At 40.9% G+C, this 288,358-nt stretch overlaps 2 protein-coding genes across 3 annotated transcripts; one reads left to right on the top strand and one right to left on the bottom strand.

The window, feature by feature from the left end:
• The first annotated feature begins 57,226 nt into the window (after positions 1–57,226).
• Positions 57,227–148,719, top strand: LOC112254612 (VPS10 domain-containing receptor SorCS1-like). The gene is made up of 27 exons (XM_024427332.2): positions 57,227–58,116; positions 79,207–79,274; positions 83,101–83,200; positions 84,574–84,732; positions 92,241–92,314; positions 99,231–99,295; positions 101,575–101,693; positions 101,911–102,000; positions 103,059–103,238; positions 107,153–107,299; positions 107,395–107,497; positions 109,401–109,477; positions 109,824–109,915; positions 110,122–110,229; positions 110,544–110,661; positions 111,434–111,567; positions 124,111–124,224; positions 124,414–124,585; positions 126,280–126,466; positions 126,634–126,767; positions 126,979–127,102; positions 127,340–127,452; positions 128,945–129,079; positions 145,271–145,370; positions 145,920–146,028; positions 147,071–147,222; positions 148,078–148,719. Exons 1-27 carry the CDS (start codon positions 57,349–57,351, stop codon positions 148,134–148,136), a joined length of 3,801 nt encoding a protein of 1,266 aa, XP_024283100.1. The 5' UTR covers positions 57,227–57,348; the 3' UTR covers positions 148,137–148,719.
• A 13,254-nt stretch (positions 148,720–161,973) lies between these two features.
• On the bottom strand, positions 161,974–228,339 carry LOC112254599 (VPS10 domain-containing receptor SorCS3). 2 transcript variants are annotated; one of them, XM_024427320.2, is made up of 27 exons: positions 227,445–228,339; positions 204,674–204,741; positions 191,255–191,348; positions 190,183–190,341; positions 189,889–189,962; positions 188,586–188,650; positions 187,906–188,024; positions 184,168–184,257; positions 183,130–183,309; positions 182,723–182,869; positions 178,569–178,671; positions 178,203–178,279; positions 177,986–178,080; positions 171,393–171,494; positions 170,942–171,059; positions 170,511–170,644; positions 169,861–169,974; positions 169,464–169,635; positions 168,878–169,061; positions 168,483–168,616; positions 168,149–168,272; positions 167,745–167,857; positions 167,425–167,550; positions 167,099–167,198; positions 166,077–166,182; positions 165,740–165,900; positions 161,974–163,028 (listed from the first exon to the last, which is right to left on the bottom strand). In XM_024427320.2, exons 1-27 carry the CDS (start codon positions 228,147–228,149, stop codon positions 162,964–162,966), a joined length of 3,729 nt encoding a protein of 1,242 aa, XP_024283088.1. In that variant the 5' UTR covers positions 228,150–228,339; the 3' UTR covers positions 161,974–162,963. The 2 variants fall into 2 exon arrangements, with proteins under 2 accessions (XP_024283088.1, XP_024283080.1); XM_024427312.2 differs by having other exon boundaries at positions 161,975–163,028; positions 167,419–167,550.
• Positions 228,340–288,358: the final 60,019 nt, after the last annotated feature.

The following is a 288,358-nucleotide window of genomic DNA, read 5'->3' as shown; positions in this document are numbered from 1 at the left end:
CGCCGATAAACCCCACAGAATAAGGGGTGGGGTCAACAACTGAATTTAGCTGGCCTTACACCGGTAGACAGTGTCCTTCGTCCCTTCCTGTCGGTCACTGTTTCCCCCCCAATTCTCTTAACGACGGCGAGGGCATGTGTTCGGCAAATGGGAGCGAAGGACACTGTGTGCTAGCTTTGTTAGTCCAGTACACAGCCTGTGGGAGCGACACCGTGTACTAGCTAGTTAACTAGCAAGCTAGCCCGTAAGCTAACACACGGTGTTGCTCCAGCTTCCTTCCTGCTGTGCTAGAGGGAGGCTGGGGCGACAGACAGTGTTCTTCACCACCGCCTGTCAGGCACAGTTTTCTCTGGCACACAGAAGGTGGGAGACGAACGGTAGACAGTGGCACCATTTTCCCGTAGTTCTGTTAACAACTGTGAGGGCAGGTTTTTGTTAGGCGGGACCATAAGACACTTTACTGTCGTAGCTCCCGCTAGCTAGCAAGGAGGACTCCGGGAAGGGGGAGTGAAAGAACTAATATAATATTTTATTTCCTCTATTAAAACCTGTTACGGATTCGGGTTCCCAGTTGGGAACCGACGTTAACTGGGACGTGGCGCATGGAACGCAAAAATATTCTTAGAAATATTTAACCTCCACACATTAACAAGTCCAATAGCTCAAATGAAAGATAAACACCTTGTTCATCTAGCCAGCAAGTCAGATTTCTAAAATGTTTTACGGCGAAAACATAGCACATATTTATGTCAAACCACCACCAAAGACACAGCTAATTTGAATTAGCCACGTTGAACAAAATATGCAATCAACAACCGCAGGATTAAAAGAAAAATAATTCAGTAACCTTTTGAAAATCTTCATCAGATGACAGTAATAGGACATGTTACACAGTACATTTATGTTTTTTTCAATAATATGCAATTTATATCCATAAATCTCTGTTTACAATGACGCCATGTTCAAAAAATGCTACTCAAATGTCCGAAGAAATGATGATATCTGCCGGAGCTAACGTCAGATAACAAGCAATACACATCATAAACTTTGACTAAATATACATGTTCTACATATAGTTAGAAAGATACACTTCTCCTTAATGCAACCGCTGTGTTACATTTATTTTTAACGTTACAGAATTCGTTCACTAGGCTATAATATGAGACGGCGCTCAGAAATTAGCATTATGTCTCCTCTATCTCGGAGTCCACAGAAACCCATAATTAACACATAAATATTCCCTTACCTTTGATGTTCTTCGATCAGAAGACATGGAAGGAGTTATACTCACCAAAAACTGCGTTTGGTTTTCAAGTCTGTGTCTTTAGGTTATCAAACACGACAAATTCCGGTCGAAATGCAGGCAAAATTCTAGTGGATGCGCATCAAAACTTCAAAATTACATATTATATGTCGACTAAACTGGTCAAACTAAGTGCAGAATCGAGCTTTAGCATGTTTTAAACATAGAAAACAATCCTTAGCGTGAACAGACAAACCTACATCGTTTGGTGAATCTTGGAGCAAAGAGAGCTCCGGACCCGACGTGCGCATGAAAGTGCATGTATTTTCGCGTGACCCGGAGGTTTCAGCCCGCCAAAACTCGAGGGAGCACTCGATTCTCACAATGGCAGGCCCCACTGAAAGGGGATATCGCGCTGAAGAGATAGAAACTGTTCCCAGATCTGTAGCTGGTTGGGAAGGGTGGGGGCGATGACGTCAAAGTTGTCCCAACTTTTCTGTTGCCAAGAGAGAGTTTGGGAGAATGGCTGCCCTGAGAGTTCTGCTTTACATAGAGACATAATTTGAACGGTTTTAGAAGCTTTAGAGTGTTTTCTATTCAATAATAATTATTACATGCATATATTAGCAATTTTTGACAGATTTTTTTTCTGTTTACTATGGGCACGCAATTCCTCCAAAGGGGGCAGTAGTCAGCCCTATTTTAAGCTATATGGAATTGTTTTAAGAAGGTCATACCAAGGGTCATTTTGCTATTTGATTTAGAATTTTAAAACCCCTTGAAGTATCAAAAAAAATATATATACATATATACTTGGTTTTAGCCCATGCAAACGCATTGAATGGCATATTCACTACGTGGAACAACAGATAGTCCCCCTCACCAAAAAAAGGAAATGTATTCTGAAGTGTCTGTCCTATATCGGAGAGAGGAAACATTAGAATGTATTTTTGAAATGTATTTAACCACTTGTTTTTGCTACTAAACAGTCTTCATATATACTCCTATTAATTTTTTTCAACTGATAATCAAATCAAATCAAATTGTATTGGTCACACATGGTTAGCAGACATTATTGTGAGTGCTTGTGCTTCTAGTTCTGACAGTGCAGCAATATCTAACATGTAGTCTAACAATTCCACACAACTACCCAATACACACAAATCTAAGTAAAGGAATGGAATAAGAATATATACATATAAATACATGGATGAGCAGTGACAAAGCGGCATAGGCAAGATTCAATAGATGGTATATAATACAGTATATACATACAGTGGGGCAAAAAAGTATTTAGTCAGCCACCAATTGTGCACGATCTCCCACTTAAAAAAATGAGAGAGGCCTGTAACACTTCAACTATGACAGACAAAATGAGAAAAAAAAATCCAGAAAATCACATTGTAGGATTTTTAATGAACTTATTTGCAAATTATGGTGTAAAATAAGTATTTGGTCACCTACAAACAAACAAGATTTCTGGCTCTCACAGACCTGTAACTTCTTCTTTAAGAGGCTCCTCTGTCCTCCACTCGTCACCTATATTAATGGCACCTGTTTGAACTTGTTATCAGTATAAAAGACACCTGTCCACAACCTCAAACAGTCACACTCCAAACTCCACTATGGCCAAGACCAAAGAGCTGTCAAAGGACACCAGAAACACAATTGTAGACCTGCACCAGGCTGGGAAGACTGAATCTGAAATAGGTAAGCAGCTTGTTTTGAAGAAATCAACTGTGGGAGCAATTATCAGTAAATGGAAGACATACAAGACCACTGATAATCTCCCTCGATCTGGGGCTCCACCCAAGATCTCACCCCGTGGGGTCAAAATGATCACAAGAACGGTGAGCAAAAATCCCAGAACCACACGGGGGTCCTAGTGAATGACCTGCAGAGAGCTGCGACCAAAGTAACAAAGCCTACCATCAGTAACACACTACGCTGACAGGGACTCAAATCCTGCAGTGCCAGACGTGTCTTGCTGCTTAAATGTCTTGGAATGACCTAGTCAAAGCCCAGACCTCAATCCAATTGAGAATTTCTGGAATATCTTAAATATTGCTGTACACCAGTGGAACCCATCCGATTTGAAGGAGCTGGAGCAGTTTTGCCTTGAAGAATGGACAAAAATGCCAAGCTTATAGAAACATACCCCAATAGACTTGCAGCTGTAATTGCTGCAAAATATGTTTCTACAAAGTATTGCCTTTGGGGGGGTGAATAGTTAAGCAAGCTCAAGTTGTCTGTTTTTTATTATTTCTTGTTTGTTTCACAATAAAAAATATTTTGCATCTTCAATGTGGTGGGCATGTTGTGTAAATCAAATGATACAACCCCCCCAAAAAACTATATTTTAATTCCAGGTTGTAAGTCAACAAAATAGTAAAAATGCCAAGGGGGGTGAATACTTTTGCAAGCCACTGTAGATCAGCTTTAATATTGCCGATAGATTGTGGCTTCCATCAATGTTTGCCTAATTTACAATCCTCCTTATACAGTATATTTTTTGTAAATATACAGTATATAAAAATATACAGTACCAGTCCAAATTTGGACACCTACTCATTCAAGGGTTTTTCTTTATTTTGACTATTTTTGACATTGTAGAATAATAGTGAAGACATCAAAATGATGAAATAACACATGGAATCATGTACAGTAGTAACAAAAAAAATCTTAATTATACCTCAGACCTATCTAACAAACAGGGAAATCAACTCTGCCTACATTATTGTTTAATCACGTCATTAGGCATCCAATTCACAAGACTCATGATAGCAAAACACAAAGTAAACACCAAAACTTTGCCTTTTATTCATGTCAGGTCAACTACATGGGGAAGTCTTGACCACTCGAGAATGTAATCATTTGAGAATATACGTAGATGTGAGCTTTTTGGATTCTTTTTCTCCTAAAGCTCCATTTGAAATAATAGCAGAACAATCCCGACAGTGTTTCTTTTTGTTGTTTAAGCATACCCATGTGAACGCCATATGTTATCCATAAGTCTGGAAAGAGTGCCACGGAGAAGGCTAGAGCTCCTACGCTCAACGGGTGGATGACGCTCATGAAAGATTTAATAGCTCCTCTCAGAAAGGGGAGTTCAGACATGTTGTGTTTAGGGAAAATTCTCTTTGTATCCCAAATATAGATTTCTATGGTGCAGTCCAACGAGGGTGTCCCCCACTGACCTCTCTATTTCCATGTAGTAAATATATGAGCTAAGCTATGGGTTGCTTTCTATAAGCTGGCCTGACTGTTTTGCCTCTGCAAGACTCTCCTACCTGACATATTTTTTGGACAGGATCCTAGGTAGCTAAAGGGAGAGAACCCTTGTCTTTCAATATGCCAGTAGCTTAAGAAAAGTTTTCTTATATAAAGTATTATCTTCACTGTGGTCAGAATGAACATGTCAGTGTTAAAACTTCTGGGGCAAAAAATGGATTGGTGGAAACTACTGATAACGTACTCATAATATTCATATCAGAATATCCAAAGCTTAAAGGTGACGAGTGTGGTATGAAGCTGTTAGGGTATATTTGAATTGTACATAAAATGGAGACATATCTTCTTTAAATCTCATCCCACAGCATCAGGAAAGTGTCATTTAAGTCTTACCTCATTTTTTTGTACCATGACAAGCATATACACTGGGGCAAAAAAGTGTTTAGCCAGCCACCAATTATGCAAGTTCTCCAACTTAAAAAGATGAGAGAGGCCTGTAATTTTCATTATAGGTACACTATGACAGGCAAAATTAGGAGAAGAAAAAATCCAGAAAATCACATTGTAGGATTTTTGATGAATTTATTTGCAAATTACGGTGGAAAATAAGTATTTGGTCAATAACAAAAGTTTATCTCAATACTTTGTTATTTACCCTTTGTTGGCAATGACAGAGGTCAAACGTTTTCTGTAAGTCTTCACAAGGTTTTCACACACTGTTGCTGGTATTTTGGCCCATTCCTCCATGCAGATCTCCTCTATAGCAGTGATGTTTTGGGGCTGTTGCTGGGCAACACAGACTTTCAACTCCCTCCAAAGATTTTCTATGGGTTTGATATCTGGAGACTGGCTAGGCCACTCCAGGACCTTGAAATGCTTCTTACGAAGTCACTCCTTCGTTGCCCGGGCGGTGTGTTTGGGATCATTGTCATGCTGAAAGACACTTTTCATCTTCAATGCCCTTGCTGATGGTAGGCTTTGTTACTTTGGTCCCAGCTCTCTTCAGGTCATTCACTAGGTCCCCCCGTGTGGTTCTGTGATTTTTGCTCACCGTTCTTGTGATCATTTTGACCCCACAGGGTGAAATCATGCGTGGAGCCCCAGATCGAGGGAGATTATCAGTGGTCTTGTATGTATTTTATTTCCTAATAATTGCTCCCACAGTTGATTTCTTCAAACCAAGCTGCTTACCTATTGCATATTCAGTCTTCCCAGCCTGGTGCAGGTCTACAATTGTGTTTCTGGTGTCATTTGACAGCTCTTTGGTCTTGGCCATAGTGGAGTTTGGAGTGTGACTGTTTGAGATTGTTGACAGGTGTCTTTTATACTGATAACAAGTTCAAACAGGTGCCATTAATACAGGTAACGAATGGAGGACAGAGGAGCCTCTTAAAGAAGAAGTTACAGGTCTGTGAGAGCCAGAAATCTTGCTTGTTTGTAGGTGACCAAATACTTATTTTCCACCATAATTTGCAAATAAATTCATTAAAAATCCTACAATGTGATTTTCTGGATTTTTTTTCTCATTTTGTCTGTCATAGTTGAAGTGTACCTATGATGAAAATTACAGGCCTCGCTCATCTTTTTAAGTGGGAAAACTTGCACAATTGGTGGCTGACTAAATACTTTTTTGCCCCACTGTACAATTAGTGTACAAAACATTAAGAACATCCTCCGAATATTGAGTTTTAACATGAGCCTGAGATGAGCCAGCACCCAATAAGGGATCATAGCCTTCACCTGGATTCACCTAGTCAGTCTGTCATGGAAAGAGCAGGTGTTATTAATGTTTTTTATATTCAGCATATTTTGCATATTGTATTTTACTCAGCAATCAAAGTTTCCATGTTGTCACATCCTGGAGACTGAAATGACTGATATCAGTGACAGTTTTAAGTTTTGAACATAAAAATAAAATCCTCCAAATTGTCCCCTCTGATGTTAGCAATCAGTCCAATGCAGTCACATCTAAAATGTACAACATACAGTAGATCAAAACTCTCCATACTCTATCTCAGTTTTAGTATGCTATCACAAGAAATAGCTTAGGCTAATTTGAGCAATTGTTGAACCATTTGTCATATTCTCAGGCAAATAGGTATTATAATGACAATTTTGACAGTGACTCATAATCAATATCTCAGAAATACAATGTTTTAAGTATATATCAATGCTTTCATCTGCCTTCATATCTGTTCTGTTGATACCGTATTAAATCCTGGGCAAATATGATATAAATATGATATAATGATTAATTATATTGTAATAGTCATGTCTGTGGATGACACACAACATAGACCTAATTTGAATCCGATGCAAGATTTTTATTTACTATTTTCTGATTGCGTTGACAACTGTACTTTTTTCCAGAGCCCCAAAAGCTGACAGAAGAATCTGAGCTCCTTTGTATACTTTCACTCCAGCAATGCTCTAAGGAGCGATATGCAACTCTGTGGCAAAGTTTAGTCTCCTTTATTCTCTCTCTCTCTCTCTCTCTCTCTCTCTCTCTCTCTCTCACTCTCTCACTCTTTCACTCTCTTCTCAAAACTAGCAAATACCTTCCAATTACCAGCTTTCAGGAGGGCTGTTGTGACAGCGACAGAATACAATTTATAGTAAAGAAAAATCTGAACTCACTGGTTACCTAAATCATAAGTGAGCCGAATTATAACTCACTTAACTTTATGAAGTAAGCAAAAGTGATGAGGTGATGTTGGCAAACGTGGCCTTATCTAGAAAGAACATCTGTCCACAGCACAATGGAAACTCAGCTGAAATGGTTGCCATAGTACCACAGATGTGTTGCAGTCATGAAACACATGTGGCCATTGCAGGCTGGGCGAAAGACCTTTCCAGCTTGGCAGGGAACTTGATGGATGGAGGTATGGATAGGTCAATTGAGAGTGGTACACTCCAAAGCTGCAGCTGTCTCCAGGATTTGGGGGTTAACATATGTGTACGCATCAGAGAGAATGAATCAGCCTACCAAGTATATACAGTACCAGTCAAAAGATTTAGAAAACCTACTCATTGAAAGGTTTTTCTTTATTTGTACTATTTTCTACAATGTAGAATAATAGCGAAGACATCAAAACAATGACAAAACACATATGGAATCATGTAGTTACCAAAACAGTGTTAAATAAACCAAATTATATGTTATATTTGAGATTCTTCAAATAGCCACCGTTTACTATGATGACAGCTTTGCACACTCATGGCATTCTCTCAACCAGCTTCAGCTGCAATGCTTTTTCAACTGTCTTGAATGAATTCCCACATATGCTGAGCACTTGTTGGCTGCTTTTACTTCAATCTGCAATCCGACTCAAACCAAACCATCTCAATTTGGTTAAGGTCAAGGGATTGTGGAGGCCAGGTCATCTGATGCAGCACTCCATCACTCTCCTTCTTGGCAAAATAGCCCTTACACATCCTGGAGGTGTGTTGGGTCATTGTCCTGCTGAAAAACAAATGATAGTCCCACTAAGCCCAAACTAGATAGGATGGCGTATCGCTGCAGAATGCTGTGGTAGCAATGCTGGTTAAGTGTGCCTTGAATTCTAAATAAATCAAAGACAGTGTCACCAGCAAAGTACCCCCACACCACAACACCTCCTCCTCCATGCTTTACTGTGGGAAATACACATTCAGAGATAATACGGTTTTTGAAACCAAAAATCTCCAACTTGGACAAATTTCCATGGTTTAATGTTCATTTCTAGTGTTTCTTGGCCCAAGCAAGTTTCTTCTTCTTATTGGTGTCCTTTAGCAGTGATTTCTTTGCAGCAATTTGACCATGATGGCCTGATTAACACAGTCTCCTCTGAACAGTTGATGTTGAGATGTGTCTGTTCCTTGAACTCTATGAAGCATTTATTTGGGCTGCCAATTCTGAGGCAGGTTAACTCTAATGAACTTATCCTCTACGGCAGAGGTAACTCTGGGTCTTCCATTCCTGTGGCGGTCCTCATGAGAGCCAGTTTCATCATAGCATTTGATGGTTTTTGCGACTGTACTTGACTGTACATTTCAAGTACATTTCAAGAAATGTATCGTATTGACTGACCTTCATGTCTTAAAGTAACGATGGACTGTTGACTTGCTATTCTTATTTGAGCTGTTCTTGCCATAATATGGACTTGGTCTTTTACCAAATAGGGCTATCTTCTATATACCCCCCCATTGTCACAACACAAATGATTGGCTTTAAGAATGAAAGAAATTCCACAAATTAACTTTTAAGAAGGCACACCTGTTACTTGAAATAGATTAGAGGTGACTACCTCATGAAGCTAGTTGAGAGAATGCCAAGAGTGTGCAAAGCTGTCATCAAGGCAAAGGGTGGCTATTTGAAGAATCTCAAATAGAAAAACTATTTTGATTTGTTTAAACTCAGAGCTACATTTATGTTCTTCGGATGATACATTTAATTGGCGTAAAATTAGCAATTTCAATATTGGCATGACCATTGCTATATCTGTGACATTTTTATGAAAAGAATGAAAGACATTCCCACCGGCTTTGGCTGGCTCTTGTCATGTCTTTGGCATCATTAAACTGAAGATTAATCTTTATTAAATGACTCTCTGTAATTATTATTACTCGCTTAATCTGATTAATCATGTAACTGTAATTAACTAGGAAATCAGGGCACCAAGGAAAAGATTAATATTACAAAGTTATAATTTTCCTAATATAACTTTTCAGATATTTTCATATCTGATCAATAGTCTTCTGATTAATGAATTCTTCTCTACCTCACGTTAGTCTCATTCCAAATGTCGTAAATTGTTGGTTATCTGCATGAACCCAGTAATCCATACATCAATTGTCTTAAATAATTTATTTACTAACTAAGTAATTCACAGAAATGCATAAACAAACAGTAGATAGTTACAAGGAAATGATAACGGAGTTTCCCTAGTGGGATAAACTGGCATCGCGGCTTGGTGTACAAAAGGGAAGTGGGGGTTGACTGAGATAAGATAACACACAGTTGATAATTATAACAAATGAAATGCTATTCCTTTGCACATGAACGCTCACTCATTCAGGACAAATTGCAATCAATATATATATATTTACGCTCAGTTTGTCGCCGGGATCTCTGTTAAAAAGTTAGTTTCTGTTGGAGAGTTTGTCCGCCCTCTCTGTCGCAGTTAGAATGGATAGTTCAGAGTGACATTCATTCATGTCGTTATGGATAGATGTTTCGGCGGAAGTCGGTCTTCGCGTTCAATGATACCGAATTCCTAGCTGCAGACTAGTAATTCATATCGAAGACTTGTTCTTATGCTGTCGGTATCGATAGTCTAAGAGTTTAGACTGGTGGTATGGTTAAAAGAGTCAGCCATCTACTCAAACGTTGGCCCTCTCGTTATCGAGATAAGCTGGTCTGCAACCTTTGTCCTCACGCAATTGAGGGAAACATGGTCTGTTGAGAAATTCTCAAAGTAGGGGTTTTATTCAGAACATTGAAAAGGGCTGTCTCATGACACCCGGTCCTGTCTGTGCCCCTGGGGGCTTAGTGAAACTTTTTAGGGAATTGGAGTTTCCTTCATTAACAGTCCAAAATCACATTATACAATTTCACAAACAGTTCCATCCTCACTCATTCATTTTATACAACAATTAGATGTAAGCCTCATAACTGGGGCTATAATATAAACAGCGTTATGGTCATGTGGCCATGTAGTCTCCCCTGAGTTTCACAAAATTGTACCAAACGAACCAGTTCATAGCTCGATTCTTCACCGATCTTTTATACCTTCGCCGGAACATAAATGTTGTTTGGACCTCAAGTTCTGTGAGGTGGAAGAAATTCCTTTGTTGTCTTCTATGAAAACTCTACCTTCTCTCTATACTGTGGCCATGAGGAGATAATCTCCTCCAGGAATTTACGACCTCTCTCTGACCATAGCACTCTGGGTGTAGGAGACAGGGAGAGTGGGATGGGGCTTGCTGTACCCAAAGAGGGCAACGTCATGACACTCTATTAACCTCTCTAGGGTATGTGGGACGCTAGCGTCCCATCTGGCCAACATCCAGTGAGGTTGCAGAGCGCCAAATTCAATTACAGAAATGCTCATTATAAAAATTCAGAAAACAAAACATATTTTACATAGGTTTAAAGATTAACTTCTTGTTAAACCAACAACAGTGTCATATTTATAAAATGCTTTTCGGCGAAAGCATACCTGGCCCAGAACATACCTAGCCCAGAACATAGCCCAGTTGACAAATTATTACAAACAGCAACCAGCCAAGCAGAAGCGTTACAAAACTCAGAAATAGAGATAAAATGAATCCCTTACCTTTGATGATCTTCATATGGTGGCAATCAGAAGACATTAATTTACTCAATAAATGTTCCCTTTGTTTGATGAAGTCTCTTTATTTTGTTAGCACGTTTTCTTCAGTAATCCACAGGCTCAAACTCAGTCAAAACAATCAGACAAAAAATCAAAATAATATCCGTAATGTTCATAGAAACATGTCAAACGATGTTTATATTCAATCCTCAGGTTGTTTTGTAGCCGAAATGATCTATAATATTTCAACCGGACAATAACGTCGTCAATATAAAAGGAAAACAAGAAATGCACATATGCCTGAAAAAGCTCTGCGACACGTTAGGTTCCACTTGTTCAGACTGGTCTTACTCCCTCATTTATAAGAATACAAGCCTGAAACGATTTCTAAAACTGTTGACATCTAGTGGAAGGCATAGGAACTGCAAATGGAGTCCTAAGTCAATGGATACTGTAATGGCATTGAATAGAAAACTACAAAAACCAAAAAAGAAACTACTTCCTGAATGGATTTCTTCTCAGGTTTTCGTGTGCTAAATCCGTCCTGTTATACTCACAGACACTATTTTAACAGTTTTGGAAACTTTAGAGTGTTTCCTATCCAAATCTACCAGTTATATGCATATCATATATTCTGGGCCCGAGTAGCAGGCCGTTGAATTTGGGCATGCTTTTCATCCAAAATTCCGAATGCTGCCCCCTACCCTAGAGAGGTTAACTTAGAGTTACCCCCCTACTTTTTTTAATTTACGCCTGAAGACATACCCAAATCTAACTGCCTGTAGCTCAGGCACAGAACCAAGGATATGCATATTCTTGGTACCATTTGAAAGAAAACACTCTGAAGTTTGTGTAAATGTGAATTGAATGTAGGATAATATAACACAATAGATCTGGTTTAGATAATACAATGAAAAAAACATAGGTTTTTTATTTTAATTGTTGTATCATCATCTTTAAAATTAACTAGATAAAACAAACATTCAGATAGGATGATGGGGACAATTTCAGTGAAAAACATAAGAGGGCAACAGTACAGTTTAACTTCTTGCGTCGAGCCATCCCGGATCCGGGATCATGAATACAGCCTCAAGCTCATTACCATAATGCAACGTTAACTATTCATGAAAATCGCAAATGAAATGAAATTAATATGCTAGCTCTCAAGCTTAGCCTTTTGTTAACAACACTGTCATCTCAGATTTTCAAAATATGCTTCTCAACCATAGCAAAACAAGCATTTGTGTAACAGTATTGATAGCTAGCGTAGCATTTAGCGTTAGCATCAGCAGGCAACATTTTCACAAAAACCAGAAAATCATTCAAATAAAATCATTTACCTTTGAAGAACTTCAGATGTTTTCAATAAGGAGCAAATGCTCAGTTTTTCCTGAAAGATTATTTGTTTAGGAGAAATCGCTCCGTTTGGTGCGTCACGTTTGGCTACCAAAACAAAAAACGAAAAATCAGTCATCAAAACGCCAAACTTTTTTCCAAATGAACTCCATAATATCGACTGAAATATGGTAAACGTTGTTTAGAATTAATCCTCAAGGTGTTTTTCACATATCTCTTCATGATATATCGTTCGTTGAAAGCCTCCTCTCTCCTCTCAATCACTGGATGACTGCGTGCAGCTTGTAGATTACGCACCAATTTAGACTAAGGACACCGGGCGGACCCCTGGTAAATGTAGTCTCTTATGGCCAATCTTCCAATGATATGCCTGCAAATACGTCACAATGCTGCAGACACCTTGGAGAAACGATAGAAAGGGCAGGCTCATTCCCGGCGCATTCACAGCCATAGAAGGAGACAATGGAAAACAGAGCCTCAAAAATTCTGCCCATTTCCTGGTTGAAGTTTCATCTTGGTTTCGCCTGTAGCATGAGTTCTGTGGCACTCACAGATAATATCTTTGCAGTTTTGGAAACATTAGAGTGTTTTCTTTCCAAAGCTGCCAATTATATGCATAGTCGAGCATCTTTTCGTGACAAAATATTGCGCTTAAAACGGGCACGTTTTTTTATCCATAAATTAAAAGAGCGCCCCCTATATCCAAGAAGTTAAGAATGATAACTTCCAAAATGAGTGTGCTACATGACATTTATCATGAAGTCACCCAGGTGTCCCACACAAGTAGCCCAAATGTACCCAAGTGGCCAAATTGGTGAAGTTATACATTTTGAATGGAATAACTATGTACAAAATACCAAAATGGTATTCTAACACACCCCCCCAAAAAATGGAGAAAAAACATGAAAAAAATGTATATATACATTTACAAAACAACACTTTCAATATTTGGAAGACCCTCAGTCCTCTACACAATATTGTGCTGCTCATGCCAGGTGCCTTAGCACATCCATGCCCGCAGACAAACATTTGGGCAGATGAACACCACTTGTGGCAGGAGCTGGATGAACCAGCTTCAGTGGGGGATGGACACCTTGGCACTGGGGGCTCCCATTCAGAGTCAGTGTTACTGTGAAAGAAAATGTTCAGTTAGAATAGTTTCACATATGAGCCCTGTATCAACAGGTATAGGGAACATAAGGTTGAATATATTATTATCGACCTGCTAGATCTACTGTCTCATTTATATTATGACATTTCAGCTAGATCTACTGTCTCTATTATATTATGACAGAACAGCTATATCTACTGTCTTTATTATATTACAACAGACCAGCTGTATCTACTGTCACCATTTCACTTTGGCCCTTGTTGTGGGCCTGCCCTCCCCTCAACAGCCTCACATAGGCTGTTCATTTCACAAATAATATTTTATATTATTAATTTCAAACAACGGCATTAGCATGAGAAGAACTTACCAGTCTAAAACGATGTCCTCTCCATTCAAAAAATATTCTTCCATTTGGGAATCGCTAAATGAATCGTCCTCGATCAATTTCTTCTAAAATTGTGTGTACATCTGTATATTTAGACTTAGATTTAGCTTTCCCTGACTTAGTCGCCATACTGATTGATATACTGTATAAACAGCTGAATATGGGTTTTACCAAAACAATGCTGTGCGCAACATGCGTTGTTCCTTCTGGTATGAAACGTCAATGGCGAATGACCCTCTTTATGCTGGAGTTTACTACATGGGTTGGTCTTCCAACACATAAATGTTACATATTGCCGTTTACCTCAGCTCATTGGCTATCTACCCAGCTAGATTTCAAGACGATCAGTGGTCATTGGGTTAAAATACAGTCAATCAACGAAACAGCGGGCAAATCATTGGTGCACAATGATGTCATTACTTGTTGTCTTCAAATCGGTTTCTTTCAGTCAATACGTCCCGCGAAATGACCCATCAGGTTTGGTTGTGTTACAAACAATAACACTCCTCGGTTGTGTTACAAACAAACCGCTAAACAAACCACAACATGGTTGTGTTACAAACAAACCAGTTGATTGCAATGAAACCAAACATGACTGGTTTTGTTTGTATATTTACCTTGAATGTGTCGTCGAAAATGGAATGAGACGGAATTCACGAGACAAGCGTATCACAAAATGTTTCGTGTTTGGCTATAAAAATGGATTTTATCAAACAAAAGACAAATTCATTGTGTAACAATGAGCATTGGGATTGCAAACAGAGGAAGATCGTCAAAGGTAAACAAATAATTTTATTGCAGTTTGTGATTTTGTTACGCCTGTGCTGGTTGAAATAGTTGTTTTTTATGGGGCTCTATCCTCAGATAATCGCATCGTATTCTTTCACAGTAAATCCTTACTTAAATCTGACAACGCAGTTGGATTAGCAAGATTCTAGGCTTTTGAAACATGTGAGACACTTATATTTTCATGAATGTTTAATATGACTATTTATGTAGCGATCACCGTATGTTGTCGAATTTTATCCCGCTAATGGGTTCTGTGCGCAGAGAGGTTGTCTTCTGGAGAATCAGCTGTTTGTGAAGGCAGAGTAGTGCGAATTCCATTGCTCCACCATCCCCTTTCTGGGTTACATCTTCTCTGCTGGGAGTGTCCAGAAGGATTTTGGAAGGGGAGAGCGGTAGTGGATTGGCCCCAGCCTACGTCCAGGGTGCAGCTGCAACGTTTCCTGGGGTTTGCCAACTTTTATCGTCGCTTTATCCGGTGTTACAGCACACTGGCTTCCCACCTGTCTGCACTCACCTCTACCAAGGTTCCATTCATGTGGCCCTTTGCCACTGACCGGGCATTCCGGGACCTCAAACATTGCTTCACCACTGCTCCTATCTTGGTTCATCCTGAACTTTCCCGCCAGTTCGTGGTGGAGGCCGATGCTTTGGATGCCGCAGTGGGGGGCTGTCCTGGCCCAACATTCTGCCCTTGACCCTAAGCATCCCTGTGCCTTCTTCTCCCACCGCCTCAACGCCACAGATAGGAATTATGATGTGGGGAATTGAGAGCTTCTCTCAGCTGGGGTAAAGGGAAACAGGTTCGGGAGGCGCAGCTGTCTCAACCAAACCCTGGGGGGAGGCCCAGATAACCAGATGTTTGTGGCTGACACTGTCCACTCCGTGGTCCTGGAGGGGGCCCATTCCTCCAGGTTTACCTGCCACCCAGGCTCTCGCGAACCCTGGCCTTCGCGAGACCAGCTTCGGCTGGTCTTCTTCAACCACTGCCTGTCCCTCACCGTCCCTGGTCCCACATATCCCTGGATTTTGTCACGGGTCTCCCTCCATCTGAGGACAACACTGACATCCTGACTGTGATTGACCGGTTTTTCAAAGCCACCCACTTCATTCCTCTCCCCAAACTACCCTCTACCAAGGAGACGGCCCAGCTCATGGTGCAGCACGTCTTCCGGATCCATGGACTGACCGTGGACATGGTCTCCGACCGGGGCCACAGTTCTTGTCCCAGTTCTGGAAGGCGTTCTGCACCCTCATTGGATCGTCGGCCAGCCTGTCCTCTGGGTTCCACCCCCAGTCAAATGGCCAGTCGGAGAGAGCCAACCAGGACCTCAAGACTACTATGCGCTGCCTGGTCTCCACCAACCCCACCACCTGGAGCCAGCAGCTTGTGTGGGTGGAATACGCCCGCAACACCCTTCCCTACTCTGCCACGGGCCTATCACCATTTGAGTGTTCCCTGGTGTATCAGCCCCCACTCATTTCCGAGCAGGAAGAAGAGGTCGGCAATACTTTCTGCCCAGATGTTTGTCCGCCGCTGTTGTCGTACCTAGAGGAGAGTCCGTCGGCCCTCCTCAAGACCACCTCCAGGAATCGACGACAAGCGGATCACCATCGGACCCCGGCTCTCCAGTATTATCTCGAGCAGAAGGTATGGCTATCCACACAGGATCTGCCCCTCCGTGTGGAATCCCGCAAACTCTCCCCCCAGTTTACCGGCCCATTTTCCCATCTCGAAAATGATTAGCCCCTCTGCCGTTTGTCTTCCTCTGCCCCGTACCCTTTGTATACACCCAACCTTTCATGTGCCAGAGTTAAACTCATGTCTCACATCCCTTTGTCTCCTGTTTCCAGCCTATTTACCCTTGCTTGTCCTTGATCTGTCTTTTGCCTGCCCCTGTTGGATTATTAAACGGTTGTTAATTCAACATTGTCTGCATCTGGGTCTTACCTTGAAATGTGATAGTCTGTGCCCAGTGGGATGGGATAAGTAGCAAAGATACTGAGGTTGCATCCTTTGTCTCTCAAATGACTACACTACGTTGATTACTTACAGAAAAACAACATGATTTCACATGTGGATTTTCACAAGTGATCACATAGCCTTTCACATGTGAAGCTATGTGGTTTAGGAACACTTCACACAGCATGAAAAGGCAAATTTACAGGTCGAACAATCCAGTGCAAGTCCGAAAACATATTTCACGTATAATTCACTGTATCACAATTCCAGTGGGTGAGAAGTTTATATACACTAAATTGACTGTGCCTTTAAACAGCAAAATTCCAGAAAATGTAATGGCTTTAGAAGCTTCTGATAAGCTAATTGACGTCAGTTGAGTCAATTGGAGGTGTACTTGTGGATGTATTTCAAGGCCTACCGTCAAACTCAATGCCTCTTTGCTTGACATCATGGGAAAATCAAATTAAATCAGCCAGTCTGACAGACCTCAGAAAATTGTAGACCTCCACAAGTCTGGTTCATCCTTGGGAGCAATTTCCAAATGCCTGAAGGTACCACGTTCATCTGTACAAACAATAGTACGCAAGTAAAAACACCATGGGACCATGCAGCCGTCATAACACTCAGGAAGGAGACGGGTTCTGTCTCCTATATCCACAGTAAAACGAGTTCTATATCGACATAACCTGAAAGGTCGCTCAGCAAGGAAGAAGCCATTACTCCAAAACCGCCATAAAAAATCCAGACTACGGTTTGCAACTGCACATGGGGACAAATATCATACTCTGGTCTGATGTCCTCTGGTCTGATGAAACAAAAATATAACTGTTTGGCCATAATGACCAGTGTTATATTTGGAGGAAAAAGGGGGAGGCTTGCAAGCCGAAGAACACCATCTCAACCGGGAAGCACCGGGGTGGCAGCATCATGTTGTGGGGGTGCTTTGCTGCAGGGGGGACTGGTGCACTTCAAAAAATAGATGGAATCATGAAGAATGAAACCTATGTGGATATAGGGGCGGCAGGGTAGCCTAGTGGTTAGAGCGTTGGACTAGTAACCGGAAGGTTGCAAGTTCAAACCCCTGAGCTGACAAGGTACAAATCTGTCGTTCTTCCCCTGAACAGGCAGTTAACCCACTGTTCCTAGGCCGTCATTGAAAATAAGAATTTGTTCTTAACTGACTTGCCTGGTTAAATAAAGGTAAAATTAAAAAATTAAATTGTAGCAACATCTCACATCGGTCAGGAAGTTAAAGCCTGGTCGCAAATGGGTCTTCCAAATGGACAATGACCCCAAGCATACTTCCAAAGTTGTGGCAAAATGGCTTAAGGACAACAAAGTCAAGGTATTGGAGTGGACATCACAAAGCCCTGACCTCAATCCTATAGAACACTTGTGGGCAGAACTGAAAAAGCGTGTGCACCAAATTTATTGTGGGAAGCTTGTGGAAGGCTACCCGAAACGTTTGACCCAAGTTAAACAATTTAAAGGCAATGCTACCAAATACTAATTGAGTGTATGTAAACTTCTGGCCAACTGGGAATGTGATGAAAGATATCAAATCTGAAATAAATCATTCTCTCTACTACTATTCTGACATTTTGTCACGGCATTCATCGGAAGAAGAAGAGGAATGGTCAGACCAAAATGTAGCGGGGTACGTGTTCATCTTTAATATACTGAACTGAACACTAAATACAAAATAACAATAGGAATAACCGAAAACAGTCCTGCAAGGTGAAAACACTAAACAGAAAATAACCACTAACAGTGGGAAAACAGGCTACCTAAGTAAGACAGCTGTCCCTGATTGAGAACCATACCAGGCCAAAACATAGAAATACAAAACCTAGACATACAAACATAAAATTCCCACCCACATCACACCCTGACCAAACAAAAAATAGAAACATACAAAGCAATCTACGGTCAGGGCATGACAGTACCCCCCCCCACCCAAAGGTGCGGACTCCGGCAGCAAAACCTGAACCTATAGGGAAAGGTCTGGGTGGGCATTACTCCGCGGTGGCGGTACTGGTGATGGACGTGGACCCCGCGCCTTTGGACTGACGGGCGGCTCTGGCGCCTCTGGACTGACGGGCGGCTCTGGCGCCTCTGGACTGACGGGCGGCTCTGGCGCCTCTGGACTGACGGGCGGCTCTGGCGCCTCTGGACTGACGGCGGCTCTGGTGCCTCTGGACTGACGGGCAGCTCTGGCGCCTCTGGACTGACGGGCGGCTCTGGTGCCGCCGGACTGATGAGTGGCTCTGGTGCCTCTGGACTGACAGGCGGCTCTGGCAGCTCCGGACAGGAGGGAGAACCTGGAGGGAGGAGACGGAGAGACAGCCTGGTGCATGGGGCTGCCACAGGGTCCACCAGGCTGGGGAGTGCACCAGGCTGGAACAGTGGGAAAACAGGCTACCTAAGTAAGGTTCTCAATCGGCGACAACGAAAGACAGCTGTCCCTGATTGAGAACCATACCCGGCCTAAACATAGAAATACAAAACCTAGACATACAAGGAGAGAATGCCCACCCACATCACACCCTGACCAAACAGAAAATAGAAACATACAAAGCAATCTACGGTCAGGGCGTGACACATTTCACATTCTTACAAAACAAGTGGTGATCCTAAGTGACCTAAGACATCGAATTTCTACTTGGATTAAATGTCAGGAATTGTGAAAAAAATGAGTTCAAATGTATTTGGCTTAGGTGTATGTAAACTTCCGACTTCAACTGTATGTCCGGAAACTGTTTAGTAAATCCTCAGAAACGACCATAGACTTCCACCCACTTACCACGACAAATCTTGAAATTCCAGTGCCCGCCGTTGATGTCAGTTGCAATGCAGTACGTCTCCATCCACGTCTGCCTACGCTGCTCCCATAAATGTCAGTAATAGGCTGTGGACTTGTTCAACGTTGTTATAAACATGTTATAAACATGTTTAGCATTTCCAGGCCCCCATGTGTAAGCCGCTGATTCACACCTTTGGAACATCTACATTTAAAAGTCTAATAAATCAATTGAATTTACACCATTGCAATAAAACCATTATTTATTTTAGTCAGGTCTAAAGAAAATGTATTATATGAAGAAAATGTATTTAATTTAAGAACAGAATAGGACTTGGCCTACTGTATGTTAGTTGTCTGGCTATGCTCCATGCCATAGTCTGTAAGCTTGTTCATTTAGCTGACAATATGTCATGGTTGTCGTAAAGAGGAGACCAAGGTGCAGAGTGATATGAATACATTGATCTTTAATGAAAACGAAGAACACTTTAAACAAACTATCCAAAACAACAAAACGAACGTGACATTATATATAATGAGTGTTGACATGCAACTAACCATAGACAATAACACACAAACTATCCAAGGCATATGGCCACCTAAATATGGTCCCCAATCAGAGACAATGATAAACAGCTGCCTCTGATTGAGAACCAATTTAGGCAACCATAGACATAAAAACACCTCGACTTGAAAACCCCAAAAACATACAAATACCCTAGACAGGACAAAAACACATACAGAATATATATATACATTTAAACTCAGTGGTTCACAATTCCTGACATTTAACCCTAGTAAAAATTCCCTGTCTTGGGTCAGTTAGGATCACCACTTCATTTTAAGAATGTGAAATGTCAGAATAATAGCAGAGATTCTTTCAGATTTGATATCTTTCATCACATTCCCAGTTGGCCAGAAGTTTACATACACTCAATTAGTATTTGGTAGCATTGCCTTTAAATTGTTTAACTTGGGTCAAACGTTTCGGGTAGCCTTCCACAAGCTTCCCACAATAGGTTGGGTAAATTTTGCCCCATTCCTTTGTTGTAACTGAGTCAGGTTTGTAGGCCTCCTTGCTCGCACACACGTTTTCAGTTCTGCCCACAAATGTTCTATAGGATTGAGGTCAGGGCTTTGTGATGGCCACTCCAATACCTTGACTTTGTTGTCCTTAAGCCATTTTGCCACAACCTTGGAAGAATATTTTGGGTCATTGTCCATTTGGAAGACCAATTTGCGACCAAGCTTTAACTTTCTGACTGATGTCTTGAAATGTTGCTTCAATATATCCACATAATTTTCAGTCCTCTTGATGCCATCTATTCTGTGAAGTGCACCAGTCCTGTAGCAAAGCACCCCCACAACAAGATGCTGCCAACCCCGTGCTTCACGGTTGGGATGGTATTCTTAGGCTTGCAAGCCTCCCCCTTTTTCCTCCAAACATAATGATGGTCATTATGGCCAAACAGTTATATTTTTGTTTCATCAGACCAGAGGACATTTCTCCAAAAAGTATGATTTTTGTTTCCATGTGCAGTTGCAAACCGTTGTCTGGCTTTTTTATGGCGGTTTTGGAGCATTGGCTTCATCCTTGCTGAGCGGCCTTTCAGGTTATGTCGATATATGACTCGTTTTACTGTGGATATAGATACTTTTGTACCTGTTTCCTCCAGCATCTTCACAGGGTCCTTGGCTGTTGTACTGGGATTGATTTGCACTTTTCGCACCAAAGTACGTTCATCTCTAGGAGACAGAACCCGTCTCCTTCCTGAGCAGTATGACGGCTGTGTGGTCCCATGGTGTTTATCCTTGCCTACTATTGTTTGTATAGATGAGCGTGGTACCTTCAGACGTTTTGAAATTGCTCCGAAAGAATGAACCAGACTTATGGAGTTCTAAAAAAAAATTCTGAGGTCTTGGCTGATTTATTTTCTGTTTTTCCCATGATGTCAAGCAAAGAGGCACTGAGTTTGATGGTAGGCCTTGAAATACATCCACCGGTACACCTCCAATTTACTCAAATGATGTCAATTAACCTATCAGAAGCTTCGAAAGCCATGACATCATTTTCTGGAATTTTCCAAGCTGTTTAAAGGCACAGTCAACTTAGTGTTTGACCCACTGGATTTGTGATACAGTGAATTATACTTGAAATAATCTGTCTGTAAACAACTGTTGGAAAAATTACTTGTGTCATGCACAAAGTAGATGTCCTAACCGACTTGCTAAAACTATAGTTGGTTAGCAAGAAATTTGTGGATTGGTTGAAAAACTAGTTTTAATGACGCCAACCTAAGTGTATGTAAACTTCCGACTTCAACTGTATATTTGTAATAATGACAATTACAACAATACTGAATAAACAATTAACATTTATTTTAACTTAATATAATACATAAATAACATATATTTAGTCTCAAATAAATAATGAAACATGTTCAACTTGATTTAAATAACGCAAAAACACAGTGTTGGAGAAGAAAGTAAAAGTGCAATATGTGCCATGTAAAAAAGCTAACATTTAAGCTCCTTGCTCAGAACATGAGAACATATGAAAGCTGGTGGCTCAATATTCCCAGTTCTTCAATATTCCCTGTTAAGAAGTTTTAGGTTGTAATTATTATAGGAATTATGATTTGTCAACTATTTCTCTCTATACCGTTTTTATTTCATATACGTACATATGACTATTGGATGTTCTTATAGGTACTTTAGTATTGCCAGCCTAATCTCGGGAGTTGATCGGCTCGAAGTCATAAACAGTGCTGTGCTTCAAGCATTGCTAAGTGCTGCTGGCAAATGCAGTAATGTGCTGTTTAAATTAAGGCTTACAAGCCTACTGCTGCCTACCACCGCTCAGTCAGACTGCTCTATAAAACATCAAATCATAGACTTAATTATAATATAATAAACACACAGAAATACGAGCCTTAGTTCATTAATATGGTCAAATCCGGAAACTATCTTTTCGAAAAAAACAAAACGTTATTCTTTCAGTGAAATACAGAACCGTTACATATTTTATCGAACGTGTGGCAACCCTAAGTCTAAATATTACAGTCACACAATTTGCAATGAGCCTGCCGGCCCAAACTTTTCAGTTTAGCTGTCACGCCCTGACCTTAGTATTCTTTGTTTTCTTTATTATTTTGGTTAGGTCAGGGTGTGACATGGGTAATGTATGTGTTTTTGTACTGTCTAGGGGTTTTGTATGTTTATGGGGGTGTATACTATCTAGGTGTTTATGTATGTCTATGGTTGCCTAGATTGGTTCGTAATTAGAAGCAGCTGTTTATCGTTGTCTCTGATTGGGAACCATATTTAGGCAGCCATCTTCTTTGGGTATTTTGTGGGTTATTGTATATGTGTTAGTTGCCTGTGTCAGCACTATATTTAGCTTCATGTTCGTTTTGTAGTTTGTTTATGTGTTTCTTCGTCGTCATTAAAGTAACATGTATTCATATCACGCTGCGCCTTGGTCTCCTCCATTCAACGAACGTGACAATACCCTGACTCTGCTTGCACTGATGTTTGATTTTTGAAGCATTGATTTTTATGCTTAGGTACATTTGTGCAATGATTGTGATTTTTTTCGCAAATGCGCTTTTGTTAAATCATCACCCGTTTGGCGAAGTTGAAGTAGGCTGTGATTCGATGATCAATTAACAGCCACCGCTTTGATTATATGCAACGCAGGACAAGCTAGTTAACCTAGTAATATCATCAACCATGTGTAGTTAACTAGTGATTATGTGAAGATTGATTGTTTTTTATAAGATAAGTTTAACACCAGTTTGCTCCTTGCAGCCACAAGGCTCTTTTGATGCTGCACTCATTAACAGGTGATCAGCCTGCCATGCAGTTTCTTCATGGATTGCAATGTAATCGGCCATAATCGGCGTCCAAAAAGTTAGATTACCGATTGTTATGAATTTTTACTTAAGTACTTTACACCACTGCATCCCACTGTCATCCAAATACAATTCGATTTTTTTTTTTTTAATGATTGCAGTTTGCGTACACTGTAGTATTCTATACTTTGGCATTCTATACTGTGGTATTCTAGTAGGAGACTATATAAAAGTGTAGTAGTCCAAGTGTAGTTATTTCTAATGAAAAGTGTGATCTAACTGCCCCACAATCCAAAGTAATAAGGTTGATATAGTAGTATATAAAAAAGTAATCAGACTAATTATTTTCCTACATTTAACTTTAAACTTTTTAAACTTCTTCCACTACCACAAAACTACCTTTAAAGAACTAAAGCAAGCCACACAACTTTACTTCATGTATAGTAACCATCTAGTTATTATTATATTCACGTCTGTGGATGACACTTATCAGAGCGAATTTGAATCCTATGCAAGATTTTAGACTACTGTATTCTGATTGCGTTGACAGCTGTATTTTTTCCAGAGCCCAAAAAAGCTAACAGAGGAATCTGCCATAGAGCTCCTTTGTACACTTTTCACAGCAGCAATGCTCTAAGGAGAAGCAGCGACATGCAACTCTGTGGCAGTCAAAGCTTAGACATCTTAGTCTCTCACTCTCACTCCCCCTCTATCTCTCTCTCTCTTTCACTCTCTCTCCTTTTCTCAAAATGAGCAAATACCTTCCAATTAGTAGCTTTCAGGAGGGCTGTTGTGACAGAAAACAATATACAGTAAAAAAAAAAAAAGAAAGTCTGAACTCACTGCTTGCCTAAATTATTAGTGATCCAAAATATAATCCACTTAACTTTGTGAAGTAACCAGAAGTGATGGTGATGTTGGCGGGTCAAAGATACTCTCACTAGTTGAGGCTATCTGTCCACAGCACAATGGAAACTCAGCTGAAATGGTTGCCATGGTACCAGAGCTGTGTTGCAGTCATTAAACACACAAGGCCATCACAGGCTGGGCGAAAATACCTCTCCAGCTTGGCAGAGAGCTTGACGGATGGAGAGGTGAAGGGAAAGTGGTACTCTCCAAAGCTGCAGCTGTCTTCAGGATTTTGGGGTACAAACATGTGCACTCAGCTGAGAGAATGAATCAGCCTACCAAGTACATCAAAAAACCTTTATGTACAGTACGAATCCCCTTTAGTTTCAGACATTCAACATCAGTTTATTGATTACCGTAAATGAATAGTCCCACTGTGAAGGAATAATTTACTTTTAGCTTATCCGCAAACCTCAGGAACCCAATTTGAAAAGTAATTCATTGTACCTCACAGTATTATGCTAAGGCTAGAACCATATCTTGCCAGTGGCATTGGAAGAAAAAGAGACTCAGAAGTATTGATTTCTAATTGTGGCTTTAATCTGAAATGACTGCCCTCTGTGAGCGCAATTATGTTGAGGCTGCTCCAATGGACTCCATTGATTCATTATGGCTTTGGAAATGGCTGCTCAAGCTATTCATCTAAGCTGAAACTCTCAGTCAATTTGATAGCCTCTGCCACTGCTCTGTTTTTTTTCTTATTTTGTCAGTGTGATGCCATTGGAACAATGCCTGAATGTCCGTCAGATGAATATATAGTGACATGTTCTCAATACTATCACGTCATCTCTCTCTCAGTATGGGATTGAACTGTCCCATCTTCTTTACTCTGTTTTACTTCAGGTTCAAGAATGAGACAAAAACCTTCTTACTTCATGCTGCTGTACTCTGATAAAGGCAACATAGTATTCTGATAGATACAAGCACATAGGCAACATATTAGATATCATACTGCAGTGCACATTCAGTATAACATTCATACTAACTGGGGGTGACCACAGTCTAAATCTATCTCTGTTGTGTGTGTGTATAACAAACCTTCAATCCCTAAACCGTTTAAAACCTTCATAACTGAAGTGTGTGTTCGCTTGTGTGTGTGTGCTTGTTTTGTGTGCTTGTGTGAGTGTGTATGTGTGTATGTGTGTTGGCTGTAAATCACATATATGTATGTGTGTGCATTGTTTTCTCTGTGTATGTGGGGAGGTGCTGACTTTGTGTGAACATAGCTTTGTGTAGGCTACATTATGTGCCTGTGTGAGTAGGTCTGGGCTTGTATGCATTTCTTTGCATGTATTAGGGGCAATGCACTGTATGTGTGTATGCGCACCTGCTTTAGTGTGTGTGTGTGTGTGTGTCTGTGCATGCCAGTGTGTGAGTGCCTGTGTGTGTGCCTGTGTGTATGTATGCGCAGGTCACGCTGAAGCTGCCAAACCAGATGTGCAGGTGTCTGGATTAAGTGGAGTGATGAGTGACTCCTTCACTGACTTTGCAGACTTTGAATAATGCACGCAGGTCTCTCTGACTAATGAGCTCCTATGTAATGCACACATGGAGAGTAGCCACTCTGACTACAGTTTCAATCAGGACCATCATATCCTGGGGCCAAGGCTTTTTATCCTCCTACTTGCATCAGACCAAAGAAAATGACATAAAATGCTAAACAGAATAGAGTATCTTGGGCGCCTTCAAAAGTGTTTGTGTGACAGGGTGGAAATGACAGGCTCCTTGGATGTATGTAGAGCAGGCGTTGTGAAGCAGAAGCCAGAAAAAAGGAGCCCGTTTGATCTATGCCTTCTTTTGAACAATAGGCTACTGATTTTCATATTATGATGAGACATTTCAAGGACCAACATAATGATGTAATTGTTTCCATTGGTGAATTGTTTTGGTCAACCCTGTTACCCCACCACCAGTTAAAATCCACTAAACGCATAAACATAGGATACTAAAACAAAGGAGTTATAATAGCCCCTTTTAAAACCCTCAGTGATCGATGTCCGTGCTGGCGCAGATGTTGAAGTCATCACGTTTTATTCAATAAAACTGTGTGTTTACACTAGTGTCACGGCTTTCTTCTGTTGAAGGAGAGGCGGACCAAAACACAGCGTGGTTATTGTGATACATCTTTAATGAAGATGATAAATGAACAATATACAAAACAAGAAATGTGAAAAACCAAAAACAGCCCTATCTGGTGTAACAAACACAAAGACAGGAACAATCACCCACAAAACCCAACACCAAACAGGCTACCTAAATATGGTTCCCAATCAGAGACAATGACTAACACCTGCCTCTGATTGAGAACCATATCAGGCCCAAACACAGAAACAGACAAACAAGACATCCAACATAGAATGCCCACTCAGATCACACCTTGACCAAACAAAACATAGAACATACAAAGCAAACTATGGTCAGGGTGTGACAACAAGAGACTTCCTGTTTTTTGCATGGCTGCGTACAGTGGCGACTCGTCATTTAGGGCAGGTGGGGCAGAGCCCCAACCTGTTTTGAGTATCACACTTTTAAGTAAAAAAATATATATATATGGGGCTTGCCTGTTTTGCTTGTTATTTCGGCATTAATAAGTGTCACATATCAGTTTGCAAACAATGTGAAAAAACCCGTAATTGAGTTAATAAAGCCGCATACAAACATGGTTTCTTTTTTGCTTTCTTGAGTAAGGCAGCTCCACAATGCAGGTGTTTCAGCCTAGCTTAGTGCTTTCTGTGGTGGTGGGACTAGCCAGCAGAAAATACAGAGCATTGCGCCTGATTTTCTCAGTTTTCTATCACACATGGGAGAGTACATCCTCCCCAATTCTAAGGTTAGAGCTTGAAAATGTTAGCCCCTTGGGTTCTGCCATAGAGTTATATTAGAAGTGCCAATTCAAGAAGGCTCAAGGTCATTGGCCACAGATAGAATGACATCAAATCATGTTATATCTACAGTAGCTTTTTTAAATATATTTTTTTACATGTTTTATTTAACTAGGCAAGTCAATTAAAATGTTTTTCTTAATTACAATGATGGCCAAGGAACAGTGGGTTAACTGCCTTCTTCAGGGACAGAATGACAGACTTTTACCTTGTCAGCTCGGGGATTCGATATAGCCACCTTTCGGTTACTGGCCCAACACTCTAACCACTAGGCTTCCTGCCGCCCCGTTTTGTTTGGACTGATCATGTCAACTTCTTACATTCAAAGTCTTAGCTAGCAGTCATCATCAGTTGTCATCAAGTCGACAATCTACTGGCAAATCCTTTTTAATTCTTGTCATATGAAGAGAAATAACGAAGAGAAATTTTAGATAAAACGTGTCAGTGCTTTCGGCCATTGTACATAAAGATTGCACAACAAGTTGGAAATCACCAATTCAACAATGAGTCATTTGTAAGGAATCAGTGGCTAACTGCAAGAGTTGCAAAGAAACCACTAACTTTAGCCTGCTATTCAATGGAGTGGCTGTGTCCAGAGAATGCCAGACTTTGATGACAAAATTTTGCCACAAAGGACCACAGCTTCACCTTCACAAGGTGAATCCAAAAATGTCTTGTATGCTACGGCATAAATTCTGGAATATAAAAGGGAGAAATGTATACTGTAGCTAAGAACATAATACTCAGTGTATGTTGTGTGGTAAGCTGTTAGTGCCTCGCCCTAATAATTTGGCCTATTTTCACCAACTTGGCTTGGCTTTCACGTGCAAATTCAGCACACACAACATTCTATAATCGAATTGTGTTATTTGACCTGTCAAATAAAAATATTATTTAAAGCGTCAAATAGTGTTATGTGACGTGTATCTTTTTTTCACACGCAAAGACCCAAACGGAATTCAATATGCCTCACCCTAATAATTTGGTGTATTTTCACCTCTTCATTTTGCCTACTGTTCAAACTTGGTGGTGCACAAGTAGCCCATAACCATTTTTAGAAAAATGTAATCATATAATATTGTAAGAGCTTTCATTGTCTGTTTATATGCCCCATTTATTTATCATACGGTTCTGACTGGTACAGGGAGTACACTGTAAGAACGGCCCATGTTCTGAATTCTGTCGCTGTACATTTAAAAAGTGCTGAACAAATAGTTATATTGACTAAGTCCGTCGTCGCTTGCTCATTAATGTCTTAATCGAAATTATGGATTGCCTCTTATCCGCTTGTCATCCCCTTACGCCATAATTTGTACATCTCAATTGTCAGTAGAAACCACATTTTTTAAAGCAAGTCTGCCATATAAGCTATGTTTTTTTTAAGCAGTAAATGAGGCTGAATGAATTGTTTCGCTGCCAGACAAGGCTCCGCTGAAAGCCAGGTTTAGCAGTGGTAAGGTGTTGGGACTCTGCTGTTGGGACTCAGCTGTTGGGTCAGCTTTATGTAGGCCCTAACAGCTTTTGGGCACCGTTTGTCACCGTTATAGTGCAATTCATGTGTTGTGTTGTGTAGTGTAATTGCTTTCCTGGCATGCATCCCAATGATTATTTTTGCCCCACCAATAATTTACATGCTAAAATTGCCACTGGCTGAATACCCCTGTATCACTGTTCTCATATGCAGTGTTAGTCAGACAGGAGAGGATGCCGACAAGTTACTTTTCACAAAATTGTCTAACCAGTCCGAACTGTTTGAGCTAGAAACTATTGAATGCTGAGACTCACAAACATGCAGATGATGGCTGTTTTGCTCTAGGGCCCTCAAAAGCTTAATGAGAGTCATCTGAACTCTGAAGGTAACATTGTACTGGGTGGTAAAACTATTGAAAAGTGAATGGAGGGTAAATGTGCCAAAAACAAAAGGCTTAAATATGGGTCACCTGCGGACATTCAGAGAGGGGGTCTAATACTGTTGTCCTGTGGGTACAGCATACAGAAGAGCAGTTTCCTCTGGAGACCAGCGTGTGTGTGTTGAGGGGGGGTTGCAAGCTCCATCAGGCAGGAATAAAGATTGGGCAATCAAAACCTAACCATCCCGGAACATTTTGGTGTTCCTTCCGAATGGCAATAACTTTATGGGCATTCACTTAGCAAGTATACTAATATGGTACACTACTGACGATGCGCTCCCCAAATTTCACCAGGCTCACTGTTCATGAACTCTTAGAAGTGCTTGCACAAAGGATAATAACATCTCATCCTGTGTTCTTGGAATCTGAATATCTGGACTTGTCCAGTGACTGCTGAGGAAGATCAGCTGACAACAGGGGAAAGTCCTTGTGGCGGCACGGAGAGACGGCTGACAGGAGGGAATAGACCCCACTGGGACAGTCATGGGGTAGCTTCCCATTTCTGTAGTTTCCCATGCTTCGCAGTATGTTGGAAACACCCGCTTTAGCTACAGAAAGTCAACATACGCGAACACCCCTACAGTCTGCGAGAGCGGGGGCGGAAGATGACTCATCGGCTGACAACATGGTAACGACTAGACCGGAAACGACTATGAGTAATGAGAGCACAGCACAAGAGAACACCGCAGCAACTGTCACAAGTTACGCTGCAACAGCGGGCCACAAACAGATGCAGGTATGTGTCTGTGGTTGGAGGAAAGTTACATCACACCATGGGTTGAGGATCCACCAGGGGAAGAAGGGGTGTTTGGGTAAAGAGAGACAGAGGCCTCGCATTCTGTGAAAGCGATCAAATCAGTCGAATGAAGCACAGCAACTGGACGCCAACCATAGTTTGCAGTGCATCAGTACCACTGTCATGGAGGACGTAAACTCAAGCACTGAAGTAACAACTGAGGTGGAACCAACAACAGGAGTGGAACTCACCCAGCCTCCCAGACCTGCAGTCGAGAGGAGACTACCAGGGCACAGACCGTATGTGAAGTGGCCTGGCGCCAGTGACAAGAAGTTGTGGGAAACAGTGAATACTGACCTTACCTTGACCCTCGAGAAACTTCGAGGCACAGTGGAGAAGAAGTTGGAGAGGATAGGGGACATCATCTATGAGTACGGGGCAGAAAGCTTTGGAGTGCAAGAGGCAAAAGGCGGGAGAAAGGTTCCAACCCCACCAGTTTCCAGGAGGCACCAAGAAATCAAGCGCCTCGTTCAAGAAACGAGACAACTTAAGAAACAGTGGAAGAAGGCCTTGGAAGTGGAAAAGGAGGGCATAGAGGCACTTCAGGCTGACATCAACCCGGTTGGCATCCCTCCTTAGAGCAGAGAACCTACGGAACCGCAGAAGGAAGAAAGAACAAACTAGAACTCGATTCTATAAAGATCCCTTCAAGTTCCTTAAAAGTCTCTTCACGAAGGAAAAAAGTGGAGCTCTAAAAACAACAAAGAAAGACCTAGAGGAGCACCTGAGAACAACAAACTTTGACCCAAAGCAACATGAACATCTGGCCATCCCATCAGATATCCCACCCATTGAACCCCCGGAACATCATATTGAGACCTGCCCCCCGACATGGAAATAGGTGGAAAACACAGTTCGACAGGCAAGAACAGCATCAGCCCCGGGGCCAAATGGAGTCCCGTACAAAGTGTATAAGAACGCACCAGACGTCCTGAGGTTCCTCTGGAGGCTTATGAGAACAGCTTGGCAAAAGAAGATAATACCCAAAGTGTGGCGTAGGGCAGGCGGGGTCCTGATCCCTAAGGAGAAGGATGCAGTGAACATCAGCCAATTCCACCCAATCTCCTTACTGAATGTCGAGGGTAAAAATCTTCTTTAGGGTCATTGCCCAGAGGATGGCCGAGTACCTGCAAAGGAATGTGTACGTCGATACATCTGTACAGAATGCAGGAATATCAGGGTTCTCTGGCTACTTGGAACATTCCAGCATGATCTGGCACCAGATCCAAATGGCCAAGGTGGAGAAAAGGGACCTCCATGTAGTCTTCCTCGACCTCGCCAATGCATTTGGCTCTGTGCCCCATGAACACCTGTGGTCTGCCTTCAGATTTTTCCACATACCGGACACCATCACAACCCTGGTGAAGTCGTACTTCCAGGATCTGCAGTTCTGCTTCACCACCTCAGAGTTCACCACCTCATGGCATGAATGTAGGTATAATGGCGGGATGTACCATTTCTCCGTTGGCATTCATAATGGCTATGGAGGTTATCATCAGATCCTCAAAATGGGTTGCTGGTGGACAGCGAGTCGACTCTGGTTTCCGCCTCCCTCCACTCAGAGCCTACATGGACGACATTACAACATTGACCACCACTGTCCCATGCACCAGGAGACTGCTCAGAAACTCGAGGAGAACATCAGCTGGGCCCGTATGAAGATTAAACCATCCAAGTCACACAGCATCTCGATTGTGAAGGGAGTACTCTCTGACCTGAAATTCTTCATCGGAGATGACCAAATCCCAACAGTGTCTGAGCAGCCGGTAAAAAGCCTTGGATGATGCTAGCCTGAAGGACAAAGACCAGGTGCAACAGCTGTGCAAAGACATCAGTAGTAGCCTACAGTCCATCGACAACACCCAGCTACCTGGAAAGTTAAAGGCCTGGTGTCTGCAGTTTCGTCTCCTACCCTGGGTGTTGTGGCCCCTAGCAGTGTATGAGGTTCCAATCTCAACAGTGGAGAAGATGGAAAGAGGAGTCACAGGCTACTTAAAGAAGTGGCTCAGAGTTCCACGATGCCTTACCACCATAGGCCTCTATGGAGATGGTGTCCTCAAGCTGCCCCTCACCAGTCTAACAGAGGAATTCAAGTGTGCAAAAACCAGGCTCCAGATCACACTGAATGAATCTCGAGACCCAGTGGTGAGCAACAACGCGCCAACCTTGGCAACTGGGCGCAAATGGAGGCCAGGAAAAGCAGTCCAGGAGGCAACAGCAGCCCTCAGACATGCTGACAATGTGGGTCATGTTCAGCAAGGGAGAGGAGGTCTTGGGCTAACTAGCCGTGCTGCTTGGAGTAAGGCCACTGCACCAGAGCGGCAGAAGATGGTAGTGCAGGAAGTACGCCATCAGGAGGAGGCTGCAAGGTGGGCCAAGGTAGTCTCTCTTGCCAAACAGGGACAGTGGACTCGATGGGACAGTGTGGAGAAGAGGAAGATCAGCTGGAAAGATCTGTGGGCCATGGAAGTGAGGCGGTTGAGCTTTTCCATCAGAGCAACCTATGACGTCGTTCCAACAACAGTTAATCTTCACCAATGGTATGGTGAAGATCCGGACTGTGCCCTCTGTTCCATGCCAGCCAACCTCAGGCACATTCTCACAGGGTGTAAAACAAGCCTCACCCAAGGACTCTACACTTGGCGTCACAACCAAGTCCTTAAAAACCTTGCGTCCGCCCTGGAGGACAAGCGAGCTGCCACCAACTCCCTACCACCCCCAGCAGCATCACACCCCTTACGGACGACCTTTGTCCGTGAAGGGGCTAAACCACCGAAGAGCGGCTCTACACCATTAGAGCGAGACCAGCTGCACTTGGCCCGCGACTGGAAAATGCTAGCTGACATTGGCCGGCAACTTGTGTTTCCTCCGGAGATCGCAACCACCACCCTAAGACCTGACATGGTGCTCTGGTCCCGTTCGCTCAAGAAGGTCTTCATCATTGAGCTCACAGTACCCTGGGAGGACTCAGTAGATGAGGCTTATGAGTGAAAACATCTGCTCTATGCCGATCTAGCTGCCGAAGCACGGCATCATGGCTGGAACACAGAAGTCCGACCAGTGGAGGTGGGCTGCAGAGGTTTTGTGGCAACATCTACAACCAGACTGCTTAGAGACCTTGGAATTAAGGGCCAGAGCCAGCGTTCAGCAATCAAAGCTGTATCGGAGGCGACAGAAGGCAGCAGTCAGTGGCTCTGGATGAAGAGGAAAGACCCCAGCTGGGCCCCGATGTGAGAGGGCCAGGAGGTATGCGGTCAACAATGCTTGACTCAGGGAGGAGAACACCCCTGCCATGCATAGTCCCATGGGATGTTGGCTATCAACAACAAGGCAACTCCTATGACTAATTGGGAATGGGACGCAAGTCTAGGATTGATCACCCTGTCGCTGGCCGCCTTTGGGGAGGGTGTATAGTGTGAAAGGCCGAAACACCCTAGGAACCAAAGGTACACTACTGACGATGCGCTCCCCAAATTTCACCTGGCTCACTGTTCATGAACTCTTGGAAGTGCTTGCATAAAGGATAGTAACATCTTATCCTGTGTTCTTGGAATCTCAGCGAAGCTTGAGGGTGGAACAACTGTGTGAAGGTCTGTCGGATACTGTCATGTGCATGAGCTTGAGGTTGAATGCTTGTGTGTAAGTGTGTGTGTAGATGAGTGTACGAGAGGAAGGGGAGAGGTTTAGAGATGTGTGGGTGGGGGCGTGTGTGTGTATGCATCCCACAATCGTGACTATAGGGTGGCAGACTCCACTATGCTGGCAGGCTGGCTGGCTAACAGCCTGCTGCCTGACCTGCACCCTATTTCATTGTGGAGCTAGAGGAGTTAGAGCCCTGTCTGTGTTGGTAGATAAGATGAGAGCACCCTTCCAGCTAGGATGGAGTCCGTCACTCCTCAGCAGGTCAGGCTTGGTCCTGTTTGTGGGTGAGTCCCAGAAAGAGGGCATATGATCTACTATCTTTTGGGAGGGGCAGAAAACAGTTTTCAACCAGCGATTGAGTTGCGAGACTGCTGTAGAGCTCACCACTCCCCCTAACTGGGAGGGGGCCAGAGACAATTACTCAAGGACCATATCTCCTCCACCCTACCTGACACCCTAGACCCACTCCAATTTGCCTACCACCAAAATAGGTTCACAGACGACGCAATCACAACCACACTGCCCTAACCCATCTGGTCAAGAGGAATACCTATGTGAGAATGCTGTTCATCGACTACAGCTCAGCATAGTACCCTCCAAACTCGTTATCAAGCTCGAGACCCTGGGTCTCGACCCAGCCCTGTGCAACTGGGTACTGGACTTCCTGACAGGTGGTGAGGGTAGGTAACAACATTTCCACCCCGCTGATCCTCAACACTGGGGCCCCACAAGGGTGCGTTCTGAGCCCTCTCCTGTACTCCCTGTTCACCCACGACTGCGTGGCCATGCACGCCCCCAACTCAATCTTCAAGTTTTCGGACGACACTACAGTGGTAGGCTTGATTACCAACAACGACGAGACGGCCTACAGGGAGGAGGCGATGGCCCTCGGAGTGTGGTGTCAGGGAAATAACCTCACACTCAACGTCAACAACACAAAGGAGATGATTGTGGACTTCAGGAAACAGCAGAGGGAGCACCCCCCTATCCACATCGACAGGACAGTAGGGGAGAGGGTAGTAAGTTTTAAGTTCCTCGGCGTACACATCACGGACAACCTGAATTGGTCCACCCACACAGACAGCGTCGTGAAGAAGGCGCAGCAGCGCCTCTTCAACCTCAGGAGGCTGAAGAAATTCAGCTTGTCACCAAAAGCACTCATAACCTTCTACAGATACACAATCGAGAGCATCCTGTCAGGCTGTATCACCGCCTGGTATGGCAACTGCTCCACCCACAACCGTAAGGCTCTCCAGAGGGTAGTGAGGTCCGCACAATGCTTCACTGGGGGAAACTACCTGCCCTCCAGGACACCTACACCACCCGATGTCACAGGAAGGCCATAAAGATCATCAAGGACGACAACCACCCGAGCCACTGCCTGTTCACGCCGCTATCATCCATAAGGCGAGGTCAGTACAGGTGCATCAAAGCAGGGACCGAGAGACTGAAAAACAGCTTCTATCTCAAGGCCATCAGACTGTTAAACAGCCACCACTAACATTGAGTGGCTGCTGCCAATACACTGACTCAACTCCAGCCACTTTAATAATGGAAATTGTTGGAAATTGATGTAAAAATATATCACTAGCCACTTTAAACAATGCCACTTAATATAATGTTCACATACCCTACATTACTCATCTCATATGTATATGTATATACTGCACTCTATATCATCTACTGCATCTTTATATAATACATGTATCACTGGCCACTTCAAACTATGCCACTTTGTTTACATACCCTACATTACAGAAGGGTTAGAAATGCTTACTGCTACTAACTTACTGCTACTAACTTACTGCTACTAACCTGGTTTTGTGCTGTAAGTGGCACTATGTACTCTTTCTAAGGGACACATCTCAACTTATGTGCTCTAGGATCCATAAAATAAATAAAGATGTTTATTTGATGTTTTAAAGATGTTTTATTTATTTAAAAACCAAGCCATGAAGTCGAAGGAATTGTCCGTAAGAGCTCAGAGACAGGATTGTGTCGAGGCACAGATCCGGGGAAGGGTACCTTCTGCAGCATTGAAAGTCCCCAAGAACACAGTGGCCTCAAGTATTCTTAAATGGAAGAAGTTTGGAACAACCAAAACGTTTCCTAGAGCTGGCCGCCTGGACCAAACTGAGCAATTGGGGGAGAAGGGCCTTGGTCAGGAAGATGACCAAGAACCCGAGGGTCACTCTGACAGAGCTCCAGAGTTCCTCTGTGGAGATGGGAGAACCTTCCAGAAGGACAACCTTCTCTGCAGCACTCCACCAATAAGGCCTTTATGGAAGAGTGGCCAGACGGAAGCCACTCCTCAGTAAAAGGCACATGACAGCCCGCTTGGAATTTGCCAAAAGGCACCTAAAGGACTCAGGCCATGAGAAACAAGGACTCAGGTCTAATGAAACTCTTTGGGCTGAATGCCAAGCATAACATCTGGAGAAATTCTTGCACCATCCTGACTGTGAAGCATGGTGGTGGCAGCATCATGCTGTGGGGATGTTTTTCAGTGGCAAGGACTGAGAGACCAGTCAGGATCGAGGGAAAGATGAATGGAGAAAAGTACAGAGAGATCTTTGATAAAAACCTGTTCCAGAGTGCTCTGGACCTCAGACTGGGGTGAAGGTTCACTTTCTAACTGGACAACAACCCTAAGCACACACGTAAGACAACGCAGTAGTGGCTTCGGTACAAGTCTCTGAATGTCTTTGAGTGGCCCAGCCAGAGCCCAGACTTGAACCCGATCGAACATCTCCGAGAGACCTGAAAATTTCTGTGCAGCGTCGCTCCCCATCCAACCTGACAGAGCTTGAGAGGATCTGCAAAGAAGAATGGGGAAAAACTCCCCAAATCCAGGTGTGCCAAGCTTGTAGCATCATACCCAAGAAGACCCGAGGCTGTAATCGCTGCCAACGGTGCTTCAACAAAGAACTGAGTAAAGGGTCTGAATATTTTTTTGGAACAAATTTGCAAAACTTTCTACCAACTTGTTTTTGCTTTTCATTATGGAGTATTGTGTGTAGATTGATGATGGGAATTTATTTATTTTTTAATCAATTTTAGAAATGTGGAAATAAACAGGGGTCTGAATACTTTACGAATGTGCCAAATACATAAATAGACAGTAAAGCCAATCATACGACCAACTATCACCCTTTGGCCAAAAGTGAGAAAAAAAATTGACCGTCAACAGACCATCAACTTGTATCCCTCCAGATAATTATGACAGACTTGACAGGAGGACAGGGATATTGGACTAGGGTTTATTGACAGACAGTACTTTCTTAACAAAAACAAAGTATTTCACAACAGATTTTTTCTGCACAATACAGTTTCAGTCATATTGGAATCTTTTAAATCTGCCATTAGAGGCAGAGGCATTACATTACATATCAATGATGTTGATAAATGTGACATACCGGCTCGATTCGGGCTTATGTATCAACATTTGAAATTGTGTTTTTTACATTGGATAAAAGTAGAGACTCATAGTTAGAAAATGGTGTATCTTACACTACAGTTGAGGAACAACGGGAAAGTAATTATGCTTTGAAAGTTGATCAAGTTGAAAATGGTCCTTGAATGTTTTAGTACCTACTGGTGAGCTCTTCTTTGTTCACACCCATTCTGCATCGTTTACACCCTCTTAAGCTTTAGCCCCACCCATCTCTTTAATGATTCACATGTGAGGCTATGTACTAAACAACTAAAGATTTCAAGATGAAAGGCTGGTTTATACTACGGGTGTCCTCGCAAATTTAATCTGGAGTGCCAGAGTGTGTTCCGGGCGTTCGTAAACTCAGAGCGTTGTCAGATTGTCCATTCGTAAATTCAGAGCGTTTCGGTCTCAGAGCGTTCAGATCTCACATTGGACGCTCTGGCCAAGGAGTATGGTTGATCCAAGTGTTCTAACCTAGCAACAGCAGTCAAGCACCCAAGCTAACTGACTAATTTTGGCTAGCTTGCTAGCTACTTCCAGACACAAAGGAGAGAACAGCTCACTCGGATCATTTTATTCACCCAAGAAGAGCTGGTTAGGCTGTTTCTATGTTATCCATAGCGTTGGTGATTGACTATACTGTTTTGCCAACGTTTACTGACACCGGCCATATTCCACCTACCTCATCCCCATACTGTTTTTATTTTATTTACTTTTCTGCTCTTTTGCACACCAGTATCTCTACTTGCACATCATCATCTGCTCATTTATCACTCCAGTGTTGATCTGCTAAATTGTAATTATTCACTCCTATGGCCTATTTATTGCCTACCTCCTCATGCCTTTTGCTCACACTGTATATAGACTTTCTTTTTTTCTACTGTGTCATTGACTTGTTTATTGTGTTATTGGCTTGTTTATTGTTTACTCCATGTGTAACTCTGTTTGTTGTCTGTGTCACACTTTGCTTTATCTTGGCCAGGTCGCAGTTGCAAATGAGAACCTGTTCTCAACTAGCCTTCCTGGTTAAATAAAGGTTCAATAAAATAAATAAAAATGGGTGTTGAGCATTTGTAAATCCAGAGACATGTGTTTTATCCAACAGCTTTCTGTGTGTGCTCTTTTCGACTCTGTCTGCATATTTGTAATAAAAGGGCAGCATTTTCTCCATCTCCTTTGCTATCATACTCCAATTCCACTGATTTCAAAACCCGGTCCTCCAGAAAGTGGATAGCAACCCTTATGCAGTTCCTCTACGTGATATCTTTCAAAAAAGCTCAGTTAGAAAGTATTAACTACACATACTTACCAGCTCATGTTATGGACAGAAACGTGTTACATGGCAGATCAATCCAAACTCATCTCTCTACATGTTCAGCCCACTCATTATCTCAGCCAAAAATGGCTAGCAAAAAGGTTGCGGGCTTTTTCCATGGCTAAACCAACTAGGCTCTTAATGTAACAATTTTATTCATATTTACAGATAGCATACAAGTTTGTTCACATGTTCCCGGAAGGCATTTTGACTTTAAAAAAAGTTTAAATTCAAATGGCGCTCCTGTGAAGTAGTGACGCGCGACACAGGCCTAGTTTCCTGAAATGTGTCACAAATGTACTACTGAAGCACTGAATACTCTAGATGCAAAACAAAAGAGTTTGAGGAACTTATTCATGAAAGATTGGGTTTTATTTTTAAAAAGCTGAGCAAATTGGATGGAGAACATCCTCCCAAAAAATTACAACTACATAAAATAGTTACAAACGATGGAGAAATCCTTTTTTCTTCCAACATCACTTGACGATGAGTTTTGTGATATCTGTTTCACCCACAAATGATTTAAACTATCTGTGACACAAAAAAGAGGGAGTGATCTCTATTCTACTGAAGCAGGAGCCAGGAGGGCAGTACAAAGACCCAGTGTCTTAAAATAATTTGAAGCCCCTCACCCTTCAATGTTACGACACAAAAATATTGGCAAAATGTATTGCTCATATAATTAAAAAGCTCCTTCTGGATATTATTCATCACGATCAGACAGGATGCTTAAAGGGAAGATATACTGGAGACAACATTAGACAACTACTAGAAATAATTGGAAACTATGAGAATACAAGGAAACCAGGTATAATGTTTATAGCAGATTTTGAGAAAGCCCCACTCCCCCAATCATTTATTTAAAATAAAGCCCTCTGGAAATTATCTTTAACGGTTGAGTTTGGGCATGAAAAACACTTAATCTCCTCCACTTTCTCAATTTTCAAACAGAAATTGGGTGTGATTCCACCTCCCACTTATACTTATACTTTCAAAATATCCGTCCATATACCCCTCAAGAGAGGTATAATCAGTCATGTCAAACTGTGTAGAAACGCAGGAAATTAGATTTTTTAAAATCCGGTGGAGGACCCCGTAGACCTCTGTCTACTGTTCATCTCCCTTAATATCTACACCACAATTTCGCCCTTGGTTTAGTGACAAAATTATCAATGTATGCCGATGATTCAAGAGACCTCAATCATCGATGCTGAAGGGTCTTATTGAGGACCTGGATAATTTCTCCAGTTTCTCTGGACTAAAACCCAACTATGATAAGTTTATTTTGTTAAGGATTAGGTCTCTAAAATGTACAAACTTTAAATTGCTATGTGGTCTCCCAATTAAATCGGCGGATGGTGAAGTTGATGTGCTTGGTGTACATTTCCCGGAAAACGATCTATTAACTTTGATAGAAAGCGTAGTAAATAGAAGGGAAAAACCTGTCCATCTATGGGAAAATTACAGTGATTCATTCTCTAGTGATATCGCAGGTGAAGTATCTATTCATGGCTCTACCAACTCCAGGAGAATCTTTTTTTCAAGTTGTGTGACAATTATTTTTAACATTTCATCTGAAATGGCAAACCAGACAGACACAGTTAAACGGGAAAGTTTATATAATTGGTTTGTAGGGTTAAACCAATAAAAATGAAGACATTAAATCTCTCAATTAAAGCATCCATTTGACCAAATCTATTATATTTAAATCCAAATGGTTTTACCAGCAGGCTGCTAAGACGCACATCCAATGTTCAAATGGGGGCTTTTGCTGTTATGCACATTGAAACTAACCATTTCTGGTGGATTGACAATGCTATTCATACAGAGTTGGTTACAATTCCAAATATTATAGCAAATAATAGAGTTAAACTCCAATGTACTGACAGAGGAAAGACCAATTTTCTAGGAAAAAAATGTATTAGGAACTTATCTTGTTTATGAGTGACTGTAAATAAGGATGGTACAATTTTTTCACACAAGCAATGTTAATTAAGAAGCGTAGTTTGGCAGATCATGTTTCGGAGGAATGGCTCAACCTTCGCCTCCCGAGCCCGTTGGGGAGTAGCAGTAATGAGACAAGATTGAAAAAGTATTGTTGAAAATGTTGTTTTGTCTAAACAGAAGAGGACAAAACAAAAGGCAATGAAGGAAGAAATGCCAGGGCATTAGTCATGCACAGTGTCCACCCCCCCTCCCCTCCCCTCTGCTCCAACAAACATCTACCTTTACTGCAGCAGGATCTCTGGCTATGGATCAGACTCAGCATCACCTCCAAACTCACAGCTATGCCTCCTATAGGAAGATAATCCTGTGATTTAATCACAGATGATTACATATTTAATCCTGTCTTTTCTGTCAGAAGACTGAATACGAAAGACATTCAACCAGTCATGGCACTGTCCTAGTATCAATGTTGCGTTGAATGAGTTTTTGAGCTGTTTTTAGTGAATGACGCTTGAGACTTCCACTTCAATTAGTACCCGCAACACATCTGGGGCAGCTGAAGAGATGATCGCCTTTTCAAATAATGACTTCAAATACATTACTGAGAGATAAGGTGCAAGGCAATACAGGCAGCGGGTTAAGTGTTTTGACTCTTGTGGAGTACTGTAGGCCATATGTAGTGATGTCAAAACTCCTCTGGTCTATTTCACTGAAGAAAAAGGATAAGTAATGCGAGCCTTTCAGGTTCTGTGGCAGCTAAGGTTTTGGTATTACAAACCAGATAAATTATATTCTATTTTCAAAGACATATGAATTGTAAATGTAATAAAGAGATTTGTACAGACATATCAGTCTCAAACTTGTTTAGGATCAATAGACGATGGAGTGGTGGATGCATTTCCCAACACATGACATTTAAAAGAGAATGACATCAAATCGAATCAAAGTTTATTTGTCACATGCGCTGAATACAACAGACCTTACAGTGAAATTCTTACTTCCAGGCTCTAACCAATAGTGCAAAAAAGGTATTAGGTGAACAATAGGTAAGTAAAAGAAATAAAACAACATTAAAAAGACAGGCTATATACAGTAGTGAGGCTATAAAAGTAGCGAGGCTGCATACAGACACCGGTTAGTCAGGCTGATTGAGGTAGTATTTACATGTAGATATGGTTAAAGTGACTATGCATAAATGATGAACAGAGAGTATCAGTAGCGTAAAAGAGGGGTTGGTGGGTGGTACACAATGCAGATAGCCCGGTTAGCCAATGTGCTGGAGCACTGGTTGGTCGGCCCAATTGAGGTAGTATGTACATTAATGTATAGTTAAAGTGACTATGCATATATGATAAACACAGAGTAACAGCAGCGTAAAAGAGGGGTTGGGTGTGGCACACAATGCAAATAGTGTGGGTAGTCATTTGGTTACCTGATCAGGAGTCTTATGGCTTGGGGGTAAAAACTGTTGAGAAGACTTTTTGTCCTAGACTTGGCACTCCGGTACCGCTTGCCATGCAGTAGGAGAGAGAGCAGTCTATGACTGGGGTGGCTGGGGTCTTTCACCATTTTTAGGGCCTTCCTCTGACACCACCTGGTGTAGAGGTCCTGGATGGCAGGCAGCTTAGCCCCAGTGATGTACTGGGCCGTACGTACTACCCTCTGTAGTGCCTTGCGGTCAGAGGCGGAGCAGTTGCCATACCAGGCAGTGATGCAACCAGATGCAACTATGCTCTCGATGTTGCAGCTGTAGAACCTTTTGAGGATCTCAGGACCCATGCCAAATCCTTTTAGTTTGAGGGGGAATAGGCTTTGTCGTGACCTCTTCACGAATGTCTTGGTGTGTTTGGACAATTCTACTTTGTTGGTGATGTGGACACCAAGGAACTTGAAGCTCTCAACGTGCTCCACTACAGCCCCATCGATGATAATGGGGGCATGCTCGGTCCTCCTTTTCCTGTAATCCACAATAATCTCCTTGGTCTTGGTGACGTTCAGGGATAGGTTGTTTTTCTGGCACCACCCGGCCAGGTCTCTGACTTCCTCCTTATAGGCTGTCTCATCGTTGTCTGTGATCAGACATACCACTGTTGTGTCGTCTGCAAACTTAATGATGGTGTTGGAGTCGTGCCTGACCATGCAGTCGTGGGTGAACAGGGAGTAAAGGAGAGGACTGAGTATGCACCCCTGGGGAGCTCCAGTGTTGAGGTTCAGCGTGGCAGATGTGTTGCTACCTACCCTCACTACCTGGGGCCGGCCCATCAGGAAGTTCAGGATCTAGTTGCAGAGGGAGGTGTTTAGTCCGAGGATCCTTAGCTTAGTGATGAGCTTTGAGGGTACTATGGTGTTGAACGCTGAGCTGTAGTCAATGAACAGCATTCTCCTTTTGTTCCTTTTGTCCAGGTGGGAAAGGGCAGTGTGGAGTGCAATAGAGATTCCATCATCTGTGGATCTGTTTGGGTGGTATGCAAATTGGAGTGGGTCTAGGGTTTCTGGTATAATGGTGTTGATGTGAGCCATTACCAACCTTTCAAAGCACTTCATGGCTACAGACGTGAGTGCTACGGGTCTGTAGTTATTTAAGCAGGTTACCTTTGTGTTATTGGGCACAGGGACTACGGTGGTCTGCTTGAAACATGTTGGTATTACAGACTTAATCAGGGACATGTTGAAATGTCAGTGAAGACACCTGCCAGTTGGTCAGCACATGCCCGGAGCACACGTCCTGGTAATCCGTCTGGCCCCGCAGCCTTGTGTATGTTGACCTGTTTAAAGGTCTTACTCACGTCAGCTACGGAGAGCGTGATCACACAGTCGCCTGGAACAGCTGATGCTCTCATGCATGCCTCAGTGTTGCTTGCCTTGAAGCGAGCATAGAAGTGATTTAGCTCATCTGGTAGGCTCGTGTCACTGGGCAGCTCGCGGCTGTGCTTCCCTTTGTAGTCTTTAATAGTTTGCAAGCCATGCCACATAAGACGAGCGTCAGAGCCGGTGTCGGAGCCGGTGTAGTATGATTCAATCTTAGCCCTGTATTGATGCTTTGCCTGTTTGATGGTTCGTCGCAGGGCATAGCAGGATTTCTTGTAAGCTTCTGGGTTAGAGTCCCGCACCTTGAAAGCGGCAGCTCTACCCTTTAGCTCAGTGCGAATGTTGCCTGTAATCCATGGCTTCTGGATGGGGTATGTATGTACAGTCACTGAGTGGACAATGTCCTCAATGCACTTATTAATAAAGCCAGTGACTGATGTGGTGTTTTCCTCAATGCCATCGGAAGAATCCCGGAACATGTTCCAGTCTGTGATAGCAAAACAGTCCTCTACACCTGCATTGCTTGCTGTTTGGGGTTTTAGGCTGGGTTTCTGTACAGCACTTTGAGATATCAGCTGATGTACGAAGGGCGAAATAAATACATTTGATTTGATTTGATCTGTGGTTTAGCATCTGCTTCATCGGACCACTTTTTTACTGACCGAGTCACTGGTGCTTCCTGCTTTAATTTTTGCTTGTAAGCAGGAATCAGGAGGACAGAGTTGTGGTTGTGGAGCTTTGTACGCGTCTCTGTCTGTGGAGTACAGGTGATTTAGAATTTTTTCCCCTCTGGTTGCACATTTAACATGTTGATGGAAATTTGGTAGAACTGATTTAAGTTTCCCTACATTAAAGTCTCCGGCCACTAGGAGCGCCGCTTCTGGATGAGTGGTTTCCTGTTTATTTATTTCCTTATACAGCTGACTGAGTGCGGTCTTAGTGCCAGCATCTTTCTGTGGTGGTAAATAAACAGCCACGAAAAGTATAGCGGAACACTTTCTAGGCAAGTAGTGTGGCCTGCAATTTAATAGACTTCCTTCGATTTCGTGCACCAGCTGTTGTTTACAAATATGCACAGACCCCCCTTGTCTTACCGGAGTGTGCTGTTCTATCTTGCCGGTGCAGCGTGTATCCTGCTAGCTGAATTTCCATGTCGTCATTCAGCCATGATTCCGTGAAACATAGGATATTACAGTTTTTGATGTCCCGTTGGTAGGATATTCGTGATCGTACCTCGTCTAGTTTATTGTCCAATGATTGCTCGTTGGCAAGTAGTGTTGGCGCGTAGTGTTGGCGAGTAGTATTGACGGTAACGACAGCTTTCCCACTCGCCTTTTTCGGATCCTGACCAGGCATCCGGCTCTTTGTCCTCTGTACCTGCGACGCTTCCTCTTGCAAATAACATAGATGTCGGCCCTGCAGGGTGATTGGAGAATGTCTTGTGCGTCTTGTTTGTTGAAGAAACAATCTTTGTCTAATCTGAGGTGAGTGATCGCTGTCCTGATGTCCAGAAGCTTTTTTTTGCCGTAAGATACGGTTGCAGGAACATTATGTACAACATAAGTTACAAATATTGCAAAAAAAACACATAATAGCACAATTGGTTGGGCGCCCGTAAAACCGCTGCCATTTCTTCCGGCGCCATTTTCATGTTTGATATGATATGAACTTCTGAGAAGCTTATTTAGAGATAGATAGTTTTTTCTTGCATCACACCAACATTCTCGGAGGCCTTTGGCCACAAGTGGTGGACACGAGTACAGTGCCATCATGTTTGATCTGTTGCCTTCATCCAGGTTAGACAGTGTCCTCTCATCTCTTTGTCCTCCCTCTATCCACTTCTCGCTGGGTTGAACACAGTCAGTCACTCCCCTCCCTCTTAAGTGTCCCATTAGAAACAGCTGTGGGAGTTCACTGTGATGTAGTGTGATCAGGGTTGGGTAGGTTACTTTCTGAACATTATCCATTACAGTAACTAGTTACCTGTACAAAATTGTAATCATTAACTTAACTTTTGGATTACCCAAACTCAGTAACTTGATTAACATTCAGTTACGTTTAGATTACTTTGAGAAGAAGACAAAAATGAATGTTCCCAAATTGAACGACATCTATTGCAGGATAAATCAATGTTAAAGTTTACCTAGCTTGCCATATATGGATGTTACATTTTACTTTATGGGTTATGTAGGCTTCTTCTAACCCATTGCTTCCGACTACATATAATAACACGATTAAATTATATCTTAACGTTAAAAACCAAAGTCTAGCAGAATTCCAATCATTCCGATAAATATTATAACCCTTGATCTTCAAGAATAGGACCTGTAAATATGGAAGCATAGATTAGCCAAGTTAATTTATCTGAGCATAACCCCAAAACTAAGGATTTATTAGCCAGCCCTACTGTGGTGTTTAGGATTTTGTTGTCATGGAGGACTGATTGGGCTCATTGATTTGAGTTGAAAATTAAATGCTGCGCTCATGGAATGGCATGCTTTGAGCACGACTGAAAAGTACCATTTACATGTGAAAAATGAATGCCGTATGAGGCGTTTGATTTTGAACTATTGTTTACAATATTGTTGGTAACACTTTGATATCTTGATAATATGCAGCTGTGTAAAGAGCAAACCCACAGATAAAACAATTACAAAATTGCTGCCCCGCCTCTGTTTGGGCCTGGAGAAATGTAACCACTGTCAGATTAATAGACAGAGTTATGGATGCAAGGGGTGACCATCCTTGATATCAAAATTATGCTGGCCTTCTAGGCAGGGTTGCAAAGAAAAAGACACATCTCAGATTGGCCAATAAAAATATAATATTAAGATGGGCAAAAGAACAGACACTGGACAGAGGAACTCTGCCTAGAAGGCCAGCATCCTGGAGTCGCCTCTTCACTTGTGACATTAAGACTGGTGTTTTGAGGGTACTATTTAATGAAGCTGCCAGTTGAGGACTTGTGAGGCGTCTGTTTCTCAAACTAGACACTCTAATTTACTTGTCCTTATCCTCAGTTTTGCACCGGGGCCTCCCACTCCTCTTTCTATTCTTGTTACAGACAGTTTGCGCTGTTCTCTGAAGGGAGTAGTACACAGCGTTGTACGAGATCTTCAGTTTCTTTTAAATTTCTCACATGGAATAGCCTTCATTTTTCAGAACAAGAATAGACTGACAAGTTTCAAAAGAAAGTTCTTTGTTTCTGGCCATTTTTAGCCTGTAATCGAACCCACAAATGCTGATGTCCAGATACTCAACTAGTCTAGAGAAGGCCAGTTTTATTGCTTCTTTAAATCAGGACAACAGTTTTCAGCTGTGCTAACATAATTGAAAAATAGTTTTCTAATGTTCAATTAGCCTTTTAAGATTATAAACTTGGATTAGCTAACACAACGTGCCATTGGAACACAGGTGTGATTATTTCTGATAATGGTCCTTTGTACGCCTATGTAGATATTCCATAAAAAATCTGCTGTTTCCAGGAACAATATTAATTTACAACATTAACAATGTCTACACTGTATTTCTGATCAATTTGATGTTATTTTAATGGACAAAAAAATATGCTTTTCATTCAAAAACAAGGACAATTCTAAGTGACACCAATATTTTGAACGGTAGTGTATATACTGTATATACCCAGCAAAAAATTTCACTGTCAACTGCATTTATTTTCAGTACACTTAGCATGTATAAATATTTGTATGAACATAACAAGATTCAACAACTGAGACATAAACTGAACAAGTTCCACAGACATGTGACTAACAGAAATAGAACAATGTGTTCCTGAACAAAGGGGGGGATCAAAATCAAAAGTAACAGTCAGTATCTGGTGTGGTCACCAGCTGCAGGAAGTACTGCAGTGCATCTTCTCTTCATGGACTGCACCAAATGTGCCAGTTCTTGCTGTGAGATGTTACCCCACTCTTCCACCAAGGCACCCACAAGTTCCCGGACATGTCTGAGGGGAATGGCCCTAGCCCTCACCCTCCGATCCAACAGGTCCCAGTCGCGCTCAATGGGATCCGGGCTCTTCGCTGGCCATGGCAGAACACTGACATTCCTGTCTTGCCGGAAGTCACGCACAGAAGGAGCAGTATGGCTGGTGACGTTGTCATGCTGGACGGTCATGTCAGGATGAGCCTGCAGGAAGGGTACCACATGAGGGAGGAGGATGTCTTCCCTGTAACACACAGCGTTGAGATTGCCTGCAATGACAACAAGCTCAGTCCGATGATGCTGTGACACTCAAAAGTATCTGTAACTTGATTACAATATTTTTTGCTGGTAACGTAACGGATTACAGTTGCCGTTTTGTAACTGAGTATGATATACACCATCCCTGCTGCTCTCTCTGTGTTCCATTCTTTAAGTCAACAGCCTCGGGTATTATGTTGCTTTGTTTTTTCCCTCTCCTCTCCACTATAGTGGGGGCTTCTTGTGGAGCAGAAGTAATTCCAGCCTGGCCCTGAGTAGGCTTACTGTAGTCTCAGAGTTTTGTGTAGCTCCAGTGTAAGAAAGTTCCTTGTGGCTAAATTGAGGTTTTCAGACTTTTTCGCCCGCCTAATTAGTCATGCGAGACATAATATAAACAAGGAGAGTGTCACTTTTGATTTTTCTCCTGCAAAAACTCTTGCAGAAAGTCCAGTGCACAGGTTGCTAGTTCCATATGTTAGACCTTTAATGAGGTCATCCCAGTCTATCCTGAGCAATCTAAAGGCCATGACCGCCCAATAAACCACTGAGGTTTGCTGAATTACCGTTAGAGACAACTCCCACACAGTGCATCAGTCATTCACTAAGTAAAATATTTCATCTTTCAGGAGATCCCTCTCGTTTTCAGGAATGTCCTTTTTGAGCCTTATGAAGGAGGATTGAGAAAAACATCATACTTAACATCAATTATTAACCAAAGCATATATCACAACCTTAGAGATCAAAACAGCATGCTTGTAAGACACCGGGGGGCAACTCTTATATTTAGTACTGTGAAGTGCAACACAAATCTAAGATGGAAAGGTTAGACATTTGAAATCTGATAAAATCACAGAGCATTTTAAATTTCCCTGACAGGTTCCCAATATGGCAGAGGAGCACTGTAGGGTATATGAGTCTATCTTTGTACCTCTCCAAGAGGCTGAGGATTTTGCACCAGCACACAGAATAGGGTTCCTGAGAAAGTAAATATTTTATGATATTGCGAGCAGGCTATGATTGAAAGCATGAGCGGATTAGCATTCCAAACTGCCTCTTGAGCATAAATTACATCATTATCAACCTTTAGGTTTAACAGCCAGCATTAATGTCTACGCTGCTCCACCGGGTTGAAAACAACAAGGCACGTAAAAAACATTTACCTTCAATTAAAGTTAACCATCGCTTGACTCATTACAGCCATTTCTAGAAACAAGGCAACAAGACATGACAAAACATGCATTAAAATGGTCAATACTGGTTGTGAGAACTTTGTTCCCTCTGTGTTTTAAAAAGTCACATGACTATGTTGCTTTTGACAGTTTTGATGAAGTACAATAGACATATCATGAATTCAATGAAAAAAATATACAATAATGATAATAATTGATGTCAGAGCTTTTGTCAGAAGGCATGACACTGCAATTGTCCGTGGATTAACTGTGTTTTAATTTCACAAAACCAGAAACTCTCATTATTAGTAAATTCATGCTTAAAGCCCCCATGCATTCTTTTTAATACAGTACATATTTTAAAATCATCAATGTAAGTTTAATAAATAACTGTGTGTGTTTATATAACAAATATATTCATAATTTATTACCATGAGCCTCCTTTTGCCATTGAAATGCTCAGTCTGAGCGTGTGGGTGTTGATACAAATGTAAATATATTTACAGTGGGGCAAAAAAGTATTTAGTCAGCCACCAATTGTGCAAGTTCTCCCACTTAAAAAGATGAGAGAGGCCTGTAATTTTCATCATAGGTACACTTCAACTATGACAGACAAAATGAGAAAAAAATCCAGAAAATCACATTGTAGGATTTTTTATGAATTTATTTGCAAATATTGGTGGAAAATAAGTATTTGGTCAATAACAAAAGTTTATCTCAATACTTTGTTATATACCCTTTGTTGGCAATGACAGAGGTCAAACATTTTTTGTAAGTCTTCACAAGGTTTTCACACACTGTTGCTGGTATTTTGGCCCATTCCTCCATGCAGATCTCCTCTAGAGCAGTGATGTTTTGGGGCTGTTGCTGGGAAACACGGACTTTCAACTCCCTCCAAAGATTTTCTATGGGGTTGAGATCTGGAGACTGGCTAGGCCACTCCAGGACCTTGAAATGCTTCTTACGAAGCCACTCCTTCGTTGCCCGGGCGGTGTGTTTGGGTTCATTGTCATGCTGAAAGACCCAGCCACGTTTCATCTTCAATGCCCTTGCTGATGGAAGGAGGTTTTTACTCAAAATCTCATGATTCATGGCCCCATTCATTCTTTCCTTTACACGGATCAGTCGTCCTGGTCCCTTTGCAGAAAACCAGCCCCAAAGCATGATGTTTCCACCCCCATGCTTCACAGTAGGTATGGTGTTCTTTGGATGCAACTCAGCATTCTTTATCCTCCAAACACAACGAGTTGAGTTTTTACCAAAAAGTTCTATTTTGGTTTCATCTGACCATATGACATTCTCACAATATTCTTCTGGATCATCCAAATGCTCTCTAGCAAACTTCAGACGGGCCTGGACATGTACTGACTTAAGCAGGGGAACACGTCTGGCACTGCAGGATTTGAGTCCCTGGCGGCGTAGTGTGTTACTGATGGTAGGCTTTGTTACTTTGGTCCCAGCTCTCTGCAGGTCATTCACTAGGTCCCCCCGTGTGGTTCTGGGATTTTTGCTCACCGTTCTTGTGATCATTTTTGACCCCATGGGGTGAGATTGTGTGTGGAGCCCCAGATCAAGGGAGATTATCAGTGGTCTTGTATGTCTTCCATTTCCTAATAATTTCTCACACAGTTGATTTCTTCAAGCCAAGTTGCTTACCTATTGTAGATTCAGTCTTCCCAGCCTGGTGCAGGTCTACAATTTTGTTTCTGGTGTCGTTTGACAACTCTTTGGTCTTGGCCATAATGGAGTTTGGAGTGTGACTGTTTGAAGTTGTGGACAGGTGTCTTTTATACTGATAACAAGTTCAAACAGGTGCCATTAATACAGGTAACAAGTGGAGGACAGAGGAGCCTCTTAAAGAAGAAGTTACAGGTCTGTGAGAGCCAGAAATCTAGCTTGTTTGTAGGTGACCAAATACTTATTTTCCACTATAATTTGCAAATAAATTCATAAAAAATCCTCCAATGTGATTTTCTGGATTTTTTTTCATCATTTTGTCCATCGTAGTTAAAGTGTATCTATGATGAAAATTACAGGCCTCTCTCATCTTTTTAAGTGGGAGAACTTGCACAATTGGTGGCTGACTAAATACTTTTTTGCCCCACTGTATATAAACACTGGTGGATAGGATCGTACTCTAAAGCCTACCATGTTTACCCCTTCAAAATTGGAGGATACACAAATAAAAGATGACTGGTCATTGGTCAGAATAATCAGATCAGACTGTGATGACATGATCTGGGCCAAAAATTCTATCCCACCTGAACAGGCTGAAATTCCAGGGACAGCTCTGACACAAAAAGGGCATCATCATTTTCACATTTTCAGAGTGTTATTTCAACCTCATAGTGTGGAAATATTATACAAAAAATAAGAAAATCATGTTTTTAACTGCACTTCCCCTCTAACTGGATGATTAAATAAACGTCCGATGTAACTCCCTGTGTTGGCTGCAGTCCACAGGTAGTGATGCAGTCTCTTATATTTATGGTCCCAGTAAGCATGGTTTTTGTTTAGACTCAAATGTTGGAGTGAAATGAATAATGTAGATTACTAATAAGAAAAAAAACCAGACCAATAATTTTTGTAATTATATATATTATAGATCGGATATGATATTACCAGACAGATTAAAATAAAATAATTTCTAATCCCCTTCTTTTTTTTCTAACACCCCCTCCCCTGGTTGGAGGACCAAATGAAAAACATTACAATTCAATATGCGTACAGTACCAGTCAAAAGTTTGGACACGTACTCATTCAAGGGTTTTTCTTTATTTGACTATTTTCTACATTGTAGAATAATAGTGAAGACATATAAACAATGAAATAACACATATGGAATCATGTAGTAACCAAAAAAGTTTGAAACAGGTCAAAATATATTTTATTTTTGAGATTCTTCAAAGTAGCCACCCTTTGCCTTGATGACATACCCCTGTATAGCCTCCTCCTACATATACTGAAATCCAAGTGCATCATCAAATCAACCAATACCTCTAATCTTAATTCCATCGCTCAGATGTCCACAAACTAGCCCGTCTTTCCCAATATATTACCATTTTACTATTTCCTTTTACAAAGGATCTTTCTATTTGACTGTGATGTCTCACAAGGGTCTTTAACCTCTCTATTTGTACCATTGCTACTAAGATTTCCGTAAAAATAAATACTACATCGAAGAGTATAATCATATTTCCTATTGCTTGATCATGGTTTTTCAGTTCTAACAGTACTGGTTGTAGGTCCATCTGAACACAAACATTATGACTCAACAACCACTCCTGGACCTGACTCCAAAAGTGAAATGACAGTACCAAAAGAGATGATCTATTGATTCTGTTGCTTCGAGTCTGCACAGGGCTGATTGTTCAATGCCCCATATATTGAGCATTCTTTTTGTGCAGAACATTTTATATAATAGTTTAATTTGAAAATAATGGATTGATGCATCAAATGTTTTAAAAAGAAATATCAGTTCATAAACCCGACGGTATTGGGAAATCAAAAATCTGTTCCCAACTAACTTGAATATTATGTTGTCAATAGTTGTCAAACCTCTCAAACTTAAGTGGAACTGATACATTTTACGATTAATACTACTCATTTTAAGCCGTGCATGGTTTTTGATTGGCGGCAGACGAATTCATTCCTTTCTCTTCTAAGTAATTACATCTTCCATTTTTGTGACAGAGCCTCGATGAGTTGATTATACTTTTGTATTGAGCATACATTGACATACACCTTTATTAAAACCTCTTAAGGATCCGCCCCTTTTTTCAACTTTCGCCTAAAATGACATACCCAAATTTAACTGCGACACAAACAACACAAAGTTACACATGGGATAAACAAACGTACAGTCAGTAACACAATAGAAAAGTCTATATACAGTGTGTGCAAATGTAACAAGATTAGGGAGGTAAGGCAATAAATAGGCCATAGTGGCGAAATAATTACAATTCAGCAATTAAACAATGGAGTGATAGATGTGAAGAAGATGAACGTACAAGTAGAGATACTGGGGTGCAAAGGAGAAAAAAAGAACAACATGAGGATGAGGTAGTTGGGTGGGCTATTTACAGATGGGCTATGTACAGGTGCAATGATCGGTAAGCTGCTCTGACAGCTGATGCTTAAAGTTAGTGAGGGAGATATAAGCCTCCAGCTGCAGTGATTTTTGCAATTCATTCCAGTCATTGGCAGCAGAGAACTGGAAGGAAAGGCAAACAAAGGAGGAGATGACTTTGGGGGTGACCAGTGAAATATACCTGCTGGAACGCATGCTGCTATGGTGACCAGTGAGCTGAGATAAGGCAGGGCTTTACCTAGCAAGACTTATAGATGACCTGGAGCCAGTGGGTTTGGTGACGTATGTTTTTTTTTTACCATTATTTAACTAGGCAAGTCAGTTAAGAACAAATTCTTATTTTCAATTATGGCCTAGGAACAGTGGGTTAACTGCCTGTTCAGGGGCAGAACGACAGATTTGTACCTTGTTAGCTCGGGGGTTTGAACTTGCAACCTTCCGGTTACTAGTCCAACGCTCTAACCACTAGGCTATTCTGCCGCCAACGAGAGCATTCAGGTCGCAGTGGTGGGTAGTATATGGGGCTTTGGTGACAAAACGGATGGCACTGTGATAGACTACATCCAATTTGCTGAGTAGAGTGTTGGAGGCTATTTTGTAAATGACATCGCCGAAGTCAAGGATCGGCAGGATAGTTAGTTTTATGAGGGTATGTTTGGCAGCATGAGTGAAGGATGCTTTGTTGTGAAATAGGAAGCCAATTCTAGATTTAATTTTGGATTGGAGATGCTTAATGTGAGTCTGGAAGGAGAGTTTACAGTCTAACACGACACCTAGGTATTTGTAGTTGTCCACGAATTCTAAGTCAGAACCATACAGAGTAATGATGCTAGACGGGAGGGCGGGTGGGGGCAGCGATGGGTTGAAGAGCATGCATTTGGTTTTGCTTGCGTTTAAGAGCAGTTGGAGGACACGGAAGGAGTGTTGTATGGCATTGAAGCTCGTCTGGAGGTTTGTTAACACCGTGTCCAAAGATGGGCCAGAAGTATACAGAATGGTGTTGTCTGCGTAGAGGTGGATCAGAGAATCACCAGCAGTAAGAGCGACATCATTGATGTATACAGAGAAAAGAGTCGACCCTAGAATTGAACCCTGTGGCAACCCCATAGAGACTACCAGACGTCGGGACAACAGGCCCTCCGATTTGACACACTAAACTCTATCTGAGAAGTAGTTGGTGAACCAGGCGAGGCAGTCATTTGAGAAAACAAGGCTGCTGAGTCTGCCGATAAGAATGTGGTGATTGACAGAGTCGAAAGCTTTGGCCAGGTCGATGAAGACGGCTACACAGTATTGTCTTTTATCAATGGTGGTTATGAAATCGTTTAGGACCTTAAGCGGGGCTGAGGTGCACCCATGGCCAGCTCGGAAACCAGATTGCATAGCAGAGAAGGGATGGTGGGATTCGAAATGGTCGGTGTTCTGTTTGTTAACTTGGCTTTCGAAGACTTTAGAAAAGGCAGGGTAGAAAGGAAACACTTTGAAGTTTGTGGGAATGTGCAATTTATGTAGGAGAATATACCACATTAGATCTGGTAAAAGATAATACAAAGAAAAACCAACTTTATTTTTTTGCACTATCATCTTTGAAATGCAAGAGAAAGGCCATACTGTATTATTCCAGCCCAGGCGTAATTTAGATTTTTGCCACTAGATGGCAACAGTGTTTGTGCAAAGTTGTAAACTGATCCAGTGAAGCATATAATTTCTGTTAAAATGTTTGTTTCAAGACTGCCCAAATGTGCCTAATTGGACAATTAATCACTTTTCAAGTTCATAACTGTGCACTCTCCTCAAACAATAGAATGGTATTCTTTCACTGTAATAGGTACTGTAAATTGGACATTGCAGTTCATTAAATTAACAAGATTGTAAGGTTTCTGCCAATGTCAGATATGTCTATGTCCTGGGAAATGTTCTTGTTACTTACAAACTCATGCCAATCACATTAGCGCACATTAGCTCAACCATCCCGTGGGTGGGACACCGATCTGTAGAGATCCTTAAGAAGGTTTAACCCCTTTGAAACCCTATTTCCTAAAAGTTTGAGGAGATAACACAAAAGCATGCTTATTGTGTTCATTTTCAAAATTGGCCCATGACCTGTTGTCATCTTTGGAAATTACCATTTGCCAATCTGACTGAGTGTCCAGCACAGCTAAGATAATGAGTAGGTCAAACTCTAAGATACTATTCTGTAAAAGTAATACAACAATCATTCACTTTATTAGCATAATAGTTGTGCATGAAGTTGCTGAAAATATGCAGAATTATGGCAATACATTGGCCAGAGAATATAATATATGAAATCCTTCATACTGTGCAATGACTACTTGGATTGAATCCAACATTGAGGCTCTATTAGATGTGGAAGCCATCCTCACCGTGCCAACTCTTTCATTTTAGTCCTGAGTAACAGTTAATCAATAGGATGAGGTTGGACTTGACTGATGCTTTAGAGCGTCTCTATATTGAGCTGTCCTCCCCATCTCTTTGCTTGAGCTGGGACATGTTCCTGTTACATGGAGGGGTCAGCAGCACAGAGATGTCTTTCATTTGCAGCCATTAGCAATGCAGTGTGCACTAGATGTCTCAATCTGTTTTGGTTATGCTGCATCAGACATCAGCCTAATGCAGATGGATGGGTGATTGGGAATTTCAATCTTGATTATAGGCCTATGTGTGTAGACCAGCATTTCCCAAACTCGGTCCTCACATTTTGCTTTCATCCCTAACACTACACAGCTAATTCAAATTAGCAAAGCTTGGTGATTAGTTGATAATTTGAATCAGATGTGTAGTGCTAGGGCAAAAACACAATTGAATAAATATGGGTTTTGACACTCTTATGTAGGTGTCATAATGTGTTATGACGCTGGGTGTCAAGTGTTACCGAAAACAAACATAAGATCCCTGTTGCATAAAGAAGTATTGTATTGGCATCCCAAGTGGCGCAGCGGTCTAAGGCAATTCACCGGGTTAGTGGATGGTTTGGCAGGGGGGCTTTACTTGGCTCATCGTGCTCTAGTGACTTCTTGTGGCGGTCCGGGCGCCTGCAGGCTGACCTCGGTCGTCAGTTGAACAATGTTTCCTCCGGCACATTTGTGCGACTGGGCGGGTGTTAAAACTTCTTATGGCTAGGGGAACCCCTCGACAACATTCAGCTGAAAAGGCAGAGCGCGAAATTCAAAAATATTTTTTGGAAATATGTAACTTTCATACATTCACAAGCGCAAAACACCAAATTAAAGCTAAACTTCTTGTTAATCTATCCATCGTGTCCGATTTCGAAAATACTTTACAGCGGAAGCACACAATATGATTATGTAAGGTCAGAGCCAAGTCACAAAAACACACACATCCAAACTCACGAGGCGCGGGCAAGTCCAGGCGAAAGTTCAGACGAAAAGTTAAAAAAGTCATATTACAGTTCGTAGAAACATGTCAAACGATGTATAGAATCAATCTTTAGGATGTTTTTAACATAAATCTTCAATAATGTTCCAACCAGAGAATTCCATTGTCTTTAGAATTGCAATGGAACGCAGGTCAGTCTCACATGTGCACGCGTGATCAGCTCATGCCACTCTGGCAAACCCCTGACTCAATCAGCTCTCATCTTCCCCTCCTTCACAGTAGAAGCCTCAAACAACGTTCTAAAGACCGTTTACATCCACTGGAAGCCTTAGGAAGTGCAATATGACCTCATAGACACTGTATATTCAATAGGCGATGAGTTGAAAAACTACAAACCTCAGGTTTTTGCCTGCCATATGAGTTATGTTATACTCACAGACATCATTCAAACAGTTTTAGAAACGTCAGAGTGTTTTCTATCCAATACTACTAATAATATGCAAATATTTGCTTCTGGGCCAGAGTAGCAGGAAGTTTACTCTGGGCACGCTTTTCATCCAAACGTGAAAATGCTGCCCCCTATCCCAAACAGGTTTTATTGGGCTGTCTCCCTAGGAAAACCATTTTTGGTTGCAGGTAGAAACGTTTTTGGTTCCAGGTAGAACCCTTTTGGGTTCCATGTGGAAAGGGTTCTACATTGAATCCAATATTGTTTTACCTGGAACCAAAAACAGTTATTTAAATGGGACAGCTGAAGAACCCCTTTAGGTTCTAGATAACACTCTCTTTTTTTACAAGAGTGCACTGTATTTCACATTATTATTTCAACACTTGTAATTCCATAACTAAGTTGAAAGTCCGGAGCAAATGACACGGTGATGGGCAGGATAATATCATTGAGTCACTATCTACATATTGCTGTCTGAAGGAATGTTACTGCTGAATATCTGATGCTCTTTGCTCAGTTAACCGTCCATTCTGATAGAAAATGAAAAGATATCAAGGGAGGGTTATTTTTTACTGATGTAAATGCATTTGTAAGAATGCATTTGTAAGAATGACATTGACAAGATAGATTATTTTGAACAGGGGTATTAAAATGTTATATGAATATAATTATGATTTATTGATTTACTATTCATTAAGAAATGCCTTATAAGTGATCTATCATAACTCTTACCCATGTTACTTGCGTTTGAAAATGTAATATACTAATAAGGAATTGCAAATTATGAACACATGTCTTATAATTGGTCTATTAATGACATATTAATGACAATACAAAGTGTGGACATAGTTAAGGTCCCCAAAGACTGCTCTGAGCAAAAATAAATACATAGGCTAAGTTGATTTGAAAGTGTAGACAAAATTTCTTGACAAAAATTAAAGCAGCCTATATGCATCAATTGGTCCAATGGAGTGCATCATTAACAATGCATCAGTATGTTTTAAGGGCTGTTCCTTATTAAAATATGACTAAAATAATTTCTAATTTTCTATGTCATCCAGAGACTAAATTCCCCTAAACAGTAAGTCACCTCAAATGGAAATGTAATCATGGTAAATATGTTCCAATCATTATTTTTCTATCGTGGTTGAGATCATGTGGAAGAAAGCACATGGGAAATATAGCCCCTCTCTTTTCTCTCCTATCATGACTGAATCTAACCGCCAGCTCCTCCTCAGTGCATCGTTTGCATCACTACTTGTTTGAGCACTTCTTCGCGCACCGTATCAACCTACGTTCCCGAAACGAACGATTCAACAGATAATAATCAAACCCTAAAACGTATTCTATTATCTACAAGACACAATTCAAAGCGGACTAACTTTAACCAAGGATGGAGGCAACCGTACCCGGCTGCTGCTCTTATTGTTACATTGCTATGTGGATGTGGCTCTTTACCCTAACTTCCACCCTGGACTTGATCAAAACGGAGATAAGGTGCATTCCATCATGCCAACTCCCCGTTATCAAGCCGGCTCCCCGTGAACTCTCTGAAGTGGTATATGACCCATTTGGAAAAGTACCAGAGGGTGAAATTGTGGGGTTAGCAGAGAAGTCACCACGTTGTCACCCCTTTAATGGCAGATGTAAAGAAGTTAAAGTTGCGGAATATTTAGCGCGCGTCTCCGGTGATGGGGAGGTCATTTCGGTGCGTAACTCCGAGCAGCACTTTGCAAATAAATCATACAGCCGTGGATTTGAAAAACGTCAGAGCAGGGAGAAACTTTCCAGTTCTGAGGAGCTTTATCAGCATCAAAGTGGCTCGGGCATATATATTCCATCTGCCACCCTCAATAAAGTATCCGTCAATAACACTAGACATAATAAGATTAATTGTTTTGGAAGAGAAAATAGACTTAAACGACGTGAATTATCAAAAAACAAGGTTGGAGCAAGTTTTAGGAGCCGTGGAAGGAGACGAAAGCGTAGCTTCCAGACGGCGGAGAGCAGAGCAACTTGGTCCGGATTCCGATGGAACAGTGAAGATGCCTCAACCCCGGGGCAACACGATGAGTTGAAACTCATTAGTTCTACGTTCGCACTCACCGGGGATTCAGCTCATAACCAAGCCATGGTGCATTCGTCCGGACAAAATAGCAGTGTAAGTCAAACTTGGCAATGATGATTGCACCCTTGCATTAGCCTATAGCACATTGCATAATCGTTTTGAATGTATAACAATTAGCCTATATGTTCTCTATTTTAAAATTACAATTTAGGTGGTGGACTTGGTCTTCTGAAGGGTCTATAATATGTAGTTAAGTTGTATTGTGTACGCATCTAGTTAAAATCCTGGAGCTTGGTTTAAATTGTGAGGCATTGGAAGACCATGGGCACTGATAATGCCCTGGCAGTGCAGACCAGTGCAGCAGAGGATGAGAGGATGCTGAAGAGCTGGATTGTGGAAATTGGAAACACACAAAAACACAGGACTGCCCTATTCAATTAAAACCACATGCTTTCAATGGGTTTCAAGTCCACAGACTCAAATTGCCTAAAAACATGTTGATTTTGTGGCCAATATTTTCTTTGTTTACAAAAAGAGTTTGCAGTTTTGTAACTGCAGTAAAAGTGCAGTAACTGCAGCGTAAGTGAAGGAGGCTTTGTTGTGAAATAGGAAGCCGATTCTAGATTTGCTTTCGGATTGGAGATGTTTGATGTGAGTCCGGAAGGAGAGTTTACAGTTTCACCAGACACCTAGGTATTTGTAGTTTTCCACATAATTCTAGATCAGAACCGTCCAGAGTAGTGATCCTAGGCGGGTGGGGGCAGCAAATGGTTGAAAAGCATGCATTTGGTTTTACTAGCATTTAAGAGCAGTTGGAGGCCAAAGAAGGAGTGTTGTATGGCATTGAAGCTTGTCTGGAGGTTAGTTAAGACAGTGTCCAAAGAAGGGCCAAATGTATACAGAATGGTGTCTTCTGCGTAGAGGTGGATCAGGGAATCACCAGCAGCAAGAGCGACATCGTTGATATATACAGAGAAAAGAGTCCGCCCGAGAATTGAACCCTGTGGTACCCCCATAGAGACTGCCAGAGGTCCGGACAACAGGCCCTCTGATTTGACACACTGAACTCTGTCTGCGAAGTAGTTGGTGAACCAGGCGAGGCAGTCATTTGAGAAACCAAGGCTATTGAGTCTGCCCATAAGAATACGTTGATTGACAGAGTCGACAGCCTTGGCCAGGTCAATGAAGATGGCTGCACAGTATTGTCTTTTATCGATGGTGGTTATGATATCGTTTAGTACCTTGAGCGTGGCAATCCAGATCGGAAACCGGATTGCATTAGGGAGAAGGTACTGTGGGATTTGAAATGGTCAGTGATCTGTTTATTAAATTGGCTTTCGAAGACTTTAGAAAGGCAGGGCAGGATGGATATAGGTCTATAACAGTTTGGATCTAGAGTTTTTCCCCCTTTGAAGAGGGGGATGACTGCTGCAGCTTTCCAATCTTTAGGGATCTCGGACGATACGAAAGAGAGGTTGAACAGACTGGTAATAGGGGTTGCAACAATGGCGGCGGATAGTTTTAGAAAGAGAGGGTCCAGATTGTCTAGCCCAGCTGATTTGTACGGGTCCAGGTTTTGCAGCTCTTTCAGAACATCTGCTATCTGGATTTGGGTGAAGGAGAAGCTGGTGAGGCTCGGGCGAGTAGCTGCGGGGGGTGCGGAGCTGTTGGCCGGGGTTGAGGTAGCCAGGAGGAAAGCATGGCTAGCCGTAGAGAAATGCTTATTGAAATTTTTTATTAAATCAAATCAAATCAAATTTTATTTGTCACATACACATGGTTAGCAGATGTTAATGCGAGTGTAGCGAAATGCTTGTGCTTCTAGTTCCGACAATGCAGTAATAACCAACAAGTAATCTAACTAACAATTCCAAAAAACTACTGTCTTATACACAGTGTAAGGGGATAAAGAATATGTACATAAGGATATATGAATGAGTGATGGTACAGAGCAGCATAGGCAAGATACAGTAGATGATATCGAGTACAGTATATACATATGAGATGAGTATGTAAACCAAGTGGCATAGTTAAAGTGGCTAGTGATACATGTATTACATAAGGATGCAGTCGATGATATAGAGTACAGTATATACGTATGCATATGAGATGAATAATGTAGGGTAAGTAACATTATATAAGGTAGCATTGTTTAAAGTGGCTAGTGATATATTTACATCATTTCCCATCAATTCCCATTATTAAAGTGGCTGGAGTTGAGTCAGTGTCATTGACAGTGTGTTGGCATGGATTTATCGGTGGTGACTGTGTTACTAAGTCTCAGTGCAGTGGGCAGCTGGGAGGAGGTGCTCTTGTTCTCCATGGACTTTACAGTGTCCCAAAACTTTTGGGAGTTAGAGCTACAGGATGCAAATTCCTGTTTGAAAAAGCTAGCCTTTGCTTTCCTGGCTGACTGCGTGTATTGGTTCCTGAATTCCTTGAACAGTTGCATATCGCGGGGACTATTCGATGCTATTGCAGTCCGTCACAGGATGTTTTTGTACTGGTCAAGGGCAGTCAGGTCTGAAGTGAACCAAGGGCTATATCTGTTCTTAGTTCTACATTTCTTTGAAAGGGGCATGCTTATTTAAGATGGTGAGGAAATTACTTTTAAAGAACGACCAGGCATCCTCGACTGACGGGATGAGGTCAATATCCATCCAGGATACCCGGGCCAGGTCGACTGCTCACAGAAGTGTTTTAGTGAGCGTTTGACAGTGATGATGGGTGGTCGTTTGACCCCGGACCCATAGCGGATGCAAGCAATGAGGCAGTGATCGCTGAGATCCTGATTGAAGACAGCAGAGGTGTATTTAGAGGGCAAGTTGGTCAGGATAATATCTATGAGGGTGCCCATGTTTACGGATTTAGGGTTGTACCTGGTGGTTTCCTTGATTATTTGTGTGAGATTGAGGGAATCTAGCTTAAATTGTAGGACTGCTGGGGTGTTAAGCATATCCCAGTTTAGGTCACCTAACAGAACGAACTCTGAAGATAGATGGGGGGGCAATCAATTCACATATGGTGTCCAGGGCACAGCTGGGAGCTGAGGGGGGTCTATAACAGGCGGCAACAGTGAGAGACTTATTTCTGGAGAGATTCATTTTTTTTTTTTATTAGAAGCTCGAACTGTTTGGGCATAGACCTGGAAAGTATGACATAACTTTGCAAGCTATCTCTGCAGTAGATTGCAACTCTTCCCCCTTTGGCAGTTCCATCTTGACGGAAAATGTTGTCGTTGGGTATCTCAGAAATCTCAGAATTTTTGGTTGCCTTCCTAATTTAGGATTTAGACATGGCAAGGACATCAGGGTTGGCGGAGTGTGCTAAAGCAGTGAGGAAAACAAACTTAGCGAGGAGGCTTCTGATGTTAACATGCGTGAAACCAAGTTTTTTTAAATTAGTGAAGTCAACAAATGAGAGTGTGTGGGGACACGCAGGGCCTGGGTTAACCTCCACATCACCCGGGGAACAGAGGTGGAGTAGGATGAGGGTAAGGCTAAAGGCTAGTAAAACTGGTCGTCTAGTTCGTTGGGGACAGAGAATAAAAGGAACAGATTTCTGGGCATGGTAGAAAAGATTCAGGGAATAATGTGCGGGTGGGGTGCGGGTACAGTGGAGGTAAGCCCAGGCACTGAGTGATGATAAGAGAGGTCACATCTCTGGACATGTTGGTTATACTGGGTGAGGTCACCGCATATGTGGAAGGTGGGACTAAAGAGGTATCTGAGGTATATAGAGTGGCACTAGGGGCTCCGCAGTAAAGTAAAACAATGATAACTATCTTAAACAACAGTATACAAGGCATATTGACATTTGAGAGAAACATAACGCGAGGCATAAAGCAATCACAGTTGTTGATTGGGAGAGCTAGCTAAGACAACAACGGGTAAGACAACAACAGCTAATCAGCTAAGACAACAACAACAATTAAAATGGCGATGAATGGGCAGAGAGGGTTGGTTAACTACACATTGGGCCTGAGTTCGGGGCTAGGGCTGACAGATAAACAAAAGTAAACAAAGTGGAGGTCCAGTGAACAGCAATAGCTGGAAGCCGTGGGGTAGTCGTTGCTACTCTAGCAAGCGGGAGACACGCCGTTTAAAGTTAACAGGCCGGGGCTAGTAGAAGCGTCTGCTCCGACGTCGGATGGAATTATGTCTGCGGACCAGTCGTGGTGGTCTGGCAGGTCGTCGTGTCGACAAAGGGACCGGGCCAGATGGCGAAAGAGGTATTGTAGTTGTAGTAATTTTGTTTGATAGCCGGGAGATCAGCCTGGTTCAGGGCTAGCTTCGGGGCTGGATCACTAGGTGGTAGTTAGCTAGCTGTGATAATCAGGAGTAATGGTCCAGGGTTTTTGGTAGGAATCCGGCGTTGTATTGGAGAAAAACAGTCCAAGGCTGGTAGGTATTATCCAGGCTAAAAAACAACTGGTGCCTGTGCAGAGGGTAAAGGCCGCTAGCAGTGGCTAACAATGACTACATAGCTAGTAGCTAATTAGCTGGTTAGCTTCTGATGGCTAGCTCCTGATAGAGGTTTTGGCTATAAGGTATAAAAAAAAGCGGATCCGTGTCACATTGAGTGAGGCAGGTTACCGGAAGGTATATTTAATTTAGAAATCGAAAAGGGATTGAAAAATAAATTGAAATATATACAAAAAAAGACTAAAAATACAAAAAGTAAACGAGAGGACGACAAACCACATCTGCACTGCTACACCATCTTGTGGAGGGGGGGGGCACCTGCAGTTACACTGCAAAATTACTGCAGTAATAAAACTGTGTTCTTTTGGACACAGTATTTGCAGATATAATGCAATCATTTTTCGTAAGGGTGGATTTTGAGGTGAGCTTGGGGTTATTGTCTTGCTGGAATAGCCACTTGTGACTAAGTTTTAGCCCTCTGGCAGAGACAACCAGGTTTTTGGTTCAAATATCCTGGTACTTGGTAAAGTTCATGATGTCTTTAACCTTAACAAGTACACCAGGACCAGTGGAAGGAAAATTGCCCCGTAGCTTCAAAGATCCACCACCATATTTTACAGTAAGTATGGGGTTATTTCCCTTGCCCTCGGAGCAACCTCAATTCATCGGGGCATGGACTCTACAAGGTGTCAAAGCGTTCTACAGGGAGGCAGGCCCATGTTGACTCCAACTCTTCCCACAGTTTGGTCGAGTTGATTGGATGTCCTTTGGGTGGTGGACCATTCTTGATACACACAGGAAACTGTTGAGCGTGAAAAAACCCAGCAGTGTTGCAGTTCTTGACACAAACCGGTGCGCTTAGCACCTACTCTCATACCCTGTTCAAAGGCACAGAAATATTTTGCCTTGCACATTCACCCTCTGAATGGCATACAATCCACATTCCATGTCTCAATTGTCTCAAGGCTTAAAAATCCTTCTTTAACCTGTCTCTTCCCCTTCATCTATACCGATTGAAGTAGATTTTAGAAGTGACATCAATAAGGGATCATTGCTTTCACGTGGATTCACCTGGTCAGTCTATGTCATGGAAAAAGCAGATGTTCTTAATGTTTTGTATATTCAGTGAATAGCGTAATTCACTACACGTCTCAATAAGGGATCATTGCTTTCACGTGGATTCACCTGGTCAGTCTATGTCATGGAAAAAGCAGATGTTCTTAATGTTTTGTATATTCAGTGAATAGCGTAATTCACTACACGTCTCATTTATATAATTTATATATAACATAATTCTTACATACTTTATTGTTCTCATATGTGTATCCTTTTCAGTTTCATTCAGCATTGGATTTAGTTTGGTTTCCTAAGAACTCGAAGCGAGTCGACCATCTTTGTTGGCGCCATACTGATTGTTGTGGTGTCATAATGTCAATGGTCCCCGAGGTCCTAATGCCTGTCTGCTTCAAAAGCTGGCTATTTGTGTGGTCCCGCCTTAACCCGGAAGCCAGCCGCGCCAATGTGTCAGAGGAAACACTAATGACCAAGGTCAGCTTGCAGGGGCCCGGCCCACCACAGGGAGTCACTAGAGCGTGATGAGTTAAGTAAAGCCCCCCCCGGCCAAACCCTCCCCTTAACCTGGCCCGTTATCTGCTCATATGGAGCTGTGTGCAATTCCTGTCACTCAGGTTAAAGTATCTTGGCAGATATTTCCAGGGGAGATCATAGACTGCACCCTTCGGTGTTAACCCAGATATGGGAATGGTTCGGCACGGCTAACGTAGATCTTTGTTCTTCTCAATGAGAGATCTGGGCACTCTGCTGGGAACGGATTCTTAGGTGTATTAGTTCCCAGAGATCATCCGCCTGTTGGAATCTGTTGTTCTGGGCTCACGTGAGTGTAAATAACGATTGTCAGAATGCCCAAACACATTATTTAAATTAGTTTATTATGATCAAGTTTGATCCCCATGGTGAATTATTTTGAAGTTCGCTACAAATCGAGATATTTAATTAAATAGTGATGTCACACCCTGATTGGTTTCACCTGTGCTTGCCTCCACCCCCTCCAGGTGTCACCCATCTTCCCCATTATCCCCTGGGTATTTAACCCTGTGTTTTCTGTCTGTCTGTGCCAGTTTGTCTTGTATATTCCAAGTCAACCAGTGTGTTTTTCCCATGCGCCTGCCTTTTCTATTCTCTTTTGCTAGTGCTCCCGGTTTTGACCATTTTCTGGACTCTGTACCCATCTGCCTGACCATTCTGCCTGCCCTGACCTCGAGCCTTCCTACCACACTGTACCTCCTGGACTCTGAACCGGTTATGACCTTTTGTCTGTCCACGACCATTCTCTTGCGTACCCCTTTTGGATTATTAATAAATAATAAAGACTCAAACCATCTGCCTTCAGTGTCTGCATCTGGGTCTCAACTTGTGCCCTTATAAGTGATCCATTCTGACTACTACATTTGTCGTCGCACCAATCACAGTCCCTGCGGCTGAAAAACATCCCCACATCATGATGCTGCCACCACCATGCTTCACCGTAGGGATGGAGCCAGGTTTCCTCCAGACGTGACGCTTGGTATTCAGGCCAACGAGTTCAACTTTGGTTTCATCAGACCAGAGAAACTTGTTTCTCATGGTCGGAGAGTCTTTTCAAACTCCAAGCAGGCTGTCTTTTACTGAGGAGTGGTTTCCATTTGGCCACTCTACCATAAAGGCCTGGTTGATGGAGTGCTGCAGAGAAGGTTGTCCTTCTAGAAGGTTCTCCCATCTCCACAGAGGAACTCTGGAGCTCTGTCAGAGTGACCATCAGGTTCTTGGTCACCTACCTGACCAAGGCCCAACTCCCCCGATTGCTCAGTTTGGTCGGGCGGCCATCTCTAGGAAGAGTCTTGGTGGTTCCAAACTTCTTTCCATTTAAAAATGATGGAGCCCACTGTGTTCTTGGGGACCTTCAATGGTGCAGAATTGTTTTGGTACCCTTCCCCAGATCTGTGCCTTGACAATTCCTTTGACCACATTGCTTGGTTTTTGCTCTGACATGGGCTGTCAACTGTGGGACCTTTATATAGACAGGTGTGTACCTTTCCAAATCATGTCCAGTCAATTGAATTTACCACAGGTGGACTCGGATCAAGTTGTAGAAACATCTCAAGGATGATCAATGGAAACAGGATGAGATGTTTGTTTATTTAATCAATTTTATAATAATGCTGTGAGTTAACAAAATGTGGAAAAAGTCAAGGGGTCTGAATACTTTTCAAAGGCACTGTATTTTCATAACTGTACATTATATTGACAGTAGCGAGAGCAACATCAGCACAATGATTTTGATTTTGCCTTTGCATTACATAAATCAGCCCTTCATACTTCACATTAGCTATAATAAATCATAACCATTATTACTCTTTTATGGTTAGCTCTGTCATCTTGCATTAGCACTCATTCTTGCCTTAACTCTTGCAGCATCAATCTCCCATTCACATATTTACAGTAGCAGCACCAGAGTTGGTAATTTACCTTTACAACCATGACATAGTGGCCTGGTACTCATGGCTCTATTATCCCTCTAACCACTCCGACATCCATGCAAATTCAATCAGAAATTACATCAAGAAAGTAGGTGCTTTTAAAACTCACCTCGCTGTGATTGATCAATTTGATGAAAGAAGTTGAACAACAGGTTGAAACTGAGTGAAAAACATGGTCATTGTGGATGTTGTTTCAAAGACTAACACAACAAAATGGACTGCGCTTTCTAAGGTGATGATTAATTATAAACCCCATATGCATATTCGAGCTTATGCATAGGCTTATATATGAGCCTAAGCCCCCCCCCCCCAAAATAACTGAATTAAAATAAAGTTTGCGCCATTGTACAATGCATAGCCTACTGCATATTATGCGCAGCAGGAAACATAAAGAAAAACTGATTTAAGATGTCTTTAAGTAATCACCTTTGAGTGTGGACTGTATTGTTATGCATACTGGATGGACTGTTTACCTACTTTATGCAACTGCTCCAAACTTTCTATCCACGAGTCTGGGAGAGAACGTATAGGCCTAGGCGATGCTTGTTGGTTCATTGATTGTTTATTGATTGTGCAGGGAGGTTTACAGTGAATTTGTATTTGATATTTAATAACCTAGTAATAAGGAATTTTTTCTATTTTCATAATTATTAGGCAAACATATTTCCTTTAGCTACAGAATATCTCCCCACCATGCGTTTCCATCTCCTCCCCTCTCTCCTTCATTCCTTTCTTGAGTGTGCAGAGTTTAGTGAAATATGTTTCTTTGCTCTCGATGTTCCCGAAAAGATTTCACTTGGTTTCCCAAATTGGATGGAGAGCCCATGGCATACAGAGTTTGGGCAGAATATCACCTGTCAAGCAGCTAGAGGCTGCATGCTCCTCAAACAGTGGTTGATGTGTGGAGTGAAATAACCGGAGTAGTCTACCCTGCATGAGTGAAAAACGAAACAGCAGGGAAGTAGCATCCTTTCGCTATTCCAGTGCATACAGATGACATGTATTTCTCCCCTACCCCTCTTTCCTGCCCATTTGACAATGGGCCATTCTAAATTTAAGAAAAGTTATTATTAAACACATGATTACATTGAGAATAGTCTGATGAGTGAAAATATGATCACTTGATGTTGAGAGAACAGCCTAACAGAGTGAATCCTTTTTCGATATATATTTTTCAAATAATCAATAGCCTATAGTGGCATCATGCAGCCCATATACAGTAAGTTTTGATTTCTAAGACATTATAAGGTTTGTATCATTCACTACTAAAGTTGCCAAATAACTCTAAATCTAGCGTATATAGGACCTGTTTCAAATGATCTCTTTTACGATCAACATAGCCACTTCATATACACACTCGCTCCAGAATGGGAAAATATCCTTTCTATTTATTTCAACCAAGTTCAATTATATTCATCTTACTATAAAATCATAGAATATAAAAAAATGTCACGGGACTTATTGTCAAGTCCGTCGTAAGGAGGAGACCAAGGCGCAGTGTGGTAAGCATACATTCTTAATTTATTAAACAAATTAACACTGAAACAAACTAACAAACAACTGAACGAAGCGTGAAGCTATACACATGAGTGCTAACAGGCAAGTACACATAGACAAGAACCCACAAATACCCAAGGGGAAATGGGACCTAAATACGGTCCCCAATCAGACAACAACGATAAACAGCTGCCTCTGATTGGGAACCATAATCAGGCCACAATAGACATACAAATACCTAGACCTACTAAACCCCTAGACTTACAAAACCCCTAGACAATTCTTAACAAGCATACCCACCCGAGTCACACCCTAACCTAACCAAAATAATATAGAAAACAGAGATAACTGAGGTCAGAACGTGACACAGAATCATATCGTGTCTGCTAAATGAACAAGTCTACAGCCTATGGCATTGCACATTGTCAGATAACATACAGTAGGCCAACTCATATTCTGTTCTTCTGAAATACATTTTCTTCATATCATAATGTTTCTTTAGACCAACCTAAAATAAATAATGGATGGATTGTGATGGTGTATATTAAATTGATGCATTCTACTTTTTAAAATGTAGATGTTCCAAAAGCGTGCATCAGCAGCTTGTATGCGTGCAGGTCTGGAGAATCTAAATGTGTTTATTTTAATCAACAGTGAATTACCATGAGACCGGCAGTCTTTTGCATGTTTATAACCGGCTGACAAAATGTCATGACCACCACAGCCTTAACTGTGAAAAAAATATTCCAAATTAGCTCCATAATATTGACAGAAACATGGCAAACGTTGTTTATAATCAATCCTCAAGGTGTTTTTCAAATATCTATTCGATAATATATCCACCGGGACAATTGATTTTTCAGTAGGACCGATTGGAAAAATGGCTACCTCTGTATTTTACGCGAGAATCACTCTGAGAGCCATTAAGTGACCACTTACACAATGTAGCCACTTACGGGTATTCTTCAACATAAATGGGTAAAACTACATCACAATGCTGTAGACACCTTGGGGAATACGTAGAAAAAGTAATTTGGTTGATAGCCCATTCACTGCTCAATAGGGACACATTGGAACACAGAGCTTTCAAAACATGAGGCACTTCCGGATTGGATTTTTCTCAGGCTTTCGCCTGCAATATCAGTTCTGTTATACTCACAGACAATATTTCTACAGTTTTGGAAACTTTAGAGTGTTTACTATCCTAAGCTGTCAATTATATGCATATTCTAGCATCTTGTCCTGACAAAAATCCTGTTCACTTTGGGTACGTTATTTTTCCAAAAATGAAAATACTGCCCCCTAGTCACAACAGGTTTTAACACTTGCTTTGGTTCCAGTTCTTACAATATGTGCATTCATTTATCATCCATTGTATCAGAGCTGGACAAATCTCATTGCAGGTAAGGTACATTAGCTTTGAGTTTGTCAACAGAACACACAACCCTGCACCTTTATCTCTGAGCACCCACATTTCAGAAGGCATATCAATGAGTTGAAAATGTTTTTTGAAAGCATCCTCAGCTCAGCAGGTGCTACTTTTGGGCTGGGTAGGAAACAAACCCACTCGATTTACTTATCTTGCCAGCATTGATCAGACCCCCCTCATGCACGATGAAGCTTCGAGGCTCAGCAAGCTGCCATTGTCTGGCTGGAGACAGTCGTTAGAGAAAAAGCATACATGCAAAGAAGAAGGGGCTTCTGATGATTTCTCACTTCAACAATTGAAAACAGAGAAATGTCTGCCACAGGGGTGTCTGTAATGCATCTTACATTTCATATTTTCCTAATAGTATGATAGCATCAGGATATCCCTAGCCAGAGTCCTTTCTGCATGTTGGATAGCTACTGTACATACTCTGGTTAACCAGATAAAATTATATGGTTCACAGAGGTTCAGGGAAACATAGATCAAAGTGGATATTCAATTAAGGGTTGCAAATGTGATCACATGCCAAGATATAGGCTTTTGTGGATAATTTTGCACACCCAATTTTTCAGTTTTTGATTTGTTAAAAAAGTTTGAAATATCCAATAAATGTCGTTCAACTTCATGATTGTGTCCCACTTGTTGTTGATTCTTCACAAAAAAATACAGTTTTATATCTTTATGTTTGAAGCCTGAAATGTGGCAAAAGGTCGCAAAGTTCAAGGGGGCTGAATACTTTCGCAAGGCACTGTATCTTATGATATACAGTGCCTTCGGAAAGTATTCAGACCTCTTGACTTGTTCCAAATTTTGTTACATTACAGCCTTATTGTAAAATATTTAAATTAAATGTTTTCTTCATCAATCTACACACAATACCCCATAATGACAAAGCGAAAACAGGTTTTTAGACAGTTTTGACAATTAAAAAATAAATAAAAATAAATACCTTATTTACATAAGTACTCAGACCGTTTGCTATGCGACTCAAAATTGAGTTCAGGTGTTTCCTGTTTCCATTGATCATCCTTGAGATGTTTCTATAACTTGATTGGAGACCACTTGTGGTAAATTCAATTGATTCGACATGATTTGGAAAGTCACACAACTGTTTATATAAGGTCCCACAGTTGACATTGCATGTCAGAGCAAAAACCAAGCCATGAAGTCAAAGGAATTATCCGTAGAGCTCAGAGACAGGATTGTGTCGAGGCACAGATCTGGGGAAGGGTACCAAAAAATGTCTGCAGTATTGAAGGTCCCCAAGAACACAGTGGCCATCATTCTTAAATGGAAGAAGTTTGAAACCACCAAGAATCTTCCTAGAGCTGGCCGCCCGGCCAAACTGAGAAATCGAGGGAGAAGGGCCTTGGTCAGGGAGATGACCAAAAACCTGATGGTCACTCTGACAGAGCTCCAGAGTTCCTCTGTGGAGATGGGAGAACCTTCTAGAAGGACAACCATCTCTGCAGCACTCCATCAACCAGGCCTTTATGGTAGAGTGGCCAGATGTAAGCCACTCCTCAGTAAAAGGCACATGACAGCCTGCTTGGAGTTTGCCAAAAGGCACCTAAAGACTCTCAGACCATGAGAAATAAGTTTCTCTGGTCTAATGAAACCAAGATTGAACTCATTGGCCTGAATACCAAGCGTCACATCTGGAGGAAACCTGGCTCCATCCCTACGGTGAAGCATGGTGGTGGCAGCATCATGATGTGGGGATGTTTTTCAGAGGCAGGGATTGGGAGACAGGATGGACGGATCGAGGGAGAGATGAACGGAGCAAAGTACAGAGCGATCTTTGATGAAAACCTACTCCAGAGCGCTCAGGACGTCAGACTGGGGATAAGGTTCACCTTCCAACAGGACACACAGACAAGACAATGCAGGACTGGCTTTGGGACACGTCTCTGAATGTCCTTGAGTGACCCAGCCAGTACCTGGATTTTAACCTGATCGAAAAACTCTGGAGGGTCCTGCAAATAGCTGTGCAGCAACGCTACCCATTCAACCTGACAGAGCTTGAGAAACTCCCCAAATACATGTGCCAAGCTTGTAGCGTCATGTTCCAACGAAGTACTGAGTAAATGGTCTGAATACTTATGTAAATGTCATTGAAGTTTTTTATTTTTAATATATTTGCAAAAAAAATCTAAAAAACTGTTTTTGCTTTGTCATTATGGGGTATTGTGTGTAGATTGAAGAGAAAAAAACATTTGAATCAATTTTAGAATAAGGCTGTAATGTAACAAAATGTGGAAAATTTAAAAGACTCTGAATACTTTCCAAATGCACTGTATCTCTGACTATCTCTGTATAGTGTCAATACAATACTGAGATATTCACGGTATCTTGATGCCAGAGCAATGAAACACAGTACAATACAGTAAAATGTACTATTGAACTGTAAGAAAAACAATTCTGCAGTATTGTACTGTAATTACAAGTGATTACAGCAAGCAGGCTGGCTGTAGGAATTTGTTTATTGATGAATAATAGGTGTTTTATATCACTTGCATTTCTAGAGGCCTAAACAAAGGCTTCCAAACTGTCTGTGATTACAAATAGGCATGGTTAAATATTCACCCATTAAAAGATTTTAAGAACTGCTATCACTCTGATATGTTCCCTATATACATTTGATTGTTGCGGAACTACTACCACTACCTGTCACGTTCTGACCTTTTATTTCCTTTGTTTTGTCATTATTTAGTATGGTCAGTGCGTGAGTTGGGGTGGGCAGTCTATGTTTGTTTTTCTATGATTTGGGTATTTCTATGTTTCGGCCTAGTATGGTTCTCAATCAGAGGCAGGTGTCATTAGTTGTCTCTGATTGAGAATCATACTTAGGTAGCCTGGGTGTCACTGTGTGTTTGTGGGTGATTGTTCCTGTCTCTGTGTTTTGCACCAGATAGGGCTGTTTTTGGTTTTCCACGTTTATTGCTTTTGTTAGTTTATTCATGTCTAGTGTCTTTATTAAAAAACATGAATAACCACCACGCTGCGTTTTGGTCCGCCTCTACTTCACCTAAGGAAAACCGTTACACTACCACATATCACTTCAATTGCACCCACTATATTTACAGATATTCAGACATCCTTTTGTTCAAGATAAAACTCTCAGTTGTTAGTAGTGAAAGTCAGAAGATACTAACATGGCTGGAGGAGGCATACATTTCAGTGATCTGGAGTATTCTGTTGTTGTCAAGCAATCCTACCTTAAGCTCTCATGGTGTGGGATGCTTCGGAATCTTGACGGTTAGGAGAGTTGTGTGAGGACATTACTCATTTATCTTTGCAATAATCTACCGTGAAGTCACTTAATAATTCATGATCCAGTTGACATGTTATTCATATGAGACCAAATAGCTCTGACTTCAAAAAACACTGTCTGTGTGAATAAAGAGATACAAATTGATGTGGTAGACAAAAGAAAGCCAATAATACAGGTTGAGGTTGTATGGTTGAGAGCTCTGAGCTTGTGTTTGTACCAACAGATAAAGCCTGAAACAGAAAGGTAAAGGTTGTGTAAAGGATGATAGTTTATGCATTTTATTCAGTGTGTATTCTTTTAAAAGGACGTCCATCCAGTAAAAGATGGGTAATTAGTCCGATTTTAACATATAGATGGATGATAAGTTGATAATATGAAAGCCTCTACTTTCAAAATGCATAACTTTTGATGATAATATCATTATGAATCAACAGAAACATCTCTTTGAAAGTAAACACTGGCTCCGCTCGCAGTGAATATGTCACAATTCTTAGACTCATTGTGTTAGACTGCAAATTCTAATTTAATCTCATATTAATTTGCCATAATGTACTTAAAGTTTCTAAGAATGGGGTGTCTCTATTCCATTGCTAATAAGAACTTAAAAAGTATAACAATTCACATCTGTACAACAAGGGTTACCGTTAGGGAGCTGGCTTGTTATTTTTCATCAGCGTCATTAGTGTTGTAGTAGTGGAAATAGATTGAGAAACTCTTAAACAAAAATGGTAATGTGTTAGTGCTTTTCCATTTATAGGGTAAAGATAGAAAACCACCATATATTATTGATATTCAGAGCAGTAACTTGGTAACAATTGATTTTATGGAATCATCTATCTATTTAATTGCAGCGGGTAAATATATTGACAGTTTTATTGATGAGGTAACTTAATTCCTGAAGCTGATAAGGCCGGATCAGGGAGTCGCTGAGTCTGGGAATGAATCTTAATTTGTAGTCTGTCTAGCCTTTAAATGTCTCTTTCAGAGGCTCCTCATCCTTCACTAATAGGGTGCCCCCCTCCACCCTCTATCCCCCATTCCTCCATCCCTCTTAATACAGCGCCTTCATTCTACTGTAGTAATCTTCTCAAACTAAGCCCTTTAAAATCACTATAACACCTCTTTCATGCCTCAAGAATGATAAGATTCATACCAATGTATTCACACAGGGTTGAGATTCACACAGGATCTTTATAGCTACAGTTAGATAGCAAGTAAGTACCCAGCCCCAACCCCCTGTTTAACACAGAAAAATCTACAAATTTAAGAATCACTGTATATTGATGCATGGCACATTAAATATTTACAACATTAAGAGAGCTTCACCTTGCACTTTCAACACTCACCTAACACTTTTCCAGCTGGCACTTGAGGATGCAAATGATTTGAGTCTTCCACTGGACCTTCTCCAAGTAAATAGATAAGGTAATGGCCATCCAGAAGACAGGAAGTAATTGGCTCTACTTTCCAAACTGCTCTGGTTCATTTTATTGTGTATGACAATGTCCAGCAGATTGGGAAGCTTTTGGAAGCTATAAAGGTCATGTAATTGGTAGACAATTCATCTCTACAATGGCTTGCGAAAGTATTCACCCCCCTGGGCATTTTTCCTAGTTTGTTGCCTTCCAACCTGGAATTAAAACAGATTTTTGGGGGTTTGTATAATTTGATTTACACAACATACCTACCACTTTGCAGAAGCAAAATCATTTTTATTTTGAAACAAATTAGACAAAGACAAAAAAAATTAAAACATGCATAACTATCCCCCCCAAAGTCAATACTTTGTAGAGCCACCTTTTGCAGAAATTACAGCTGCAAGTATCTTGGGGTCTCAAAAGCTTGGCACATCTAGCCACTGGGATATTTGCCCATTCTTCAAGGCAAAACTGCTCCAGCTCCTTCAAGGTGGATGCGTTCCGCTGGTGTACAGCAACCTTTAAGTCATACCACATATTCTCAATTGGATTGAGGTCTGGGCTTTGATTAGGCCATTCCAATAGATTGAAATGTTTCCCCTAAAATCACTAGAGTGTTGCTTTAGCAGTATGCTTAGGGTCATTGTCCTGCTGGAAGGTGAACCTCCATCCCAGTCTCTAATCTCTGGAAGACTGAAACAGGTTTCCCTTAAGAATTTCCCTGTATTTAGCGCCACCACCATGCTTCACTGTGGGGATGGGGTTCTCGGGGTGATGAGAGGTGTTGGGTTTGCGCCAGACATAGTGTTTTCCTTGATGGCCAAAAATATCAATTTTAGTCTCATCTGACCAGAGTACCTTCTTCCATATGTTTGGGGAGTCTCCCACATGCCTTTTGGCGAACACCAAACATGCTTATTTTTTTCTTTAACCTCTCTGGGATATGTGGGACGCTAGCATCCAAAAGCCAGAGAAAATGCAGAGCGCCAAATTCAAATAAATTACTATAGAAATCAAACTTTCATGAAATCACACATGTAAGATACCAAATTAAAGCTACACGTGTTGTGAATCCAGCCAACATGTCAGATTACAAAAAGGCTTTTCGGCGAAAGCAAACAATGCTATTATCTGAGGATAGCACCATAGTAAACAAAAGAGACAACATTTCAACCCTGCAGGCGTGACACAAAACACAGAAATAAAAAAATATAAATCATGCCTTACCTTTGACAAGCTTCTTCTGTTGGCACTCCAATATGTCCCATAAACATCACAAATGGTCCTTTTGTTCGATTAATTCTGTCCATATATATCCAAAATGTCCATTTATTTGGCGCGTTTGATCCAGAAAACACCGGTTCCAACTTGACTACAAAATATCACAGAAGTTACCTGTAAACTTTGCCAAAACATTTCAAACTACTTTTGTAATACAACTTTAGTTATTTTTTAAAGTTAAATAATCGATCAAATTGAAGACGGGATGATCTGTGTTCAATACAGGAAGACAACAATCTGACGCTAGCTTTCTGGTCATGCGCCTCTATCAAACAGTACACATGAAGTGACCCTCGATCAAGATGGCCGTACTTCTTCATTACACAAAGGAATAACCTCAACCAATTTCTAAAGACTGGTGACATCCAGAGGAAGCGGTAGGAACCGCAAGCAAGTCCCATAGAAATATGGATTCCCAATGAAAATCAATTGAAAAGAGAGTGACCTAAAAAAAAAAATCTGAATGGTTTGTCCTTGGGGTTTCGCCTGCTACATAAGTACTGTTTTAGTCACAGACATGATTCAAACCGTTTTAGAAACCTCAGAGGGTTTTCTATACAAATCTACTAATAATCTGCAAATCTTATCTTCTGGGGATGAGGAGCAGGCAGTTGAATTTGGGCATGCTTTTTATCCAAAATTCCAAATACTGCCCCCTATCCTAGAGAAGTTAAGCAATGGCTTTTTTCTGGCCACTCCTCCGTAAAGCCAGGCTCTGTGGAGTGTACGGTTTAAAATAGTCCAAAGGACATATACTCCCATCTCCACTCTGGAGCTTTGCAGCTCCTTCAGGGTTATCTTTGGTCTCTTTGTTGCCTCTCTGATTAATGCCCTCCTTGCCTGGTCTGTAAGTTTTGGTGGGCGGCCCTCTATTGGCAGGTTTGTTGTGGTGCCATATTCTTCCCATTTTTTAATAATGGATTTAATGGTGCTCTGTGGGATGTTTAAAGTTTCAGATATTTTTTTATACCAACCCTGATCTGTACTTCTCCACAACTTTGTCCCTGACCTGTTTGGAGAGCTCCTTCGCCTTCATGGTGCCGCTTGCTTGGTGGTGCCCATTGCTTAGTGGTGTTGCGGACTCTGGGGTCTTTCAGAACAGGTGTAAATATACACTGAGATCACAAGGCAGATGATATTACCCTTAGATTGCGCATACAGTTGAAGTCGGAAGATAGAAAATACACTTAGTTTGGAGTCATTAAAACTCATTTTTCAACCACTCCACAAATGTCTTGTTAACAAATTATAGTTTTGGCAAGTTGTTTAGGACATCTACTTTGTGCATGACACAAGTAATATTTCCAACAATTGTTTACTGACAGATTATTTCACTGTATCACAATTCCAGTGGGTCAGAAGTTTACATACACTAAGTTGACTGTGCCTTTAAACAGCTTGGAAAATTCCCGAAAATGATGTCTTGGCTTTAGAAGCTTCTGATAGGCTAATTGACATCATTTTAGTCAATTGGAGGTGTACTTGTGGATATATTTCAAGGCCTACCTTCAAACTCAGTGCCTCTTTGCTTGACATCATGGGAAAATCTAAATAAATCAGCCAAGACCTCAGAAAAATAATTGTAGACCTCCACAAGTCTGGTTCATCCTTGGGAGCAATTTCCAAACGCCTGAAGGTACCACGTTCATCTGTACAAACAACAGTACGCAAGCATAAACACCATGGGACCATGCAACCAACATACCACTCAGGAAGGAGACTCGTTCGGTCTCCTAGAGATGAATGTACTTCGGTGCAAAAAGTGAAAATCAATCCCAGAACAACAGCAAATGACCTTGTGAAGATGCTGGAGGAAACGGGTACAAAAGTATCTATATCCACAGTTAACCGAGTCCTATATCGACATAGCCCGAAAGGCCGCTCAGCAAGGAAGAAGCCACTGCTCCAAAACCGCCATAAGAAAGCCAGACTATGGTTTGCAACTGCACATGGGGACAAAGATTGTACTTTTTGGAGAAATGTCCTCTGGTCTAATGAAACAAAAATAGAACTGTTTGGCCATAATGACTATCCTCATTTGGAGGAAAAAGGGGGAGGCTTGCAAGCCAAAGATCACCATACCAACTGTGAAGCTTGGGGTGGCAGCATCATGTTGTGGTGGTGTTTTGCTGCAGGAGGGACTGGTGCATTTCACCAACAGATGGCATCATGAGGAGGGAAATTATGTGGATATTGTGAAGCAACATCTCAAGACAAAAGTTAAAGCTGTCACAACTGGGTCATCCAAATGGACAATGACCCCAAGCATACTTTCAAAGTTGTGGCAAAATGGCTTAAGGACAACAAAATCAAGGTATTGGAGAGGCCATGACAAGCCCTGACCTCAATCCTATAGACAATTTGGGGCAGAACTTAAAAAGTGTGTGCGAGCATAGAGGCCTACAAACATGACTCAGTTACACGAACTCTGTCAAGAGGAACTGACTGGCCAGAATTCACCCAACTTATTGTGGGAAGCTTGTGGAAGGCTACCTGAAACGTTTGACCCAAGTTAAACAATTTAAAGGCAATGCTAGCAAATACTAATTGAGTGTATGTGAACTTCTGACACTGGGAATGTGATGAAAGAAATTACATCTGAAATAATTCTCTATTATTCTGACATTACACATTCTTAAAATAAAGTGGTGATTCTAACTGGCCTAAGACAGGGAATTTTTGCTAGGATTAAATTTCCGGAATTGTGAAAAACTGAGTTTAAATGTATTTGTCTAAGGTGTATGTAAACTTCCAACTTCAAGTATAGGTGGACTTTATTTAACTAACTATGTGACTGAAGGTTATTGGTTGCACCAGATCTTATTTAGGGGCTTCGTTGCAAATGGAGTGAATACAGATGCACTCACCATTTTTCCGTTTTTATATTTTTTTTAGAAACATGTTCTTTATTTAATTTCACCTCACCAATTTCAACTTTTTTTTGTATGTCCATTACATGGAGTCCAAATAAAAATATATTTATGTTACAGGTTGTAATGCAACAGAACAGGAAATACGCCAAGGGGGATGAATACATTTGCAAGGCACTGTATTTCCCAATGTGTGGGTTTCTAGATTACTGCTAAGGTTAAAATACTCCGATTATTCCTCATCACACTTTGGCCAACCACAATATATATATGTTACAATGAAGAGACAACTAAAAGGCCAAATTTTAATCAAAATAAATGGGTACAACTGGAAAGACCAATGGTCCCAGGAGATAGGTGTTGTCTCCAAGGTGTAGAAGACCCCCACACTGGTTTATTATGCAGTAAACCATTGAGAGAGTTGTGTACTTAAATGGTAATTTTTCCACATTGTCTTCAAGTATTTAGAGCTGAGGGAATGGGAAAAATCAATCTGTAAACATTGACTGTATGTAATATTAATGTAGTGATACAAAGACTTCAATTTAGGTTCCAACAAACGCTGAGTAGGAAAGACGTTTCTCCTTTCAAATTAAAACAGAAAATAGAGCTGTCCATAGAGCCATTCATTAACATGTAGAATAATTTACATGACACCTCGCAATTTATTTGTCTACATACCTATTAAGTATGAGCTTGTATAACCGCCATATAACAATGGTGTTTTATACAATCTCCTCAAAAAAGATGTCCATGATATTTACGAGGAGAGCCTTGCTGTACCTGGGATGCTTGTAATGGAAGAAACCCGCTGAGCCCTAAAAAAACCCCACAACCTGTCACATTGTATAATGGTCAGAGACAGGCGCAGGAATAAGTAATAGGGGGTTTTATTACTCCACCCAAAAATACAACATGTCATGAAAAAAGAACAGGGACGAAGCCCAAAACAGACATATATATATATAAGGTACACAGGGATGTAACTCAAACAAAAGAGTGAGGGTTAACCTTTAATAATCACAGAAGATGCAACATTCTCATGCAGAATGAAGCCTTGACAAGTCCTCATAAATTGGTTTGGGATTAGTTTATGTGTGTGGAGGTTTGACAAGCATCCATATTAAACTGAGTATCCATATTAAGGCTGCTGTTGTAATTTTTTGATGATGCACTCCTCCTAAGGCCATCCTGCTCAAACCACTTCCAATGATAAAATAGCAACAGGTGCAAGTTTGAAAATGAGGTAGTCAAAAGTTTAAAAAAAATAAAAAAATCCTTTCTTTTGAACTTTAGGCTTATTTACCACAATTGTGAAATACTGCATAATATGCAACTCATTACTTCAAGTCCTACCAAAATGTCAGATGATATGATGCATGGAAGTGTTACATTATATTACTCGTATTTTCTAAAGATGCGTGCTGAGATGGGAACTGTGTTCTCTTTTGTAGGTGATTCTAATGCTGACTAAGTACTTTGACTTCAGCCTTGGCAGTGTCACAGAGAGCTCTCTATGGAGGTAAGGAGGGGTTAAATTCATCTCAGTTGATTTCTCTCTGGCTTTGGTGTTCATGTTTAGGGCCACAAGTCTTTCTTGAGCATGTGACCATGGGCCTGAGTGATTGCCTATCACATTGTTAGGAAAACTAATGGCACTTCTCATATTGAATGTTGGTTATATAGGTAACTGCCAAAATAAAGACAGACACGGTCTCTCTGTTTCTAGCTCCTAGCCAACTTAATTTTTTGTTATTTCTTACATTATTTGCTCAGAACGTCTCTTGTATTATTACCTACAGCTGAAAATAACTTTTGGATATTAAATCGGCTCTCACCCACCAGTATTTCGACCAGAAATTTGACTTCCCTGAAATGGATGCTGTTTGTTTGAACTGCCCAAGGCAGCTCCATTCATCCCAGGGTCTGCAACAAAACGCTGACGAGTAAGAGGAAGAAGAAGTGGGGCCCTTGTCAGACTAAGACTCATGCATTACCATCCACCGGTTCCAAGTATATTACTCGCTAACGTTCAGTCCCTGGACATTAAAGTAGACGATCTCAGGGCGAGGATCTGTAACATACTCTGTTTTACAGAATCATAGCTCTCTCCGGATATATTGTCCCCATCCATTCAATCAGTTGGGTTCTCCGTCCATCATGCAGACAGGAAGAAAAACTTTAATGGAAAAATAATGGTGGAGGAGTATGTTTTATGATTTACAACTTGTGTAAACATACAGGAACTAAAGTCCTTTTGGTCTCCCGATCTGGAATACCTCACCATCAAATTACTGCATAAACTCCCAAGATAACTTTCTTCATCATCACTGCCGTGTATGTTCTCCCCCAAGCCGACACGGCAATGGCTTTCAGGGAACTACACTGGACTTTGTGCAAACTGGAAACCACATATTCTGAGGCTACATTTATTGTAGCTAGGGACTTTAATAAAGGAAATCTGAGAAATTCTATCAACACATCTTCTGTGATACTCGTGCATCCAACACTCAAGCATTTCGCTACACTCGCATTAACATCTGCTAACCATGTGTATGTGACAAATAAAATTAGATTTGATTTGATTTGAACACTCTGGATCGTTGCCACTCTCCCTTCTGGGGTGGCTACAAGGCCCTCCCCTGCCCTCTCTCCGGCAAATAAGATCACACCTCCATTCTGATCCTCCACATCTATAGGCAGAAACCTAAGCAGGAATCACCCATGGTAAGGACTGTCAATTGTTGGTCTGAACTATCATAATCTACGCTTCAAGATTGTTTTGACAATGCGGACTGGGAAATGTTCTGGTTCGGCTCTGAGAATATTATCTACGTATACACTTGACTCAGAGACGCAATTCAATGGCTTAGACACAAGACGTATGTGGCAGGGACTCCAGGCAATCAATGATTATAAAGGGAAAGCCAGTAAAGTCGCAGACTCATTCTCCTTGTCTGACGTGTTAACCCTCGCAAGGCTGCCAGTCCAGGAGGTATCCCAAGCTGCATCCACAGAGCATGTGCAGACCAGCTGGCTGGAGTGTTTACAGACATATTCAATCTCCCCCTATCCCAGTATATTGTCCCCACTTGCTTCAAGATTGCCACCATTGTTTCTGTACCCAAGAAAGCAAAGGTAACTGAACTAAATGAGTTTTGCCCAATAGCCAATTTCTGTCATCATGAAGTGCTTTGAGAGGCTAGTTAAGGATCATATCACCACCTTAGCCAACACCCTAGACCCACCACAATTTGCCTACCGGCCCAACAGATCCAATGACAACACAATCGCCATTGCACTACACAATGCCTTATCCCACCTGGACAAGAGAAATACCTATGAATGCTGTTCATTGACTACAGCTCAGCCTTCAATGCTATAGTGCCCTCCAAACTCATCACTAAGCTCAGGGCCCTGGGTCTGAACTCCACCCTGTGAAACTGGCCCTACACTTCCTGAGGTCGATCCCAGGTGGGAAAGGTAGGCAACAACACCTCCACGAATCAGATCATCAACACTGGGACCCACAGGTGTGCGTTCTCAGCCCCCTCATGTGCTCCTTGTTCACACATGACTGCATGGCCGCGTTTGTCCCCAACTCAATCATCAAGTTTGCTGGCGACACAACAGTGGTAGGCCTGATTATCAACAACAACGAGAGAGCCTACAGGGAGGAGGTGAGAGCCCTGGCAGAGTAGTACCTGGAAAATAACCTCTCCCTCAACGTCAACAAAATGAAGGAGCTGATCACTGAACACAGGAGACAGCAGAGAAAGCACGCCCCCATCCACAGATATGGGGCCGCAATGGATTGGGTCAAAAGCTTCAAGTTCCTCATCGTGCACATCACTAAAGACCTGAAATAGTCCCTCCATGCTGACAGTGAGGTGAAAGCGCAACAGCACCTCTTCAACCTCATTGGGCTGAAGAAATTTGACTTGGCCCTTAAGACCCTCACTAACTTCTATGGATGCACCATAGAGAGCATTCTGTCGGGCTGGCAAATGCAACGTTTGCAACCAAAGGGCTCTCCATAGGGTGATGCAGTCAGCCAAACGCATCACCGGGGGCACACTGCCTGCCCTTCAGTACATTTACAGCACCTGGTGTCACAGGAAGGCCAATAAGATCATAAAGGACCTCAGCCACCTGAGCCACAGCCTATTCACCCCGCTAGCATCTAAAAGATGAAGACAGTACAGGTGCACCAAAGCTGGGACCGAGAGATTGTGAAACAGCTTCTATCTCCAGACCGTCAGGCTGCTAAACAGTCACCGGTACTCTGCCCTGAACCTTAGACACTGTCACTAGCTGGCTACCATCCGCTACTCTACCCTGTTCCTTAGAGACTGCTGCTCTATAGAGTAATTTAACACTGGTCACTTCAGAAATGTGTACATACAGTTTTACCCACTTTATATGTACACTATTTATACAAAAGAACTGTATATTGTTTTACTTTTTGGATTATTTGTGTATTGTTTTGTATTGCTAGATATTACTGCCCTGATAGAAAACAAAAGCATTTCACTGCGATAACATCTACAAATGGATGTACGCAACCAATAAACTCAATTTTTATAAGAGACTAGGAAGCAGAGAGCTAAGAAACAGAGACTGTACAGCTGGAATGTTTTGTTCAAATATTGCAAACTAGTACAGTATTGTATGTTACTGAATGTAGCATATTACACTTGAAGTATTTCTGACAACCAGAAAATGCACGTTAGAAATGTGAAATATACAGTGAGGGAAAAAAGTATTTGATCCCCTGCTGATTTTGTACGTTTGCCCACTGATAAAGAAATGATCAGTCTAGAATTTTAATGGTAGATTTATTTGAACAGTGATAGACAGAATAACAACAACAAAAAATCCAGAAAACACATGTCAAAAATGTTATAAATTGATTTGCATTTTAATGAGGGAAACTGTAGATGCTTCTGTAAATGGTTTATGACTCCATACATCTCATTTTTCTAATACGATTATGTAACTGTATCCAACTCCACCACAGTTGTTATCAAACTAGTTTTTTATGATAGTACTGAGATACAGGGTTGGTATTTATAATGGTCATTATGGTGTCAACATTTTAGGAGACTTGAATACTGAATGTTTTACTTTGACGACAAATCATATAATTCCCTTGCATATATCCATGTTTATTCTGATAATGAAACAGTTCTCTATTCAACTGGCAAATTGTGTTGTATTATTTCCTGTTTTAATTTTCTGCTTGCCCGCATAGCCATAGGTATTATCATTGATATTGCTCCGTGCTCTCATTCTCACCATTAACAGCAGAATAACACATTTTTGTTAATCCCATAATTGAATTCTAGGTCAATAGACTATGGAACCACATATGAGAATCTTAATGAAAAGGTGGGACCAAAAACATTACTAAGCTACTTGTACGTGAGTCCGAATAACAAACGAAAGGTATGTCCTCGTACATGTATCTGATCTTACCATGTACCGTACCATTACCATATCTGTTTGCTGTCCTTAACCCTTACAAAAAAACACATGTCAAATTTGCTGTTTCGTATATGAAAGCATATTTTCAAATAGCATACTAAATGTAAATCCAGGACACTCAAATCAGATTCATATGTTACATACTGTATGGTAAGGTTACATAAAATAGAAGGTTACTTCAGGCAAAAAACTAAAGTATGGTGGTTGGTCAGGGTGGATGGGTAGGCGTATAACGTGAATGTCTAACAACACAATCTGTTTCAATCTCATCACGGACAGCTTTAGCATTTTAGCTAATTAGCAACTTTGAAACTACTTACTACTTTTTAGCTACTTTTCAAATACTTAGCATGTTAGCTAACCTTTCCCCTAACCTTAACCCTTTAACCTAACCCTAACCTTAATCCCTAACCCTAAACCCTAGCCTAGCTAACGTTAGCCACCTAGCTAACAGCATTGAAATTCATAACATATCATATGTTTTGAAATTTTGTGACATATCATATGAATTGTAATTCGTAACATATGATACAAAATGAATGATGGACCCACAAATTAATACATAGCACACGAAACGTAACATATCATGCTATTTTGAGTGTCCCGGATTTACATTTACTATGTTACATCTACCTCTGAGTCCAGGTGTACATTTCACATGTGACACTACCTGTATTAAACTTAGAGTTCACATGTTAACACAACTTTTTCATGTGAGAAAAAAAACATGTTTTCACCTCACGTGAAATGCAGTTGCACATTTTAAATTTGCGGTTTCACAAGTTGAATTGCAAGTACATGTGAAAATTGATCACATGTGAATACCAAATTTGCAGTTTCACATGTAGGAAAACTACACATGTGAAAATCTAACTTTCACATGTGAAATTGAAAAATCCAAATGTATAATAAATATCACGTCAAATATTGGTTAACCACATGTATCTGAGTCATGTGAAACTTCACGTGTCTGAAAACCACGTGTCTGTTTTTCCCACATTACATTTTTCACGTGATTTCTTCACGTGTAAAATGTATGTGAAATGTCACACACGTCCAAAAACCATACGTGTCTTACCAGTCAAAATTTCACGTAGCATTACATTTTTCAAGTGATTTGTTCACACATGTCCGAAAACCTTACGTGTTCTTTTGCATGTATTCTATTCACGTGATTTTTTTCATGTGTTTCTTTTTAAAGGGAAAACTCATAACTATAGTATAATTAGTAAGTTTAATCATTACGGACTTGAATGGATAATGATATTTATTGCTAAATGTTGTGATTTATTAATCTCTCCTTTCGTCTCCTGACCCGTCCTCTCTCATCTCAGATCATGTTACTGACCGACCCAGAGGTGGAGAGCAGCCTGCTCATTAGTCTTGATGAGGGCGCATCCTATCAGAGGTACCACTTAGCCTTCGACATACTCAGCCTCCTCTTCCACCCCGAGCAGGAGGACTGGATCCTGGCTTACGGCCATGACCAGAAGGTAAAGAGAATCCGGTCAATTATAACTGAGGAGTGAGGAGGGGGGAGAAAACACACACAACTTGATTGAGGTAAGGGTCTTGTTAATTCCAGTGAGTCTATTGACCTTATTGGCTTTAACAAGATGTTTACTTCAACCGCAGCTGTGTGCTCCACACTTCTGCCTGTTCTTTTATTAGCATCATTGTCTTCCAGTGGGGAAAGCACCTCCCACCGCTTAGTTGCCGACACATCAATGTGCTCTGCTCAGAGTAGTGGACTTAGTTATTGTCCCAAACAGAAGACTGACACCACGCTTACTATTCTCAAGGAGAACCCAACTGTTTGTTTAAACTCAACATAACAGAGATCAAACTCTCCCCTCCCATCCTGCTACTGAAAGACTTGATTATGAGAGAGAGTGCAGTAAAAGGCTGAAAAGTAAGATAAATGGTGAGGGGGAGAGATGAGATGCTTTATTGAGAGCCATCAATATGGTCGACGTGAAGAAGCTGGGGAGAAGTTATCCCTGAGTTTACTCCATATCTTTATGTTAATATAAATGTGTGATTGTTTTCCTCTCTGTATGGTTTCCTTCTTCTGTTTCTGCTTTTATATTAATTAATTGATTTGCTGTCTTTTACTGTGCAATAGTATTGTACACAACAAATGTATTGTACAACAGTTCCCTATGTGTGATGTGCTCTAAGATTAAGTAAAAGTGTTATCATATGAGTTGGGCTGAGAGCTGAAAAGACTTTTGAGAGCTTGGATAACAGCCCTAATCTGCTGAAAGAGGGAGGTCAATAGCATAATGCAAAGGGAATTTATCCTGTCTAGGACAAACGTTCCGCTAACGGAATCCCCCCCAACATTCCGCTGAAAAGGCAGCGTGGGAAATTCAAAAATATTTTTTTGAAATATTTAACTTTCACACATTAACAAGTCCAATACAGCAAATGAAAGATAAACATATTGTTAATCTACCCATCGTGTCTGATTTTTAAAATGTTTTACAGCGAAAACACAACATATATTTATGTTAGATCACCACCAAATCCAAAAAAACACATTTTTCATTCCATTTTTCCCAGCAAAATATACTCACAAAAGCAGAATTAGAAATAAAATTAATCACTAACCTTTGATAATCTTCATCAGATGACACTCATAGGACATCATGATACACAATGCATTTATGTTTTCGATAATATGCACATTTACAGTGCCTTGCGAAAGTATTCGGCCCCCTTGAACTTTGCGACCTTTTGCCAAATTTCAGGCTTCAAACATAAAGATATAAAACTGTATTTTTTTGTGAAGAATCAACAACAAGTGGGACACAATCATGAAGTGGAACGACATTTATTGGATATTTCAAACATTTTTAACAAATCAAAAACTGAAAAATTGGGCGTGCAAAATTATTCAGCCCCTTTACTTTCAGTGCAGCAAACTCTCTCCAGAAGTTCAGTGAGGATCTCTGAAGGATCCAATGTTGACCTAAATGACTAATGATGATAAATACAATCCACCTGTGTGTAATCAAGTCTCCGTATAAATGCACCTGCACTGTGATAGTCTCAGAGGTCCGTTAAAAGCGCAGAGAGCATTATGAAGAACAAGGAACACACCAGGCAGGTCCGAGATACTGTTGTGAAGAAGTTTAAAGCCGGATTTGGATAAAAAAGATTTCCCAAGCTTTAAACATCCCAAGGAGCACTGTGCAAGCAATAATATTGAAATGGAAGGAGTATCAGACCACTGCAAATCTACCAAGACCTGGCCGTCCCTCTAAACTTTCAGCTCATACAAGGAGAAGACTGATCAGAGATGCAGCCAAGAGGAACCATGATCACTCTGGATGAACTGCAGAGATCTACAGCTGAGGTGGGAGACTCTGTCCATAGGACAACAATCAGTCTATTGCACAAATCTGGCCTTTATGGAAGAGTGGCAAGAAGAAAGCCATTTCTTAAAGATATCCATAAAAAGTGTTGTTTAAAGTTTGCCACAAGCCACCTGGGAGACACACCAAACATGTGGAAGAAGGTGCTCTGGTCAGATGAAACCAAAATTGAACTTTTTGGCAACAATGCAAAACGTTATTTTTGGCGTAAAAGCAACACAGCTCATCACCCTGAACACACCATCCCCACTGTCAAACATGGTGGTGGCAGCATCATGGTTTGGGCCTGCTTTTCTTCAGCAGGGACAGGGAAGATGGTTAAAATTGATGGGAAGATGGATGGAGCCAAATACAGGACCATTCTGGAAGAAAACCTGATGGAGTCTGCAAAAGACCTGAGACTGGGACGGAGATTTGTCTTCCAACAAGACAATGATCCAAAACATAAAGCAAAATCTACAATGGAATGGTTCAAAAATAAACATATCCAGGTGTTAGAATGGCCAAGTCAAAGTCCAGACCTGAATCCAATCGAGAATCTGTGGAAAGAACTGAAAACTGCTGTTCACAAATGCTCTCCATCCAACCTCACTGAGCTCGAGCTGTTTTGCAAGGAGGAATGGGAAAAAATTTCAGTCTCTCGATTTGCAAAACTGATAGAGACATACCCCAAGCGACTTACAGCTGTAATCGCAGCAAAAGGTGGCGCTAAAAGTATTAACTTAAGGGGGCTGAATAATTTTGCACGCCCAATTTTTCAGTTTTTGATTTGTTAAAAAAGTTTGAAATATCCAATAAATGTCGTTCCACTTCATGATTGTGTCCCACTTGTTGTTGATTCTTCACAAAAATACAGTTCTATATCTTTATATTTGAAGCCTGAAATGTGGCAAAAGGTCGCAAAGTTCAAGGGGGCCCGAATACTTTCGCAAGGCACTGTATATCCACAAATCTCGGTTTACATTGGCGCCATGTTCAGAAATGTCTCCAAAATATCCGGAGTAATTACAGAGAATACTCATATAACTCATATAACAGAAATACTCATCATAAACTTTGACGAAAGATACGTTTTACATATAATTAAGGATACACTGGTTCTTAATGCAACCGCTGTGTCAGATGTTTTAAAAACTCTACGAAAAAAGCATACCATGCAATAATCTGAGACGGCGCTCAGAGGTACACAACATTTCTCCGCCATGTTGGAGTCAACAGACATACGAAATGACATCATAAATATTCCCTTACCTTTGATGATCTTTCATCAGAATGCAGTGCAAGGAATCCTAGTTCCGCAATAAATCGTTGTTTTGTTCGATAATGTCCATTACTAGTGTCCAATTAGCTACGTTTGATAGCACGTTTAGCTCACATGTCCAAAAGCTGGCACCGGTCCAGGCGAACTCGGACGAAAACTTCAAAAAGTTATATTCCAGGTCGAATAAACTGGTTAGAGAAGAGAATCAATCTTCAGGATGTTATTATCATATATATCCAATAACGTTCCAACCGGAGCATTCGTTTTTGTCTACAGAGTAATGGAACGCAAGGCGATATAATAAGTACTGCACGTAACCAAGAACTGGCAATCTGCCAGACCAGTGACTCAAATAGCTGCCATCCGGTCCCACATCACACTAGAGGCCTCATTCCAAATCAAATCAAATCAAATTTTATTTGTCACATACACATGGTTAGCAGATGTTAATGCGAGTGTAGCGAAATGCTTGTGCTTCTAGTTCCGACAATGCAGTAATAACCAACAAGTAATCTAACTAACAATTCCAAAACTACTGTCTTATACACAGTGTAAGGGGATAAAGAATATGTACATAAGGATATATGAATGAGTGATGGTACAGAGCAGCATAGGCAAGATACAGTAGATGGTATCGAGTACAGTATATACATATGAGATGAGTATGTAAACAAAGTGACATAGTTAAAGTGGCTAGTGATACATGTATTACATAAGGATGCAGTCGATGATATAGAGTACAGTATATACGTATGCATATGAGATGAATAATGTAGGGTAAGTAACATTATATAAGGTAGCATTGTTTAAAGTGGCTAGTGATATATTTAGATCATTTCCCATCAATTCCCATTATTAAAGTGGCTGGAGTTGAGTCAGTGTCAGTGTCAGTGTGTTGGCAGCAGCCACCCACTATTAGTGGTGGCTGTTTAAAAGTCTGATGGCCTTGAGATAGAAGCTGTTTTTCAGTCTCTCGGTCCCAGCTTTGATGCACCTGTACTGACCTCGCCTTCTGGATGATAGTGGGGTGAACAGGCAGTGGCTCGGGTGGTTGATGTCCTTGATGATCTTTATGGCCTTCCTGTAACATCGGGTGGTGTAGGTGTCCTGGAGGGCAGGTAGTTTGCCCGCGGTGATGCGTTGTGCAGACCTCACTACCCTCTGGAGAGCCTTACGGTTGTGGGCGGAGTAGTTGCCGTACCAGGCGGTGATACAGCCCGCCAGGATGCTCTCGATTGTGCATCTGTAGAAGTTTGTGAGTGCTTTTGGTGACAAGCCAAATTTCTTCAGCCTCCTGAGGTTGAAGAGGCGCTGCTGCGCCTTCTTCACGATGCTGTCTGTGTGAGTGGACCAATTCAGTTTGTCTGTGATGTGTATGCCGAGGAACTTAAAACTTGCTACCCTCTCCACTACTGTTCCATCGATGTGGATCGGGGGTGTTCCCTCTGCTGTTTCCTGAAGTCCACAATCATCTCCTTAGTTTTGTTGACGTTGAGTGTGAGGTTATTTTTCTGACACCACACTCCGAGGGCCTTCACCTCCTCCCTGTAGGCCGTCTCGTCGTTGTTGGTAATCAAGCCTACCACTGTTGTGTCGTCCGCAAACTTGATGATTGAGTTGGAGGCGTGCGTGGCCACGCAGTCGTGGGTGAACAGGGAGTACAGGAGAGGGCTCAGAACGCACCCTTGTGGGGCCCCAGTGTTGAGGATCAGCGGGGTGGAAATGTTGTTGCCTACCCTCACCACCTGGGGGCGGCCCGTCAGGAAGTCCAGTTCCCAGTTGCACAGGGCGGGGTCGAGACCCAGGGTCTCGAGCTTGATGACGAGCTTGGAGGGTACTATGTTGTTAAATGCCGAGCTGTAGTCGATGAACAGCATTCTCACATAGGTATTCCTCTTGTCCAGATGGGTTAGGGCAGTGTGCAGTGTGGTTGAGATTGCATCGTCTCTGGACCTATTTGGGCGGTAAGCAAATTGGAGTGGGTCTAGGGTGTCAGGTAGGGTGGAGGTGATATGGTCCTTGACTAGTCTCTCAAAGCACTTCATGATGACGGAAGTGAGTGCTACGGGCGGTAGTCGTTTAGCTCAGTTACCTTAGCTTTCTTGGGAACAGGAACAATGGTGGCCCTCTTGAAGCATGTGGGAACAGCAGACTGGTATAGGGATTGATTGAATATGTCCTTAAACACACCGGCCAGCTGGTCTGCGCATGCTCTGAGGGCGCGGCTGGGGGTGCCGTCTGGGCCTGCAGCCTTGCGAGGGTTAACACGTTTAAATGTCTTACTCACCTCGGCTGCAGTGAAGGAGAGTCCGCATGTTTTCGTTGCAGGCCGTGTCAGTGGCACTGTATTGTCCTTAAAGCGAGCAAAAAGTTATTTAGTCTGCCTGGGAGCAAGACATCCTGGTCCGTGAATGTTTTAATCGATGCTATGGGAACGCCATCTTCAACGCACGTTCTAATGAACTCGCACACCGAATCAGCGTATTCGTCAATATTGTTATCTGACGCAATACGAAACATCTCCCAGTCCACGTGATGGAAGCAGTCTTGGAGTGTGGAGTCAGCTTGGTCGGACCAGCGTTGGACAGACCTCAGCGTGGGAGCCTCTTGTTTTAGTTTCTGTCTGTAGGCAGGGATCAACAAAATGGAGTCGTGGTCAGCTTTTCCGAAAGGAGGGCGGGGCAGGGCCTTATATGCGTCGCGGAAATTAGAGTAACAATGATCCAAGGTTTTTCCACCCCTGGTTGCGCAATCGATATGCTGATAAAATTTAGGGAGTCTTGTTTTCAGATTAGCCTTGTTAAAATCCCCAGCTACAATGAATGCAGCCTCCGGATAAATGGATTCCAGTTTGCAAAGAGTCAAATAAAGTTTGTTCAGAGCCATCGATGTGTCTGCTTGGGGGGATATATACGGCTGTGATTATAATCGAAGAGAATTCTCTTGGTAGATAATGCGGTCTACATTTGATTGTGAGGAATTCTAAATCAGGTGAACAGAAGGATTTGAGTTCCTGTATGTTTCTTTCATCACACCATGTCTCGTTAGCCATAAGGCATACGCCCCCGCCCCTCTTCTTACCAGAAAGATGTTTGTTTCTGTCGGCGCGATGCGTGGAGAAACCCGCTGGCTGCACCGCCTCGGATAGCATCTCTCCAGTGAGCCATGTTTCCGTGAAGCAAAGAACGTTACAGTCTCTGATGTCCCTCTGGAATGCTACCCTTGCTCGGATTTCATCAACCTTGTTGTCAAGAGACTGGACATTGGCGAGAAGAATGCTAGGGAGTGGTGCACGATGTGCCCGTCTCCGGAGTCTGACCAGAAGACCGCCTCGTTTCCCTCTTTTTCGGAGTCGTTTTTTGGGTCGCCGCATAGGATCCATTCCGTTGTCCCGGTTGAAAGGCAGAACACAGGATCCGAAAAACATATTCTTGGTCGTACTGATGGTGAGTTGACGCTGATCTTATATTCAGTAGTTCTTCTCGACTGTTTGTAATGAAACCTAAGATGACCTGGGGTACTAATGTAAGAAATAACACACTGCATAGTTTCCTAGGAACGCGAGCGAGGCGGCCATCTCTGTCGGCGCCGGAAGTATCTAGTATCACGTTCTACTGACTGTTGACATCTAGTGGAAGGCGTAGGAAGTGCGAACAGATCCATATCTAATTTGGATGTGACAAGGCGATGAGTTGAAAATCAACCTGCCCCAGAATTTCCACTTCCTGTTTGGAAATTTGCCTGCCTTATGAGTTCTGTTATACTCACAGACATAATTCAAACAGTTTTAAAAACTTCAGAGTGTTTTCTATCCAATAGTAATAATAATATGCATATATTAGCATCTGGGACAGAGTAGGAGGCAGTTCACTATGGGCACGCAATTCTTCCAAAGTGAAAATGCTAAAAGGTTATACTGATGGTTAAGTGTCATTTTATCATGTCAATTAGGGACAAATCCTATGGCCATAAACAGGTACCACTGGGAGCCAAAACGAGCATTTCATTAAAAAAAAATATGTCTCTCGCTCTCTCTCTCTCTCTCAAATAGTCACAAGGCATTAAATCATGAACTCTACTTCAAATATAAAGTAATATTTTCAAGCCTGCTTTAAAGATTCAGCTGTACAGCACTCAAAACAAAAATAATCAAAGTGCTCTGAAGTGCAGTGCAAAAAGTGAAAAAACAAAGCAATATAATTGAAATGTTGAATGACCCCTCCATGAGACATAGATGACAGTCCCTAAAATGGAGGGAGAGAATTCTCCAGGTCTAATGTTTCCTTAGTTTTAACTCTGGAATAAAATGTTATTCTTTCTCTTCTGATTTGTTAAACTATAGCATGTTCTTTTATTGCAGCTGTACGTCTCTGTTGAATTTGGAAGAAGATGGCAGCTCGTGCATGAGAGTGTAGTCCCCAACAGATTTTACTGGTGAGAGTAAAAATCTCTTTCTAACATCACTGGGCACATACTTCAAGTCTCTGTAATACAATATTCATAGAAAACAAAGTACCACTCTTTCCTCTACTAACAGCATTTTGAACTGATAGCCCATCAGAATTGACACAATTAATTTAATCTCAAGAAGTACCTGCTAGTACCTGAGTTAAACTCAATAGATGGCATATAGAATGGCTTGTGAAAATATTCACCCCCCCTTGGCATTTTTCCTATTTTGTTGCCTTACAACCTGGCATTAAAATTGATATTTTTTTTTGGGGGGTGTATCATTTGATTTACACAACATCCCTACCACTTTGAAGATGCAAAATATGTTTAATTATGAAACAAACAAGAAATAAGACAAAAAATGTTTAACATGGGCATGCATAACTATTCATTCACCCCCCCAAAGTCAATAGTTTGTAGAGTCACCTTTTGCAGCAATTACAACTGCAAGTCTCTTGGGATATGGCTCTATAAGCTTGGCACATCTAGCCACAGGGATTTTGGGCCAGTCTTCAAGGCAAAACTGCTCCAGCTCCTTCACGTTGGATGGGTTCCGCTGGTGTACAGCGATATTTAAGTCATACCACAGATTCTCAATTGGATTGAGGTCTGGTCTTTGACTAGGCCAGTCCAATACATTTAAATGTTTCCCCTTAAACCATTCGAGTGTTGCTTTAGCAGTATGCTTAGGGTCATTGTCGTGCTGGAAGGTAAACCTCCGTGCCAGTCTCAAACCCTCTGGAAGACTGAAACAGGTTTCCTTCAAGAATTTTCCTGTATTTAGTGCAATTCATCATTCCTTCAATTCTGACCAGTTTCCCAGTCCCTGCCGATGGAAAACATCCCCATGCTGCCACCACCATAGCGTTTTCCTTGTTGGACAAAAATATCTGGCCACTCTTCCATAAAGCCCAGCTCTGTGGAGTGTACGGCTTAAAGTGGTCCTATGGACAGATACTCCAATCTCCGCTGTGGAGCTTTGCAGCTCCTTCAGGGTTATCTTTGGTCTCTTTGTTGCCTCTCTGATTAATGCCCTCCTTGCCTGGTCTGTGAGTTCTGTTGGGCGGCCCTCTCTTGGCAGATTTCTTGTGGTGCCATATTCTTTTCATTTTTTTAATAATGGACTTAATGGTGCTCCGTGGGATGTTCAAAGTTTCAGATATTTTTTTATAATTCAACCCTGATCTGTACTTCTCCACAACTTTGTCCCTGATCTGTTTTGAGAGGTCCTTGGTCTTCATGGTGTCGCTTGCTTGGTGGTGCCCCTTGCTTAGTGGTGTTGCGGACTCTGGGGCCTTTCAAAACAGGTGTACACAATACATTTTAACCTGATGACGGGTTAGGGTTCCCATTTGGGAACGATCCCTTCCGACGTTAACTGGGACGTGGCGCATGGAACGCAAAAATATTCTAAGAAATATTTAACCTCCACACATTAACAAGTCCAATAGCTCAAATGAAAGATAAACACCTTGTTCATCTAGCCAGCAAGTCAGATTTCTAAAATGTTTTACGGCGAAAACATAGCACATATTTATGTCAAACCACCACTAAAGACACAGCTAATTTGAATAGCCACGTTGAACAAAATATGCAATCAACAACCGCAGGATTAAAAGAAAAATAATTCACTAACCTTTTGAAAATCTTCATCAGATGACAGTAATAGGACATGTTACACAGTACATTTATGTTTTTTTCAATAATATGCAATTTATATCCATAAATCTCTGTTTACAATGACGCCATGTTTAAAAAATGCTACTCAAATGTCCGGAGAAATGATGATATCTGCCGGAGCTAACGTCAGATAACAAGCAATACACATCATAAACTTTGACTAAATATACATGTTCTACATATAGTTAGAAAGATACACTTCTTCTTAATGCAACCGCCGTGTTACATTTATTTTTAACGTTACAGAATTCGTTCACTAGGCTATAATATGAGACGGCGCTCAGAAATTAGCATTATGTCTCCTCTATCTCGGAGTCCACAGAAACCCATAATTAACACATAAATATTCCCTTACCTTTGATGTTCTTCGATCAGAAGACGTGGAAGGAGTTATACTTACCAAAAACTGCGTTTGGTTTTCAAGTCTGTGTCTTTAGGTTATCAAACACGACAAATTCCGGTCGAAATGCAGCCAAAATTCTAGTGAATGTGCATCAAAACTTCAAAATTACATATTATATGTCGACTAAACTGGTCAAACTAAGTGCAGAATCGAGCTTTAGCATGTTCTAAACATGCAAAACAATCCTTAGCGTGAACAGACAAACCTACATCGTTTGGTGAATCTTGGAACAAAGAGAGCTCCGGACCCGACGCGCGCATGAAAGTACATGTATTTTCGCGTGAACCGGAGGTTTCAGCCCGCCAAAACTCGAGGGAGCGCGCGATTCTCACAATGACAGGCCCCACTGAAAGGGGACATCGCGCTGAAGAGATAGGAACTGTTCCCAGATCTGTAGCTGGTTGGGAAGGGTGGGGGCGATGACGTCAAAGTTGTCCCAACTTTTCTGTTGCCAAGAGAGAGTTTGGGAGAATGGCTGCCCTGAGAGTTCTGCTTTACATACAGACATAATTTGAACGGTTTTAGAAGCTTTAGAGTGTTTTCTATTCAATAATTATTATTATATGCATATATTAGCAATTTTTGACAGATTTTCTTTCTGTTTACTATGGGCATGCAATTCCTCCAAAGGGGGCAGTAGTCAGCCCTATCTTTAACAGTTTTTCACAATACCTGACATTTAATCCAAGTAAAAATTCCCTGTCTTAGGTCAGTTAGGATCGCCACTTTATTTTAAGAATGTAAAATGTCAGAATAATAGTTGAGAGAATTATTTATTTTTATTGATTTCCCAGTGGGTCAGAAGTTTACATACACTCAATTAGTATTTGGTAGCATTGCCTTTAAATTGTTTAACTTGGGTCAAACGTTTCGGGTAGCCTTCTATAAGCTTCCCACAATAAGGTGGGTGAATTTCGACCCATTCCTCCTGACAGAGCTGGTGTAACTGAGTCAGGTTTGTAGGCCTCCTTGCTCGCACACGCTTTTTCAGTTCTGCCCCAAATGTTCTATAGGATTGAGGTCAGGCCTTGGGATGGCCACTCCAATACCTTGACTTTGTTGTCCTTAAGCCATTTTGCCACAACTTTGGAAGTATGCTTGGGGTCATTGTCCATTTGGAAGGCCCATTTGCGACCAAGCTTTAACTTCCTGACTGATGGTTTGAGATTTTGCTTCAATAAATCCACATAATTCCCCTCCTCATGATGCCATCTATTTTGTGAAGTGCACCAGTCCCTCTTGAAGCAAAGCACCCCCACAACATGATGCTGCCACCCCCGTGCTCCACGGTTGGGATGGTGTTCTTCAGCTTGCAAGCTTCCCCCTTTTTCCACCAAACATAATGACGGTCATTATGCACAAACAGTTCTATTTTTGTTTCATCAAACCGGTGGACATTTCTCCAAAAAGTATTATCTTCGTCTCCATGTGCAGTTGCAAACTGTAGTCTGGCTTTTTTTGGGCGGTTTTGGAGCAGTGGCTTCTTCCTTGCTGATAAAGGACTCGTTTTACTGTGGATATAGATACTTTTGTACCTGTTTCCTCCAGCATCTTCACAAGGTCCTTTGCTGTTGTTCTGGGATTGATTTGCACTTTTCGCACCAAAGTACGTTCATCTCTAGGAAACAGAACGTGTCTCCTTCCTGAGCGGTATGACGGCTGCGTGGTCCAAGGGTGTTCATACTTGCGTACTGTTGTTTGTACAGATGAACGTGATACTTTCGTGATACCTTCGATACCTTTGGGTGTTTGAAAATTACTGGATGAACCAGACTTGTGGAGGTCCACAATTTTTTTTCTGGGGTCTTGGCTGATTTCTTTTGATTTTCCCATGATGTCAAGCAAATAGGCACTGAGTTTGAAGGTAGGCCTTGAAATACATCCACAGGAACACCTCCAATTATCTCCAATTATGTCAATTAACCTCTTAGAAGCTTCTAAAGCCATGACTTCATTTTCTGGAATTTTCCAAGCTTTTTAAAGGCACAGTCAACTTAGTGTATGTGAACTTCTGACCCACTGGAATTGTGATACAGTGAATTATAAGTGAAATAATCTGTCTGTAAACAATTGTTGGACAAATGACTTGTGCCATGCACAATGTAGATGTCCTAACCGACTTGCCAGAACTGTAGTTTGTTAAAAAGAAGTTTGTGGATTGGTTGAAAAACACATTTTAATGACTCCAACCCAAGTGTATGCAAACTTCCGACTTCAACTCTAATAATGCTAAAATCATGTGACACTTGGATTGCACACAGGTGGACTTTATTTAACTAATTATGTGACATCTTAAGGTAATTGGTTGCACCAGATCTTATTTATTGTCTTCATAGCAATGGGGGGGAATACATATGTACGCACCAATTTTATGACATTTTTTTTTATTCTTTAGAATTTTTTGAAACACGTTATTTTTTTCATTTCACTTCACCAATTTGGCCTGTCTTGTGTATGTCCATTACATGAAATCCAAATAAAAATCTATTTAAATTACAGGTTATAATGCAATAAAATAGGAAAAATTCCATCGGGGATGAATACTTTTGCAAGGCACTGTAGTAGATACAAGTATGGTCCTGATGAACACATGAATAGTTTAAATAGATATTTGTACACTATTTTTTCAAGTTCCAACTGTTGTGCTTAAGAAATAATGTATTTAGTAATGGTCTCTAATCTACACTATTTGCAAGACATATAGTAACTTAATGCAGTAGTGCCAGTTGCCAGATAATTATAATATTAATGTGTTTTTGCTAAACATAATATTTTTTATTTTACAAGGAAGCAAGGGAGATTAATACTTTTTGGGTGATCAGGTAGCTTTTAATGTTTTGATAAATAACACCATTTGGACAACATCATCTCTTAAAGTGGATAACTCAATGAGAATACCTTAATTCGTTCATATTTCACATTTACTAATATTGGGACTAAAATTACACAAACGTATTTTGCAAACTTTGTCACTTGCGAACAAATGATGATGAATGTATTTTTAGCCCAAAACAGGAGCAAAAGAAAGATGCAGTGGAAGCAATGTACCATCAAGTTAAAGCCATTATTGGACACTTGTTCTAAACAGTTGATATATTTGCCCTAAGATTTCCTGGTGGAGATGATACAACAGTAGAGCTGGATACAAAATTGAGTAATATATTAGTTTCTTAATTAGTCATATGATGAATTCATTCAAGTTTACAATTACTTATCAACCTGTGGTAACATTGGTAACATATTTACAGTATGTGTGTGTTGTGTATGGAGGTACAGTATATTTACAGGTTGTGCGTATAGACGGGTTGGTTGTTTAGCAACAATACCTTCTGTACACTTGCTCAACTAGGGGGCAAAACAGTGTTGGCTTAGATTGTTGACATGTTTTAACTATATTTAGTCTCCAAATGTTTGTTGAAAACGTAAATACATTTGCACAATGAGCACTTGTTGTCTCTCAAGTACATTGTTACAGTTGTTGGTTAGCTAGCTAGCAAATTTGATCCATGTTAGCATTGAAAGCAATTCACTCAAAACAAGACATTGTATCAAGAACATGATAAAACTAGCTGAAACGAGCTACATACGATTCCCCACATGGCATCTTTTAATATTGTTGCTAGCTATCTGACCGTTCAGAATCATAACAAAGCATGGCTTCTATAGACGGGAATATTACATTCAGGTAGTGCATGCATATTTCGTCAAGGACAAAATACAGGTAATATTTTCACTTAATATACACTTCAAATATGTTGCTGCTTCACATACTGCAGTTTATGTTACAATAGCCTCAACTTGGCAGAGTTACACCATCAACCTGATAACGAGCAGCATAGCTCGCACAATGCAGGCATGTAGTCCATACATTCCGGAGGGATAGAAGAACATAGAAGCAGCCTATCTAAGAACATGTGGCTGCTGTTCTCCAATAGAAGATGATGAAGTATTTGACAGAAAGACCATTAGAAAAAGATGGAGCAGAAAGACAATTACGGAGTGCTGAGGGAAGCAAGATGGGCCCTTTTTTTATTATGTCTCAGACACTGACACACTATGGAATGTGAGGAGAAACCCATCTTCTTCCACACTTAGCTGCTAGTAATGCAACAAGTGGTCACACTTGTCACTCCACACTTAACCGCTGCTTCCCAGTCGTGGCTCTTTTGAAAGAGCATGAAATGGCTCCGAAGTACCTTCCCCTTGAATTACCACACAGGCCCAGTGATTGATGGGGTCATGTTTGTGGGAAATGTTTGTTGTCATTGTTATATTTTCAAAGAGAAAGGGATCAACGTTTCATGCAGCTAGGTTCCCTATTATAATTGAATTTAATCAAAATGGAAATACAAACATTGTTTTCCTTCAAATGTTTTCCAACATGACTTTGTCCTCTCTAGAAAGCTGATGTTTTAATAGCGCAATTGAACAAAGGGGTTGACATTTGTAAATTAGTATCTCTGGTCACTCACTTGTTTTATGACTTTGCGAAGCACTGTCACAGGATCCTTTTGGAATAGATGAGAACAAACAGAATGATTATCCATGTTTCCCATACAGTTTGACCTCAGCGTGCCTTTCTTCATCTTGTTAAACAGATGATTTATTTAATCACAAGGCACACCTACAGCATACTCTTCAATTAAGATATCATATCTGGATCATGAGATAAATTCACACATCATTGACGAAAATGTTCAAATCATGAATTAACTGATACTACTACAAATCCACAAATACTTACCATATGATGCACATATCATAATTGGATAGATGTTTTGCTATGTTCCTCAGTTGCCTCTCCTGTCCCCACAGGTCAAAACTGGGTTTGGACCAAGAGCCAGGAATGATTCACTTGGAGACCAGTGTTTCTGATAGACGTGAGTCATCATCACATCTAGGACATCTTATTTGAGGACTTTATTATAGGGATTCTTGGGCTCACACACAAGTGACATTTTATATCTGCTAAACAGCCTTTACAGCAGGGTTCCCCAACTGCCAGCCAACAGGGCAGACTTGCAGTCTACAAATGATTTGTTATTTTATTCCAGCCCCCGACTATCCGCTCAAGAAAAAAACTGCCTGAGGCTTAATCTAGTTGATGATCCCTGCTTTACAGGGTGCTGGCCTATGTTTACTCCAATGCTTCCCACAGTTGTGACAAGTTGGCTGGATGTCCTTTGGGTGGTGTACCATTCTTGATTAACACAGGAAACTGTTGAGCATGGAAAACTCAGCAGTGTTGCAGTTCTTGACACACTCAAACCGGTGCGCCTGGCACATACTGCCATACCCGTTCAAAGTCACTTTTGTCTTGCCTATTCACCCTCTGAATGGCACACATAAACAATCCATGTCTCAACTGTCTCAAGACTTAACCTGTCTCCTCCCCTTCATCTACACTGATTGAAGTGGATTGAACAAGTGACATCAATAAGGGATAATAGCTTTCACTTGGATTCACCTGGTCAGTTTATGTCATAGTAAGAGCAGGTGTTATTCTAGGACGGTACATTAGAACGCAAAAGGTGCCATTTCAAAATTGGGTAGTGCATCATCAGTTCCTCTCGTTATGTTAGTCATTGCATACCATAGAGAGCTATCCCATGTCAGCTAATGCTTTTTTATTTCGTTTTTTTTTGCTCATAGATATTGTTGTAACTTTTTTCTTACTCAAATATCACATGAATAAACATTAAACATAGCAAAATGTATAGAATTGCAAGAAGATTTGCTTTTAAATGACAATGTTCTTTGCACCCCATAACAAAATGTGTAGAATTGCAGGAAATAAGCTTTAAACTGCAAAATTCTCCCCACCAACAAAGAGGGGTGTGAACAGTTTGTGTCATGAACAGGGGTTGTGCCCATAGAGATAGACATGGCCCGTGCACACGCATGGGGAGGGGGGGTGCGGGATGTCCCCCACTCATGCTGCCAAACATACCCTCCTAAAACTGACCATCCTACCGATCCTCGACTTCGGTAATGTCATCTATAAAATAGCCTCCAACACTCTACTCAACAAACTGGATGAAGTCTATCACAGTGCCATCCGTTTTGTCACCAAAGCCCCATACACTACCCACCATTGCGACCTGTACGCTCTCGTTGGTTGGCCCTCGCTTCATACTCGTCGCCAAACCCACTGGCTACAGGTTCTACAAGTCTCTGCTAGGTAAAGCCCCGCCTTATCTCAGCTCACTGGTCACCATAGCAGCACCCACTCGTAGCACACGCTCCAGCAGGTATATCTCACTGGTCACCCCCAAAGCCAATTCCTCCTTTGGTCGTCTTTCCTTCCAGTTCTCTGCTGCCCATGACTGGAACGAATTGCAAAAATCTCTGAAGCTGGAGACTCACATCTCCCTCACTAGCTTTAAGCACCAGCTGTCAGAGCAGCTTACAGATCACTGCACCTGTACATAGCCCATCTGTAAACAGCCCATCTATCTACCTACCTCATCCCCATACGGGTATTTATTTATTTATTTATTTTGCTCCTCTGCACCCCAGTATCTCTACCTGCACATTCATCTTCTGCCGATCTACCATTCCAGTGTTTAATTGCCATATTGCAATTACTTCGCCACCATGGCCTATTTATTTCTGTAACTTACCTCATTTGCACTCACTGTATTTTGTTTTCTTTTTTTCTACTGTATTATTGACTGTATGTTTTGTTTATTCCATGTGTAACTCTGTGTTGTTGTATGTGTTGAACTGCTATGCTTTATCTTGGCCAGGTCGCAGTTGCAAATTAGAACTTGTTCTCAACTAGCCTACCTGGTTAAATAAAGGTGAAATAAATAAAAATTAAAATTAAATGCTGGAAGGGGGTGGGCCGAGTGAAAAGGTTTGTGAACTCCTGATGTAAGGGGTCGGACTGGACTCTTAAGTTGGACGGAGTGTTGAGAGCGTCTGTTCCTTAAGGGCTCCAGTGTTACTGTCTTGTCCCTGAGGAGAATGGCTCATTTGGCTGTAGCTAACACGCAGGGACACTCATTCCATCTCTGTTGATAGTGGAAATAGAAATTGGCTTCCCTGCTTTTCTGCTTTCTACTATCAATGCAATTAATGCTAGACTCAATAAAATAGTCCCGAAGCACTTATTTTCTCCTGTTACATTGTGTCAATTATTTACCGTCTGTTATAGGGTCCCAGTATATAACGTGTAAGCTGCAGAACTGCTCAGAGGCCAACAAAGGCAGGCCTTTCCCTGGATTTATCAGCCCTGATTCCCTGGTCGTTCAGGACCAGTATGTTTTCATTCAGGTGGGAATTTTGAATGTTTCTGTTATAATAAAAATTCTCTAAAACTGTTCATCTTAATGTACAGTAACCTTGTAGGTATTAATGACCATAAACCAAAAGAGAATGGTATAAAAACATACAACTAAGACTATTGCATAATTACTCTGTTAGCCCAATTTACAGTGATTCGTTGTAATAATTTTGCTCAAATGAAATAGAAATTGCTTGGTTTCTCTAGGTACCAATGGGTGGCCGGCCTGTCCATTATGTGTCTTACAAAAGAAATGCTTTCTTCCCAATGAAGCTACCTAAGTACATATTACCAAAGGTGGGTTGGAAATATTACGTTGAGTATTACTACTATCCTGTTATGAATCCAGTGAAAAACTGTTTTGATATTATAACACTTCTAAAAAATATATGTTCTTGCTTTTTCTGCTTTTCCAAGGCCAACTTTAATCAAATTAACATACAAATATTGAATAGAAAGTATATATAGACAGTATATTTAAACACATATTTCAATAATGTTTTAAAGCTTTCACAGAGGGATCCCAACACAGAACAGATGTACAAACACCATACTAACAGTAGAATAGTTGTACAGCTTCGTACAGAATTACCCCACTGTCACGTTCTGACCTTTATTTCCTGTGTTTTGTATTTAGTTAGTATGGTCAGGGCGTGAGTTGGGTGGGCAGTCTATGTTTGATTTTCTATGATTTGGGGTTTTCTATGTTTCGGCCTAGTATGGTTCTCAATAAGAGGCAGGTGTCATTAGTTGTCTCTGATTGAGAATCATACTTAGGTAGCCTGGGTGTCACTGTGTGTTTGTGGGTGATTGTTCCTGTCTTTGTGTTTTGCACCAGATAGGACTGTTTAGGGTTTCACACGTTTCTTGTTTTGTTGTATCAGTTGTTCATGTGTAAGTTTACATATTAAATGAACCATGGACACTTACCACGCCGCATATTGGTCCTCTGATCCTTTTCGCCTCTCCTCTTCGGAAGAAGAGGAGGAAATCCCTTACACCCACTGGATACAGACATCAGTTCAACGTCTAGTTGTGACTAACATTTTATTGAGTTGTCAGTTAACACGAATTCAATGTGTAATCAAAAGAAATGTGAACCATGTCATTAGATTGAGGTTAAAAAAATAAAGACGAACATTCCCCAAATGTATTTACTTAAATTACTTTTTGAAAATCCAGTCAGTTTTCCACATTGATTCAACAGCGTCACGTTGATTTATTTTTTAGGACATGGAAACGTTGATTCAACCAGTTTGTGCCCAGTGGTACCACTGCAGCCCTGAAACTAAATAAAGTTTTGTATTGGATTATATTGTATGACATAGTGTCCTAACTCATAATTCCTTAACCAGGACTTGCAGATAATCAGCACAGATGATAACCAGGTGGTAGCAGCAGTGCAGGACTGGCACCAGAATGACTCCTACAACCTGTACATGTCAGAGGCCCGAGGACTCTTCTTCACTCTGGCCCTGGAGAACATAGTGAGCAGTGGGGGACCAGAGGGCAACATCATGATAGACCTCTATGAGGTATGTAGCAATGGCTTAGTTAGACTGCCATCCCTGTTTGTATGCACACTACCACTTCTTCCAAGAGGTCTCAACCTTTATGGCACAGATGGTATTGGAGTGTACTTACCCTGTAAGAGCTGGAGGTATTGTTGAAGCTCTGATCCTGGCTGTTCCCCCTCATTTCCTACGTTCCTACGTTATGAACTTAAGCAAACACATACAGTACATTAGTCAGAAACCTGGATTAGCATCTATTCACTCATACAGTATCAGATCCTTATGATCTGTATTTATGAAGTATAGAGGTTTGTTAGCCATTAACTAGCACGTCCATGTGTAATAATGATATAACTTTATAAGTTACTGTATGTAGCATTCGTAAATTAGCAAAGTTGGCAGGTCTACACACATTAATTCATTATTCACTTCTATTATATCAATCTTAATGACTGTAGAACATGCACCAGAGGTGGCTCCACAGGTCCCATAATGTTGTGAGGAAAAAATATTATAGGGCCCATAGTTTGTCCTTATCTGATAACCAAACCAATTGAAATTCCAGACTTTATACTTTATGACGTGATTCATCTGTTGTTAAAAGTTATAATATGAGCTATGATGGGACCAGAGTTTTTCTAGTCAAGTCACATGGTTTTAAAAAAAACTGGAAAAACTCCTGGCCTTGGGGAGGATGAAAGCCTGTCAAACTGCAGAAACCTTGTACTTGTTCAAATTAATTATATTTAAAAAAGGACTAGGGGGGTTTCCTATACACAGAGACAGAGAAATGAACAATTGGATAAAACTCGTAGTGCTGAGGTTTGCATTGTGTAGTCCTGCCCTGTCAGCGATTGTGTTTATTGAATATTTTGGATTGAAAAAGTATCGGTAGCCTACTCAGCACAAGTTCGAATATCAACACATTTTTTTCCCATTCACATTTTTTTCACAAACAAATGGTATTTCTTTACTATTTAAATTACTATTTAGATACAGAATAGCGTTGCGATGAATATCTGCTGTTTTACGGGCCCCTGAACATTTCTGCTATTTTTTGCACTGAAACACATTTTACATGATGTTTCCACCATGACCGAAAAGAGGTTCTGGACATCAGAACAGCAATCACTAACCTCAATTTGGAGGAAGATTTCTACTTCAACGAGTCCCCGGCACGGAACCTACTGCTCACCCCAGACCAGGTCCTAATCTCAGAGACTCAGAAAAGGAAGAGACGATGTAAGAGTGGCAGACGTGCGGGCTCCCTGATGAAACTACGACAGCGAATAATTAATTTGCCTCTACCCTCTGTTCTATTGGCGAACGTACAATCACTGGAGAAAAAATTGGATGAGCTCCATTCAAGACTAGCCTGTTAACGGGACCTGAAGAACTGTAATATCCTATGTTCCCCTGGGTCGTGGCTGAACAAGAGCATGGATAATATACATCTAGCTGGTTTTTCCATACTTTTCCATTTGGCAGGATCGAACGGCAGCCCCGGGTAAGTTCAATTGGGGAGCTGGGTGTTTCTTTGTTAACATCATCTGGTGTGAGATCTCTAATATTAAGTCTCACGGTTCTGCTCGCCTGTGTGAAAATACCTAATGATAAACTTTAGGTTAATAAATAATACTATTTACCAAGAGAGTTTTCATCTATATATTTAATCGCTGTCTATTTACCACCACAATCACCGGGCTGATTACCAACAACGAGGATATGCCCTACAGGGAGAAGATATGAATTCTGATGACGTGGTGAGAGGTAAACAACCTCTGCCTCAATGCCAGCAAAACAAAGAAGCTGATTGTGGACTTGAGGAAACAGGCATCTATGGTCAAAAGCTTCAAGTTCCTCTTCATTCACGTTTCTGAGGAGCTGAAATGGTCAAACCACACAGACACTGTGGTGAAGAAGGCACGACAGCAACTCTTTAACTTTAGGATGCTGAAGAAATTCGGGCTGTCCCTGAGGGCCCTCACAGTGTTCCACAGCCCCCATCATTGAGATTATACACTACTGGTCAAAAGTTTTAGAACACCTACTCATTCAAGGGTTTTTAATAGTTTTTTACTATTTTCTACATTGTAAAATAGCAGTGAAGACATCAAAACTATGAAATAGCACATATGGAATCATGTAGTAACCAAAAAAAGAGTTAAACAAATTAAAACATTTTATATTTGAGATTCTTCAAATAGCCACCCGTTGCCTTGAAGACAGCTATGCACACTCAGGTAGTCACCGGGAATGCATCTCAATTAACAGATGTGCCTTCTTAAAAGATAATGTGTGAAATGTATTTCCTTCTTAATGCGTATGAGCCAATCAGTTGTGCTGTGACAGAGGGGGGTATACGGAAGATAGCCCTATTTGGTTAAAGACCAAGTCCATATTAGGGCAATAACAGCTCGAATAAGGAAAGAGAAAAAACAGTCCGTCATTACTTTAAGACATGATGGTCAATCAATATGGAAAATTTCAAGAACTTTGAAAGTTTCTTCAAGTGCTATCGCAAAAACCATCAAGCGCTATGATGAAACTAGCTCTCATGAGGACAGCCACATTAATGGAAGACCCAGAGTTACCTCAGCTGCAGAAGATATGTTCATTAGAGTTACCAGCCTCAGAAGTTGCATCTCAAATAAATGCTTCACATAGTTCAAACACATGTGAATCAGGCCTTCATGGTCGAATTGCAGCAAAGAAACCACTACTAAAGGACACAAATAATAAGAACAGACTTGCTTGCCAAGAAACACCAGCAATGGACATTAGACCGGTGGACATTTGTCCTTTGGGCTGATGAGTCCAAATTGGAGATGATTGGTTCCAACTGCTGTGTCTTTGTGAGATGCAGAGTAGGTGAATGGATGTGAAGCATCGAGGAATAGGTGTGATGGTGTGAGGGTGCTTTGCTGGTGACACAGTCTGTGATTTATTTAGAATTCAAGGCACGCTTAACCAGCATGGCTACCACAGCAGTCTGCAATGATATACGATCCGATCTGGTTTGGGCTTAGTGGGACTATCATTTGTTTTTCAACAGGGCAATGACCCAACACACCTCCAGGCTGTGTAAGGGCTATTTTACCAAGAAGGAGAGTGATAGAGTGCTGCATCAGATCATCTGGCCTCCACAATCCCCTGACCTAAATCAAATAGAGATGCCTTGGGATGAGTCGGACTGTAGGGTGAAGGAAAGTAGCCAACAAGTGCTCAGCATATGTGGGAACATTCCAGGTGAAGCTGGTTGAGAGAATGCCAAGAGTGTGCAAAGCTGTCATCGAGGCAAAGGGTGGCTATTTGAAGAATCTCAAATCTCTGATTTGTTAAACACTTTTTTAGTTACTACATGATTCCATATGTGTTATTTCATAGTTTTGATGTCTTCACTATTATTCTACATTGTCGAAAATAGTAAAAAATAAAGAAAACCCTTGAATGAGTTGGTACTCTAAAACTTTTGACCGGTAGTGTACGTTTGGGCTGCATCCCAGCCTGATACGGCAACTCCACCGTCGCAGACCGCAAGACGCTACAGAGGGTGGTACTCTCAGCCGAACCCACGATTAGGTGCACATTGCTTACCCTCCAGGACACTTACAGCACCAGGTGTCACAGGAAGTCCAAAAAGATCATCAGGGACCCCAGCCCCCAAGTCATGGCTTGTTCTCCCCGTTTCCATCACTCAAATGCAGACAGTATAGGGGCATCATGGCAAAAACTGGCCAAATGCTTCTATCCCCAGACCACCACTAGTCTGCAACGTTCTCCAAAATAGTGTTCTCTGTCATAAATGCTATTATGTACAGAATACTTCACTTTCACCTCAAAACTAGGGCTTCAGCTTTACTTATGTTTGAATAATTTACAGTTGTAGCTTTTGCCCCTAATTTTTTTTCATGTCTGTTTCTCAATGTTCCTAGGTAGCAGGGATAAAAGGGGTGTTCTTGTCAAATAAAGTTGTTGAGGGCCAAGTGAAAACGTTTATCACTTACAATAAGGGGCGAGACTGGCATCTTCTACAGGCTCCAACCACTGATCTGAAGGGAACCAGACTCTCCTGTGTACAGGTGAGTCTGCTTTTGAAAGTGGCCAATATCTGAAAACCTATAACTGTTTTTGTCTATAAACCACATTATGTTTTTTTTCTTTTGTTGATTTTCAGCCCTACTGTTCATTACACCTGCATCTCCATGTGTCTGACAACCCGTACACGTCTGGAAACATAGTCAGTAAGGAATCAGCTCCAGGAATTATAGTAGCATCAGGTAGGCACTATTTGAAATGTTTAGCTGTGTCTTTTGTTTATTTTTACCCTCATTAGCAATTACCACAGGGACCTCCGCTCTCCTTAATTATGGCTGCAGGGGAAGTATTGAGTATCTTGGATGAAAGGTGCCCAAAGTAAACAGCCCGCTCCTCAGTCATGGTTGCTAATATTTGCCTATTATTATTGGATAGAAAACACTCTGAAGTTTCTAAAACTGTTTGAATTATGTCTGTGAGTATAACAGAACTCATATAGCAGGCAAAAACCTGAGAAATTCCACTTCCTGTTTGGATTCTTTCTGGGGGTGGCAGATTTTCAACCAAGCTCTCATTGAAATTACAGCAAGATATGGATGAGTTTTCACTTCCTACACCTTCCACTAGATGTCAACAGTCAATAGAACGTTGTCTGATGACTCTAATTTGAAGTGGGGTCGAATGAGACAGGAAATAGTCACCACTGCCATGAGTTGACCATGCTTTCAGCATGCGCATTCACACGGGAAGGACCTGCGTTCCACCGCTCATCTGAAGTCATTCTAATTCTCCGGTTGGGGAACGTTATTCAAGATATATGTAAACAACATTCTAAAGATTGATTCAGTACATCGTTTGACATGTTTCTACTGACTGTTATGGAACATTTGGACATTTCGTCACGTTATAGTGGACGTGCTTTGTGACTTTGGAATTGTTTACCAAATGCGCTAACCAAAGTAGCTAATTGGACATAAATAACGGACATTTTCGAACAAATCAAGCATTTATTGTGGACCTGGGATTCCTAGGACTGCATTTTGATGAAGTTCATCAAAGGTAAGGAAACATTTATCATGTATTTTCTGGTTTCTGTTGACTCCAACATGGTGGCTAATTTGGCTTTTGTTCTCAGCTCCGTCTCAGATTATTGCATGGGTTGCTTTTTCTTTAATGTTTAAAAAAAATCTGACACAGCGGTTGCATTAAGGAGAGGTGTATCTATAATTCCATGTGTATAACTTGTATTATCATCTACATTTATGATGAGTATTTCTGTTGAAACGATGTGGCTATGCAAAACCACTTGTTGTTTTTGGAACTAGTGAATGTAATGCGCCAATGTAAACTCAGATTTTTTAAATATAAATATGAACTTTATCAAACAAAACATGCATGCATTGTGTAACATGAAGTCCTATGAGTGTCATCTGATGATGATAATTAAAGGTGAGTGATTAATTTTATCTCTATTTCTGCTTTTTGTGACAGCAATATTTCGCTGGAAAATGGCTGTGCTTATTGTGGTTTGGTGGAGACCTAACATAATCATTTGTTGTGCTTTCGCTGAAAAGCCTATTTGAAATCGGACACTTTGGTGGGATTAGCAACATGATTAACTTTAAAATGACATGAGACACATGTATGTTTGAGGAATTGCAATTATGATATTTCTGTGGTTTGAATTTGGCACCCTCTATTTTCACTGGTAGTTGTCATATCGATCCCGGTAGCGGGATTGCAGCCATAAAAGGTTTTAAGGTTCACAATTTGCAGTGGTTGCTCAACTCTTACACTGCTCTTTTTCCACCCTTAAAGACCCCTTTCGTCTTTAACTCTGTTCCCCAAGTAAATGGTGGGATTCTGGCTTAAAACATTTTAGTCAGCTCCGTTTGATCTGTAAATTTGATCTGTGAATCTGCCAGATGTTTGGCAAAAGCAGATACAGAAGAAAGAGTTTGAATATCTGAATCTCTATTTTTGGCTGAGTAAATACTCCCTTTATATAGGAGAGCTGTAGCCTGTGGCAGAATATTTTCATCTGTATTTTTATTTCATTGTGCATGAAATATATTTTAATGTGGGTTAAGAAGGCATATAATGAAAGTGTTTACACTATAACTATGCTCTGCTTTTTACATCTAGGTACCATTGGGCCTGAGCTTACCGCCTATAATGTCAGCATTTTCATGACCTCAGATGCTGGCAACACTTGGAGAGAGGTACTGTGACTGAAAGAGAAAGGTGCCACTGAAATGTGACACAAATTCAAAACAACACGTAGAAGAAAAGATCATTCTGCTTATAATTTGGAGGGAGCAAACTCTGGATGCATAATACAGGATATTGTTTGCATTACCGATTTTTTTTTTTTTTCCATAGAACTTCTTAGGAGCTGATAATATTTGATGTTTTAAAAATAAAATGTAATATGTGGCTGTGTTACATGATGTAGAAGAATAGCAGTAGCCTACAGTGATACAAATCCATCACTCATCAAAAGTATACATGAACGGTATGCACATCTCTGACCTTTGAAAATGTGATGAAATCCTGTCCTGTTTGTAGGTATTTGAGGAGGAGTATAGTGTCCTCTTTCTTAACCAGGGTGGTGCCCTAGTGGCCATTCGACACACACCTCTCCCCATCAGACATATCTGGTATTTCGTCCTTTAACATTCAACTTCCGTGCATACTGTTACAGTATCAACATTGAATTATATTTGTCTATAAATGTTTTATGGACTGCATTATGTAAGCACTGAACGTCCACCTAATGTTAGCGTTACAGTACAATCTATTCTATGCATGGTGAGGGTTCCACATGAGCCATGTATGAGAGCCAACATGTTGTTTCTTCATCCAGGCTGAGTTTTGATGAGGGAAAACGCTGGAACAAATACAGCTTCAGCCCCTCTCCTCTCTATGTAGATGGGGTCTTAGGAGAGCCAGGGGAAGACACCCTCATCATGACGTAAGAATCAAAACAAACACTCTATGGTTAATAGTATGCATTTTGCAATGCGTTGAAAGTTTAATGGACGTTTTGAAAAGAAAGAGTTTGTTTCGAACACAGTGAAAAACATGTACTCGCTGTCAGAAGTTAGACACTTTTTATTTATTTTCCCTTTTTACTCTTCTGAGTCATTGTACAAATCCCTTGTGGTTAGCTCAGGCAGCTTTTCATCTCCCACTTGTATGATTAAAAGGTATTTTACTTAATACATTTTAGCTAGCGACCCTTTTTTTCAGACATTTTTCACCATCCTTTACTTTTTGTATTTGCAGAATATTTGGCCATTTCAGCCATCGTTCTGAGTGGCAGCTTGTCAAAATAGACTTCAAGGCCATCTTTAACAGAAGGTGTAACACAGACGACTATCAGACCTGGCAGTTACACAATGATGTAAGAGCAACCACTTTGATACATTTGTAATGGATTTGGGCACTTTATTTCAATGGAATACAGCATGAAGAGAGATGTCCTACCACACCCATTTTCTATCTCAAATTTGTCTCAAAATTCTGGATACTTTCTATGTACTTTCTATGTATTCACTTTCAGAACAAATTAGCAATTATACACATTTTAATGTACTTTAAAAAACTATATATTAAAAGAACTTCATCACTCAGAGGCTTTTCTTTGAAACTGTTACATCGTATCACGCCTCGGGATAGGACCCAGATGCAGACACAGGAGGCGGATAGTACAGTTCTCAGATATTTATTGTAAACACGGGGCAGGCAAAGAGCAGGTCAAGGACAGGCAGGGGTTCATAATCAGGCCAGAGTCAGGCAGGTACAGGACGGCAGGCAGGCTCGCGGTCAGGGCAGGCAACGGTTCGTAATTAGGTCAGAGTCAGGCAGGTGCAGGACGGCAGGCAGGCTCGGGGTCAGGGCAGGCAGAATAGTCAGAACCAGAAAACCTAGGAAACTAAACTTGAGAAAAAGGAAGACGGGAAAGCACGCTGGTAAGACCTGACAGACAAGACAAACTGGCATCAGACAAACAGAGAACAAAGGTATAAATACACAGGGGATAATGGGAACACCTGTAGGGGATGGAGACATGCACAAAGACAGGTGAAACAGATCAGGGTGTGACACATCCAAAAATAAAGTAAATTCTGAAATGTTGTATTTAATTATTTCAAATAATACATTATTTCTCACAGGGTAAAGTCTGCATTATGGGAGTGAAGAGAATCTTTCATAATCTGAAGCCCGACACCAGATGTGTCAAAACCAGAGATCAGTACATCTCCCAGATGTCAGACTCCTGTCCATGCACCGAGGCTGACTTTGAGTGGTGAGGAGACTACTGGCTGCAACTGTCGATAATATATAACATTCAATTCAATTCCATACAGTCTATATTAATCCTTTCAGTGGCAATTTAAGAAGGCATCATTGGAGCACAATAACACGATGACATGCTGTTTATAATTGTATTCATATAATTATTGACACTAACTACCCTAGACACAGTTAAAAGTAGTTTTGGAGATGAGATCAAGAAGGCAGGTAGACATCTCTATCTCCATTGTGAAGTAGAAGTTTCACAACCTTCAGCATACATTTCTGTGATCGGTTGGGTCTGTCCAGGTACATCTTTAACCATGTTTATACCTGGTTCTAACATGCACCCTGATTTTGTCCACATTTTGATTCCAACACCGTTGTTCATCCTTTATCCACTCAATGATCTGTCTTGTGTTCAACTTCTTTAACTCTTGGCAAGTTAAGATAGTGTTATTTGTCATCACAGTGATGAAAGTATGGCTAGGGTTTGGAAGGGGCCTTAGATTGAGCAGGCTCCTAGGAGCTTACATATTCACTGGTGATGAGGATTGAAGTGGACCTCTCCTTTAGTCTAGTGGAGGCACATATGTGACATTGCTAGAAGGCCACATATCTGCTTGATAAGCATTTCGCTACACTACAAGCATTTCGCTACCCTCGCATTAACATCTGCTAACCATGTGTATGTGACAAGCTAGGCTGTCAAGTCAGGTAAGGTCAAAACAGTACTTCACAAATTTATCGCAGTAGTCCTGTGCCATCTTGCTCAAGAGCCAGTCGGCATTGGAATCTACAGTGGTTCCTCCTTTAATTAAAAGTTGCGTCATACTGCAGCACACCTTGCGTGCTGCCGCAGCATTCTGTGGCACGTCATTTAATTCTCAGCCATTTTTTCTGTTACTGCAAGTTACTGCTAGTTTGATCACCAGAGGGCATCTTTGAAAAGCATTTGATAGTATTTCATATTGCCATTACCAGAGCATTTAAAACCTTTTTTGTAATAACATAGTATATGGGATTGATTTTAAGAAATTTGGTTTAATTCATTTGATTAATATTATGGTGCTTCTATTCAGAGAAAAATGAAAAAACAAATCCTTTGTAGCAAAGATACACCCCTCTCAACTTACATGACGAACCACAGATCTTAGGAACTCTTCACAAAGGGCCTTTTACTTGAGAAAGGAGTATCCCTTAGCCAGATTGCATTCGCTATAAATTATCGCTCAGTTTGGTCTCTAAAACGAGGTTCTAATCTCGTTCCTGGTACTTCATAGTACCAAAACATTACCTCATCCAAGGCATAACTCAGTTGTCAACTCTATATACTCCCAAGTCAAGTAAACCCCCTCTTGACCCCACTCATGGATAAGCTCACTGAGGGGAGTGACTTGCGCACAGACATTGTAATTGCGCACAGACAAGTAATTTGTTCACCCTTAATCAATCCATCCTTCACATGGTTTAACAGATACATTCACATATGAAGACAATGTTCCATCCTGTCCTCTTCCCTTTCTGATATTCTGCATAGCACCAGAGACATGTAAAAGACAAGCCTGTCCTCTCCCCTCTCTGGGCCCCAAATGTCTGAGCCCCAGCTTCGAAAAAAGTGCAACTGCCAACACTATAGTCCAAAAGGATACATTCTAATGACAAGTATCTCACATAAGCATATTATATAAATAAAATATATTATTTATCTATGTTACCCAACTAATTCTGATTCATCCGCCACATTAGACAACTTTGTTCCAATATTTCTGTAAATAAGTGATATTTATTCCCATAGTAATTCATTATGGATCCCATAACTAAATCAACATCTGCATTTTGAAAGAGTATTTTTTAATAATTATTTTATTAACGAAATGTGTTTATTTGTTTATTAGGCTACTGTGCAGTCTACAATACATACTGTAGTAAACATGGAAAAGTGCCTAATTCCTTACATAAGGGAGAGCAGGCCATGTCTGTACTACAGAATGCAGGGCACGTGGGAGATGGTGTTATTTCATAGTTGTGATGTCTTCACTAAGATTCTACAATGTAGAAAATAGTTTTTTTAATTACATCCTGGAATGAGTAGGTGTGTCCAAACTTTTGACTGGTACTTGCTTAATTAATTTAATTAATATTATGGTGTTTCTATTCCATGAAAAATGAAAAACCCTCTGGGTTTCTGTTAGAATGGAACAGAAAATATGGCGCTCTACAACGTGACGGTTGGCAGTACAATACTGGGCTATTTAACCAAAGAATCCCTGTGTCGTGCAGACAAAAGACCGGGGTTCAATCCCCCGATGGGGAGGAAGGAGTAGGCTGTGTTTGTTCTTAACTGATTCCATATGTGTTATTTCATAGTTGTGATGTCTTTACTATTATTCTACAATGTAGAAAATAGTAAAAAATATAGAAGAATCCTGGAATGAGTAGGTATGTCCAAACTTTTGAATGGTACTTTCTTAATTAATTTGATTAATATTATAGTGTTTCTATTCCATGAAAAATGCAAAACCCTCTGGGTTTCTGTTAGGATGGAATGGAAAATATGGGGCTGTATAATCTATTGGTTGGCAGTACAGTACTGAGCTATTTAGCTAAAGAATCCCTGTGTCGTGCGGACGGGAGAATGACAGGAATAATCAAGTCAATAAACATTGGGTAGTTAGATAGCCTATAGTTAATATACTGTTAAGTTTGATGTATAACTACTAACGTTAGGTAGATAGCTAACATACCGGTACATACTGCAGTAATGATATGCTATGTGGTTCGTAAGGACAGCATAGATACCAAATTGTCAGCCAACATAACGTGTAAGGTAACTCATTTGAAATGTCATTACTTTATTACATAGAGTGCATCCTCGCGGTAGCTTGCTACTCAATCGACTCTGCGGCTTGAGCATGCTTTTGGTGCACTGTCAGTAACGTTGTAACGCTCGTTGATGGTGGAAGGAAGAGTGGACCAAAGCGCAGCGTGGAAAGTGTTCATGATATTTATTTTCAAGATACACTCAAACAAAAATAACAAATAAAAAAAAAACGACAGCTGCCTCTGATTGGGAACCATACTCAGCCAAAAACACTCCCTGCTTGTTTCATTTGAACTCGTGCACAATTATCAGTTTATTATTTGGTTTATATTGCCCATTCATTGTCAGTTAGAGACAGTAGTGCATTGGGACCCAAAAGCATTATCAGTGCTCAAACTCCCGCTTGGTTATTGTCAAATCAAATAGTTTTTTTCTGAAAGCAACTTTTTTATTTTCAATAAAAGTAATTGTTATGAAAGCAAAAACAAGGCTTGAAAGGAGAAAAAATGTTTCGCAATCAAATATTTTGTAATAGAGCTCAGAACTTTATGCATTTTATTCCCCCAAAATATTTAGAGAACAAAACATGTATTGTAAAACAAAATTTAATTTCGTTATCAACCACCCTACATTTTGGCCATTTTTTTTAGAGTCAGTTTGGCTACAACCAATACTGTTCAGCCTTATATAGCAGACACCTACGAAGAAGGACTGTGTAATGATGGCATCTCAGGTTAGCAGCACTGGGCGTTCTTCTGTCCAGCTTTTACATAGCTAGTAGTTAGCTCCTATGATTCAGTGTCGGTTCATAACATTCTACTATATTACATAGAAACATACCGTAGAATGATAAATCATGCTATTATTTTTCTCAACCTAACAAAAAGCATTTAGCTATGAATGCCTGTTCTAGCCATTTTCAGTTTAATTAATCTAACTTTCTTTCATGGCAACTCAAAAGCAGGCAATATCCTATTTGTTTTATAGTCGATAATAATCATATTTCATGACAGTGTAACGGATAGCTTTTTTACAGAAGGATGAAAGAACATAATATGTCTATCAGGGAATGCAATTCTGATATGTCAGATGAAGAGTTAGACCAGAAAGTCAGTGCCATTAAGGCAAGGATGGCCCATGTGGTCTTTAGAATGGTCAAAGGAAGTCTCAGAGCAATGGGCCATCGTGTACAATGGCGAAGAGTTCGGGAGTCTTTGCAGCATGTAGGTGGTGCAGGTATCATTGCCAGAATGATCCAGCTTTGTTGCATTGCTCGGCAAAAATACTCTGTTCCTGCACACCTGTCTCTCGTCCACATTGATACAAATCAAAAATTGGGTACTAAGGTACTAAGATGTATAATGTCTCCATCAAATCTAAGAAGTTATTTTAACTTTTTGGAGTTGTTCTTCATCAACTGGTAATTCATAAATAATGAAGCAGGTTAATAGGGTAAACATTTCACTTTTAATTCCAATGCTTTTTTTCAAGATATAACAGGTAAGTATATTATTTTGTATACATATTGCATATTTCCCATCACCTAATGAACAACCACAATACCAGTCTGGTGTTAAGCTTTCTGTGCTGTATTGACATATCCTGAATATGACATCTGCTGCTTTAGATTGAACAGTCATATCTCAGTTATTGTTTTCATATCTACATAGAATAAGCTATTTTCTTTACTTTCAGAGAGTGAGCTGATCAAGGGGTCAAACATGTAGATATTGCCAGATGTTCACTGTCCGAGGAACAGGCTGTGGAAGCTTTATTGCTGGCAAAAGTGTCCATAACCAGAGGTATTTAAACTGTTCTTTGTTCTTTTTCTCTCTTCCTCGCTGCCTGTCGTGTTGTACATGGAACCTGTTTCACATGCACAGTTTGGAGGAAGAAGGATACACTGTCGAATTCTATCCACCTCTTCTGTGTGGGATATGTGTCCCTACCTCATCTGTGGGCAGATCTGCAGCATTTCACAGAGATCTGGAATAATCACCCTTTAAGTACAGAGCTGAACCTGACACCTCACCAGCTGTGGCATATCAGAATGCACATTTTTGTTTTTGCCTTATCATTACACAGATGATTCAAATGATCAAGTCATCATCAAGCTTCAAGTGGTATTTATGTCTAATAATGACATTATCTTCTATTTTTCAGCATAAAGTACTCTTTGGCCACTTAGTGTGGACACCAGATGAGACCACACACACACGATAACAGTCTCTCTCCTTCACTTCATCCCTCTCCCCCTTCTCCCTAAATCCTCTAGGTTATATTAGCTGTGTTGGTGAACCCCTCCCGCATCTGAACTGGCTGACACAGAGGGCACAGAATGATCATAAGTGAGAGGTCAGGTCAACAGGAAGTATGATTATTACATTGAAATACAGAGATAGAGATGTAGTAGTCCCAGAGTTATTGATCCAAGGTCAGTTTTGCATTTCACCTCCTGATGATTATGATGACTGACCGTGTTAGAATAAAAAAAACAAAGCTTAATCATGCTCTCTTTCTATCCATCGGTCTCTTGTCTGCAGGTATGTTTTGATGTGAGAGAGGAAGCCAGTCCTGTCATCGCCACCTCACCTGCTCTTAAGATAACCTTCAGGTCAACTGGGGGCCCAAGGCTAGTTAGGAGACACCGCTAGAGACACTGTAATTGTGATAAACTGAGAGAATATTAGGGTAGCAATGTAATTTGTTAATCATATGCTGTCTGCCTCTGTTCTTACCTCTTTCCCTTTCTGTCTTCTACCTCTCTCCCCACCTCATCTTTCTCCTCATTTTATAATGCACACCATATGTGCATTGAAGTACAGATTGAACTTGTATTTATAATATAATATTACAATGATCATAATTATAACACCTGTATAATGAACTTCTTTCAATAAAGCGTTTCACATTCTCCACTGGTTGAAATTAAGTATCTCATTGAAATGCTATCCTGCGTCTTCAGATGAATGCAGATGAAGGGAGTTAGATATGTATTGTTTATTTTCTGTATATATGAATTACAAATCAGCCTTTACTTAAATCATGTTTCTAGTCTGTTGCATAGTTACAATGTGTAATCATTGATTTCCCAGGAGCAGGAGTAGTAAACACTTTTGAAGTGTATAATTGTAATACATACTGTACATGCAGACACAGCATCATTCAAAGAATGGAGATTGATACACCTGGTATTGGATATGACTGAAAAAGAATGTCTCATAGAGTCATATCTGAACCACACCTTTATTGGCCAAGGAAGAGTACATGATCAGTGAATATATTCAATGTACAGGCTACAATATGGGGGGGATCTCATACATGGTAATAACTGCAGTACATGTTTATAGGACTTGCATCCTTGGCACAATATTTTTATCCTTCACTACACAATAAGCAAGTAAATAGCTAGCTATGTTACTTCAGCTGCATTGCACGGCAAGGCAAGCATACACAATTGTACATTCAATTTGCAGTAAATGCTTAATCTAGCTAGATTCTTTACATCCACGGTTTCCCAAGACGACAGCCTGGTTTTCTCAGGAGTCCCTAAAACATTAAACAACACGAATTACAATGTCATACTGTACTCATATCATAACACCAGCTAGCTAGCTGACTAATGTTAGCTAGTCAGTTAACTTGCTAAATTGCGATTTTCGTAAATTAACGTTATGACAAAAAATGTGCACAATCCACATTAACATATTCCTCTCAATTGTAAATGTTTAGCTTGACTCGTTATGACGTTATAACTACTTACATCTGCTTCCCCGTAATGTTTTGTCAGCCATCTTTGTTGAAGAAAGCTCCAGGGACGGGTGGCACGCATAAAAGTCGTCATTGGAACCACTCGATATGATTGGTTATATAAAGACCTTGGGACCCAAATGCATAATGAGAGCTCTAACTACCCCTTGTGGTGATCTGGAGTAATGACACTGTGACGCTAGGTATCTCTAACTCCCGCGGTGTACACTCAACTTTTAAAGGAGGAACCACAGTACATCTGAGCCTGTAGCCGTTCTGCCCCTCAAGGGTTCTAAGCATGTTTACCAGTGTGTAGATAGACAGTGCGAAGGCACTGGAGGCTTCTGTGTCTCCAAACTCGACAGTGGGTTCAGAATGGTGCCTATCTCACATTGGACGAGTTGGTTAACATAAATGTGAGTGGTTACAGGATCAGGCGTTTGACACTAATTCCTACTTCACAGTAGGGCTGTTCGAAAATGTATTTTTTATTTTTTATTAGAAAGGCTTTCTTGAACATGAACGTTCATGTGCCTTAAAGAGTGACTGCCCTTAAAAAGCAGCTAATCCTTTTGAAAATGGCCTATGATATAAGTCAAAAACACTTATTTGAGTGTCAAAATTTACTACAAAGTTTTAAATAGGATCATTTTGGTCATAAACTCAGTCTGGTCTAAAAAAGAGATTGCAACCTCAGTGCATCACAACGAGTAAAGGAAGGTTGGGAATGGATTACAATTATGTAAACAAATCATGTCCCCTTTTGCCAATTCCACATGCAAATCGCCCCTCCTCCCACTTCGCTTCCCTTCATTGAGGGGGTTTGATTCATCTGTCCCTGGCACCCTGTTAGGCATGTTTTGCTTGCATTTGGTTTGGAACTGGGCTGCCTTCCAAGCGTGAGCCAGATGCCCCGTTCAAAGCCGATGACGGAGTCGGCTCAAATCAAAAGTAATGTAATTAGCACGTGTTGTAATAAGTGGGAATGTGTTTTCACATGCAAACGTGATTGCTTTTGATAACAACGCTTTATCTTGCCTTCCAAATGAAAACTAGTTCAAACATATGGACTGAAGAAAAATATAAACGCAACATGCAGAAGTGTCAAAGATTTGACTGAGTTACAGTTCAGGATATCAGTTAATTTATATGAATTAATTTGGCCCAAGTCTATGGAGTTCACATGACTGGGAATACAGGCAAGCATCGGTTACAGATACCTTTAAAACAAGTAGGGGCGTGGATCAGAAAACCAGTCAGTATCTGGTGTGACCACCACTTGCCTCATGCAGCGCGACACATCTCCTTCGCATAGAGTTGATCTGGCTGTTGATTGTGGCCTGTGGAATGTTGTCCCACTCCTCTTCAATGGCTGTGTGAAGTTGCTGGATATTGGCGGGAAAGGGAACACTCGATCCAGAGCATACCAAACATGTATGCAGACCATGGAAGAACTGGGACATTATCAGCTTCCGGGAACTGTGTACAGATCCTTGCGACATAGGACCGTGCATTAACATGAGTTGATGGAGGCGGATGAATGGAATGACAGTGGGCCTCAGGATCTCATCACGGTATCTCTGTGCATTCAAATTGCCATCGATAAAATGCAATTGTACTCTTTGTCTTTAGCTTAACGCCTGCCCATACCATAACCCAATCGCCACCATGGGGCACTCTGTCCACAATGTTGAAATCAGCAAACCGCACACCCACAAAACGCCATACACCGCTGTCTGCCATCTAACCGGTACAGTTGAAACTGGGATACATCTGTTAAGAGCACATTTCTCCAGCGTGCCAGTGACCATCAAAGTTGTGCATTTGCCCACTTTACTCGGTTATGATGACGAACTGCAGTCAGGCCAAGACCCTGTTGACGACGACGAGCATGCAGATGAGCTTCCTGAAGGGGTTTCTGACAGTTTGTGCAGAATTTCTTCGGTTGTGCAAACCCATAGTTTCATAAGCTTGACTTCATCCACATTTTGTTACGTTACAGCCTTATTCTAAAATTGATTCAATTGTTTTCTTTCCTCCATCACTCTACACATAAAACCCTACGATGACAAAGCAAAAACAGATTTTTAGACAATTTTGCAAATGTATAACATTTTTAAAACTGAAATATCACATTTACATAAGTATTCAGACCCTTTACTCAGTACTTTGTTGAAGCACCTTTGGCAGCGATTACAGCCTCGAGTCTTCTTGGATATGACACTACAAGCTTGGCAGACCTGTATTTGGGGAGTTTCTCCCATTCTTCTCTGCAGAGCCTCTCATGCTCTGTCAGGTTGGATGTGTAGCGTAGCTGCACAGCTATTTTCAGGTCTCTCCAGAGATGTTCGATCAGGTTCAGTCCAGGCTCTGGCTGGGCAACTCAAAGACATTCAGAGACTTGTCCCGAAGCCACTCCTGCATTGTCTTGGCTGTTTGCTTTGGAGTCCACTGTGTTCTTGGGGACCTTCAATGCTGCAGAAATGTTTTGGTACCCTTCCCCAGATCTGTGCCTCAACACAATCCTGTCTCAGAGCTCAACAGACAATTCCTTTGACCTCATGGCTTGGTTTTGCTCTGACACTGTCAACTGTGGGATCTTACATAGACAGGTGTCTTTCCAAGTCATGTTCAATCAATTGAATTTACCACAGGTGGCCTCCAATCAAGTTGTAAAAACATCTCAAGGATGATCAATGCAACCAGGATGCACCTGAGTTAAATTTCGAGTCTCATAGCAAAGGGTCTGAATACTTATGTAAATAAGGTATTTAGTATATATTTTTTTGTACATGTTCAAACATTTAAAAAAAAATGTTGCTTTGTCATTATTGGGTATTGTGTGTAGATTGATGAAGATGTAATGTAACAAAATGTGAACAAAGCGAAGTGGTCTGCATGTACATATGTACATATTTCCCTCAATTACCTCGTACCACTGCATATCGACTGGTACTCTGTTTATATAGAGAAGTTATTGTTATGCATTGTGTATTTATTACTCGTGTTACTATTTTTCTATTATCTCTGCATTGTAAGTAAACATTCCACTGGTAGTCTACACCTGTTGTTTATGAAGCATGTGACAAATAACATTTGATTTGATTGGATACATTTTATATTACTGGTATATTTACTAGTAAACTACCAGAATTTTGGTGACTTTATTATTTTGTTGTTAAATTTTATCACATGACATCTAATGTCCTTTTTGGGTACTTCAGATTATCTCTTTTTGGCTTTATCACATGTAAAATAAACAAAATAAAATAAATAAAATAAGATTTTTTAAACATGTAAAACATTATCCTTAATATTAAACCATCAACTTAGTGAATTCAATTGGTGTTTAATATTAGGGTTTCAGCATGAAATATATATATTTATATTTTACACACTTATTTATTTTACTATGTCTTTGTTATAAATGTGTTGGGGCCAAACTGTTGGCAGTTGTGAAAAAAGTACATGGAAAATAATGTCATTGTCATTGTTAAGCCATTGTTGATTAGATGCCTTCATAATTAGGCCTATTTTCTCTTGAACCATATGGTCTATCCACTAAAACACATAAAACATTTATACTATATATGAATAATATATATATTTTTAAGTTATTCAAGTATAAATTACCAAAGTTACCTTAGATTGCCATAGACGGAACATAGGCGGAATACGTTTTGCAACCCTACGTTTGCTTGAGTATTTGAATATGTATTTGGTTTGTGTGTGTGTGTGTGTGTGTGTGTGTGTGTGTGTGTGTGTGTGTGTCACCGATGCTGTAATTTGTTTACTGGAACCAAACTTTTGATTCCAGCTAACATAAAAATTGCCTTTTTGCCTTTGTGCAGATTGCCAAATCGAAAATAATAATTTTTTCAAAGTATCTATATTTTTCAAACAAGCCTTGCTGAGCTGACTACAATTTCAATTTCATCCCCCTGAAAAGATAGAACAAATATTACAACAAATATTATGGCTGAACTCAAATGTGCTGGTTGATAAAATACCTGTATTTATGGGAAAGATGTTTGAAAAGGGTATTTTGTTCTTAAATTACATTGTAAATTGTAATGGTAGAGTTATGTCCTTCATGGACTTATCAGAATTGTACGGGAAGGTCTGCTCAATCCAAGAGCACAACCAATTGACAGCATTAACCCAAAAATGGAGGAGGCGGGTGGCAGTGGGAGGAGGTAGGTAACTGGTCTGTCTGCCCAATATAAAGGATCAAAACTGGCGGAGGAATAAAAATAGCATAAATAGGAAAGTATACCAGTTTCATTTGAGGACCAGGATGTTGACAACTGTGCCATACAGATTGCAAAATAGTTGGGAAGAGATTTTTGATGTACCGATTCCATGGTACAGGGTGTATGAGTTGGTATATAAAACAACGCAAGATTCAAGACATCGTGCTTTTAAGCTAAAATTATTATATAGAATTCTTGCCACCAACAACATGTTGAATATTTGGAGCATAAAATCATCGAAGCTCTGCAGATTTTGTTGTGAGGATACAGAATCAATAGACCATTTATTTTGGTAATGCCCTCGGGTAGCCTGTTTCTGGTCTCAGGTTCAGGAATGGCTGAAAATGCATAGCATTGATCTAAAATTGACCCTAGAAATAGTACTGTTAGGAGATCTGGAGAGACCGGGTCAGTCAATTACTAATATACTAATAGTCTTAGTAAAAGTATTTATCTTCAACTCGCAATCTGTAGATTCTATTCGATTAGATAGATTGAAATTGTACTTTAAACATCGTAGCATAGTTGAAAGATGTGTGTTGCATAGAAACACGAAGTGGGTGGCCAACAGAGATAGATGGGATGGGCTGAGGGAAGCTGATGGTTGGTATGTGGAATTGGAGACAAGTGGGAGTGGAGTTGCTGTGTGAGAGAGAGAATGATGGTAAAAAAAAGTCAACATGAAACAATAAAAGTACATTTGAATGACACTAAGAGGCAGTGTTTTTACAACTAATGCAGGTTTGCCTGAGGCTGATGCCATGCAGGTGTTTGTATACATACATATACACACACTCTCATTCAAATAAACACATACAAGAACACACACATACATGTAATCGTGCCAGACCTGCACACAAACATATAAAGTAGGCACTGCTGTTATGATTTCAGTTGTCCTTGATGTCCTTTGTTTTAAATGTATTGTTATTATTTTTTTAAATTTTGCATTGTTTTCTTCTGTCTTTTCCTTTTTTCTCTTTAGTTCATTCTCTTGGATGTTGGTGCATTGGGGGGTTTCTTGGTGGTGGGGAATGGAATTAATTGTATTTTTTCTTTTTTTTTTTTTCTTCCGGGGGGACTGTGGGAGGGGTCTCGAATGGTTGAGGGACAGCTATTGGGGAACTGTGGAGGGTTCGGGTTTCACAAGATTGTGATCATGAAAAAGGGAACTATGACATATATTTTATATCACTATCATGCACACGCACCCTCACACACAAGGATGGCTCTGTTGTGGAAAGACTGATACATGTTTGATAGTGTATTGATGCTGTATTGTTTGTCCTTCATGCTCTAATACTTTAATGTTACCCCTTACTTGTGTTTTTGTAATAAATAATAACACAAAAATAATAAAACTTTTTTTTAAATACTTTGAAAGGTTCACTGACATCCGTCAATCAATCAATTAATCAAGTTTATATGATATCTGTTTACATAACATTTTCTTACAGAGCTCCAAAGCCAGTAAACAATATTAAACATATTTAGATGTTTTTTGTCTTCTTATGGTTATTTTGATGTCGAACACACCAAACAAAATACTATCAAACCATGTAATGATTGGTATTAAAAATCAAGTACATTCAAATCTGTCTATTTTTATTTTACAGTCTGAAAATGTTACTAATAAACCTTAAAAACAGACATCCACTTTCTATACTTAATGCTTATTACTGATCTCAAGACTTGTAGCCTATTGATTTCTCTCTCCCACCCCAAATAGTGATTATGGCTTTGAGAGGCAGAGTGATGGAGGATGCACCCCAGTCTTTTGGTTTGTTCCATCCTCCGTGTCCACAGACTGCACCACTGGGGACAGCTTCCTCAACACTACTGGGTATGGCAAATCTTCATTTAAACATTATGTACTGCTTAACTAGTCAGAAATGCACTCAGAATAACGTACAGTATTAGAGATCCCTTCAGCAAAGTTGACAGTATATTCTTTTGTTTTATTTCTTCATATGTATTTAAGATAGAGTATGGGCTGTCTAGATATTTATGTCTGTATGTGTATATGTTGCAGATACCGTAAGGCTCTATCCAATAACTGCACTGCGGAATCCCTGGGGAAGTATAGCCCTAGGAGCCAGAGGTGTCCCCGCCAGGCCCCGAGAGGTCTGCAGCTGGTCACCAGTGAGGGGACACTTACGGCCACCATGGGGGACAACGTCACCTTCCTGGTGTTTCTGGAAGAGGTAATGTCTGGAATATTTCTTTAGACATCTTATTGAAAGCATGTGCTGGGTCGTTCCACCAATTGGGTGCCTTTTGAGTAGCGTAACTTGGTGATACATTTTTAAAATAATAATCTGTCATAAAGAGCACATATTCAACTTAGATAACAAACATGTTTTGCCATTTCAAGAGGTTAATAAAAAAAGACAATAGCAAGTGCCAAGTAAAGTAACAGGGTTGACGATTTGGTCTTATCAGCCATAAATCCTCTTTTGACAGGGGTACAGAAGCTTGTTGTGTGCAACAGGGAGGGAAATTGAATGCAAGCTTCACCCCAAAAAATTGCTAAACATTTCTAGTCTGTCAATCTATGTGCACAGACAAACATACACATGACAAGACACGCATGTACACATGGATTTTGTATTGTAGATACAGTATGTGATAGTAGAGTTGTCGCCTGAGGAAGCACACTTAATGTGTTGTGAAAAGTTATAAGACATGAAATGCCATGTAATATTTTTTTATTTTATATAACTGCCTTAGTGTTGCTGGACATCCTTAATAAATACAAATGGGTAACAGGGTTGATGTGTTATGCTCGACCCACTCAGTTTTCCACCACAAAACATGAGAAAATGGCAAAAAAAGAGTAGGACCAGCTCACCTGCTTGGACTTTAAAATGTTCCGTCTTTGTTTTTTGTTTTATATTTAAAAAAATGAATCATTTAAATAATTCCATATTAAAACGAGAGTTCAGTTCACGTAACAGGGTCAACCTTAAAATTATGAACAGGTAGTTTTTTTCTACGTTAAAAGTAATCACCAATCACATTAAATGAACTAGGGGTTTACAATTATGGAGACAACTTTGAGAAATGTTGGGGTAAGTGGGTTAAATCTTACAAGAAGTCACTGTTACACTCGTCGAAAGATGAATTAGACCAAGGCGCAGCTTGGTAGGCGAACATCTTACTTTTATTTAAAATGAACACCAAAAAAAAAATACAAAAATACAACACGAACGTAAAGTTATGCAGGCTATACAGCAACTAACAAAAATCAAGATCCCACAAACTAAGGTTGAAAACAGGCTGCCTAAGTATGATCCCCAATCGGAGACAACGATAGACAGCTGCCGCTGATTGGGAACCATACCTGGCCAACAAAGAAATAGAACACATAGATTGCCTACCCCGGTCACACCCTGACCTAACCAAAGAGACAGTCACAGAGGGTGCACATGTCAAAATGCTGAATAAATCAGATTGATTAAATTTTCCATGTGGTCTATATTAAAAGGCACTTCATTTAATATAACAGGCTGTTAAAATTCAATATTTGTACTTGAAATATCAAAGGGATCCAAAAGGCACTCATTTTGTGGTATGAATGGGCATGTTATGTATTTGTAGCCCTATAGTATACATTTACATATACATTGGTTGACTCTCAATCGTCAACCAATGGATTGAGATGAGCTGCAGTGCATCATGTTGTACATTTTGTTGATTCGTAGAGCCTAGATTGTTGTTGTCAAACACTTGTAGCCATTGTCATATAACAGTTGTCACATATAACAATGTATTTCTACATGCAGAATATGTGTAGGATATATAAATAAATATATGAATATATGTATTTAAATTGTGTTAAACATGCACACTGTGGCCATTTAAAAAAATCTAATCATAAACATGTTTCCATTGGTAGAGTGATGGCTCCACAACAAGTATAACATTGGACTTTGGAGACGGGACGGCCATATCCTACGCTAACATCAGCTCCATAGAGGATGGAATCAAACATATATACAGTAAAGTGGGCATTTACCGAGTGGCTGCCACGGCACTCAACAGCCTTGGCTCTGAGAGAGTCTTACTATATCTACATGTTACCTGTAAGTGAAACAGCACATGAATGACTGATATAATTCATTTACTTTAGAATTACAGGTACTCTTTGCAACATTTCTACCCGTAAAGAAAACTCTGTTAATGATGTATCTGCAGTAGGAAAGGAATACACTTCCGTGAAAGGAAACACATCTATTTGATTTTATTGTAGGTCTACTTGAGCAAGTGCAGCTTTCAGCTCCCTCGGTGGTTGTTAGGAATGAAGCAGTGAATCTATCAACAGTCCTGAAGCCACGTTACGTTGGATCAGTCACCTACTACTGGTGGTTCAACAACCACACTGAGGTCAGTGAAGTATTCCACTATATCTTAAAACTTTACAGATTTACAGAACTTTACTTACCTCATTTGCTATATTAATTGCAATATTGTGAATTGTACGGACAAACCCACCTTTAGTTTGTGACATTCTCTCTCTCTCTCTCTCTCTCTCTCTCTCTCTCTCTCTCTCTCTCTCTGTCAAACTCTATCACTCTGTCTTTTGTATGTGTGTTAGCCTGTTATGACTTTAGTGGGAGGAATGTCCTTCACCTTCTCAAAGGAGGGAACCCATACTGTCACCGTGCAAGTGTCAGTTGGTAACACCGTCCTTCAAGACAAAATAACTGTTGCTGTCTATGGTAAGGTATTTGAAATGACTCATCTCTAAATTACAGAGGTGTTATATGTTTCTAACATTCAGGTGGTAAATGTTCTGTGATATAAAATACTGACTGTGATGCGACCAATAGAAGGTGATTTGATCATTTAGATGTTTAACGTTTAATCATTTATAACCTCTTCTGATCTATTAACAGTTTCTCTCTTATTATCTAGCATCTATCGCCATTAAATATGTGTCTTGTATTTTCCTGTAGAACATTTCAAGTCACACGTTTTAGCCTTCTCCTCTAATCTGGAGGCCTTCAATCCTGGTGTGCCTGAATGGAGGCAGGACATCAGTAGAGTGGTCAAGGACTCCATGGTCCAAGTGAGTTCTCCTGTACCAGCCCAGCCTCACATCCAATTTGCGCATATATGTACAAAATGTATTTCAGCAGATTTCGTGCGTTTTTGTGCATTTTTGTGTGGTTCAATTCGTTCGAAAATACACTAATTTATGTGCTACTTAATTCGTGCGAAAAGACAAGAATTTAACTAGTAGGCACACAAGCCTTTGCAACAACCATATACGCGACTATACCTTACCCTAACCTTAACCCTAACCTTAACCATTCTACTAACTATACCTAACCCTAACCTTAACCATTCTACTAACTATACCTTACCTTACCCTAACCTTAACCCTAACCTTAACCATTCTACTAACTATACCTAACCCTAACCTTAACCATTCTACTAACTATACCTTACCCTAACCTTAACCCTAACCTTAACCATTCTACTAACTATACCTAACCCTAACTCCAACTGGACCTAACCCTAACCCCCACCCTATGGACAGACGACTCTTTAACCCAACCAATGGGTCAATCTACAAGTGGGCAACCATGGGGCCCACAACTTTGGCCGGCCGCGCCCAGACCCCTCCGGCCTATGCGCATATGTGTGGAGTGCACCCCCTCCCTTCCCCCCTCCGGTTTCCACGTGTCAGAGATGGAAGTGGATCAACCGACTCAAATCTAGAAACCAAACTCCTAGGTTGCACTATGCTTTCCACATCCATTGACAAGCGGACCTAGACATCACGACCACACCACTCGATATGGACACATGGCAACCAACCGAGGACCAAACCTGCATAAGGTGCGCAACTCAAGGGATTTTGCCTGATCCTACATCGAGTTTAAGAACAAAAATTAAATATAAACTATCGTGTCTATATGGTTGTTGAAAAGGCTTGTGTGTAGCCTACTGGTTAAATTTGTGTCTTTTCGCACGAATTAAGCCAGAAAAACGCACAAAAATGCACAAAATTTGCTAAAATGCATTTTGTACATATATGCACGAATTGATTGTGATTTGTGCCACAAATCAGGTTATGTCCCTATAAGCATTTGGCTTAATGTAAATAGCAGGTAGAGTGTACCATTTAAGGTAAAGTGTTTCCAGTCTCCTCCATTGTCTCTTTCAGGATGTTAAGAAGCACATTGGGTTACATAAAAGGCCTGGCTGCTGAGCTATATATACACCACACACTGGCTTTCTGTCTTGTCAGCTATGACCATGTTTTATACCAGGAAACTGACAGGGTTTTACAGCACAAATGCACTTAAAAAGGCCTGCTCTTTACTAAAGACTGTCAAAATGAACTTGCATGTTTGGGCTGATTTGTGCATTATCTCTTGCCAGTGACTGGTACTTAGTCAAATGACATCTTTAAAAAAACAAAAAAAGCTGGTGCATTTAGCCTTTTCCATAGTTAAGTCCAGTGTAGTGCTATTTGACATAACGTAATGAAAATATAGGAGAAACTGAGATGCCAGATGTATTTTTTATTTTTCATTACTTTTTAATTGAAGGTCACAGGGATCAGTGGAGAGCAGCTTCTAGTGTCAGTGCTCCCAGGGTTGCCAACGGCAGCAGAGTTTTGCATCGTCCCTGAAAAAAGGTCAACCGAGGGGAGAATGGATGGAAAAGTGACACATTTAGAGCAGGTAATGTATCACCAGACTATAAAGTCTTAAACCATTTTGTATTATTCTTATAGTTCTACCCATTTACTTCCATTTATATAGATCCATTACATGAATCATGCTGTAGTTAGGCCTACAGTACCTCAATGTGAAATTAAGCAAGTAATAACAGCATCACTAAATAGCAGCACAATGTGAAAACACATTTCCCCTTGATTATATTCTTCATATGATGGTGGGTTCATCATTTGCTCATAATTAGTTTTTCTCTTTTCGCTGCTTTAATCAGACATGCATATGGAATCTACTGATCCTTTATTAGATATTCAAGCGCAACGAAATGGCATTTATTCACACACTGTCACCACTAGAGGGCAATGTCTTCCCATCAAAATAACAGAACTTCGCTCTTGAAAAGCTGCATTCATCTCAGTACATCCTTGCAACCTAAACTGTAGGATCACAATTTATTTCACATGACTCATGTCTAACCATTATAAGTTAATAGCTCTAAGACATACTATACTTATCATTCACTCCATCATAAAGGGTTTGCTTCGAATGTAATATCTAAGATGCTGGACCTGGGCTCTAATGGTTTTTACAGCTCTATAATTCTTGACATTCTATAGAGTTGATAAAACACACCACGTTTTCATCTGCCTTTCAGCAGCTCAATCGTATAGTAAAATTAATATCCATTTCAGTCCACCATCAGACATTTTTATTCTGCATGATCTGTTACACTTATTGCATATATATATATATATATATATATATATGCAATATATGATACACTTATTTGTATATGTTGCAACATGTAAACGTAATTCCAGTCGCTCGCAGTTAGTCTTGAACTGAGTTAATAGGTATTTAATTACGATGATGCATCATGTAATTGGACACATCAGAGGAGACTAGTGGCGGGGCAGCCTGAGTTGGGAATTTGGCGGTTGTGTTTATCTATAGGCTGTCTGAATACCTGGCAAGACATCACAGACAATAGGTTGATATATCTTAGTTCACTATTGCACATCTTATTGTGTCGTGTGTGTGGTATGGCGTGTGTGTGCACGTTGGGTTTGTGTGTGTCTGTGTGGTGGTGGGGGGGGTGATGTCTGGCACAGCTTATTAAAATGTGTTATAGATTTACTGACCCTGATATGCCACTAGAATAAAAAGTAATTATTCATACAGTGTAGAGCAGTCTAATTTTAACCAGTGGAAAGATTTTAGAAAGAGCGAGATGGAATTAGTGAGCCATGGCTAAGGAGTCGAATGGGTTTTGGGAAGGCTTTCTGGTCTGAGCCATGGCTAAGGAGTCGAATGGGTTTTGGGAAGGCTTTCTGGTCTGAGCCATGGCTAAGGAGTCGAATGGGTTTTGGGAAGGCTTTCTGGTCTGAGCCATGGCTAAGGAGTCGAATGGGTTTTGGGAAGGCTTTCTGGTCTGAGCCATGGCTAAGGAGTCGAATGGGTTTTGGGAAGGCTTTCTGGTCTGAGCCATGGCTAAGGAGTCGAATGGGTTTTGGGAAGGCTTTCTGGTCTGAGCCATGGCTAAGGAGTCGAATGGGTTTTGGGAAGGTTTTCTGGTCTCTTGTTAAATGTTTTCTGGTTAATTGTTAAATTACTGCTTTTTCTAGCTGTGAACCCTTAATGAAAAAAACAGGCTTCTGGCAAACAGTTGTGGCAAATCTTTGGCCAATTTTCCTAAAATTGCTCATGTTTTCAGATGCAAAACATTTTTTTGTCACTTGTCTACACACAATACCCCATAACGTCAAAGTGGAATTCTGCTTTTAGAAATGTTTACACATTTTTTTTTAAGCCAAAATGTTTTGAGTCAATAAGCATTCAACCCCTTTGTTATTGCAAGCCTAAGTAAGTTCAGGAGTACAGATTTGCTTAACCATTCAAATATAAAATGTTGCATGGTCTCACTCTCTGTGCAATAATAGTGTTCAACATTATTTTTTATTCACTACCTCATCTCTGTACTCCACACATAGAATTATCTGCAAGGTCCCTCAGTCGAGGAGTGAATTTCAAACACAGATTCAACCACAGAGACCAGGGAGGTTTTCCAATGACTTGCAAAGAAGGGCACCTATTGGTAGATAGGGGAAGCAGATATTGAATATCCCGTTGAATATGGTTATTAAGTACACTTTGGATGGTGTCTCAATACACCCAGTCACTAGAAAGATACAGGTGTCCTGCCTAACTCAGTTGCCGGAGAGGAAATAAAACGCTCAGGAATTTCACCAATGGTGACTTTAAAACAGTTACAGAGTTTAATGGCTGTGATAGGGGGAAATTGATGATGGGTCAACAACATTGGAGTTACTCCACCATACAGAGTGAAAAGAAGGAAGCCTGTACAGAATAAACATTTCCAAAACATGCATCCTGTTTGCAACAAGGCATTATGGAGAGTGGTACTCAGTAATGTGTTGTATTGGATTTTCCCCAAGCATAATTGCTTTGCCACATTTTTTGCAGTATGAGTTTATTTTCAAACATAGTGGTGGCTGCATCATGTTATGGGTATGCTTGTAATCTTTCAGGAGTGATGAGTTTGTCAGGATAAAAAAGAAACGGAATGGAGCTAAGCACAGGCAAAATCCTAGAGGATAACCTGGATAAGTCTGCTTATACACCAGACATTGGGATATGAATTCACCTTTCAGCAGGACAATAACCTAAAACACAAGGCCAAATCTACTCCGGAGTTGCTTCCCAAGAAGACAGTGAATGTTCCTGAGTGGACGAAATACAGTTTTGAAAATCTATGGCAAGATTTGAAAATGGTTGTCTAGCAATGATCAACAACCAATTTGACTTGGATACATTTTAAAATAATAACAATGGGCAAATATTGGGCAAATACAATCCAGGTGTGCAATGCTGTAACCGCTGCCAAAGATGATTCTAAGATGTGTGAATGCTTAGGTGAATGTGATATTTCTGTATTTCATTTTCAATAAATTAGCAACAATTCTGAAAAACATGATTTCACTTTGTCATTATGGGATATTATGTGTAGATGGGTGAGACAAAAAGGCACTCTACCTACAACATTTACTTGAGAGAAATGTGAACACGACAGGGATGTTGACCTTGATAACTGAGCAATGAGCTTTCAACCAATGGATGTTTAAAAGAAAAATAACCAAATTAAAATTATTTTAAAAAAATAAAAAATATTAAACCCAGTTCAGAACTGTTGCCTTTTTGAGTGAAAAAAAGCAATATTATTACATGAAAATTTGTCCTTGGCCTTACAAGCCCATAAAAATGCATTGAAAAACAGATTCCCTACATGGAACAACAGATAGTCCCCCCAAAAAATCTTAAGGAAGTTTGTTCTGACGTGTCTGTTCTATATCTAAGAGATACAGTTGAAGTCGGAAGTTTACGTCCACCTTAGCCATCTACATTTAAACTCAGTTCTCACAATTCCTGACAATTAATCCTAGTAAAAAATCCCTGTCTTAGGTCAGTTAAGATCACCACAATATTTTAAGAATGTGACATGTCAGAATAATAGTAGAGATAATGATTTATTTAATCTTTTATTTATTTTGTCACATTCCCAGTGGGTCAGAAGTTTACATACACTCAATTAGTATTTGGTTGCATTGCCTTTAAATTGATTAACTTTGGTCAAATGTTTTGGGTAGCCTTCCACAAGCTTTCCACAATACGTTGGGTGAATTTTGGCCCATTCCTCCTGACAGAGCTGATGTAACTAAGTCAGGTTTGTAGGCCTACTTGCTCGCACATGCTTTTTCAGTTCTGCCCACAAATTCTCTATAGGATTGAGGTCAGGGCTTTGTGATGGCCACTCCAATACCTTGACTTTGTTGTTCTTATGCCATTTTGCCACAACTTTGGAAGTATGCTTGGGGTCATTGTCCATTTGGAAGACCCATTTGCGACCAAGCTTTATCTTCATTACTGATGTCTTGAGATGTTGCTTCAATATATCCACATAATTTTCCTCCCTCATGATGCCATCTATTTTGTGAAATGCACCAGTCCCTCCTGCAACAAAGCACCCCCACAACATGATGCTGCCACCCCCGTGCTTCACGGTTGGGATGGTGTTCTTAGGCTTGCAAGCCTCCCCCTTTTTCCTCCAAACATAATGATGGTCATTATGGCCAACCAGTTCCATTTTATTTCATCAGACCAGAGGACATTTCTCCAAAAAGTATGATCTTTGTCCCCATGTGCAGTTGTAAACCATAGTCTGGCTTTTTTATGGCAGTTTTGGAACAGTGGCTGCTTCCTTGCTGAGCGGCCATTCAGGTTATGTCGATATAGGACTCATTTTACTGTGGCTATAGATATATTTGTACCTGTTTCCTCCAGCAGCTTCACAAGGTTCTTTGCTGTTGTTCTGGGATTGATTTGCACTTTTCGCACCAAAGTATGTTCATCTCTAGGAGACAGAAAGCGTCTCCTTCCTGAGCGGTATGATGGCTGCGTGGTCCCATGGTGTTAATACTTGCGTACTATTGTTTGTACAGATGAAAGTGGTACCTTCAGGCATTTGGAAATTCCTCCCCATGATGTCAATTAGCCTATCAGAAGCTTCTAAAGCCATGACATCATTTTCTGGAATTTTCCAATCTGTTTAAAGGCACAGTTAACTTAGTGTATGTAAACTTCTGACGCACTGGAATTGTGATACAGTGAATAATAAGTGAAATAATCTGTCTGTATACAATTGTTGGAAAAATTACTTGTGTCATGCACAAAGTAGATGTCCTAACCGACTTGCCAAAACTATAGTTTGTTAGCAAGACATTTGTGGATTGGTTGATAAGTTTGTTTTAATTACTCCAACCTAAGTGTATGTAAACTTCCGACTTCAACTGTATGAGAAAGATCAGAAATTATTTGTAAAAAAATTGACACGTATTATCCCCCTTATTTTTGGCACTAAACAGTCTCTATATACAGTTTACTTCAATACATTATTTCAACTGGTACCAGGGGAGCTTCAGACAAGTCTTGTGAGGCCTGTGGGCTTCCTAGAGCAAAACTACAGACATGTATGTGTCTGTGAGAGTCTCACCTTTCCACAGAGGGTCATATTAGTGTATAGCCCTAAAACAGGGTTTCTTTTTCAGCCTGGGACCCAAATTCGAAATGTTGTGTTTTCCTGGGACCCAAGCTTAGGAAAATACGCAACTATACCTAAATATCGGTACATTTCATTGCCCTTATGCCTAAAACAAATGCAATATAGACAAAAACAAATAACAATTAAATTAAATATTTCCCCCATTTAACATCTACTGCTTTCTCAGTCAGGCAGTAGACTGTTTCCTGTTGTAGAACCCAGAACTGTGTGAGTGTTTGCCTCAAAAAGCATCTTGCTTCAGTCAATTTATTCCAGTTCAGAATACTAACTATTACTTGTATTTTAACAGAAACAGTTCCAACCTAGACTAGTTTTCAACAATCATTTCCGACTATCAACAATCATTACAGATGTAGGAGGATTGTTTGAAAGAGAAACTCACATCTACTAGTATGAGAGTTACTACTGCCTTATTTCTGCTTATCATCGCCTATTCTAAAATTACAACACTGCCTTGCTAGTTGACTTACTTTTCCAATGTCAAAGCACTGTTTCCTGAAGCAGTCCTCCCTGTTCTGAAAGAACTCCCTGGGTTTACCATAATGCTTTGGAGTTTTGGTCAGAATGTGTCATTTTATTAATTTGTTTGTTTACTACGGTTAAGCACTTCTTCGCGCAAAACACATTGTGTTTCTCCTTATTTCTCAAAGTAAGAGAGAGAAACTCATCCCTGTATTTGCGTTTCACGACCGTTGAGCTCAGTCAGAACTTGTGGCTAGCATAAGTCCATTTGATGACAGCGGTGAGTGATGGCGAGTGGGAATGACAAGTCATTGGCTGTCAGGGCATCATCTGCTGCTGAACGACAGCGCTGCCTTGTGTGTCGCGGAGTGATCTTCAAGAAAACTGCAGAAAATGATCTGGCATCTCCCTCTCCCACTTGTGCAGGTGCCAAACTGAGCAGAGACCGCTGCTAAGCAGAGAGTGCACTGAACAGATAGCACAGATGCACTTGGCCAAATCAATTCCAGTAATTCATTAAATAATAAAACATTTACTCTGACACGTTGCAACCCACCATTAACAGGTCAGTGGGTCGCGACCCATAGGAAAGGCTGCCTTAAACTGTTCGGACGCTACAGACGGACGTTGGCAGATTGTCTGTGCCGACTTCAGATGAGTCCCAAGACGCTTGTGGGGGCAGATGCGGAAGTGCGACATCAGCGGATGCGGTGGACAGATATCTTACACTGACAGGTTTTTATGGGGATTTTTGTATTATGCTAATTAGATTTTTGCGGGGCAGCAGAAAATCGACTCTAGGGGTTATTAAGGGCCAGTTGTCTACAAGTTGTTTCTTCTTACTGATTCAGATCTATAATCCTTGGGTAGAAGAAAAGCGACATACCATTTAGTTATGCCGACTATGTAGTTGGTGAGCGATGGATTGGCAATGTAGAAAACAAGCTCCCGGTCGGTTGTAAATAATTCAACCCCAAATTCATCTTTTCAAAATGTTTATATATTAAGCTTCAGTATAAATGAGTGGGGGAAGTTGAACGAGATCTGGGAAGTTGAACGAGGTCAGAATAAGTGTAAAACACAAGTTATAGAGTCAGATAAAGCAGAAATGGATGAAGATATACACAGCCCTCAACAAGCAAGACAAGGCGGCAATGTCGAAAGTGAGATGGAGAGGAACCCAGCGAAGGAAATGCTGATAAGTATTAGCAGAGAAATCTGCAAACTTAGAACCGAAGTGAGAGGGAACTTGACTACATTCAAGGACGAAGTTAAGAAGGAAATAAAGGAGGAGTTAGAGGAATTCAAACATGAAGTTACAGCGAGGCTCCAGGAAATGTAATGGGAACTTCACGCCCAAAGTAAAGTTTTTAAAGGGGCAGAGACACGGATCGAATATCTGGAAGGACAAAACATGGAAATTGGCAAAGCTCTACTTCTTCCATTGAAACAACAACAGTGAATACAGGAGAAACTGAGGGACCTTGAGAGGGAAGGTCCAGGCACAACAATATCCATATTGCTGTGGATGCAGAGGGAAGAGATATGCCCCAATTCATCGAAGGTCTACTCAAAAATGAACGTTCTCTGCCGACAGACACAGATCTTCAGATCCAGAAAGCATACGGGGCACTTGCTCAAAAACCAATACAATACCAAGGAAATGATTTTGAGGAAAGCCTGGCAGAAGAAGATTAAACATGGAACACACATACTGTCATTCGACCACGATTACGCTCATGAGGGGATTCAGAGATGAAAATCCCCCATGGACAATGGTCTACAGCAGTGTGGCTGAGGCAGTACAGGACGATGGGATTCAGTATCGAGGTAGAGGAGAGGACGGGCTCAATAGCATTACCAGTGAGAGACAACTACAACAAGTGTTGACGTGGAGGCATGTGGGAGGGGAGCGGAATTCAGCCAGAGCCGAAGGATAAGAGATGGTACAATGAGCAAGGGACAGATTGCAGGAATTCAAACGGAGACCTAATTCTATGGATATATATGTGATTTGTAATAACAGGTATGGGGAATTTGCTAGGGCTGAAATATGATGTAGGTGGATAACACCTATAGATGGCGGTTTAGCTAGTTAGGGTGGAAGGATAGCAACTATGGCTGTCTGGTTAGGTAGCATATTGCTGGGCTGGGTTGACCAAGCAATTTATAGCTAGCCAAATAGCCTGCAACCTCAGCTCTGCTAATTTGTTTTGGGGCTAAAACTGTCATTGTTTATAGGCTATAACCCAGCCTTGGATAGGGTCACTTGAGGATTAAGGCCAATCGGTTAACATACTGACGTAACGTTATTTCCGACTGTTTACTTTACCTGCAACAACGTTTTATTTGGAAACTCACAAACGAAGTGAATCTTTCAAACGGAACACTGACTCTTTTGAATAGGAACCAAGACCGGCGGGTGTGTGTCATAAACTGGTCATAGCTAGAATGTGTAGAGGGAGAATTTTATACTATCTCTGCACTGCTAGAGAGGGGCCTCCACATAGCATGGATTTTTCTCCTCGGACCACACAGGGTTTTTTTTGAAGGTCTACTTTTTGTTATCTTATTGAGATTTTGTATCCAGATGTTCAGGGTTTGAATATGTCTTGTTTACCGGGGTTACAATACCATCTTGATGTGTAAAAAATAATGCAACATATGACTAATTCATCCACTGGGAGTTCGGCCCGTGAATGGTTTGAACAATCCTATTAAGAGAAGTAAGGTTTTTGCCAAAATAAAAAAGGAGAACGCACAAGCCATTTATCACAATTGGAACATGAAAAACTGAAAAACACATTCTACAATACTTTTAAATAGAAACACAGTAGGGGTCTGGCGATCATTATTATTAACTCTGTTCATTTTGAAAGTATTAAGTCAATTAATGACAAAAAGGAGAGATTAACAGTGGTAATGGGGAAAATATAACATAAAGAGGTAACTAACATTCATGTTTATGTCCCTCCAGAGAGGGAAAAGTAATTTTTTACACATTTATTTTAATTTGTACGGGCAATTTGAACCTGGTGTTAAATCATCTGGACACGACCAGTACTAAGAGAAATACAATGCACCTCACAAAGTTGATTGATACCTCATTGATAGAACTGGGACTGATAGATATCTGGAAGGACCTCCACACATTGGAAAGAGATTATACCCGTTACTCTGTACTTCACTCAGTCTATTCTAGGAAGAGGTAGGGAGTGCAGTTGCTCGACTTGAGAACAACGATCCTCCAGGGAGCGACGGCTTCCCATCAGAGTGGTACAAAACCTTCGAAGAGGAATTTACCCCTTTGCTTATACTGTATCATCCTTCAATTAGACCTTGAAGGAGGAAGGCCTTACTCCCCCATCGTGGAAGGAAGCTATTATCTCAATTTAGTTATGCATTACATTTAACTATGGTTCCCTGAAAGCTTTCCTGGGAGGTTTTATTAATGTATTGAGAATAGACATTTTAGGTCATTTGAAGGTAATTAAATAACGTTCTGAGAACATGTTTTAATAAGGCTTTTAATAACACTGCTAGCTTAGGTGTTAAGGATAGGATGCATGGAAATTAATTTGCTTAGGCATTAATCATGCAAACACATTTATTTTGTATTGTGGAAGGGAAGGGGAAGGGAAAGGGGGAAACCTTGTACAACTGAATGCATTCAACTGAAATGTGTCTTCCACATTTAACCCAACCCCTCGGAGTCAGAGAGGAGCGGAGGGCTGCCTTAATCGACATCCACGTCTTCTGTGCCGGGGAACAGTGGGTTAACTGTCTTCTTCAGGGGCAGAACGTCAGAGCACGGGTCAGTGAGATTCGTACCTATGATATTCTGTTCTATTTCCATGGAAATAGTCCACTGTGGAACCAGAATGGAGCTACATTAGCATGGCATGTTGATTCTTTTGTACTTATACAAAGCTGTTCATTTTTGTCCATTCAAACAGACTCCACCTCAAACAAAACAAGCACTCCTTAAGATCAGGTGTGGTCAATTAGTCTAACACACTTAATTAACAAGATAGAAGATAGTGAGACCCAAAGTGGGTCGTGACATGTCTGAGTAAATGTATAGTTATTTAGTTAATTACTGGAATTGATTTGGCCAAGTGCAACTGTGCTCACTGTTTAGCAGCGGTATCTCAGCTCAGTTTGGCAGCCGCATGATTGGGAGGAATATGCCCGTGAGCTTCGTCGTGTTCCAGATCCTTTTTCTGCAGTTTTCTAGATCACGCCGCTACCTACACGCTGAAGCGCTGTCGTTCGGCAGCAGATGATGTGCTGTCAGCCACTGACTTGTCATTCCCACTCGCCATCACTTACCGCTGTCATCAAATGGACTCAAGCTAGCCGCAAGTTCTGACTGAGCTCAATCATCATGAAATGCATATACAGCGAGGAGTTTCTCTCTCTTTGATTTGTACAAACTTTGAGAAGTAACGAGGATCGACCGCAATGTGTTTTGTGCTGGGAAGTGCTTAGTAATAAGTCTCTCAAAACTAACAAATTAAAATGACATGTCCTGAACAAACATCCACAGCATGACAGTAACCCAAGGGAGTTCTTTCAGAACGGGGCAGGATGCTTCAGGAAACAGTGCTTTGACAGTGGAAGAGTAAGTCAGCTGGCAAGGCATTGTTGTAATTTTATAACAGGTGACGATAAGTAGAAATAAGGGAGCACCATCTCTCGTAGTAGTCGTCGTAACGTCAGCTAATAGCTAACGTTAGCCAAAGCAAGCTAGCTAGATACTAGGGTTGCCAACTGTCCCGTATTACCCGGGATGTCCCTTATATAGGGCTAAATTGGTTTGTCCTGTACGGGGACACTCCCTTGTCCCGTATATTCATCCAATCACAGTATAGCATAAACGCACCAATTCCTGCAAAGTAATTTCTGTTGTTGTTTGGTCGGTTTGGCAGATCAAGGAAATATGGATAAACCTGCAAAAAAAAGAAAAGGCTTTGCAGCTACAACAAACAATAAGAAGCGGGAAAAAAGACGTGGGTTAAGCCCATCAGTGGTGACTCGACGAAAGCTTTCTGTACTTTATGCCGTCGGGAATTCTCAATAGGCCATGGAGGGGAGAATGACCGAACTCGGCATGCATCCACAGAAATCGATCAGCTGTCAGTGGATATTGAGACAGTTGTTTTAAAGATCTACAGCCACGTCTCAGTATCTGCTTCCCGAAGAGAGGAACCGCTTGCATTTTTTTGCCTTTGTTGACATTGAATGGAGTGAAATTCTGCGACATGTTTGCACACAATGGCTCGTCTCTTCATCCAGCTGTCGATCGTCTCCTGCAAAGCTGGCCAGCTCTTACTTCCTACTTCAGGTCCCTTGGGGAGACTTGCCCTGTGGCACTGAAGAGTGCTTTTGAGTATGAAGAAAAAATGGAAGCTGCTGAGATTCTTTTTTTAATTTACCTTTATTTAACCAGGCAAGTCAGTTAAGAACAAATTCTTATTTTCAATGACAGCCTAGGAACAGTGGGTTAACTGCCTGTTCAGGGGCAGAACAACAGATTTGTACCATGTCAGCTCAGGGGTTTGAACTTGCAACCTCCCAGTTACTAGTCCAACACTCTAACCACTAGGCTACCCTGCCGCCGTCAACTTAGTGTATGTAAACTTCTTATCCACTGGATTTGTGATACAGTGAGTGAAAGTGAAATAATCCGTCTGTAAACAATTGTTGGAAAAATGTCTTGTGCCATGCACAAAGTTGGCGTCTTGCCAAAACTATAGTTTGTTAACAAGATTTTTGTGGAGTGGTTGAAAAACTAGTTTTAATGACTCCAACCTAAGTGTATGTAAACTTCCGACTTCAACTGTAAATCAAGAGAAGGTCATATTTAGATAAAAATATTTTTACATGATAGTTCATTGTTATTGGTTTTTGACAAAAGGCTTTCTCTGCTTCTCTAACAGACCTTCAAAGGGAACAGAGCTATCCTCAAAGCTTCATACTAGGTGAGCCTAAATATAGCCAAGGCAAAGAAGTCCCACACTATAGGAGAGGAGCTCATCAAACCCTGCCCGAGGGATGTCTGTGTATCTCTTTTGGGTGAGGAGGCAGTAAAAAAAAGTGGAATCAGTCCCACTTTTCAATGACACAGTAGGCAAAAGAATAAGATTTATGTCAGTTGACATACAAGCATCCGTGATAGTAAAGATGAAACCGCACAAGAAATGCTCTATTCAATCAGATGAGTCAGCAGATGTGGCTGAAATTCCGCAATAGATGGTATATGCATGATATGCATTTGATGATGATATACAGGAGGAATTTCTTTTCTGTGACCATCTACAAACAACAACAAGGGGAGAGGACATTTTTAGGGTGGTAGACAATCATTTGAAAGACTTACAAATTGACTGGGAAAATTGTGTTGGGATTTGCACTGATTGTGCAAGATGCATGACTGGGTGCAACTCCAGATTCATAGCTCATGTCCGCAGAGTGGTGCCCAACGTGAAACTGGCACATTGTATTCTGCACAGACAGTCTTTGGCCAGCAAAGCATTACAACCTAACCTAGGGGCTGTTTTTGACTCAGTCGTAAAGATGGTGAATCTGACCAAGAAGAGACCTCTTCAAACAAGACTGTTCAGAGAGCTTTGCAAGGAGATGGTAGCAGACCGTAAGCACCTGCTCTTTCTTTGTGAGGTTAGGGGAGGGTCCTGGAGAAGCTGTGGGAACTGAGAGAGGAGGTTCTGGCCTATCTGAAGAAAGAGGACAGCGACCTTGCAGTCCTATTCCGTGACAAACTGTGGTTGGCTAGGCTGGCTTACCTGGTTGACATTTTCAGAAAACTCAATGAGCTGAACACAAGCCTCCAGGGCAAGGAATCAACCATTTTGGAGCCTGAAGATGGCATCAGAGGATTCACTGCACGCCTGGGATAGTGGCAGTCACAGCTGAAGGCTGGAGCATATGGCATGTTCCCTGTTCTGTCAGCTCACATGCTCACTGAGAATACCTATGTGAGAATGCTGTTCATCGACTACAGCTCGGTATTCAAGACCATAGTACCCTCCAAGCTCGTCATCAAGCTCGAGACCCTGGGTCTCGACCCCGCCCTGTGCAACTGGGTACTGGACTTCCTGACGGGCCGCCCCCAGGTGGTGAGGGTAGGCAACAACATCTCCTCCCCGCTGATCCTCAACACTGGGGCCCCACAAGGGTGCGTTCTGAGCCCTCTCCTGTACTCCCTGTTCACCCACGACTGCGTGGCCATGCACGCCTCCAACTCAATCATCAAGTTTGCGGACGACCCAACAGTGGTAGGCTTGATTACCAACAACGACGAGACGGCCTACAGGGAGGAGGTGAGGGCCCTCGGAGTGTGGTGTCAGGAAAATAACCTCACACTCAACGTCAACAAAACTAAGGAGATGATTGTGGACTTCAGGAAACAGCAGAGGGAACACCCCCCATCCACATCGATGGAACAGTAGTGCAGAGGGTAGCAAGTTTTAAGTTCCTCGGTATACACATCACAGACAAACTGAATTGGTCCACTCACACAGACAGCATCGTGAGGAAGGCGCAGCAGCGCCTCTTCAACCTCAGGAGGCTGAAGAAATTCGGCTTGTCACCAAAAGCACTCACAAACTTCTACAGATGCACAATCGAGAGCATCCTGGCGGGTTGTATCACCGCCTGGTATGGCAACTGCACCGCCCTCAACCGTAAGGCTCTCCAGAGGGTAGTGAGGTCTGCACAACGCATCACCGGGGGCAAACTACCTGCCCTCCAGGACACCTACACCACCCGATGCTACAGGAAGGCCATAAAGATCATCAAGGACATCCACCACCCGAGCCACTGCCTGTTCACCCCGCTGTCATCCAGAAGGCGAGGTCAGTACAGTTGCATCAAAGCTGGGACCGAGAGACTGAAAAACAGCTTCTATCTCAAGGCCATCAGACTGTTAAACAGCCACCACTAACATTGAGTGGCTACTGCCAACACACTGTCAATGACACTGACTCTACTCCAGCCACTTTAATAATGGGAATTGATGGGAAATGATGTAAATATATCACTAGCCACTTTAAACAATGCTACCTTATATAATGTTACTTACCCTACATTATTCATCTCATATGCATACGTAGATACTGTACTCTATATCATCGACTGCATCCTTATGTAACACATGTATCACTAGCCACTTTAACTATGCCACTTGGTTTACATACTCATCTCATATGTATATACTGTACTCGATATCATCTACTGTATCTTGCCTATGCTGCTCTGTACCATCACTCATTCATATATCCTTATGTACATATTCTTTATCCCCTTACACTGTGTATAAGACAGTAGTTTTTTGGAATTGTTAGTTAGATTACTTGTTCGTTATTACTGCATTGTCGGAACTAGAAGCACAAGCATTTTGCTACACTCGCATTAACATCTGCTAACCATGTGTATGTGACAAATAAAATTTGATTTGATTTGATTTGATAGATTCCCCCCTATGTAAAGCTGGGAAGAAGGACATGGCTGAGCACATGGCCAGCCTGCAGCAGAACTTTGACCAGTACTTTCCTAACCCACAGAAATCTAAAAAAACGTCTATGGGTGAGGTATCCTTTTCAAGCAGTGTCCTCATCAGACCTAGGACTAGTCTGCCAGAAATGGAAGCCTTAGTGACGCTACAAGCAAGCAATGGAAGCAAGATGCTTTTCGATGCAAACACACTCACACAGTTATGGGTTGCTCATCTACAGCAGGAAGCGGTCTCCTGCCTGGCTGTGGAAGCAGTAGATGTTCTGATCTAGTTTGGCACCACATAGCTATGCGAGTCACATTATCAATTCTGGCATACTTAAAAAACAAGTACAGAAACAGACTCCATGCATGACCTCAGGGTTGCACTATCAAAACCTAAGCCCAGAATAGACCTGGTTGTTGAAAACTTCAACCAGCCACACACTTCTCATTAGGACTGTGTGTGTGTGTGTGCTCGTCTACATCTGTGTGATGTGATCAATCAGTTTATTCCAGTTCAGAATACACATTATATATTGTATTTTATCAGCAACAGTTCCAACCTATACTTTCTACAGTAAAAAAAATTTTTTACCAGGTAAGTTGACTGAGAAAACATTCTCATTTACAGCAACAACCTGGGGAATTGTTATAGGAGGGGGATGAATGAGCCAATTGTAAGCTGGAGATGATTAGGTGACCATGATGGTATGAGGGACAGCTTGAGAATTTAGACAGGACACCAGGGTTAACACCCCTACTCTTACAATAAGTGCCATGGGATATTTAATGAACTCAGAGAGTCAGGACACCTGCTTAACATCCCATCTGAAATACAGCACCCTACACAGGGCAGTGTCCCCGATCACTGCCCTGGGGCATTGCAATATTTTTTAGATCAGAGGAAAGAGAGCCTCCTACTGGCCCTCCAACACCACTTCCAGCAGCATCTGGTCTCCCATCCGGGGACTGACCAGGACCAACCCTGCTTAGCTTCAGAAGCAAGCCATTTTAATTTTTTATCTGTACTGTTACTTAGGGTTGCATTATCAAAAACTGAGCCTGTGTGTGTGTGTGTGTGTGTGTGTGTATGTGTGTGTGTGTGTGTGTGTGTGTGCTTTGTTCACAGGAGGTTGGTGGCACTTTAATTGGGGAGGACAGGCTCATGGTAATGGCTGGAGCAGAATTAGCGGAATGGTATCAAATACATCAAACACATGGTTTCCAGGTGTTTGGTGCCATTCCAGTCGCTCTGTTCCAGCCATTATTATGAATCTCCCTCCCCTCAGCAGCCTCCTGTGGTTCTGTTATACATCTGTGTGATGTGATCAGTCAGTTTATTTCAATTCAGAATGAAAATTATTTATTGTATTTTAACAGCGTCAGTCTCACCTAGACAGATATGTAAGACTGTTTTTAATGGGGAAAATAAACAAGAATAGCTATTTATAAGGGTATTTCATTTTTATATATATATATTGCATTTGTTTTAGGCATAACGGCAATGAAGGTTTGCTACAGATTCAAATAGAAACTTGAGGGAACTGTTTGCCGCGGGTTCACCACTAGTGGCAAAAATCTGCAAACGTCTGGCTTCATTATGTGGCACACTATTTATTTTACATCAAATTTACCACAAACTTGCAGGAAGTTTACTGCAAAAAAAATTGTAAGGGTAAAACAGGGGAAATCATAGAGCATTGGGAGAAAAATGTGGGGAAAAGGCAGATTTGTGGAATTTAAATGTTTTGTTTTTATAATTTTTTGAACTACTTCATTATTATTTTAATAAGCAAAAAACATCCAAAACAAAAAATCACCAGTGAAAAGCGACATATACATTTTTCAAATGTCAGTAACTCTTGTCTTTCATAACCAAGGCAATTTTTCCTGATAGGGTTTATATTGCTATGATTGGTATGTTAGCCTTTCGACAGAAATGTTATTACAGCAGGCCTTTACATGTCATATCAACACTTGCCCCTCTTTAAAAAAAAGCTATATTTACTGATCATGATTGAGCTTGAAATATTGATGTTGATGATGAGTGTGAAACCAGAGCTGTGTTTATTCCTCCACAGCTCTCTCTAGTCCTGCTAAGTGCCCTGAATCAAGACCTCATCCAGTTTACTCTGCAGCCTGGGGTTCAGATTAACGTCTATGCCACACAACTGTCTCCAGGTCAGCCAGTCTGCTGTGTTCACAGTATAGTCTGATGTCTGGCTATAGGATAGTTAAAGATATAAGGTCCTGCCTACTACTATGCAATTACAATCAATTCATAGGGTTTTGCATGTTGGCCATTTTGGAATGATGTTATTATGAAATGGAACAATAACAGTCTCTACACCCACGCACACTTGAGAGGTTGTTAGCACAGGGTCATCCACAGAGCAATACGTTTTATTAGGTCACTTGCTTATGGCCAAAACAGCAGGAGATTGCTCCAGAGATTTGAACCAGCAACCTTCCAGGTTGCATAGCATTGTGCTACTCTACCCTTTAGGCTAACTGCTGTTGAGAAGTCTAGTACCACAACAGCTTTATGAGAACGGTATAAGAAAGACATAACGCATGTTGTTTTGATCATTGAGGTCAAATTCAGTTACACTTTGGTGTTGGAAATCCTCACAGCACTTGGGAGTTTGATTCCAGAAGAAAAGACAGCCCTCTATTTCTCTCTTTGTCTTATGTCTAAATACTTTTTCCCCCCTCTATTTTTTTCCCAAGCCCCTATCATGGACATCAGTGAGAGTGGTCACAATGGTGCTACAGTCATTATGCTAGTGTCAGTCGTATTTGTGGGTTTGGCAGTTTTCGTTATCTACAAGTTCAAAAGGTAAAGTATCCCCGACTTCATTTGAACTAAGCCGATTCTAATGAGAGTGATAGTGTCAATTTAGGCCATTCTCACACGCCAATCCTTAAGCAAATTAATATGTACATCTTGTTTCTTGAATCCAATAGCTTAAACTAGTCGAAATATCATGAACTATCTTTAGAGACATCCTAACAATTGGACATCATCAAATACACTCTTCTCTTTCCTATACTCTTGAATATTCCCAGGAATGACAGTCGAATCAATGTTTTAAGTGCTGAATGAGTGTAAGTATTCTGCAGTCAGTATTCTGCAGTATTCATCTATCTAAAAATGTGAATGTTAACAATTCTGAAATGCTAAATAGAGTCATTCAGGGAGAGGCATTCAACAGAATGGCAGCAATGGTTGAAAAGATGAGACCCGAGACAACATACAATGCCATATAAAATGTATAGTATCCTCTATTATTTAACTAGGCAAGTCAGTTAAGAAGAAATTCTTATTTACAGTGACAGCCCAGGAACAGTGGGTTAACTGCCTTGTTCAGGGGCAGAATGATTTATTTTATCTTGTCAGGTTGGGGATTTGATCTAGCAACCTTTCAGTTACTGGCCCAATGCTCTAACCACTAGGGTACTTGCCACCCCTGCTTCAAATTGCATTGCAAAAGACCACACTCTTTCACAAGTTTAAATTATTACTATACTATTAAAGTGTGTGAATCTGTCACTTTTAAAGATAATGAGGGTTGTTCATAGTTCAACATTTATCACAACAGTGAAAAAGTACTGTAAATACCCCATGAAACCCAGAATTATCAGAAAATTAAACAGGGAATTTTACTCAATTTTTCCCTCATCGGTGGTAAATATATTTTATGAGATATATTTCACAAGTGATTAAGCAGAGAACCACAACCAATGTGAAACCAAAAACATACGTTCCAACAACTTCCAAGGAACCAAATGTGCTAGCTGGGAGCTAACAATGTATTTACTATTCATTTGACTTGCTGTTAATCCTCTTAACTATTTTGTACAACGTATATTTCCTATAGGAATATCCCTGGCATTAACATCCACACAAATGAGCGAGATAAACAACAGGAAGTGATCCCTTCGGTGGTGTCTATAGCTGTCCCAAACCCTGAGGGGGACATGGTGAGCACTTTGGAGCACTTGGACACAGGGCCAGATGCACGTGGCATAGGTAAGGTATCCTTCATAAAGAGGACAGTTACTGATAAGTAGTCAAGAATAACTCATAGGCCTATTGATGAGACAGCTATAAATGCACATATTTTACCTTTATATAGTGGTGTACTGCTCTATTAAAGGGATAGTTCTACATTTTGGCAATACTTACCCAGAGTCAGGTGAACTCATGGATACAATTTGTGACTTTACTTGCTGTTTGAAGTCAGTTGAAGGTCGTTTCTGGACCCTTTGCTAACTAACGTTAGCACAATGACTGGAAGTCTACAGGAACAGCTAGCATGCTACCAGAAATGACTTTTCTTCCCAGAAACTACCTTCAACTTCCTTCAAACTGCACGCAGAGACATAAAAATGGTATCCATGAGTGTGTCATCTGACTCTGGTTTAGTAGAAACATGGCCATAATTGTCAACCTTTTGCACAATTGTTTTACTGAATTACTTATTATTTTGAAACGTGTTCACAGGTAGATCAAAACAATACATTGAAATTGCAATGTCCTTACTCTCCTTGTTAAGTTGATACGTTCCTATATGTTTGCTTTGGTAATGTGAGATAGTGTCCTATCATGCCAACAAACCTAAATGAATTCAATTGCATGCTGAAGTTATTTTAGAATATAGTAATTAATTATTGTCCTAAGAATCTAGCAGTGCAGTGAGAATGCTATATTAGAATTGTGATAAATGACTCTGTAGAGCTGTAGTTGATGTAATCCTTCCAAATGTCAAGCAAGATTTGTTAGCATGGAAGATGGATATGCTTGCATGGAAAAATAGATATGCTAGTGTGCTAATGCTGATACATAATTTATTATCTGTCTCTTGTGTCACCTGTCTCTGGCTAGGATACCTACCATCTCACACAGATGTCAAACTCTCAGATGAAACTCCCCATATGTTTTAATGCTGAGTCTACAGCCAACTTGTAAGCAATACATCTTTTTGGCAGTTGCTTCCAGCATTCTCTGAAACCACAGAACAAATGGAAGGTCTCCAGTGTTTTCTACCCATGCATGGACAGACCATCTTACACTGTGCTGCCTGGACTATAGGAGGAGACTACAGATTTTACTGGCGTCTTGAAAAGGGTAATTTTTAATCGCAATAGTTGTATTTTTGCAAGAACATTGCACGTTTGTGAAAATAGGGTAATTACAGAACTGCTGAACTAAAGATAATTTGACTCAGTCGTGTGTATGACTTCAAGACAAGCAACAGTAAAGCAACAGTAATGTACAGTAATCTATTTATCTTGAGTGTTCCATTCCTAGTACGTCTCTGGTGGTAGGTGTGTGGAGGATGTGTAAGTTAAGTGTACTTAGGTCCTGATTCCGACCCGAGTTAAGCACATGTAAATGGAACGTTATTCCCTTTTTATGCACTTTTCTCTCTTTCTCTCTATTATGACCTTGAACATAACCATTGTGTAGTCTTAACATTCTGTATACTCCCCTTTTCACTAAAACCCCAAAATAAAGCAGCTTCATTTTAAACCCCAAATCTATTTTGCGTGAAGGAACAATCAGTCATTCATCACAAACTTTGTGAATATCTGGGTTTTCCCTCTTCACAATGCAGAAAGACTACATTTAATCAGTGGACACTACTCATTTTTATATTACAACACACCTGTCGTAATTGTTTTCTTTACTAAAGTAGAGGTTTATTATTATTATTATTATTATTATTATTATTGCTAAAGGTACTGCATAGGTGTAAACAAAACATTTAGCAAGAGATAGCACTTGTATAGCCTAAGAAAGTAGCAGAAATGTGCAGAAAGTAGTTTTGAATGCATTTTATTGAAAGGAAACTAACTTTTGGCAACGTGGTGATGTATTATTATATACTGTACAATGAGGATTTCAACTACAAAATACAAGTCTTCTCCCATTTTTTTAACCATTGCACCCACCCACAAGGTATATAAACAACAACAATAAATAATAATCAAATAAGATAATAGATACAAAACAAAAATGTGAAGAACATAAATTAGCACATGTAGGACAGTGTACAAGTATGTGTGCATGGATGTATTTCTCACATGTGCAGCACATAGTGTTTGTTTTACAGTCCTTCTTTGGGAGGCAGAATTGGAATCTCCTCCTCTTGCCTGCCCCAGCTGCAGCCTCAGGTGGATCAGGACAAGATTCAGCACCATTAAACTGCTTTCACAAGTGCTGCAGAGGCTGCTGTGCGGGGGAGGCGCTCCCTTCTTTGAATGTGTGGGGTTAAAGTGCCTTTCCCAGCTGCTCCAGGAACAACCTCTGCTTATCAGGCATCCAGGTTGGGTTGATCTTGTTCCATATCACAAAGGCATTGTATGAGGACACATCAAATATGTTATGGAAGATGGCCAGGGGCCAGCAGGCAGTCATCCTCCTGCAGATGTAACTTCCAAACACCTTGTCCAGATTGTCCACGCCTCCTTTCTTGTGGTTGTAGTCCAAGATGATGGCTGGATTCCTGTCCTTACAATCACTGATCTTGATCACTGATCTGTGTAACTTCTTTGGGGTAGGGGGCAGTATTGAGTAGCTTGGATGAAAAATGTGCCCAAATTAAGCTGCCTGCTACTCAGCCGTAAAACTAGAATATGCATATAATAAATAAATTAATAAATAAATAATAAATAAATGCATATAGTAAATATGGATAGAAATCACTCTGAAGTTTCTAAAACTGTTTGAATGATGTCTGTGAGTATAACAGAGCTCATATGGCAGGCAAATATCTGAGAAAAAAATCTAACCAGAAAGTGGGAAATCTGAGGTTTGTAGTTTTCAACTCAGCCCCCATTGAAGATACAGTGGGATATTAGTTATGTTTCACTTCCCAAGGCTTCCACTAGATGGCAACAGTATTTACAAACTATTTTTAGGATTCTACTCTAAAGGAGGGGCTCATAAGAGCTCATTGAGTGAGTGGTCTGGCAGAGTGCCACAGCCTCTGTCTGGCACGCTCACATGAAAGGTAGCTACGTTCCACTTCATTTGTACAGACAAAGTAATTGTCCGGTTGGAACATTAATTAAGTTTTATGTTAAGAACATCCTAAAGATTGATTCCATACTTAGTTTGGCATGTTTCTACGGGCTGTAACAGAAATTTTTGAACTTTTTGTCTTACGTTCGGAGCGACCTGAACGCGCTTTTGGATTTGTTTACCAAACACCCTAACAAAAGAAGATATTTGGACATAACTGATGGACATTATCGAGCAAATCAAACATTGATGGTGGAACTGGGATTCATGGGAGTGCATTCTGATGAAGATCATCAAAGGTAAGTGAATATTTAAAATGCTATTTCTGAGTAATGTTGACTAGCCATTATGGCGGTTGGCGGGTATCTTTTTGGCTGCTTTGTTGTCTAAAGGCTGTACTCAGATTATTGCATGGTGAGCTTTCTCCGTAAAGTTTTTTTGAAATCTGACACAGCGGCCTCTTGATGCTACCCATCCCGGATCCGGGATCGTGACTACGGCTCAAGCTCATTAGCATAACACAAAATGTGAAAAATATTCTTAGACATATTTAACCTCCACACCTACACAAGTCCAATAGCTCAAATGAAAGATAAACACCTTGTTCATCTACCCAGCAAGTCAGATTTCTAAAATGTTTTACGGCGAAAACATAGCACACATTTATATTAGACCACCACCGAAACAAAAGGCAAACGGCGGCCATTTTGTCCCAGAAAATATAAAATTTAAAAGTAGGATTAAAAAATAAATAATTCACTAACCTTTTGAAAATCTTCATCAGATGACAGTAATATTACATGTTACACAGTACATTTTTTTTTTTTTTTCAATAATATGCCATTAATATCCATAAATCTCTGTTTACAATGACGACATTTCAAAAATGCTACTCAAAATGTCCGGAGAAATTATGATAGCTCGGACAGATAACGTCAGATAACAAGCAATAAACATGACTAAATATACATGTTCTACATATAGTTACAAAGATACACTTCTTCTTAATACAACCGCTGTGTTACATTTATTTTTAACGTTACAGAATTCGTTCACTAGTCTATGCTATGAGTCGGCGCTCAGATATTAGCAGTGTCTCCTCTACGTTTGGAGTCCACAGAAACCCAAAATAACCACATAAATATTCCCTTACCTTTGATGTTCTTCGATCAGAAGACGTAGAAGGAGTCATACTTACCCAATACATCGTTTGGTTTCAAGTTGTGCGTCTTTGTATTAGCATATGCTAACAGCTTCAGCTGAAATGCACCCAAAATAACTTCTGCTCCTTCTGGTCCCGCACTCTTGCGCAATCAAACTTCAAAATTACATATTATATGTCGACTAAACTGGTCAAACTAAGTGCAGAATCGAGCAAAATGATGTTTTTATCATGTAAAACAATGATAATCGCAAACAAACGAACCGGCTTCAATTGGTGTCTATTGGAAAAGAACGTTCCCAAATCGGCCGCGCGCAATAGAGTGCATGTATGTGAGAGTGAACCGGGCATTTTCGCCCGCCAAAGGATGAGGGAGCGCGAAATTCAAACAATGAACGTGCCAATTGAAAGCAGACATCGCGCTGAACAAATACATACTGTTCCCAGATCGGTAGCTGCCTGGGAAGGGGGGGCGATGACGTCAAAGTTGACCCAACTTTTCTCTTGACAAGAGAGAGTTTGGGAGAAAGGCTGCCCTGAGAGTTCTGCTTTACATACAGACATAATTTAAACGGTTTTAGAAACTTTAGAGTGTTTTCTATTCAATAATTATTATTATATGCATATATTAGCAATTTTGGAAAAAATATTTTCAGTTTACTATGGGCACGCACTTCCTCCAACGGGGCAGTATTGAGCCATAAGCTCAAGAGGTTAAGGAGAAGTGTATCTGAAGTTCCATGTATAATAGTTGTATCTTTATCAATGTTTATTATGAGTATTTCTGTCATTTGATGTTGTTCTCTGCACAATCACCGCATGTTTTAGAACTACTGAACGTAACGCGCCAATGTAAACCCAGATTTTTTTATATAAATATGAACTTTATACATGTATTGTGTAACATGAAGTCCTATGAGTGTCATCTGATAAAGATCATCAAAGGTTAGTGATTCATCTTATCTCTATTTCTGCTTTTTGTGACTCCTCTCTTTGGCTGGAAAAATGGCCGTGTTTTTCTGTGGCTTGGTGGTGACCTAACATAATCGTTTGTGGTGCTTTCGCTATAAATCCTTTTAAAAATCAGCCACTGTGGCTGGATAAACGAGAATTGATCTTTAAATTGGTGTAAAAAACTTGTTTGCTTTGAGGAATTTGAATTATGACATTTTTGTTGTTTTGAATTTGGCGCCCTGCACTTTCACTGGCTGTTGACCATTCTGCCTGCCCTGACCTCGAGCCTGCCTGCCCCTCTGTACCTTCTGGACTCCGACCTGGTTTTGCCTGTCAATGACCATTCTCTTGCCTACCACTTGGATTATAATAAATATCAGAGACTCAAACCATCTGCCTCCCGTGTCTGCATCTGGGTCTCGCCTTGTGCCCTTGTAGATCTCAGCTGTTTTGTGCAGTGTGCTCAGGAGGACCACATTCTTGTTCCTCTCTGGGAGGTAAGAAACTAGGGTGGGGGTGAAGGCAACTTTGATGAGAAGGCCTCTCTCCCCCTTGTTGCAAGAAGTGCAGGGGGAGCTCAGGCTTGTTCTTTCTAACTGTGCCAACCATAGTGATCTTCCTCTTCGGGACCTGCTGCCAGAGATCATAAGAGTTGAAAACATTTTCACACGTGACATTGTGCCCCCTCAGTCCATCTGTCACATCAAGCACAACCCGCATTCCCTGGTTCTTCTCTGGGCCTCCACCTGTTAGCTTCCCTGTGTATACTTGCATCTTCCAAGCGTTACTGGATTGTGCATTACAAGCCACCCATGTCTTGATGCCATACTTTGCTGGATTTCTGGGCATATACTGCTGGAAAGGACAGCGAACTTTTGACAAAAGAGATTACTATCAGTAACTAGTATCAGTGTCACAGAAAATTATCACAGAAATCAATGATATTACAGCAATACATAATACGATTAACATTGAAAATCACTTACAGTTGAAGTCGGAAGTTTACATACACTTAGTCATTAAAACTTGTTTTTCAACTACTCCACAAATGTCTTGTTAGCAAACTATAGTTCTAACAATTGTTTACAGATGGATTATTTCACTGATAATTCACTGTATCACAATTCCAGTGGTTCAGAAGTTTACATACACTAAGTTGACTGTGCCTTTAAACAATTTGGAAAATTCCAGAAAATTATATCATGGCTTTAGAAGCTTCTGATAGGCTAATAGACATCATTTGAGTCAGTTGGAGGTGGACTTGTGAATGTATTTCAAGGCCTACCTTCAAACTCAGTGCCTCTTTGCTTGATATCATGGGAAAATCAAAACAAATCACCCAAGACCTCAGAAAAATAATTGTAGTCCTCCGCAAGTCTGGTTCATCCTTGGGAGCAATTTACAAATGCCTGAGGGTACCATGTTCATCTGTACAAACAGTAGTACACAAGTATAAACACCAATGGACCACGCAGCCATCATACCGCTCAGGAAGGAGATGTGTTCTATCTCCTAGAGATGAACGTACTTTGGTGCGAAAAGTGCAAATCAATCCCTGAACAACAGCAAGGGACCTTGTGAAGATGCTGGAGGAAGCAGGTACAAAAGTATCTATATCCACAGTAAAACGAGTCCTTTTTTGAGATAACCTGAAAGGCCGCTGAGCAAGGAAGCAGCCACTGCTCCAAAACCACCATAAAAAAGCCAAACTACGGTTTGCAACTTCACATGGGGACATCGTACTTTTTGGAGAAATGTCCTCTGGTCTTATGAAACAAAAATAGAACTGTTTGGCCATAATGACCAACATTACGTTTGGAGGAGAAAGGGGGAGGCTTGCAAGCTGAAGAACACCTTCCCAACCGTGAACCACGGGAGTGGTAGCATCATGTTGTGGGGGTGCTTTTCTGCAGGAGAGACTGGTGTACTTCACAAAATAGATGGCATCACGAGGGAGGATAATTATGTAGATATATTGAAGCAACATCTCAAGACATCAGTCAGGAAGTTAAGGCTTGGTCGCAAATGGGTCTTCCAAATGGACAATGACCCCAAGCAATCTTCCAAAGTGGTGGCAAAATGGCATAAGGACAACAAAGTCAAGGTATTGGAGTGGCCATCACAAATCCCTGATCTCAATCCTGCAGAAAGTTTGTGGGCAGAACTGAAAAAACGTGTGCGAGCAAGGAGGCCTACAAACCTGACTCAGTTACACCAGCTCTGTCAGGAGGAATGGGCCAAAATTCACCCAACTATTGTGGGAAGCTTGTGGAAGGCTACCCGAAAAGTTTGACCCAAGTTAAACAATTTAAAGGCAATGCTACCAAATACTAATTGAGTGTATGTAAACTTCAGACCCACTGGGAATGTGATGAAAGAAATCAAAGCTGAAATAAATCACTCTCTCTGCTATTATTCTGACATTTCACATTCTTCAAATATAGTGGTGATCCTAACTGATCTAAGACAGGGAATTTTTATTTGGATTAAATGTCAGAAATTGTGAAAAACTGAGTTTAAATGTATTTGGCTAAGTTGTATGTTAACTTCCAACTTCAACTGTACATAACATATATGAAAATTAAAATGTACCTCTGAAAGGAATCAGTTGCTCATCCATTGTTACTTCAGGCCCTGGGTTGTAAAGGTATGGCAGATGCTCCATCCACTTCTCCCAGACCTCCCTTATGGCATCCAGTTTGTCTCTCACACGTCTTGCAGGTCTTGTCTCACGGTTATTAAATCGTAGCATTCTTGAGAAAGTGTTAAAGACTTTCAGTGGCATCGTGGCATGGAAAATTGCATTTCTACTCTTTGCATCCCAGAGTCTACATGTAGCCTCACCTCGGGACCTATACACACCCGCTAAGATTAGCAGCCCTATGTAGGCACACAGGTCAATCTCATCCATCCTTTTCCAGTTGTCTCCATATTTAGGAAACCCTTCAAATTTGTCATCTCCAGGATGATATTTTTGATGGCTGGTGTGATGAACACGTAGAATATTGAGGCGATGTCCTGAGCATGGGCAACTGCATGTCTTGTGGGCCCCGGGGTAATTATGACATTTGTGCTGCCCTGGTTGTCATATGGTGACAAGGACCATGCTAATTTGCTGTTCTTTGACAAAAATGTCTCTCTTTCAGCTTGAGGGATTTCTTAGATGATACATCGTGCTCTGGGTTGTATTCTTCCCCATCTTCTTCTTCAGATACCTCCTCCTCCTTTAAATCATTGTTCCCTTGTTCCTCCTGGACATCTGAAAAATGTCAGATCTACGACCTGTTGGGCACTGAAACGTGCAGTCGTGGCTTCAGCAAAGAGAGAACTTGAGGGGACTGTCATCTGCAGCGCATTTATAGCCACTGACTGCATTCCCCATTAGTAAACAATGCTTTCAAGAAATGTTTATTTTGTCTGAAATATTGTTTATTTTGTCTGAAATTGTTTTTATTTTGTCTGTGAACTGTGAGTCATGTGTGGGGTCGTGGAGGGGAGAAGCACAAGAACGTTCTAGTTTGGTCTGAGTTCAATCAGTAGCACATATAATCTCAATTTCTCATTGTGTGTGTGTATGTGTCTTGGCGGTTTTTCTGGTGTGTAAATGATTTTATAATTGTCGTGTCAACAATGAACCTAAGACAATCTTTGTACCTTGGTGGTGTACAGCTTTCATGGAACTATGAATGAAGGCGATGTTTCACTTTTTCTAATGTTGGTGTCACTCTAGGAAAAGTGATAACATTTCAAGTTGAAAAAATATAATTTAGTCTCTGCTGTTAAACATAGTGGCGGGACATTTTTGACCCTTAAGACAACACAAGGGTTAATCATGAGAATAGCATGATATTCACCCGCTTTTCGTTGGGAGGATCTAAGAAATGAAGGTATGGTGGAGTTTGGTCTACAGATAAGCCTTGACCTTGACTTTATAATTCCACCACTTTTCGTTTTTTCCCATATAAATAACAGCATTCTCCATGCACTGCAATTTATAAAATGGATAAGAGCTATTGATAAATGCTAGGTAAATGAGTAATCCATTTGGAGATGGGAATTGTAAATACACATAGCAATTGTTTAATTTGGATTATTTTCCTTATGATCCCTGGATACGAATGTGAAACCAGCAATATTGAAGCAAGCAGAAAATCATATCAATATGACATGTATTGCGGCCCGTTATCCACAGTGAAATAGGCTATAATTAGCTGTCCCGTTATTCCGAATTTTAAGTGTGTCATAATTTGCGTGGATGAAATTTGGACACCAAAGGTATAGGGTTCTGTAGGGCTGAACCTACTGAGTTGATGTCCCAGAACTGCTGTTTTCAACTCTCTAGAGACAGCAGGAGCGGTAGAGATACTCTGAATGATCGGCTATGAAAAGCCAACTGACATTTACTCCTGAGGTGCTGACCTGTTGCACCCTCGACAACCACTGTGATTATTATTTTGACCCTGCTGGTCATCTATGAACATATGAACATCTTGGCCATGTTCTGTTATAATCTCCACCCGGCACAGCCAGAAGAGGACTGGCCACCCCTCAGAGCCTTGTTCCTCTCGAGGTTTCTTCCTAGGTTCTGGCCTTTCTAGGGAGTTTTTCCTAGCCACCGTGCTTCAACACCTGCATTTCTTGCTGTTTGGGGTTTTAGGCTGTGTGTCTGTACAGCACTTTGAGATATCAGCTGATGTAAGAAGGGCTTTATAAATCAATTTGATGTATGCCTATGCCAGTGCTTTTCTCTATTTATTTTATAATTTGTATCATATTAGACACTATGGGGAGCCACCATCAGTAATACCCACATACATTTACAACTATCACTTTAGTGTTAGTTTTCTTCAAGTTGTAACTTACATTTTGCATCATTCCATTCCGTTGACCTTTCTTTCCTCTGTCACGTGAAGTTGTTCCTGAAAGTCGCTAGCATTAGTGGATCATATTAGGCTAACATTGTGCAATAATTTGGGACATTAATCATTATGGAACTAGGCCACACGTAGCAGGTTAAACCTGCAAATCAATATATTTTGTTCGTAAAGGCTCTCCAAAACATTTTTTGAATGATTGATACATACTTATATTTGCCTAAATAATCTAAAAGATCAAGAGTATTTTTTAAATCTACCAGTTGGAGCTGAACCAGAGACGAAGATGCATAGATGGCATTCATTCATTGATCCCTATTTTCTGAAAAATTGTAATTAAAGGTACACTGTATTTAAAGTGTTGGCTTAAGTTACATGTACTGAAAACCCTATTGAATGAAAACTCCACGAGATCATCTGTTGGCTAGGAAGTGGGAGGGTTTTCAGCAGCTGAATTACATTTATTCAGTACGGACAAGGGAACCAAGCTTGCAAAGCCTGTTATGCATTTTCGTAAGGTAAGTCTGAACACCAACTACTGAGAAGTGCATAGGAAAGGCATGTATAAGAGAGATGCAATTCCCTACGTCGGAATCGGGCCCTTAGTGACTAACTACATGGAAATTATATTTAAACAAAACAATAAGAGAAATGTCTTAACGTGTGGTTTATACAATCAGTCAATGTTGTTGTTGGGCATTAATACAATATTTAAAGCTCGTGGTATTCAGATGCTAACTTGAGATTCATGCAAAAAACTCTCCACTTTTTTCTCATGTTTGGATGCAGACCATAATGCATACGTAAGGTCTATGACTGTGTTATGTAATTATTATGACAGTATCTATGTTAGATGTGGTGGTTGTAGGAGGATGGAAGTTTCCACATAGCACATACCAATACCAGACAATACCTTTTTTTTGGCTCTGCTGGATTTTGCCCTTTAAGCTTTGAATCAGAAGTTGAGGGCACACTCAAATTGGAGACTGGTAGACACCAGGACCTCCATGAGAAGGGCATAGTTCAGGATGTACCATGCAGGCTTTATCTCTGTCAAATCGTCGAGTTTCTGAAGAGTTTTTTTGCGGATGAGACAGGGACAGAGAATTTCTGCATGCTCTATTTGTTTTTTTCGCACACTGGATATATGCCATGATGTCAACACTTGGATGCTACCACTCAACTTACGGTATTGTTACAGACATTGCCATCGAAACTTCTTTCCTTGGGCAAAGGACTACTGGGTAAAAGATTCACCTCCAATCTCCTTGTGTTCCACATGGGACTGAAAGACTGAAGAATATCCCTTCTTGTCGACAGGAGTTTCTCTCTTGTCAACAGGAGTTTCTCTCTTGTCGACAGGAGTTTCCTAGCCAGAGATGACTGACTGTTTTCAGTAGGTTGGCTGTCTCTTTGGGAGAGGCACAGAAGTTCTAATATCCCACTCATAGACTTTATTTGGGGAAATGTAAACTCATTTTCCATTTGCAAACTGTGCAACTAGAGTAGGGCAAGTATTGTGACTCCTTTACTGTGCATGAATGTCTTTTTGGGTGGTATCACACTGTACCAGCCAATGTGAGTTGAAAGAATAAATATAGAAATACTGACAATGTGTTGAAGAAAGAGGGTGAAACGCAATGAACATAATATGTTTTGCTCAAGATGATCTGCAACTATATGTTTATTCTATTTGCATAGTTCTTATGAAATGAATTATTCCAACTGCCCCTAACAGTTAGTTGTATGACATAATTAGATTTAGATGCTGATTACCCTGAGTTAGTTACAGTAGATCTGAGACTATTACGATGAGTAGGAGGAGAGGCGATCTCAGGAGGAAACTGGGATTGGCTCATGATGAGGATCTTTAAGATAACCATCCACAGTTGTTCTGTTTTTACCTGTAACAATAGTTATTTAGCATCCTCTATGTTCTAAGGTGGTCATTTGCATATACTTGGGGGCTGACTAGGAGGACAATGAAAAGAAGCAAGAAGCCTGGAGTGTATCTAATGGGCTAGATCCACATTTCCCCCCCTGTGCAACAAATTAATTTTCCCTCTCCACACTGTAAACCAAAGGCTTTTTTAACTCAAAATACTTCTAGAAAGTTGAACTCAAGTCAATGAAAAGTCATTATTGCTTAAAATGTTTATATGGTACTGACTCAAAACTAAATGAGAAGTCACATCAACTCAGTTTTTTTGAAGGTATGATAACAAATTAACTTTTTACCCAGCATACTCTACCGCATGTAAAAATAAAAATAAATCAAATTGTTTTTAATACCTGAGTTTTTGCATGTACAGTGCCTTCGGAAATGATTCAGACCCCTTGACGTTTTCCACATATTGTTAGGTTACAACCTTAATCTAAAATTGATTGTTTTTTCCCCTCATCAATCTACACACAATATCCCATAATGACGAAGCAAATACAGCATTGAGTGCAAAGGGTTTCCTCAAAAGTTTGGAGTAATGACAGCACATTGTCATTACTCAAACAAACTCCAGCGGGTTTCTATAAGTGGACTAGCACCTTGAAGGAAAAATACCCCACAACAATAGCTTGCGGCAATATTGTGTTAAGCAGCACTGTGAAATAGTTTCCTTTAATTGAGTACAGCATTATGTCCCTGCTATAGAAATGTAGTTGGTGTAAATTTGGAATGAGAAACGTAGGTAGAGTGAGACTCCCAGGGACATGGAAACTGCTTAACAATGATGTAGATTGGTGTCTGACATCGTGGTGTTGAAATAGTTACACACAAAATAGAAAGAGAGAGAGAGAGATTAGGGGTGAGGAGAGAATGAAAAAATGCACCTGTTCAAATTGTACTTTAATGTCAGGGGTACAAAATCTCACACAAACTTAGACTTCTGGCAAAAAGAGATTACTTCGGGGCCTATGCTGGATAATCAGGAAGTGTGTGTGTCAGTGTGCATGTCTAGCCTTAGCTGGCAGATATAAGGAATATGTGTTCCAGCCAGGACTCACTGTGCAAAACCTTTGGGCATAATAGTAAAACAGAGATTCAGGAATCTGGGGGGGTGTAACGGTTTTCCTTAGGTGAAGGAGAGGCGGACCAAAATGCAGCGTGGTGGTTATTCATGTTAAATTTATAAAGACACTATACATGAATAAACTAACAAAAACAATAAACGTACAAAAACAATAAACGTACAAAAACAATAAATGTACAAAAACAATAAACGTACAAAAACAATAAACAGCCCTATCTGGTGCAAACACAGAGACAGGAACAATCACCCACGAAACACTCAAAGAATATGGCTGCCTAAATATGGTTCCCAATCAGAGACAACGATAATCACCTGCCTCTGATTGAGAACCAATTCAGACAGCCATAGACTACGCTAGAAAACCCCACTAAGCCACAATCCCAAAACCTACGAAAAACCCCTACAAAAACACACCACAAAATAAACCCATGTCACACCCTGGCCTGACCAAAATAATAAAGAAAACACAGAATACTAAGACCAGGGCGTGACAGGGGGTGTTTGTGTTAGAGGCTGTCCCGATGACAGTACAGACAACTCCTCTGACAGAGAGGACAAACATATAGAAATAGGTTTGTTTGTCTATCACTTCTGTTGCAAACAATTATTACAAGGTAGACTATCATTGAACCATGGTGAATAACGTGAAGCATTACACTGTTAAAATGAGGTGCTTAATAAGACCAAAACTAGTGGCAACTGAGCTGCCAACAACTGAAGGAGACAAAACTGTAACTGTGGTAGATTATTGAAACACATTATCTTGAGATGTTTTGAAACATTACACCGTGTGTTGTAACACCACTTAATCAAGTATTTTGCAAAACCTTGCCAGAGACTGGGATTATTAACAAAAAAGGTTGAAAACCCTATTATAATGTTTTGAATCCTGTCTAGTACAGAATTAGTTCCCCTTTTCTGAAGTGTCTTAATGCTTAACATTGTTCTATGTATTTTATCATTTGGCAGGCATTGTCAAGCACAGTGTTAAAACTACCTGCAGAAACTGGTGGTTGAATTGCAAGAACTGAGGATTCTGCACTTGCCTCTGCCATTGGTTCTCGAGTAGCACAGCAGTCTAAGGCACTGCATTTCAGTGCTAGAGGTGTCACTACAGACACCCTGGTTTGAATCCAGGCTGTTTCACAACTGGCCGTGATTGGGAGTCCCATAGGGCGGCGCACAATTGGCCGGTGTAGGCCATCATTGTAAATAATCATTTGTTCTTACGTCACTGACTTGCCTAGTCAATTAAAGGTAATCAGGGTAGTAATGGAGTCCAGGTGTGCGTAATGAGGGTTGCCAAGTGTGCATGATGATGGGTTGCCAGGACCTGCAACGTCGAGTGCCGGAGAGGGGACATTTTTTACATCAAAATAAAGCATCATAAAAAATAAAGGTGGACTTCCACAAAAAAATATTCTCCATAGGCCCTTAAAGTATCACCAATCAATTTGTAGGTTATAAACCATTTGCATTTCTAATTCATTGATTGTATGAAAAACTGTTTTTTGTTGTTGTGTGTCTTGATGCAGACTTTTACATGCACTGAAATCCCTATTAGCAACAATATTCAGGTTGAATAACCACTTTGGGTTACTCAGAGTACTACATTTCTGTTTTAAAACACATTCTGTGTATTAAAACATTTACATCCTCCAGACACCAGATCTCAACTTACAGTAGGTGCATTATCTTTCATGGTTTCATTACACAATCATGGTGTTTTAAGACTTTCTGTTTTTACAGTATGGTCATCAATTATCAGAATCCATGATCAAGGCTAGTTACCTTGAAATACTTGTTTACATCTCCATCAATACAATGTGTACATGTAAAAAACAACATAGGCCTACTTTCATAGAAAAATACATTTATTTTCAACAATTACAACATTTCATTTTGTTTACAGTGATAACTATGGGGTAAAAACTTAAATATTAGCTTATCTAACAAAATTAACAATACAGTATAGCTCATGCACTACAATGTTAAGCAACTTATGCTAAATCTTCAACAAGACCATCCCATAAATGGTTTAAAACATTTACTAATATTAAAATCACCATGATCAACACTTGCTTACCTCATCATATTATCTTAGATGTTACAGTTACAAAGTGAATTATGACATGCTAGAAAAAGTGAGAAATATTATTATATTAGCAGTAGGCTAATAGAAAACCAACTCTGTTCAGTGTGCCAAGATTCTAGAATGGACAATCTAATAAAAAATGTTGGCATACATGCTTTTTATCCACCTGTACACCTTTTAACAGCCTCAATTATATCTAGAGATTGTTTCCCAAGCAGCCACACTAATTTGTAGTATGCCTTTCTGTGTAATTATTTACATTCCACCTCCCTTGTGTAATAGTACAGTCGATACAGTTGTCATTATCAAATGTACAGCTGTAAGATAATCATGTTGCGTTAAAGTTTTGATTAGCAATGCGATCTGGCACTGAAGAAAACAATTACTCTTTCAACAATGGCATGTTCTTATGCCTATTTCTGACATTCACAGATGTCATATTACGCTTCCTCAATACTCAAGTAAGGTATATACACCAAATGTATTCTCCTGCTATACAGAATTCTAAAGTATTGTGAAATACATATTAAGTAGCAATTCTCGGCGACCAAAGTATAGGGTGAAAACGAAGCTTTTGAAATTGGTACATTGAAACACCACAACCTGTACTTACAGTACTCATAATCTCATTTCTTAGACATTAGTACAAGTAGGAAACTCTCTTGTGATCACTCTCTCCCCATTTCTTCCATCTTCTCCTGGTGATAGAATATATAAACACAGGTATAATTATTATGAATAGTGCCCCCAAAGACACTATTGTCTCCAACACCACAATAAAGCAAATTAACCCAGTTGGTATCATTTGAATGTTTTGATGTTGGCAGCAATTGGAGGACCTTTGTGTCGACCTACCAACTAAACTAGCATAGGAACCACTGCAGGCATCAGAGTAATCATGGAATCTTAACTTCTTATGTCTGGGGGCAGTATTGAGTAGCTTCGATGAATAAGGTGCCCAGAGTAAACTGCCTGCTACTCAGGCCCAAAAGCTAAGATATGCATATCATTAGTAGATTTGGATAGAAAACACTCTGAAGTTTCTAAAACTGTTTGAATGATGTCTTTGAGTATAACAGAACTCATATGGCATGCAAAAACCTGAGAAAAATCCAACCAGGAAGTGGGAAATCTGAGGTTTGTAGTTTTTCAACTCATTGCCATTCCAATATAAAGTGTCTGTGGGGTCATTTTTCACTACCTAAGGCTTCCACTAGATGTCAACAGTCTTTAGAACCTTGTTTGATGCTTTTACTGTGAAGGGGGGCCGAATGAGAGGGGATTGAGCCAGGTGTCTGGCAGATTGCCACGATCTCGTGATGCACGGTCATGTGAAAGTTAGCTTGCGTTCCATTGCTTTTCTCTGGTTGAAACATTATTGAAGATTTATGATAACATCCTAAAGATTGATTCTATACTTCGTTTGACATGTTTCTACGACCTGTAATATAACTTTTTGGACTTTTCGTCCGACCTTTCGGCTGGACTTGTTTACCAAACGCCCTAACAAAAGGAGGTATTTGAACATAAATTATGAACTTTATCGAACAAATCAAACATTTATTGTGGAACTGGGATTCCTGGGAGTGCATTCTGATGAAGATCATCAAAGTTAAGTGAATATTTATAATGCTATTTCTGACTAATGTTGACTCCACAACATGGCGGATATCTCTTTGGCTGTTTTGGCGCCATACTCAGATTATAGCATGGTGTGCGTTTTCAGTAAAGCTTTTTTGAAATCTGACACAGTGGTTGCATTAAGGAGAAGTTTATCTATAATTCCATGCATAATAGTTGTATCTTTTATCAATGTTTATTATGAGTATTTCTGAAAATTGATCTGGCCCTCTGCAAAATCCCTGGATGTTTTGGAACTACTGAACATAACGCGCCAACGTATACTGAGATTGTTTTTATATAAATATGAACTTTATCGAACAAAACATACATGTATTGTGTAACATGAAGTCCTATGAGTGTCATCTGATGAAGATCATCAAAGGTTAATGATTCATTTTATCTATATTTCTGCTTTTTGTGACTCCTCTCTTTGGCTGGAAAAATGGCTGTTTTTCTGTGACTTGGCTCTGACCTAACATAATCGTTAGGTTTGCTTTCGTCGTAAAGCCTTTTTGAAATCGGACACTGTGGTGGGATTAACAAGAAGTGTATCTTTAAAGTTGTGTAAAATACTTGTATGTTTGAGGAATTTGTAATTATGGGATTTCTGTTGTTTTGAATTTGGCTCCCTGCACTTTCACTGGCTGTTGTCATATCGATCCCGTTAGTGGGGATCTCAGCCCAAAGAGGTTTTAACAGACACACAACAGCCATATTATTGAATCCAATGGTACAAGTTAAAGCTCCCATATTGCTCTGCCCATTGAGAATAAATAGTTGGGATGCAACAGAAGAGAAATCTATCTGTCTCCGATCACTAAGGTCTGCTGGAGGAGAGACCTGCTGTGAGATGAAGATTGGCCAAATTGCTGACCTCTCAAAAAGCCTTCCGCCCACATGTCTATCAGGACCACTGCAGTAGCACTATTGTCAAAAACAGTCAGCAGTCCCCCTGATTTAACAACCCAATGGTTTCCCTATGTTGACCTTTATGCACACACGTACACATGGATTTTGTACTGTACATATGTGGCAATGGTGGAGTAGGGGCCTGAGGGGGAACAGTGTGTTGTGAAATCTGTGAATCTATTGTAATGTTAAAAAAATTGTATAAACTGGCTTAATTTAGCTGGGGATACATATTAAATACAAATACTTACAGGAGCTTATGGTACGAAATAAGACAAATCAATGGCACTTAAGGGTTTGTCAAGTACAATACAGTAGGCCGACACCATGAAACATTCTGTATCTTAAAATGGCTAATCATAATGCCCTCATGACACTGAATATTGATACAATGCTTTCCATTGCAATCCATAATTCTGTCAGAACTCAATATCTGACACAAACCTATTCTGATAGACGATAAGGTGCTGTGTTGTTTTTATTGCAGCTCGCTTGACGCATTAGCTATCTCTTTGAAAATATGTGAGTTAACTGACTAGCTAGCAGTTTGTGGCTTTTAAACTTGCTGTCCTAGCAATGATGAAAACGTATTACAATGTTTCAATTATACCTTTCAACCAATGTATTTAGCGTGATTAATTATTGAAATTGCAAATGAACTTGATGTCTATTACGACAATTTACAATATAACTATTGCTCATATGTTACAGTGCACAACAGAGATTTGTCTTCTGCTGTGTGTGGACAGATGATTTACATAGGCTACGGCATGTGATGATTTTCATGGGAGCTTGGCTCTGGCTCATGGGAGCTTGGCTTGGCTCTAGGTCCATTAGGCAAGTCCGCCACTTTTCTATACGGTAAGGTCTAACTTACCTCTGGTCCTGGCCTCCAGTTCTTTCTCTGTAAGTTCCTTCTCTGAGGGGAACTCACTGTTCTTCATCTTGGACATGGTGTTGTTCTGCCTAACCGTGCCGATCCTCTCCGGCTCCTTTTCCTGGTTCTCCTCAGCCTGGACATGGATCCAAGGGATTTTCCTAACAAGCCAGACACCACTCTACTGACGTCATGTGAACTTAAGCTGCAGTTCGGTAACAACTTCACTTCTTAGTTGATAGTAAAAGTATAATGTAGCTTTTGAATGCCACTAAGACAAAATAAGAAAAAATTGGTTGACTATTACCAACCAATCAATATTATTGCTTGAACATACCTTTTGAACTTGAAGATGAAGAATGCAACTAAACCAACAAACGCCACAGATAGCGACATCAGCATGGCTGAGCTACTGTGAATTGGGTTGGAATCAACCAGAGGTGCTGGGGAAATACAGAGACAGAAAAATACTTTAGCCTACAGATTTCTGCTTTAGCCAATTCTTTTGTTGATATCATTAATTGAATGTAGTTATGTCTTTGTTACTCTTGTCTATAACTGTTCTGTACTTTCTCATGTACTTTATGTTTTGTGCTGACCAAGAAGAGTAGCTGCTGCATGAGCTACAGCTAATGGGGATCCTAATAAACTAAAGTAAACCAACCATGCCAAACGCGCAAAAAAAAGAGTTGGTAAAAGCAGAAACAATTTCAATGGGAGAAAACAAGGGAAGAAACCAGCAATCATTCGTTTTTATTCACTTAGCAGGTGTCCAGTAGGTCTGAGTGAGCATCTGTCATGTTTCATTTTAAGAAGGGCCTCCATCCATGAGGTCCCGCTCTTTCTCCCTACGCCTCTGAAAGGTTTGCGCTTAGTCATGGCTTTAAGTGCTGAGGCATATTATTCAGAGTATGTATTAACCCACCCCCAACCAATCTTTCTCTCTTCAAAAGAGGAGACCAGTGAAGTCGTTGACCTTTCTACAGCATTTTAAAGGCACCTCAGACCTTTCCATGCAGACACAATTTAAGACACATCAGTGACTGAATGAAAAGGGTAAAGTTATGATTGACAAGTTGTAGTGATATGCTAATATCCAAATGACCCTGTTGACTTCCAAGGTGTATACTAAAGGTATCTGTTGTTAAAAGTCTCATTGATTGCATGACTATAAGACAATCTACTGTAATAAGCTAGTTACAAAAGAGATTCAAGTAAAAATATCTATCCATGTCTGATGTTGATATCAGGTGGTGAATTGAGTGTCGGTACAGTGCTTATTATAATATTTATAATTGTTTATGCATTGTTATTTAGCATTTTATACTGTGAAAGAGTCAAAGAAAAACTGCAACTTACCCGAAGTTAGCTGTGTGATGTAAACAATTATTTGAGTGTCAGGTTTCAACTCAAACTGGATCAATCCTTGGTTCAGGGCATTTATAAGAATGTCTGATATCTGTATCACAGAATTGAAAAATGACATGGCACCCCAAAATGTGCATTTGCAAAGATTATTCTTTCAAATTTGAAGAAAAGCTGATGATAACATTATCTTGGAAAACCAATTAAATCAGTTAAACCCCATTGGTGATACAAATGTGAATTGTTTTGTAGATTAATTACAAGATAAGATGTTCTAGAAGATTTCCTAAAGTACAAACAAAAAATATGCTTACACTCACTAAGCCCTCTTCATTCCGTTTCCCATATTCAGACAAATGAGTCTCAGGCAGGATAAATAGTTCTGCTGTTGTTGGAACACCTGGAAACAACGATACCAACAGCTGCTCTTCTGGAAACCCAGACACCTGTAACAGCAGTCTTCCAGTCAAACACGCACACTGCTATCGTGGGAAAACACATCATACTACACATCTATGTTTACTTTACTTCCTTAAAATGTCACATTGAATTAAAGAGGGTTATCCTCATCATGACCATAAAAGCCATTGCGTGACAAACTCATGACGACTGTTGTCCCAGAGGGAACTTAGTCCTATACCTGTGACACAGCTGTCCTCACCACACGGCCCACATCCTCTCTCCACTCAGGGATGTCAGGGTTGTGCTCGTCCAAAGTCGGAGAGAATGATAACAGCAGGGATTTGAAGAACTCTGCGAAACATGGAGGATGATTCCATGAACCCTCTACCACAAAGCTTTGCCGTGTGGCAACATACCATTAAGAATCCTTCAGTTTGCTGGAATTGCTTATAACCTAACATGAATTTACAATTTACTCTTGTTTCTCATGACATAAAGGTGAGTAGAAAGGAGTAGAGGTGACGTCCACATTCTCACTAACAAGGCAGTGCTAACATGGATACAGAAGATGTGTGATTAAAACAAGTTGCGCACCTATGTTGCATTCATATTAAAGCCTTCGAAGGAGTCCTTTCCGCTCACCTTTAACAATGATGACCTTGGTATCCTGCAGTATGTTGCACCCAGAAGACACCTGGACAACGACCCTGTTCATGCCCTCCTTCTGAAACGTGTACGCGATGCTTCCACCCAAGGTTATTAAGGACTGGGTTTTGCAAGACAAAGCGAATGGCATAGAAAACCTCACAACCTTTTGCCTTTTGCAGCACACATGGAATACACAAGGGACCAAAACAACTTGCTGCGAATAAACAATTCCAATCTACAATACAACAAGGTACCTGAACTAGGCAAGGTGTAGCACCCACACAGATACAGCAGGAATGGTCAGTGTAATTGGGAGAAGGACTCTCACCTCAGAGCTGTTTTCAAACCACCAGAAAAAGGTTAGTGTTCTTTGGTGGACGGGCCAGACCACAGCAGTTAGGTTGGCTTCCTTCTTCCTGATGGCCACAACAGGAGCTGAGAGATACACACGCTCCACTGGGCCTGAGACACACAAGAGAACCACATTGGCCAATACAAACCAAATGTAGTCATTTTGGTAACAGTAAATTGGTTAATTTACAAATCCAACATAATCCAATAGCTTCATAAGCACTTAAAATGCATTGTCAATCTATAGTTCTTGACGTATGATCATCTGTAATCTATGCTGGTGTCAGTGGCTTACTGCGGTAACATGCTTAGGTAGGAAAAATCATGAAACCACATGAGACATAAGGGAGCCAGTGTTTCTTGTTGACATACTGGTGATATGTAAGAACATGGAGCTGCTGTCATATCCCTGGCTGTTCTCAGCATGTGCTGTCACTCTGAAGATCCCAGGTGCTCTATAGCTGTGTTTGATCCCATCGCCTCTCCGGCTCAGGTTGTACATGACCGTGATGCCATCCCCAAAGTCTAGCTGGATATGTGTCCACAACGAGTTTCCCTGGAGACAGGAAGTAAGACAGACATCATTAGTCAGAACAGATTGTTATGACACTGCATTATCTTTCACAGGGAAGAGTTGTCTAGGGAAATACTTGGGATGAGATTTGAGATTAGACATAGGAGAAGCACTCGGGAGACGAGAACGAACAAGAGAGAACTCAGGAGGAGCAAGTGAGAGATAAAGATAGAAAGAAAAAGAAACAGAGACAATGTAGTGAGTCATAGTGCTCTTTCATTCCAAAACCAGACAAAAGCAGTTCAGACTCTGGGGACTTCACGTCATCCAACACTTCAAAAGCACAAGATAATCCAGGACAAACTTCCACCGCTCCATGATGAAATAATAATAATATGCCTACTAATGACACAGTGTTGGTTAGTGGTGGGAGAGAAGACTCACATCGTCCAGATGCACCAGGAAGGTGATGTTACTGCCCAGGTTGGCGGTGAGGTCTCCATGGCTAGTGGTCAGTCTGAGGCCTCTGGGAGGCCTGGGGGAACAATGCTGTTTCCTGGGGGAGTACACATCCTTTCCTCCCTCTTTGCAGTTATTAGACAAAACCTTCCTGTACCTACCAGTGACAACATTCACAGCATAGATGTCATTTTATAATTGAGAGTGAGACTGGATTTACTGTAGTCTCAATGCAGAGAGAGTAATTTGCTGAACAAAGGGCTCTATTCAATCAAAAACAATATTTACTGAGTGGGAAAACACTGAATATCAAATCACTGCACAGAAAGAGTGTTATTTTGCACAAGGGAGGAAGGAATGAGGGATAGTACAAGTTACTTACCCTGTGCTATTGAGGTAATTCTGGCTAGTGCTACAGCTTCTTGGTACCGTATTTGGGTCGAACCAAAAAGCAGGTGAACACTTTCCATCAGCTTGACGTTCATACCCATAATCACTGTAAAACATCAGACTGTTCATAAAACACTATCTACTTTCCCCTCGCTGACACTAAAAAGCTTTTGTAGTTGAGCAATAGGTCAGTTATTTTTGGTATGACTACAAGACTAGTGACATGATCGTTGTCAGAAGAGATTTTCAGAGATAAAGATACAATACATTTAAAATTAATTTAGCAATTCCTTACTTATTAATTGGATGAAAATAAATAATTTGTCATTATGTAAATTAGACAAGCTTAGTCACATTCACAATTTGCAAACCATAATTGGATTGTGTGGATGCATGCACAGTGGCTACATGTAATAAACTGGAGAACATCAGGGAAATTGAAGAGGTATAAAGTTGAGCAAACTAATCGTTTTGGTGATTAGATATGTGATTAGGGGGGCTGTTAAGTCCTGTGAGGCTCCAGTAATTAAGAAACAATTCCATTTAATGTCCAGCAGAGTGTTGGGGGATGGGTTACATGTACAGTCCCCTTGCCTATTCACTGATGTAACAACTGAGGAAGTCTACCATAACTTTAAATACCATTCAAAATCATAGGCCCTGCAGATGCATGGTTCTGAGGATATGACTCGGGAGTAGTCCTGGGTCAGCATACAGCGGTTCCCTGGCCTCCGTTTCATAAAGGTCTGCTTTTCTCCCATCACACATGGCTCTCCCTATCAAACGCATTACATTTCATTCCCTGCGGTGAATTTCATTACATTGATTCAATGTTTTTTTACAGATCAATAGCCTGAAATTATATGAATGTACAATGTGATTCAGCTGTGTGTGTGTGTGTGTGTGTGTGTGTGTATATGTGCGCGTGTGTGTGTGAGTGTGTGTGTGAGTGTGTGTGTGTGTGTGTGTGTGTTTGTGTACATGCATCCATGTGCTGTGTTTACAGTGACAATAAACAAACATGCCTATCTTGATGTTGGCATCAAATCAATAACTTTCATTATGTACATAACCTTGTTATGTAGGTTCCAAGTCTGATAATCTCCATCCATGCATCTCCTGCTAAAGATGGCTTTGTAGTCAATCTTTATCAGCTGCCATTCTGAAATACGACTTAAGTGTCCAGTGAAACTTAAATCAACGAAACAAAACATTAGGTAAGTTATTAGCCTTATTGTCTTTGTCTCTTGTAAAACGAAGATGTTGCCCAGACTAGTGTATTGCTGCTGTGGTCCAGACATTCAATTTAAACACATTAACAAAAATAAATAACTTTGCAAACACAGCTATGTGTATAGTACCTCTGGCAAACAAAACATTGTAACTTGAGAAATTAAGTTTAGGTGCTATTTACCGATTCATGCATAATAACAACACTATTTGACTTTCATAAACAGATGACCTGTAACCAAGAACATGAGTTCTTTGTTTACTTAATGTTGACCCAACCCTAACTCCACTTACGTGATGATGTGATTCTCTGGTTGCATAAGAGCTCCATCCAGAAACAAAGGAACCAGAGAGAAACTGTGACGATCCCATGTCTTACCCTCGTCCAGACTTATCCTATTTCGCAACACAGGACAACAAATATTAACATCTGATTAAATACATAATGTAGTTCATTTACTATGCTAGTAATGGCGTAATTACATGTACAACACAATTTCAAACTCTCTGTCATCTTTGTAATCTTTGTAAGGTGTGACAATGAAAAGAGTTTAACAGAAAATATTTCTAGCCATTTCTACAGAGTCCAAATTCCTAGTGATACCGTTCTTAAGATGAATTCTCATCATGGATGAAAAATGAAGTACCCACATCAGCCTGTTCTCTATTTGGAAAAGTATCCCAACTATGCACTCAATAATATAACTAATGTTTCACAGCTCCAGGTAAATGTTGAGGGTGACAAAACATAAAAAAGAGATATGACTCAGGCTCTAACAATTGAGGGACTTAAATCACCCCTCACAGATGTTAATTGATTGTGACACTGTTTCAGTACGGGGGATATCAAAGTATCTGGTGTGACAGGGTTCCAACAACACAAGGACCCTGGCCCACAAAGTCCCCCAATACTTCAAACCTGGACTTGGCAATATTTGCATAAAAGTAAATTGCGAAAATACCCATGAACAGTGCAATGCGGTAACAGACATTCTTTGTTGAAAGGATTCTGACAGTTTTGATGTGGTGAGAGAAACAGTTGCAGTTGCTGGAGACAGACAACCCATGCAAATATACCTTGCTAATCAGCATTTCAAAGGCTAAATGTAATCCTATGCAACAACACAACCAAAACTGAAATCAGAATTAAATTAACTGTGTCCTTAAATGTGAACATCAACATTAGTCTTTAAAGCATTGCACACCTGTTTCTGAAATCAACTGATAAGGCACAGTATAATGCTGCTTTACATACAATGTATATCATTATTATACTACCATATACAGTACCTTCAGAAATTATTCACACCCCTTTACTTTTCTGCATTTTGTTGTGTTACAGCTGAAATTCAGATTTTTTTTGTCACTGATCTACACACAATAAACAAAGTTAGAATTTTTTGGTAGAACATTTTCCAAATTGATAAAAAATGAAAAGCTGAAATGTCTTGAGTCAATAAGTATTCAACCCCTTTGTTATGGCAAACCTAAATAAGTTCAGGAGTAAAAATGTGGTTAAAAAATGTGTTCAATAGTGGTTAAAAAAATAAATAAAAAACTCCCCATCTCTGTACCCCACACATACAATTATCTGTAAGGTCCCTCAATCGAGTAGTGAATTTTAAGCACAGATTCAACCACAAATAACAGGGAGGTTTTCCAATGCCTTGCAAAGATTTGTCAAGATAAAAAAGCAGATGCTGAATATCCCTTTGAGCATGGTGAAGTTATTAATTAGGCTTTGGATGGTGTATCAATACACTCAGTCACTACAACGATACAGGCGTCATTCCTAACTCAGTTGCTGGACAGGAAGCAAACTGCTCAGGGATTTCAACATGAGGCCAATGGTGATTTTAAAACAGTTACAGAGTTGAATGGTTGTAATATAAGAAAACTGAGGATTGATCAACAACATTGTAGTTATCAAAAAGAAAGGAGGACCAATGCACTCTTCATATAATGAATTAAAATGCCTTTATTTGTATGGTATGTTCAATAGAAATAAAGTTTTAAAAATCCGACGCATTTCGGCTGCATGGCCTTCGTCAGGGATACAAATAAATGTACTTCTAGTTCCGACCATGCAGTAATACCTAACAAGTAATCTAACAATTTCACAACAACTTCCTTAAACACACAAGTGTAAAGGAATGAAATTGAATATGATCGCCGAAAGGTATAGGCAAGATGCAGTAGATGGTATAAAGTACAGTATATACATATGAGATGAGTAATGGAGGGTATGTAAACATTATATCAAGTGGCATTGTTTAAAGTGGCTAGTGATACATATAATACATCCAATTTTTATTATTAAACTAACTAGAGATGAGTCAGTATGTTGGCAGCAGCCACTCAATGTTAGTGATGGCTGTTTAACAGTCTGATGGCCTTGATATAGAAGCTGTTTTTCAGTCTCTCAGGCCCCGCTTTGATGCACCAGTACTGACCGCACCTTCAGGATGATAGCGGGGTGAACAGACAGTGGCTCGGGTGGTTGTTGTCCTTGATGATCTTTTTGGCCTTCCTGTGACTTCGGGTGCTGTAGATGTCATGGAGGGCAGGTAGTTTGCCCCCAGTGATGCATTGTGCAGACCTCACTACCCTCTGGAAAGCCTTACGGTTTTGGGCGGAGCAGTTGCCATAGCAGGCGGTGATACAGCCCGAAAGGATGCTCTCGATTGTGCATCTGTAAAAGTTTGTGAGTGTTTTTGGTAACAAGCCGAATTTCTTCAGCCTTCCGAGGTTGAAGAGGCGCTGCTGCACCTTCTTCACCACGCTGTCTGTGTGGGCGGACCATTTCAGTTTGTCCGTGATGTGTACGCCGAGGAACTTAAAACTTTTCACCTTCTTCACTACTGTCCCATTGATGTGGATAGGGGGCTGCTCCCTCTGCTGTTTCCTGAAGTCCACAATCATCTCCTTTGTTTTGTTGACATTGAGTGTGAGGTTATATTCCTGACACCACACACCGAGGGCCCTCACCTCCTCCCTGTAGGCTGTCTCGTCATTATTGGTAATCAAGCCTACAACTGTATTGTCGTCTGCAAACTTGATGATTGAGTTGGAGGTGTGCATGGCCACGCAGTCATGGGTGAACAGGGAGTACAGGAGAGGGCTGAGAACGCACCCTTGTGGGGCCCCAGTGTTGAGGATCAGCGGGGTGGAGATGTTGTTTCCTACCCTAACCACCTGGGGGCGGCTCGTCAGGAAGTCCAGGACCCAGTTGCACAGGGCGGGGTCGATACCCAGGGTCTCGAGCTTAATGACGAGTTTGCAGGGTACTATGATGTTATTTGCTGAGCTGTAGCCAATGAACAGCATTCTTACATAGGTATTCCTCTTGTCCAGATGGGTTAGGGCAGTGTGCAATGTGATTGCGTCGTCTGTGGACCTATTGGGGCAGTAAGCAAATTGGAGTGGATCTAGGGTGTCAGGTAGGGTGGAGATAATATGGTCCTTGACTTGTCTCTCAGAGCACTTCATGATGGAAGTGAGTGCTATGGGGCGATGGTCATTTAGCTCAGATACCTTAGCTTTCTTGGGAACAGGAACAATAGTGTCCCTCTTGAAGCATGTGGGAACAGCAGACTGGGATTGGATTGATTGACTATGTCCGTAAACACACTAGCCAGCTGGTCTGCGCATGCTCTGAGGACGCGGCTAGGGATGCTGTCTGGGCCGGAAGCTTTGCGAGGGTTAAAACGTTTCATGTTGGCAGCAGTGAAGGAGAGCCCGCAGGTTTTGGTAGCGGGTGGTGTTGGTGGCACTCTATTGTCCTCAAAGCGAGCAAAAAGTTTAGTTTGTCTGGAAGCAAGACATTGTGGACCGCGACGGGGCTGGTTTTCCTTTTGTAGTCCGTGATTGACTGTAGACCCTGCCACATACCTCTCATGTCTGAGCCGTTGAATTGCGACTCTACTTGTTCTCTATACTGACGCTTAGCTTTTTTGATTGCCTTGCGGAGGGAATAGCTACACTGTTTGAATGTCTGCTTGGGGAGGATATACAGGACTGTGATTATGAACGAAGAGAATTCTCTTGGTAGATAATGAGGTCGGCATTTGATTGTAAGGAATTCTAGGTCAGGTGAACAAAAGGACTTGAGATCCTGTAAGTTGTTACGATCACACCACGTCTCGTTAATCATAAGGCCTCCGCCCTTCTTCCTACCAGAGAGATGCATGTTTCTGTCGGCGCGATGCGTGAAGAAACCAGGTGGCTCTACCGACTCTGATGACGTTCCCCGATTGAGCCATTTTTCCATGAAATAAAGAATGTTTCAATCTCTGGAAGGCAGCCCTTGCTCGGATTTCGTTTACCTTGTTGTCAAGAGACTGGACATTTGCGAATAGTATGCTCGGGAGCGGTGCGCGATGTGCCCATCTACGGAGCCTAACCAGAAGACCGCTCCGTCTGCCCCTTCTGCGGCACCATTGTTTTGGGTCGCGGGCTGGGATCCGATACATTGTCCAGGGTGGTGGACCAAACAGAGGATCCACTTCAGGAAAGTCGTATTCCTGGTCGTAATGTTGTTGAGTTGACGTTGCTCTTATATCCAATAATTCTCTCTGGCTGTATGTAATAAAACGTAAGATTTCCTGGGGTAACAATGTAAGAAATAACACATAAAAAAACAAGACCGCATAGTTTCCTAGGAACGCGAAGCGAAGCGGCCATCTCTGTCGGCGCTGGAAGTATGATGCTTGCAACAAGGAACTCAAGTAATAATTGCAAAAGATGTGGCAAAGAAATTTTATTTTTGTCCTGAATACAAAACATTACGTTTGCGACAAATCCAACACAACACATCACTGAGTATCACTCTTCATATTTTCAAGGATGTTGGTGGGTCTGCTTGTCATCGGTAAGAACTGGGTCTACTTGTAATCGGTAAGGATTAGGGAGTTTTCTGAGACAAAATTAAACAGAATAAAGCAAACCATGAAAAACCTGGTTCAGTCTTCTTTTCAACATGGGAGATTAATTCACCTTTAAGCAGGACAATAACCTAAATCACAAAGCCAAATCTATACTGGAGTTGCTTACCAAGACACCATTGAATGTTCCTGAGAGGTCTAGTGACAGTTTTGACATAAAGTGGCTTGAAAATCTATGGCAAGACATGCAAATGGTTTCTAGCAATGATCAACAACCAACTTGATGGAGCTTGAATTATTTTGAAGAGTAATGAGCAAATATTGTACAATCCAAGTGTGCAAAGCTCCCAGACTTACCCAAAAAGGCTCAAAGCTGTAATTTCCTGCCAAATGTGTTTCTAACATTCATTGTATAAAGGGGGTTAACAGTTATCTGATCAAGATATACACTGCTCAAAAAAATAAAGGGAACACTTAAACAACACAATGTAACTCCAAGTCAATCAGACTTCTGTGAAATCAAACTGTCCACTTAGGAAGCAACACTGATTGACAATACATTTCACATGCTGTTGTGCAAATGGAATAGACAACAGGTGGAAATTATAGGCAATTAGCAAGACACCCCCAATAAAGGAGTGGTTCTGCAGGTGGTGACCACAGACCACTTCTCAGTTCCTATGCTTCCTGGCTGATGTTTTGGTCACTTTTGAATGCTGGCGGTGCTTTCACTCTAGTGGTAGCATGAGACGGAGTCTACAACCCACACAAGTGGCTCAGGTAGTGCAGCTCATCCAGGATGGCACAACAATGCGAGCTGTGGCAAGAAGGTTTGCTGTGTCTGTCAGCGTAGTGTCCAGAGCATGGAGGCGCTACCAGGAGACAGATACCAGGAGATACGAGGGCCCGACGTCCACAGGTGGGGGTTGGACTTACAGCCCAACACCGTGCAGGACATTTGGCATTTGCCAGAGAACACCAAGATTGGCAAATTCGCCACTGGCGCCCTGTGCTCTTCACAGATGAAATCAGGTTCACACTGAGCACGTGACAGAGGTGACAGAGTCTGGAGATGCGGTGGAGAATGTTCTGCTGCCTGCAACATCCTCCATCATGACCGGTTTGGCGGTGGATCAGCCATGGTGTGGGGTGGCATTTCTTTTGGGGGCCGCACAGCCCTCCATGTGCTCGCCAGAGGTAGCCTGACTGCCATTAGGTACCGAGATGAGATCCTCAGACCCCTGGTGAGACCATATGCTGGTGCGGTTGGCCCTGGGTTCTTCCTAATGCAAGACAATGCTAGACCTCATGTGGCTGGAGTGTGTCAGCAGTTCCTGCAAGAGGAAGGCATTGATGCTATGGACTGGCCCGCCCGTTCCCCAGACCTGAATCCAATTGAGCACATCTGGGACATCATGTCTCGCTCCATCCACCAACGCCACATTGCACCACAGACTGTCCAGGAGTTGGCGGATGCTTTAGTCCAGGTCTGGGAGGAGATCCCTCAGGAGACCATCCGCCACCTCATCAGGAGCATGCAAAGGCGTTGTAGGGAGGTCATACAGGCACGTGGAGGCCACACACACTACCGAGCCTCATTTTGACTTGTTTTAAGGACATTACATCAAAGTTGGATCAGCATGTAGTGTGGTTTTCCACTTTAATTTTGAGTGAGACTCCAAATCCAGACCTCCATGGGTTGATAAATTTGATTTCCATTGATCATTTTTGTGTGATTTTGTTGTCAGCACATTCAACTATGTAAAGAAAAAGTATTTAATAAGAATATTTCATTCATTCAGATCTAGGATGTGTTTTGAGCAGTGTATTACGGTTTTATTTTTCATAAATGTTTAATAAATGTTAGAATTGTTATTCTACATTTGGGAGTATTAAATTCATTTTTTATCCCACTTTGTAACACAACAAAACATGGAAAAAGTCAAAGGGTGTGAATACTTTCTGAAGGCACTGTACTCTACAGTATAATTACAATGAACTTACCATATGTGCCGGATGGGTACTGTTGCAACTAAAGACACTGCAACTAAAGCACCTCCATTGTCAAGAAACCAAACACCAAGTTCTTCTTCAAATATCTAATAAAAAGTAGAAGACAATAAACATATGATTTACATCAATAGTTTTTCATATTCATAATGCATATTTAGGAAAAACGGACTGAAGTCGGAGCCCATTTTGAGGCAAAGATGTGTCTCACCTGTCTCCAGCTATTGCCAGCATCAGATGTTATAAACATTCCAAGGCTCGTGGAGGACAGCTCTGTACCAATGTTGCCTAGGAAAAAAAGAAAATATGAATTCATATACCGGTATATTTGCATAGTAAAGATACATATTTGCAAAGAAAATAAACGATCATAACGTTATCATAGCTATGCAGCACCTTCTATTTTAGAGGACTTGATCCCATTATGAACACTTTTATTGATCTGTATTTTATTTGAAGATGTCTACAGTACCACAGATAAAAGCTTGCACAACATTAACAGCTGTGCCTGTCTTGACAATTTTGTTGCTAGAACACAAATATCATGCAGTATAAACCTTTTCGGCTTCTGTCCTACCTGTGGCTACGATGATCCCTGGTGCTGAGTCCTTACTGAAGATGCGTCCAGGCAGGTAAGGGTTCACAGGCATATCCAGGTGCAGATGCAGAGAACAAAATGGCTGCCAAAACAAACACAATGGATTCCATTTAGACATAAGACTAAACAGTGACAACCCATTTTTCATGGCCTTTCTTGAGTAAGGCAGCTCCAAAATGCAGGTGTTTCAGCCTTTCTCAGTGCTTTCTGTGGTGGTGGGGCGGCCGGCGGAAAATACGGAGCGTAGGGGTTGGTAATATTCTCTAGTTGCGCCATGATTGGCTCAGTGTTCTGTCACTCATGGGGACACTACATCACCACAAAATCTACGGGTAGAGCTAAAAACATTCAAGCCCCATGGGTGCTGCCATTGAGTTACATTAGAAGTGCCCATCGAAGAATGCTCAAGATAATTGGCCATAGATAAAAGGACGTCAAATCACGTTCTATAGTAGCTTTGATAATACTTCCAAAATCTTAGCTAGCAAGCTAGCAGACATTCTACTGGCAAATCCTCTTCAACCCTTGTCATATGAAGATAAATAATGAAAATCAAAGATAAAACAAATCGGTGTTCGTTGGCCATTGGACATAAACATTACCGAACAAGTTGGAAATCGCAAATTCAACAATGAGTGGTTTAGATGGAATCAGTGGCTAACTGCAAGCAATCACTAGCCTGCTATTCATTGGAGTGGGTGTGTGGTCCAAGTTTGGGTTTAAGGGTCTCTTTTCCAAGCTTAAAAGGATAAACATTCAATATTGGCCATGCTGTCAATCCAGCATGACTTCTGCCACACTCAAAACAACTGGAAATCTCAGACTTCAATGAGTTCAAGACAACTGGGAACTGAAAAAACTCGCTCCGACTGGGAAAATACGTTTGGAACAGTCATCCAACTCAGAATTGAAAGTCGGGAACTCAGGCCTCTTTCTCGAGCTCCGACGTGAAGATCACTGACGTCATCATGATTCAACCTTGTTTTTTTCCAGAGTTGGCAGTTGTCTTGAAAGCACCATCAATTCAGAGAATGCCAGACTTTGATGACAAAATATGCACACAAAGTACTGCCGCGCCTGTTCCTGTTCAAGTGAGTCCAGAAATGTTTTCTGCCCTACCAAGCAAAAAGGCAGTAACTGAATCATTTGGTCAAAAATTAGTTGTCATTTTTGCAACATTAAATACATGCTTAATCATGTGTACACGTATCCTACCTCAATTGTATTGTGTTTTGGTGAAAATGCGGGTCATATTAGCAGTAACTGTACTAGGTCACTGTGAAACCAAGGTAAATAAAAACAATTTTTCTCAGTTCCACGCTATGAGCAGTTACTGCCTTTTTGCTTGGTAGGGCAGTATTGTATATATTGTAAGAGCTTTCATTGTCTGCTTACATGCCCCATTTATTTATCCTACCATTCTGACTTGGTGTACAGGGAGAATACTGTAAACAATGGCCCATGTTCTGAATTCTGTCACTGTACATTTCAAAAGTCCTAGCTCGCTCATTAACGTTTTATTAGAAATTTCGGATTTCTGCTTGTCGTCCCCTTATGCTATAGATTTTACATCTCAATTGTCAGTAGAAACCAAATATGTTTAAGCAAGTCAGCCTTATCAGTTAAAAAAAAATGTAATAAATGAGGCTTAATGAACTGTTTCGCTGCAGGCTCTGCTGATAGCTAGGTGTGGCAGTGGTAAGGTGTTGGGACTGCTGTTGTGAAAGCTTTATGTAGGCCCTAACAGTTTGTGGGTACCGTTTGTCACCATTATAGCGCAATTAATGTATTGTTTAGTGTTGAGTTGTGTAGTGGCTTTGCTGGCATGCATCAAAACATATACTGTAAATCTTTCTTTGTCCCACCAAGATTTACATGCTAAAATCACCACTGGGCCTAAACCAATACATACAATAAAATGCATCTTATAAGGATCTATACTAGGTATACCAAACATTAGGAACACCCCCCTCCCCCTCCCCGGAGCATTTCACAGGGATGCTGGCCCATGTTGACTCCAATACTTCCCACAGTAGTGTCAAGTTGGATTGATGTCCTTTGAGTGGTGGACCATTCTTGATACACAAGGGGAGACTGTCGAGCGTGAAAACCCAAGCTGTGTTGCAGTTCTTGACACAAACCGGTGCGCCTGGCACCTACTAACATGCCTAGTTCAAAGGCACTTCAATATTTTGTCTTTCCCATTCACCCTCTGAATGGCACAAATACACAATTGTCTCAATACTTAAAAATCCATCTTTAACTTGTCTCCTCCCCTTCATCTACACTTATTGAAGTGGATTTAACAAGTGACATCAATAAAGGATCATAGCTATTACCTGGATTCACCTGGTCAGTCTATTTCATAGAAAGAGCAGGTATCCTTAAAATGTTTTGTATACTCAGTGTATATCTGATTCATTTATATATGACTTTGTGTTCATACTAATCTCTTTGAAATGGAAGTTTACAAAGACCATTTATGAAACATTTGAATATCTTTCACCAACAGATTTAAACTGGCTACAAAGGACATTGGAGCTGGCTGTTCCATTCTGAAGCAAACAAGCCATGTAATAAAAACATTATCCAAGGTGCAAAGACTAATCTGACAAAATTGCTTCACTTACTGATACACCTAAATTACTAATGTCTCTGATGTAATTCACCCAGAGGGGAGGCAATTTCTATGACAGACGAAAACAGTATTATTATCAAGGCACAATGCGAGACCCAATTGTAGACACAGGAGGCAGATGGTTGGAGTCTTACAATGTTTATTAATCCAAAGGGGTAGGCAAGAGAATGGTCGTGGACAGGCAAAAAGGTCAAAACCAGATCAGAGTCCAGGAGGTACAGTGGCAGACAGGCTCGTGGTCAGGCAGGCAGGTACAAAGTCCAGAAACAGGCGAGGGTCAAAAGCGGGAGGACTAGAAATAGGAGAATGCAAAAAGCAGGAGAATTGGGAAAATGCTGGTTGACTTGTAAACATACAAGACGAACTGGCACGGAGGGACAGGCGACACCTGGTGGGGTTGGAGACAATAACGAGGACAGATGACACTGATCAGGGTGTGACAATTATATACATTTTTCCTCTCAAATCCAATCCAATTTCATTGGTCACATACACATGGTTAGCAATGTTAATGCGAGTGTAGCGAAATGCCTGTGCAGGTAGCAGGTAAGGTGGAGGTGATATGATCCTTGACTTGTCTCTCAAAGCACTTCATGATGACTGAAGTGAGTGCTACGGGGCGATAGTCATTTACTTCAGTAATATTTGCCTTCTTGGATACAGGAACAATGGTGGCCATCTTGAAGCATGTGGGGACAGCAGACTGACATAGGGAGCGATTGAATATGTCCGTAAACACACCAGCCAGCTGGTCTGCGCATGCTCTGAGGACGTGGCTAGGGATGCGGTCTGGGCCAACAGCCTTGTGAGGGTTAACACGTTTAAATGTCTTACTCACGTCGACCACGGAGAAGGAGAGGGGGGTTCCGCAGTCCTTGGTAGCGGGCCGCGTCGGTGACACTGTATTATCCTCAAAGCGGGCAAATAAGGTGTTTAGTTTGTCTGGAAGCAAGACGTCGGTGTCTGTGACATGGCTGGTTTTCTTTTTGTAGTCTGTAATTGCCTGTAGACCCTGCCACATACGTCTCGTGTCTGAGCCATATTATACATTCTTTTAGAAATGCATAATATGTGCATATTATGTTAACTCACTTTTCATATACATTAAAAAAAATATATTATTTAAATGAATATCAAACATTTCTAAAACAGATCACCATGGGGCACTGTCTAACTGCCATTTATTGTAATGTAACTTTCATTAGGGTGATCTATTTACAGTGATTAAGTTGTCAAATTGAAATATTTGAGGTTAATGTAGATTTTGAACCACTTGATGGACTGGAATGTATTGAACTACACGTCTAGGATGAGATTCCTCTACCAACCCTCTGCCTGACAATGTAGAAAAGTAAAAAGGTAAAACTGATTAGAGACCAGGCATCTGCCATGAACAACTCTTACTATTAAATCAGCAAGCTTTCGGTGGGTTAAAACATTTGATGAATGAATACTTTAAGAAGCAGTATCATCCACCCCAATGACTTCAGCTCACCAGGATGCAGTGCAGACTGTTTCCAGCCACATCAGTGTTAGGGGCTTGCAGAAGGGCCCAGGTCTGACCCTTGTTATAGGTAATGAAAGTCTTCACTTCATGGTCCACCAATTTGTTGGCAAAAAATATGCCGTTTATTCCTTCTACCTAGAATGACAATAAGCCAAACAGATGAAACAAAAGCGATATCACATTGAGAGAGTGTATGTAATTATTTTAAACAACTTGGTTATGAAAAGGCATTGCACTATGCAAAACTACAGCGGAGATTAAATCATACATAGGAAGTGTGCCTTCAGAGGTACCAAACAAACAGTACTTAACATAGTAATATGGTTTAACTAAGAGCGCCTCACGGAGGTCCTTCCACAGGGAGAGTGTCTTACATACACATACAGTAGATGTACCTTATACATGTCAACCAGTACATTTCCGCCTGGCTCTCTTCTGGTCCGGAGGTTCTCTAGAGACAGAGTGAAGTAGACCCCTGGAGAGTCTGAGATATACAGGCTGTAGGTGTCATTCTGGTTCCACTCCTGTACAGCCGCAAACACCTGCTTCTTATCTGTACTGATGATGTGCATGTCCTGTTTAGATGAGAGGGAGAGAGCGTGGAAGGGTGAATAGACAGGCGGGTAGATAGAGGCAAATTAAGAGTTTCATTCCAAAACAGTATGCATACATTTTCAGAAATGTTGTTAAATTAGCTTTTATTGTTGAAAGAAAAATTGGTGTGATATGGGTGTGTCTTTTCACTATCTCATTGTGGCATGGGGTTGTTCAATGACAAACATGCATTTGTAAAAAAAAATCGAACACTTGATTAGTTTCATTTCAGAGAGACAAATAATCATGTTTCTTTGCTTAATTCTATAAATCCGCCTCACTAGTAATATAGTATAGTAATATGAGATCTGTATTTAAAAGATTTACATTTGAGTCATTTAGCAGATGCTCTTATCCAGAGTGACTTACAGTAACTCCATTCATCTTAAAATAGCTAGGTGAGACAACCACATATCACAGTGAAATTTACAGAATACGAACATTCAATTCCAGCTAAACAATGGATATATAGCATTTTGCAAAAAAATATAAAATCTCAGACGAGTATTTTATACACACACACGAACATACCCATAAGCTATAATTTCCAATAAAAAATAACCCACAGATATGAAAAATTAGCGGATATAGTGTATTGAAAATAAACTCTTCAACTAGACAGTCATACAGATGAATGGAGCTAAATATAATGTAGAGCAATAGAGATAAATAACAAGTGAGAGAGTATCCGTCATCTGTGTGCTTCAAGATGAGCAGCTTTCTGTCTCCACAGACAGCAGTGTACCTCAGAGTGAGTAAAGGGAGGCTTCAGAAATGAAAATGTCCTCAACCTGCTGCTGTATTTATTGCAAGGTGTATTTGGGTAGTGCGATGCTTACCTTGGGAAGACAGTATTTGGGGAGTTGAATTTGTTTGAATGATTCCCTCATATAGGACACAAAATAACTCGCCTGCCCTGACTTGGTAACCTGTAGAAGAAAAAAAGGTCTTGCTTCAGTAGCTCTTGTGGGCGAGTAAGCACAATTCTCGCTTGTAAAGTTAATATTTGATTGAGTATATTAAAATCATCGATGTTTCAGGCATGCTGGCGTTCATTAGAATTAATCCATTTGAAATGTCACTGATTTAACACACCCATTTCATTTTACTCCACCTCGACTTAAGATCGTGGAAACACTGACTCACCCCACAGAAGAACTCTAGTCTTTTTCAGACCTACATCATTGGAATGAAACTACCTTCTGGAAGTCGAAAACTAGGTCAAACTTAAATCCAGTTCAGGTAGGTCGAGTTTAGACACTTCATTACAATAATTAAAACAATTATAATGTGGAAATTAATTTAAAAAATTTAAAAAACATAATTTAGGGACTTGATGCTTCAACACATAGAAGGCAATACAAGTTTATACACCAACATCCAAATGACATACCACTGTATTTACAATTACCTTACAAATAGGTGTGTCCTCTAAATGTGTCTTAGATGTCCTGCTAGCACCAAACACACTACATTAGAACTTTTATTTATTTTATTTGACCTTTATTTAACTAGGCAAGTCAGTTAAGAACAAATTCTTATTTTCAATGACGGCCTAGGAACAGTGGGTTAACTGCCTGTTCAGGGGCAGAACAACAGATTTGTACCTTGTCAGCTCAGGGGTTTGAACTTGCAAACTTCTGGTAACGCTCTAACCACTAGGCTACGCTGCCGCCCCAAACGTCTGGATGACTGTGTGATCACGCTCTCCGTAGCCAATGTGAGTAAGACCTTTAAATAGGTCAACATTCATTAGGCCGCAGGGCCAGACGGATTACCAGGGCGTGTGCTCCGAGCATGTGCTGGGCAAGTGTCTTCAATAACATTTTCAACCTCTCCCTGACCAAGTCTGTAATACCAACATGTTGTTTCAAGAAGACCACCATAGTCACTGTGACCAAGAACACCAAGGTAAACCTGCCTAAATGACTACCGACCCGTAGCACTCACATCTGTAGCCATGAAGTGCTTTGAAAGGCTGGTCATGGCTCACATCAACACCATTATCCCAGAAACCCCAGACGTACTCCAATTTGCATACCGCCCCAACAGATCAACAGATGAGGCAATTCTATTGCACTCCACACTGCCCTTTCACACATGGAAAAAAGGAACACCTATGTGAGAATGCTGTTCATTGACTGCATTTCAGTTTTCAACACACCAAGACAGTTGTGAAGAGGGCATGACATTGGCTATTCCCCCTCAAGAGACTGAAATGATTTGGCATGGGTCCTCAGATCCTCAAAAGAATTCTACAGCTGTACCACCTCGGACTACAGAGGGTTGTGCATAAGGCCCAATACATCACTGGGTTCAAGCTTCCTGCCATCCAGGACCTCTATACCAGGCGGTGTCAGAGGAAGGCTGAAGAATAGTCATAGTCATAGAATGTTCTCTCTGCTACCGCACGGCAAGCAGGACCGAAGAGCCAAATCTAGGTCCAAAAGGCTTCTTAAAAACCTCTTAAGGATCGTACCCTTTCTTAAATTTTCGCCTAAAATGACATACCCAAATCTAACTGCCTGTAGCTCAGGACCTGAAGCAAGGATATGCATTTTCTTGATACCATTTGAAAGAAAACACATTGAAGTTTGTGGAAATGTGAAATTAATATTGGAGAATATAACACATTAGATCTGGTAAAAGATAATACAAACAGAAAAACGTTTAATTATATATATATTTAAATTTTACCCCCTTTCCCCCCCAATTTCATGGTATCCAATTGTTAGTAGTTACTATCTTGTACATAACTATAGAGAAAAAACAAGAATTATATGGTAATACAAAATGTACGTTTATACACTCCCAGGAATGTCATACATGATGGATCATTTGCTAATACACTAACTTTAACACATCTAGATGGCCGGGAGGGGTGGGTGTCGAGCCATAGACAGCAGGGGTTCAAACTGTAGAACCCAGTTCCTACATTTTAATATAGAAATTAATTTGATCAAAACAAAACTATGCTACATTTTATCTCTAGGACCCTCATGATGACAAATCAGAGCAAGATTACTGAATGTAAATACATTATTTACCTTCAGAGGTGAATGTATCAAACCAGTTGCCGTGATAAGTTTGTTGTTGTTATGCACTCTCCTCAAACAATAGCATGGTATTTTTTCACTGTAGAAGCTACTGTAAATTGGACAGTGCAGTTAGATTAACAAGAATGTAAGCTTACTGCCCATATAAGACATGTCTATGCCCTGGAAAGTTTTCTGTTACTTACAGCTGTCATGCTAATCCCATTAGCACACATTAGCTCAACCGTCATAGGGACACCCATCCTGTAGAGGTTTAACAGCTTCTACACCCAAGCCATAAGATTCCCGAACAGCTAACCGGACTATTTGCATTGACCCCCCGTCATAGGGACACCCATCCTGTAGAGATGAACAGCTGCTACACCCAAGCCATAAGACTCCTGAACAGGTAACCAAATGGCTAGCCGGACAAAATGGCTCTAATGGAATAATCTAATCTATCAATGAACCGCATTCTCCCAGGACAGATTTCTGAGGATGTTGTACTTGGCTGTTCCATCTCTCCCAAGAGACATTCGGGGGGTGTTGAAGACTGCTTATTTTGCTGTAGCCCAATCGATAACCTCATTACTCTTTGTCAAGTTAAATCCAACTGCCCCGAGCAATGAAAGTCACTAGAAAGTAATCTGTATTGCCACAGTTACCTGCAACGAGTCAGCTGTGTCCAACTGGGCTATTTTCAACAAAATCTATGAGGCTGGGGTTCGTTCCATCTCAGCTCCAATTCGATTCAGGCATTGTATTGGATAATTATTTATGACCCAGACAGTTACTAATTATTTAGAATACTTCGTTCATTAAATAATATTTTCAATTAAATCCATGAATTGAAAGAGTTGAAACAAATTGACTCACCACCGTACAACCCTACCATTTATCTTCATACGCACAAAGCTGATTTTTACAGGCAAGATGCAGCATTCATCATAAACACCCCATCACATATCTGTCTCATTACAAACTAAAAGAGAACATTTGCTGAACACTTATTGTGTGTCTTTTAAGTCTCAGCAAAGAATTTCAACATCATATTATTAAATAATGTTACACCATAATTGAACCTGAACCCTAATTAGCACTGCAAAACTGTTTAAATTGATGAACAGCAACGCTGACAAAGAAAGACAGACAGCTTTAAATGGAAATCGATGGCAACAGGAGAGAGTGATAATTAAATCAGTAATAATGATACACAATGCCTAACGCCAGCCAACTTCATGTCATCCTTATTGGCAATAATGACAGCAAACTCCATACAGATTCCCTGCCCGATTACAAGAAAAGCCTTCGGCAGACGTGATAACATTTTTCAGTCGACAGAAAATCCTTCAACATCATAGGCAGCTTGGACAACAGAAAATCAAGACGGAAGTGCAGCAGGTGTTTGGAAGGAATGCCATTTTGTAGACTTCAGTGTTACATCACAGATTGGATGCGGTGGAAGAACAGTTCACAGAAACACGGAAGCCTTTTGTGAACACTTAAAATGCACTGGAGTAAATATTTAGATACGCTACACACCTGAACGAACACATAGTTGTCCTGAACAACCAGAGAATTTTGGTCTATGTGTCCCGGGAACAGGTACTGTCTGTTTGATTCTGTGCATCGTTGAGCTCGGCACGTAACATACTGAGCACCTAACACAGAAGAGATCTAGATTAGTTGTCAGTAACAATCTTAGAACAACCAACCAATGAAGAAAAATCACAAGTTAATGGACGTCTGACTGTCTTTAGTGGGCACTAAAACTTTCTACACCTATTCTCAATTTTGCAGGGACAAGATAAAAATAGCATTCCTCTTGCACTAAGAGAATCAATGAAACAAAAACAAAAAACATGATGACAATTCAATCATTCTCTCTCATATCACACAAGTAATAGTATTTTGTCCCACCAAGGAATCCTGGTAATTGGTTTCTTTGAATAAAGTCTATATTGTTAATATTTTTTATAGAATTGAGGTTCTGATATGGGGCACAAGGGACTGATTAAAGGGGACATACATCTATCAATCTATTATATAAAGCTCTATATTTGTCAAGATACTCATATTCTGCTTTACAGTGCCTCTGGTACCTATCCTGCAGACAGGAATGAGCCTTGTCTTTTCAGTGACCTCGCTCTAAATAAGAGGCAAGAGATTCATGGGGTCCTGCTACTGCGGGGGAGCGTGGCAAGCTACAGAGCAGCACTCACGTCCTTTGGCGATGTGGGTCTCCATGTGGACCATATCTGCCTCTCTGTCCAGTCCCGTTTGTGCCCTGCAACATAGGAGAGAGAAGTGGAGGAAAAAGAGAACGAGGAGGAGAATGAGGAAGGGGAAGAGGAGAACAACAATTCAGAGGAAGAAGAGGGGAAAGAGGAATATGGTGAAGAGGAGGAAGAGGAGGAGGATGTGCATAGTGGGGAAGATGCGAAGGAAGAGGAGCAATTTAGACGCAGGGGGATCGCCATAAGAGAACAGTGGCAGCCCGTGTTGGACAGCCTTACTGTGTGCTTCCCTTTACAGCACAGACAACACATTTCCATTTCCTGTAGTCCTACGGCAACAATTTGTGCCAGCCTCAGCAATTAATCGTAATTTGTGATAACGTAAAGAAAGGGAGACAGAGACGGGTAAGTCTCCACACTACACAATTATTTAGGTTTGTGGTCTTCTTTCTTTCTCTCATCAATCATTTGTAATATGACATTAAGGCAAGGTAAAATCTGTTATATGGTACAATTCTATAAACATTATAGAGATGCAAAAGCATTTAATGCAGGCAGTAAATACAAGCAGTTAAACATTTCATATGTAAAATCATAAATTGTCCAAGCATATTATAGTCTTGCGTGGGTTGCCATTACTCCCCACATGCTGTCCTTATTCATCAATTGTTTTGCTGTTCCTGTAGGGTGTGCTCCAAACAATGTCCTTTCTTTCTCAGCTTGAGAGGCACTTAGGTTTGACACACAACATGACAGACCGGGATAAACTGCATCACATCAATATTCACTGCCTTGTGTCCGTGCACTTGAGACTACAGAATGACAACGAGCAAAAACAACATCTCAGACTTGGGCTTTAGAAAGAGTAGCCCAATATTCCTGGCTACGTGATATGGGTTGAAGTACATTAGGCCAAAAAGTTATGGTTGGTTGTCAAAATCTTTCAAGACCTGTTTTGACATACTCTAGTAAATCCATCTGACAGAGTTGAGTAGGGATCCATACATAACCTCCATCTTAATAACAAAATAAATACATTTGACCGCACACTGGACTTGGTCATTTGGTATGTGGTTGTTTCTTCACCATTCCGGGTCTATAAGACAATGGACTTTACATACATCATAAGTTTCAAGATAGCTGCAAGATAGCATTTCCAATTTGCATATGAGATTCTATATAAGACACAAATGCTAATATTCTCTCTCATATTCCCTAGATTAATTAATAAATTATTATTAATAAATTAATAATGACAAACACGGGCTGGAATGAAATCATACTGTACCAGAAGAACCGTCCAGGAGTCACATTCTCACTAACCAACTGCCATTTTCTTCCAAAGTCCATTGTGCTGTACACCTGGTAATACATGAATTGGGAACATGAATGGAATATGCAACATTTCACATCAAGTTTGTACATTCAACCTTTATGACTGTAATGCAAAACAGTTTATGAAAGAACAAAATACAAAAACAGAATTGTTGAATACTTTAGCAGAATCTTTCAATTTTGGACTTATTTCAACTTCAAATACCTATTTTCCATTCAATATTGAAATAAAAGTCCTGCTGCTTACCTTGTTGTCAGGACTGCTAGCCAGCAGCCAGTTTTCCTGTGTTGGATGAAACAGCAGACCATCCATGTAGAAGTTAATGGGATGCTTCTCGAAGCTGGCACCTTCATCTGAGCTGATGAGTACACTGTGTTCCAGCTCTGGGTCGCTAAGCATCATTATCTAAAGTACAGAAGGGGAGAGATATGAGGGGGGAGAGGGAGAGAGAGAGAGTATAGTTCATTGTGCTCAATGGAGGATATGATTGCATGTCATTGTACAACATTATGAATAAACAGCAGTATAAATGCATTGTTGATGAAAGCAAAAGCGACATGATGTACCAAAATCATTAGTCAACAATAAACTGACCAACAGAACAGGTTTTGGTAAAATATCTTAGTGGTTTTTAGTACGGTAGTGAGGTAGTTAGTTATTGTGGGCTTGAAGTGAGTGGGGTACTGTAGTAAGTGAGTGGGGTACTGTAGTAAGTGAGTGTGGGGTATAGTGGAGTAGTTAGTGAGTGTAGGGTAGTTAGTTAGCAGGAATGTTGCAGAAATCTTTATGAACTGGTGTCTGGGTAGGATTGTCAAATGACACTAAACTCTAATAAAAAAAGGGTTATCTAAAACCCAAAAGAGTTCAACTGTCCCCATAGGAGAACACTTTGAAGAAACCTTTTTGGTTCCATGTAGCACCCTCTGTGGAAAGGGTTCTACAGTACATGGAACCCAAAAGGGTTCTACCTGGAAACAAAAATGGTTCTTCAAAGTGTTCTCCTATGGGGACAGCCGAAGAACTCTTTTAGGTTCTAGATAGCACCTTTTTGAAGGAAATACCTTGGGTATTCTGAATTCATCAATGCGAATATACCAAGATTGACAATGTTCAGAACCAAGATGGAATGGTTGGGTGCTGATAATAAACATTGCAACATTCTTTGGAGTCCTGCTCCCTCTAACTGGAGTTAACATCATTCCAGAAACTAGTCTTAACTCAACAATACGCTACACACACTAAACAATACACATCCTGGATAAACACGTAATAGTCTGCTTGTCACTGGAGTCCTTTATCATGGAGATGTTAAACAAACCTTTCTCTTGTTGGTTGGGCAGACGTAGAGGCAAGCCAAGGTTGACCCAACCTTATTATTCAGTTTAATATAAGTGCTCCCATAGTCCACTGATCTGTGAACAGTAGAGAAGACCATGTTATGGACAACTTTATATGTTTTTCTGTATTGATGTGGCCGGAGTAGGTCTAATACTCAGATATCTACGTGCATAGCCTGTGGTTTAGTGGTAACGCACACGGCTGCTCTAACCACATTCTCCACCCATCAGAGACCAGGGTTAAATCCCTTCATTCTTCCTTCTGACTGTCTCTCTAACTTACCTGATCCATTACTGTCTCGATAAAGTTCAAAACAATATGTAACGAGAGTCTCATTACATTACATTCATATAATGACATAACTTTCAGAATTTAGTTCAAGTCTGTTTTACCTCAACTTGGTGAAATAATTGTGTTATGTTTGGTCCTTTATTAAACTGGATGAGTGTAAATTTGACCTAAATCCCTGGAGAACTTTATTTAAGCTTCTATGTCAACACAGTAGGCTGTGCTGAATTGCCCTCCAGAAACAAACAAATGAGAGACAAAAGACATTTGCTTCTCTGAATGTTCTCTGTCCCTTAGCTAAGACTTCCTGTGTTGTTCGATGACAAGGGTAAATACAGTGGATTGCAAAAGCATTCACCCCCTTGGCATTTTTCCTATTTTGTTGCCTTACAACCTGGAATTAAAATGGATTTTCTCGGGGGATAGTATCATTTGATTTACACAACATGCCTATCACTTTGAAGATACAAAATATTTTTTATTGTGAAATAAACAAGAAATAAGACAAAAAACTGAAAACTTGAGCGTGCATGACTATTTACCCCTCTGAAGTCAATACTTTGTAGAGCCACCTTTTGTAGCAATTACAGCTGCAAGTCTATTGGGGTATGTCTCTATAAGCTTGGCACATATAGCCACTGGGATTTTTGCCCATTCTTCAAGGCCAAACTGCTCCAGCTCCTTCAAGTTGGATGGGTTCCGCTGGTGTACAGCAATCTTTAAATCATACCACAGATTCTTAATTGGATTGAGGTCTGGGCTTTGACTAGGCCATTCCAAGACATTTAAATGTTTCCCCTTAAACCATTCAAGTGTTGCTTTAGCAGTATGCTTAGGGTCATTGACCAGCTGGAAGGTGAACCCCCATCCCAGTCTCAAATCTCTGGAAGACTGAAACAGGTTTCCCCTCAAGAATTTCCCTGTATTTAGCGCCATCCATCATTCCTTCAATTCTGACCAGTTTCCCAGTCCCTGCCGATGAAAAACATCCCCACCGCATGATCCTGCCACCACCATGCTTCACTGTGGGGATGGTGTTCTCGGGGTAATGTGAGGTGTTGGGTTTGCAATAGAATTAGCGTTTTGCTTGTTGGCCAAAAAGCTCAATTGTAGTCTCATCTGACCAGAGTACCTTCTTCCATATGTTTAGGGAACCTCCCATGTGCCTTTTGGCGAACAGCAAACATGTTGCTTATTTTTCTTTTAAGCAATTGCTTTTTTCTGGTCACTTTTCTGTAAAGCCCAGCCCTGTGGAGTGTACAGTTTAAAGTGGTCCTATTGACAGATACTCCAATCGCCGCGGTGGAGCTTTGCAGCTCCTTCAGGGTTATCTTTGGTCTTTCTTGCTTCTCCGATTAATGTCCTCCTTGCCTGGTCTGTGAGTTTTGGTGGGCGGCCCTCTCTTGGCAGGTTTGTTGTGGTGCCAGATTCTTTCCATTTTTTAATAATGGATTTAATGGTGCTCCGTGGGATGTTCAAAATTTCAGATATTTAAAAAAAATAATCCAACCCTGTTCTGTACTTCTCCACAACTTTGTCCCTGACCTGTTTGGAGAGCTCCTTGGTCTTCATGGTGCCGCTTGCTTGGTGGTGCCCCTTGCGTAGTGGTGTTTCAGACTCTGGGGCCTTTCAGAACAGGTGTATGTATGCTGAGATCATGTGACAGATCATGTGACACATATTGCACACAGGTTGAATACTTATGTGACTTCTGAAGGTAATTAGTTGCACAATAACTTATTTAGGGGCTTCATAGCAAAGGGGGTGAATTCATATGCACACACCACTTTTCTGATTAAAACATTTTTGGAATTTTTTTAAACAAGTTAATTTTTTCATTTCACTACATCAATTTAAACTATTTTGTGTATGTCCATTACATTAAATCCAAATAAAAATCCATTTAAAATACAGGTTGTAATACAAAAAAGTAGGAAAAACGCCAAGGGGGATGAATACTTTTGCAAAGCATTGTATACAATATCTTCCTCCCATTCTATTCTTCAGTGGTGTAAAGTACTTACGTAAAAAGTACTACTTAACTAGCTTTTTTGGGTATCTGTACTTTACTATTTATATTTTATACTTCACTACATTCCTAAAGAATATGTACTTTTTACTCCATACCTTTTCCCTGACACAAAACTACTTGTTACATTTTAAATGCTTAGCGGGACAGGAAAATTGTCTAATACATACACTTATCAAGAGAATATCCCTGGCCATTCCTACTGCTTCTGATTTAGGGGACTCACTAAACACATGCTTTGTTTGTAAATTATGTCTCAGTTGGACATGCCCCTGGCTATCCGTAAATAAAAAAAACTAGAAAATGTGGCCATCTGCTTTACTTTTGATACTTAGAGTAAGCAAATTTTTGCAATTACACTTACGTTTGATACTTAAGTATATTTAAAATCAAATACTTTTAGACTTTGTATTTTACTTGGTGACTTTCACTTGAGTCATTTTCTATTAAAGTATCTTTACTTTTACTCAAGTATGACAGTTGGGTACTTTTTACACCACTACTATTCTTCATGGGTCTATTACTACTCAAACACACAACCCACTCGTCTCTCAGTTCTACCTGGGCGCCTCCAAATAAAACTCCATTGCATAATTGGATAGATACCCAGAGTTGGCTATCACTATCGCTATCACTACTTGTGCATTAAGCTGCATCATTTCATTTGCTGTTGACGTTGTTTGCAAAGGTTTCCTCCTCAACATTTTTTAGCTTCTCATTTCGGTTGACAAATCCCCTCAAATGTAGCTGGAAAGACATCACAAATGAAGTTATTACAGTGACACGTTCCTTCCCTAAGGGAAGAAGTCATTACCTTGAAACACACAGGAGATGTTTTTCGTGATGCACCAATTGATCTTCTTATTGCATTTTGCCATCAAGAGTGCCCCGGGGTTATATAAATAAATAATGTATCTTATTATTTCAGAGATCCTTTACTCCGTTTCTTTTCATAAAATTCAACTGCTTTCCTTTTTTAATATCATACTAAGTGCTTTGCCGCACCACCTGAGGTACACTCTAATTTACTGCTGTTGCTATTGTTAACCAGACACCTTGATGATGGAAGACCTTCTGTACACAATATGGGATTTCAAAATGTGTCAAGTCAGGTGTAAATCTTACCGGCGCCTTTAGTGAAACAGAAATTAATTTGAGTCTCTCTGCTTGGTGAACTGATGGTCTTTATGTCAGGTGTAATTCCAAATGAAATTAGTTTCTTGTGGGCTTGGAAAAAGGTGAGCGATGAAACACAAGAGACATTATCAGTCTGTATAATCCTAAATGAATTATATTCTTATTTATTATGTGACAGCATACTGTACAGTAACTCACCATACGATATAAAATTAATGGAATTGTTAGTCCTACAGTTGTGGCATGTAAAAAATATAAACCAAGATGGCGTAGCAGTCGGACGTTTTAATCTTCATCTTGTCGTGTCCTGTGTATATCTTTTTCCCCTCGTATATATTTTCAGATATATTTTTTATATATTTAACCTCAATTTCAACATACTCTCCTTCAACCCACCTCACCCAATGTGGTATGGATCTGCTATTTTCTATACTTTAGTACTGGAACCCCCAACAGAAGCTAGCCAGCTAACTAGCTACTAGCTCAGTTAGCCACTGCTAGTGGTCATCAGCTAACCTCAGCCCGGACAACTCCTGAAAGTCCGCACAGCGCGATTCAACCCAGAGCATATTGGACTGCTTTTTCTCTAAATCTCCGGATTCCTACAGCAAGCTCTGAATCTTTTCACCGGGATAATCGCAGCTAGCTAGCTGCTATCCGAGTGGCTACTCCTGGTGTCTCTGTCCCGAAGCAAGCACCAGATAGCCTGGAGCTAGCCTCGTGCAAGGATCATCTTCCGGCTAGCTGAAGAGGTCCATCAGCCACTTCTTGGGCTGCAATACCTATTTTGCAAATTGGCCTGGACCCCTTTTACTGCCGACACAGAGCCCTGCCGTTCCATCATGACTGATCTACCGACGTAATCTGCCCGAGGGGGTTTCAACAGGATCCTCCATCGCGACGTCCCCTGAAGGCCCATCTGCTAGCCTGCTAGCAGTGGCCCGTTAGCTGTCTAGAGCATATCGGACTGTTTGTTTTCTCTCTACCACTTCTCCACATCCCTACCACAAGCTCTGAACCTTTACACTGGATCATCGCAGCTAGCTAGCTGCTATCCGAGTGGCTACTCCTGGCTAACATACCTGTCCCGAAGCAAGCACCAGTTAGCCTGTAGCTAGTCCTGAGCTAGGGCCACCTCCTGGTTAGCTGAAGAGGTCCATCAGCAAATTTCTTGGGCTATAATACCTATTTTGCCAATTGGCCTGGACCCTTTTACAGCCCACACGGAGCCCTGCTGATCCATCACGACTAGTCTGCCGACGAACCGTCCGGAGGGCTTCAACAGACTCATCAGTCACAACGTCCCCTAAGGCCCTTCTGCTAGCCTGGCCCGCTAGCTGTCTGAATCACCATGTCTCCAGCTCGCCTAGCTACTCACTGGACCATATGATCACTCGGCTACGCATTCCTCTCCCTAATGTCAAAATGCCTTGTCCATTGCTGTTTTGATGAGTGATTATTGTCTTATTTCATTGAGCCCTGCTTAATATGCCTCAGGTAGCCCTTTTGTTCCAACTCCAACACATGCGGTGACATCACCTGGTTTAAATGGTGTCTCTAGAGACAAAACCTCTCTCATCGTCATTCAATGGCTAGGTTTACCTCCACTGTATTCACATCCTACCATACCCTTGTTTGTACATTATGCCTTGAATCTATTCTTCCGCGCCCAGAAACCTGCTCCTTTTACTCTCTGTTTCGAATGCACTAGACGACCAGTTCTTATAGCCTTTAGCTGTATCTTATCCTACTCCTCCTCTGGTGATGTAGAGGTTAATCCAGGCCCTGCAGCGTCTAGCTCGACTCCCATTTCCCAGGCGCTCTCATTTGTTGACTTCTGTAACCATAAAAACCTTGGCTTCATGCATGATAACATTAGAAGCCTCCTCCCTAAGTTAGTTATATTTACTGCTTTAGCACACTCCATCAACTTGATGTCCTAGCCGTGTCTGAATCCTGGCTTAGGGAGGCCACCAAATATCCTGAAATTTCCATCCCTAACTATAACATTTTCCGACAAGATAGAACTGCCAAATGGGGTGGAGTTGAAATCTACTGCAGAGATAGCCTGCAGAGTTCTGTCATACTATCCTGGTCTGTGCCCAAACAATTCGAGCTTCTACTTTTAAAAATCCACCTTTCCAGAAACAAGTCTCTCACCGTTGCCACTTGTTATAGATCACCCCCAGCACCCAGCTGTGCCCTGGACACCATATGTGAATTGATTGCCCCCATCTATCTTCAGAACTCATACTGTTAGGTGACCTAAACTGGGACATGCTTAACACCCCGGCCGTCCTACAATCTAAGTTAGACGCCCTCAATCTCACACAAATTATCAATAAACCTATCAGGTACTACCCCAAATCCATAAACACGGCACCCTCATAGATATCATCCTGACAAACCTGCCCTCTAAATACACCTCTGCTGTCTTCAACCAGGATCTCAGCGATCACTGTCTCATTGCCTCTGTCCATAATGGGTCTACAGTCAAACAACCACCCCTCTTCACTGTCAAAAGCTCCCTAAAACACTTCAGCGAGCAGACATTTCTAATCGACCTGGCCCAGGTATCCTGGAAGGATATTGACCTCATTCCGTCAGTAGAGGATGCCTGTTTATTCTTAAAAGTGCCTTCCTCACCATCTTAAAAAAGCATGCTACATTCAAAAAATGTTGAACCAGGAACATATTTAGCCCTTGGTTCACTACAGACCTGACTGCCCTTGACCAGCACAAAAACATCCTGTGGCATTCTGCATTAGCACTGAATAGCCCCCGCGATATGAAACTTTTCAGGGAAGTTAGGAACCAATATACACAGGCAGTTAGGAAAGCAAAAGCTAGCTTTTTCAAACAGAAATATGCATCCTGTAGCACAAACTCCAAACTCCAGCACAAACTCCAAAAAGTCCATGGAGAATAAGGCACCTCCTCCCTGCTGCATACTGCACTGAGGCTAGGAAACACTGTTACCACCGATAAATCCACGATTATTGAGCATTTTTCTACATCTGGCCATGCTTTCCACAGCTCTGCACCCCCCATAGGAACTTGCCCAAGCCTCCCCATTTCTCCTTCACCCAAATAGCTGATGTTATGAAAGAGCTGCAAAATCTGGACCCCTAAAAATCAGCTGGGCTAGACAATCTGGACCCTCTCTTTCTAAAATTATCCACCGCAATTGTTGCTACCACTAAAACTAGCCTGTTCAACCTCTTTCAAATCGTCTGAGATCCCCAAAGATTGGAAAGCTGCTGCGGTGATCACCCTCTTCAAAGGGGGAGACACTCTAGACCCAAACTGTTACAGACCTATATCTATCCTACCTTGCCTTTCTAAGGTCTTCGAAAACAGATCACTGACCATTTCAAATCTTACCGTACCTTCTTCACCATGCAATCTGGTTTCCAAGCTGGTCATGGGTGCACCTCAGCCACGCTCAAGGTCCTAAACAATATCATAACCGCCATCGATAAAATAAAAAACTGCGCAGCCGTATTCATCGACCTGGCCAAGGCATTCGATTCTGTCAATCACTGCATTCTTATCGACAGACTCAACAGCCTTGGTTTCTCAAATGACTGCCTCGCCAGGTTCACCAACTACTTCTCAGACAGAGTTAAGTGTGTTAAATCGGAGGGCCTGTTGTCCGGACCTCTGGTATTCTCTATGGGGGTGCCACAGGGTTCAATTTCTCTGTATACATCAATGATGTCGCTCTTGCTGCTGGTGATTCTCTGATCCACCTCTACACAGATGACACCATTCTGTATACTACATCTGTATACACAGATGACACTATGTTAACAAACCTCCAGACGATCTTCAATACCATACAACTCTCCTTCCGTAGCCTCCAACAGCTCTTCAATGCTAGTAAAACTAAATGCATGATCTTCAACCGATCGCTGCCCGCACCTGCCCGCCTGTCTAGCTTCACTACTCTGGATGGTTCTGATTTAGAATATGTGGACAACTACAAATACCTAGGTGTCTGGTTAGACTGCAAACTCTCCTTCCAGACTCGAATTAAGCATCTGCAATCCAAAATTAAATCTAGAATTGGCTTCCTATTTCACAACAAAGCATCCTTCACTCAAGCTGCCAAACATACCCTCATTAAATTGACTATCCTACCGATCCTTGACTTCTGCGATGTCATTTACAAAATAGCCTCCAACACTATACTCAGAAAATTGTATGCAGTCTATCACACTGCCAACTATTTTGTCACCAAAGCCCCATATACTACCCACCACTGCGACATGTATGCTCTTGTTGGCTGGCCCTCGCTTCATATTCGTCGCCAAACCCACCTGCTCCAGGTCATCTATAAGTCTTTGCTAGGTAAAGCCCCGCCTAATCTCAGCTCACTGGTCACCATAGCAGCACCCACCCTTTGCACCCCAGTATCTCTACTTGCACATTCATCTCCTGCACATCTATAACTCCAGTGTTTAATTGCTAAATTGTAATTACTTCACTATGGCCTATTTATTGCCTTACCTCCCCAATCTTACCTCATTTGCACATACTGTATATAGACTATATTTGTTTATTCCATGTGTAACTCTGTGTTGTTGTTTGTGTCTCACTGCTTTGCTTTATCTTGGCCAAAAAATAATAATAATAATAAAAGTACTGTGTCAAATGCCTCTGCATGTACGGTATTCTGCTGTATACTGCTATCAAAACCAATAGCAGGGAGTTTCCTGGATGACTGAAATCAACATTGACCTAATAGCAAGGTAGATAAACACTATATGTCATTCAGTGAATTGATCCAAAAAAAACATGATCACAAGGGTGTCAATTGTGTTAGAACAGAGCACTACTTATTTTCACATAGTTGTCAACATATAACACTATTTTAAGATGTTAGACATTCACTGTATTACAAGAAACAACTAGCAGGTCTTTTTCACTCTAGCAGCTTCACTCGTAGAAAAAAGGGTTCTATATAGAAACGTTTGGTTCTTTGGCCGAGTTTAATATGGATATAAATGTCAATGAAATGAAACAAGTTAAAGGAGAATGCTAGCTGTGATATCATTGTTGTGACTGGGTTAGCTTTTGTTAGCTGTTTTTACACTCTGGGTAGGGTTAGAACCCTAAAGGTTATTTGCCTTGACTGCATAAGAAGAAGAAGCTGGTTGAGAGAAATGACAAGTGTTTGCAAAGCTGTCATCAAGGCAAAGGGTGGCTAATTTGAAGAATCTCAAATATAAAATATATTTTGATTTGTTTAACCCCCTGATCACAATGTCCACACCCGCGTAAATCTAATCAGCACAATACAACAAATCCCCAACAAAATCAATCTGATTAAACTAGAGATATGTTTGTTTTGTGTGTATGGCGACCTTCCACATCTGTGGTGGAAGGAGGCTAAACTACAGCGGTTTTTGTCAGACCATGAGACATCTCTAAAATCGGTCTTCTCACGAAAACGTCTGTAGCATTTGAACGGTTTGGCCAATGGTAGGACCACTCTATGGAAAGATGAGACTGACAAACATGGTGGTGTATTCCGTATTGCTTTACGACCCCTGGAGTCAGTACCGCCAATCTGCCAACTTCTGTCTGTAGCATCCGAACAGTTTGGGCTACATACACACTAACATGACCCCACCATCGAAGATGAGACTCTCATGAACATGTACATGTTGTTCCGTTGGCTCTAGGATGCCCGCAAGCATAACAAGACTTGTCGGAGGGTAGCCCGGTACCAGTTTAAAAAATGAATGGAAGTAGTCTAGTGGCCAATTTTCTTACGTTAAATATGGGTAATTAAAAAAAAGATGAATTTCCTGATATTTCTTAGATATAGGTCAGACACTTTAAAATGGTTCATATCATGTTTTTCCATGTATGAATCTGTTATTCAATGTGTTGCTATGGGTTAATAGCACTAAAGCCAAATTCAATATGGTACTAACATTCCAAATCATACAGCCAAATAATCCTTGGAATGACCATCTTAAAACAATTCCATATGTTAGCTTGGTAATTAGCTAATTGTTAGAAGACTGTTGCTGACTGAGAGAAGGTATGTATTCATTTTTATAATATATTATGTATAGTAAGTCTTTGTGTTTTAATAGCCCAGTTAATCATTACATGACTTTTAACACACTATCTCTATGTTTTGCTCAGTCTGGTAGTAAACCAGAACTATCAGAGGCAGAGGATCTTTTTTGGCTGCTGGTGACAGTAAGTTGTTCTTCTACATCATAATAATTATATGTCTGCATAGGATTTTGTCTTAATTTTGTCATGCTTATTTCTAAATATTAATTCATATGAACTTATTTTTTCTTCTTCCCTGGAACCAGTCATACAACATCCTTTACAGTACTGGCAGTAGGTAGCCCAGCGGTGAAGGAGTTGGACATGTGGAAGGAGTTGGACCTGTAGCCGAAAGATAGGTGGCTGGTTGGAATCCCGGACCGGGCGCTGGAAGAAATTGGCAGAATTGATCTGATAATTGGAGGGCTGCTGGGTTCACATCCTCTAAACATCCCCCTACAGTTGGACCCTTGAGGAAGGCCCTTAACCCCACAACAGGCTCTCCAACCAGGGGCACTGCAGCTTAAACCTGTGCTCGACTACAGCTCGGCATTCAACACCATAGTACCCTCCAAGCTCGTCATCAAGCTCGAGACCCTGGGTCTCGACCCCGCCCTGTGCAACTGGGTACTGGACTTCCTGACGGGCCGCCCCCAGGTGGTGAGGGTAGGCAACAACATCTCCTCCCCGCTGATCCTCAACACTGGGGCCCCACAAGGGTGCGTTCTGAGCCCTCTCCTGTACTCCCTGTTCACCCACGACTGCGTGGCCACGCACGCCTCCAACTCAATCATCAAGTTTGCGGACGACACAACAGTGTTAGGCTTGATTACCAACAATGATGAGACGGCCTACAGGGAGGAGGTGAGGGCCCTCGGAGTGTGGTGTCAGGAAAATAACCTCACACTCAACGTCAACAAAACTAAGGAGATGATTGTGGACTTCAGGAAACAGCAGAGGGAACACCCCCCTATCCACATCGATGGAACAGTAGTGGAGAGGGTAGCAAGTTTTAAGTTCCTCGGCATATACATCACAGACAAACTGAATTGGTCCACTCACACAGACAGCATCGTGAGGAAGGCGCAGCAGCGCCTCTTCAACCTCAGGAGGCTGAAGAAATTCGGCTTGTCACCAAAAGCACTCACAAACTTCTACAGATGCACAATCGAGAGCATCCTGGCGGGCTGTATCACCGCCTGGTATGGCAACTGCACCGCCCTCAACCGTAAGGCTCTCCAGAGGGTAGTGAGGTCTGCACAACGCATCACCGGGGGCAAACTACCTGCCCTCCAGGACACCTACACCACCCGATGCTACAGGAAGGCCATAAAGATCATCAAGGACATCAACCACCCGAGCCACTGCCTGTTCACCCCGCTGTCATCCAGAAGGCGAGGTCAGTACAGGTGCATCAAAGCTGGGACCGAGAGACTGAAAAACAGCTTCTATCTCAAGGCCATCAGACTGTTAAACAGCCACCACTAACATTGAGTGGCTACTGCCAACACACTGTCAATGACACTGACTCTACTCCAGCCACTTTAATCATGGGAATTGATGGGAAATGATGTAAATATATCACTAGCCCCTTTAAACAATGCTACCTTATATAATGTTACTTACCCTACATTATTCATCTCATATGCATACGTAGATACTGTACTCTATATCATCGACTGCATCCTTTTGTAATACATGTATCACTAGCCACTTTAACTATGCCACTTGGTTTACATACTCATCTCATATGTATATACTGTACTCGATATCATCTACTGTATCTTGCCTATGCTGCTCTGTACCATCACTCATTCATATATCCTTATGTACATATTCTTTATCCCCTTACACTGTGTATAAGACAGTAGGTTTTTTGGAATTGTTAGTTAGATTACTTGTTCGTTATTACTGCACTGTCGGAACTAGAAGCACAAGCATTTCGCTACACTCGCATTAACATCTGCTAACCATGTGTATGTGACAAATAAAATTTGATTTGATTTGATTTGCTCATCCCAACTGTATGTGTGAGTTCTGCTGTTTTTTTTTGTTTTTTTGGTGGGGGGTTGAGAACAGAGCAGAAGCCACATTTTTGTTTTTAGCTGTAACTAATGGACAAAGTTGTATTGTATGCCAACCAGTGTTCTCACTATCGCCCACTATCTTACAAAACACAGATATTAAACTGCTTTCTAAAATGTTTTCTGCGTTCGACAAGACAGAGGGTTTGTTAAAAAAAATGTATCCTCAGACAACTATTATGCAGTATCTTAAATGCAGTATCTTAAATTCTTCATTAGAAACAACAGCTCCTTGGGCTGTGTTATCTCTAAAAGCTTTTGATAGACTAGAATTGTCATATCTCTGGTCTGTCTTGGAACTTATGGGAATTGACTCCAATTTCATTAATATGACTAAAATGCTATATGGCAATCCTTCAGCCATAGTTATTGCAGACAATATTGTATCTGCTCCATTCAGAATCATTAGAAACAGCAAACAGGGCAATCTAATTTCTCCCTTGCTATTTTATTATCCATGGAACTCCTGGCCCTAGCAAATTGTTAATCGAAGGAAATAACACACATTTCCCTAAAATCTAGTGATCACTTCATACGCAGACGATATTTTACTATATCAAGACCAATGTATCTCAATCACTCCAAAACATATTGAAGATCATAGATGAATTCAGCTTTGTCTCAAGTTATACAATTAATCTAACCAAATCAGCCCTACTGCCTCTCAAGACCCCGATGAAGGACTCCGTCTCTACTTATGGAATCCCAATCATTTCCCATTTAAAATATTTAGGAGTAGACATATTTCCTTCCTTAGATAAAACCAATACCAAAATCTTTCACAGAATGCTCAAATCAATTAAATCTAACCTCAGTAGATGTAATAACATCCCAGTTGTTTAACTGCAGAATATCTGTTGTCAGAATTAATATATTGCCACAGCTGAATTTCTGTAGTTCAATGCCTCCCATGGCACCACCTTCTGGCTATTGGGATAAAATTCATAGTGGGGTTTCAAAATATATATGGCAAGGTAAACAATCCCAGATACAATGTACAAACTTCAGGGAAAGACGTAGAAGGACTTTCCGTACCAAACCTTTAATTGTATTTCCAGGCACTAGCATTTCGCCCCTTCCTAAATTGGTTTAGACATGATCTTCTGCCCCCTGGTTGAGTGTAGAGATAAATATAAAACCAAATCAAATTTATTTATATAGCCCTTCGTACATCAGCTGATATCTCAAAGTGCTGTATGCTTTGGTCCTATTATTACTCACACAATGTATATTTGGCTGAAAATGGAAAAACAATGTAACTAGGAATGAAAATGGAATGACCATACTCCAATATGGGGGCTTTTCATTCCTAGTTACACAGTTTTTCCATTTTCAGCCAAATATACATTGTGTGAGTAATAATAGGACCAAAGCATAGTTTACATTGTTTAAGGAATATATCAGTGAAGAACACCTCTTCCAGGGCAATAGGAGACTCCATACAGCACTTTGCGATATCAGCTGATGTACGAAGGGCTATATAAATACATTTTGGCTGGGGGAATGGGATGGGAGGTTGGAGGCCCACTTGTTTTTTGTTTGCTTTTCCCATTTATACTGAATTTATTGTTACTTCAACTCTATATGTATTTCTTGATGTTGTTTTTCTTTTGAGTGGCAGCCTACGGGTACATGTTTTATAAATGTATACATTAACCATTTAAATGTACCTGTAACCCCTCCAACAACAAAAAACAACAAATAAAAACTTGGTAAAAAAAACACAAGAAACAGAGCCCTACTAGTTCAGCACTTCTGAATACATAAAGCGTTCATGAAGTCTTACCTCCAGAGAGAACTCTCAGTGAAAGCACCCAAGTTAAAGTCATACTGCTTCGTCAAGGTCAGGATCACCTAAAAATAAAAATAAAAAGCATTTTAATTGTATGCAATTGCAAGTACATCTATATCTACAATCAAGTGCACTTAAACCATGCATTTGCTGTGTCTAACAGCATGGGATATACACTATTATTGCTACATTACCATAAAATATAATCTTTGTATGACAGCACAATGATGAATGTTCCTCAGGTTGTCTAGATCAGCCAGTCTGTTGGTTGCAATGATCTGAACAGGCATGCAAGCTGTCAAGTGTCTTATCAGTATCTCATGTGGAATGATACCTACATGACGGTGGACTCCGAAAATCGTTCAGTGAACAACAAAATTAAGTATGGCCAGTATTCCTACCTTTCTTTCTCAATCTCTCACTCCCTCCTCTCTCTTATTAAGAATGGCTCTGCAATGGATAACAGCCATTTTATGGGCTCCTGACGGATTCTGCTATTTTGTGTGTTTTTGTGCACTGATCTGAACTTTTTTTAATACATAATGTTTCTGCCATCGTTTCCTATGACTGAAAAGAGCTTCTGGACATCAGAACAGTGATCACTAACCTCAATTTGGATGAAGATTTCTACTTCAACAAGTCAGATGCGCAGGACATACTCCTCACCCGGACCAGGCCCTAATCCCCGAGACTCGGAAAAGAAAAAGGCGGTGTAAGAGAGTGCGGGCTCCCTGATGAAGCTACGTCAGGGTGGCCGAAAACATAAACCGCCTCTGCCTTCCGTTCTATTGGCGAACATACAATCACTGGAGAACATACTGGACGAGCTCCGTTTGAGACTATCTTATCAACAGGACCTGAAGAACTGTAATATCCTATGTTTCTTGGTGTCGTGGCTGAACAAGGACAATATACATCTATCTGGTTTTACTAAGCACCGGCAAGACTGAACGGCAGCGTCGGGTAAGCTCAAAGGGGGAGGTGTGTGTCTCTTTATAAACAACAGCTGGTGCACAATCTATAACATTAAGGAACTCTCGAGGTTCAGCTCACCCGAACCAGAATACCTCATGATAAGCTAGGGATACCAAGATTTATTTTCCTGGGATAAATAACTGCGAGAAACAGTTAAATTATATAAAATTATTTATATGAAAAGCATGACGTTAAATGGAACTGTTCAATTATATGCAATGTCCAAATCTGGCTTCTCGAAGGGCCGCAGCCTACTCTGCTACAGTATACAGTGGCAAGAAAAAGTATGTGAACCCTTTGGAATTTCCTGGATTTCTGCATAAATTTGACATCAAATTTGATCTGATCTTCATCTAAGTCAAAACAATAGACAAACACAGTGTGCTTAAACTAATAACACATAAATTATTGTATTTTTCTTGTCTATATTGAATACATCATTTAAACATTCACAGAGTAGGTTGGAAAAAGTATGTGAACCCCAAGGCTAATGACTCCTCCAAAAGCTAATTGGAGTCGGGATTCAGCTAACCTGGAGTCGAATCAATGAGACGAGATTGGAGATGTTGGTTAGAGCTGCCTTGCCTATTAAAAAACATACAATTTGAGTTTGCTATTCACAAGAAGCATTGCCTGATGTGAACCATGCCTCAAACAAAAGAGATCTCAGAAGACCTAGAAATTGTCAAGAAACAGAAGATCTGGTACAACGCTGTGTACTACTCTCTTCACATAAGGCAACAACATATCTGACATGCTGATCCTCAACACGGTGGCCCCTCAGGGGTGTGTGCTTAGTCCCCTCTTGTACTCCCTATTCACCCATGACTGCGTGGCTTCTCACAGCTCCAACACCATTATAAAGTTTGCCGACGACACAACTGTGGTAGGCCTGATCACCAGCAACGATGAGACAGCCTATAGGGAGGTCTGAGGGCTGGCAGTGTGGTGCCAGGACAACAACCTTTCCCTCAATGTCAGCAAGACAAAGAAGCTGATCGTGGACAACAGGAAACAGAGGGCCGAGCATGCCCCCATTAATATCGACAGGCCTGTAGTGGATTGGGTCGAGAGCTTCAAGATTCTCCGTGTCACATCACTAATGATCTATGACGGTCCACACACATCAACACAGTCATGAAGAGGGCACGACAATGCCTCTTCCCCCTCAGGAGGCTGAAAAGATATGGCATGGGCCCTCAGATCCTCAAAAAGTTATACATCTGTAACATTAAGAGCATCTTGACTGACTGCATTACTGCTTAGTAAGGCAAATGCTTGGCACCCGACCGACCGCAAAGCGCTACAGAGGGTAAATGACTGGGGTCAAGCTCCCTGCCATCCAGGAACTCGATACCAGGTGTTGTCAGAGGAAGGCCCTAAAAACACTCCAGCCACCCAAGTAAAATACTTTTCTCTCTGCCACCACATGGCAAGCGGTCCTGATGCACCAAGTCTGGCTCCAACAGGACCCTGAACAGCTTCTACCCCCAAGCCATAATGCTGCTAAATAGTTATTTAAATAATTACCCAAATAGATACCTGGATTGACCCTTCTTGAACTACCTTTTGTACTCATCACATACGGTACTGTTCCTGTTTATTATCTGTCACTTTATTCCTAGTTATATGTACAGTGGCTTGTGAAAGTATTTACCCTCTTGGCATTTTTCCTATTTTGTTGCCTTACAACCTACAACCTGGAAATAAAAATATTTTTTTTGGGGGGGGTGTACCATTTGATTTACATAACATGCCTATCACTTGAACATACAAATAAAGGCATTTTAATTCATTATATGAAGAGTGCCTTGGTCCTCCTTTCTTTTTGATAACTAATTTACCCCTTTTACCAAAGAGCACCTTCTGTCTACCAAATCTACTATACCTTACCAGCGCTTCACTTCCTCCTCTCAAGTTAATCATAGCACTTGGGTAGTGCTTAGAAGAAGCAGCTCCACAGTCTTTTTTTCCTGTGTTTTGGGGACATTTTACAACTCATACTATGGATTTTACCTAAGAGGCTACAAGATTTTCCTATTCCCATGAAGAGGGTCAAAGGATTATTACCACTACCTCATTGCTAGATGAGATGACAGCCACAGAGAATACGGGAATGGACTTAAACAAGGCTTACAGAGACTTGTAACACCTTATGGAGAAAGACACCAAACTTGACCTCAATTCTATCACCTTGTCTGACTATTGGAGGAAAGGCCTAATCCCCAGAGGACTCCGTATTATGACGTTTCCAGCTAATGGAGCACAAGGTAAAACTGAATTGAGAGATAAATGGGAGGCTATTCTCATCAAGTGTTCTTTTGACCTAATGCTACTTCTAATAGAATAATCTAAAAAGGACGGACAAGTAGTCAAAACAGAAATTGAAGAAGTAAAAAGGAAAATCAGAGAGGAAGTTTTGATCTGTTTCTTTCAACTTTACGAGCAGTGACGATGAGGATCACCCCAGACACTCAGAGGCTAGCTCCTCCCAAGATTTTTTAGACCAGGAAGAGGAGTCACACAGGTTCCTCAACAAGAGAGGGAGAGGACGCAGAAGAATCCAACACGGAGGGGGAGGAAGAAATCAAGACTATTCAACCACATGAGCAGGACCAGAACAAGGCTGTGATCAACATTTCTGGAGAACCCCTTGATGATGATTGTGTAAAGGTCCTGTCTAAAGGACTGTCCTTTGCCCACACATACTCAACTAATGAATTCAATACAAAGATTGCCCTATCTGTACTGCTTGTACGTGAGTTTACCACTCCACTATGTCTCCCTGTCATGGCTTTTGCACCATTAGTACAGATACCAACACATCTTGACCACCAATGTCCATTTGATATCACAAACCTGTCCAGTAAAAATATCCTCTCCTGTTGTCCTGGTATTCAGTGGTTTGCAGAAAAAGATGTCTTCCTTAATTGACCCCTCATAAACGTAACGGACATGTACCAGGAGCTGTGCCAGGCCCACCACATCTGTTGACTCATCCAGCTGTAACGCATAGAATTCACTGGCTTGTATGCAAAGCAGTAATTTTTTCAAAACATCTCCTGCCATATCACTGATGCGTCATGAAACAGTGCTGTTTGATGAAGTCATTGTCTGTATAGTTTTTTGCGCCTTTTCCCCCAGTATTTTCCCAGCCATATCCGCGGCAGCAGGAAGAATTAAGTCCTCCACGATAGTATGGGGCTTGCCTGTCCTAGCTACTCGGTAGCGCACCATATAAGATGCTTCTAGCCCCTTATTAATGGTATCTGTTGCTTTTAAACATGTCTTACTTCTCCAAAGTCGTCTTGATTCTTACTAAAAAAAACTCCTGTGGCTTATTTTTCTAATTGGCCTGTTTCATTTCTAAATGTCTGCGCAAGAGTGAAGGTTTCATCGAGTTGTGAGAGCTTTTGCACATATAACACACTGAGGCTGAGGAAGGGCACTACTCACCATATAATTGAACCCCAAATCAATCTAGTTCTCATCATATTTCCAACTCTATGATGGTCCAATGTCCCTGTCTGTTGTTCGGTGCTTTCGTAAGGGGGCAGTAGCTCTTCGGCTGCATCAGATTCACAACTGTCAGTGTCCATGCTAGCTAGGCTAGCAACAAATGTAGAATTACTGACGCTGGCACTGGATGTGCTCGTGGAAGCAGTACAACTTGTGTCTTCGACAGGTGCAGGTGTAGCACTGCTGGTAGTAGCAGTACTACCAGTAGAGCTGGTATGTGTCTATGGCCACGGGCCTTACGTTTTTTAACCATTCATCTATTTTAGAGCAAATAGAATGAGCAGCAGCTACGTTTGGCTACATATGGACCGTTAGTGGAATTCCTACGAGAGAGCAACGGTTAATGTGATGTTAATTATTTGACATTGTGTTTTTATTTAGCTGAACACTAGATGGTATAATTTTATTTTTGGGAGTGAAACGAGGCTACTCAAGAAATTAAAAAAACTCACCCTAATGTATAGCCCCTTTGGAAAATCTAAATGGACTGTTTGAAAATGTGAATCACATTTTTATTTCGCATACCCCTGACGGCATTGCACACCCCAGTTTGGGAATAACCGTTCTAAATGATTCTGTGCTTCCAACATTGTGGCAACGGTTTGGGGAAGGCCCTTTCCTGTTTCAGCATGACAATGCCCCTGTGCCAAAAGCGAGGTCCATACAGAAATGGTTTGTCGTGATTGGTGTGGAAGAACTTGACTAGCCTGCACAGAGCCCTGACCTCAAAGTATTCGAACACCTTTGGGATGAATTGGAACGCCGACTGCGAGCCAGGCCTAATTGCCCAACATCAGTGCAAGGCCTCACTGATGCTCTTGTGGCTGAATGGAAGCAAGTCCCTGCAGCAATGTTTTAACATCTAGTGGAAAGCCTTCCTGGAAGAGCGGAAGCTATTGTAGCAGCAATGGGGGGGGTCCACCTCCATAAGAATGCCCATGAAAGTGAAAGAGAACAAGAGAGAGGGGGTAGAAAGAGAGTGAGGGAGAAAGAGCCGGAGAGAGAGCAGAAGATAAATATCAAGAGAGGAGCAACAATGTGCCGTTACATCATAAATTAAAAATGGAGACTGAAAGAAAGCTAAATTACAGTGAGTTTAAACACATTAACCCTGTGGGACCCATAGAACGAGTCATTAAACCAAAAAAGCCACACAAGAATTAGAGAACAATGCCAAAACCCAATATACCCATCAAACAACTCTTCTCGGCTTAGATTATCTCCATTCCAGGTTAATTAACCAATCCATGAAAGAGAAAGATAACCATTTACATAACTAAATGTGCCATGTCTGCAAGGACCAACAACAGAGTCAGAAGTAATTTGGAATACAGATTTAGTTAAATGGCTCCAATGTTCTAACTAATTGCATCTGAAAAAATGAGAGGAGGAAAAAAGTCCCACCAAACAGTGTAGGCTAGTATTAGTTTCTTCATGTGTTGCTGGTTATGATGGGTCAGAGGCAAAGGAGCCTGATACTTAGTATGGTAAATAACATCTGTCTGTAATAAAAACTCTTTCCTGTAGGGAATGCTTTATAATGAAGCCATATCATATCACACCGAAAGGCATTGGTTGTCCTTCATTTTCACAACGTAAGTGATGCCAAAGGCATTGTACCATAATTCTCATTAATTTCACCCTTCATTAGACTTGTAGGGAACAAATCATACAATTCCATAGATGATCTGTTGATTTGACTGTAATTGACCCTAACACAAGGGTCAGGGTAAGATTTGGGTTTAGGCTAAGCATAGACAACGGAGACAATGTTGTCTAAATTGTGAGAGCATCGCCCACATCTTTTGTTTCTCCCCATTAGCTGTATGACTGTTAACTAACAATGACCCATAGAATTAGGTCAACGGCAATCCACCGCAGGGCCAGCAGGCTGCCCAGGCAGATGACTAAGAGGAAAAATTGTCCTAAGTGGATTCATCACGGGTACATAATTGGAAACAAAATGTTCGTACATCCCTCTCATTATTGTTAGCCAGATCAACTGCAGCTCATGTCAATAGAGAATAACTACTATACATGCAAATAGTGCAGCGACCGGGGACCAAGCAGCAATGAACCTCTAACATACTGTATATGTAATGCTTGGCTATTGATGTTGCAGAAGGCACATTGCAAATTCAATCATTTGTATGATGCAGTATTGCACTTACGTAAATACCCATAACAAACAAGAATGGTAGCAAAACTTATTTTGAGCCTTCTCGGTAAGTACAATTTAATACATATGATCACTCACTTGCGTACATGAAATTAAGTAAGAACCCTGGAAGGTCAAAAGCAGTGCATTTATTCCTGTTTTATTGATGTGGGGAGAGCCTTGCCCAAGGAAAGTCAACCAATCATTTTCAGAATGGCTCCCACTCTCTGTGGAGATCAGTCATCCCTTATCTTAACATTTTATTATTGTTTTTTTGTTGTTGTTAGAATTGACTCTGAGTGCCTGATTTTGTTCCTGATTGAATTCCAATCCTGTATCTTTTGCGAAACACCACGGCACAACGAGCAGATAGAAACATTAAAGTTATATTACAAGCGCTGTTCGCCAATGCAGAAATTTTGAATCTTTGGAGATGCTTGAATGGACACACGCCAAGGCAACAGAGGTATTCAAGACATAATTTCCTTTTGATATACATTGTGATACGAGCTGGACATCTCTCTCTCTCGCACTTCTGACAAAATCACTTCGCCATGCTACCAGTTCACTAGGTTTCCAGCCGAGGTCGGAAAACTCTGAAATTCAAAGTGTTCTCGTTGGTTGGGGACGAGGTTTAGTCAAGAATAACTCATGTAGCAAGAGTTGGCCAAGCAGCAGTCAAACATGGATTGCACCAGTGGTTATTTAATTTAACAGAGGTAGGAAGGACAACTTGGCCAATGCTATTTAATTCAAACTAGAAACATTAAGTTTGAATAGGACTTGTCATGCTTTCTAACTACATCCCTCCAATCTTCCACTGGACCATACTGTAAGAAGACTACATCCCTCAAATATCACTTTATTCTAATGGTGTAGATAGTTGTTCGATATGATCAGTCATCTTGACAGTCACCTCCAGTTTGTATGAGAAGTGTGGAACACTGAAATACAAACCTTCTCTGGATAGAAGACTGCAGACACTTTTATGTTGGACTGGTGCTTTTCAGAGTAACCTAAGGGGCCCAACACAGGATTTAAATACAATTTCAAGGGACACCCACACTGGCGTTGGGAAGTTTCTCTGGGGCCCCACAAAATCGGAGTATGCCCCCCTCCCAAAAAAGCTTCTTTTTTTTAACGTGACAGCCACTCACAAAGTATAGACTACTGATCTCTGCCCATGGTTCTGAAATAGCGACATCTACGCAGTTTCCTATCAATAGGCTATTGGAGTATGTGGTGCTAGCGCTTGTAGTAGCCTATAGCTTTGCTTAAATGTATAGATATTTTTATTTATTTGGTAGTTATTTTCTCATGTTAAGCCTAACATTTATGTTTCACGAAGATTTAGGCCTATGGTGTCACAATGCTGCTATTTAGAATGCTGGCTGGCAGCAACAACGTATTCACTTGTTGTCACACCCTGACCATAGTTTGCTTTGTATGTTTCTATGTTTTGGTTGGTCAGGGTGTGATTCGAGTGGGCATTCTATGTTGGATGTCTTGTTTGTCTATTTCTATGTCTGGCCTGATATGGTTCTCAATCAGAGGCAGGTGTTAGTCATTGTCTCTGATTGGGAACCATATTTAGGTAGCCTGGGTTTCACTGTGTGTTTGTGGGTGATTGTTCCTGTCTCTGTGTTTTGCACCAGATAGGACTGTTTTAGGTTTTCGCACATTTGTTGTTTTGTTAGATTATTTTGTGTACAGTTTCTTTATTAAAGTACAATGAATAACACCCACGCTGCATTTTGGTCCGCCTCTACTTCACCTACAGAAAACCGTTACACTTGTTTAGTAATTAAAGTAGGAAATTCAAACATTGCAGATTGTAAAAATACATTTTTGATGCAACAGCAAACTAATCAGTAACTAATAACTGTTTTTTAATATACAGTATACACACAACCGTCCTGTAGGCATTTGCCCATAGCCTACATTAGCCGCAATCGCGTTCTCGCAGCTAGGCTAGAACGTTTGTGCTGTACCAAACCAGTCTATTAATGCCAAATAAAACAATCAGTCCACCGTCAAAAGAATAGCTGACTAGGTTATTCTTTCATTATGCAGACAATGCAGTCTATCCTACATGGTCTGCTAGCCTCTCTATAGCTACGTATATCAAGCATTTAGCTGGTAGCCTATTTACACTGAATAAACATATAAACGCAAACATGAAACAATTTCAAAGAGTTACAGTTCATATAAGAATATCAGTCATTTGAAATACAGTGCTTTCTGAAAATATTCGGAAACCTTGCTTTTTCCACATATGGTAATGTTACAGCCTTATTCTAAAATGTATTAAATAAAATGTTTTCCTCATCAATTAATGAATAAGTGAAAACAGGTTTTTAGAAATAGTAGCAAATGTATTAATAATTAAAAACAGAAATACCTTATTTACATAAGTATTCAGACCCTTTGCTATGAGACTCGGAATTGAGCTCAGGTATATCCTGTTTCTATTGATCATCCTTGAGATGTTTCTACAAATTGATTGGAGTCGAACTGTGGTAAATTCAAATGATTGAAAAGGCACACACCTGTCTATATAAGGTCCCAAAGTTGACAGTGTATGTCAGAGCAAAACCCAAGCAATGAGGTCAAAGGAATTGTCCGTAGAGCTTCGAGACAAAATAATGTCGAACCACCGATCTGGGGAAGGGTACCAAAAAATATCTGCAGCATTGAAGGTCCCCAAAAACACAGCGGCCTCCATCATTCTTAAATGGAAGAAATTTGGATCCACCAAGACGCTTCCTAGAGTTGGCCACCCAGCCAAACTGAGCAATCGGTGGAGAAGGGCTTTGGTCAGGTAGGTGACCAAGAACCCGATGGTCACTCTGACAGAGCTCCAGAGTTCCTCTGTAGAGATGGAAGAACCTTCCAGAAGGGACAACCATCTCTGCAGCAGTCTACCAATCTGGCCTTTATGCTATAGTGGCCAGATGGAAGCCACTCCTCACTAAAAGGCACATGACAGCCTGCTTGGAGTTTGCCAAAAGGCACTTAAAGGACTCAGACCATGAGAAACAAGATTCTCTGGTCTGATGAAACCAAGATTGAACTCTTTGGCCTGAATACCAAGCGTCACGTCTGGAGGAAACCTGGCAACATCCCAACGGTGAAGCATGGTGGTGGCAGCATCATGCTGTGCAGATGTTTATCAGTGGCAGGGACTGGGAGACTAGTCAGGATCGAGGGAAAGATGAACAGAGCAATGAACAGAGAGAACTTTGATGAAAACCTGCTCCAGAGAGCTTAGGACATCAGACCGGGGTGAAGGTTCACCTTCCAACAGAACAACGACCCTAAGCACACAGCCAAGACAATGCAGGAGTGGCTTCAGGACATGTCTCTGAATGTCCTTGAGTGGCCCAGCCAGAGCCCGGACTTGAAACCAATCGAACATCTCTGGAGAGCCCTGAAAATAGCTCTGCAGCAACACTCCCCATCCAACCTAACAGAGCTTGAGAGGATCTGCGGAGAAGAATGGGAGAAACTCCCTTTATACAGGTGTGCCGAGGTTGTAGCGTAATACACAAGAAGACTCAACGCTGTAATCACTCCCAAAGGTGCTTCAACAAAGTAAAGGTTCTGAAAACCTATGTAAACATGATACTTCAGTTAGTTTTTTTATTTAAATTTGCACCAAAAAAACAACTGATTTTGAAATGTGAAAATGTGAAAAAAGTCAAGGGGTCTAAATGCACTGTAAATTCATTAGGCCCTAATTAAAGGATTTCACATGACTGGGAATACAAATACCTTTAAAAAAAAGGTAGGGTAGTGGATCAGAAAACCAGTCAGTATCTGGTGCAACCACCATTTGCCTAAGGCAGCACGACACATCTCCTTTGCATAGAGTTGATCAGGCTGTTGATTGTGGCCTGTGGAATGTTTTCCCAGTCCTCTTCAATGGCTGTGCGAAGTGGCATGATATTGTCGAACTCAAATGCACAAATACACAACAATACAAGGGATGAGACCCATAATAACAAGAGCACAATACACACAGTACGAAAGCCGAAATAACAACGCACATGTACTCAGACCAAAGGACATGGGAACAATAACCGACAAGACAATGGTGAACAGAGGTCAAATATATACAATTACTACTCAGGGGAATTGGAATCAGGTGTGCGTAATGAGACAGTTCAGTGACTCCTAGAGGCTGGTGACGTAGACCTCCGGAACTGGTGCACGGAATGAGCAGCAGTACCAGGGGAATCCGTGACATATACATATATATTTATATACAGTACCAATCAAAAGTTTGGACACACCTACTCATTCAAGGGTTTTTCTTTATCTTTACTATTTTCTACATTATAGAATAATAGTGAAGGCATCAAAACTAAGAAATGACACATATGGAATCACGTAGTAACCAAAAAAGTGTTAAACAAATCAAATATATTTTAGATTTTACATTGTTCAAAGTAGTCACCCTTTGCCTTGATGACAGCTTTGCACACGATAAGCATTCTCTCAACCAGCTTCACCTGGAATGCTTTTCCAACAGTCTTGAAGTAGTTCCCACGCATGCTGAGCACATGTTGGATCATTTTCCTTCACTCTGCAGTCCACCTCATCCCAAACCATCTCAATTTGGTTGAGGTCGGGTGCTTGTGGAGGTCAAGTCATCTGATGCAGCACTCCTTCTTGGACAAATAAGCCTTACACTGCCTGGAGGTGTGTTGGGTCATTGTCCAGCTGAAAAACAAATTATAGTCCCACTAAGTGCCCTTTAGTAGTGGTTTCTTTGCAGCAATTCGACCACGAAGGCCTGATTCACGCAGTCTCCTCTGAACAGTTGATGTTGAAATGTGTCTGTTACTTTGTGAAGTATTTGTTTGGGTTGCAATTTCTGAGGCTGGTATCTCTAATGACTTTATCAACTGCAGCAGAGGCAACTCTGGGTCTTCCTTTCCTGTGGCGGTCCTCATGAGAGACAGTTTCATCATAGCACTTAATGATCTTTGCGACTGCACAAGTTCTTCTAATTTTCTGGATTGACTGACCTTCATGTCTTAAAGTAATGATGGACTGTTGTTTCTCTTTGCTTATTTGAGCTATTCTTCCAAAAATATGGACTTGTTTTTTTACCACATAGGGATATCTTCTGTATACTACCCCTACCTTGTCACAACACAGTGGATTGGGTCAAACGCATTTAGAAGGAAAGAAATTCCACAAAATAACTTTTAATCAGGCAAACCTGTTAATTGAAATGCAGGTGACTACAGTACCTCATGACTACCTCATAAAGCTGGTTGAAAGAATGCCAAGAGTGTGCAAAGTTGTCATCAAGGCAAAGGGTGGCTACTTTGAAGAATATCAAATATAAAATATACTTTGATTTGTTTAACACTTATTTTGTTACTGCATGATTCCATATGGGTTATTTCATAGTTTTGATGTCTTCACTACTTTTCTTCAACGTAGAAACTGGTAAAAACACAGAAAAACCCTTGAATCAGTAAGTGTGTCCAAACTTCTGACTGGTACTGTATATTTACAGTTAAAGTCAGAAGTGTCCATACAACTTAGCCAAATACATTTAAAATCAATTCTTCACGATTCCTGACATTTAATCCTAGTAAAATTCCCTGTCGGTCAGTCAGGATCACCAATTATTTTAAGAATGTGAAATGTCAGAATAATAGTAGAGAGAATGATTTATTGAAGCTTTTATTTCCATAGTCTGTCTTTCTTTATGGCAGTTTTGGAGCAGTGGCCTCTAACTTGCTGAGCGGCCTTTCGGGTTATGTCAATATAGGACTCGTTTTACTGTGGCTATAGATACTTTTGTACCTGTTTCCTCCAGCATCTTCAAAAATTCCTTTGCTGTTGTACTTGGATTGATTTACACTTTTTGCAACAAAGTACGTTCATCTCTAGGAGACAGAACGCTTCTCCTTCCTGGGTGGAATGACGGCTGCATGGTCCCATAGTGTATATACTTGCGTACTATCGTTTCAGGCGTTTGAAAATTGCTCCCAAGGATGAACCAGACTTGTAGAGGTCTACAATTTATTTTCTGAGGTCTTGGCTGATTTCTTTTGATTTTCCCATGATGTCAAGCAGAGGCACTGAGTTTGAAGGTAGGCCTTGAAATACATCCATAAGAAATGCATCCTGTCACGGTCGTCCTCCTCTTCATCTGAAGAGGAGAGGCGAGAAGGATCGGAGGACCAAAATGCAGCGTGATATGTGTTCATGCTGAATGTTTAATTAAAGAAAGAACTGAACACTGAATCACTATACAAAAACAGTAAACAAAATAACAAACATGAAGCTAATGCGAGCTGCGCTGAAACAAGCCATCAACATAGACAATCACCCACAAACAAACAGTGCAACCCAGGCTACCTAAGTATGATTCTCAATCAGAGACAACTAATGACACCTGCCTCTGATTGAGAACCATACAAGGCCGAAACATAGAAATACCCAAGTCATAGAAAAACAAACATAGACTGCCCACCCCAACTCACGCCCTGACCATACTAAATAATGACAAAACAAAGGAAATAAAGGTCAGAACGTGACACATCCATAAGAAATATGTACATAAGTACATCTCCATTTGACTCAAATTGTGTCAATCAGCCTATCAGAAGCTTCTAAAGCCATGACATAATTTTCTGGAATTTTCCAAGCTGTTTAAAGGCACAGTCAACTTAGTGTATGTAAACTTCTGACCCACTAGAATTGTGATACAGTGAGTTATAAGTGAAATAATCTGTCTGTTAACAATTGTTGGGAAAATTACTTGTGTCATACACGAAGTAGATGTCCTAACCGACTTGCCAAAACTATAGTTTGTTAACAAGAGATTTGTGCAGTGGTTGAAAAACGAGTTTTAATGACTCCAACCTAAGTGTATGTAAACTTCCGATTTCAACTGTATATCCTATTCTGATGCTCTAAATGTTCAGTTTCTAAGTCCATCCATATAGAGGTAACAATTATTTTATTTATTTGTCATATTCTCAGCCAGAGCTCCCTATAATTGTATCTCAATCTTTGAGGAAATGGCAGGGTTGATTCGAGAAACAGGAGAACCAAGTGTGGAGGAGGTCTATAAAGAACATATCATTATGCAGGAGGTAAAAAAAACTAAATGTATGTTATATTTACATCACCTGTCAAAAAATAAAACAGATTTTCTATTTCCTTCAAGGTCAAACTGTCTTTGCATCAAATGAAGGAGACATAAAGCATTTTGCTGCAACATAAGAGAGGGTAATCGCAACATAAACTCAGCAAAAAAAGAAACCGAGAGACTGAAACCTTGCACATTTTCAGACTGCTGCCCTATCTAGATAGTCATTGAACACTGATCACTTTAATAATGTTTACATACTGTTTTACCCACCTCCTATGTACAGTGCCATTAAAAAAGGATTTGCCCCCTTTCTAATTTTCTCTATTTTTGCATATTGCTGAAACTGAATGTTATCAGATCTTCAACCAAAACCTAATATTAGATAAAGGGATCCTGAGCTTACAAATATTTAATTAGCAAAGTTATTCAACACCAAATTCCCTGTCTGAGAAAGTAATTGCCCCCTTGCACTCAATAACTGATTATGCCACCTTTAGCTGCAATGACTGCAACCAAATACTTCCTGTAGTTGTTGATCAGTCTCACATCGCTGTGGAGAACTTTTGGTTCCACTCTTACATGCAGAACTGCTTTAACTCAGTGACATTTGTGGGTTTTCAAGCATGAACTAATTGTTTCCAGTCCAGAACTTAATATCAAATTGAGATTAGGTCTGGACTTTGACTAGGCCATTACAAAACTTCAAATGTGTTGCTTTTTAACCATTTTCATGTAGACTTGATTGTGTGTTTTGGATCATTGTCTTGCTGCATGACCCAGCTGCTCTTCAGCTTCAGCTCATAGACGGATGGACTGACATTCTCCTGTAGAATTATTTGATACAGAGCAGAATTCATGGCTCCTTCTACTAAGGCAAGTCATCCAGGTCCTGAAGCAGAAAAGAATCCCCACACTATCACACGGCCACCACCATGCTTGACCGTTGGTATGAGGATCTTAGTGTGGAATGCAATAATATATGTAAACTATTTGTACGCGACTAATAAATGTGATTTGATATCGGGGAAAACACTCAACAATTAAATACATCATTAACATAAACCATCTTATGGCGAGGTATTAAACTCCAATCATCCACTTTACCCTATAGCCATCAACATCTCCACTAACCAAAAAATTATTGATTGTGAGAAAAGCCAGTCATGACCTGATTCCCTATAAGGCGAGATAGGGTGGGGAGCCTGAATACATTGAATGATTAAACAAAATATGGCTCATAGGGTCTAGACATTGACGTAAACACATTCATTTCATTGGGCCCTGACACACAACACACTGGTTGGATCTGCAGTACCACTGAGAAAGATGTGTTCTCCATCTTTCCTGTACTGTAGCCACATCTCATAATGGACAACAACTGCAAGAGATGCAGTGATTGCCAAACAACACAGAGCTGGCAGGTAGCAGGAGAAGAAAGACTGTGACTGTGCCACTGTTGTCCTCTCTAGACTGCAACCCATATCATTGCACTGGCAAGCACAGGCAATTCGGTGCCAATATCTCAATTTGATTTGATGTTAAACTGGTAAATTGCCTTTTCGGATTGGAATAGCAAAATAAAAGAAGTAGAAAATAATTAATTCAGAAAATGCAGTATTTTCATTAGCCGAACACATTTGGTGATGCTCACTCTGATTACTGTTGCTGTTTTGAGGTACCCCTCTAACTTTTCAGAGATTTGAATTTTATGATACCCTAATAATCAGATACACATGAATGACAGACTGTGAAAGCAAGTTATGCAATCACTAAGATAAAAACTTATTACAGAACAATATGTGACACATGTTTTATTATTGTGATTAAGGATGAATGTATTAATGTATTCATAATAAATCATTTTAATCGAACACCTGCAGTGACATATTGACTGCATACATTTTGTTAGCTAATTGATTGTAAAACAACAAGTAGCAAACGACAAACCAAAAATAAATGGCTTAGCTATAGAAAGACCTTGGTCTTTCCTAATCACATATGGATTGAATTGATTGTTTATGTCTTTGTGAGTGAGGAAAAGCTATTCTGTGAAGTCCCCATTTCCTCCAAACAGAAATCTGGTGAAAGCCACATTGAGCAAATAAACCTTGAATGTCCAGTTTGAGAGGTTTCAACAATCGATTCCAACCTTCTTGGGCACAAAAATCAACTCTAATGATCTTTAAACAGGCAGCAATTAAGATTGGCAACAGCATTAGACTTTAAATGCTTGCTGTAAAGCCAGCACTCCATTATCACAAATCCTTACAGCTAGCCTTGCTATGTCTAAAACACCATAGCGTATGGGGATTCCTTACTCAGTGATAAGTCATCTGCATTCCAAGCACCATTCCATACAATATGAAATAAATCATTTTTAAACCAACATTTTATAATTAGGTTTGTTAAAAATCATATTTTCTGTGTTGGAAGGGTGTGGATGTACCCCAATAACAGAATGGTGTGGGCGTATACTGCTCAGTAAAAACATTAACGTAAATAGACTGCTGATTGGCCAGCTCATTCTCCTCTAGACCGCTGATTAGTCAGTTCATTCTCCTCAGGAATATGACATCATACTCAATTTTTTATTTATTTTATTTCACATTTATTTAACCAGGTAGGCAAGTTGAGAACAAGTTTTAATTTACAATTGCGACCTTGCCAAGATAAAGCAAAGCAATTTGACACATACATCAACACAGAGTTACACATGGAGTAAAACAAACATACTGTTAATAATAGAGTAGAAAAAATAAGTCCATATACAATGTGAGCAAATGGGGTGAGATAAGGGAGGTAAAGGCAACAAAAAAAGGCCATGGTGGTGAAGTAAATATAATATAGCAAGTAAAACACTGGAATGGTAGATTTACAGTAGAAGAATATGCAAGGTAGAGATATAAATAATGGGGTGCAAAGGAGCAAAATAAATAAATACAGTAGGGGGAGAGGTAGTTGTTTGGGCTAAATTATAGATGGGCTATGTACAGGTGCAGTAATCTGTGAGCTGCTCTGACAGCTGGTACTTAAAGCTAGTGAGGGAGATAAGTGTTTCCAGTTTCAAAGATTTTTGTAGTTCGTTCCAGTCATTGGCAGCAGAGAACTGGAAGGAGAGGCGGCAAAAGGAAGAATTGGTTTTGGGGGTGACCAGAGAGATATACCTTCTGGAGCACGTGCTACAGGTGGGTGCTGCTTTGGTGACCAGCGAGCTGAGATAAGTTGGGACTTTACCTAGCAGGGTGTTGTAGATGACCTGGAGCCAGTGGGTTTGGCGACGAGTATGACATCGCCGAAGTCAAGGATCGGTAGTATGGTCAGTTTTACAAGGGTATGTTTGGCAGCATGAGTGAAGGATGCTTTGTTGCGAAATAGGAAGCCAATTCTAGATTTAACTTTGGATTGGAGATGTTTGATGTGAGTCTGGAATGAGAGTTTACAGTCTAACCAGACACCTAGGTATTTGTAGTTCTAAGTCAGAACCGTCCAGAGTAGTGATGTTGGACAGGCGGGCAGGTGCAGGCAGCGATCGGATGAAGAGCATGCATTTAGTTTTATTTGTATTTAAGAGCAATGGGAGGCCACGGAAGGAGAGTTGTATGGCATTGAAGCTCGCCTGGAGGGTTGTTAACACAGTGTCCAAAGAAGTGCCAGAAGTATACAGAATGGTGTCGTCTGCGTAGAGGTGGATCAGAGACTCACCAGCAGCAAGAGCGACATCATTGATGTATACAGAGAAGAGAGTCGGTCCAAGAATTGAACCCTGTGGCACCCCCATAGAGACTGCCAGAGGCCCGGACAACAGGCCTTCAGATTTGACACACTGAACTCTATCAGAGAAGTAGTTGGTGAACCAGGCGAGGCAATAATTTGAGAAACCAAGGCTATCGAGTCTGCCGATGAGGATGTGGTGATTGACAGAGTCAAAAGCCTTGGCCAGGTCAATGAATACGGCCGCACAGTATTGTTTCTTATCGAGGGTGGTTTAGATATCGTTTAGGACCTTGAGCATGGCTGAGGTGCACCCATCACCAGCTCGGAAACCAGATTGCATAGCGGAGAAGGGATGGTGGGATTCGAAATGGTCGGTAGTCTGTTTGTTGACTTGGTTTCCGAAGACCTTAGAAAGGCAGGGTAGGATAGATATAGGTCTGTAGCAGTTTGGGTCAAGAGTGACCCCCCCCTTTGAAGAGGGGGATGACCGCAGCTGCTTTCCAATCTTTGGGAATCTCAGATGACAGGAAAAAGAGGTTGAACAGTAGTAATAGGGGAGGCAAAAATTTAGGCAGATAATTTTAGAAATAAAGGGTCCAGATTGTCTAGCCCGACTGATTTGTACAGGTCCAGATTTTGCAGCTCTTTCAGAACATCAGCTGACTGGATTTGGGAGAAGGAGAAATGGGGAAGGCTTGGGCGAGTTGCTGTGGGGGGTGCAGTGCTGTTGACCGGGGTAGGGGTAGCCAGGTGGTAAGTATGGCCAGCCGTAGAAAAATGCTTATTGAAATTTTCAATTATAGTTGATTTATCGGTGGTGACAGTGTTTCCTATCTGCAGTGGGCAGCTGGGAGGAGGTGTTCTTATTCTCCATGGACTTTACAGTGTCCCAGAACGTTTTTGAGTTAGTGTTACAGGAAGCAAATTTCTGCTTGAAAAACCTAGCATTGGCTTTTCTAACTGCCTGTGTATATTGGTTTCTAGCTTCCCTGAAAAGTTGCATATCATGGGGGCTGTTCGATGCTAATGCAGAACGCCATAGGATGTTTTTGTGTTGGTTAAGGGCAGTCAGGTCTGGAGAGAACCAAGGGCTATATCCGTTCCTGGTTCTAAATGTCTTGAATGGGGCATGCTTATTTAAGATGGTGAGGAAAGCATTTCAAAAAAATAACCAGGCATGCTCTACTGACGGGATGAGATCAATATCCTTCCAGGACACCCTGGCCAGGTCGATTAGAAAGGCCTGCTCGCTGAAGTGTTTCAGGGAGCGTTTGACAGTGATGAGTGGAGGTCGTTTGACCGCTGACACATTACGGATGCAGGCAATGAGGCAGTGATCGATGAGATCTTGGTTGAAAACAGCAGAGGTGTATTTAGAGGGCAAGTTGTTTCGGATGATATCTATGAGGGTTCCCGTGTTTACGGCTTTGGGGTGGTACCTGGTAGGTTCATTGATAATTTGTGTGAGATTGAGGGCATCAAGCTTAGATTGTAGGATGGCTGGGGTGTTAAGCATGTTCCAGTTTAGGTCGCCTAGCAGCACGAGCTCTGAAGATAGATGGCGGCAATCAGTTCACATATGGTGTCCAGAGCACAGCTGGGGGCAGAGCGTGGTCTATAGCAGGCAGCAACAGTGAGAGACTTGTTTTTAGAGAGGTGGATTTTTAAAAGTAGAAGTTCAAATTGTTTGGGTATAGACCTGGATAGTAGGACAGAACTCTGCAGGCTATCTTTGCAGTAGATTGCAACACTGCCCCCTTTGTCCGTTCTATCTTGTCTGAAAATGTTGTAGTTAGGGATGAAGATTTCAGAAATTTTGATGGTCTTCCTAAGCCAGGATTCAGACACGGCTAGAACATCCGGGTTGGCAGAGTGTGCTAAAGCAGTGAATAAAACAAACTTAGGGATGAGGCTTCTAATGTTAACATGCATGAAACCAAGGCTATTACGGTTACAGAAGTCATCAAAAGAGAGCGCCTGGGGAATAGGAGTGGAGCTAGGCACTGCAGGACCTGGATTCACCTCTACATCACCAGAGGAACAGAGGAGGAGTAGGATAAGGGTATGGCTAAAAGCTATGAGAATTGGTAGTCTAGAAGGTCTGGAACAGAGAGTAAAGGGAGGTTTCTGGGGGCGATAAAATAGCTTCAAGGTATAATGTACAGACAAAGGTATGGTAGGATGTGAATACAGTGGAGGTAAAGCTAGGTATTGAGTGATGATGAGAGAGATATTGTCTCTAGAAACATCATTGAGACCAGGTGATGTCATCGCATGTGTGGGTGGTGGAACTGAAAGATTGGATAAGGTAAAATGAGCAGGGCTAGAGGCTCTACAGTGAAATAAGCCAATAAACACTAACCAGAACAGCAATGGACAAGGCATATTGACATTAAGGAAAGGCATGCTTAGTCGAGTGATCATAAGGGTCCAATGAGTAGTGAGGTTGGTTGGGGTCACGGCGATTCAGACAGCTAGCCGGGCCATCGGTAGCAAGCTAGCAGAGGATGGAGGTCTGTTTTTAGCCACCTCGTGCGTTTCCGTCGGTAGATTAGTGGGGTTCCGTGTGGTAGAGGGGATCAATACAATTGGCAAAATAGATATAGTTATAGTGACCCAAGAAAAAATGTCTGATAGACCTATTCAGATAGCAGCCGATAAGACAGCTAACGATTAGCGGGCCGCAGATGGACGTTCAGGTAACGTCGCGTCGGAGGGGCCAGTTGGATAACTCCCTCGGGCAGATAAAGTCGGTAGTCCAGTCGCGAAGGCCTGGTGGGGCTTCGCATTGGCAGTAAAACGGGTCCGGATAGGTGATTGTAGCCCAGGAGTGGCTGATGGAACTCTTCAGCTGGCCAGCTACGGAATAATTGATGTTTGCTCCGGGATCGACGTAAGCCAATAGTCACACGGATAGCAGCTAGCTAGCTGCGAGATCCAGGTGTAAATGTCCAGAGCTTGGTCTGGTATGTTCTGGTCTGAGTCGCGTTGTACAAAACTGGCGATAGCTTCTTGAGCTAAAGGATAGCTGATGACCACAAACCGTGGTTAGCTAGCTATCTCTATGAGGAAATCAGCCAGGTCACCCGTGATACAAGTCAGTATTCGACGTCCATCCATGTCTGAGGACATTTGGGGTGACGTGGAAACTGGCCACTAGGGGCAACAGTGAGTGCTGTTACCTTCAAGTAGGTTTCGGTTTTGCTAAGGTGTTGTGGATAGGATTGCAGATGGGCATAAGCATTTGCCTCTGATTTAAAAGGTTACAAGTTGAAATCAAGCAATGGAAAGTCTTTTTTTAAATACTTTTGTTTAAAGCCTATCCCAAACTTTCACCCTTACAATTCAGAGTTAATGCCTAACCTTAAGAATCTTGCGTTAATGCCTGAACTTCACCTTAAACAGTTCAAAATGTGAATTTTGGAACAACTTCGAAATTTGACGTTTGAGAAACATGGATGAACGGCCTGTTTGAGGTGGGGGTTTTCTCCAATTTATGCTATGGCCACAAATATGATTATAGGATGAATAAACAACATTATTTAGGCATGCGTTAAGAGAACATTATGAACTTCTAAAAATGAGATTTTCACTGGACAGTCACATAAAATGCACTTTGTGAAGCCAAATGAATCTCAGAGGGCTGAGTAAGTGCTGAGAACCCATGGTGATGTGTTGCATTATGGTCCCTTCACACAAATCATTCACAATAAAGGCAGATACGAGTGTAGTTTGGAGGAGTAAAATATAGTTCTAGGAATATGGTAGGCTAACACTTTACAGTTCCCTTAATACTGTGTGAGTACACATATTCCTATAAGTACAGCATAACAACTATTGTAATTACTAGTTGTTACACTGTACTTACATTGTACTTACAACAGTAACCCTAACCCTAGTCCTAACCCTTACCCTTACCCAACCTCTAACCCTAAGTATAGAGCAAGTGCCGTTTATCAATGAGTAAATACAATATTCGTTGCACTATACTTACAGGAATAATTACACAGTAATAGGTATATGTATTCAATTACCACATATAAGACTATTTCCATTTTGGGGGTACATTCACACAGTAACATGATCTTCATTATAGCCTTCCACAGTGATGTACAATGTAATCTATCAGGTATCCAACCCGGGATGTCTTTGCGCCTCAAGATCACGTCAGCCCACTGAGCTAAAGCCTAGGCAATATCCTTGAGAGCTAACACGCGTCTTCAGCTCTCTGGAAAAGTTACTCAGGCAGGGTGTATTTCCCTGAACTACCTGTGCTACACATACTCTCTATCAGCATCAGTGGATCTCGTAGGAGCATGAACTTACAGAGAGCAAAACATTCAGCAACAAATTGTTTTCAACAGACCCCTGATCAGTTTGGACCACAGTATCAATGACTACTACAATTATACTGCAGTAACCTATTACATATTAGACACACCTTCTACTGCTACTATTACCATACCTTACTGATGTTGGCAGTTGGACCTAAAACAGTGGGACAAATGCCATTGACAAAGGAAGACTTCATTGTATAAAGGTGAAAAAGCTCCTCTTCTGAGTATACCCTTAGCAGAATCAAGCCTGGGTGAGCTTTTTTTTGTTTGTTTTTGTCTGTGCAGATTGTTGTGATCAAGAATGTGATAATTTAATCCATTATGAAAATATGTTTTTCATGGGCCATCATGGAATGAGTGCAGATAAAATGGTAATGTCTGTGACAAAAAAAAGAGTTCGTGGTCTATTGTATGGATGAGGCACAGTGCACATTCGGAGCTGTAGTTGTGGAAGTAGTACAATATGGATGGATAAATATTTCACTGTATGCTTGCAACACATTTTCTTAATTGCATTTTAATGAAAATACCAATATTTCACAGACAACGCTTACAAATAGCCTAACCATGCAGTCCACTCGAATAGGAGCGCTAACATTTGTTGATTCTAATCCCTCTCCTATAATTATGGACTAATAATTAAATAGCCATAAAGCAAAGTAAGCTCAATTCTGTGACAGACATGTTTTACATGAATAATCTCTTGTCTGTAAATCATTCAGAGACACGCTCCCTCAGAGTTGAAGTGACAAGAAACGCTGTTGCGCGCCGTGAGAAAGCTGAGCGTAATGATGCGCAACTGAATGATAGACTTTGGAAATATACCGCGGGTGAAACATCGAGTAAAATGCATGCAGGATGTGTTTAAATTTTACTTTAGAATGCAAACCATTTGAAAAATCGTGTTTTTGTATATTATAAACGTCAATTTGAACTCACGCTGCTGTTGTCTCCAACCCAGTGCCCCATCGCCTGGTTGTGCGCAGAGTCTCCGGATAGAGGGAAAGTAGAGGTGACCAGAAGCGACTCACTTTGCCTCGGACCAGTTCTTGCGTCCTCCCCAGTTCGTCGGTATTCTGTCCTCGGACTATAAACACCAAAAGGCTCCAAAATCTTCTCGGCTGAAAATGCGTCACCAGGACCTCCAATTTGACCCCTGTCCGAATATTCGCCGTAGGCTGTACTTCGCTTTGTACGGTTACTTAAAGCAAGTGTGCCGTCATTTACGTCAAAAAAACGGTCCGACTTTTTTCTGTCATCAGTAAAATACTTGGAACGGTTTGGCGCAGTTGTATCTCTGCCAGAAGATATAGCATCAGGTGTCACTTTCCCAATAACTCTTTTCAAGTCCTTTGGTAATCTCCCTCCACCTTTTGGAACCGCCGGTTTTCCATCAATTGGTTCCATTTGAAAAGCTCTGGAAAAGGCAGATTCCTTGACGATATCCTTTGGGATTTTGACCCATACGGATTTTAGGTTTGTGCGCAGCTCCAAAGGCAATGTATCAACACGGTTAAGCCAAACGTTCGTCGTCGTGGAACTCGCTGGCCAATTTATTTCAGCGTATGCTGTCAACATATTGTAAAAAGAGCTTAAAACGCAAGTCAAAATAGCCCAACACCAAACTGAACCTGAGATGACCATGGTTTTCACCTCACTGTTGCCAAATATTTGAAAAATAAAATACGTTTCGACGTCGTTAATATATTCTATCAACTTTTGAAATACTCACTGTGTAACCGTTAGTCCGACAATCAAAGATCAGAGTGGCTTTATCTGATCTGCTCAAGTCCAGGAATTTGTCAAAGTGAACAACAAGTTGGGCGGGCGCTGCGCACCAGACAAATGCGCTCGACAAAAAGTGATTGTGGGATTTGTGGAGGGGTGTGTAGAATAGGAACAACGTTAAAAACGCATGCAATATCTAAACATGTTGATGTATTTTGCAACGACATCTGTCTGTTTGAAATAGTATCAGTATCATTATTTGACAAATCCATATGAAATGGTTACCTCCAGTGCGTTATTGGTTTGTCCGAGAAATAATTTATCTCAGTTGCCTATACGTAATTACTCGCAACTGCCATTCCTTCTTCTGCAGAACAGGTGAGTGCTATGTGGATATGTTTTGGACATTTGGAGGAAGAAACATTTACAGCTAGTTTATGCAGCCACTGTTCTCACATACTGTATGTGTATTAAGCCCTACATTTGGAAGAGTTCACCCAAAATAAAAATGTACTTATTTTCTACCAACCTCTTTTCTTTCATTTCAGCAGCCTCTGGCTGCATGGTGTTAGCTTCCTCAGACCTCTAATAAATTGCACTCATCAGGGCATATATCCTAGCATGGAAGTACCTTCAAAAGTATCATTCCAAACCTCTGCAACATAAATTGACAACTGCCAAGGTAAGTAGAACATCTTGTAAATTTGTATTTTGGGTAAGCTATCCCATGAAAACAATAGGAACGACTCAAGAATATCAAAGTTGTAATCAGCTCAAACCAGCCCAGAACATGGCAGTCTCTTTTGCAGAGGAGGAGTGGAGTCACAGAAAATGGTTGTGACTAGATGGGATACAGTCATAACAGGTTATGAGAGCATTTTGGCTTAGGAGAGAATTTTAGCTTACCCTAACCCTTTTCCTAACATTAATATAATTCCCCTAACCTGCTATGTTAATGATCCAAACCTGCTGTGAAAGTTCTCTTAACCTGCTACGAAAAAGTCACCTCGGGATCATAGCTGTATTCCACCTAGTCAGAACCAGAGAAAACCCACTGGAATTGTGATGCAGTGAGTTATAAGTGAAATAATCTGTCTGTTTACAATTGTTGGGACAATTACTTGTGTCATGCACAAAGTAGATGTCCTAACCGACTTGCCAAAACTATAGTTTGTTAACAAGAGATTTGTGGAGTGGTTGAAAAACGAGTTATAATGACTCCAACCTAAGTGTATGTAAACTTCCGATTTCAACTGTATATCCTATTCTGATGCTCTAAATGTTCCGTTTCTAATTCCATCCATATAGAGGCAACAATTATTTTCTTTATTTGTCAGATTCTCAGTCAGAGCTCCCTATAATTGTATCTCAATCTTTGAGGAAATGGCAGAGTTGATTCGAAACAGGAGAACAAGTGTGGAGGAGGTGTACAAAGAACATATCATTATGCACAAGATAAAAAAAACTAAATGTATGTTATATTTACATCACCTGTCAAAAAATAAAACAGATTTTCCATTTCCTTCAAGGTCAAACTGTCTTTTCATCAAAGGAAGGAGACATAAAGCAGTTTGCTGCATCATAAGAGAGGGTAATCGCAACATAAACTAGATTGAGAAACGTCCCTTTTTCAGGACACTGTCATTCAAAGATAATTCGTAAAAGGCTATATAACTTCACATATCTTCAGTGTAAAGGGTGTAAACACTGTTTCCCATGCTTGTTCAATGAACCATAAACAATTAATGAACATGCACCTGTGGAACGGTCTTTAAGACACTAACAGCCTACCCGCGGTAGGTAATTAAGGTCACAGTTCTGAAAACGTAGGACACTAAAGAGGCCTTTCAACTGACTTTGAAAAACACCAAAAGAAAGATGCCCAGGGTCCCTGCTCATCTGCGAGAACGTGCCTTAGGCATGCTGCAAGGAGGCATGAGGACTGCAGATGTGGCCAGGGCAATAAATTGCAATGTCCGTACTGTGAGACACCTAAAACAGTGCTACAGGGAGACAGGACGGACAGCTGATCATCCTCGCAGTGGCAGACCACGTGTAACAACACCTGCACAGGATCGGTACATCCGAATATCACACCTGCGGGACAGGTACAACAACTTCCCGAGTTACACCAGGAAAGCACAATCCCCCCATCAGTGCTCTCTAAGGTAAGGGCGTGAGAGAGAGAGGCTGGACTAGGAGCTTGTAGGCCTGTTGTAAGGCAGGTCCTCACCAGACATCACTGGCAATAACGTCGCCTATGGGCACAAACCCACCTTCGCTGGACCAAACAGGACTGGCAAAAAGTGCTCTTCACTGACGAGTCAAGGTTTTGTCTCACCAGGGGTGACGGTCAGATTCACGTTTATCGTCAAAGGAATGAACGTTACACCGAGGCCTGTACTCTGGAGTGGGATCGATTTGGAGGTAGAGGGTCTGTTATGGTCTGGGGTGGTGTGTCACAGCATCATCGGACTGAGCCTGTTGTCATTGCAGGCAATCTCAACGCTGTGCGTTACAGGGAAGACATCCTCCTCCCTTATGTGGTACCCTTCCTGCAGGCTCATCCTGACATAACCCTCTAGCATGACAATGCCACCAGCCATACTGCTCTTCTGTGCGTGATTTCCTGCAAGACAGGAATGTCAGTGTTCTGCCATGGCCAGCGAAGAGCCCGGATCTCAATCCCATTGAGCACGTCTGGGGCCTGTTGGATTGGAGGGTGAGGCCTAGGGCTATTCCCCCCAGAAATGTCAGAGAACTTGCCTTGGAGGAAGAGTGGGATAACATCTCACAGCAAGAAATGGCAAACCTGGTGCAGTCCATGAGGAGGAGATGCACTGCAGTACTTAACCTCTCTGGGATCGTTCGGGACACCAGCGTCCCACCTCGCCAACAGCCAGTGAAATTGCAGGGCGCCAAATTCAAAACAACAGAAATCTCGTAATTAAAATTCCTCAACCATACAAGTAGTTTACACCATTTTAAAGATACACTTCTCATTAATCCATCCACAGTGTCCGATTTCAAAAAGGCTTTTCAGCGAAAGCAGAACATATCATTATGTTAGGTCAGCAACTAGTCACAGACAGCATTCAGCCATTTTCCAACCAAAGAGAGGTGTCACACAAAGCAGAAAAATAGATCAAATTAATCACTCACCTTTGACGATCTTCATCAGATGACACTCCCAGGAATCAATGTTACACAATACATGTATGTTTTGTTCGATCAATTTCATATTTATATCCAAGAACCTCAGTTTACATTGGCTCCATGTTCAGAAATGCCTCCAAAACATCCGGAGAAATTGCAGAGAGCCACATCAAATAATAGAAATACTCATCATAAACTTTGATGAAAGATACATGTTTTAGATAGAATTAAAGATAAACTTGTTCTTAATGCAACCGCTGTGTCAGATTTCAAAAAAGCTTTACGGCAAAAGCACAATATTCAATAATCTGAGACCAGCGTTCAGCAACAAAAGCAAGCCATACAGTTACCCGCCAAATTGAGGGGGTCAACAAAAGTCATAAATAGCATTATAAATCTTCACTTACCTTTGCTGATCTTCGTCGGAATGCACTCCCAGGACTCCCACAAGAAATGTTTGTTTTGTTCGATTACGTCCATATTTATGTCCAAATACCTACATTTTGTTTGCGAGTTCAGTTCACTATTCCAAAGGCACAATGCGCGAGCGCAAAATCCAGACGAAAAGTCAAAAGAGTTCCATTACAGTGTGTAGAAACATGTCAAACGATGTGTACAATAAATCCTTAGGGACTTTTTATAATAAATCTTCAATAATATTCCAACCGGACAATAGCGTATTCATTACAGAGGAAAAAGAAGGCACGGTGCGCCCGCGTGACCGCGCAGTAAACAACTGATTGGCCACTGCCTAGTCCAATTGTTGAAACAGCTCTTTTTCGACCCCCTTCCATAATAAAAGCCTCAAACAACTTTCTAAAGACTGTTGACATCTGCTGGAAGCCTTGGGAAGTGCAATCTGGCCCCATAGACACAGCATATTGGATAGGCAATCACTTAAATGAAACTACAAACCTCAGATTTCCCACTTCCTGGTTGGATTTGTCTCAGGTTTTCGCCTGCCATATGAATTCTGTTATACTCACAGACATCATTCAAACAGTTTTAGAAACTTCAGAGTGTTTTGTATCCAATACTACTAATAATATGCATATATTAGCATCTGGGACAGAGTAGCAGGCAGTTTACTCTGGGCACCTGATTCATCCAAGCTACTCAATACTGCCCCCCTGTCACCAAGACATTAATGCAGCTGGTGGCCACACCAGATACTGACTGTTACTTTTGATTTTGTCCCATCCCTTTGATCAGGGACACATTATTCCATTTCTGTTAGTCACATGTCTGTGGAAGTTGTTCAGTTTATGTCTCAGTTGTTGAATCTTGTTATGTTCATACAAATATTTACACCTTAAGTTAAGCTGAAAATTAACGCAGTTGACAGTGAGAGGACGTTTCTTTGTTTACTTAGTTTAGAATAATTAGGCTATGCAAATACTCCCTCATTTATAAAATGTGGATATCTTCATAGTCTTTTAAAGTCTATTCCTGCATATTCAAGTCATCACATTACTTTTTTCTACAAATACGTTTCTTTCCTATTCTAGCTTTTGAATGACAATAGTGTAGCAAACCCTGCCATATACATGTAAACTGTAATATACTAGTTATGAAACTCATGTAAGAACACATTCTTGCCACATATGTATATCACAATCGTTATGTAGTTACTCTTTATGACCAACTTGTTGTGAAATATTGTCTGTTCAAGCAACCCAAGGCATGTTTTAAATCACATGTAACACTTACTCAATGATAAAATCATGACACACATGGGTTGTTGACATGATGGATAAGAGTGACATTAAATCAATTCATGGTTGATACAACCTACCACAGTGCTGCAGTAGATCCCAATAGAGTGCAATGTACAAAAAAACGAAAGATAATCCAGTGACACCATATCTCAAGAATTTCGCATTTGGCCACTGCTTTCTGCACGGCTGTACAAACAAATTGAGATTCATGCAACTGGAGGCTCGGGGCAGCAGGTGTTATTGTTGTGGCTATCAAACTCAGCCCCATGCAGACGCCACGGACGCCACACAAACACTCACACACACACACACGCAACACGCACGCACACACGCACGCACGCACGCACACACACACACACACACACACACACACACACACACACACACACACACACACACACACACACACACACACACACACACTCTCTCTCTCTCTCTTTTTTCTCTGTGGGCCAATCCTGTTACCACACCCCTCTGCCATGGAAGGCTAATTGGACTGATGATACTCTGTTACCTATTTTGCACCTTAAATGAAGTGGCAGACCAGGAAGAGAAATCACCTCCATCAATGACCTTTCTTTTAATCTATTCAAACCTTGAGCCAAAGAACGTACATACATATATCATTCATAGATCTTTCTATTTTTATTTTCTTTTGTGTTATTGACTGTACGTCTGTTTATGTGTAACTCTGTGTTGTTTTTGTTGCACTGCTATGCTTTATCTCGGCCAGGTTGCAGTTGTAAATGACAACTTGTTCTCAATTGGCCTACCTAGTTAAATAAAGGTGAAATAAAAATAAAATAAACAAAAAATGGAGAGCAGAAGGCAGACCCATGTGTGTGTGTGTGTGTGTGTGTGTGCACATGTGCATGCGTCTCTCTCTCTATTTGTGTGCGTGACAAATAGAGAGATGGAGAAAAAGACAGTCTCCCAGACTCCAACGATGTTTGTGTGTATCTACGCTTTGCACTCCCCTCCCGAGTAGATGATTAATTACATTATCAGTTCTAATCCTCTCATTCAAATGAGGGGCATAACTTTAAGTAGGTTTGCAGTCGAGCCCTCAGAACAGCAGTTCGTCCCCAGCCTCCAGCCAGCCTAGCCTAGACGAGGAGGAGCAGTCCAGAAGCTCTCAGGACCAAAACCCATTTGTGCATCCGCTGTCTGCATCCCAAGCTTGTTAGATCCAACACTTCAGTGATCCCGATGGAGTGGACGCACTCGACGTAAAAGGAACTGTAATGGCCATCACACAGACAGCTCACACTCCCGGCACTGGAGATGAACAGGAAGGTACACTCTCCCCATCCCATTAAAGACAAAACATGCACTTCTACTTCGATTGGCAAACAAAAAAAGCAATCAAAAACATGGTTTCAGTCTTTGTTTGTGTAACTTCTACCCGGCTGTATTGACAAAAAGTTCCTTTGTAAGGTCATTGAAGTCCAACTGTCTATAAAAGGGGTTGGCAACCCTGTTCCCAGAGTGCCACAGCTACTGCAGGATTTTTTCCAACTAGGCACCACACCAGACACACTGAGCAAATTGATCAGTTCAGTGATTGACTAAATTGAACACACCTGGTTTTCCAGGTTGGTTAAATCAAAAACATGAAGTGCCTGTGGCACTCCAGGACCAGGTTTGCCTACCCCTGGTCTATATCATTATTGTCACCGTCACAGTTTATATGGGTAGGCACTATAATGCAACTCCTCTCTCCATGTGTACTCAAGTCATTTCTTCTTGTTCTTAGAAAATTGTGTTATTTTTCACTCCATCATTCATCATAAAATGTTAGACAGACAAGGACCATTTGTTACAGCATTCAACAAAAACCTTAATGTGATTGATCAACATACCTGTACTTGATATAGATAAAATAAGAAGATTCCTCCTTAATTTGAATCTATTAGTATGTATTTCCCGTAAAATAAAGTCAAAACATTTCTCTATTAGTTTGATTATTTATAATCAGGGAGGATTATCATGATTAGCAGGGGACCACCCATGCATAATAACACTATTGTAAGTCAGGAGCATGTGTCTCTACTGAACACATTTGTTCATTACCACTGGAAAGCAAACACCATCTGTTATCAAAGGACATCTCTTTGACCCACTTAGAAAAATACACTTCAATACAGAACTTCAGCTTTATCCTTCGTTAATGTATTAGATACAGTATGTCTGTACCTATTGATTAAAAAACAGAACCCCGCCTCCCAGGTGGCTCAGTGTTTCAGGGCGCTGTACGTTTTTGTGTATCGGAGGATGCATGACTTTCAACCTTCGTCTCTCCCGAGCCCGTACGGGAGTTGTAGCTATGAGACAAGATAGTAGCTACTAAACAATTGGATACCACAAAAAAGGGGTAGGAGGCTGGGAGTTTCCAAGATGAGATTAAACACACTGACACTACATGTATGTATACTGTGGAAAGCAAAGCAACCACACACTAGATATTGGATTGACAAATAAATAAATTCAAGAAATTCCCTGTAATGTTTGAGTATACCTACCCATTTGACTGTACAGTAGCTCAGTTCCACAGTGCATTTCCATGTGCCTTTCCTTGCAACACAAACTGAAAGGAAAAATCAATACCATTAAAACCCCCGGCAACGTTTTGGGGATTTTTTAAACAAGTACTTTAGTTCTGGAGCAAAAGATGATGTGTTCTCTCTGCTCTCTTGGTTCTCGGGTCTAATAGAATGCAAGCAATTGGCAAATGCTGTGTCTTTTCTTTCTCTCTCCCTTCTCTCTCTGCAGCCAAACATAACTTAAAAACAGAATCAATCTTTTTATCAACCATGGATGCACAGAGTGTAAAATGGCATAGAATTGAATTCTAGCTCTTAATCAAATATCTTGTGCTAAAGCAACGTAGCATGACATGTTGTAAAAAATGACTTTGCATTAATCTGTCACTACTGTGTTATATATGCACACTTCTATATGAAGATATACTGTCCACATTTCTCTATGAATATATTCAGTAGGGGCAATTGGAAACAAATGCCAAAGGACATACAGATTGCATAACAAACAATAATGTAACTCCATTTCATGGACACATTAGCTTTGCATTAGATGACCTAAAACCAAACCCACAATAGACATGGATATTATGTTATGTAAAAAGTAGCATTGTGCAGAACTGATAAATGCATTTAGAAAAACATGGTCTGTTTATACTAATCAATTGTTGGGCATGGAATCAGAACAATTTGATCAGGGAATCAGAGAAACCTATTATCAATGCCCGAAGGCCCATATCTTCAGGCTGGCTAATTTATTTGTAGTAACAAATCAATTTCTTTGAGAAAAATATTTTTCAGTCTTGTTCACACTTTATTCAAGGTAAGAGAGGGCAATTCATTGTTACGGTCTCAGAAATATGGGCTGGACATGGCTCTCATCACAACCTGTTTCTTCTATGTGGTTTTTAAAACATCATATAGTGCCTAGTGGTACCCTGAAGACTGGAATGCAGCTCTCCCGAAATGAACACAGCATTTCCCAACAATGGACCTTGCTCCAGGCAGCTAGTTCTGTAACTGAGGTCAACACAGGACAGGGTAGTGCAAGAGAAAGAGAAGGAGGGTGTGAGAGACTGGATGAATATAAATTAGAGATGGTGAGTGGGAAAGAGATGTGCAAAAACATCCAGAGTTTCACCATGACCTTTTCAGTTGGGTTTCCATACTTCGATAAGAAATGTAAATACTGTAAGGGAGAGTGGGTAAGTTGAGCTAAAGGGAAAGTTGAGCTACACTTGTTTCTAGGAAACCGTACACAAAAAGTAAAATTTGACCAAATATTTAGGAAGAGGTACTCATTTCATGGAGTCTGTTTAGGAAGAAACCACATTGGAAAAGTGGTAAGCAAGTCAAATGAAAGTATTGTGTTAGAGGTTTCATGATGCTTGTAACTAAACCAAAGTAAATAAATGTAAGATTGTTCTATACATCATTTGCGTACTCTATAAACTTCAATATGAGGTCCTAAACCAAGCATTAAAATGCATGCTTGTAGCTGTGTGGGCTAATATAGTCAAATTGTTGGCCTTGGGGAAAGTTGAGCCAATGGCCATGGGGTAAGTTGAGCCAATGGTTGAGCCAATGTCAAATGTAAGTATTTTCTTCCCAGTCTAAATGCAAGGTATTTTATCTGGGATCTGAGGAAACAACAGGGCCTTTCCTATGAAGAAAGTATTAAAAAACAGTACAAAGTATTTGTAAGGTGTTAAGCCTGTGTTAAAAGATGTTTAAAATGATTAAATGACAAAAAGTGATTGTGATTGTGTTGAATTGTGGTAATATTTCATTCAGTACAGAAATGTGTAGGCGGCTGAAATTGCCCTGTCCCGTGACTCAGCTTACCCCATACCTGGGGTAAATTGTGCCACTTGCAAGCTATGTTATTTTTTTATTGTTTACATGAATTCTGATTATTTCCAGGAATAGACAACATCCTGAAATATACACTACAGGTCAAAAGTTTTATAACACCTACTCATTTAAGGGTTTTTCTTTATTTGTACTATTTTCTACATTGTAGAATAATAGTGAAGACATCAAAACTATTCAATAGCACAAATGGAATCATGTAGTAAACAAAACAGTGTTAAACAAATCAAAATATATTTTGATTTGTAGCCACCCTTTGCCTTGATGAGAGCTTTGCACACTATTGGCACTCTCAACCAGCTTCACCTGGAATGCTTTTCCAACAGTCTTGAAGGAGTTCCCACATATGCTGAGCACATGTTCGCTGCCTTTCCTTCACTCTGTGGTCTGACTCATCCCAAACCATATAAATTTGGTTGAAGTCGGGGGATTGTGGAAGCCAGGTCATCTGATGCAGCACTCCTTCACTCTCATTTGTGGTAAAATAGCCCTTGCACAGCCTGGAGGTGTGTTGGGTCATTGTCCTGTTGAAAAACAAATGATAGTCCCACTAAGCCCAAACCAGATGGGATGGCGTATCACTACAGAATGCTGAGGTAGCCATGAATTCCTTGAATACCTTGAATTCAAAATACATCGCAGACAGTGTCACTAGCAAAGCACACCCACACCATAACACCTCCTCCTCAATGCTATACGGTGGGAAATACACATGCAGAGATCATCCGTTCATCCACACCTCATCTCACAAAGACATGGCAGTTGGGACCAAAAATCTCCCATTTGGACTCCAGACCAAAGGACAAATTTCCACTGGTCTAATGTCCAATGCTCGTGTTTCTTGGCCCAAGCAAGTCTCTATTTCTTATTGGTGTCCTTTAGTAGTGGTTTCTTTGCAGAAATTTGACCATGAAGGCCTGATTCACGCAGTCTCCTCTGAACAGTTGATGTTGAGATGTGTCTGTTACTTGAACGCTGTGAAGCATTTATTTGGGCTGCAAATTCTGAGGCAGGTAACTCTAATGAACTTATTCTCTGCAGAAGAGGCAACTCTGGGTCTTCCTTTCCTGTGGCGGTCCTCATGAGAGACAGTTTCATCATAGCGCTTGATGGTTTTTGCGACTGCACTTAAAGACACTTTCAAAGTTCTTGAAATGTTCAGTATTGACTGACACTCATGTCTTAAAGTAATGATGGACTGTCGTTTCTCTTTGCTTATTTGAGCTGTTCTTGCCATAATATGGACTTGGTCTTTTACCAAATTGGGCTATCTTCTGTATACCACCCCTACCTTGTCACAACACAACTGAAGGGAAGAAATTCCACAAATTTACTTTGAACAAGGCACACCTTTTAATTGAAATGCATTTCAGGTGTCTACCTCATGAAGCTGGTTGAGAGCATACCAAGAATGTGCAAAGCTGTCATCAAGGCAAAGGGTGGCTACTTTGAAGAATCTCAAATCTCCAAATATATTTTTATTTGTTGAACACTTTTTTGGTTACTACATGATTCCATATGTGTTATATCATAGTTTGATGTCTTCACTATTATTCTACAATGTAGATAATGGTAAAAATAATGCAAAACCCTTGAATGAGTAGGTGTTCTAAAACTTTTGACCGGTATTGTATGTAGATATCCTTGTTAGAAAGAATACTATATTTCTCTTAATGCTGAATGTAATTCATGATTAAGATAAAAATAAAGGATCACTGTGTCGGAGTTTTCAACAGCTCAGCCCATAAGTAATTTCTCATTAGCACCAAGTGTGCTAAAGTTAGTGATAGTAACAATACTGACTAAAAAGGCACCTGGTATATGTATATGTATATACTGTACTCTATATCATCTACTGCATCTTTATGTAATACATGTATCACTAGCCACTTTAAAATATGCCACTTTACTTTCAGTGCAGCAAACTCTCTCCAGAAGTTCGGTGAGGATCTCTGAATGATCCAATTTTGACCTAAATGACTAATGATGATAAATACAATCCACCTGTGTGTAATCAAGTCTCCGTATAAATGCACCTGCACTGTGATAGTCTCAGAGGTCCGTTAAAAGCGCAGAGAGCATCATGAAGAACAAGGAACACACCAGGCAGGTCCGAGATACTGTTGTGAAGAAGTTTAAAGCCGGATTTGGATACAAAAAGATTTCCCAAGCTTTAAACATCCCAAGGAGCACTGTGCAAGCGATAATATTGAAATGGAAGGAGTATCAGACCACTGCAAATCTACCAAGACCTGGCCGTCCCTCTAAACTTTCAGCTCATACAAGGAGAAGACTGATCAGAGATGCAGCCAAGAGGCCCATGATCACTCTGGATGAACTGCAGAGATCTACAGCTGAGGTGGGAGACTCTGTCCATAGGACAACAATCAGTCGTATATTGCACAAATCTGGCCTTTATGGAAGAGTGACAAGAAGAAAGCCATTTCTTAAAGATATCCATAAAAAGTGTCGTTTAAAGTTTGCCACAAGCCACCTGGGAGACACACCAAACATGTGGAAGAAGGTGCTCTGGTCAGATGAAACCAAAATGGAACTTTTTGGCAACAATGCAAAACGTTATGTTTGGCGTAAAAGCAACACAGCTCATCACCCTGAAACACCATCCCCACTGTCAAACATGGTGGTGGCAGCATCATGGTTTGGGCCTGCTTTTCTTCAGCAGGGACAGGGAAGATGGTTAAAATTGATGGGAAGATGGATGGAGCCAAATACAGGACCATTCTGGGGAAGAAAACCTGATGGAGTCTGCAAAAGACCTGAGACTGGGACGGAGATTTGTCTTCCAACAAGACAATGATCCAAAACATAAAGCAAAATCTACAATGGAATGGTTCAAAATAAACATATCCAGGTGTTAGAATGGCCAAGTCAAAGTCCAGACCTGAATCCAATCGAGAATCTGTGGAAAGAACTGAAAACTGCTGTTCACAAATGCTCTCCATCCAACCTCACTGAGCTCGAGCTGTTTTGCAAGGAGGAATGGGAAAAAAATTCAGTCTCTCGATGTGCAAAACTGATAGAGATATACCCCAAGCGACTTACAGCTGTAATCGCAGCAAAAGGTGGCACTACAAAGTATTAACTTAAGGGGGCTGAATAATTTTGCACGCCCAATTTTTCAGTTTTTGATTTGTTAAAAAAGTTTGAAATATCCAATAAATGTCGTTCCACTTCATGATTGTGTCCCACTTGTTGTTGATTCTTCACAAAAAAATACAGTTTTATATCTTTATGTTTGAAGCCTGAAATGTGGCAAAAGGTCGCAAAGTTCAAGGGGGCCGAATACTTTCGCAAGGCACTGTATTTGCGATGATTCGGAATAATGGTTCATGCCTTACGGAAGGAATCCAGTGTTGTAGAAAAACTGTCCGGTATGCTCAGGGTTGATTTCACGCTGTGCCGACTGGCAGATTGGCAAGTATTATCCAGGCTAAAAGCTGTGTCTGTGCTAAAGGTAAAGGCCGCTACCAGTGACTAACAATGACTAAATAGCTAGTAGCTAATTAGCTAGCTTTTGATGGAGGTTCTGGCTATAAAAATAGCTAAAAATAGCAAATCCGTATCACATTGGGTGAGGCAGGTTGCCGGAAGGTATATTTAATTTAAAAATGGAAAAAGAGATTGAAATATACACAAAAAAAAAGACGGAAAAAAAATATCTAACAGGAAACAGGAGGGGATTCTTTGCAATTGTTTTCAAGTTTTACAATTTCTAGCAGAATTATGCTGTTGATTGTAGGTTGTCTCTGAATATAGTCCACTGTGGGGTTAGAAAACATTTGTATTCAAAGAATGAGTCAAACATTACATTTTGAGTTGAAGTTACCCTGATTCTTCCAGAGTTCAGGTAGTAATAAAGCTATTTTTCCCCTCTGCTTTTGAAATTAACTAAAGTACTCTGACTAAAGAGAGCAGGAAAACACAAGGCAATAACACTGTCTGCAGCAGTCCTACATATAGTACATTTTGCTTACATTTCTGCTTTAATATGTCTCTTTCTGATCCCAGCTGTGTCCAAAGGCACTGCCTTGAATGCTGCCATGAAAAGACAGTTAAATATTATGAAAGACCAAGAGCATTTCTCACACATCTACATGAAGCTAGTGAGAACATTCAGGGGCAATGTTTTATGATACTAGTTCTTGAACATTATCATGTTTAGCTATGTTACAAAAAAACATCATTCATCCTTAACAGCATCACCAATGTGATCTAGACAACCACATTAAAAATAGAAGAAGTAGAATAAGAATGAAATAGAAGTAGAAAGTTGTAGAATAATTCCTCTTCCTCTTTGTGGAAAGCTTTCAGGACAGTCCTCAGCATCTACTCTGGGACCAGCTAGTAGTCGCTGTAAAATGTGTCACACCTCCTTCACTCTGTTCAGGGCACAGTCAGGAGTCTGTGCAAGTGTGTCACACTGCTGTGGCATTGTGGTAAGCCAACCTGCAGGGAGGAAGAGGAGCCGAGTGAAGCCGGGTGCAGAGAAGAGCAGCCTTTAATTTAGTCTCACAGGAAAGGCCTCCATCTTACAAGTGAATAATAACAGCATTAACCAGAAACCATGTCTCTACCAGTCGCTTGAAAACCATCCACTCAAATCACTCAAATCATCTGTCTATCCTATGATGGGACTGACTGTTGGTGGGTGAAAATAAGTCTTCTTTGCTGTTGATATTGTTAGCTATCTGCATTGTGCCTCTGGTTTGTTTCTCTCCCTATCTGACATAGGAGTATCTTCACTGCATGAGAGCAACAGTCAGTGGTTTAGGGATTCAGAGAGTATAAATCATTTCATTCCGGATAAGACTCAGCCTCGCATTCTACAGGAGGCAGTCTATGTTTTGGTAACTATAAATTCCAAGACCCTTCAGACCATGTTCATCCCCACATCTTAAAAGCCCTTTGCTATAAATTATTCTATGCTCTGATATCTACTACAGTTATGATTGTACTTTATGGGGACTGATTGTGGTAAACAAGTGTTTCTTACACGTGTATTTATAGAATTTGCAGACAATTTTTTGAGAGAAGCTATTAATAATAGGCATACTACGTGTTGATGGTATAGACGTGCCTTTTTAATCAAATCAAATTTTATTTGACACATACACATGGTTAGCAGATGTTAATGCGAGTGTAGCGAAATGCTTGTGCTTCTAGTTCCGACAATGCAGTAATAACCAACGAGTAATCTAGCTAACAATTCCAAATCTACTACCTTATACACACAAGTGTACAGGGATAAAGAATATGTACATAAAGATATATGAATGAGTGATGGTACAGAGCGGCATAGGCAAGATACAGTAGATGGTATCGAGTATAGTATATACATATGAGATGAGTATGTAAACAAAGTGGCATAGTTTAAAGTGGCTAGTGATACATGTATCACATAAAGATGCAGTAGATGATATAGAGTACAGTATATACGTATACATATGAGATAAATAATGTAGGCTATGTAAACATTATATTAAGTAGCATTGTTCGAAGTGGCTAGTGATATATTTTACATCAATTCCCATCAATTCCCATTATTAAAGTGGCTGGAGTTGAGTCAGTGTGTTGGCAGCAGCCACTCAATGTTAGTGGTGGCTGTTTAACAGTCTGATGGCCTTGAGATAGAAGCTGTTTTTCAGTCTCTCGGTCCCAGCTTTGATGCACCTGTACTGACCTCGCCTTCTGGATGATAGCGGGGTGAACAGGCAGTGGCTCGGGTGGTTGCTGTCCTTGATGATCTTTATGGCCTTCCTGTGACATCGGGTGGTGTAGGTGTCCTGGAGGGCAGGTAGTTTGCCCCCGGTGATGCGTTGTGCAGACCTCACTACCCTCTGGAGAGCCTTACGGTTGTGGGCGGAGTAGTTGCCGTACCAGGCGGTGATACAGCCCGACAGGATGCTCTCGATTGTGCATCTGTAGAAGTTTGTGAGTGCTTTTGGTGACAAGCCGAATTTCTTCCGCCTCCTGAGGTTGAAGAGGCGCTGCTGCGCCTTCTTCACGATGCTGTCTGTGTGGGTGGACCAATTCAGTTTGTCTGTGATGTGTACACCGAGGAACGTAAAACTTACTACCCTCTCCACTACTGTTCCATCAATGTGGATAGGGGGCTGCTCCCTCTGCTGTTTCCTGAAGTCCACAATCATCTCTTTAGTTTTGTTGACGTTGAGTGTGATGTTATTTTCCTGACACCACACTCCGAGGGCCCTCACCTCCTCCCTGTAGGCCGTCTCGTCGTTGTTGGTAATCAAGCCTACCACTGTTGTGTCGTCCGCAAACTTGATGATTGAGTTGGAGGCGTGCGTGGCCACGCAGTCGTGGGTGAACAGGGAGTACAGGAGAGGGCTCAGAACGCACCCGTGTGGGGCCCCAGTGTTGAGGATCAGCGGGTGGAGATGTTGTTACCTACCCTCACCACCGGGGGCGGCCCGTCAGGAAGCCCAGTAACCAGTTGCACAGGGCAGGGTCGAGACCCAGGGTCTCAAGCTTGATGACGAGTTTGGAGGGTACTATGGTGTTAAATGCTGAGCTGTAGTCGATGAACAGCATTCTCACATAGGTATTCCTCTTGTCCAGATGGGTTAGGGCAGTGTGCAGTGTGGTTGAGATTGCATCGTCTGTGGACCTATTTGGGCGGTAAGCAAATTGGAGTGGGTCTAGGGTGTCAGGTAGGGTGGAGGTGATATGGTCCTAGTCTCTCAAAGCACTTCATGATGACGGAAGTGAGTGCTACGGGACGGTAGTCGTTTAGCTCAGTTACCTTAGCTTTCTTGGGAACAGGAACAATGGTGGCCCTCTTGAATCATGTGGGAACAGCAGACTGGGATAGGGATTGATTGAATATGTCCGTAAACACACCAGCCAGCTGGTCTGCGCATGCTCTTAGGGCGCGGCTGGGGATGCCGTCTGGGCCTGCAGCCTTGCGAGGTTTAACACGTTAAAATATTTTACTCACCTCGGCTGCAGTGAAGGAGAGTCTGCATGTTTTGGTTGCAGGCCATGTCAGTGGCACTGTATTGTCCTCAAAGCGGGCAAAAAAGTTATTTAGTCTGCCTGGGAGCAAGGCATTCTGGTCCGTGACTAGGCTGGTTTTCTTTTTGTAATCCATGATTGACTGTAGACCCTGCCACATACCTTTTGTGTCTGAGCCGTTGAATTGCGATTCTACTTTGTCTCTATACTGACGCTTAGCTTGTTTGATTGCCTTGCGGAGGGAATAGTTACACTGTTTGTATTCGGTCCTGTTTCCGGTCACCTTGCCCTGATTAAAAGCAGTGGTTCGCGCTTTCAGTTTCTCGCGAATGCTGCCATCAATCCACGGTTTCTGGTTTGGGAATGTTTTAATCGTTGCTATGGGAACGACATCGTCAACGTACGTTCTAATGAACTCGCTCACCGAATCAGCGTATTCGTCAATGTTGTTGTTTGACGCAATACGAAACATATCCCAGTCCACGTGATGGAAGCAGTCTTGGATCGTGGAATCAGATTGGTCGGACCAGCGTTGAACAGACCTCAGCGTGGGAGCTTCTTGTTTTAGCTTCTGTCTGTAGGCAGGGAACAACAAAATGGAGACGTGGTCAGCTTTTCCGAAAGGAGGGCGGGGGAGGGCCTTATATGCATTGCGGAAGTTAGAATAGCAATGATCCAAGGTTTTACCAGCCCTGGTTTCGCAATCGATATGCTGATACAATTTAGGGAGTCTTGTTTTCAGATTAGCCTTGTTAAAATCCCCAGCTACAATGAATGCAGCCTCAGGATGTGTGGATTCCAGTTTGCAAAGAGTCAAATAAAGTTTGTTCAGAGCCATCGATGTGTCTGCATGGGGGGGAATATATACGGCTGTGATTATAATCGAAGAGAATTCCCTTGGTGGTCGACATTTGATTGTGAGGAATTCTAAATCAGGTGAACAGAAGGACTTGAGTTCCTGTATGTTGTTGTGACCACACCACGTCTCGTTAACCATAAAGCATACACCCCCGCCCCTCTTCTTACCAGAAAGATGTTTGTTTCTGTCAGCGCGATGCGTGGAGAAACCAGCTGGCTGCACCGACTCCGATAGCATCTCTCGAGTGAGCCATGTTTCCATGAAGCAAAGAACGTTACAGTCCCTGATGTCCATCTGGAATGCTACCCTTGCTCGGATTTCATCAACCTTGTTGTCAAGAGACTGGACATTGGCGAGTAGTATGCTAGGGAGTGGCGCGCGATGTGCCCGTCTCCGGAGCCTGACCAGAAGACCGCTTCCTTTGCCTCTTTTACAACGTCGTTGTTTTGGGTCGCAGGCTGGGATCCATTCCGTTGTCCTGGGTGGAAGGCAAAACACAGGATCCGCTCCGGGAAAGTCATATTATTGGTCGTACTGATGGTGAGTTGACGCTGCTCTTATATTCAGTAGTTCTTCTCGACTGTATGTAATGAAACCTAAGATGACCTGGGGTACCAATGTAAGAAATAACACGTAAAAAAAAAACTGCATAGTTTCCTAGGAACGCGAAGCGAGGCGGCCATCTCTGTCGGCGCGGGAAGTGTTATAGACCACCCTGGACACCATATGTGAATTGATGCCCCCCATCTATCTTCAGAGTTCGTACTGTTAGGTGACCTAAACTGGGACATGGTTAACACCCCGGCAGTCCTACAATCTAAGCTAGATGCCCTCAAGTCTCAAACAAATTATCAGGGAACTCACCAGGTACAACCCTAAATCCATAAACATGGACACTCTCATAGATATTATCCTGAACAACTTGCCCTCCAAATACACCTCTGCTGTTTTCAATCAGAATCTCAGCGATCACCCCCCCCATTGCCTGCATCCGCTACGGGTCCCCGGTCAAAAGACCAACCCCCATCACTGTCAAATGCTCCCAAAAACACTTCAGCGAGCAGGCCTTTTTAATTGACCTGGCCTGGGTATCCTGGAAGGATGTTGACCTCATCCTGTCAGTAGAGGATGCCTGGTCGTTCTTTAAAAGTAATTTCCTCGCCATCTTAAACAAGCATGCCCCTTTCAAAAAATGTAGAATTAAGAACAGATATAGCCCTTGGTTCACTCCAGACCTGACTGCCCTCGACCAGCACAAAAACATCCTGTGGCAGACTGCACTAGCATCGAATAGTCCCTGCGATATGCAACTTTTCAGGGAAGTCAGAAACCAATACACGCAGTCAGTTAGGAAAGCAAAGCCTAGCTTTTTCAAACAGAAATTTGCATCCTGTTGCTCTAATTCCAAAACGCTTTGGGATACTGTAAAGTCCATGGAGAATAAGAGCTGAAGAACTGGACGCGTACAAATCAGCTGGACTAGACAATATGGACCCTCTCTTTCTAAAATAATCCGCCGCCATTTTTGAAACCCCTATTACCTGTCTGTTCAACCTCTCGTTCGTATCGTCCGAGATTCCCAAAGATTGGAAAGCTGCCGCGGTCATCCCCCTCTTCAAAGGGGGAGACACTCAAGACCCAAACTGTTACAGACCTATATCCATCCTGCCCCGCCTTTCTAAAGTCTTCGAAAACCAAGGTAACAAACAGATCACTGACCATTTCGAATCTCACCGTACCTTCTCCGCTGCGCAATCCGGTTTCCGAGCTGGTCACGGGTGCACCTCAGCCATGCTCAAGGTACTAAACGATATCATAACCGCCATCGATAAAAGACAGTACTGTGCAGCTGTCTTCATCGACCTGGCCAAGGCTTTTGACTCTGTCAATCATCGTATTCTTATCGGCAGACTCAACAGCTTTGGTTTCTCAAATGACTACCTCGCCTGGTTCACCAACTACTTCTCAGATAGAGTTCAGTGTGTCAAATCGGAAGGCCTATTGTCCGGACCTCTGGCAGTCTCTACGGGGCTACCACCGGGTTCAATTCTCGGGCCGACTCTTTTCTCTGTATATATCAACGATGTCGTTCTTGCTGCTGGTGATACCTTGATCCACCTCTACGCAGACGACACCTTTCTGTATACATCTGGCCCTTCTTTGGACACTGTGCTTCAATGCCATACAACACTCCTTCCGTGTCCCCCAACTGCTCTTAAACGCAACCGATCGCTGCCCGCACCCGCCCAGCATCTCTACTCTGGACGGCTCTGACTTAGAGTATGTGGACAAATACAAATACCTAGGTGTCTGGTTAGACTGTAAACTCTCCTTCCATACTCATACTAAACATCTCCAATCCAAAATTAAATCTAGAATCGGCTTCCTATTTCAAAACAAAGCATCCTTCACTCACGCTGCCAAACATACCCTCGTAAAACGGACTATCCTACCGATCCTCGACTTTGGCGATGTCATTTACCAAATAGCCTCCAACACTCTACTCAGCAAACTGGAAGCAGTCTATCACAGTGACATCCGTTTTGTCACCAAAGCCCCATATACCACCCACCACTGTGACCTGTATGCTCTGGTCGGCTGGCCCACATTTTCGTCGCCAGTCCCACTGGCTCCAGGTCATCTATAAGTCTTTGCTAGGTAAAGCTCCGCCTTCTCCCAGCTCACTGGTCACTATAACAACACCCACCCATAGCATGCACTCCAGCAGGTATATCTCACTGGTCATCCCCAAAGCCAACACTTCTTTGGCCGCCTTTCCTTCCAGTTCTCTGCTGCCAATGACTGGAACGAATTGCAAAAATCACTGAAGTTGGAGACTTACATCTCCCTCACTAACTTTAAGCATCAACTATCTGAGCAGCTTACCAATCGCTGCAGCTGTACACAGCCCATCTGTAAATCTGTACATCTGTAAATCTGTAAATCTGTACATCTGTACACAGCCCCTCCAACTATCTACCTCATCCCCATATTGTGTTTATTTACTTTTTTTGCTCTTTTGCACACCAGTATTTCGACAAGTACATCATCATCTGCACATCTATCACGCCAGTGTTAATTTGCTAAATTGTAATTACTTCGCTACTATTGAATATTAATTGCCTTGCATCCTTACGCCATTTGCACACACTGTATATAGACTTTTCTATTGTGTTATTGACTGTACGTTTGTTTATTCCTTGTGTAAGTCTGTGTTGTTGTTTGTGTCGCATTGCCATCCCTCATCTTCACAGTTGTAAATGAGAACTCGTTCTCAACTGGCCTACCTGGTTAAATAAAGGTGAAATAAAAAATACATATTGAAGATGAAATGCATTCTTTTTTATCTCTTTGAAACAAAATACTTTCATCTTGCACTGACACTGTCTGGGTAACTCAGTAGAATATTCATACGCTGTAGCATATATATGATTGCAGATGAGTGAGAAACAAAAAAACGAAAGTGTCAACCATCAAAATAACAGTCGGCCCTGAGTGGCTTCCTCTCTTTTTTATTTTCTCGCTTATATATTTCCACCACTTTGTTCTGTGCCTCCATGCCTCACAGCACTAGCAAACCAGGCTCTCTCTCCCCTGCACGCACCAGCAGGATTTAGATAGTCCCATGTATTATGGATGGGAAAAATAAACGGAAGGCAAAAACCATTTATATGAAACACTGCAGGATCACAGAGAGATTAAAATGTTGAAATAAAGCTTCTTGCTGCATGGAAAAATAAAGCAAGCAAAACAAAGCTCAGTAAATGTTTGTTTTTTTCTTGACGCCTCCCTGCATGTCACCCTGTAACCAATTACATTAAGCTACCATTCCCCCACTTGCTGGGAGTCTATAAAAATGGGCCTTAATCTAATAGAAAGCTTATGAATGTGCTGTTATGATAATTATTCCTCTCATTGAGGGTGATAGCACCTTCATCAAACAGGGGCATGCTCAGGAGGACCTCCCTTTGCAACACTAAATTAAACCAACTGTGCATGCAGAATTGTCATGCACTGCAGTTTTATTCTTATATGAATAATTACACCCAAGGTTACAAAGGGGCAAACTGTTTACTTTTCTATTAAATGTTTTCTAACTAATTAATTATGGATTTAATGATGTCAGAAACCCACAGTGCATTCAGGGTGGTAATCATCATACAAAGCCTACACACCATCATCACCTTATACTACAACAGGATAAGTACACGTGAATAAAAGGAAATATTTATTCACCGTAAAATGATGAGACAATAAATCATGCATTTTCTGCTGTTCCAATTTTCGAACTACTCTGTTTCTCTACCTACTCTGTTTAGCTAATGTTAACTGATTCACTTAGGTGTTTTCGTAAACACCAAGTAAACCTGGTCTAGCCATGCCTGGGGTATACATATGATTACATCTTGCAAGCAGTGAAGAAGCCTGAACTAGCCTGAACGCTAGCAGTCAGATTTTTTGTGGCCTGTATATTAAGTTTAAACCTGATTGCCAGTGGGACAAGCATCATTCTTTCATGTATGATGCATCTAACTTTCTATCTAATAGCAACATACTGTATCTACAGTATGCCTAATGTAAAGCAAAGTAATCAAATCTTGATTGGTTGACTGATTGATGATCCACCAAATCTTTTATTTATAGTAAATGTGGAAATTACATATGCTGCTTGAATTTCTGTCTTGGTTTTGTGGAAATGTAAGTAATACTCTCAAAGAGTATAATAAACCCTGGTAAGCCCATGTCATCTGCTTAATGGAGGTTTGATCGTATGTTGTTCAGAACTCAGTAGAATTAAGATGAGTGTTAGTGACATTAGATCCTTCCAAAACTTCAAATCAAATCGTATTTGTCACATGCATCGAATACAACAGATGTAGACTTTACCGTGAAATGCTTACTTACAAGCCCTTAACCAACAATGCAGTTGACTTGGCTCAAGGTTCATAATGCTGAAGGGCCTTAAGATGACATGATAGAAGGGATATGCAAGCCCTGAGGAGAAAATTGCATATAACTAAACAGTAATGGTGAAAAGTATATCTCTGTAACCTATGTGTAAATAAAGCTATGAATATATCAGCATGCTAGATTGCAATTTCACAATTGTTCATGTAGATCTCAAATATAGTCTCTATGCATTATTGACATCAATACCTGCATTGATGTTGCCCTGATGTATGAGGTATATGACCTCTTTTCTCTCCACCCTACATAATGGACTCTTGGAAAGCCCTTTGTTAACATAGAGAGATTATGGTAACATCAAAAGATTGGGGAAAGTTACAATATTTCTGTAATCCAACCAGTTGATTTAAAGAATATGATGTCAGATCAGTTGGTGTCTGGGACATTATATCTGATGATAGGACGACAAATTGAATCTTGGTTTTCACATTCTAGTTATCAGATTCACATGGAATTGTTGTGCTATTTAAATGTTTAAATATGAAACAATTTGGGAAAATATTAAAGGTATTTTTAGCTTCTAAATGAGAGAATTGTTTTCATAAGTAAACAATGCTCAGTGGCCACGCCCAAGTGAACAGACATTGGTTGAGAACTATGAAACATGCCCTTCTCTCCCCCAAAACAAAAGCCTGCTGACGGAAGTCAACCTTAGTTCCCAACAACGTGAGGACTGGTGTCCATACATTTTAAAGTGCTAACTTCAACGTAGAGGTGGCGATCACCAAGCTGGAAGGATGAATTTCGACTAGACCAGCCAGAATTCAGCGCGAGCTGATTATGGCAAAATGGTATGATCTTTGAACTCTTATTCACTAAAGAAGAAGTGATACATCCTAGAAGTCTAGTTATCAGCTGCAGCTGTAATCGTACTGTACGTGACCTAGGAAAAGACAGACAATCTCCTGAGAACGACAGGGTACTTCAACATATCTGCTCTACAACACTACAACCAGAAAGATTCTGCAATGGACAATGGCGATCTCTGTTGGGCAAATCAGTCTTCCATCTTCGAATCTTATGCATTCTAATAACCGCCCATATCGGTTTCGTCCGTTAGGGACTTTTTATTTTACGACATGATTAGTATATGTATTTCTGTGTGATTATTTAGGTATTTAATAAATAAATAAATATGCCAAATGTTGTATTACTGATTCAACTTGTTAGCCAGGGTTCATGAAGATAACCCAGAATTTTACGACATTCAGATGAGACTGAATAAGGTGACGATTAATAATTGACTGCTATTGATATAAAAGATATTCAGATCTTCAAGAGTTTATTCGTAAGACAGCAGCTGTATAAACACTTCTGTGGTGCCCCAGTTTATGAAAAAGTTAAACCTCTCTGCACACCGAACCCGGTAGCGGGATGAAATTCGACAACATACGGTGATCGCTAAATAAATAGTCATATTAAACATTCATGAAAATACAAGTGTCTCACATGTTTCGAAAGCCTAGAATCTTGCTAATCCAACTGCGTTGTCAGATTTAAAAAAGGATTTACTGCGAAATAATAAGATGCGATTATCTGAGGATAGAGCCCCATAAAAAATAACTATTTCAACCAGCACAGGCGTAACAAAATCACAAACTGCAATAAAATAAATCATTTACCTTTGACTAACGTCCTCTGTTTGCAATCCCAATTCTCATTGTTACACAATGAATGTTCTTTTGTTTGATAAAATCAATTTTTATAGCCTAACACAAAACATTTTGTGAACCGCTTGTGTCGTGAATTCCGTCTCATTCCATTTTCGACGACACATTTCAGGTAAATACACACACAAAACGTGATTTTTCCAGTCATGTTTGGATTCATTGCAATCAACTGGTTTGTTTGTAACACAACCAAACCTGATGGGTCATTTCACGGGACGCATTGACTGAAAGAAACCGATTTGAAGACAACAAGTAATGACATCATTCTGCACCAATGATATGACCGCTGTTTCGTTGATTGACGGTATTTTAGCCCAATGACCACTGATCGTCTTGAAATCTAACTGGGTAGATAGCCAATTAGCTGAGGTAAATGGCAATATGTAATGTTTATGTGTTGGAAGACCAACCCATGTAGTAAACTCTGGCGTAAAGAGGTTCATTCGCCATTGACGATTCATACTGGAAGGAGCCACGCATGTTGCGCACAGCATTGTTTTGGTAAGCGCATATTCAGCTGTTTATATATCAATCGGTATGGCGACCAAGTCAGGAAAAGCTAAATCTAAGTCTAGATATACAGATGTCCACACAATTTTAGAAGAAATTGATAGAGGACGACTCATTTAGCGATTCCCAAATGAAGGAATATTTTTGAACGGAGAGGACATCGTTTTGGACTGGTAAGTTCTTCTCATGCTAATGCCGTTGTTTGAAATTAATAATATAAAATATTATTTGTGAAATGAAATATCCTATTTGAGGCTGTTGAGGGGAGGGCAGGCAATGGCCAAAGTGAAATGGAGACAGTAGATACAGCTGGTCTGTTGTAATATAATAAATACAGTGGATCTATCTGGTCTGTCATAATATAATAGAGACAGTAGATCTAGCTGAAATGTCATAACATAAAATACAGTAGATCTAGCTGGTCTGTCATAATATAAATGAGACAGTAGATCTATCAGGTCTATAATAATATATTCAACCTTATGTTCCCTGTACTCTATATATATCTGTTTATTATACCTGTTATACCCTGTTATACAGGGCTCATATGTGAAACTATTCTAACTGAACATTTTCTTTCACAGTGACACTGACTCCGAATGGGAGCCCCCAGTGCCAAGGTGTCCATCCCCTACTGAAGCTGGTTCATCCAGCTCCTGCCACAAGTGGTGTTCATCTGCCCAAATTTATTTCGGCAGGCATGGATGTGCCTCAGGGCCAAAAGGGCACAGCATGGAGGCATCGCTGTGTTCTTTGCAAAATGAAGTCCCCCATCACCTGCACCACATGTTTGGTGACCCTCTACAGCAGAAAGAGACTGCTATGGCACCTGGCATCAGCAGCACAATATTGTGTAGAGGACTGAGGGTCTTCCAAATATTGAACGGGTTATTTTGTAAATGTATATATTTTTTTTCATGTTTTTTCTCCATTTGTTTTGGGGGGTGTAAGAATACCATTTTGGTATTTTGTATATACACTGCTCAAAAAAATAAAGGGGAACACTAAAATAACACATCCTAGATCTGAATGAATGAAATATTATTATTAAATACTTTTTTATTTACATAGTTGAATGTGCTGACAACAAAATCACACAAAAATTATCAATGGAAATCAAATTTATCAACCCATGGAGGTCTGGATTTGGAGTCACACAAAATTAAAGTGGAAAACCACACTACAGGCTGATCCAACTTTGATGTAATGTCCTTAAAACAAGTCAAAATGAGGCTCAGTAGTATGTGTGGCCTCCACGTGCCTGTATGACCTCCCTACAACGCCTTGGCATGCTCCTGATGAGGTGGCGGATGGTCTCCTGAGGGATCTCCTCCCAGACCTGGACTAAAGCATCCGCCAACTCCTGGACAGTCTGTGGTGGAATGTGGCGTTGGTGGATGGAGCGAGACATGATGTCCCAGATGTGCTCAATTGGATTCAGGTCTGGGGAACGGGCGGGCCAGTCCATAGCATCAATGCCTTCCTCTTGCAGGAACTGCTGACACACTCCAGCCACATGAGGTCTAGCATTGTCTTGCATTAGGAGGAACCCAGGGCCAACCGCACCAGCATATGGTCTCACAAGGGGTCTGAGGATCTCATCTCGGTACCTAATGGCAGTCAGGCTACCTCTGGCTGTGCGGCCCCCCAAAGAAATGCCACCCCACACCATGACTGACCCCCCGCCAAACCAGTCATGCTGGAGGATGTTGCAGGCAGCAGAATGTTCTCCACGGCGTCTCCAGACTCTGTCACGTCTGTCACATGTGCTCAATGTGAACCTGCTTTCATCTGTGAAGAGCACAGGGCGCCAGTGGTGAATTTGCCAATCTTGGTGTTCTCTGGCAAATGCCAAATGTCCTGCACAGAGTTGGGCTGTAAGCACAACCCTCACCTGTGGACGTCGGGCCCTCATACCACCCTCATGGAGTCTGTTTCTGACCATTTGAGCAGACACATGCACATTTGTGGCCTGCTGGAGGTCATTTTGCAGGGCTCTGGCAGTGCTCCTCCTTGCACAAAGGCGGAGGTAGCGGTCCTGCTGCCCTCCTACGGCCTCCTCCACATCTCCTGATGTACTGGCCTGTCCCCTGGTAGCGCCTCCATGCTCGGGACACTACGCTGACAGACACAGCAAACTTTCTTGCCACAACTCATGTGCCATCCTGGATGAGCTGCACTACCTGAGCCACTTGTGTGGGTTGTAGACTCCGTCTCATGCTACCACTAGAGTGAAAGCACTGCCAGCATTCAAAAGTGACCAAAACATCAGCCAGGAAGCATAGGAACTGAGAAGTGGTCTGTGGTCACCACCTGCAGAACCACTCCTTTATTGGGGGCGTCTTGCTAATTGCCTATAATTTCCACCTGTTGTCTATTCCATTTGCACAACAGCATGTGAAATTTATTGTCAATCAGTGTTGCTTCCTAAGTGGACAGTTTGATTTCACAGAAGTGTGATTGACTTGGAGTTACATTGTGTTGTTTAAGTGTTCCCTTTATTTTTTTGAGCAGTGTAGTTATTCCATTCAAAATGTATAACTTCACTAATTTGGCCACTTGGGTACATTTGGGCTACTTGTGTGGGACACCTGGGTGACTTCATGATAAATGTCATGTAGCACACTCATTTTGGAAGTTATCATTCTGAAACTTTGCACAGGTACTGTTGCCCTCATGTTTTTCACTGAAATTGTCTCCATTATCCTATCTGAATGTTTGTTTTATCTTGTTCATTTTAAAGATGATGGTATAACAATAACAAATTTTAAAAAACATATGTTTTTTTTATTGTATTATCTAAACCAGATCTATTGTGTTATATTCTCCTTCATTCAATTCACATTAACACAAAGTTCAGTTTTTTTTTCAAATGGTACCAAGAATATGCATATCCTTGGTTCTGTGCCTGAGCTACAGGCAGTTAGATTTGGGTATGTCTTCAGGCGGAAATTGAAAAAAGTAGGGGGTAGCTCTAAGAGGTTAATTCAATCACATAATCAGTCGAACGTTAGGTAATCGATATGCTAAAATAGCCTGTCATATAATTGAATCAGTTAGAGACACGACACAGGGGCTGAGTCACTGGCTTACTGGGGCTCCCTCATGCCGTCCCTGGAAGGGGTGCGTCACCTGAGTGGGTTGATTCACTGATGTGGTCATCCTGTCTGGGTTGGCGCCCCCCCTTGGGTTGTGCCATGGCGGAGATCTTTGTGGGCTATACTCGGCCCTGTCTCAGGATGGTAAGTTGGTGGTTGAAGATATCCCTCTAGTGGTGTGGGGGCTGTGCTTTGGCAAAGTGGGTGGGGTTATATCCTTCCTGTTTGGCCCTGTCCGGGGGTGTCCTTGGATGGGTCCACAGTGTCTCCTGACCCCTCCTGTCTCAGCCTCCAGTATTTATGCTGCAGTAGTTTATTTGTCGGGGGGCTAGGGTCAGTTTGTTATATCTGGAGTACTTCTCCTGTCCTATTCGGTGTCCTGTGTGAATCTAAGTGTGCGTTCCATCCCCAGGATTACCTGATGATGACTCTCTTTTTTTTCTGTTCTCTTCGGAGGAACCTTGGCCATCTTCTGCCCACCCGGCAGGACCATGCCCCAGGACTACCTGACATGATGACTCCTTGCTGTCCCCAGTCCATCTGACCGTGCTGCTGCTCCAGTTTCAACTGTTCTGCCTTATTATTATACGACCATGCTGGTCATTTATGAACATTTGAACATCTTGGCCATGTTCTGTTATAATCTCCACCCGGCACAGCCAGAAGAGGACTGGCCACCCCACATAGCCTGGTTCCTCTCTAGGTTTCTTCCTAGGTTTTGGCCTTTCTAGGGAGTTTTTCCTAGCCACCGTGCTTCTACACCTGCATTGCTTGCTGTTTGGGGTTTTAGGCTGGGTTTCTGTACAGCACTTTGAGATATCAGCTGATGTACGAAGGGCAATATAAATAAATTTGATTTGATTTTGATTTGATTTGACACATCTTTGAATGTAAGTAAGCAGCAGACTTTATTTAACAAATGTGGTGTGAATACAACGATGCAATATTACTTTAAAAAACAACAGGAATCAGTGACCCACTATACTGCTGTGTCTGACCAATATGGCATCCACACCATCTATGGGACTTTTACATATGGAGTAATCACTGTAGCTATATGCCACAGAGAGAGACTTACCAGACAACGCAAGCCTTGGTTTTCCACTGCATTAGAGGCTCTTGTAAGACACAGGGTAAAAGTCATCGAAGTACAACTCTGGGGTGAGTGTTAACCCCACAGACAAAGAACAGGGAAATTGGTTACACCCAATACACTACTTCTCGATCTAATGACAAATATCACTTGGCAAGTTCTCATGTGTCCATATTTCATTATCATTCCTTTCCTATATTCCTTCTATCCTGTCACGGCACAAAGTATTCAAATTCAGTAGCAATGATGAAACAGAAGCACAAAGAGTCACATTTGTGAAATAATAGTTTCTCTGCCTTAAAGTTTAATCAATTTGCCACTGAGCCCCCACACAAGGCCAGCTCTGTCAGACCACTCAATGACTCTTTATAGTGTGAGTGTGAGTGTGTGTGCTTGCATCTAAAGCTGAAGAGCTAAACATTTTCTGAACAATTCCATAAACCCTCTGTGGCTGCCAGTACTGGTGATTTAGAAAAAGAGAGAAGACTTGACACTAAAATGTGTCATTTGTACCACATCCATTTCTATAATTCCTTTTCCCAATTAATTATTTGCTTTAACCCAAAGTCACTACACTGTCATCTCAATGACATCTACAGTACAATATGGTTACACAAACAAGGGGGAACTGATCCTTTTCATGAATCCAAAGAGGTGAGGTTCTTAGTGGTTTTTCACTGATGTCCGACTCACAGTAATGAAGAGTAATGGTGAGATCAAAGACTTCATTCATTGTCTCAACATTGTGCAAGATCAAATGTTGGCTTGTAAGCATACAATGTGAAAGGGAAAGCAAGTAGTGAAAGTTATCAGTGTTCTGGATCTTATGATCTTACGGCAGGGTAGCCTAGTGGTTAGAGTGTTGGACTAGTAACTGAAAGTTTGCAAGTTCAAATCCCTGAGCTGACAAGGTACAAATCTGTCATTCTGCCCCTGAACAGGCTGTCATTGAAAATAAGAATTTGTTCTTAACTGACTTGCCTAGTTAAATAAAAGGTTAAAAGAAAGTTTACACATTTGATATAGGAAATTGCAAAAGGCTATGTGTCATGATTGACATCCCTCGACTTAAAAAAGTGTGTTTTTAGTTCAACTTTAACTTCTTCCAAAGCTATCTGTAACAGCTGGTTAGTTAAATCTATGGTTGAGTTTAGGTTCTGTTTTTTGTTTTTCATTGAAATCAGAAGTGTCAACATTGTGTGTCTTAATATTTTTACAGTATATACACTGATTTCAATATCTCTGACCCATACACGTTTAAACAAAAATATTGACGTAGATCTGGCCAGGTGTCATTACAAGAATCAGTATATAAGTAATGGGTATGTTTCTGTCCGTCTTGGATGTTAATCTACATGCACAGTGGCTCTCTATTATATACTTTGGAGATGGTTTAATGGGAAGTCATCACGCCTGACAGGAAAATATCACTATTCCCTTTCAAAGCAGTCCCCCCAAACACAACACAAACAAACCAAGACATCGCCATATATTGGCCGTCATCGGGAGAGGAGATTATGTTCCTTTTGGCGAGTTCTATTCAGATGATGTGTACCAGAACACATAAGGGCCTTTATTCACCATCTATCACATCATTAGAAACACTTGTTGTGTGTTTAGGATTCTGGGCTGCGGCTAGCTTCACTATTCATTTCAAACCTCGTGATTGACAATTTGGGACTACACATGTAAACAAATGAATTCTAATCTTCGGCTACACATGATCAAATATTTCACATCATTGGTGCTCAACCCTTCAACTGGATCCTGGACTTCCTAACGTTTATCGTGCTTATCTTTAATTTTTTTAACAAATATGACAGCCAAGCACTTCTGGACATCAGATTGACAGTTCCTGACCTCAATTTTGACTTCAAATACGACTTCAACTCCGCGTAGACATGGGAGATGAGGTGGAGTCCTGGGGAAATTGAGGTGAAGAGAAAACTGAACAATGCTCTGTTCTATAGGTAAATGTCTCAGTAACTTGAGAATAAGATCGAAGAGCTTTGTTCGAGTGTCTCCAATCAGAGAGACTTGAAAATCTGCAATATTATATGTTTTACTGAAACGTGGCTGGATGATGACATTATGCATGTACAATGCTTTGCAAAAAGTATTCATCCCCCCTGGCGTTCTCCCTATTTTGTTGCCTGTAATTAAAATTGATTTTTATTTAATGTAATGGACATACACAAAAGAGTTTAAATTGGTGAAGTGAAATGGAAAAAATTCCTTGTTTCAAAAAAAAAAAAAAAAAAAAAAAAGTGGTGTGTGCCTATGTATTCACCCCTTTGCTATGAATCCCCTAAATAAGATCTGGTGCAACCAATTACCTTCAGAAGTCATATAATTAGTTAGATTGCACACAGGTGGACTTTCTTTAAGTGTCACATGATCTGTCACATGATATCAGTATATATACACCTGTTTTGAAAGGCCCCAGAGTCTGCAACACCACTAAGCAAGGGGCACCACCAAGCAAGCGACACCATGTAGACCAAGGAGCACTCCAAACAAGTCAGTGACAAAGTTGTGGAGAAGTACAGAACAGGGTTGGGTTATAAAAAAATATTAGAAACTTTGAACATCCCACAGAGCACCATAAAATCCATTATTAAAAAAGGGAAACAATATGGCACCACAACAAACCTGCCAAGAGAGGGCCACCCACCAAAATTCACAGACCAGGCAAGGAGGGCATTAATCAGAGCGTCAACAAAGAGACCCTGAAGGAGTGTCAAAGCTCCACACCAGAGATTTGAGTATATGTCCATAGGACCACTTTAAGCCGTACACTCCACAGAGCTGGTCTTTACGGAAGAGTAGCCAAAAAAACATTGCTTTAAGAAAAAAATAAGCAAACACATTTGGTGTTTGCCAAAAGGCATGTGGGAGACTCCCCAAACATATGGAAGAAGGTACTCTGGTCAGATGAGACTAAAATTCATATTTTTGGCCATCAAGGAAAATGCTATATCTGGCGCAAACCCAACACCTCTCATCACCCTGAGAACACCATCATGCTGTGGGGATGTTTCTCATCGGCAGGTCCTGGGAAACTGGTCAGAATTGAAAGAATGATGGATGGTGCTAAATACAGGGAAATCCTTGAGGGGAAACCTGTTTCAGTCTTCCAGAGATTTGAGACTTGAATGGAGGTTCAGGCTGGACAATGACCCTAAGCATACTGCTAAAGCAACACTCGAATGGTTAAAGGGGAAACATTTAAATGTCTTGGAATGGCCTAGTCAAAGCCCAGACCTCAATCCAATTGAGAATCTGTGGTATGATTTAAAGATTGCTGTACACCAGCAGAACCCATCCAACGTGAAGGAGCTGAAACAGTTCTGCCTTGAAGAATGGGCAAAAACCCCAGTGGGAAGATGTGCCAAGCCTATAGAGACATATCTCAATAGACTTTCAGCTGTAATTGCTGCAATGATACAAACTCCCAAAAAATCATTTTTAATTCCAGGTTGTAGGCAACAAAATAGGAAAAATGCCAAGGGGGTGAATACTTTCGCCACTGTATCTTAATGACCTCGTACCCCTGCACATCGACTCGGTACTGGTACCCCATGTATATAGCAAAGTTATCGCTACTCATTTTATATTTATTTACGTTGTTATCTTATTTATTTCTGGTGTTTTCTTTTTTCTCGCATTGTTGGAAAGGGCCTGTAAGTAAGTATTTTACTGTTAGTCCACACCTGTTGTTTACGAAGCATGTCACGAACAACATTTTCTTTGATTGATTTGATTTCTGAGGTATCTGACTGGGGGAAGAGGCCCTCATCCCTGTATATGAGTCAAGAGTCGTCCCATATGATTTGAATCATCTTTTGACTGCACCCCTTTTGATTCATATGAAATCTTCCATGTATGTTTGCCCATGGTAGAAGTGATCAAAACATTCAGAAAATAGAGATCCCCATGAAGAGCACACTTCTCCAGTGTGGCAGTGGCTATCGAATGTCGGTTACAATGCCGAAATGTAGTCAGTTAAAGACTCTGGTGAGGACGACGAGCACGCAGATGAGCTTCCCTGAGACAGTTTCTGACAGTTTGAGCAGCAATTATTTGGTTGTGCAAATCCACAGTTTCATCAGTAGTCCAGGTAGCTTGTCTCAAACGGATGTGAAGGTCCTGGGCTGGCGTTGTTACACATGGTCTGCGGTTGTGAGGCCAGTTGGACGTACTGTAATATTCTCTAACATTACATTCTCTGGCAACAGCTCTAGTGGACATTCCTGCAGTCAGCATGCCTATTGCACACTCCCTCAATACTTGAAACATCTGGGCTATTGAATTGTGTAATGGTCATTCTTTTTTTTTCTCCCCAATTTCGTGATATCCAATTGTTAGTAATTACTATCTTGTCTCATTGCTACAACTCCCGTACGGGCTCGGGAGAGACAAAGGTCGAAAGTCGAAACACAACCCAACCAAGCCGCACTGCTTCTTAACACAGCGCGCATCCATCCCAGAAGCCAGCCACACCAATGTGTCAGAGGAAACACTGTGCACCTGGCGACCTTGGTTAGCGTGCACTGCGCCCGGTCCGCCACAGGAGTTGCCGGTGCGTGATGAGACAAGGATATCCCTACCAGCAAAACCTTCCCTAACCCGGACGACGCTAGGCCAATTGTGCATCGCCCCACGGACCTCCCGGTCGCGGCCGGCTGTGACAGAGCCTGGCGCTGTGATGCAGTGCCCTAGACCACTGCACCACCATTAAACTAGGCAAGTAAGTTAAGAACATATTCTTATTTTACAATGACGGCCTACCCCGGCTAAACCCTCCCCTGACCAAGATGACGCTGGGCCAATTGTACGTTTTTTTGGGGCTCACTATGCTCACTAACAGGGATGTAAACTATTTGTGAAAACTTATTTAGAAAAATAAGCTTTTGTGGGTATGGAACATTTCTGTGATCTTTTATTTCAGCTCATGAAACATGGGACCAATGCTTTACATGTTGCGTTTATATTTTTGTTCAGTGAATTTCCATTTGTTTCTATTCCTAAGATTGTACAAGCTAATGCATGGGATATAAGACAATGAAAACATTAATTCACTTGTGTACAGTGGTGAAGAAATTACCCAATTGCCATACTTGAGTAAAAGTACAGATACCTTAATTGAAAGTTACTCAAGTAAAAATGAAAGTCACCCAGTCAAATACTACTTGAGTAAAAGTCTAAAAGTATTCTTCTTAATATACTTAAGTATAATTAAGTATCAAAAGTAAATGGAATTGGTCAAATATACTTATGTAGCAAAAGTAAACGTATAAATCATTTCAAATTCCTTATATAAAGCAAAGCAGATGGCCCCATTTTCTTGTTTTTAAAATGTACAGATAGCCAGGGGTACACTCCAACATAATTTACAAACGATGCATTTGTGTTTAGTGATTCTTCCAGATCGGAGGCAGTAGAAAAGACCCATGTGTTCTCTTGATAAGTGCGTGATTTGGACCATTTTCCTGTCCTGCTAAGCACGCCATGTAACAAGTACTTTTGGGTGTCTGGAAAAATGTATGGAGTAAAAAGTACATTATTTTCTTTTGTAAAGTAGTGAACTAAAAGTAAACGTTGTCAAAAATATAAATAGTAAAGTACAGACACCACAAAAAACTACTTAAGTAGTACTTTAAAGTATTTTTACTTAAGTACTTTACACCACTGCTTGGGTACCTAGAGCTAGCTCCATGTATAGCAGCATAGTGGATGGAATGCAAAATGACTGTAAGTGAATAGACCTGAGCTTGATTCGTGCCAGGGCTCTCCTGGACTTCTCTCCAGTTGAATGATAGGTACTCTGCCACCAGTCAATAAACAAACTAATCATCAAGCTTTGATCATATAAATCAGCTGTGCAGTGTTAGAGCAAAAACCAAAACGTGTACCCCTTGAGGTCCCGAGGACCAAGTTAAGGAAACGCTGCATTATCAGATGATAGATCCAGAGCATTGACGGCTATCAGTAGTAGTGGGTACAGCACTTCCCTCAATACAGCCTTCATCAAGCAAGCCTTGTTGCTGTTCAAACAGAGAATCTTGCCATTAGATTTCAATTTGCAGTGCAGTGAGTTCAAAACTGTCTTCTTATTTGGACACTTTTTGGATAATCTCAAACTGAGCAACTTGCGCTTCACAAATATTGACAAGTTTTTACAAACAGTTGATAATATGCATGACACACCCCTTCACGTTTTAAATGTTTTGTTACGTTTAAGCCTCATTCTAAAATGTATTAAAAAAATAATAATCTCATCAATCTACAGACAATACCCCATAATGACAAAGCAAAAACAGGTTTTGATTTTTTTTCAAATGTATTACAAATAAAAACAAATACCTTATTTACATAAGTATTCAGACCCTTTGCTATGAGATGCGAAATTGAGCTCAGGTGCATCCAGTTTCCATTGATCATCCTTGAGATGTTTCTGCAACATCTCAGAGCAAAGAGTCTGAACAGTTATGTAAATAAGGTATCTGTTTTTTTATTTGTAATAATTTGAAAACATTTCTAAAAACCTGTTTTCGCTTCATGATTGTGGGGTATTGTCTGTAGATTGACGAGGAAAATGTTCTATTTCATCCATTTTAGAATAAGGCTGTAATCATAACAAAATGTGGAAAAAGTCAATGGGTCTGAATACTTTCCGAATGCACTGTGTATATACATAAACTCAACAGCATAAAAAGAAACGTCCTCTCACTGTCAGCTGCGTTTATTTTCAGCAAACTTAACATGTGTAAATATTTGTATGAACATAAGATTCAACAACTGACACCACAGACATGTGACTAACACATTTACTAATTTGTCCCTGAACAAAGGGGGGTCAAAATCAAAAGTAACAGTCAGTATCTGGTGTGGCCACCAACTGCATTAAGTATGGACTCCACCAGGTTTGCCAGTTCTTGCTGTGAAATGTTACCCCAGTCTTCCACCAAGGCACCTGCAAGTTCCCGGACATTTCTGGGGGTAATGCCCCTAGCCCTTATCCTCCGATCCAACAGGTTCCAGATGTGCTCAATGGAATTGAGATCTGGGCTCTTCGCTGGCCATGGCAGAACACTGACATTCCTCTCTTGCAGGAAATCACACACAGAACGAGCAGTATGGCTGGTGGCATTGTCATGCTGGAGGGTCATGTCAGAATGAGCCTGCAGGAAGGGTACCACGAGGGAGGAGGATATCTTCCCTGTAACGCACAGTGTTGAGATTGCCTGCAATGACAAGCTCAGTCCGATGATACTGTGACACACCGCCCCAGTCCATGGACCCTCCATCCCAAATCGATCCCACTCCAGAGTACAGGCCTCGGTGTAACGCTCATTCCTTCGACGATAAGCGCAAATCTGACCATCACCCCTGGTGAGACAAAACCGCGACTCGACAGTGAAGAGCACTTTTTGCCAGTCCTGCCTGGTCCAGCTACGGTGGGTTTATGCCCATAGGCAACGTTGTTGCCGGTGATGTCTGGTGAGGACCTGTCTTACAACAGGCCTACAAACCCTCAGTCCAGTCTCTCTCAGCCTATTGCCCTATTATGGACAGTCAGCACTGATGGAGGGATTGTGCATTCCTGGTGTAACTCTGGCAGTTGTTGTTGCCATCCTGTGCGTATATGTGTGCGTATGGTCAAATATGCTCTGGACATGCAGGCATGTGTGCCTTTCTCCACATGGAATTCAAAAGTGGACGCTCAGATACATTTTACAAACCAAATTTTGCAGAGTGGCCAGATGAGTCTGCTCTCACATCCCCTCCAAGATCCACATTGTCCCTGAAAGACTGTTGGAGGACAACTCTCTGCTCTGACTTCCACTGCCAGTATATGGTTGGAAGCAGGACCATTTTTTTATGGCTGTAGAAAGTCGATTCATAAATAGCCTGTACTTTTAGTGCATTCAGGAGCTGAAGCAGAAATTAAGCACTTAGAAGATTTTACACTCCAACATATTTTGCTTTACTTTGTTTGTACTTTGCCTGGCGAAAGCAAAAGCTGGAGTCAGTTGGAAGTTGCCTGCAGGATTGTCAGACACGTACGGCTGACTCTTCCACGTCTTAGTATGGTCGCAGTGAGGGCATATCTCGACAATGGAGATCAAGGTGCCTTTGAACCGCTTTGTGATGTTGCATATTCTGGTGCAAAGAGGACAAGAGTGGAAAATCTGTCTTCGTATACAACGTACTCCCTTGCCCTGTGAACAGGTGTGTTATTCTTTAATAGTTATAAAAGTTTTTTCATGGTCTACATTAGTCGACATCTAGTATGTTGGTACAGCAATACAGTTCACTAATCAAAAATGGTCAGTACAACACATTTCCTCGAAAATTATCATTACAAGCTCACTAGTGTCATTTTACAGTTCACCGTTGCAGATGGTGTCTGTGTCATCATCATGGTGAAACTGGAGTTGTCGCTGGAATAGTCAACTCTTGGCTTTTTACTGGAATGAAAGGAGGAGATGTTTCAGATATGCATACCAGTGTTGCTCTATTGCAAAACACACTGGCGTTTTGGCTGGAACAGGCTGGCTGTAAATTATGCAGAAAGACAGATGTTTTATTTTCTCAGTGAAACTCCATCCACTGCTTGCGATCCACATGCAACTCTTTGGGATGATAAACAGGCGAAATTACAGGTTTGATAATCTGGTGAACTGCAGGCTACAGAAGTGATACAGTTAATGATCTCATTCCCATTGGCAATCCCAGTCAAACTGTCTGCCATAAAAGACCTTCTATACCCGAATGCAGCCTGTCCCTCTCATACCCTCCTAAGTCAGCCGCAGCTCCACTGAACCCTACCTCAGATAGATATTTGTGTTGAGATTGTTGCCTAGACAATGTTTTTCAATTGAGCTGTGAATTTAAACCGTATTCCTGTATTTGAGGTGATCTGAATGTCAAGTATGTCGTAACCGACTGGACACACACTAGTTGAATCAACGATGGATCCACTTCCTTTCAATGAAATGACGTTAAACCAATGTGGAATATACAGTGCATTCGGAAAGTATTCAGACTCCTTGACTTTTTCCACATTTTGTTACATTACAGCCTCTTTCTAAAATGGATTAAATTATAATGTTCCCTCAATCTACTCACAATACCCAATCACGACAAAGAGAACAGGTTTAGACATTTTTGCAAATTCATAAAAAATATAAAACAGAAATAACTTATTTACATAAGTATTCAGACCCCATCCTGTTTCCATTGATCATCTTGAAGATGTTTCTGCAACTTGATTGGAGTCCACCTGTGGTAAATTCAATTGATTGGACATTATTTGGAACGGCACATATCTGTCTATATAAGGTCCCACAGTTGACAGTGCATGTCAGAGCAAAAACCAAGCTATTAGTTTGAAGGAATTGTCCGTAGAGCTCAGAGACAGGATTGTGTCGAAGCACAGATCTGGGGTAGGGTATCAAAACCTTTTCTGCAGCATTGAAGGGCCACAAAAACACAGTGTCCTCCATCAATCTTAAATGGAAGATGTTGGAACCACCAAGACTCGTTCTAGTGCTGGCCACCTGGCCAAACTGAGCAATCGGGAGAGAAGGGCCTCGGTCAGGGAAGTGACCAAAAACCTGAAGGTCACTCTGACAGAGCTCCGGAGTTCCTCTATGGAGATGGGAGAACCTTCCAGAAGAACAACCATCTCTGCAGCAATCCACCAATCAAGCCTTTATGGTAGAGTGGCCAGACGGAAGCCCCACCTCAGTAAAACGCACATGCTTACACGAATGCAGTAAGCCAAGGTAAGTTGCTAGCTAGCATTAAACTTATCTTATAAAAAAACAATCAATTATAAATCACTAGTTAACTACACATGGTTGATGATATTACTAGATATTATCTAGCGTGTCCTGCGTTGCATATAATCAGACTGAATATACAAGCATACACGTATCTAAGTATCTGACTGAGCGGTGGTAGGCAGAAGCAGGCGCGTAAACATTCATTCAAACAGCCCTTTCTTGCGTTTTGCCAGCAGCTCTTCGTTGTGCATCAAGCATTGCGCTGTTTATGACTTCAAGCCTATCAACTCCCGAGATGAGGCTGGTGTAACCGAAGTGAAATGGCTAGCTAGTTAGCGCGCATTAATAGAGTTTCAAACGTCACTCGCTCTGAGACTTCTAGTGTTTGTTCCCCTTGCTCTGCATGGGTACCGCTGCTTCGATGGTGGCTGTTGTCGTTATGTTGCTGGTTTGAGCCCAGGGAGGAGCGAGGAGAGGGACAGAAGCTATACTGTTACACTGGCAATAAAGTGCCTATTAGAACATCCAATAGTCAAAGGTTAATGAAATACAAATGATAGAGGGAAATAGTCTTATAATTCCTATTACTACAATCTAAAACTTCTTACCTGGGAATATTGAAGACTCGTGTTAAAAGGAACCACCAGCTTTCGTATGTTCTCATGTTTTGAGCAAGGACGTGAAACGTTAGCTTTCTTACAAAGCACATATTGCATTTATACTTTCTTCTCCAACACTTTGTTTTTGCATTATTTAAACCAAATTTAACATGTTTCATTATTTATTTGAGGCTAAATGGATTTTGATATATTATATTAAGTTAAAATAAGTGTTCATTCAGTATTGTTGTAATTGTCATTATTACAAATAAATAAATGTAAAAAAAAAAAAAGTGGACGATTAATCGGTATCGGCTTTTTTTTGGGGCCCTCCAATAAATCGGTATCGGTGTTGAAAAATCATAATCGGTTGACCTCTAAGTCAGGATAGAGGGAAAGATGAACGGAGCAAAGTAGAGAGAGATCCTTGATGAAAACCTGCTCCAGAGCGCTCAGGACCCCAGACTGGTGCAAAGGTTCACCTTCCAACAGGACAACGACCCTAAGCACACAGCCAAGACAAAGCAAGAGTGGCTTCGGGACAAGTTTCTGAATGTCCTTGAGTGACTCAGCCCGAGCCAGGACTTGAACCTAATCAAGAATCTCTGGAGAGACCTGAAAATAGCTGTGCAGCGACTGCCCATCCAACCAGACAGGGCTTGAGAGGATCTGCAGAGAAGAATGGGAGAAACTCCCCAAATACAGGTGTGTCAAGCTTGTAGCATAATACCCAATAAGACTCAAGGCTGTAATTGCGGCCAAAGGTACTTCAACAAAGTACTGAGTAAAGGGTCTGAATACAGTGGCTTGCGAAAGTATTCACCCCCCTTGGCATTTTTCCTATTTTGTTGCCTTACAACCTGGAATTAAAATAGATTTTTGGAGGGTTTGTATCATTTGATTTACACAACATGCCAACTACTTAGAAGATGCAAAACATTTTTATTTGTGAAACAAACAAGAAAAAAAAAAGAAAATAAACAAAATTGAGCGTGCATAACTATTCACCCCCCCAAAGTCAATACTTTTGTAGACCCAACTTTTGCAGCAACTAAAGCCTCTTGGGATATGTCTCTATTAGCTTGGCACATCTACCCACTGGGATCTTTGCCCATTCTTCAAGGCAAAACTACTCCAGCTCCTTCAAGATGGATGGGTTCCACTTGTGTACAGCAATCTTTAAGTCATACCACAGAGTCAATTGGATTGAGCTCTGGGCTTTGACTAGACCAAGACATTTAGATGAGTGTTGCTTTAGCAGTATGCTTAGTGTCATTGTCCAGCTGGAAGGTGAACCCTAATCCCGGCCTCAAATCTCTGGAAAGACGAACAGGTTTTCCTCAAGAATTTCAGTGTATTTAGTGCCATCCATCATTCCTTCAATTGCCGATGAGAAACATACCGATGAGAAACATACCCACAGCATGATGCTGACACCATGCTTCACTGTGGGGATGAGGTTCTCGGGGTGATGAGAAATGGTGGGTTTGCGCCAGACATAGCGTTTTCCTTGATGGCTGAAAAGCTCAATTTTTGTCTCATTTGACCAGAATACCTTCTTCCATATGTTTGGGGAGTCCACATGCCTTTTGGCAAACACCAAATGTATTTGCTTATTTTTTTCTTTAAGCAATGGCTTTTTTTCTGGGCACTCTTCCGTAACGCACAGCCCTGTGGAGTGTACGGCTTAAAGTGGTCCTATGGACAGATACTCCAATCTCCACTGTGGAGCGTTGCAGTGCCTTCAGGGTTATCTTTGGTCTCTTTGTTGCCCCTCTGATTAATGCCATCCTTGCCTTGTCCATGAGTTTTGGTGGGCGGCCCTCTATGTGACTTCTGAAGGTATTTGGTTGAGCCAGATCTTATTTAGGGGCTTCATAGCAAAGAGGTGAATACATATGCATGTACCCCTTTTCAGTTCCCCCCCCCCCTATTTTTTCCCATTTCACTTTAAAAAAAGTGTGACTATTTTGTGTATGTCCATCACATGAAATCAAAATAAAAATCTATTTAAAATTACAGGTTGTAATGAAACAAAATGGGAAAAACGCCAAGAGGGGTGAATACTTTTGCAAGGAACTGTACTTATGTAAATGTGATTTTTTTTATTTTTTATACATTTGCAAAAAAAATCTAAAAGCCTGTTTAAGCTTTTCATTATTGGGTATTGTGTGTCGATTGATGAGAAAAAAATGTAATCAATTTTAGAATAAGGCTGCATGTAACAAAATGTGGAAAAGGTGAAAGGGCCTCAAGACTTTCTGAACACACTGTATGTTGAATTGTTGTCTGTGCCCAGTGGGTAGCAACTGTAACACCATTATATCTGAGTAGGTGGGGAGAGGCAAAGGGAATAGCCAAGCCAACGAGCTAATTATTCTGGTTGATGTGTTTTAACAAGCACCACTGTAGTTCTTACTTGAGCATCAGAAACTCACCCTTGCTCAGATAAATTACAAGCCTGCATTGTAACCTAGAGAGTTCTGGATAAGTTTTGCCCTCAACTAAATAGTAGCTAGCTAACTTGAACTGAACTCACTTAATTTGGATGTTTTGATACATTTATCACAACTAGCTAGTCATCTCAGTCAACTAGCTAGTCAGCCACCAAACTATTTGGTTAGCTACTTGCATAAGCATTTAATGTAACGATGAAGCTAACTAGAAGAAGCAAGTTCAGAATTGACATTTGATCAGCTAACTAGTTAGCTGAGAAGCTCTCTTTACTTACAGTCTTGCAGTCCGGGTTGATGGTAGGGAATGGTGTCTTCATTGAGTAATTCTCCACCGCAAGTAATTTGAAAAGGACTCCCGGGTGAAATGTGCTTGCAGACTGAGCCATGCACAGTTTCTTCTGACTTCCAAGCTGATGAAAGTAATCCACTGGAGGTAAATATGTGGATGGAGACATTGGGAGGGCAACTCATGAAAACCCTGGTCTTTGATGTTGCAACCGGCAACCCTATACTCACCGTAGCCGTGGGGCTTTGCACAAATGAACATACAAAAGTATAAAGCTACAAGCAGACAGATCCAGAAGTGAAACAGATCAACACTAATTAGACAAACTAATTCAGACAGATATACTGAACAAAAATACAAATGCAACATTTAACGATTTTACTGAGTTACAGTTCATAGAAGGAAATCAGTCAATTGAAATAAATTCATTAGGCCCAAATCTATGGATTTCATATGGTGGCCAGGGGCGCAGCCATAGGCAAAATTCTCTATAATGAAGTTGGAGGCGGCTTACGGTAGCGAAATGAACATTAAATTCTCTGGCATCAGCTCTGATGGACATTCTACCAGTCAGCATGCCAATTGCACGCTCCCTCAAAACTTGAGGAATCTGTGGCATGGCGTTGTGTGACAAAACTGCACATTTTAAAGCGGCCTTTTATTGTATTTTATTTTTATTGTAGTCCCCAGAACAAGGTGCACCTATGTACTGGTCATGCTGTTTAATCAGCTTCTTGATATGCCACACCTGTCAGGTTGATGGATTATCTTTACAAAGGAGAAATGCTCACTGACAGGAATGGAAACAAATTTGTGCACAACATTTGAGAGAAATAAGCTTTTTGTGCGTATAGAACATTTGAGGGTTTTTTTCAGCTCATGAAACATGGGACAAACACTTTACAAGTTACAATCATATTTGTGTTCAATATTGATAGATAGATAACATACTTTGACTAAAACGATGACTTACTGACTTAAATCGTTGTGCAGCTTTTGCCACCATCTTTCAGCTCAAAAAAAGTGGATTTCTACTGGTGTGAGCGTTAATGGAGACCACAGATACTCAAATGTAAGGTTATTAACCCTTTAAAGATCATTTACTTAGGTGATATGGTTCATAATTTTGCACATAATGTAATTGAGTAACATTGACAGTTTTAATTTAGAAACCAAATAACACCAAAGGGTGTGACTAGCTAATAATTGCATTTATTAGACACCTCCCCGATTACAGTTTGCCACTGGAGGGAATGTTCAAGATCTGTGTATATCTTTGTAATGAGTGAATTTCATGGTGTTAATTAACACGAATTACATAAAACCAAAGGAAACATATTATATTTGTAAGGTATTTTAATAGCGTTATTTGTTTTTGTGGATCAATACAATATGCAGTGCCTTCAGAAAGTATTCATACCCCTTGACTTATTCCACATTTTGTTGTGTTACAGCCTGAATTCCAAATATATAATCTTTTTTAATGTGTTTTTAAACATTTTTGCAAACGTACTGACAATGAAAACAGAACTATCTAAATGTACATAAGTATTCACACCGATTTGCTATGACGCTTCAAATTGAGCTCAGGTGCATCTAATTTTCTTTGATCATCATTGAGATGTCACTACAACTTGATTGGAGTCTACCTGTGGTCAATGAAATTGTTCAGACATGATTTAGAAAGAAACACACCTGTCTATAAAAAGGTCCCACAGTTGACTGTGCAGTCAGTGCAGAAACTATAACATGAAGTCAAGGAACAGTCCACGGATCTCCGAGAGAGAATTGTGATGAGGGATATATCTGGGGAAGGGTATAAAACAATTTCTAGAGTGTGTGTTCTCCATCCTTTGGGAAATTGAAAAAATATGATATTCCCCAGACTTTGCCTAGAGTACGCCGTACGATCAAACTGAACAACCGGGCAAGAAGGGCCTTGGTCAGGGAGATGACCAAGAATCCAAATGACCACTCTGACAGAAACACAGAGTTCCTTGGCTGAGATAGGATAACTTGCCAGAGGGAGAACAGTCTCTACAGCACTTTACAAATATGGGCTTTATGGGACAGTGGCCAGATGGAAGCCACTCCTGAGAAAGGCACATGAAAGCACGCCTGGAGTTTGCAAAAAAAGGCACATGAAAGAATCAGAGAGCATAAGGCAAAATATTCTGTGGTCTGATGAGGCCAAAAATTCACCATTTGCCTGAATGCAAAGCACTATGTCTGGAGAAAACCAACACCTTCTCTATTGTGAAGCATGGTAGTAGCATGCTATTTGGATGCTCTTCAGCATCGAGAACTGGGAGACTGGTAATGATAGAGGAAGCAAAATACAGGCAAATCCTTGAGAACCTTCAGAGTGCAAACGACCTTAGACTGGGGAGAAGATTTACGTTCCACCAGGACAATGACCCCAAGCATACAGCTAAAGCAACAATGGAATGGCTTCAGAACAAGAGTGTGAAAATCCTTGATTGGCCCAGCCAAACCCCAGACTTGAATCCAATTGAAAATCTGTGGAAAGACTTGAAGATTGTTGTTCACCACCACTCCCCATCTAACAGAGCTTGAGAAAATCTGCAAGGAAGAATGGGAGAAAATCCCCAAATCCAGCTGTGCAAAGCTGACAGACATACCCAAGATGACTCAAAGCTGTAATCGCTGCCAAAGGTGCTTCTGCAAAGTATTGACTCAGGGGTGTGAATACATACGTAAAATAGATATTTCTGTCATTATCAATACGTTTGTAAAAATGTCTAAAAACAGGTTTTCACTGTCATTATGGGGTATTGTGTGTAGATGGGATGGGGGAAAATCTATTTAATCCATTTTCAATTCATTCATTTTGTAACAAAAAGTGGAATAAGTCAAGGGGTATCAATACTTTCTGAAGGCACTGTATGTAATACTTTTGGTTTAAAAAAAATGTAGCATTCAAATTAGTCAGCTTGGTCTCAGACTAGACAACATAGTAAATCCTGGACATTCAAATTAGTATGATATGTTCTGTTTGGTATGGTTACATAAGACAGATGGTTACTGAAGGCAAAATAAATTGTAATTGTAATATAATACAAATTGTAATTTGTAACATATCAGACTAAATGTGTGATGGACATCCACAAATTAATAGATACCATATGAAACGTAACGTAACATATTATACTAAATGGAGTGTCTTGGATTTACATACAATATAACACAAATGCTCTGAGACTAGGTTGAAATAATAGATAGATATATCTAAATCCCCAAAGCATGTCACTACAACTCTACTCAGCACTACTGGGACAAGCCAATTTGCTTGCCCTTAGTACTTTATACAATGCATTAAAGTAAAGTTTTGCTGTATGACGGACTTGCGTTATATTTTATCAATAATAAACAAAAAGTGTAACTGTTATTTTAAAGTGTTGTTTAATGGTTCCAACGCAGAGGCATGCAAATCTCACCTCCTTTCAAGAATGATCCAAATTCCATTTAAATATACTTCAAATGTCACAACTCAAAACATACAATGATTCTGTTTAGATTCATGGTTTAATTTCAATGCTAAATGAAATAGTGCAAGGCCCCAATACTACTCTGTCCACGGCAGACTGACATTTAGATTTCTTTCTGCAAATGTGATGTTAATGATTTGGCTTTCTAGGAAAAGGGGACCTACTAGGACGGACTTTCAGCAGTGTGAATGCAATTTCCAACCTTGGGATGAAAGCACATTGATTGCCCTCTGATGGTTTTATAAGGGCGTGCATTCAACCAGGACAGGGCATTATTGAGCTGTACTCTGTATTTCCCGATCTTGTATAACTTTAAGTCATTGATGATCTGAGATCTATGATCTCTGGTCTGAGAAATGTAGTGACATCAAAACATGATTTCTAATAATATATGTAATAACCTGAGAGAAAAACAAAGGGGATAATGGCCACCACTACTTACTAACCGAAAAATGTTCAAAAATGAACCGAGGGGCTTACTTTTCCTATTAGGGCACTCTTTCAGAAAAATTGCACCTTATACCAAGTCTCCATGGCCTTACAGTTTTTACCCATTTGATTGCACCAGTTTTTCTCCTAATTTTATATCTTCTAAAAAGGACAGTATGCTTACGTCATAGACCTTACATCAACAGTTTCGTAGATTTATACAGTATGCTATTGTATATATACAATAACCCATAATGTAACCTTGGCAGAGTAACTAGGAAAGTCAGGCAATAAGTATTATGTTATTAATAGCCGAACAATAAGCTTGCTACAGTATTTGCATACTATTGAATCAGGACACATGCAGCCCCTAGACATGTTATTCTATGCATGCATAAAAATACACTTTTAATTCATTAACAATTCAATCAGACTTTCTAATTTGGAAGCCCCTTAGTTTCACATTAGGCAGTATTAGCGCCCCTGCTTTCACATTAGGCAGTATTAGCGCCCCTGCTTTCACATTAGGCAGTATTGCAGTAGGAAGTCAATCTGTCCTTATATCCATTCGGATTACAGACTCTGCTTTGTGTGTCTCTATTGTTCTAATGTGGTTTCTGATTGGGTTAAATGCTGAAATTAGTTTGAGTGATTTTCTTAATTATTAAAGCTTGAACCTTGTTGACATAATACAGACAGAGAGAGACATGGATATTGTAGAAACATAATGTCTACGTGAATATCTCTTGATTGAAAATGCTTTTAGTGGCAATGATGGAAATATATTCCATCCTAATTTACAGTAATTGCACTTAATGTGAAACAAATTGATCAACAGCAAAGCTGCCCTCTGCTCACATCTGTTACACTCTCTGGACCCTACTTTTACATTTACATACCAACAATATTGAATCAAGAACAACTGATATTAGGAAAATGTTGATGCTATTTTCATCGCTGTTTCCAATATAAGAGAATGTATGGCGGGGGCCTTGATTAGCTGGTGACATTTAACCTATAAAACTGCATATTTGTGTGTGAAAAAAACATTGATCTCTGCTCTTTTCACTTAATTTGCTGTCAAACTATTAATATTGAACCCGAGGCCTCACCTTTGCGCTCCAAATTGGCATGGAATAGGTGATGGATGGCAGGGGTGATTTTATATGTCAGACGTGTTCACATTAGCATCAGGGCATGTGACAAACACAAACCCAAGTTCAAGAGGCCCAATTTAGACCTCCATTTCACACTTTAAAACAAAGCTATACTGTAACTCATGGACACTCCACATTTAGAATAAATGACCATTCTACAGACAAGTTAGGAAAGCAAAACTGACTCTAGATCAGTGGTTTGGAACCTCGATAACAGTACCGTACACCCATGGCACACAGGCATCTCATGCAATCCAATGTGTAGCCCAGCCCCATTCGTGCTGCCTGTTCAATCCTTTGTTCTTTTTCCTCTACCCTAAGACCCACAATCCCTTTAGATCTCAAGAGGCTTAATCAGTGTCTGTGTCAGACTACTTCCCAGCAGCCTTCGGCCACAACGGATATTATCCATCTTTCCCTCCAACAAATCTGTCAATCCACCCAATGGGAAATGAAACTTCTCATTTTGCCGACAAGCTACAGTAACTGTTTGTCTGGAACACCCTGGCAAAAACAGGAAGCAGAAGAACATGAATTCCCCATTTAATACTAGCACAGGTGATCTCTGATTATTTACAGTAGTAGTGTAGTAGCTTTACCACACATTATAATAACAGGTACCATATCAGTCACAAATTCCTGTCTTGTGCAATGGAACCAGCCAAGGGAATGCTTGCTTTGATTTGGCTTCATTTGCATTAACCTTCCCAACTATTATTGTGTTCCACACCCAGGGACTTGCCAGTGCATGACATATTTGCATATTCTAGACAAGATAACCTTTTGATTTCTGAAAATAACAAGATACCAACATATCTACCAGACCTGTTTATCATTCACTTTGTTTGGATTCTTTTTGTTTCTGAAAAATAACAAGATGTATATGAGATACAAAGATTGTTGTGAAAATGACAGATGTTAAAATTACATAGAGCAACAATACCTAATGCCTGCAACAGTGTGGCTTTACAGTGTCCCCTGGTGGTATTACTGTGAATTCTTTATTGATGAACTGTTGGAATAAAATACTAGGGGATGTTGTCAGTGATTTTTCTTAGAAATTCAGGAACTGCCATATATATGCCTAAACAGACACCTGTAACTAATTTTGTGTGATGGTTTATTCAATGTTCCAACATGACTCCCTATGGTTAAAAAAATAGAAGGCTGTGGTGTGTTTATGAAACACTAGGTGGAGATATACCATTGGCAACAAGCTGTGCCTTGTCGAGAGATTGGCATTTTATTTCCCCACTATCACAAGCAGCAATGAGCAAAATAACAGGCTTGAGCTGTTTATAACACTAATATCCTGCATGTAAATGCGTTATGAATATCTCAGGGTTTCACATGAAGTTATTGGTACGACATTGGGTATGATATTGGTAAGACATGTTATAGATTAATAACTCAATAGCAAATTGGTTTGTGTTATTGCTGTAATAGTAAATTACCTGATGCCTATGTTTCTGTAGTGTATTACGCCGTAAACATTTGGCAGAAGCAGACCTGCCCTTTGTAAATTCCTGGAATTTGAATGTGACAGCACAACAGCTAAGACAAGGTTGGATATTACTTCATCATGTCAGAGTAAGCCCTCTCCACGGTCTTACACTGCAAAGCTGACAGACGTGATGGATGGTGAAACAACAAAAATAAGAGAACAGAGGGATGAGATCCATACTTCAATAGGGTGGAATGAGGGTTCCCTTGGCAGCAAGTTCATCTGCTGCCACAATTTTTTTTAAATACAAACTAATTGCCATTAGATGACTCTGTGTTGATAGGGGACACAATGAAAATATGGCCAGGTGCAGGAGGAGCATTAGCATCCACTGTTTAGTTTCTTTGAAAAGGTAGGATTACATTTCTAGAACGGCATGCAATTCTCTTTTATGAAAATAATCCTTAATTTAAGATAGTTGGACAACTCTTGGCTTGAAATGCTTATTCATGTCCTGAATTGATTAGAATTAAATCCAATTGATCGACACAAATCCAGCCACTGGGAAAGATTTAGAAGTTTGTGACAGCTTTGAGACCTAAGCAAAAATGCAAAACGTTACACAAACCATTATATATATATATATATGCATCGAAATATTAAACAAAACTAACATTTCTAACCAGGGTTCAGTTTTTAGCTATGATCCAACAAGAATCAGCTATGAGCCACTATTGGGTTCTGTTGTGGTTGGTGGTTGTGGTGCTTAAGGACAGCTCCTGGTGCGGAGGTCACACACCGAGCTCATCAAACACCCCATTCGAGAGGCCGACCAATAGAAACCAATATCCATACATTCGAAACTAAATACTTTATTTTAGAAACTCAAAATGTTTTGCTGCAGCTACAAATATACTATACAACGCTCCATGCACCATTGAAATGAGTGACATTTCAATCTGCAAACAAAAGCAAAATACTCGACACAAAATCATTTGAATTAAAACTTTTTCAGTTTCCCTCACTCTGAGTATTGAATGCAACAGATGGTATATGGTCCGAGGTGCATAGTAAACACTCTATCCAAGGCCTCCAGGCCCCATTCTGCCGTGTTTCCTTGACAACCAAGCATGACACATCAACGGACTCCTCAACCGTCTGTCTCCTTGGTGAGTGCCTATCTCTGATATTAGTAGCCTACATTTAATGATAATAACGGAAGGTATGAGGATGAAAATGAGTGTAATTTGCTCTCACTCAAAAAGCAAACGAGAAATCAGCTATGTGTTTTCCATTTTCTCTCTTAACCTTCCTCGTATGAGCCTGAGCGCTTTAGGACAGCTTCCTGGCTTCTGTCAGGCTTTTCAAACAGTTGCCTGTTGATTGATTTATTCAAAATCCCCTGTAGAAGGGCTGCCTGAAGGGGCCCTAGCTCTGCTGTGAGGATGATGTCAGTGTGAGTAGAGACAGATGTGTAGAAGACAATCTGTCATGAATATGGACGTAGTCAGAGAAAAATACTGTACTGTAGCATTGAAAACCTCCTCAGTACACTCAAACACAGTCGCTTCACACCTCAGTGTCCAAATATAATGCATATGTATTCACAAAGAGCATGATGTCTGAGGGTGTTGTGGGGTGCTGTGTTATTATATATTGTGATACGATGTGTAGAGTCAAAGTGAGTCTCTCTCTAACAAACACTCTCTCTCTAACAAACTCTCTCTCTCTCTAACAAACACTCTCTCTCTAACAAACACTCTCTCTAACAAACACTCTCTCTCTAACAAACACACACTCTCTCTCTCTAACAAACACACACTCTCTCTCTCTAACAAACACACACTCTCTCTCTCTAACAAACACACACTCTCTCTCTCTAACAAACACACACTCTCTCTCTCTAACAAACACACACTCTCTCTCTCTAACAAACACTCTCTCTCTCTCTAACAAACACTCTCTCTCTCTAACAAACACTCTCTCTCTCTCTAACAAACACACTCTCTCTCTCTCTCTCTAACAAACACTCCCACTCTCTCTCTCTAACAAACACTCTCTCTCTAACACACACTCTCTCTCTAAAAAACACAGACTCTCTCTCTAACAAACACACACTCTCTCTCTAACAAACACACACTCTCTCTCTAACAAACACACACTCTCTCTCTCTAACAAACACACACTCTCTCTCTCTAACAAACACACACTCTCTCTCTAACAAACACACACTCTCTCTCTCTAACAAACACTCTCTCTCTCTCTCTAACAAACACTCTCTCTCTCTCTAACAAACACTCTCTCTCTCTCTAACAAACACTCTCTCTAACAAACACTCTCTCTCTCTAACAAACACACTCTCTCTCTCTAACAAACACACACTCTCTCTAACAAACACTCTCTCTCTCTCTCTAACAAACACTCTCTCTCTATCTAACAAACACTCTCTCTCTCTCTAACAAACACTCTCTCTCTAACAAACACTCTCTCTCTAACAAACACTCTCTCTCTAACAAACACTCTCTCTAACAAACACTCTCTCTCTAACAAACACTCTCTCTCTAACACTCTCTCTCTAACAAACACTCTCTCTCTCTAACAAACACTCTCTCTCTCTCTAACAAACACTCTCTCTCTCTAACAAACACACTCTCTCTAACAAACACTCTCTCTCTAACAAACACTCTCTCTCTATCTAACAAACACTCTCTCTCTCTCTAACAAACACTCTCTCTCTCTAACAAACACTCTCTCTCTAACAAACACTCTCTCTCTCTAACAAACACACTCTCTCTCTAACAAACACTCTCTCTCTAACACTCTCTCACTAACAAACACTCTCTCTCTCTAACAAACACTCTCTCTCTCTCTAACAAACACTCTCTCTCTCTCTAACAAACACTCTCTCTCTCTCTAACAAACACTCTCTCTCTCTCTCTCTCTAACAAACACTCTCTCTCTCTCTCTAACAAACACTCTCTCTCTCTAACACACACTCTCTCTAACAAACACACACTCTCTCTCTCTAACAAACACACACTCTCTCTCTAACAAACACACACTCTCTCTCTAACAAACACACACTCTCTCTCTCTAACAAACACACACTCTCTCTCTCTAACAAACACACACTCTCTCTCTCTAACAAACACACACTCTCTCTCTCTAACAAACACTCTCTCTCTCTCTAACAAACACTCTCTCTCTCTAACAAACACTCTCTCTCTCTCTAACAAACACTCTCTCTCTCTAACAAACACTCTCTCTCTAACAAACACTCTCTCTCTCTAACAAACACTCTCTCTAACAAACACTCTCTCTCTCTAACAAACACTCTCTAACAAACACACACTCTCTCTCTCTCTAACAAACACACTCTCTCTCTCTAACAAACACACACTCTCTCTCTAACAAACACACACTCTCTCTCTAACAAACACTCTCTCTCTCTAACAAACACTCTCTCTCTCTAACAAACACTCTCTCTCTCTCTAACAAACACTCTCTCTCTCTAACAAACACTATCTCTCTCTCTAACAAACACTATCTCTCTCTCTAACAAACACTATCTCTCTCTCTCTAACAAACACACACTCTCTCTAACAAACACACACACTCTCTCTAACAAACACACACTCTCTCTCTAACAAACACACACTCTCTCTCTCTAACAAACACACACTCTCTCTCTCTAACAAACACTCTCTCTCTCTCTCTCTAACAAACACTCTCTCTCTAACAAACACTCTCTCTCAAACACTCTCTAACAAACACTCTCTCTCTAACAAACACTCTCTAACAAACACACACTCTCTCTCTCTAACAAACACACACTCTCTCTCTAACAAACACTCTCTCTCTAACAAACACACTCTCTCTCTCTCTAACAAACACTCTCTCTCTAACAAACACTCTCTCTCTCTAACAAACACTATCTCTCTCTCTAACAAACACTATCTCTCTCTCTAACAAACACTATCTCTCTCAAACAAACACTCTCTCTCTCTAACAAACACTCTCTCTCTCTAACAAACACTCTCTCTCTCTAACAAACACACACTCTCTCTCTCTAACAAACACTCACTCTCTCTCTAACAAACACTCACTCTCTCTCTAACAAACACACACTCTCTCTCTCTCTAACAAACACACACTCTCTCTAACAAACACTCTCTCTCTAACAAACACTCTCTCTCTCTCTAACAAACACTCTCTCTCTAACAAACACTCTCTCTCTAACAAACACTCTCTCTCTCTAACAAACACACACTCTCTCTCTCTAACAAACACTCTCTCTCTCTCTAACAAACACTCTCTCTCTCTCTCTCTCTAACAAACACTCCCTCTCTCTCTAACAAACACTCTCTCTCTAACACACACTCTCTCTCTAACAAACACACACTCTCTCTCTAACAAACACACACTCTCTCTCTCTAACAAACACACACTCTCTCTCTAACAAACACTCTCTCTCTCTAACAAACACTCTCTCTCTCTAACAAACACTCTCTCTCTAACAAACACTCTCTCTCTAACAAACACTCTCTCACTCTCTCTCTCTAACAAACACACTCTCTCTCTCTAACAAACACTCTCTCTCTAACAAACACTCTCTCTCTCTCTAACAAACACTCTCTCTCTAACAAACACTCTCTCTCTCTCTCTAACAAACACTCTCTCTCTCTCTCTAACAAACACTATCTCTCTCTCTAACAAACACTATCTCTCTCTCTCTAACAAACACTATCTCTCTCTAACAAACACTCTCTCTCTAACAAACACTCTCTCTCTCTAACAAACACACACTCTCTCTCTCTAACAAACACACACTCTCTCTCTCTAACAAACACACACTCTCTCTCTCTAACAAACACACTCTCTCTAACAAACACACACTCTCTCTCTAACAAACACACACTCTCTCTAACAAACACACACTCTCTCTCTCTCTAACAAACACTCCCACTCTCTCTCTCTAACAAACACTCTCTCTCTAACACACACTCTCTCTCTAACAAACACACACTCTCTCTCTAACAAACACACACTCTCTCTCTCTAACAAACACACACTCTCTCTCTCTAACAAACACACACTCTCTCTCTAACAAACACACACTCTCTCTCTCTAACAAACAAACACTCTCTCTAACAAACACACACTCTCTCTAACAAACACTCTCTCTCTCTCTAACAAACACTCTCTCTCTCTAACAAACACTCTCTCTCTCTCTAACAAACACTCTCTCTCTCTCTCTAACAAACACTCTCTCTCTCTCTCTAACAAACACTCTCTCTCTAACAAACACTCTCTCTCTAACAAACACTCTCTCTCTAACAAACACTCTCTCTCTCTAACAAACACTCTCTCTCTCTAACAAACACTCTCTCTAACAAACACTCCTCTCTCTAACAAACACTCTCTCTCTCTAACAAACACTCTCTCTAACAAACACTCTCTCTCTAACAAACACTCTATCTCTCTCTAACAAACACTCTCTCTCTCTCTAACAAAACACTCTCTCTCTCTAACAAACACTCTCTCTCTCTCTCACAAACACTCTCTCTCTCTAACAAACACACACTCTCTCTCTAACAAACACACACTCTCTCTCTCTAACACACACACACTCTCTCTCTAACAAACACACACTCTCTCTCTCTAACAAACACACACTCTCTCTCTCTAACAAACACTCTCTCTAACAAACACTCTCAAACACTCTCTCTCTAACAAACACTCTCTCTCTCTCTCTCTAACAAACACTCTCTCTCTAACAAACACTCTCTCTCTCTAACAAACACTCTCTCTAACAAACACTCTCTCTCTCAAACACTCTAACAAACACTCTCTCTCTCTCTCAAACACTAACAAACACTCTCTCTAACAAACACTCTCTCTCTCTCTAACAAACACTATCTCTCTCTCTCTAACAAACACTCTCTCTCTCTCTCTAACAAACACTCTCTCTCTCTAACAAACACTCTCTCTCTCTAACAAACACTCTCTCTCTCTCTAACAAACACTCACTCTCTCTCTAACAAACACTCACTCTCTCTCTCTAACAAACACACACTCTCTCTCTCTAACAAACACACACTCTCTAACAAACACACACTCTCTCTAACAAACACACAAACACTCTCTCTCTCTCTAACAAACACACTCTCTCTCTCTCTCTAACAAACACTCTCTCTCTCTCTAACAAACACTCTCTCTCTCTCTAACACACACTCTCTCTCTCTCTAACAAACACTCTCTCTCTAACACACACACTCTCTCTCTCTAACAAACACACACTCTCTCTCTCTAACAAACACACACTCTCTCTCTCTAACAAACACACACTCTCTCTCTCTAACAAACACACACTCTCTCTCTAACAAACAACACTCTCTCTCTAACAAACATCACTCTCTCTCTCTAACAAACACACACTCTCTCTCTAACAAACACACACTCTCTCTCTAACAAACACACTCTCTCTCTCTAACAAACACTCTCTCTAACAAACACTCTGTCTCTCTCTCTAACAAACACTCTCTCTCTCTCTAACAAACACTCTCTCTCTAACAAACACTCTCTCTCTAACAAACACTCTCTCTAACAAACACTCTCTCTCTAACAAACACTCTCTCTCTAACAAACACTCTCTCTCTCTCTAACAAACACTCTAACAAACACTCTCTAACAAACACACACTCCCTCTCTCTAACAAACACTCTCTCTCTCTAACAAACACTCTCTCTAACAAACACTCTTCAATAACAAACACTCTATCTCTCTCTAACAAACACACACTCCCTCTCTCTAACAAACACTCTCTCTCTCTCTAACAAACACTCTCTCTCTCTAACAAACACTCTCTCTCTCTCTAACAAACACTCTCTCTCTCTAACAAACACTCTCTCTCTCTAAACACTCTTCTCTAACAAACACACAAACTCTCTCTCTCTAACAAACACACACTCTTCTCTCTAACAAACACACACTCTCTCTCTAACAAACACACACTAAATCTCTCTCTCTCTAACAAACACACACTCTCTCTCTAACAAACACTCTCTCTCTAACAAACACTTCTCTCTGACACTCTCTCTCTAACAAACACTCTCTCTCTAACAAACACTCTTCTCTCAAACATTCTCTCTCTCTAACAAACACACTCTCTCTCTCTAACAAACACACACTCTAATCTGGTCTAACAAACACACACTCTCTCTCTCTAACAAACACACATTCTCTCTCTCTAACAAACACACACTCTCTCTCTCTAACAAACACACACTCTCTCTTTCTCTAACAAACACACACTCTCTCTCATAACAAACACTCTCAATCTCTCTCTCTCTAACAAACACACACTCTCTCTCTCTAACAAACACTCTCTCTCTCTCTCTAACAAACACTCTCTCTCTCTCTCTCTCTACAAACACTCTCTCTCTCAAAACAAACACTAACAAACTCTCTCTCTCTCTAACAAACACTCTCTCTCTCTAACAAACACTCTCTCTCTCTAACAAACACTCTCTAACAAACACACACTCTCTCTAACAAACACACTCTCTCTCTAACAAACACACTCTCTCTCTCTAACAAACACTCTCTCTCTCTCTCTCAAACAAACACTCTCTCTCTAACAAACACTCTCTCTCTCTAACAAACACTCTCTCTCTCTAACAAACACTCTCTCTCTCTAACAAACACTCTCTCTCTCTAACAAACACTCTCTCTCTCTCTACAAACACACACTCTCTCTCTCTAACAAACACACACTCTCTCTCTCTAACAAACACACACTCTCTCTCTCTAACACACACTCTCTCTCTAACAAACACACACTCTCTCTCTCTAACAAACACACACTCTCTCTCTAACAAACACACACTCTCTCTCTCTCTAACAAACACTCTCTCTCTCTAACAAACACTCTCTCTATAATCTCTCTAACAAACACACACTCCCTCTCTCTAACAAACACTCTCTCTCTCTAACAAACACTCTCTCTCTCTCTAACAAACACTCTCTCTCTCTCTAACAAACACTCTCTCTCTCTCTAACAAACACTCTCTCTCTCAATTCAATTCAATTCAAGGGCTTTATTGGCATGGGAAACATGTGTTAACATTGCCAAAGCAAGTGAGGTAGATAATATATAAAGTGAAATAAACAATAAAATTAACAGTAACATCACACATACAGAAGTTTCAAAACAATAAAGACATTACAAATGTCATATTATATATATATACAGTGTTCTAACAATGTACAAATGGCTAAAGGACACAAGATAAAATAAATAAGCATAAATATGTTTTAACAATGGTGTTTGTTCTTCACTGGTTGCCCTTTTCTTGTGGCAACAGGTCACAAATCTTGCTGCTTTGATGGCACACTGTGGTATTTCACCCAGTAGATATGGGAGTTTTTCAAAATTGGATTTGTTTTCAAATTCTTTGTGGATCTGTGAAATCTGAGGGAAATATGTCTCTCTAATATGGTCATACATTGGGCAGGAGGTTAGGAAGTGCAGCTCAGTTTCCACCTCATTTTGTGGGCAGTGAGCACATAGCCTGTCTTCTCTTGAGAGCCATGTCTGCCTACGGCGGCCTTTCTCAATAGCAAGGCTATGCTCACTGAGTCTGTACATAGTCAAGGCTTTCCTTAATTTTGGGTCAGTCACATTGGTCAGGTATTCTGCCGCTGTGTACTCTCTGTGTAGGGCCAAATAGCATTCTAGTTTGCTCTGTTTTTTTGTTAATTCTTTCCAATGTGTTAAGTAGTTATCTTTTTGTTTTCTCATGATTTGGTTGGGTCTAATTGTGCTGCTGTCCTGGGGCTCTGTAGTGTGTGTTTGTGTTTGTGAACAGAGCCCCAGGACCAGCTTGCTTAGGGGACTCTTCTCCAGGTTCATCTCTCTGTAGGTGATGGCTTTGTTATGGAAGGTTTGTGAATCGCTTCCTTTTAGGTGGTTGTAGAATTTAACAGCTCTTTTCTGGATTTTGATAATTAGTGGGTATCGGCCTAATTCTGCTCTGCATGCATTATTTGGTGTTCTACGTTGTACACGGAGGATATTTTTGCAGAATTCTGCGTGCAGAGTCTCAATTTGGTGTTTGTCCCATTTTGTGAAGTCTTGGTTGGTGAGCGGACCCCAGACCTCACAACCATAAAGGGCAATGGGCTCTATGACTGATTCAAGTATTTTTAGCCAGATCCTAATTGGTATGTTGAAATTTATGTTTCTTTTGATGGCATAGAATGCCCTTCTTGCCTTGTCTCTCAGATCGTTCACAGCTTTGTGGAAGTTACCTGTGGTGCTGATGTTTAGGCCAAGGTATGTATAGTTTTTTGTGTGCTCTAGGGCAACAGTGTCTAGATGGAATTTGTATTTGTGGTCCTGGTGACTGGACCTTTTTGGAACACCATTATTTTGGTCTTACTGAGATTTACTGTCAGGGCCCAGGTCTGACAGAATCTGTGCATAAGATCTAGGTGCTGCTGTAGGCCCTCCTTGGTTGGTGACAGAAGCACCAGATCATCAGCAAACAGCAGACATTTGACTTCGGATTCTAGCAGGGGGAGGCCGGGTGCTGCAGACTTTTCTAGTGCCCTCGCCAATTCGTTGATATATATGTTGAAGAGGGTGGGGCTTAAGCTGCATCCCTGTCTAACCCCACGACCCTGTGTGAAGAAATGTGTGTGTTTTTGCCAATTTTAACCGCACACTTGTTGTTTGTGTACATGGATTTTATAATGTCGTATGTTTTACCCCCAACACCACTTTCCATCAGTTTGTATAGCAGACCCTCATGCCAGATTGAGTCGAAGGCTTTTTTGAAATCAACAAAGCATGAGAAGACTTTGCCTTTGTTTTGGTTTGTTTGATTGTCAATTAGGGTGTGCAGGGTGAATACATGGTCTGTTGTACGGTAATTTGGTAAAAAGCCAATTTGACATTTGCTCAGTACATTGTTTTCATTGAGGAAATGTACGAGTCTGCTGTTAATAATAATGCAGAGGATTTTCCCAAGGTTACTGTTGACACATATTCCACGGTAGTTATTGGGGTCAAATTTGTCTCCACTTTTGTGGATTGGGGTGATCAGTCCTTGGTTCCAAATATTGGGGAAGATGCCAGAGCTAAGTATGATGTTAAAGAGTTTTAGTATAGCCAATTGGAATTTGTTGTCTGTATATTTGATCATTTCATTGAGGATACCATCAACACCACAGGCCTTTTTGGGTTGGAGGGTTTTTATTTTGTCCTGTAACTCATTCAATGTAATTGGAGAATCCAGTGGGTTCTGGTAGTCTTTAATAGTTGATTCTAAGATCTGTATTTGATCATGTATATGTTTTTGCTCTTTATTCTTTGTTATAGAGCCAAAAGATTGGAGAAGTGGTTTACCCATACATCTCCATTTTGGATAGATAATTCTTCGTGTTGTTGTTTGTTTAGTGTTTTCCAATTTTCCCAGAAGTGGTTAGAGTCTATGGATTCTTCAATTGCATTGAGCTGATTTCTGACATGCTGTTCCTTCTTTTTCCGTAGTGTATTTCTGTATTGTTTTAGTGATTCACCATAGTGAAGGCGTAGACTCAGGTTTTCCGGGTCTCTATGTTTTTGGTTGGACAGGTTTCTCAATTTCTTTCTTAGATTTTTGCATTCTTCATCAAACCATTTGTCATTATTGTTAATTTTCTTCGGTTTTCTATTTGAGATTTTTAGATTTGATAGGGAAGCTGAGAGGTCAAATATACTGTTAAGATTTTCTACTGCCAAGTTTACACCTTCACTATTACAGTGGAACGTTTTACCCAGGAAATTGTCTAAAAGGGATTGAATTTGTTGTTGCCTAATTGTTTTTTGGTAGGTTTCCAAACTGCATTCCTTCCATCTATAGCATTTCTTAATGTTACTCAGTTCCTTTGGCTTTGATGCCTCATGATTGAGTATTGCTCTGTTTAAGTAGACTGTGATTTTGCTGTGGTCTGATAGGGGTGTCAGTGGGCTGACTGTGAACGCTCTGAGAGACTCTGGGTTGAGGTCAGTGATAAAGTAGTCTACAGTACTACTGCCAAGAGATGAGCTATAGGTGTACCTACCATAGGAGTCCCCTCGAAGCCTACCGTTGACTATGTACATACCCAGCGTGCGACAGAGCTGCAGGAGTTGTGACCCGTTTTTGTTGGTTATGTTGTCATAGTTGTGCCTAGGGGGCATATGGGGAGGGAATGCTGTCACCTCCAGGCAGGTGTTTGTCCCCCTGTGTGCTGAGGGTGTCAGGTTCTTGTCCGGTTCTGGCATTTAGGTCACCACAGACTAGTACATGTCCCTGGGCCTGGAAATGATTGATTTCCCCCTCCAGGATGGAGAAGCTGTCTTCATTAAAATATGGGGATTCTAGTGGGGGATATAGGTAGCACACAGGAGGACATTTTTCTCTGTTAGGATAATTTCTTTTTGAATTTCTAGCCAAATGTAGAATGTTCCTGTTTTGATTAATTTAATGGAGTGAGTTAGGTCTGCTCTATACCAAATTAGCATACCCCCTGAGTCCCTTCCCTGTTTCACACCTGGTAGTTTGGTGGATGGGACTACCAGCTCTCTGTAACCTAGAGGGCAACCAGTGGGTCCATCTCCTCTATACCAGGTTTCTTGCAGGATGACAATGTCTGTATTACCGATTTCTTTGGTGAAGTCCGGGTTTCTGCTCTTTAGGCCAAAGGCAGATGACCTCAGGCCTTGGATATTCCAGGATAATATAGTGAAGGCTTTTGTTCCATAGAGTGTCCAATGTTGTTGGTCGTGGTTTAGCCTCAGGCCAGTAAGTGTGAGCAGAGCCTGCTGAGCATCTGGTACATGCCATTGGCTTGGGCGAGTGTGAGAGTGGGGGTTGGGACTGTTTGCCCGCTCACTACCTGGGCGTATGTGTGGCTTCCATGTTGAGGCCCTCTTTGCGGGGTG

The sequence above is a fragment of the Oncorhynchus tshawytscha genome, linkage group LG01, assembly GCF_018296145.1.
Source record: "Oncorhynchus tshawytscha isolate Ot180627B linkage group LG01, Otsh_v2.0, whole genome shotgun sequence".
Taxonomy (NCBI): Eukaryota; Metazoa; Chordata; class Actinopteri; order Salmoniformes; family Salmonidae; genus Oncorhynchus; species Oncorhynchus tshawytscha.
This window is presented reverse-complemented; position numbering and strand designations above follow the sequence as displayed.

What these genes read in the sequence shown, in the direction of transcription:
- LOC112254612 (XM_024427332.2), top strand. Translation starts at nt 57,349, where the DNA reads ATGGAGGCAACCGTACCCGGCTGCTGCTCTTATTGTTACATTGCTATG. An exon ending in ACCGAGGCTGACTTTGAGTG is followed by an intron (nt 111,568 to 124,110) that starts GTGAGGAGACTA and finishes CACCCCAAATAG; the next exon opens with TGATTATGGCTTTGAGAGGC. An exon ending in AATAACTGTTGCTGTCTATG is followed by an intron (nt 127,103 to 127,339) that starts GTAAGGTATTTG and finishes ATTTTCCTGTAG; the next exon opens with AACATTTCAAGTCACACGTT.
- LOC112254599 (XM_024427312.2), bottom strand. Translation starts at nt 228,149, where the DNA reads ATGGTCATCTCAGGTTCAGTTTGGTGTTGGGCTATTTTGACTTGCGTT. An exon ending in ACTGAGAGTTCTCTCTGGAG is followed by an intron (nt 191,349 to 204,673) that starts GTAAGACTTCAT and finishes TACTGTTCACAG; the next exon opens with ATCAGTGGACTATGGGAGCA. An exon ending in AATTACCTCAATAGCACAGG is followed by an intron (nt 169,636 to 169,860) that starts GTAAGTAACTTG and finishes TGTCACTGGTAG; the next exon opens with GTACAGGAAGGTTTTGTCTA.